The sequence below is a fragment of the Muscardinus avellanarius genome, assembly GCF_963383645.1.
Source record: "Muscardinus avellanarius genome assembly, chromosome: 16".
Classification (NCBI taxonomy): Eukaryota; Metazoa; Chordata; class Mammalia; order Rodentia; family Gliridae; genus Muscardinus; species Muscardinus avellanarius.
Window position 1 is genome coordinate 56,430,744 of NC_137802.1, and position 288,358 is coordinate 56,719,101.

Consider the following 288,358-nt stretch of genomic DNA (forward strand, 5'->3'; position numbering starts at 1 on the left):
CAGGAGCTCAGATCCTGGAGCAGGGGAGGAGATTATTCTCTTCTGCTCCCTCTCCCCATGGCCTTGCAGATGCTCTCTTTGAAGGGCTGAGCTTCTACAGGGCAGTAAAGGAGTACTGGTTGGGCATTGGCCATGGAGGGTTTAACCACAGGGAATGGGCTCTTCACCTGGGCCCTCTTCTTTCCCAGACAGGGTTGCCAGATAAAATGCAATATGTCTGTGCCATATCTGGTACATGCTTATGCTAAAAAGCAACTTGTTTATCTGAAAATCAAATTCATCTGGGCTCCCTATATTTTTATTTGCTAAATCTGCCAACCTTACTCAGACTCCCCTGACCTTGGGTCACTCACCATGGGTCCACCACTATGTCTGGGACAGTCTTCCAGAGTTCACCTGATCTTGTCTTCTGCTTCTGGGAAGCCTGCCACCCGCCTCTGTTGGGACAGATGGGTAACAGATTGTTTTCCCCCCGGAGACCTCCCAGGATTCTACCTGTCTGTCTACACTAACATGCAGATCACAAGAGATTTCACTCTGAGGTTTGAGGGTCAGTCCTACCCCAGTTTTACAGATAATTCATAATTGCTTTCCCAGAAGAACTGAGGGCCTTCACTCTTGGGAATTCAGACACTGGAACCCCACAGCCTGTCTCCAGGGGCTGCTTCACTTATAGACAGGCTGTAATTTGGTGGGTTGGGAACTGGCCAGCTTGGTTTGTGGTGGTGGTTGTTTTTGTGTAATGTGTGGTGAGCACAGGGTGTGTGTTTAAAGAGGAAGGTAGGAGATAGTGTGGAAAGTGGGCGTGACTTCCTCTCCAGACTCGCCAGTACCCATATATACAAACACCTAGTTTCATAACCCTTGGACTTACCGGACTGAGGTCACTTGTCAGACACCTGAGGTTTATGGGAAGCAGAGCTCTGCAGAATCTAATCGGCTAACCCTCACAGGGGTGACGTACCTCAGTCTGCTCTGGTTGTTGACTAGGGTTGAACAGGAAGTCAGCTTTCATTAGGGTTAGAATTTTAGATGACTAAATATTTTGAGAAAGAACTCCAAAGATTGGGCTGGCAGGCCTCCGGGTCTCTAAACATACTAAAAAGGTCATTAGGTTCACAGTCTGTAGGGTTGTAAATAATTGATCTATAATAATAGACACAAATGCCTGTAGGAGCTAAATAGGCAAACACATTAGTGCAAATTAGTTGGGTATAAGAAGAATGCCAGTAACAATGGCAGCTGCTACTTATTGAGCATGTATTCTATGCCAGAAAGTGTTGTGAGTTCTTTAAAGATGCTTAACTTAATTATGACTTAACATATTTTCAAAGTGAATGTTCTTTCTTCTTTCTTTCTCTCTTTCTTCATTATTTATTTATTGTGTAGCACTGGGTATTGAACTCAGGGGCATTCTATCTCTGAGCTATAATCTCAGGCCTATTTTTAAATTTTTATTTTGAAGCATGGTCTCACTAGATTGATGAGAGTCTCACTACTTACTGAGGCTGTCCTTGAACATGTGATCCTCCTGTCTCAGCCTCCCAAGTACTGGGATTATAGGCCTGTGCCACCCAACATACCTTACTTTCCCAGTTTTTTTTTTTTTGTGTGTGTGTGTGTGTGTGGGTTAGGGGATGGAAACCCTCTGCCCTATTTTTTATTCTTTACTTTGAAACAAGGTCTCATTAAGTTATGGAGGGCCTCACTAAGTAGCTGAGGCTGTCCACGAACTGTGACCCTTTGGTCTCAGCCTCCCAAATACTGGGATTATAAGTGTGCGCCACCACGCCCAGATGTTTTCCCTGTTTTAAAGAAAGAGAAAGCAGAAAACAGACCCCCAGAAAAGTTAAATAATTTACTGAAGGTCTCATAGTATTAAGCCAGGATTCAAGCTCAGACACAAGTGGCACAGACATAAGAACAAGTTACACTTTGCCTCTGTTCACAGAGAATAGAGAGAATGGGGAGGACTCCTTTTTTGTATGTGTGCTGGGGGTTGAACCCAGGGGTTTCTACCTCCGAGCTACATCCCCAGCCCTATTTTATTATTTTATTTTAAAACAGGGTCTCACTAAGTTGCAGAGGGCCTCAGAAGATTGCTGAGGGTGGTTGCAAACCTGTGATCCTTCTGTCTCACTCTCCTAAGTTACTGGGACAGGCCTGTACCACCATGCCCGGCTGAGTTTTTTTTTTTTTTTTTTTTTTTTTAACCACCTAGGATGGCTTCTTACTATCCGAAAGTTTGCCCCTTTTAGAAAAAAAAAAAAAAAAAAAAGCTTATGTTTTAAGATCATTCTGTTTCCCTCAGAGGCCTCTTCGGTTCTTCATTAGTCTTGCTAATCAGACCTTATTCACAGCCATTTCAAGTGCTTCCTGTTCTCTGTTCCTGACAGAGTGTCCCAAGGGCCCTGACATCCTGGTGGTCCTGATGTCGGTGATGGGAGCCATTCTGCTCATCGGCCTCGCTACTCTTCTCATTTGGAAGCTCCTCATCACCATCCATGACCGGAAGGAGTTTGCCAAATTCGAGGAGGAGCGGGCCAGAGCAAAATGGGACACGGTAAGCATCTGTGTGGTGCTGCTAATTTTCTGAAGCTTTTGATTCCAGGACCTGAAGTGGGATTGGCAGATGCAGGTTATTCTCTGTTCTGGAATTCAGGAGATGGTCTGACTATACTGTTGTCTTTACATGTTCTAAAAACCACCTAGCCCTCTACCACACAGTGACCATGAGCCATGCCATGAGTACTGACCGCACAAATAGAACCCAGCTCTACTCTGACACCATGAAGCAATGAAGAAAAGCAACTTACTCTTCATTTGAGGGAGAAGGGACAAAGCTCCACTGAGGACATGTAGTACATCATATAGCAATGAAGGTCAAAGCATTCCACACACCCCCAAATGTACTAGCTAACATTTACTGAGAGCTTACCATGTGTTGGGATCTCATTTCTTTTTATATATTAGCATATTTTTATCTTTGTACCAACCCTATGTGGGTTGTTACATTATTGTTACCATTTTTTTTTTTTTGTACTGGGGATGGAACCCAAAGGCATTCTACCTCTAAGTTGTATCCCAAATCCAATCTTTTATCTTATTTTGAAACAAGGTCTCGTGAAGTTGCAGAGGGCCTCACTAAGTAGCTGAGGCTGACTTTGAACCTGTGATACTCCTGTCTCAGCCTCCCAAGTACTGGGATTACAAGTGTGTGCCACCATGCTCAGCTTATTGTTTTCATTTTATGAGTAAGGAAACTGAGAACACAAATATTCAGTAGCTCACCTGATTGTGAGAGGGAATTAGGTAATTATAGGAGTTAATTTTGGGGCCAGCCTCTTAGAAATAATAGCAGATGTCATTCTACATCATTCTCTTCTTTTTCCCCAGTGGTGAGATGGTGGCTTCCAAATCAGACTCTTCTCTTTAGACTCCCTGTGGTTTATCCTGATTTAACCCAATCAAACAAGTATTTATGGAGACATTTGTGTGTGTGTGTGTGTGTGTGTGTGTGTGTGTGTGTGTGTGTGTGTTATTTGGGATTGAACCCAGGGGCATTTTACCTCTGAGACACACCCCCAAACCCTATTTTTTATTCTTTATTTTGAAACAGGGTCTCAATGAGTTGTGGAGCATCTCACTAAGTTTCTGAGGCTGGCCACAAACCCAGATCCTCCTGTCTCAGCCTCCCAAGTACTGGGATTACAAGCATGCACCACCACGCCCAGCTATGGAGATATACTTAATTCTCCTGTGATTCATCTTCCACATTTTATGTTTTTTTTTTTTTTTTTTTGGTCCTTCCAAATGACCATTTAACTCCTGAATGTCTGAATGTCCAGGATGGGGCTGAAAATTTGTTTCCATTTGATGGTGACTCCAGGGCTTTGTGTCTCCAGCTCCCAAGAAACTGATGTGTTTATTAGAACCATGTAGAACATCTGAACCTCCAAAGCGCACAAGGGTGTGTTGGGTTTCTTGAAGAACTACTTCACCTGATGGGATCTGTCACTTCTTGTTGGAAAATAATCTGAGAAGCCTAATGAGGAGTTTACTTCCTGATAACATGACAGTTTAGTGGGTAGTGACTGAAGAGAGGAGATAGAAACAAACTGAGAATTACTTCAGCAAAACAGTGCTTTGTGTTTTGCTGTATATTTCTCTTTCTGTCTCATACCACCCAGCACTGCCACAATGAGGGAAAAAGGGGAGAAGGGTGACAAAGTGGGGGAGATGGGAGGAAATAGGAGAGGCCCGATAAAAGCTCTCCTAGGATGTTTTGGGATTGCCAAAGAGTGCTGGGCTTCCAAAGAGCAATAGACTGATTTTAAACCTTTAAAAATAGCAGCAATATGCCTACCTTCTCTTTCCTCTTCTTGCTTCCTCTCCGTTCCCATTCTAAGAGTAAATGTGTGAGTACAATGAGCATTAGCCTGTTTCATCTGTGGTATGTTCCCATTGAAGGGTGTCTTTGACAAATCTTGAAGATGAAATCGAAACCTTCAGGGTGAGGAAGGGCTGAAGAGTTCACTATAAGACACTTTCCTGTTCTCTCTGCAGGCCAACAACCCACTGTATAAAGAGGCCACGTCCACCTTCACCAATATCACCTACCGGGGCACCTAATGAAGCCATCTTCAGATCATTATCAGACTGTGCCGAGACTGTGGGAGTCCCTGCCTACATGTTTACAGAGGACAATATTTGTGGGGTGGGATTTGGGGCTTGGAATGGGGCAGGCTAAAAGAATGTGTGTGTGTGTGTGTGTGTGTGTGTGTGTGTGTGTGTGTGTGCGTGTGTGTGCGCGCGCGCGTGCACACATGTGCACATGTGCACGTGCATGTGTTGCATATGGGAAAGTGTTTAATTTAAAACTTGTGACATGTCCCCACAAGCAGAGGTCCTCAGCCTTTATCCTCAGAATGCTTCCTGCAGGGATTCTTTATGCTGAGCTTGAGGGGAAATCTGTGGAGCTGAGCAGGTATTCTTCATTACCTCAGTAAGACGTTTGCTTTTCTGGTCAGGCCATTCTGACCAGGGCAGGGCGAAGGGCAGGGTTGAGGCTTCTTATCTCAGAGGAAGAGATCACAGGCCTTGGCTCTATCCTGAGTTCCTGGATCTGGGGCCTGACTCTCAGCAGCTATGGTCGGACTCCGCAGCCTCTATCTCTTGTCCCTCCACTCAGGCTGAGGGGAGGCAGGGGAGAGCTGAACCATCAGGGATGCCTGTGCCTTTTCTATCACCAGGTCCACTTGTGGTTTCCCTATAAGGGGAATCCTTGCCACCTAATTCATTGATCTGTTGAAGGTGAAGATGGCAGGGCCACTCAGGAGACACACATGGCCTGGGGAACGTGCCACCATCATAATCACAGTCCTTCAGATTTGCCTAGGTGGCAGCTTTAGCCTGGAGGTTTGTTTAGAAGTGTCATCTTTAGACCAGTGCCATCTTTTTACCTCCTACTTCTATACCCTCACTGTTGCAGACATGTGCTACATAATGGGGATTTCTTTCACAACCAAATGCTTTTCTCCCAAGGGATAGTGCTACAGTTGGAGCTGGAGGTCTGGCCCTGCCCTCCAGAACTTCTGTCGCTTATCCAAGGTGCCTCTGCCACCTAAACCTGGCCCTCTGTGTGCTACATCCATCCGTGGGGGTGATCGCCCCTACCTACCTCTTGGGTGTTGTGGGAAGGAGTCATTCTGGGAGTCTGTTGAGCATAGTGTCCAGATGGCATGATGGGCCAGTTGGGGCAGCATGTGTGGCCTGTTCTATGGGCCAAACAACCTCGATTTAACTCAGTCTTTCATCTGACAGACCACAAGTGCAATTTTATTTTATTTTTCTCATTGGGGTACCTGAAACCAGGCTGAGGTTTGCTTAATCTAAAAAAAAAATGTGTAGAAATATACTTGCTTTATATTTGTAATTTTATTTGATGCCAAAGGAAAGAATAAAAATAAAACACACATATGTGGGCAGGATATAGACACCCCCACTTGGCTTTAGTCCTAGCCAGTTGCCCAGTTACTGGACCCATAAGGGGCTCCCTCTTCCCAGAAGCCTGTTGAGATGGACATATGGACATGCTGGACTGTTCCTGTGGAGGATGGGCTGTTTTTCCATCACAGTAAGATCAGTTACTCAATTGGTATTGACTTTGGTTCTACATTTAGAAAAACAGCCCCCGCCACTCTGGGAAAAGGGAAAGACCTATAAGCACTGGCCTGGTGGTCAGAAAATCTGAGTTCTGGCCTTGGTGTCACAGCTAAGGGATCCTGAATGTTATAGCAAGTCATCTTCTTCTCCCTGAGGATCAGTTTTCTAGTCTGAAATATGATGGTTTGGACCAGCCAGTCTTGAAGGTCCTATTCTGTATTCCATGATGCTGGACTTTACTGGCATCAAACATGCAGTCAAGATTCTGTGTGGGTGAGGTGGGTGGGGCTGAACACTCCCACAGCTCAGTGGAAGAACACTTACTTAAAATATGTGAGGCCCTGGGTTTGATGCCAAGCACTGGGGGAAAAAAAATCTGTGGTATATTGATAGTATTTGTTTTTTAGTTGGGAGATTGAGGATCCAAGGGATCTGGCTTTGGCAAGAAGAGATGTCATTCCCTATCATTTTTTTAAATGAAAGTCTTATCCTGTCTCAGAACTGCTTCTCTAACTTTTGTTAGCAGGTTCATTTTCTGATGTGGCACTTAAGTTTTACTTAGTTATTTCTTCTTAGTTCACTTCGCATACATTTGAATCAATAAGATGTAATGGATCTAGATGTTAACATTGAGAATAAGCCTTGGAATTAGTAATGAGGAAAGTGACTGGGCCTCAACTCACCCATAATTTACTGGAGGAGATGGGAGGTTGGTAGAGGGATAAATGGAAGAAAGGGAAGGATGATTACAAATCCAAGAAGGTTAGAAACTAATTATAGCCAGGCGTGGTGGTGCATGATTATAATCCCTGCGCTTGGGAGGCTGAGACAGGAGGATCACATAGGTTCAAAGCCAGCCTCAGCTACTTAGTGAGGCTCTCAGCAACTTAGTGAGACCCGGTTTCCAAATAAAAATAAAAAATAGGTCTGGGAGTATAGCCTGGCAGTAGAAAGCCCCTGGGTTCCACCCCTAGTACCACCAAAAAAAAAAAAAAAAAAAAAAAAAAAATCCAAATGCAACAGGTAATCCTTATCTGTTGACACAGTTTATAAGAATAGTAGTGGGACATTTTTCTTTAGAAAAGATGGTTTTTATGAAGAAACTATCAAAGGATGAAGAAAATATGTCCTGAGGATGAAAATGTGAGTAGAAATCTAGTCTGAGTTCCTGGGATGAGGCTCAGGGGCCTTGAAAACCAGTATCATTTGTCAATATGTGGAAGTAACTGTAGCCGTGGTTACTAGATTTCAGCACTCGGTTTTGGTATCATGTAAGGTGAACATCTAAATAGGATTCTGGCATCAGTTATTACAGAGACAAAGGGTGGTGGCCTGCTCTTTTGGGGGTGATTTATGTCTGGTCTTAGGGTATGTGGACAACAATGGGAAACAACATTTCTGACAAGTTGCTATGCTAGGCGTTCTGTCCCTCTCAGATCTCCCTACACTATCCGTGATGTCAAGATACTTGTCTTTGTTAAGTATTCCTGGTTGAAATTACTTAAATGCTTTTCTGACTTGCTCACCACCTCTGAGTTGTGCAACAGTGAATTAAATGTGCTTTCTAAAAAGAACTGGCTTAAGGCTGCCCAGTGTTTCCTGTGTTGTTATTTTTGTTTTCTTTGGGCGAAAAAAATAAATGTCATTGCCTCACAAATGATGATTTTAGAACCAGCGTATTTCCAAATGTAACAGAATGATGACTACTACTATGGGAACCAAAGCTAGCTTCAGAATCCAGAGCTTTTCTTTAGACTTAATATTTTCCAAATGAGTAGACTATTACTATTCTATGAGTTTGAGTTTTTTTTTTTTTTTTTTTAGATTGGGGATTATTTAGGAACTCGCACAGTCTTCACAGACTGTCACGTGGCCTCGGTTTTATTTGTGGGACTCATAAATGGGTAGAGGCTTAATGAAAAATTATTTACAGGACCATTAATATAGCCAATTAAAAAAATTTTTTTTTTGCGGATCTGGAGATGGAACCCAGGGGCATTCACCTCCTAGCTACACCCCCTGTCCTATTATTTTTTTTATTCTTTAATTTGAAACAGGGTCTCACTAAGTTACGGAGGGCCTCACTAAGTAGCTCAGGCTGTCCGCAAACCAAGACCTTCCATCTCAGCCTCCCGAATGCTGGGATTACAAGTGTGTGCCACCATGCCCGACTTATTTACCCAACTTTTACTTATGGTAGTGGGTGTCAAAGTGTGGTCCCAGGACCAGCAGCATCAGTATCACTTGGAAACTTGTGAGAATGAATACTGACGTGTGACAGGCCCTGCCATAGGACTATAATCACCAGAAATGTGCTTGTCAAGGTTGTCATTGTGCAAATAACACAGAATGGACTTGCACAAGTCTAGATGGTGGCCTCTTGATGCAATCAAGATATGTGATAGACCCAGGTATGGTGGCACACTCCTATAATCCTAGGATGTGGGAGGCTGAGACAGGAGGATCCCAGGTTCAAGAACAGCCTTAACAATGTGGCAAGACTTGCAACAGCCTATAGAGACCCTGTTTCAAAACAAAATAAAAAGGGCTAGAGGTGTAGCTTGGAGGTGGAATACCCCTGGTTTAATCACCAGTACCATATAGACACACACACACACACACACACACACACACACACACACACACACACGATAAATAAGAGATATCTGAGGCTGCTGCTAGTTTAACATGGCATGTTTTATGATAAATGTAGAAAGAGTACACTAAAATAATGGTAAAGGTATGGGATAGTAAATATATAAATGAGTAACATTATCATCATCAAGTGTTACATGCTGTACATACAGTATGTGCTGCTTTGGCAGTGCAGTACGTTTATTTACAGGTGAGCGATGTCTTGCACTACATTGTGATGGAGATGATGTCACTAGGCCAGAAAAAACTTTTTAGCTTTATGATAATCCTATGGGACCACTGTCACATATACTGTCATTGACCAATGACATGGCTATACTGAATCAGAAAACCTGGGTAGGGAGCCCAGAAGTCTGCGTTTTATAAACCTTCCTGGGGATTCCACAATATACTTGTGTTTGAGAACAGCTGATTTGAGGAGTTAAATATTTATCTTTTAGGCCTAGAAAGTTTATAGTAAGCCAGCTCAGTTACTATACTGTTAAGGAAATACGTTGGCTGATAGGTTCTGAAAGCCAAATATCCACCCACACAAAATGAAAGTCTACTTTTGATCTATTTTCCAAGTTAAGTGATTTTTGGCTTCTTGAGTTCACTCACAGCCACACATTCCTATAAAAAGCAAAAAGGAGTAATAGATCAGAGTTCTGAAACAATAACAACAAAAATCTAACCTAAGAATTTTTTGTGTGTAATAGGCTACAAGCAAGAAAATATTCTTACAGAATTTATTCAGAAGAATTGGGATCAAAATATAAACATTATCATTCTATAGGGTGACAGAATAAGATGTTAGGGTTTGTAACTTCATTTTTGGCTATAAAATGTACTGACCACTGATAGTATGGAAATAAGGTACTTTATACAACACTCATAATATCTTTCCCTTTGAGTGTGTGTGTGTGTGTGTGAGAGAGAGAGAGAGAGAGAGAGAGAGAGAGAGAGAGAGAAGAGAGAAGGAAAGAGAGAAAGAGAAAAAGAGAAACTGGGGGTTGAACATTGAACCTGAACCCAGGGGCATTTTACCTCTGAGCTACACCCCTAGCCCTATTTTATATTTTACTTTGAACACAGTCTCACTAAATTGCTGATGTTGTCCTCGAACCTCCAATCCTCCCTTCTTGACTCAGCCTCCCAAGTACTGGGATTACAGGCATGTGCCACCAGGTTTCCTTTGAGTCTTAAATTCTTTATGTAATATAAAACTTTTGATTTTATTTTTTTTGTGGTGCTGGGGGTGGAACCCAGAGGCTTTCTACCTCTAGGCTATACTTCCAGACCTATTTTATAATTTATTTGGAAACAGGGTCTCACTAAGTTGCTGAGAGCCTCACTAAGTAGCTGAGGCTGGCTTCAAACCTGTGCGATCCTCCTGTCTCAGCCTCCCAGGCGCAAGGATTACAAGTGTGCGCCATCACGCCAGGCAACTTTTGATTTTTTTAATGGTACAGGGGCTTTCTACCTCCAGGCTACACTCCCAGACCTATTTTATATTTAATTTGAAACAGGGTCTCACTAAGTTGCTGAGAGCCTCACTAAGTAGCTGAGGCTGGCTTAGAACCTGCATGATCCTCCTGTCTCAGCCTCCCAAGTGCTGGGAATTCAAGTGTGAGCCACAACACCTGGCTACATAATATACAATCTTTGAACACAATACAATGCACAGCATTATAAAAAGAACACTGAACTCAGACTGAATCCTTTTATGGTGAAATTGTGTAGATTCACTGTTTTATATACATTTTGATAACTAAATGTCTAGATGAAAATGAAGAATCTTATGTGAAAATAGAGGACTTTTTTTCTACACTCCATTTTATATTTTTATTTGGAAACAGGGTCTCTTAAGCCAGTGAGGCTGGCTTTGAACCTGTGCGATCCACCTGTCTCCGCCTCTCAAACACGGGGATTACAAGCATGTGCCACCACGCCCGGCGAGGACTTTTTTTTTTTTTTTTTTAAAGGAAGAATATATTGCCGGGCGTGGTGGCGCACGCTTGTAATCCCCGCTCTTGGGAGGCAGAGACAGGAGGATCGCGCAGGTTCGAAGCCAGCCGCGCGCGCTGGCTTAGGAGACCCTGTTTCCAAATGAAAATGTAAAAATAGGTCTGGGAGTGTAGCCCGGAGGTAGAAGGGCTTCCAGGAACCCCAGTACCACCAAAAAATAAATAAATAAATAAATAAATAAATAAATAAATAAATAAATAAAATAAAAAAATAAAGGAAGAATATTGCTGGGTATGTGCTGGACATTTTTTTTTTTTTTTTTTGTACTGGAGTTAGAACCTAGGGGCATTCTACCTCTGAGCTACACCCCCAGCTTTATTTTTTAAAATATTTATTTATTTATTTATTTATTTATTTTGGTGGTACTGGGGATGGAACCCCAGGGGCCTTCCACCTCCGGGCTACACTCCAAGACCTATTTTATATTTTATTTGGAAACAGGGTCTCTTAAGCCAGCTGAGGCTGGCTTCGAACCTGTGCAATCCTCCTGTTTCATCCTCCCAAGCACGGGGCTTACAAGCATGCGCCACCACGCCCGGCTGCCAGCTTTATTTTTTATGCTTTATTTTGAAACAGGGTTTCACTTAGCTTCAAAGGACCTCACTAAGAAGCGGAGGCTGTCTGCGAACAAATCCTCCTGTCTCAGCCTCCCAAATGCCAGGATTGCAAGCTTGTGCCACCATACCTGGCTTGGACTTTGTTTTTCTTAACCCTTATATATCAAGTCACAGTTTAAATCCCTTAATGCTTGTTCTCTGGAATCTGAACTCTACAGTAACTCTACAGAGCCATCTAATGACAACTGGGACCAATTACAAGCAGATTGCCTGGTAATTTCAGTGCATTCAACTTTCACATTGATATAATGAAGTAACATATGCTTTGTAAGTGAAACCATTTAAAATAATTTCTAAGCCAGGCGTGGTGGCACATGCTTGTAATCCCCGCACTTGGGAGGCTGAGACAGGAGGATCGTGCAGGTTCAAAGCCAGCCTCAGCTACGTAGTGAGGCTCTCAGCAACTTGGTGAGACTGTTTCCAAATAAAATATAAAATAAAATATAAAATAGGTCTGGGAGTGTAGCCTGGAGGTAGAAGGCCTCTAGGTTCCATCCCCAGTACCACCAAAAATAAATAAATAAATAAATAAATAAATAAATAAATAAAATAATTTCTAAGCTGGGTTATAATCCCAATACGTGGGAAGTTGAGACTGGAGGATTGCAGGTTCACAGCCGGCCTCAGAAACTTAGTGAGGCCCTCTGCAACTCAGTAAGGCTTTGTTTCAAAATAAAAATAAAAATAGGATGGGGAGTGTAGCTCAGAGGTTGAATACCCCTGTGTTCAATCCCCAGTACCATTAAATAAATAAATAAATAAATAAATAAGTAAAAAAATAAAAATTTTTATTTGATTATGTAATGCAACATATTTCTGGAAATGTACATTCCTAAGTTGTTTGGTTTGGTTACAGTATGTCTTAGGTGCTTGTGATTAGGGTTGAATATATGACTCAATGAAATTTTGAAACTCTACTCGATGGGCTAGCTAAGAACCGATTGTATGTGAAAAGAAAATTAAGAGGTCAGGAATATGATTGCCTTCCTTGCAAATGTTATAGTGATGTCCCTCCTAACCCTTGCTTAGAGGAAACACTTTTATCAGCTGTGTATTTTCTTTTCTTTTTTTGGCGGCACTGGGGATGGAACCCAGGGGCATTTTACCTCCAACATACACCCCAGCCCTATTTTTTATTCTTTATTTTTGAAACAGGGTCTCACTGAGTTGCAAAGGGCCTAAGCAGCTGAGGCTGTCTGCGAACCCAGATCCTCCTATCTCAGCCTCTACTGGGATTACAAGCGTGCACCACCACGCCCAGCTCAGCTGTGTATTTTCTGATAATGTACACAGAAAGCAGCATCTAGAAAAATGTAAGAGTCTTTTTGTAAAATATCTAATGTAAATTATTCTTTAATATTGCCCTTAAAAAGAACTACACAGGAAAAAGTTTCACAATTGACTGTGTACTACCTAACCTATTGGTTGGATTTTCCAGTGACTCACACACAATTGGCATGAGTTTTTTGGAGAGGACAGAGTGATGGGTGTATAACTATCACTTTGGTGGCTAATGGAAATAACTACTTAAAGGGAAGAAAAATGTTGATGGGTATAGGCTGAATTTTGCTTTTCCTGATCCTTGTCATCAACACTGTGACAGTGATTGATAATTGTACCCTGCTGTTTTCTCCTTCTTACTCTCATAGCTGCTAGATGTCCCATCTCCATCTCCTAGACAACAGGATGTAAAGTAAAGGGGTGCATGCAGCTTTCAGTAATGTCATTTAAGGGAAGAAGCATGACTTTCCTCTCCCTTTCCTTCTTCTCGCAGGCTGGAATTTAGAGGTAATAGCTAGAAGTTAAGCAAACAGGATGGCTGAAGATGTGATTGAGGGGAGAACACTAGTTCTCTATTTCTGCATAACAAATTTATCCCACAATTTAGCAGTTTAAAACAACAAACATTATCACGTAGCTTCTGTGGTCATTCAGGAATGACTTGGTTGGGTGGTTCTGGCTTAGAATCTCTCATGAGGCTGAGGTCAAACTCTTGGCTAGAACTGCAGTCAATTGAAGTCTTAAAAGGGCTGGAGGATTTTCTTCCAAGATGGTTTATTCTCGTGTCTGTTGGCAGGAGGCATCAGTTCCATGTTAGCCACTGGCAATAGGCCTTGGCTCCCCACCACGTGGATTTCTCCACAGGATTTCTTGAGTGTGTGCATGACATGCCAGCTGGTTTCTCTCAGAATGAATATCTGAGAGAGAGCAGGGAGGAAGCCAAAATGTTTCCTATGGTGTGTCACACCATCACTTCTGCCATACACTAGTTATTATAAGTATCTCAATGAACCCAACCAACATTTAAGGGGATGGAAACAGATGCTACTTCTTGAAAGGAGAAACACTGGACAAAATCATTGTTCCCCAAAGATACCCATATTGTAGTCCCCAGAATCTGTGAATATGTTACCATGCAAGGAATAAAGGACCTTACTGATGATGCAATGAATGATTATGAGATAAGGAGATGATCATGGACTCAAAGTAGCTCAAAGTAATTACAAAGGTCCTAATGAATTACAGAATCAGAGTAGGAAATGTGACAAGAGCAGGTCAGAATGGTATGGCCAGAGGTCATGGCCTGCAGAGATTGGGAAAGACAAGCAATAGATTCTTCTCTACAGCCTCCAGATGAATTTTAGCCTTTGATTTTAGTTAGCCCTATGAACCCATTTTGGACTTCTGACCTCTCTAAATGTAAGATAGCAAATCTGTGTTATCCACAAAGCCACTAAATTTATGGTAACTTTTTTTTTTTTTACAGCAGTAAGTACTTGTGGATATATTTTAAACCACCACTGTCCACCCTTTGGCCACATAGTTCTCCCACATGCAAAATAAACTCATTTCTCCTATGGTGTCAAAGCAACCATGATGGATCAAGATGTGACCAAAGTTTTACCCCATTATAGCATCAACTCAAAGTTGAGATCTTATCCTCTAAATAAGTACAAGGGCAGATAAAGTTTCTTGGGTATAATAACATATCTAGCTACTAAAGTACATACTCCTCAGTCTAAAGGAAGAAAGTTATATGCTTTATATAGTTTTCTAGTTTTATTTCTTATTTATTTTTATTTATTTCTTTTTTTGGTACTGGGGATTGAACCCAGGGACATTCTACCTCTGAGTTATACCCCCAACCCTATTTTACTTTATTTATTTATTTATTTATTTATTTATTTATTTATTTATTTATTTTGGTGGTACTGGGGGTGGAACCCAGAGGCTTTCTACCTCCGGGCTATACTCCCAGCCCTATTTTATATTTTATTTGGAAACAGGGTCTCACTAAGTTGCTGAGAACCTCGCTAAGTAGCTGAGGCTGGCTTCGAACCTGTGTGATCCTCCTTTCTCAGCCTCCCAAGCGCAGGGATTACAAGCGTGCGCCACCACGCCTGGCAACCCTATTTTATTTTTATTTTGAAACAGAGTCTTGCTAGGTTGCTGAGTCTTACTACTTGCTGAAGCTGTCTTCAAACCTGTGATCCTCTTGTCTCAGCCTCCCAGGTTTACAGGTGTGCACCATCACATCTGGCTCTACTTTTACATTTTTACTGGTGCATTGTAATAATATATCATGAAGAAGTTCAGAGTGATAGAGATATACATGTACACATCACTTGGTGAGCTCCCCCCAACCCCAGCTACTATCATCTGTTCCTTTCCTTTATACTCCTTTCTCACAACATAGGATAACCTATGCTCTATAAATGGAAAAAAGATAGTGTACAGAAATCACTGGTCCATAGCAATTCTGAAATCCACTTGGATACAGTTTTGTGGGTCTACATTCAAAGCCTGGGAATCATTCTCTGTGGTGGTTCTACCTTCTGGGCTCTTGGTTTCACCCTCTAAGTCATTCTTATTTCACAAAAGGTAGCACGTTTGCACGTAAATCATATTTGGAGCCTGTTGTCCTGTGTATAGAAATGTGGGGATCCATAGGATCCCTTTCCCTTTCTGCACTCTCTTGCTTTCAGTACAAGCTGACATTGTTTCTTGTAATACAATTTGGTAAAAAACTTGTGTGTCTCTTTCAAATCTCATTGGTTCTCAGTGAATGAGATAAAACCATACTCACAAATCTCTTTGAGCTATGGCTTTTTTCCCCCATTAATTCATTTTTGTTACCTTGAGCTTCTGATGAAAGGCAAAGACTACACCTATAGACCTTTTATTTTGAAAGAGGGTCTTGCTAAGTTGCTAAGGCTGGCCTCAAACCTGTGATCCTCCTGCCTCAGCCTTTCAAATACTGGGATTACAGGTGTGTGCCACCACAAACAAAGATTTTAAGCTTCTCAGAAGCCCTTTTGTTTGAATGAGAGGACCTGTGAATCACACTCTGAAAATCTTTGGAGGGGTCCTTCTTCCCCACCTCTTTCTTCCCCTCACCCTCCTTCCCTCCCTCCTCCTTCCTTCCTTTCTTCCCTTTTTGTCTGAACAGTACTCTGATGTAACATCTTTAAACTGGATTAAAAGCCAGTGGAGAAATAAAATGGAAAAAGCCTATGTCCCTGTAGCTTTAGCATATACTATCAATCCTGGAGTGGGTATCTCTTAATTCTTGAATGTGTGAAAGAAATACACTTTTATCTTGCTTAGATAACTATCATTTAGAGGTTTTCTATTACTGGTAAAATAATCTAAACCTAACCAATATACCTTTAGTGCTTTTAGGTGGCCTGAGGAATGAACACATAACAAACTCATGAATAGATTTAGTACTCAAAACTGTAATTGCTCAGGATTTGGTAAGCCTCCACAATCTGTTGATCAGCATGTAGTTTGAATTCTTCATAAGCCTTACACATTAGAAGTCGGTACTTGCTGGGTACAGTGGTCCATGGCTGTGATACCAGACATGTTAAGGAACCCAAACAACTTAAGAGTAGCAAAAGAATAACCCAATTAAAAATGGGCAAAAAAACAAACAAACAAAAATAACAAAAAAATGAGCAAAAAATCTGAATAAACACTTACCAAAAGAAGATAATACAAATGGCCAACAGGTCTATGGAAGATGCTTAATATCACTACTTTATGAAGGAAATGCAAATTAAAACTTCAATGAGATATCACTTCATATTGGTTTGAATGGCTCAGTATCAAAAAGATGAATAATCAGTGTTGGGAGGATGTGAAGGATGTGCACACTGTTGGTGGAATGTTAGTTAATGTAGCCATTGTGGAAACACTATGGAGAGTCCTCAAAAAAGTAGAAATAGAATTACCATATGATTCAGAATCCCACTTCTGGAACTAAAAATCAGCATATCAAAGAGACACCTGCACACCCATATTTGTTGTGGCACTGTTTACAATAGCCAAGAAATGGCGTTAACCTAAGTATCTATTAAAGGATGAATGGATAAGGAAAATGTAGTGTATGAATACAACTGAGTACTATTTAGCTTTAAAAAAGAAAATCCTGCAACTTGCAATGAAGAGGAACTTGATGAACATTATATCATGTAAAATAAGCCAGGCACAGAAAAACAAACTCACAATTAGAGTAGAATGAGGCTGGGATGGTGAGGATTGGGAGATGCTGCTGTTCAAAAGGAACAAAGTTTCAGACAGGAGGAATAAATTTTTAAATCAACTGTATAGCATTCAGAGTTAATAACAATGTATATTTAAAAATTTCTATGAGTAAAATTTAAATCTCACCCTCAAAAGATAAGTGAGATGGATATATTAAAAACCTTGATCTAATCTTTCCATGCTGTATGTGTGTATATAAATATACCAAAACATCACATGTACATCACAGAATATATAATTATGAGTAGTTAATTAAAAATAAATGAAATAAAAATATAAAAGTTCTAATACAGAGTTTTAAGACTCAAAGAACTGCCAGGTATGGTGACCCACACTTGTAATCCCAGTACTTGGGAGGCTGAGACAGGAGGATGGTGGGTTGGTGGCCAGCCTCAGCTACTTAGTGAGGTGTCAGGGCCTGCTCGGCTAGACCAGGATGGGGCGGTGGCTCAAGATGGCGCCTAGGCATGTTGCCAAGGCATGAGGCTCACGATGCTGGCGGTTCTCTGAGCCTGCGCAGTGAGCCCTATCAGGTGCCCTATGGATGATCAGTGACACAGTGCCTTGTGCTACCACCAGCCCGCCTATGAGAGGGTTAGAAATGTGCATGCCCTAGCTGTGGGAAACTTGGGGTTGGTGGGGTGATGAGGGAGGGGTTATAAGACTGATAAATATTTGCTTGCTGTAGGCATTAAAGAGGAAGAAGTAAAGAAGAAGAAGTACCATCAACAGACTCTGCGTTTGTGTGTTCTTTCCCGGAGCTCTGCAGGATGGAGCCTTAGGGACGGGACAGTGAGGCCCTCAGCAACTTAGTGAGACTCTATTTCAAAATTTTAAAAAATATTTATTTTTTGCGGGTCTGGGAATGGAACCCAGGGGCATTCTACCTCTGAGCTACATCCCCTGCCCTATTTTTTATTCTTTATTTTGAAACAGAGTCTCAATGAATTGCAAAGGGCCTCGCTAAGTAGCTGAGGCTGTTCCCGCGAACCTCCATCTTCCTGTCTCAGCCTCCCCAAATGCTGGGATTACAAGCGTGTGCCACCACACCCGGCTTAAAAAAAAATGATAAAATAGGGCTAAGAGGTACAATGACCCTGGGTTCAAATCCCCAGTACCATAAAAACCAACCAACCAAAACAAAAAGAGAAACAGAGAAGAAAGAAAAAAGCAAAGAACGAAGGGAGGATGGAGCTATTCAAAGGATGAATAGAAGACAAAACCGAAGCGGGTCGTGCCGTGGTGGGACAGAGAGCAGGGAGCAGCTGGGAAGGCGCCCAGGAGCGCGCCCAGGCGCCGCCGCGTGCCCGCGGTGAGGTCACAGCCCTGGGCGCCCGCCTGGGCCCGCCCCGCCGCGGTGAGATCACAGGCCCTTATGAGGTGGGGCTGCGGCGGCGCTGTCCAGTCGGCGCCCAGGCGCTGGCGAGCTCGGGCGCTCCGCTGCCCCCGGAGCCTGGGCAGCGGCGATCGCCGCGCGAGCAGAAGCAGCCTGGGGCCCGCTCTGCCCCGCAAGGGCGGCCCGGTGGGCGGAGCGTCGGGAGACCAGGTGAGCTCGGGGGCGGGGCCACGCGGCCCAGGAGCCCGAGAGGGGGCGGAGCCAGCGCCGGGCGTGCGCGCGGGAGCGCGGCGGCCAGAGGGGCGAGGGGGGCGTCGCCCGGGGGCCGCGGGCTCCGCAGTGGCTCCTAAGGGGACCGAAAGGAGATGCGAGACTTGCTGAAGGGCAGGAAGAGCCCCAGAGGCTGAGAGGAGAATGGGAGCTAGTGTGAGGGCAAAGTAGAGAGTTAACAGAGTTGGGTGAAGGAAGGTTCCAGAAAGTTCTGAACCGTGAGGCGAGCGAATGGGCCCAGTGAGGGATGTCTGGGACTGGTCATGTGGCCCCTCAGAAGCCATGGAGGACCTGGCGGCTGGGAAGCGGCCCTGACTGCAGTTTAGGTTCTGTGAAAGCGCTTATTTCCATTTTGTGGAGAGTTGAATCTGTTTACATATTTATTTTCTTCCCAAAGAAGTTGTTTGTCTCCTAAAGGCTGGGCCAATGGGAGTCCTCCACCGCATAGGTGGTTGGAGCCTCACCCAGTATTTAAGTAAGTGGGATAATGGGGGTGATTAATATTTGGACATTAATGGCAGTAGATGTGAGGAGGTTGTGAGGGAAAAGTGAATGGGGGCGGGAGGTTGTGAAGAAACTGGTGTGAACCCAAAGAGGGGAAAGAACTCGGTGAAGGGATGTCCTATGTAATCTTCAGTGAAGCCAGGAGTGGTGGCGTATACCTGTAATTCCAGTACTTGGAGACTGGGACAGGAGGATGGCAGATTTGAGGCCACTTCAGCGACATAATCTTCAGTGAAGATTGTTATATTTTTCTCATCTTAAACCCTCATGATTCATTTCTTCCTCAGCTACTATCTTATTTCTCTTTCCTTTTATAGCAAAACTGCTTTAGTCTTTTCTGTCTTCAGTATTTCTTCCCTTTGGTTCTCACTCTGAGGACATTGTCTCCTTACCATTCATTCAAATGGCTCCTCTCAGCGTTGTGGGTGACCTCTACTTTGTAAAACCAGAGTCATTCAGTACTTAATCTAACTTGACCTAACAGCAGCTTTTATCCTGTAATAGTTGACGAATCACTCTCTGAAGCTCTTCAGTTTGCGTCCAGGAACCTAGACCGACGTGATTTTCCTCCTCACAATAATCAGAGTGATCACTTTAGAAATTGATCTTAAGATCTTGTTACCCTCTGTTCAGAACTCTTCAATATTTCCTACCCCTTCAGAGTTCAAGCCAACGTTCTTACCAAAGGACCCGCTATGATCTACCTCCCTCCTTTAACTTCTCCTGTCTCCTCTCCTATTAAGGTCTGCAGCGCTTCTACACAACTACCTTCTAAGAAGGTGGCTTCGATAAAGAAACTCACACATAGGCGAGAAGGCTGTTGACCACTCTGTCTTTATTAAGAATATAGCAACTTAAGGCCAGGCATGGTTGCCCTCGGTTGTAATCCCAGTACTTGAGAGGCTGAGACAGGAGGATCGGCTACTTAGGCCCTCTTTCAAAATAAAGAATAAAATAGGGCTAGGGGTGTAGCTCAGAGGTAGAATGCTGCTGGGTTTAATACCTAGTACCACACACACACACACCAAAAAAGAACATAGTAACTTATAATAGCAAGTAGAACAGAGAGGTCGTAACATGTTAACATAAAAGTAACTTCATGGTAATAAATTGTTCTTCTAGAGGAAGAGGAACAAGATAAATTCCACGTAATGATCTACAAAGTTGTTAAATCCAGAGCCTTAGCTTAGACAGAACTCCAAGTCATCTGGGAAGGGCTCCAAGTTATCCAAGTCCTGTCTTCAGGATTCTAGCTATTCTCAGGGCCAGCTCTTTGTTTTCAGAGTTTGGCAATGAGCTTGTTAGAAAACACATTATGGGTCTGGGTCCCTTTTCCTCCTCTTTTCCCTGTGCTGTATCTGCTTCAGCTTCAGGTGCCTTCTCATGGTTCCTTGAACATTTAGGCTTCTTGATTTAGGGCCTTCGTAATCTTTTCTTTCTGGCTCAAGTGCTCCTAAGATACTCAGTTTTTTTTTTTTTTTTTTTTTTTGCAGTACTGGGGATGGAACCCAGAGGAATTCTGCCTCTGAATGACACCCCCCAGTTCTAATTTTTTTATCCTTTATTTTTGAAACAGGGTCTTACTGAGTTGCAAGGGGCTTCACTAAGTATCTGAGGCTGTCTGCAAACTGCGATCCTCTGGTCTCCCCTTCCCGAATGCTGGGATTACAAGCGTGCACCACCAAGCCTGGCCTATATTCAGATATTGATTGGCTTCCAACTTCAATTCCTTTAGGTCTGTATTCAGATGTCTCCTCAGTTATCTGCTCTTCAGCTACCCTATTACCTGTACCCCTCCATACCACATTTTCTATTTCCCTCCTCATAGCTTTTTACGTTTAGCACTCACCACAGATAATGTATGATATATTTGACTTTTTCTTCTTTTATTGTCTCTCTTCCCGAACAGAATGTAAACTTCCCAGAAACCAGAGTTTCTTTCCCCATGTTTTGTTTATTCCTATATCCCCATAGCCAGGAAAAGAGCCTATCATATAGTAAACATGCAATAAATCAATATTGAATTCCTGGATGGAGGGATAGATGGGTCATCTCTATCCCTCCTTTCTTACCTTTCCTTTTTCATTATACTTATATACTATTGTGTTTGATACTATGAAAATAATTTAGAGTGATAAATGACCAGTTTCAATTCTTTAAAAATTTCAGCTATAGTTGATATGAACCATAAATGTAAAAGTTAAATAAAAATATAAATAAATTGAATGGTGAGGACAGTAACAATGGTGAAGAAAGTTACTCAGGGTGAAGACTGAACAGGTTAGCAAAGATCTGGAAGAGACTACATAGAGTAGATTGCTGGGAAGACTTGTATGCTGCTGCGGCCTCCATCTCCTTCTCTTCCTCCTCCTGCTCCTTCTCTGTCTTCCTCGTCTTCCTCGTCCTCTTCCTTTGTCTTTTAGAGAAATATGTATTCAGTATTTTTCTGTAGTACTGGGGAATAAACCTAGGGGTCTTCTACCACTGAGCTACCACTTAGAACTTTTTATTTTGAAGCAGGGTTTTGCTAAATTACAGAGGCTGGCCTTAAACCTGTGATCCTCTTGTCTCAGCTTCTCAAGTACGGGAATTACAGGTATGTTCCACTACACACAGCAAGACCTGTACAGTTTTCTAATGTCTTCTTGAGATGGAAACTGTTAATGTGATTTTATTCTATTCTTTAAACATATTTTGTTTAACATATTTTGGATTCCAGGGATGGTAGATATATCAATTCAACAGTAATTACTATGACATATTTTAGAAATAAATGCAAGTGATTTAAAGTATTGTTTCTCTATTAGAATATTAATAGTTGATAATATGAAAAAGATGCTTGATGGTTGCAAGTAGCATTGTAACATAACAGCAATGTAATGAACAGCTTTCAGATGTGGCTCAAATCTGTGTAAAAAGCATTGTGAAAATTTTGGGAATTTCTAAAAGTGTTGGTTGCTTAATATTATAGCCTTTGATTTAAAGCCAGGATAAAATATCTTTTGTTTGCAATAGTATTGTTTTAAGAGGCAATATTGCATAGTGCTGAAGACCATGAACTTTGGAGATAGGTTGCCTAAATTCAAGTCCTGATTCCATTTTATTTTGGCCAGTGATCTTGGAAAATTTCATCTCTTCAAGTTTTATTTTTTCTTATCTATAAAATAGGGGTAAAAATAATTCCTTAAAAGACATTTGTGAGGAGCTGGGCATGGTGGTGCACGCTTGTAATCCCTGCGCTTGGGAGGCGGAGACAGGAGGATCGCGCAGGCTTGAAGCCAGCTGTGCTGGCTTAAGAGACCCTGTTTCCAAATTAAAAAATATAAAATAGGTCTGGGAGTGTAGCCCAGAGGTAGAAGGGCTTCCAGGAACCCCAGTACCACCACCAAAAAAAAAAAAAAAAAAAAAAAAAAAAGACATTTGTGAGGAATAAATGAAATAACTTATGCCTAAGTGTTTATTGTAATGTCTAGCACATAGTTAGCATTCAGTAACATGTTGATTGCTGTTTCAGCAGGCCTGCTTCTTTGGGTTTATTTGAATGAATAAATATAATTGAATTTGTTTGCTTTTTATGACATTTGAAATGCATTTCGTTACTTTTCCTTATACCACAAAAGGTAAAGTTAAGAAACTGGATATTTTCCTACAACTTAGGATCTCTTAACTGCTTTTCATAGATCTTGTTCACATATCTGCATTGGTGAAGTTAATTATTATACCCTAGGTAAGTGTTATGTTAAAGAGATAACTTCAGGTCGGTAAATATAATTTTAGTCTCCTAAAAAGGCATATGATTTTATCTTTCTCTGACAGGAAATTCTTTTGTACTATTGCTCATTCACACTTGTATATCCAGGCCTTGGAGTCCTGAAGGACAGAATTTATCTCTAAACAAAGATGGAAACTAAAGCACATTTATTTTGCCAGGTATTTATTTATTTATTTGTTTATTATTTATTTGCGGGCCTGGGGATGGAACCTAGGGGCATTTGACCTCTGAGCTACACCCCCTGTCCTATTTTTTATTCTTTATTTTGAAAGCGGGTCTCACTGAGTTGCAAAAGGGCGTCACTAAGTAGCTGAGGCTGTCCATGAACCGTGAACCTCTGGTTTCAGCCTCCCAAATGCTGGGATTACAAGCGTGTGCCACCCTGCCCAGTTTGCCAGGTATTTATTAAACACATTTTTAAGAGATTTCTTCTCTTTCTTTTTTTATTAGTCTACATTACCATGCATTTGTGATCATTAAGAAAATTTAGAAGACGGGCGGGCGTGGTGGTGCATTCTTGTAATCTCAACATTTGGGAGGCTGAGACCAGAGTATCGTGTTTCATGGACAGCCTCAGCTAACTAGTGAGACACTCTGTAACTTGTGAGACCCTGTTTCAAAATAAAAAATAAAAATAGGGGAGGGATGTAGCTTGTAGGTTGAATGCCTCTGGGTTTCATCCCCAGACACACACACACACACACACACACACACACACACACACACACACACACATTTAGAGAGTAATAGAGTCCTCAGGAACCTTCCTAATAACTGAGATGACTTTTGAGCTCTTTTAGTTAGTGGACATATGTTTGGCTGTCATGTATGGTGAGAAAAAAATACATATGTATGTAGAGACCTGGATAATTTATACATATAAATTTATATATTATATATAAAAACATTTTTTGATTAACATCTTTTTTCTTTTTCCTGTCCCTCACCTTCTCTTCCAGTCCTTGGTAAACACTTTTCTACTATGTGTTTTATGAGATCAACATTTTTCAGTTTCACACATACCACTCCTTGGTATCTTTCTAAAAAATTATAGAGTATTATAGCAATACATAAATGTCCATCTTACATCAATGCATTTCACAATAGCCAAATTATGGAATCAACCCAGGTGTCTGTCAATAGATGAATGGATAAAGAAAATATGGTATATACACACATAGAATTCTACTCATAAAGAAGAACAAAATTATATCACTTGCAGGAAAATGGATGGAACTAGAAACTGTTATGCAAAGTGAAATCAGCCAGTGTAAGAAAGTCTCATATATGGAGGATAAAGAAAATAGGAAACATAAAGGACTTTACATAATATGGCAAGAGACCACTAGAGTAGTGGAAGGGGGTTGGAGGATGGAGTCAGGGAAGGAAAGGGGGAGGATTGAGGAAGTAAACAGTTTGTATAATACTATGACAATATGTGAAAATATTACTAAATTTTGCTAATATGTGGGGAGAGTGAAGTGGGAGAGCAAACTGCGATTTTCCTGTCTCCGTCTCCTAAGTGCTGAGATTACAAGCGTGCACCACCACACCTGGCTTAAAATATAGTTAATTTTTATGATTAAAATTTATTGTTTTAGAGCCGGGTGTGGTGTCACATGTGTGTAATTCCAGCATTTGGGAGGCTGAGACAGGAGGATTGTAGTTTGAGGACAGCCTCAGCTACTTAGTGAGACCCTTTGCAACTCAGTGAGACCCTGTTTCAAAAATAAAGAACAAAAGATATGGCTGGGGATGTAGCTTGTCGGTAGAATGCCCCTGGGTTCCATCCCTAGTACTGCCAAAAAAAAAAAAAAAAACCAAAATTATTGTTTTGTAAAATATAATAAGCTTATTTCACCTGATTCTTTAAAAACTAGATTCATATATTATTAAACATATTCATAAATGTTATAAATTTTATTGCTGCATAATACATTAAGGATAATTGGTGATATTTAGAGTAGGTACTTAATCTGGATAATAACATAAAAATGAATAAAATACCTTCAACAAAAATTTCCTTTGGTAGCATTATTTGAGAATGTTGATATAAAATGAATTATTTGATTAAGAATATTTAATGTGTATGCGCAATGAGAAAACAGATTTTTGTGGCCCTTGATTGTTCCCAGGCAGAAGAAAATATTGACCTCTCTGATAATGTGTCTACTTCTTTTGCAACCAACCTGCCATCAAGACATATTGAAAGCAAGAAATACATAAACTTGTCTAAAACAACGGAGAGGAAAATTTTCCCTGAAATCAGGGGGTTGAACCCAGAACATAAGAAAACGTAAGTTAGAAATGCTAACCTTACTTTACTGAATTATGCTTTTGCAAGTGACAAAAATGTAGCTTATATGTTCTCACAATGTACTGTGCATATGGGATCGTGAATATTTGTGGCTATTCTTCAGGAGCCTAACTTTAACTCTTAATTAGCCAATCTTGCATTTTCACTTCTGTCACAGCCAGTATAGGGCTGTTGCTATCATAAAGCTCAAGAAAGCAGAGAGAGAGATATTCTCTATATATCTGTAAATTTGCCTTGGAATTCAAGAGGGAAATAAAGGGGCTCCTCCATCTGGGTTTCCATGTGTGGTTTCCATGAAATTAAACCATTTGAATCTTTTGGTAATTCTTTATTGTATGTTACATTACTGTGGTTGCCTTTTGTTGTAAAAGAAGCCCTAGCATTTTATATAGACCTAGGATAAATACCCAGTCTTTATTTTAATTTTTAATAGTTGTAAAATATTAAAAAAGAAAAAAGAAAAAATGCTTATTGGAAAGAAGAACGCTTCATAGAAAATATCCAGAGTATATCTTACTTTATCTTTTTTTCCAGTTAGATGCTGGTCTTATTGGTTGGTGAAGTTAATAGTCACCTGTGCATTGTGATTGAAGAGGCACTTAACCTCACATCTTCTTTACTTACCATAAAATTTGTATTTCCATTTTATTTGACCTAACATTTTCATTTCTGTTTGTTAGATGACAAAAAGCAAAGCAATTATTTCTAGAAGACCATAATTAAACTTGTTATCTAGGAAGGAGGAGAAGGTAGTAGGGATGTCCCTTTACCTTCTTCAATTAGGATTTTTCAAAATTGGTTAAAACCTTGGGAGAAATGTACACTAAAGGAATGGATTACAGGGTAAATGTTTTTATTTATTTATTTATTTATTTATTTTTATTTTTATTTTTTTGGTGGTACTGGGGTTCCTGGAAGCCCTTCTACCTCCGGGCTACACTCCCACGGGCTACACTCCCAGACCTATTTTTTAACATTTTTATGTGGAAACAGGGTCTCTTAAACCAGCGAGGCTGGCTCTGAACCAGGGTGATCCTCCTGTCTCCGCCTCCCAAGTGCGGGGATTACAACCGTGCGCCACCACGCCCGGCAGGGTAAATGTTTTTAATTATTAGTCATACTGAACCATTTTTATTTTATAAAAAGTTTTGAGGCAGCTCATAATATACTTTTAGATATAACACAAAAAATTTTTAAAAAAAGATGAGTTAAAAAAACATATAGACTAGAAGCCATAATTTAACCCAAAACAGGAATACTCAATTTCAAAAAGGATGTATGGGGAAGGATTTGTTTTTATTTATTTATTTATTTTTGTGGTACTGGGGGTGGAACCCAGAGGCTTTTCTACCTCTGGGCTATACTCCCAGACCTATTTTATACTTTATTTGGAAACAGGGTCTCACTAAGTTACTGAGAGCCTCACTAAGTAGCTGAGGCTGGCTTCGAATCTGTGTCATCTTCCTGTCTCGGCCTGGCAAGTGCTGGGATTACAAGCATGATTCACCACGCCTGGCTTATGGGGAAGGATTTGAAGAGAAAAAGCAGTAGACTCTAGGTTTTGATCCATTAATGGGTCATGAAATTAGGAAATCACTATTTTTTTTTTGTGTGTTTTTTTTAATGGAAAGAGATTAGAATAGAATTGATAACATTAGGGTGCTTTTCATATAATAAGGATAAATACTGTTTTGTGAAATAGTCCCCCCCTCCCTTTAGAATCCTACAACCATGCCGGTTGTGGTGGCGCACGCTTGTAATCTCCCCATGTTTGGGAGGCGGAGACAGGAGGATCGCGTAGGTTCGAAGCCAGCCGCGCTGGCTTAAGAGACCCTGTTTCCAAATTTAAAAACTATAAAATAGGTCTGGGAGAGTAGCCCGAAGTAAAAGGGCTTCCGGAAACCCCAGTATCACCAAAAAAAAAAAAAAAAAAAAAAAAAGTCTTTTAAACCAGGTGTGGTGGCACATGCTTGTAATCCCAGTGTTTGTGAGGCTGAGACAGGAGGACTGCATAGGTTCGAAGCCAGCCTCAGCTACTTAGTGAGGCTCTCAGCAACTTAGTGAGATCCTGTTTCCAAATAAAATATAAAATGGGTCTGGGAGTATAGACCAGAGGTAGAAAGCCCCTGGGTTCCACCCCCAGTACCACCACCACCACCAACCAACCAACCAACCAACAAACAAACAAAAAAAAGGACACTGGGATTTACCTCAAAATAATAAATGATAAGAACAGGAATAAAGCTAGATTGACCATTAGTGAAGCTGGCTGATAGGTATATGGGGAGATAGATTCTACCACTGTGTTTGGTCTACTTTTTGTTTGAGAATTTTTGTAATTAAAAGTTTAAAAAGAGAAGGAAAAAAAGGAAGAAAACATTTTATGTTATTCTGATTTCTATGCAATTTAGGTATGAAACATCACTATTCCTCTATAGAGAAGAAAAATCTTCTGATATTTCAGAAGGAAAAAAAGCCAGGAGAAAGAAAAGTTTACAAGTACAACTGCATAATAAAAGAATTGAGGTAAAAAATTCAGTTTTCATTTCACATTGAATTGTCCTTAGCCCTAAAACATTCCTGTGTATTTTGAGTTCAAGTATTGAAATGTCACTATTTTAAGTATTTTCCTCTTTTCTTCTTTCTCCTGTGTTTTGGGGCAGGGTTTTCACTGTGTTACTCAGGCTGTCCTTGAACTCCTGGCCTCAAGTGATCCTTTTACCTTAGCCTCCTGAATAGCTGAGATGATAGGAATACACAACCACACCTGACTTTCCTTCTGTTTTAAAAATATAGGACAATGAATTCTACAAAAAAGTAAAAAAAATTACTTATCTTTCTCCATTAAACCATTTATTTTGGTATTTTTTTTCACTATGTACTTTACTGACATTTTTGCTGTCTTAACAGCAACCTTAGTGTTTCTTGGCTTGTGGCAGGGTAACCACAATCATTGCCTCCATCTTTTTTTTATTTATTTTTAAATTTTTTTTGGTGGTACTGGGGTTCCTGGAAGCCCTTCTACTTCCGGGCTACACTCCCAGACCTATTTTTACATTTTTATTTGGAAACAGGGTCTCCTAAGCCAGCACACGTGGCTGGCTTCGAACCTGCGCGATCCTCCTGTCTCTGCCTCCCAAGCGCGGGGATTACAAGCGTGTGCCACCACGCCCGGCTCATTGCCTCCATCTTTACATGGCTCTTTACATGGCCTTTGCCCCTCTGTGTGTATTTCATGTCTTTCTCTTTTCAACGCTTATAAGCACATCAGTCTTTGAGTATCTCATTTGAAGATCCAAATTTGATTATATTTACAAATAATTTTTCTCTAAAGGCACATTTATAGATTTATATTTTTCAGAGATTAGGACATGGACATATCTTTTTGTGGATATACCATTCAACCTGCTACATTTACTATGATATACTTAGGTATATGTTCTTTTTATTCTTATATCTTGATATTTGTTATGGTTCCTAAATCTGAGAATGAATGATATTCTCAAATTCTGAACAAATTCAAATCGACTATCTTTCAGAGGATTTTCTCTCCCTCAGTTTCTTTACTGTCCTTTCAGTTCTTCTATTAGACCTTATCATTTTGTTCTCCATGTTCTTTAACATTTGTATCATTCAGCTGTCTGTTACTATAATGAAATACCTGAGGAATTAGCTTATAAAGAGAAAATCTTTACCTTGGCCCACAGTTCCAGAGGTTCCAGTTTGCTGACAGCATTCCCACAGCTATTATTTGGGCAGCTGCTTATGACAGAGCAAACTATTCCCCTCATGAGGCAGGAAGCAGAAAGTGAGACAGGAAGAGACTGGGGTCTCACAGTCCCCTTGGAAGGCACGTCCCAATGTGTTCTCTCTCTCTCTTTCTCTCTCTCTCTCTCTCTCTCTCTCTCTCTCTCTCTCTCTCTCTCTCTCCCTCCCTCCCTCCTTCCCTACCTCCCTCCCTCCCCCCCCCTCTCTCTTTTCTTTTTTTGCTAGTCTGTGGATGAAACCCAGGGGCATTTGACCTCTGAGCTACACCTCCTGCCCTATTTTTTATTCTTTATTTTGAAACAAGATCTCACTAAATTGCAGAGGGCCTCATTAAGTAGCTGAGGCTGTCTGCGAACAGCGATCCTCCTATCTCAGCCTACTGAATGCTGGGATTACAAGGCTGTGCCATCACACCCGGCCTATTTGTTAATTTCTTACTATTTTGTAGTTTGCTTATTCTTTCTTCAGCATTTTAGCCTGCTCATTGATATTTTGATTCTAATTATTGTATTTTTTACTTCCAAAAGTTTTGTTGGTTCTTCGAGTTTGCATTATATCATATTCTTTGCTCATGTTCCATACTTATTTTGAGTTTGGTATTCTGATAAATCAATGTATGAGCTTCTTGGTGGAGCTAAATCTGTTATTTTGGATTATTCTCACTTATGTTAACTTGTATCCTAGTGTGTTTTATGTTTTGTTTATTCTTTCACATATACTTGATCTCTGTCTATGGGATTCTCATGATGAACCTGTCCTCCTCCAAGAGAATTTTATTGTTTTGTGGTACTGGATTGAAAAACCAGGGGCATTCTACCTCTGAGCTACATCCACAGTCCTTATTTTGTGTATTTGTTTTGAAACAGGGTCTCACTAAATTGCTGAGAATCTTGCCACATTGCTGAGCAAAAGACTTTCTTCTTTTTAGAGAGAATTTTCATTTGCCTTTGCCTTATACTTTATAACTGTTACCAATTGGGCTACACTTAAGTTAATTTTTTAGTTTTTACTTTTCTGGCCCACATACTATTAATATAGATTTGAATTCAAACTCTTATGTGCCTAGGGAAATGGAGAAGTAGTCTTTATTCCTTTCTCTCTTTCTATTTTTTTTTAGTCAGGAGTTGAAACAGAAACTTTATACTCCTTCACTGGGGGTAAATTTTTCCTAGCCCACTTTAGCTGAGAACATTGACTTTGGAATATTTTTTAGCTTTCCATGGGATTTCAGTACCTATTCCTATCAATCTGTTGTGGCTTGAGTTTTCTCTCCACAATCTTGGTTTTAAAACGAAGGATCTAGGCTCCATGTAAAATCAAAGACGACTATATTTAGAGTCCTCATTTTCTCAAGTGGTACTTTTCTGTCTACCTAGCCATTTGTCTGTATCGAACCATGTTTGTACATGCAGTGTTAAGTGGATAATTTACTCAATCATAAGGACAATTTAAAACAAAATTACATGTATCATTTGAATAACTGTGTTGGTTCTCCACATTATTTTGCACATAAAGTTAAAGCCTTTGTATGTAGCCTGGTCTGGTGGCTGAGTCTCACTATGTTCTCACTATATCATAGGTTTTCCATCCTTTGTAATCTTCATTACTGCATACTGACAAAATATTAATTAAAAGGTAACTAGTTGTATGTCGGGCGTGGTGGCGCACGCTTGTAATCCCCGCGCTTGGGAGGCGGAGACAGGAGGATCGCGCAGGTTCGAAGCCAGCCGCGCTGGTGTAAGAGACCCTGTTTCAAAAATATAAAATAGGTCTGGGAGTGTAGCCCGGAGGAAGAAGGGCTTCCAGGAACCCCGGTACCACCAAAAAAAAAAAAAAAAAAAAAAAGGTAGCTAGTTGTATACTTCAGAAAACATACCTTTGCAAAAGAATACTACAAATTATTTTAAAATTTAGCACATAAAATGAAATTTAATTACAAAAATCAGTTTTATATCAGAAGCATAACTAAGTGAGGAGCTAAGGTATAATTATCTCTTAAGAGGTTTATTATCTAAGAATGCTAGAGTGCTAGTGTGATATCAGGCACCAACATATTTGTATTTGACTCTAGATTGTTGCTCCCTCTCTGAAGCAGTCAAAGGAGAAGATTGCTAGGAGAGAAAACACTTTATTCAAGTTACCAGATCAGTCCAGCTTTCACAAGTCTTCATTACCTCTTTGTAAACCTTCCTCAATCATTCGGTATTTATTTATTTATTTATTTATTTATTTATTTATTTTAATGGTACTGGGGTTCCTGGAAACCCTTCTACCTCCAGGTTACACTCCCAGACCTATTTTTATATATTTTTTTATTTGGAAACAGGGTCTCTTCAGACAGCGCCCCTGGCTTTGAACCTGCGTGATCCTCCCATCTCCGCCTCCCAAGTGCGGGGATTACAAGCGTGCGCCACCACACCCAGCTTTTATTTGGTATTTAAATCACATTTTATTCCCTGAATGTTGGGTTCAAATTTGGAGTTTTTTTCTTCAGAGTTAATTTTCCCTCTCACATATAGAATGTCAAATAGCTTGTGCAAATTAAGAGACTGCACTCTTAGGAAGGATCAAGTAGAGGTAAGAACACTGTACACGGGGTTTGAAGACTTACACTGAGTCTTAAGTGACTTCATATTCTGGTGGAGGTTCTTATAAAATTCATTTTCCATCTCTGGACTTTGCCTTCGACTTCCGTAAAAGAATCTTTTACTTACTAGATGAACTCTTCTTAAATCTTCCAAGCCAGGCGTGGTGGTACATGCTTGTAATCCCAGCATTCCGGAGGTGGATCGCGTTTTGCAGACAGCCTCAACTACTTAGTGAGGCCCTTTGCAACCCAGTGAGACTGTTAAAAAAAAAAAAAAAAAAGAAAGAACTGGGAGTGTAGCTTGGAGGCAGAATGCTCCTGGGTTCCATCCCCAATAAGACTAAAAAAAGAACAAAAAACCCCCAAACTTCCAGGCTGAGTGTGGTAACATACGCTTGTATTTAATTCCAGTTCTTGGGAGGCTGAGACAGGAGGATCACATGGGTTCAAAGCCAGCCTTAGCTACTTAGTGAAGCTCTCAGCACCTTAGTGAAACCCTGTTTCCAAATAAAACTATAAAATAGGTCTGGAAGTGTAACCCGGAGGTAGCTGGGTTCCATCCCTAGTAAAACACACACACACACACACACACACACACACACACACACACACACACACACCATCAACAACAACAACAAAGAAATCTTCCAATGTTAACAGTATATTATTTGTTATATACATAAAATAACAGTAGATAAATAATCTCAGATATCTTTACTGATAGGTGATGGAATCTGGGATTATTTGACTGTTATAAAAACTTTCTTTAGCTGGGCATGGTGGTGCACACTTGTAAGCCCCCTGCTTGGGAGGCAGAGACAGGAGGATCGCACAGGTTTGAAGCCAGCCTCAGCTACTTACTTAGGGAGACTCTCAGCAACTTAGTGAGACCCTGTTTCCAAATAAAATATAAAATAGGTCTGGGAGTATAGCTCAGAGATAGAAAGCCTCCTCTGGGTTCCACCCCCCCAGTACCACTAAAAAAAAAAAAAAGAATGTAAAAACTTTTTTTTTTTTTTAAATGCTGTGCCTTGTATGAAGAGTAGGAACAATTAGACCACAAGCAAAGAATAGTGGGCCATGGGCAGTAATTGCTGACGAGAGTCAATTCTGCTCCATAAAGTTATATAGTCCAACCAACCAACAAACAAACAAAACAAAAATTCCCCCAAACAAGGTAGGAATTCTGAGATGGAAAATATGAATCCCTATCATTTGAAAGTTCTTTAAGAAAGGTTTTTATGAATCTCAGGCTATAGATGCTTCTTCTAATATTTTAAGTGGGGCTTATGGCATATTTTTTGCTGTTTTCTGACATGGATGTTTCTTTGACAGGAAAAAGGAAACACTTTCTAACCTCTACCTGACATTATATGAAGAAATACCCCAAGCATACTTATACTCAGAAGAATTAAATGGTAATAAGAGCTTCTAGAATTTCTTGGATAAATTTCCTGATTATGTGCCTTTTTAGCAGTATTTCTTTGTCTTCTCCCAGTGATTTATGGTATCAACTAATAATACATGGTATTGTAAATGCTGTGGACCACAAAGAAACAAGTCATCATACCAAGTGCTTTGGCTGAGGTACACACTGAGTGTATGTGAGGAGATAGGAAGGGTTTAATATTCCCAGTGAAACTTGTAAAAGTCTTTTCCTATATGATTCTTGTATAACTTTTCTGATAGTTTCAAACTGGTTCCAGATATACCTAAATAAATCATGAACTAGGTTTTATGAAATCTTTTTTGTACTGGAATTTGAACCTAGGGTCATTCTATCTCCAAGCTACCCTCCCCACCAAGTCTTTTTTTTTTTTAATAAATTGAAACAGAATTTTACTATGTTTTCCAAGGGTCTTTCTAAGTTGCTGAGAATGGCCTCAAACCTATGATCCTCCTGTTTCAGCCTCCCAAATATTGGGATTACAGGTGTGTTCCACCATGCTTGACTATAAGAAAGTGGAGGATCTAGAAAAATAATTTTTTCTTTTAATGATTTTTTGTTTTCAAGAGTGTGTATTGGTGGGGTAGGGGATAAAAATTATTTTAAGTAAATTAACTAAATGTTTTGTTATATGCCTGCAGCACTTCAAAAAGCCTGTATCATTTTCAGTAAAATTCGAAGGGGTCAGATTTATGTGAATGATCTTCCAGTGGTCCTTTACACCTTGAAGATTTCTATAGATGATTCAGAAATGCGACAGGCACTAAAGACTATTAATGTTGATGGTAAGTTTTATATTTTCAGTATTAGTTTAAGGGTCTTGCAAACATGAATATGTTATGTTTGTCAGATTAATTACAAACCACAAAAAGCTAAGCTTTAAATATGTTATAAAATTTGTCATGTTATAAAATAATTTTATCATGTTATAAAATATTATAATAATGATATTAAAAATTGGGCTTCAGGTACACATAATCAAATTGATTACTAAATTGGACTATGACCTATTTTCATCATTGATCCATGCATGTAAGTGAAACTATTGATGTCTGCCAGTTCAGTTTTTGCTTTTTCTGCTATTGCACTATTATGAATACAATAACACTATAAATGAGAATGCTTGTTTATAAGCTATGCCATAGGTCTATAACATCTTCACTTGGTGGAAAGTGTTTTTAAAGAGAAAACTTTTGTTAGAAAAAGAATCTTGCTATTTCATACATCCACGATACCTATTCTGCTTTGGTAAACAGCTGTTTTTCTCCTTTGATGAAGATAATTTTCCTATGTCATGTCTCATTGTTTTACACTGATTTTAAATAATTGATTTTGTCAAAAATTATGAAAGACATTTATGGCTGCTAAAGTTATCATTTTTATTACATCACAGACTTGAATCATTGCCTTCTTAAGAGTTTTGTCAAAAATTGAAGAAAAATACAAAGTTCTTTGATGCACTAATGGTATACTCTGATGCACTTTATTTTTTTGCAGTACTGGGGATTGAACCAAGGGACATTCTACCTTCAAGCTACACCCCTAGTCCTATATTTTATTCTTTATTTTGAAACAAGGTCTCAGTAAATTGCAGAGGGCCTTACTAAGTAGCTGAGGCTGGCTGAGAACCTGTGATCTTTCTGTCTCAGCCTCCCAAGTACTGGGATTACAAGTATGTGCCACCATGCCCGATTTCTGATGTACTTTTAAATAGTTTGCATATAGTGTTATTGAGGTATAACTGAGGCATAATAAACTGCATATATTTAAAGTGTACAATTTGATAAATTTTGGGATATGTATACACCTGTGAAACCAGCACTACATTCAATATAATGGGTGTATTCATCACCCCCAGTTTCTTCATACCTCCTGTTAAGCCTTCACTTTCTACAATCCATTCCATCCCAGGCAAACACAAATTTGTGTCTGCCACTGTGGATTATTTATAGTCTGTAGAATTTTATATAAATGGAGTATAGAGTATTTACTCAGTTTTTGGCCTGATTTTTTTCACTCAACTTACACTGCAATTTATTCATGCTTTTATGTGTATCAAGTTTATTTTTATTGCAAAATACAATTAATTATATGTATATACAGTAGTCTGTCCATTTATGAATTGAAAGGCATTGGTTTGTATCCAGTTTTGGCTATTACAAATAAAACTGGTGTAAACACTATATGTGTAAATGATGTTTTATGGTTATCCACTGGATGAAGTCCAGTCTATATATTTTTTTTCTGTTATAGATTGTACTTTTGTGTGTGTGTGTGTGGTATTGGGGTTTCTGGAAATCTTTCTATCTCCGGGCTACATACCCAGACCTATTTTATATTATTTTTATTTGGAAACAGGGTCTCTTAAGCCAGCAGAGCTGGCTTCGAACCTACGTGATCCTCCTGTCTCCACTGCCCAAGGGCAGGGATTACAAGCGTGTGCCACCACGCCCAGCTAGATTGTACTTTTGATTTCTCATTTTAAAAATCTTTGCTTTAGCCAGGCGTGGTGGCGCATGCTTGTAATCCCTGCGCTTGGGAGGCTGAGACAGGAGGATCACGCAGGTTGGAAGCCAGCCTCAGCTACTTAGTGAGGCTCTCAGCAACTTAGTGAGACCCTGTTTCCAAATAAAATATAAAATAGGTCTGGGAGTATAGCCCGGAGGTAGAAAGCCTCTGGGTTCCACCTCCGGTATCACCAATAAATAAATAAATAAATAAATATAAAATAAAATACAATAAAAATCTTTGCCTTAAAAAATAATATAAAAAATAAAATAAAAAATCTTTGTCTAATTCACAGTCACAGAGAAATTAGGAAACAAGTCAAATTAATTGATTAAAATTTGGAAAGATGTTTTTATTGTTTTTGAAGGAAAAAGCAAGTAGAAGAAGTCTGGAGATAGATAAGCTTAACAAACATTCTAATATTGGAGAAAGTATTTTTGTGGTATGGAAATGAGAACATCAAACCCTATTAATTTCTCTGTAGATAGAAACCTGCAGACAGTTGGAAGCACTGATGTGTTCTTTTATAGGTTATTCTTGCTCAGATGACATTAAATTGAAATGTGGGTTTATAATTATTTTCTTAACATGGATAACTTCATAAAAACTGTCAAATTAGCCTTATTTAATAATAGGAGGAAATGAAATATATTTAACTTCAATAATCTTGAAAAATTAATATGTTTTTCAAAAAATGAAATTTGAATATTCTGATTCTAGTTGGGCATGGTGGTGCATGCCTGTAATCCCAGGACTTGGGAGGCTAAGACAGGATTAACACAGATTCAAGGCCAGCCTCAACAATTTAGCAAGACACTGTTTTGACATAAAAAATAAAATAGCCAGGTGTGGTGGTGCACGTTTGTAATCTCAGCATTTGGGAGGCTGAGACAGGAGGATTGCGCAGGTTCAAAGCCAGCCTCAACTACTTAGTGAGGCTTTCAGCAACTTAGTGAGACCCTGTTTCCAAATAAAATATAAAATAGGTCTGGGAGTATAGCCTGGGGGTAGAAAGCCCCTGGCTTCTATGTCTAGTACCACACACACACACACACACACACACACACACACACTAGAGCTGAAGTTATAGCTTGGAGGAAAATGCCCCTGTGCTCAAACCCTAGTACCACCAAAAATAAAAAATGTGATATTTTGCTTTGGCAGATGTTGTGAATTAGGATTTTCAGTTCTAGTTGTCATCACAGATGTCCTGTGAATTATCATATTATTAAAAAAAATTTTTTTTTGCGGTACTGGGGATGGAACCCAGGAGCATTCTACTTCCAAGATACACCCCCCAGCCCTATTTTATTTATTTATTTTGAAACAGGCTCTCATTGAGTTGCAAAGGGCCTCAATAAATAGCGGAGGCTGTCCCTGAACTGCGATCCTCCTGTCTCAGCCTCCCAAATGCTGGGATTACAAGCCTGTACCACCACACCTGGCTCGGATTATTGTATTAAACATCACTTCTTAATTTCAACTTTTCATTCAAATGAAACAAAAATTTCTTACAAAAATCATCATTTGTACAATTCATATTTTCTCTTTTTCTTTTAAGAAATAGCCATTGAAGCTGGGTGTGGTGGCGCACGCTTGTAATCTCAGCATTTGGGAGGCTAAGACTGAAGGATAGTGGGTCGTGGACAGCCTCAACTAGTTAGTGAGGTTCTTTGCCACTCAGTGAGACCCTGTTTCAAAATAAAGAATAAAAAATAGGGCTCTGGGTGTAGCTCAGAGGTGGAATGCCCCTGGGTTCCATCCCCAGTACCACAAAAAAAAAAAAAAAAAAAAAAAGGAAAAAGGAAAAGAAAAAAATAGCCATTATTTTTTACATGAAAAATAAGATGACTTTTCTGGTAAGTATTGTTATAATTTTGTGCAACAATGCATTTATTTTAATATTTTAACAATAATAATTATTTAATAGGGAGAGAGAGAGAGAAAGAAAAATAAATAAATGGTGTGAGGCAAATCTTTCATTAGTCTCAATTGTGTTCATATCTTTCTGAAAGGTTTAAAACCACTGGTAAAAAGTGCTTTTTTAGAGCAAAGTGAAATCAGTTCTAGTCTTTTAACATAAAACCTATTGCGCTTGAGCACATCACAGATAAAATTGGGACATTGCATGTGTTGTTGCTACTGTGTTTTGCAATTAATTACAAATATGTAAGAAAAGAGTCTTGGTCAAAGAGCACTGGGGTTTTTATAATCTTAGTCCATAGCATTCCTATTGCTAGAGCACTATACTACTAAATTATTATTCATAAACTTTTTCTGCTGAGTTTTCATTTTATATTCTACATAATGTTAATATTAACTGTTCTTATGTACAAACAATAGTGTTCTAAGGTCATCAGTTAATTCTACTTATTAGTTTGCTTATCTTTGTGTTCTTAGTTTATTGATGTTATTTGTTGATGGAGTGTTTTTTTCTTTCTGTTTCTGAACCATTTTTATAGTTAATGGAATGCTGGATTTTTCAGATTTCCTTAAAGCTGTGAATGATATGTCTTATTTGGCCTCTCAGGATCCAGGTAAAATGATTATTCTTTGAAAGTACAGAAAATAATGGTTTTGACAGTAACTGATTTTAGAGTAGGATGGGAATATAAATTATTATTTTTTTCAGAATCTCTTTTTTTCCTAGTCAAAGTTGGCAAATTTAGGCATTTTTTCCATAAAAGGCATTGAAAAACCTTTATCTCTGCCACCACACCCTAATTTTCTATTTGCAATCACCAGTTTTCTCTGTGTCTATTTGCTGGACTAATGTTCCGGAAATACTATTTTTGTCATACTGTCTTTTGCTCAAGAATGTAGATGCTCTTTTCATTACCAAATAAATCAAGTCCAAATACACATGCTAAGCTTCCTTATTTTTATTTTTTAACATTTTGTTCCTTGCTTCTACTTTTTCCACAAAATCTTTCTCAGGCAAGAATCTGTATTCTAGTTCATCATAAAATCCACACATAGCAGTTTCATTTTTATTTCCATGCTTTTTTTTTGTTTCTGTTGAAGTTTCAAATTTCTTCCCCACCTTAACAGTACTTTCTTCTATCAGAAATTTGCTTGTATTTCTTTCTAAAAATTTGGGTAGTAGCTGGGTGTGGTAGTGCACACCTGTAATACCGATATTTGGGCGCCCGAGACGGGAGGAACACAGGTTTAAGGCCAGTCTTAGTAACTTAGCAAGACCCTGTTTCAAAATAAAAAATAAAATTAGATTGGGGGTGTACCTCAGAGGTAAAATGTCCCTGGGCTCAACTTCCATTACTACAAAAAAAAAAAAAAAAAGTTTGGCTATTTATGAGTCTCCCTATAACTGAAACTCACAAATAAGTTGTAAATAAAGTATTTTGAAATAGTATTCAGGTTGATGATAGAATAAGTACTTCCAAAAATTTAGAAGTTCCTTGTATTTTTATAGTCAACAGACTATTTCCTTAGAACCAAGGATATTTGAACATGAAAGTCATATTATTCCTGGAAAAGCATGCAAAAAGCAAGAAAGTGCCAGGTGTGGGTGAGCACGCTTGTAATCCCTGCGCTTGGGAGGCTAAGACAGGAGGATTACACAGGTTCGAAGCCAGCCTCAGCAACTTAGTGAGACCCTGTTTCCAAATAAAATATAAAATAGGTCTGGGAGTGTAGCCCGGAGGTAGAAAACCTCTGGGTTCCACCCCCAGTACCACAAAAATAAATAAATAAATAAATAAATAAATAAATAGCAAAAATATTTTAATGTTTGTTTATTCATCCATGTAATAAATACTGTCATATGTCTTTAATGTTGGTTTATTCATCCCTGTAATAAAAACTATCACATGTCTACCATATGCAGCAATGAACAATATAAATATGACAGTTTGGCTTATTTTCCCTTTTTTTCTTTTTTACTTTTCTCACTTGGCATTTTGATTAACTCCCATGACACTGGGTTTCTCGATTCTTTTTGTCTACTTGCTTTTTGACATGTGGCTTTTTTTGACTATAGATTTATATGAGTGGACCCCTAAGTATTGTGTACTTGTTGAACCACTGCATAGATTAGCTTATTTGCTTCTATATATTTGTTGGTCTTCCAAGTCCTGGTTTCCTATATTGACCTTATTTTCTGATAATGATCACAATTACCTGAGACTAATCAAGAATTCTTGAGTTTCTTTTTTTCCTTTAAAACAAGGAACTTAGCCGGGCATGGTGGCGCACGCTTGTAATCCCTGTGCTTGGGAGGCAGAGACAGGAGGATCGCACAGGTTCGAAGCCAGCCGCGTGCTCTGGCTTAGGAGACCCTGTTTCCAAATAAAAATGTAAAAAAAGGTCTGGGAGTCTATCTCGGAGGTAGAAGGGCTTCCAGGAACCCCAGTACCACCAAAAAAAATAAAAAAATAAAAAAATAAAACAAGGAACTTAATAATATATTATTTTTTATAAAATACCCAAGTAGTATAAATCTGTGAAAGATCCTCATTAACCTCACCTAGCTCATTAACAGTTTAATATTAATCTTAGAATCCCTTTTCTATGCCACCATGAAAGTGCTCTCTCTCTCGCGCTCGCGCGCTCTCTCTCTCTCTCTCTCTCTCTCTCTCTCTCTCTCTCTCACACACACACACACACACACACACACACACACACACACACACACACACACAGAGCTTATGTATGTTTTGTCAAGGCAAAATGAGATAACAATTATTAGGCAGAGGAGAGCCAAAGGAGCTAGATCTGAAGAGATCTCTTCAGACAACAAAGGGAAAAATATAAATATCTTTTACATTAAGAAGAAGGAAAGTTTTGCAAGAAACTATGTACCTTGTTATTATTTATGTTTCAATTATGAAATTTGTAAACCTAAATATAATCACTGGTAATTTATTTTCTATGATTTTCCCTTTTTCTCTTTTTCATTTTTTCTTGAGGTATGTGAATTGAACACAGAAGGGGTTCTACCACTGTACTATACTCCCAGCTCTTTATATTTTATTTTGAAACAGTCTTCCTAAATTACCACATGCTGGCTTCAAACCTGGAATTCTTCTGTCTCAACTTCACAAGTCCTTGGATTACAGATGCATGCCACTGCACCCAGCTTATGATTTGCCTTTTCATGTTTGTTCATTTTGAAATCTGTGTTGGTCACTTTTTTCTTATTGAGTTGTAGAAATGTTCATATTCTGGGTACTAATCTTTTGTTATATATGTTACAAATGTTTTTTTTCCTAGTCTATTGTTTTTCTTTTAACTTGGAATGGTGTCTGTGGGGTTTTTGTTTGTTTTGTTTTGGAACAAGGGTATTAAATTTTTTCTTATATTTTCTCTGAGTTTTGAGTTCTGCTTTAAAAAGACTTTCTTACTTCAGTAGTATGTACACACACACACACACACACACACACACACACACACACACACTTTTCATTATCTTGGAAAACCAAGATAATCATCATGGGAGCCTGGGAATGGGGAGATGAGAACAGGGCAAGTTCAAGGTCACTGTTCTTTCTGAGGTTCATCAATTCTTCTTGAGGAACATTCCTTGGATTGCTGAAAGCATTTGGTTTAGTTCTAGAGTTTTTTTTTTTTTTTTAAAAAAAACTTGATTCTAACAGTTTTTGCTGTGTTTTCCTTGGCTTTATGGAGGAGAAGGTTTTTAAAGTTCCTTCCTCTGCCATTTTGATTCACTCAAACAGTAACTACTAGGTGAGTGAATAATGTAGAGTTTTTGTCTCCGGTTGTGCTTACCAAAGACTTTTAAGATCACTATGCTTATTGTATTCTGAATTCCAAGAAAATATAAACTGACTTTGCTTTCTGGAATTGATTATGGGAATTTTTTTTGTGGTATTGGGGGATAGAACCAGGGGCTTTTTCTACTCCCAGACCGATTTCATACTTTATTTGGAAATAGGGTTTTACTAAGTTGCTGAGAGCTTCACTAAGTACCCGAGGCTGGCTTCGAACCTGTGCGATCTTCCTGTCTCAGCCTCCCAAGTGCTAGGATTACAAGCGTGCACCACCACGCCTGACCGGAATTTTTTTTTTTATCAAGGTAAATTAAGTATTACAATAGAGCAGCATTTAACTAGCAGTTGGACACATATTTCAATCTGTTTAAATTTTAGGAAATACTTTAGTGGAAATATCTCTTAATATATTTTCTTCTAACCATGTTTTCAGTTCATTTTTGATGTAAGGACTGCTTAGCATAAAAATGCTAAATTTCTTTTGAAAAATAAAAACCTGTAGTAGTGGTTAAACCATTGCCAAACTCTTTGTAGTGTGATGAAACATACAAAAAAGAATTTCTAATTTCTCTCAAATTTTTATACTGTCTTTTCTAAATTTTTAAGCATTTAATAACTATACTAGATTTTGTATTAAGTTGCCTTACTATTATGGAGTATATCACTGGTAAGAAATTATCCTAAGTTTTTAAATTAAGAATTTAGTACAATGAGTATAAAAGCAAGCATTATGGTTTTATATTGCTAGATTATGATTTTGGATTTTCTACTTACTACCTGTGTAATCAAAGGAGACTTTTTAAGCCTTCATTTCCTTATCTGTAGAGATAATAATTTCTTAATTTCTGTTTTATAGTCCTGTTGTGATGACTGAATTAGATAACCCATACCTTTTGGTTCAGTGCTTGACACATAATCAGCATTGAATAAATGTCAGCTATTATTAATATATTAGTAGCAATGATAGCAAAAATGAGAATGTATCCTAGAAATGTGGGCATAATTGGGCAAATGATCATTTGTAGGTAGCTCTTTAGAAAACCCCATGGCTATGTAAGGTTGTTTTATTTCTATTACGTTACTAATAAAAAAAAAAAAAACCCAGCTCTGTATCCAGGAAAAGCTGTTAATTTTCATGGTACAATATTTCTTTGTTTATTGCTTTTTGCAGCATTCCAGGATGTCCTGAAGACTTTTTGTAGTATAAAAGCTGGTCGAGTTTACACTGATGAAGTAGTTGATGTTTTGGATAGCATGGATATCTCTGTAAGCCCTGAAACATTTCAGGAAGTGATAAAGTATTCCTTTGTTGACTGTGAGTTACTTAAATTTTAGATATTAATTTTGTGATTCACCCTTTGGTCCTCTGCCTTTTCCCTCTTGATTTTTATCCTTTGCCACTGATTCTGCTTCCAGGTGTCTACAGTACAAGATAGTCTAGAAAATTTAAATGAGCAACTTTTAAAATTGGTATATTTTGGTGTGTTTGGTAAAAGTCTAAGAGTAAAATAGATTTAAACATTTGTATCTTGTATGTCCTTTTCAGTAGTCATTTCTTGCCAAGTGTGGTGGTGTGTACTTATAATCCTAGGACTTGGGAAGCTGAGACAGGAAGATTACAAGGACAGCCTTAGCAAATAGTGAGACTCCCACCAACCTAGTGAGACCTTGTTCCAAAATAAAAATAAAATAGAGCTTGGTATTTTTATTTTGAAACAGGGCCTTGCTAGGTTAGTGAGAGTTTCACTACTTGCTGAGGCTTTTCTTAAACCTGAAATCCTCCTGTCTCAGCCTTCCAAGTACTGAGATTACAGGTGTGTGCCACCACACCCAGTTCATCCCCAGCCTTTTATATTTTATTTTGAGACAGGGCCTTGTTAATTTCCTAGGCTGGTCTTGAACTTGTGATCTTCCTGCCTCAACTTCCCATGTTGCTGGAATTACAGACATGTACCACTATGCCCTATGATGTCCTCTTATTTAAACTCCTAGATCTATCTCTCTCTCTCTCTCTCTCTCTCTCTCTCTCTCTCTCTCTCTCTCCCTCCCTCCCTCCCTCCCTCCCTCCCTCCCCCTTTCTCCCCCTTCCCCCCTCCTACTCTTCCTTTCTTTATCCCTCTTCTCTGGTACTGGGGATTAAATCTAGGGTCATTCTACTTCTGGGCTACACTCCCAGCCTTTTTTTTTTTTTTTTTTTTTTTTTTTTTTTTTTTAGTACTGGCGATGGAACCCAGGGGCATTCTACCTTTAAGCCACACCCCCAGTCCTATTTTTTCATTCTTTATTTTGAAACAGGGTCTCACTGAGTTGCAAAGAGCCTCACTAAGTAGCTGAGGCTGTCTTTGAACTGCAATCCTCCTGTCTCAGTCCCAAATGCTGGAATTACAAAAATGAGTCACAATGCCCGGCACTCCCAGTCATTTTTTTTTTTTTTTGGAACTGGGGTTTCTGGAAGCCCTTCTACCTCTGTATTACACTCCCAGACCTATTTTATACCTTTTTATTTGGAAACAGGGTCTCTTAAGCCAGCACGGCTGGCTTCGAACCTGCGCGATCCTCCTGTCTCCGCCTCCCAAGCATGGGGATTACCTCCCAATCAGCTCTCTCAGCCATTTTTAATTTTTATTTTGAAACAGGGTCTCCTAAGTAGCTGAGGGTCTTGTTACATTGTTGAGGCTGTCCTTGAACCTGTGATCTCCTATTTCAGCCTCCCAAGTACTGAGATTACATGCCACCATACCCATGAAATCTTTCTATTTCTATTTCCTCATCTTAGTCCAAGTTAACATACTCTTTCTTGGGACCACTGTAGTTTTTCTTTACAAGTGTACCTGTATCCACTTTTATCTTTTATACACTATAACCAAAATGGTCTTTTCAGATTACAGATTTGATCATGTTACCCTCCTTACATAAAATCCAATAATAGCTCTTGTCTAAAGAACCCTCCAAGGTGGTATACAAGGACTTGAATAGTCTTTCTCCAGATCTTCAGCTTTATCTCAGACCATATTCTCCTTTACTGTTTGTGCCTTTTTAGAGTTTCTACCAGACACCATGTCCTTTCCTGTCACTTAGCCATTGTTTGTTCTTTTTCTTGAGTGTTCCTCTCCTATTTAATTTTTACTTCTACTTTAGTTAATTCCTATTTATGATTTGGATATAAATTTTACTTCTACTTTAGTTAATTCCTACTTATGATTTGGATGTAAACTCAGTAGTCTGTTCTTTAAGAATTGTTTTCCTTACTTCTCTCTTGTTACACATCCCAAGTACTGGGATTACAAAGATACACCACAACACCTGGCATAGAATTAATGATCTGAGGGACAGGAGCAGAGATATTAGGAAGTTAAAATTATGAGAGTGCCGAATATAAAGGTCTTAAGTAAATGGTTATCTGCTATTCATGATGTAGACACTGCCCTATTCTTTATAATCTTCAGCACAATTTTATTTATTCAAGCTGGGTGCTGTGGTGCATACCTACAATCCCAGTACTTGTAAGGCTCAGACAGGAGGATCACAGGTTAAGGACAGCCTCATCAACTAAACCCTCAGCAACTTAGAGAGACCTTGTCTCAATATAACAAATAAAAGAGGGCTGGGAGTATAACTCAGACGAAAAATGCTCCTGGATTCAATTTCCAGTACCACAACTTATTTTTTATTTATTAAAAATCATTTTTAAATGGTAGGAAATAGTTTGCTAGACATTGGAGAAAAAGAAGCAAGAGAACTTCTCAAGAACAGAGAAGCTCATAGTCTAGAAAATAAGACAAAAGAGTAAATACTTTAAATACTACCTATGGTGAATTTTCAAAAAACTTGTAACATCCAGATATCTAGCATGGGGGCTTAAAATGTGACTGTTTGTCTTTTCTTTTTATATTTTGTTGATTACTGAGTTATTTATTCACAATTTCAGGTATTAAAATATTAATAGCTGGACCTCTGTTCCAACTTTTACACATTTTTTATATTGCTTTTGTCTTAGAATAGGATGGCAGGTATAACTGTGTTCAAAAGCAAATACAGTATTTGATAAATTTCACAAAAGATAATTCAAAATAAGGCTATATTCAATTTCAGTTAAATATTTAGATCAAAATATGAAAAGTAAATACAGTATTTGAACTTATTCTATTACAGGTAACTCCATGGTGGATATTGGGGATGTTATATTTATTTTGGATGAACTGCAGCAACAATATGAAGATGTTTGTAAGAGAGTTCTTTTAGCTATAGCAATTTTTTTTATAAATATCCTTTTTTTTAGTTAAGTCCTAATTTAAAAGTTTCATAAAGGAGTTTGAAAGCCTTCTCTAAACCCTTAAATCAGATAAAAATTTAAATAAAGTACTGTAAATATACTTTTTTAATGTTGATTAAATGACTATCTTGTAATTGTTCTCTTAGCTTAATACATTGCAACATGAAGTCAGCTTTAAAACAAAATAGTAATGCTAAAAGGATAATATTTAATATACAATATTAAATTTATAATGAAAAAATTTAATATTTATATAATATTTAATTTATAATTTTTAGGGCATTCTGACATCCTGACATTGAACCTTTAAAATAAGTTAGTGGCCGGGCGTGGTGGCGCACGCTTGTAATCCCCGCGCTTGGGAGGTGGAGACGGGAGGTGGAGACAGGAGGATCGTGCAGGTTCAAAGCCAGCCGCGCTGGCTTAAGAGCCCCGGTTTCCAAATAAAAATATACAAATAGGTCTGGGAGTGGAACCTGGAGGTAGAAAGGCTTCCAGAAACCCCAGTACCACCAAAAATAATAATAATAAAATAAAATAAGTTAGTGTATTTAGCTGGGTTTGGTGGCGCATGTTTGTAATCCCAGTATTTGGGAGGCTGAGACAGGAGGATCCTGGTTTTCAGACAGCCTCAGCTACTTAGTGAAGCTCTTTGCTGAGACCCTCCCTAAGTTGCCAAGGCTGGGTTTGAACCTGCAATTCTCCTGTCTCAGCCTTGTAAGTACTGGAATTACAAGCATGTGCCACCAGCCCTGGAAGAAATATAAGTTTATGAAGCTTGGTACATAAAAAGAAGTTCTGTTCTCAATTCTCCCCCCAGTTTTTTAAGAGGCAGTCATTTAAAATATTTTATCTGAATTTTTTGATATTTATATTTGTAACATCTTTATGTTGTTCTTTAATTAAAATTTAGTTGACATAATTATAATATTTGTGGGTATCATGTAATAATTTTATACATGTATATGATGTATAATTAAGTCAGGCTAATTAGCATTTTCATCTTAAAAATTTCTTTGTGTTGGTAACCTTCAAAAATTTAAAAGCTTTTAGCCAGGCATTGTGGTGCATGATTGTAATCCCAGCATTTGGGAGGCGGAGACTGGAGGATAGTGGTTCATGGACAGTCTCAGCTTCTTAGTGAGGCCCTTCAGAACTCAGTAAGACCCAGTTTCAAAATTAAAGACTGAAAAGTAGGGCTGGGGGTGTAGCTTGGAGATAGAATGCCCCTGGGTTCCATCTCTAGTACCACAAAAAAAATTTTTTAAAGCTTTTAGAATTTTGTATAGACCAATAAACTTCCTACTAAAAAAAGGATTTAGCTCAGTTTCATTTTGTGTGTCCCCAACATATTTACTTTCTCATACTTATATATCCTGCCAATATATTTATAGGATAATTAGTTTTTAATTATGTATTTATATCTATAAATTTATGTAAATTATTTGCAGCTCAACCATATAGTATCTTATGATTACCTTTTCTGTCCAATGCTTTTTCTCTTTTTGAGATAATATTTGTCATTTATTTATTTGGTTGGTTTTAAAAAAGTTTGTTTGTTTGTTTGTTTATTTATTTATTTATTGTACTGGGGGTGGAACCCAGACTATACTCCCAAACCTATTTTTATATTTTTTTATTTGGAAACAGGGTCTCACTAAGTTGCTGAGAGCCTCATTAAGTAGCTGAGGCTGGCTTTGAACCTGTGCGATCCTCCTGTCTCAGCCTCCAAAGCATGGGGATTACGAGCGTGCACCACCATGCCTGACATACATGCAGAGACATACATGCACACATTATCCAATTACCCCATACCCAATTCCCACTTCATTTCCTCCCCAACCCTCCTTCCCATGCTTAGCTTAGTGATTGATTTTAATATGTTTAAGTGCATCATGTGATTTAGAGAGTTTCCCTCTTCACCCTCCCATTCCCTCAGTTGGGTCACCTTATTTGCTTCTTTATAGGATCTCCTTCTTCATTTAGAGTTCCTCCTGTTACCCATTTCTCCCTAGCTTTCGCACATTAGGGAAAACATCCAATTTCTTATTTTTTGTGACTGACTAATCTCACCTAGCATAATGTCCTCCAGTTCCATCCATTTCCCTGTAAATGTCATAATTGTGTTTTTCTTTATGGCCGAGTAAAATTTCATTGTGTACATATCCCACAGTTTTGTAATCCATTCATCTGTTGATGGACATCTTGGCTGGTTCCATAGTTTGGCTATGGTGAATTGTGCAGCTATGAACACAGATACACATGCATTAGTTTGGTGACCTTTCTTTTGGGTAGATACCCAGAAGTGTATTGCTGGATCAAATGGTAAGTTTGTTCCCCTTCTTCTGAGGATCCTCCATACTGTTTTCCAAAGTGGTTGCACTAATTTGCACTCCTACCAACAATATTTTAGAGTTCCCACTTCTCAATGTAATCTTTATAAAAAAGTCTTGAGACTTATTCTTCAGAAAAAATGTATCCTAACATGAAATATGAAATCTAAACACCCAAAACAATCTTGAAAAGAACACATCTAGAAGACATACATTTTCTGATTTCAAACCTTATCAAACTACAATAATCAAAACAGTATAGTACTACTATAAAGGCAGATATATAAACCAGTGGAGTAAAATAAAAGCCTAGAAATAAATTCTTCCATATATGGTCAAGTTATTTTTGACAAGGTTTCCAAGAACATGTGGTGAAGGAAATAATCTTTTCACTAAATATTGTTGAAAAGTAATAATTACATGAAAAAGAATAAAATTGGACCCTTACCTAACACCATATACAAATATTAACTCAAAATAGATAAAAGACCTAAAAGTAAATCTTAAGACTATAAACTTTTAGAAGAAAACCTGGGTCATAAAACTTCACAACATTGAAATTGGCAGTGATTTCTTGGATATGATTCCAAAGGCACAGGCAACAAAAGAATAAACAAACTTCATAAGAAATAAAAAAATATTGTACATCCAAAGACAATGTAAACAGAGTTAAAAGTTACTGCCAGAATGGGATAAAATATTTCCAAATTCTATATCTGAAGGTATATTAATATTCCAAATAGAAATCTTAAAAATTAGCAACAATATGCCAGGCGTGGTGGCGCACGCTTGTAATTCCTCTGCTTGGGAGGCTGAGACAGGAAGATCACACAGGTTTGAAGCCAGCCTCAGCTACTTAGTGAGGCTCTCAGCAACTTAGTGAGACCCTGTTTCCAAATAAAGTATAAAATAGGTCTGAGAGTATAGCCCAGAGGTAGAAAGCCTCTGGGTTCCACCCCAGTACCACCAAAAAAAAAAAAAAAAAAAAAAAAAAATAACAATAAAAGCAAACAATACTATTTAGAAACAAGTAAAAAACTAACATAATGAATCTCCAAAGATTTTTATAGACCAATAAACACATGAATGTCACTCATTATTATCATAATATAACATCATTAAGGAAATACAAATAAAAAATATTGTGAAATACTACTTCACATTTGTTAGGATGACTGCTTAACATGAATTACCCTGCTCCAGCCCTTTACCTTCAGTTGTTACTCTCTTTACTTGTAAAGTGTGTTTTTTGTAAGCAGCAGATGGATGGATTCTGGTTTTTAATCCATTTTGCCACTTTATATCTTTTTATTGGGGAATTGAGGCCATTTACATTCAATGTGATTATTGAGAGATAACTTTTAATTCCTAACATGTTAAGATTTATTTCTGTTTGAAATACTGGTTATTCTTCTTTGCTTTGTTGTCTGTTGGATAGAAAATCTTGTTTGTCTGGTTCTGTTGTATATTACCTATTTCTTCTTTGTAGTTTATCTCTTTGAGTATTTTCTCTGGCGTTGGTTTTGAAGACATACATTCCTTCAGTTTCTGTTTGTCATGGAAGCTTCTTATTTCCCCATCTAATTTGATAGTTTTTCTGGGTAGGAAATTTTTGTCTAGAAGTTGTTTTCTTTCAGAGTTTGGAATATGTTACTCCAAGCCCTTCTGGCTTTCATGATTGGTTTGGGAAGTCTGGAGTAATTCTAATTGGTTTGCCTGTGAATGTCACTTGGCCTTTTGTTTTTGTTGCCTTTAAGATTCTCTGCTTGGCTTCCACATTGGTCATTTTGACAGTTATGTGGCGTGGGGAACCTTTTCTCTGATCCTGTCTTAAGGGAGTTCTATAAATTTTCTGGACCTGTGTATCGACATCTTGCTCTATGTTTGGAAAATTTTCTGTTATTATTTATTTGAAGAGATTATTGATCCCTTTGGTTTCACCTTCTTTTCCCTCCTCTATTCTGATTATTCTTAAGTTAGCGCTCTTAAAATGAGCCCATATTTTTTCAGTGTCAGATGCCTGCTGTCAGATTTTTTTTCTAAATTATAAACTATGCGTTCATTATTGGAGTGATCATCTTCTAGGAGTGAGATTCTATTCTCCATGTGGTCTAATCAATTGTTTATAGTTTGAATTAATGCCTTTACTTCAATGATTGCATCCTTTATTTCTTTTAAACTCTCTCTAAATTTGCTCCAAAGGTTGTGTATTATTTCTACAGTTATATTCTGGATTTGATCTTTGGGAGATCTCTGAATTTCTGTGTTATCAGGTTCTGATATTGTGGTGTTGTGGGCATTCATTGCTCTATTGTTGTTCCTCTTTCCCATGATTTCAGATGTTTGTGCCTTCTCTGGGTTCTTCACTGGTTACCACGACTTCACTTATTGTGGTCTGGATCTCGATTTTGTGGTAATCTCAGCCACCACTACTCCTTTACTGGGTTGTATTGCAAAGTCTCAGACCCAGGGAGTTAATCGAGGCTGTGTGAGACTGTGGAGGGTGCTGGGCTGGCACTCATGGGGAGCTGCGATTATGGTGTGGTATCTTTGTCACCACTAGTCCTTCACTGGGTTGTACTGCAAAATCTCAGACAGAGGGAGATTATCAAAGCTGTGCAAGTCCCTGGGGGTGCAATGCTGGGATTTCTCCTTTAGGGGCCGCAATTTCACTTACGATTATTGTGTGCACTGATCTGGAGCTGTTGTGGGCATGGTGAACTCGCCACCACTGCTGACAATATGGTGTCACTGCCATGCCCTTGGCCATGAAGCTGGCATATTTCTTTTTTGGTTTTGAGCTCCGTTCTGAGTTCCTGGAAGGAGTGATGAGCTTAGCCACTGGGAGTTTTAAACGCTCTTTGCGCTGAAAGAACTGCTAAATTACGCACGAATGATCCAAAGCTGCTCACTTCAGCTCCTTGTTTACCTTTCCTCTCTAGATCCTGGTGCTATGAGGCAAGATGGCGCCGGCATGGTGTCTGCCGCTGTAATGTGGGCTGGTTTCCTTTCTGGTCTCTAGTTGTTCTTCTAGTCTTCTTTTTCTCTGTCCCTTGTGTTTATAGTTTTTATTTCTCTGATGATAGTGTTTTCTGTCTATGAAAAGCACTGATTTTGAGGCAATAGAGATCAAGTGTTAGCAGGATTTGTAAACGCTGCTTTTCCCAGTCACCATCTTCCCGGAAATCAAGAGTAGAATTTTAAAAGCATCAAAAGAAAAAAGGTCATGTTGCATTCAAAGGTAAACGAATATTAATTCACTCCAGGATTCTCAACCCAAACTCTAAATGCTAGGAGGGCTTGAAATGACATAGTACAAGTCCTGAAAAAAAAAAAATAAAAACAACTTCCACCAAGATTGCTATAATCAGCAAAGTTTTCAGAATGACAGAGAATTTGAAAATCTTCCAAATTAGGCCCAAACTATTAGAATTCATAATTAGTAAACTGGTACTAAAGAAAACAGTACACAAAGAATACACAAATTATAATCTCCAGAGGCAGGAACGGGACTACTTCCATTAGAAGAGCAAGGAAGTAAAGGAGAACTAAAGCTGAATCAATCAGAAGATAAAATTCAAAATAATAGACAATAATAATCACTTCTGTATAACAACACTGAATGTAAATGATCTCAACTACCTTATTAAAAGACGTAGACTGGCGAATTGTCTGTCATTTTTGACAAAAATCCAGCAATGTTGCTTACAAAAAAAGTTGGAGTTTAAGTAAAAATCTGATTCTTTGTTGCTTCTGAGAAACTCACTTTAAAGGCAAAGATATTTAGGCTAAACTTGAAAGAACAGAAAAAGATATTCCATGCAATAAAAAAAGCAAGCAGGGGTAGCTACTATTACATATGACAAAGGAGACTTCAGTCAAAGCAATCAGAAGAGATAAAGAGGGTCATTTCCTACTGATAAAGGGAACAATCCAATAAGAAGATATAGTAATAATAAACATTTATCCCACAGACATCAGTGCACCCATTTACATAAAACATTTGTTCTTTTTATGCAGTACCATATATCCTGTATGCTTCATGTCTTATAAAAAGGATAAACCTTTTTTCCTCTTGTGATTGTATATTTTCAAATAACCTTTGAATTCATAAATTCCTTTTTTCCTGCTTGATCAATCCTGGAGATGATACTCTGCATTGCCCCCCCCCTACTTCATTCATTGTATTTTTCACTCTAGATGTGTTCATTTTTAAGAAATATTTAAATTTCTCTGGTAACCTGGGCCTGGTGGCCCATGCTTGTAATCCCCACGCTTGGGAGGTGGAAACAAGAGGATTGCGCTGGTTCGGAGTCAGCCTCGCTGGCTTAAGAGACCCTGTTTCCAAATTAAAATATAAAATAGGTCTGGGAGTGTAGCCCGGAGGTAGAAGGGCTTCCAGGAACCCCAGTACCACCATGTATATTTATTTATTATTTATTTATTTATTTATTTATTTATTTATTTATTGCTTTAGCTTTTTAAAATCACCATGAACAAAATACCTGACAAGCACAACTTAGAGAGACAAAGATTTTTGGGGGCTCATGATTTCAGAGATCCGTCCACATTCAACTATGACTGCAGGGACTGAGGGTGTGGTAGAAGAAGAAAAAACATATTTAGCTTATGGCAGTTGGAGTAGAGTGTGAGTGTGAGGAGAAGAGTAAGGCAGAGATATAGTTCTCAAGTCCATGCCGCCAGGGTTTACCTCCTCCAGCCATGTTCCATCTCCGAACCTGGTTACATTGCTTACCACATAAGCTTTAGCAACATTTAAAATTCAAACCATAAAATTTATTATCTCTCAGGTTTTTTAGAAAGTTTTCTCTGTATATTTTGGAAATGCACTGAAGTGCCTTAAAGCAATTATTTTGAATTCTTTGTCAGAGGGTATTTGTATATTTCCATTTCTTTGAGGCCAACTGATGGGAGATTATTGTGTTCTTTTGGTGATTTTTGACTCCTCAATTTTTTTTGTTTCTTATTGCCTTAATTGATTTCTTCATATTTGGAGAAATAAGGACTTATTTCAATCTTTAAAAAACTTCTCCCACCCCAGAAAGTCTTTCAGAAATGGGGGTCAGCTCACCAGAGATTCTTGGCAGGCTATTTTGCATGGTTCAAAATGCTAAAGCAAAAGTGTCAAAGATTTTATTTTTACCCATTGAATAACCTATTTCTTTCTGCTAAATGGAAATTAGAGATTCATTCCACTATCTTTAAAAATTAACAGAATTTAAAATCCAAATGTTTTTCTTCAGTTATTCATTAACATGAATATGATACAACAGATCAAATTATAAAATGTTTTCAATTTTAGAAAGATGAGTGCCTTCACACAAGATTGTACTGGTACTGTGTCAAATTGTTAAGTTTTATTTGATTCATAGGAGCTTTACAATCTTAAAAAGTTGTTTTGAGGGTCAAATATTAACAACACGTGAAATACTTTAAAATGTGTAATTCATGCATAACGTACAAAATAGCATCTTTAGAAAATTATTAATATTCCAAGTTGCAGCTTCATTTACAAAATTCACCTGAGATCCTCCTGTCTCTGCCTCCCAAGTACTGGGATTACAAGCATGTGCCACCACACTGGGTGGTCTTTTGTCTTTCTAAAGTGGAAATGAATAGAGAATAAGTATTGTGCTTCAGTAGACCATAACTTCAGTTTTAGTTTAAAGCTTTGGATGAAAGTACTTAACTATATTAAGCTATCATATTTTATTCATTTTAATAGTTTAACTCTTGATCATTATTTTAGTTTCAGTGTAATTTTAAACAGCTTTGGGTGAAAGTGCTTAAATATATAAAACATTATATTATACTTATTCTAATCAATAGTTTAACTTTTTTTTTATAACTAACCCTTTCAGATTTTTTAGTTTGTTAAACTTTTATATCCTTAAACATTTGGTAATTTTGAATGGATTTTATGAGCACTTAGTTATGTTTTAAAATATATTACAAATTATACAGATAAATGAAATAATTTTTTCTCTCACTTAGCAATTATGGAAGATTCAGCCTTGGATGAAACTACTTCAAATGGAAAGTTACCAAATTTGACACAATGCTATCTACAATATAAGAAGAAATACAGCTTACCCTCTAGACTGTCTGACTCTTCACTATCTAGAAATTTGAATAAAAAAAGCCTCCAACATTATGATAAAATTATGGAGGAAAATGATGACCCTAAATTTAAACAATCAAGAAATTCTTGGAAAATAAGAAATTACCTAGATGAGGTTGATAACAGTAATGTAGGAGTCCAGGAACCATATTTAAAGAATGGAATAAACTTAAAAAAACATTCAGAGTTGCCTGAAATTCATGACATAATATATAAACCACAAAGCTTGAAGAGTATCACAAACCTCAGTAAACCTCTGGATAAAACTGATACTTCAAGTCTCCCCGATCTTCAGAAACCAGCTATAAGGAGGCAGTCTACCCTCTTAAAACAGGTTTCATCTCAGGAGAAAACCGCAATTAATACTCTGGGTCAGTACCACATAAGTCAGAATGTAGGTCCTTGTGATCTTTATTTATCTCTGAAATGTGCAGAATGAACTAGTTATTAAATAGTTGTAAGCATTTCAGTAGTCAATACCCTGGATAACTACCACTTCTGATAGTTATACTTTTGTTTTGAAGGTTTTTGAGGGTAATTCCTTTCCAGGTGCCCCCTTTTTTGGGGAAGCCTAACTTTTGAGAAGCTTATTCAGTGATTAGTAACTCCCTAGAATTATTTTCTTTTTTTTTTTTAACTTTATTTATTTATTTATTTTTATTTTTATTTTTATTTTTTTGCGGTTTTATTTTATTTATTTTTTTTAGTTTTTTTTTATTGGTGCATTATATTCATACAACTTATTGGGGTAAAAAACTTGTGTGTACAAACATGTACTCATCGCTGATTTAACCCCTACCCAAATCCCATCCCATTCCCTCCCCGTCCCACCCTCCCTTGCTTGGCTTAGTGATTGACTTCGATATGTTTAAGTACATTGTGAGCTTTAGAGATTTTCCTCTTCCCCCCTCATTTCTCCTCCTTTAGGTTGACTTGTTTGCTCCTCTTTTCTCCCTAACTCTCACATATTAGGGAAAGCATCTGATTTCTTATTTTTTGTGACTGACTAATCTCACTTAGCATAATGTCCTCCAGTTCCATCCATTTCCCTGAAAATGATGTAATTGAGTTTTTTTTTTGATGGCTGAGTAAAATTCCATTGTGTACATATCCCAAAGTTTTGTAATCCATTCATCTGTTGATGGACATCTTGGCTGGTTCCATAGTTTGGCTATGGTGAATTGTGCAGCTATGAACATAGATACACATGCATTAGTTTGGTAGTTTGGTTTCTTTTCTTTTGGGTAGATACCCAAGAGTGGTATTGCTGGATCAAATGGTAGATTTGTTCCCATTCTTCTGAGGATTCTCCATACTGTTTTCCAAAGTGGTTGCACTAATTTGCAATCCCACCAACAATGTCTTAGAGTTCCCACTTCTCCACATCCTCGCCAGCATCTGTTGTTGTTTGTGTTTTGAATGATGGCCATTCTAGTTGGAGTTAGGTGAAATCTCAGGGTAGTTTTGATTTGCATCTCTCTGATTGCCAGTGATGTTGAGCATTTTTTCATGCATTTATTGGCCATTTTAATTTCTTCTTTTGTGAAGTGTCTATTTAGTTCATTTGCCCATTTTGTTATTGGATGCTTTGTTTTCTTAGTGTTGAGTTTCTTGAGTTCTCTGTATATTCTAGATATTAGTCCTCTATCAGTGGTGTAGGTGGCAAAAATCTTCTCCCATTCTGTTGGCTCTCGATTGAGGTTCTTGACAGTTTAGTTTGCTGAACAGAAGCTCTTCAGTTTCATGCAATCCCATGTATTGATTCTCCTTTTCATTTGTTGTGCCTTTGGGGTCTTGTTGAGAAAGTATTTATCTGTGCCTATGTGTTGCAGTGTTGGACCTATGCCCTCTTCAAGGAGCTTCAAAGTCTCTGGTTTAATTTCCAAGTCTTTGATCCATCGTGAGTTGACTTTTGTACAGGGTGAAAAAGTGGGATTAACATCCAATTTTCTGCATATGGTTAACCAGTTTTGCCAACACCATTTGTTGAAGAAGCTATCTTTTTTCCAGTGTATGTTTTTGGCCTCTTTGTCAAAAATCAATTGGCTGAAAGTGTGTGGACTTGTTTCTGGGTCTTCTATTCTGCTCCATTGGTCTATATATCTGTTCTTTTGCCAGTACCATGCTGTTTTTATTACAATGGCTTTGTAGTATAGTTTAAAGTCAGGTATTGTGATTCCTCCTGCGTGGTTTTTGTTGCTGAGAACTACCTTGGCTATTCTGGGCTTTTTGTTATTCCAGATAAATTTAAGGACTGATTTTTTATGTCTGTGAGGAATGATCTTGGTAGTTTAATGGGCATTGCATTAAATCTGTAGATCACTTTTGGGAGGATGGCCATTTTAATGATATTTATTCTGCCAATCCATGAACATGGAAGGTCTTTCCATCTTCTAAGATCTTCTTTGATTTCTTTTTTCAGTGTTTTATAATTTTCTTTGTAGAGATCTTTTACCTCCTTGGTCAAGTTTATTCCTAGGTATTTTATTTTTTTGTGGGAGATCCTGAGTGGAAGTGTTTTCTGAATTTCTTTTTCAGTAGATTTATGGTTAGTGTACAGGAAAGCTTCTGATTTTTTAAGATTGATTTTGTATCCAGATACCTTGCTGAATTTGTTGATCAGTTCTATAAGCCTTTTGGTTGAATTTGTTGGGTATTCTAAATATAGTATCATGTCATCTGCAAATAGTGAAAGCTTAAGTTCTTCTTTTCCTATTTGTACTCCTTTGATTTCCTTTTCTTGCCTTATTGCTCTGGCTAGAGTCTCTAGTACTATATTGAAGAGAAGTGGTGATAGTGGACATCCTTGTCTCGTTTCAGTTTTTAGGGGAAATTCTTGAAGTTTTTCCCCATTTAATATGATGTTGGCAGTGGCCTTATTGTAGAATGCCTTAATAATGTTTAGAATTATTTTCTTTAGTAATTTTACTTCCTAGAAAGTAGCGGTCCTGTTTTCCCTTGGAAATGTATTTTGTAGTTTACTTAAACAAATGTTGGAAATTTATGTGAAAATTTTGCTTAGCATTTCACAAATATATAATATCCATAGCACTTTAGGTATTATCTTTTATGATTGAAAATGTTAGGAGAACATAATAGTATATATTTAAGGCCTCCAAGGCCTATTGGCTTTCTTCAAAGATAAACAATGATTTCCCAATCAATATATACACTTCTCTTCTGTGCTAACCTAAATGAACATTCTTTCCTATAGTGCCCTGCTAGAGTTACTTAAATCATGTCTAGTCTCCTTAAAAACACTCAACAACTTTTTTATTGCACTTAGTATTTAATAGTAAAGTGAGTATTTAGTGAAAAATTAGTGATTCATACAGAAATACATAATTCAAATAATGTAGCTGAAAAAAGAATGTGATTAAGATAGGTTAGGGATGTTCATTCTGCTTCTTTAATGGATGTGCTACTGTTACTCTGCACCTTGTTTTTATTTGTGAGGGTTCTTTGTGTTTCAATAAGAAAGCCTTGGGTTAACAAAATAATAGATTAGTAGACATTAGGCCAGTAGGTAGAAGAAAAAGACTTCAGAAGAGAGTGATATCTACTTTTTCATTGTTACTAAAATCAAATGATGTCACCTACCACTGCCATACTTCTACACTGCCATAGATAAGTATGAAATAGTTTATTTGGTATAATTTCCCCCAACTAATTGATAGTAACTGGGCACCTATGAAGTGTGATGATCTTCATGATATAAATTTAAAATAAAGCCGGGCGTGGTGGCGCACGCTTGTAATCCCCGCGCTTGGGAGGCAGAGACAGGAGGATCGTGCAGGTTTGAAGCCAGCTGCGTGTGCTGGTTTAGAAGACCCTGTTTCCAAAATAAAAATGTAAAAATGGGTCTGGGAGTGTAGCCCAGAGGTAGAAGGGCTTCCAGGAACCCCAGTACCACCAAATAAATAAATAAATAAATAAAAATAAATAAATTTAAAATAAAATCTAAATTTTCATTTTAAATTAATTCTACATTCATAATAGTTCAAAAATAGTAAAAATATTCTGATATATTATTTATCTAGTTTTCTTAATTGTTAATATCTTATATAACCACAGTAAAATGATCTGAACCAAGAAATTAACATTGATACACTACTTATCTTTATACCTTTTAAAAATTTTATCAGTTCCATAAATGTCCTTTTTTGACTCAGGATCACAAATTACATATAGTTACCATGTTTCCTTAGTATCTTTCAATCTGGGATGGTTCCTAAATCTTTCATGACCTTGACATGTTTGAAGAATATGACTAGTTATTTTATATAATGCCCCTAATTTTGGGTTTTATATTTCTTCATGAGAAATTCAGGTTATATATTTTATTTATTTATTTGTAGTACTGGGGTGGAACCCAGGGGCTTTTCTACCTCTGGGCTACACTCCCAGACCTATTTTATATTTTATTTGGAAACAGGGTCTCACTAAGTTGCTGTGAGCCTCACTAAGTAGCTGAGGCTGGCTTCGAATCTGTGTGATCCTCCTGGATCAGCCTCCCAAACGCTGGGATTACAAGCATGCACTACCACGCCCAGCCAGGTTATATATTTTTGATCATAATACCACAGAAGTGGTATTGTGTCCATTTAAGTATATTGTTTTAGGAGGCTCATAATATCTTTGTGTATCTATTTTCAGAATTTTACTTTTTTTGTAGGCTGTGAACTGAGAGCACAGAAAAGTAAATTTATTGATAGGGAAAGAACTTTCAAATTTTGCTTGGGATTCTGGAATGTAAAACACATTGATGTTTTGATCTTGGATTCATTTCATTATATTTTAATTAGAAGTAAGCAGCATTGTCTGCCTCATTGGGACAGGTTATTCCTCCAAACTAGTACTTTACAAATGTTTCTAGAATTGTAAGATAGTTTTGTTTTTGAGCTAAAAGAAAGCCATCAAGTAAAATGTAAAACATATATATATATATATATATATATATATATATATATATATACATACATACATACATACATACATATACATACATACATACTTGGGGACAAAAGCAGTCCTTCTCCTAGGTAATATTGAGTAGATAAAACTTGTTTTCTGATTACCATATGAAGATTTTAGGTATCAGTTATTTATACACATAAATTTTGTTGCTTAATGGTTTTCTACATTTTATATACTTAGAAAATGTCCGTGACGCTGTCAGTAAACTCCAAGAAAATTATATTGCTCCAGAGGAACTTCAGTCCATTTTGCCTTTATTAGGGATTTTTTTATTAGATGAAGAATTTCAGAAGATAGTGTCAGAGACTACTGGAAATGGTGAGAGACTGATAACAGCAACCTTTTTTTCTAATTAGATGTTTTTATGAAATAGTATTTTAAATACTGGAGGAATTTCCCTTAACCAGAAGTGAAAGAATGGGCCATTCTAGAGAAGATAATAAAAGTGGTTAAAAAAAAACCTAAAGAATTTGACCAAATCAATTGGTTTGGAGAGTCTAGACCTTCCATATTTCTAAATTGTTTCAGTAGGGCTCTTCATCACTCTTCTTAGATGTGGGATAGGCACTAGGGAAGACTGACCCAGCTATAAAGAGATAGTAAGACTTCAGTATCCAAGGAGCATAAAAGTCTCCAAGAAAACAACCTAGGGATTCAAGGAGAAATAACTGGAGATTCTAAAATGTAGAGAGAATTTAGAGATAGTGATAATCAAGGCAGATAGTTAGCATCTAGATGTTGAATGCATATCTTACTCACCAGCCCAAGTTTCTGGAGAGGGATTTTGTATTAGTGAATTTGTTGTCAGTAACTAACTGAATGAAGATCAGTTTAGTGAAGAGGCAACATTTTGGGTGAAATAATGACTTGAGAATAACATTAGAAGTGAATTATCAGAATTTGGACAAAAATGTTTAGCTAAAAAATAGGAAAAATATTTGATTTGAAAATATATGAGTGAGGTGTGGTGGTGCATGCCTGTAATCCCAGTACTTGGAAGGTGAGAGAGGAGGTTCACAGGCTCATGACCAGCCTCAGCAATCTAATGAGACTTGTTCCAAAATAAAATAGGCCTGGGAGTGTAGCTCAGAGATAGAGTGCCCCTAGGTTCAATCCCCAATACTTCCATATATATATCATACATACATATACACATACATATATAATAGACATAAAATTGACACATTCACTGATTTTTATGTATAAACATATATAGATATATGAGTAGATGATAATAAAGTTGTTGAACCTTTCCTGCTGCTTATCAGGATTATTATGATCACTGTGGAGTGTTTATATGCAAAAAACATGTACTTAATTAGACTACTTGTATATTAGAGGATGAGGATACTTGGATCTGATAGTGCTGGTTAATATTGTCAGAGCTCCTTAATAGGTAGTAGACTGCATTCTCATGACACCATGAAACAAACTCCTTTTTCATTATCCATTTATATGGGTGCTTTCCCTTTTCCCCATATTTATGAAGGACTTATTATGTAACTAAGTCCTTTGTGTGTAATAGAAAAAGGAGGGGATGTGTCTGTCTTACTTTTGTATCCTTGGTGCTTAGCAAAAGATCAAATACATTTTTCATAGTTGCATTAAAATGTGAGTTTACCTTTTATGCACAATTACATTAGTTTGTGTAATCTAAACTCTATTTTACAGAAAATGGAATGGTGAATTTAGATGACTTTATGAAGACACTCTCTAAGGAGCAAAATCTCTCTGAATACAATGGTAGGTAGTAAATTTAAAAGGATTAGAAGGAATTTATTTATTTATTTATTTATTGTGGTACTGGGGGTGGAACACAGGGCATTTTCTACCTTCGGGCTATACTCCCAGTCCTATTTTATATTTTATTAGTTGCTGAGAGCCTCACTAAGTAGCTGAGGCTGGCTTCGAACCTGTGCAATCCTCCTGTCTCAGCCTCCCAAGAGCCAGGATTACAAGTGTGCATCACCATACCTGGCTCTGAAGGAATTCTTTTATTTTTATTTTTTTTATTTTTTATTTTTTCTCAACTAAAAATTATTTATTCACATATTGCACACACTGTGACTTAAGGCCTAAAATAAAGGTCCTATACTGTGTGCTTCCTTGACATCTGGTAAGTCATGATGGCGTCCAGTGGTACAAGTGCAAGTCCTCCTCCCCATCCTGCTCCTGTGGATAAGTTCCCCTCAACAAATGACACTCCTGTTGACCAGGTACAGCTTCTTCTGATCTCTGAGTAGGAAGGTTTCAGGTCCTTGCCAGCATGTAGGATTATTCCAGGTCATTTCTATCCTCTTTTGGGAACCCAAAACCACCTTACCCTGTTATTATGAAGTCATTTCTACTACAGTTCCTGGCCCTGTTTCCCAAAGACTATCCCTATGAGACCCCATGTAGTAGGCAGTGTCTTCTTCCTCCAGGCTGTAAGTACATGTTGCTAGTAGACTCCCCTCAATCTCCTATGTCCAGTGTTTCATTTCCTATGTTCAGCTATCCCCATGTAGGGCATGAGTCATCCCACCAATAAGGTGAATCAGAGAGAATAACACAGAGATAAACATTTCTTTCTTTCTTTCATTCTTTGCAGTACTGGAGATGGAACCCAAGGGCATTCTACTTCCAAGCTACACCACCAGCCTACTTTTTTATTTTTTTTTTATTATTTTTTTAATTGGTGCACTGTATTCATATATCATAGTGGGATACATACTTTTGTAGACATACATGCACACATTGCCCAGTCAGCCCCCACCCGATCCCCACCCCATTCTCTCCCTATCCCTCCCTCCCATGCTTGGCTTAGTGATTGACATCTAGTATTATAGCAATTTATCAAAAATTATAAATGATAATCTCACATAACAGTTTCATTTGTCTGATACCAAGCTTTTGATGACTTAAAGATAACATTTCAATATTTCTTTATGCTTTCTTTCTTACCAGAGAATCTATTTTTTCTATTTTTTAGGTGAAACTATCATATATTTATATATTTATTTTTCAGAAAAAAAATCTATCCTAATATGGAATATGGACTCTAGATACCCAAAATAATCTTGAAAAAGAACAAAGCTAGAAGATATATATTTTCTAATTTCAAACCATATAAAGCTACAATAATTGAAACAGTGTAGTACTATTCTAAAGGCAGATATATAAACCATTGGAGTTAAATAAAAGCCTAGAGCTAAATTCTTCCCTATATTATCAAGTTATGTTTGACAAGGTTTCCATGAACATTTGGTGGTGGAAATAATAATCTTTTAACTAAATATTGTTGAAACATAATAATTACATGGAAAAGAATAAAGTTGGACCCTTACCTAATCCCATATACAAATATTAACTCAAAATAGATAAAAGACCTAAATATAAATCTTAAGACTATAAACTTTTAGGAGAAAATCTGGGTCATAAAACCTCACAACATTGAAATTGGCAGTGATTTCTTGGATATGATTTCAATGGCACAGGCAACAGAAGAGTATACAAACTCCCTAAAAAATAAAAAAAAAATTGTATATCCAAAGACAATGTAAACAGAGTTAACAGTTACTAATAGAATGGGATAAAATATTTCCAAATGCTATATCTGAAGGTATATTAATATTCCAACTAGAAATCCTAAAAATTAACAACAATAAAGGCAAACAATACCCTTTAGAGATAGGTAAAAGACTAACATAAGTAATGAATCTCCACAGATAACCAATCTTAGTTGTCTGTTGGATGGAAAACTTGTTTCTCTGGTTCTGGTGTGTGTTACCTATTTCTTCTTTGTAGTTAATCTCTTTGAGTATTTTCTCTAGTGCTGGTTTTGAAGACATAAATTCCTTCAGTTTCTGTTTGTCATGGAAGCTTCTTATTTCTCCATCTAATTTGATAGAAAGTTTTGCTGGGTAGGAAATTTTTGGCTGGAAGTTGTTTTCTTTCAGAGTTTGGAATATGTTACTCCAAGCCCTTCTGGCTTTCATGACTTGGTTTGGGAAGTCTGGAGTGATTCTAATTGGTTTGCCTCTGAATGTCACTTGGCCCTTTGCTTTTGTTGCCTTTAAGATTCTCTGCTTGGCTTCCACATTGGTCATTTTGACAATGATGTGGCGTGGGGATCCTCTTCTCCGATCCTGTCTAAAGGGAGTCCTATACGTTTCCTGGACCTGCGTATTGACCTCTTGCTCTATGTCTGGAAAATTTTCTGCTATTACTTCCTTGAAGAGATTGTTGATCCCTTTGGTTTCACTTTCTTTTCCCTCCTCTATTCCAATTATTCTTAGGTTAGCTCTCTTAAAATGGGCCCATATTTCTTCAATATCAGATTCCTGCTGTTGGATATTTTTTTCTAGATTAGAAACTATGCGTTCATTTTTGGAATGATCATCTTCTAAGAGCGAGATTCTGTTCTCCATGTGGTCTAATCGGTTGTTTGTGCTTTGAATTGAGGCCTTTACTTCATTAATTGCATCCTTTATCTCTTTTTGGCTCTCTCTGAGTTCTTTTTGAAGCACCTCTATTATTTCTACAGTTATTTTCCTGATTTGATCTTCTAGAAATCTCTGATTTTCTGTTTTATTGGGTTCTGATGTTGTGGGCTTGTGAGCATTCATTGCTCCAGTATTATTCCTCTTTCCCATGATTTCGGAAGTTTGTGCCTTCTCTGGGCTCTTCCCTTGGGTCACTATGACTTCACTTAAGGTGCTCTGGATCTTGAGTCAGTAGTATCTCAGACCCCACTACTCCTTTACTGGGTTGTATCACAGAGTCTCCGACCCAGAGAGTTGATAGAGGCTGCTTTAGACTGTGGGGGGTGCCAGGTTGCACGTTCTATGGTGTGATATCACTGCCACCGCCCCTCTCCCACTGGGTCAAGTCCCAGTGAGTACAGTACTGGGATTTCTCTACTGTGGCCCGCAATTTGACTCACTGTTCTTGAGTACGCAGATGTAGCTGTACTGAATTCGGTGAATTCGGTGCTGCTGCCGCCAGTGGCAATATGGCGCCGCTGCTACGCCCTCGGCTGTGGGACTGGCGTTTTTTTTCTTGGTTTTGATTTCCACTCTGAATCCCTGCAGCGTGTGCTGAGCTCAGCCACTGGGAGCTTTAGATGCCCTCTGCGCCGAGAAATCTCGCCTGGCTGTTCCGCAGCGGCTCCCCTCGGCTTGCTGTGGCCGTCCCGTGAATTCGCCAGTGCCGCCGGCAGTATGGCGCTGCTGCCGCGTCCTCGGGCGTGAAGCCGCGTCCTCGGGCGTGAGGATCTCCTCTGTGGCTCTGTTCTCAGTCCACTTTCTCTCTGGAGCCTGGTGATTTTTTTTTTGTTTCTCTGGTGATGTTGTTTTCTGGCTATGAAAGGCGCTGATTTTGTGGTAATGGAGATTTGTTGTTAGCGGAGCTCTTAAGCCCCGCTTTTCTCGGTCGCCATCTTCCCGGAAGTTCTGAAGGAATTCTTTTAAAGCAATGGTTTTTAAAACATTCTTTTGAGACAAAGCCCAGATTTATAATACCTAATTTTGATAGACCTAGGCTAGATAGACATGCCATTTTTTTTGGATAGATATTTAATAACTCTGTGACTCTTAAGCAGTTCTATGGCTAGTTTTCAAAAACTTGCTATATCAAGTTAATAATAACTAACCTGCTTACCTTACAGAGTTGTCAACTGAATTTTTATAAACTGAAAACTGCTACATCAATGTACAGCGATACTTAATGAGATCAAATAGATCATTAGCCCCATTGATTAGAAAATGATTGGTGATATGGTTTTTAATTCTGTATAAGGAACATATTTGAATGAATTGTTGGTATGGTTTTGTTTTGGAAAAAAGTTTTATTGATATATAATGTATATATATATATATATAATTGACATATTCACTGATATTTAGTAATTTATACAGTGTATAACTGTTATCACAATCCAGTTTTTTGCTTGTAATGGTTGTTTTTATATAAATAATTAGATATTTTCCCAGCAAGATTAAAATGAGAAATTAATGACAGTAAGTCTTGCTGGTTTAGTTTCTTCTGCTTATTCATATGCTAAAAAAGATAGACTTTTTGTCTCTTTCTCAAAGATTTTCCAGATAAGGAAAAATTATGCAAAGGAAAAGACTTCCTTTTCTTGTGGGTCTGGGGATGAAACCCAGGGGCATTCGATCTCCGAGCTACACTCCCTGCCCTGTTTTTTATTCTTTATTTTGAAACAGGGTCTCTTTAAGTTACGGAGTGCCTCACTAAGTAGCTAAGGCTGCCCATGAACCGTGATCCTCAGGTCTCAGCCTCCCAAATGCTGGGATTACAAGCATGTGCCACCATGCCTGGCTTACTTCCTTTTATACCTAGATGAAGAGTCTGATGTTAAAAGCTACATTATAATTTGTCCTTCCTTATGGATGTAAGTGTGTAAGTGTCTGGGTCTTTTTTTTTTTTTTGCGGTACTGGGGATGGAACCCAGGGGCATTCTACCGCCAAGCTACACCCCCAGCCCTATTTTTTTTTTATTCTTTATTTTGAAACAGGGTCTCAGTGAGTTGCAAAGAGCTTCACTAAGTAACTGAGGCTCTCTGCAAACCGTGATCCTCCTGTCTCAGCCTCCCAAATGATGGGATTACAGGCATGCGCCACCATGCCCAGCCTGGATTTCTTAAATATACTATTAGAAATCTATTTCTTGAATGCTTCAATCTGTTGCCATTCATTTACCAACTTATTGTTCCATTGTTGTTCTTATGAAGTAGTATCTTGATAATACCTGACTCTTCTTTTTTCCATTATACTATTTTTAAATTTTAAATTGTAGTAAATAACATATAACATTAAGTTTGCCATTTAATTTTTAACTGTGAAGCTCAGTAGTGTTAGCAGTAAGTGTGTTCACATTATTGTGCAAACAGTCTCTAGATCTTTTTCGTCTTGAAAACTTATGCTATTTTTTTAATTGGTACATTGTAATTATACATCACAGTGAGATTTAAAGCTACACAAACATATTTGCACATTATATCTCTTGGTGTTTTTTCCTCTGCACTTACTGTCCCTTCCCTTTGTATTATGCATGCTACTGAGATTGGTAGTAATACATTCATATACAAATATAATATTTTTGTTCTATTTTTTTTCTTTATCCTCCTTTCCTCCCTTCCTTGTCCCTGTCACTATTTTACTTGTCTGTCTCCTTATTTTCATGAAGTCTCTTCCTTTTCTTTCCTATTTTTCAATGAGTTTCCAATGAGTGAAAGTATGTGTCCCTTGTTTTCTGAGTCTGGCTTTCTGAGTGTGGTGTTCTTCATTTCCACCCATTTTCCTGCAAATGACATGATTTCATTCTTCTTAATGCCTGAATAAAACTCTATTGTGTGTATATGCCAGTTTCTTTATCCATTCACCTGTAGGAGGTCACATAGGTTGGTTCTATAATTTAGCTGTTGTGAGTTGTGCTGCTATAGACATGGGTATAATGCCGTGTCTCTCCTCTCATCCCAAGAGTTTCCTGAAATGTAGAACTTGCATTGCCTCACGAACAGATTAGTAGGATAGCCAAACCTTCCACTCCTCTCTTCCACTGTCCAGAAATACCCTGATGTTTTATATATTTAGTTAATCACTGTTTCTCATGTTTGTGTCTGTCTGCATCTGAAACCTCAGTAATACACATACATCCTGAAGTTGGAAAATGGCAGCTTGGTTGCTTTGAAATGAGCTATTATTTGCCTAGAATAGGGAGTTGATTATGGCAACTTTCAAGGAAAGTTCAAACCACTCTTCTATCTGGAAATGCTGATGCTCAAAGAAAGAATAGCTATGATTGGAGTTAAGTTTTATACTTTTGTTATTAGTACTAGTGGTTGTGGAGATTCTTGTCAGGGCTATATTGAGGGGTATACTGCTCTCTAAATATTAATCATAGCCAAAGAGCCTTGTAGTGAAATTGGCCTATTCTCTCAAGTATATAGCTCTTTAGATGCACCTGAATCAAGAAATAGTCTGAGTTAAAGAAAGAGAGCCCTGTAGGCCAGACATGGTGGCACAGGCTTGTAATCCCAGTACTTGGTAGGCTGAAGCCCTTTGCACTTAGTGAGACTCTATTTCAAAATAAAAAATTAAAATAGGGCTGGAGGTATAGCTTGGAAGTAGAATGCCCTTGGGGTCCATCCCTAGTACAGAAAAAAAAAAAAAAGAAGAAAGCCCTATGAAAAACTGAATAAGAATTCCAGTAGTAGAGCCTTTTTTTTTTTGGTGGTGGTACTGGGGTTCCTGGAAGCCCTTCTACCTCCGGGCTACACTCCCAGACCTATTTTTACATTTTTATTTGGAAACAGGGTCTCCTAAGCCAGCGTGCGCAGCTGGCTTCGAACCTGTGCGATCCTCCTGTCTCTGCCTCCCAAGCGCTGGAATTACAAGCGTGTGCCACCACGCCCAGCGTGGTAGAGCCTTTTATACTTATGTGACAACACACTGCTAAGTAGTAGAAGGCTAGGTAAGAGAAGGGGTCTTTGTTAGTCATCTTATGAATTGAGAACTATCTTTGCTGGCCATGCATAGTGGTCTGGTCCCTCACTCTATCTTTTTTTTTTTTTTTTTGTCCTAGTTCTCTCTGACAGATTACTTTAACTTCACTTCAAGAATAGAGGATTAGAGACAGATCTCTTCTTTTATCTGTGCTCTTTATATAAATCTTTCCCCTGATTTCTGCACTTCTATGTTGTGTTGGATGCATAACAAGCGACTGAATGAAAAATGTTTGTTTCTCTTCCCCTGGGGTGGCTGCAAATGATTTTGTACCCCATCTCAAATATGCTTTAAGATGACATCCTGTTTTTAATGTTAAAATTAGAGTTTTATTTTATTTTATTTATTTTGGTAGTACTGGGGGTGACACCCAGAGGCTTTCTACCTCCGGGCTATACTCCCAGACCTATTTTATATTTTATTTGGAAACAGGGTCTCACTAAGTTGCTGAGAGCCTCACTTAAGTTGCTGAGGCTGGCTTCGAACCTGTGTAATCCTCCTGTCTCAGCCTCCCAAGCGCGGGGATTATAAGCATGCACCACTATGCCCAGTTTAAAATTAGAGTTTTTAACTTTTTTTTTTTTTGGTACTGGGAATGGAACCCAGGGGCTTTCTATCTCTGAGCTATATTCCACCCCATTTTATTTTGTATTTTAAAACAGGGTCTCACTGGGTTGCAAAGGGCCTCACTAAGTAGAAGCTGAGGCTGTCACTGAACCGTGATCCTCCTGTCTCTGCCTCCCAAATGCTGAGTTTACAAGAATACGCCACCACGCCTGGCTGAGTTTTTAACTTTTAAATGAAAAAATTTTCACTTAAAAATTATTTGACAAGATAAAAACAGTACCGGCATTTGAGAGACTGCCTCAGCTACTTAAGTGAGGCCCTTGCTTACTCAGTGAGACCTTGTTTCAAAAAATAAAGAATAACCCGGGTTTGGTGGCACACGTGCTTGGGAGGTGGAGACAGGAGGATTGCTCAGGTTCGAAGACAGCCTCTCTGGCTTAAGAGACCCTGTTTCCAAATTAAAATATAAAAATAGGTCTGCGAGTGTAGCCCGGAGGTAGAAGGGTTTCCAGGAACCCCAGTACCACACACACACACACACACACACACACACACACAAATTAGGGCTGGGGGTGTAGCTCAGAGGTAGAATGCTCCTGGGTTCCATCCCTAGTACCGTAAAAAAAAAAAAAAAAAAAAAAAAATATATATATATATATATATATATACACACACACACACACATATGTCTTTCTATACTAATTTACATATAAGAATCATAGTTTAAGGGATCACTTTGAGAATTATCTAATTCAGATATTATTCTTTTTTTTTTTTTTTTGGTGGTACTGGGGTTCCTGGAAGCCCTTCTACCTCCGGGCTACACTCCCAGACCTATTTTATATTTTTGAAACAGGGTCTCCTACGCCAGCGCGGCTGGCTTCGAACCTGCGCGATCCTCCTGTCTCCGCCTCCCAAGCGCGGGGATTACAAGCCTGCGCCACCACGCCCGGCATATTTTATATTTTTGAAACAGGGTCTCTTACACCAGCACGGCTGGCTTCGAACCTGTGCGATCCTCCTGTCTCCGCCTCCCAAGCGCGGGGATTACAAGCGTGCGCCACCACGCCCGGCTAATTCAGATATTATTCTGATCATAACTTTTTATTAGAAATCTATAATGATTTCAATTGACTTGAAAGCAGATGAACTATTAAGTGACTTTAATACCTTATGCTGCTCAGCTTTCTTGCTTTAATCAGCCATATTTTCTGTTAGAGAGAACCTATTTGAGTTTAGTTTGTTCTCCTTGTGTATACTCTATTTTTTGTTTCTTACTTTTCTCTCAAATGATATATCACCTCTACCTTGACAGTCAGGTGAATGCCAGTCTATCAACCCCTTTAGTAATTCTCTATATTTGTAAATAATTTAAGCATGCTTTCATTACTGTACAGATTTATGTGTTCAGATTTAATGGAAGAAATATTGTCCAATTTGTGGTAAATTCCAAAGCATTATTTAAAGAGATGCAAGATAGTAATTTCATTTTTAAGGAGTAACATTTATTTTTACAGAAATAAGCTAAAATGAATTTACCAAGGACTGAACAATAAATCACCATAAAATTGTGTCTCAATTTATCATTAAGGACTAAAGGTTTTCCTGCTCTGTTAATGAGAAATAAACTACTAGGAACTTTAACTTGTTGAATTAAATAGAGAAAGTTTATAATACTTTAATTTCAATATATTTTAATTGTGTTATCAGTGTAATTAGTTGTGGGATTTCTTAAGCATGGAGACTATATAGCAAAGTAGAAAAATTTATTTTTTACTCTGATTTTGATACTTGTTGATTTTTAGTAGTATTAAAGATTCTGGTTATACTTTTAGTATCTAACATTTCTGGTTACATATTCTTATTAATTTAGTGTTAGACCTGAAATTCATCTTAGTATTTCTATTTTCAAATTATATTTAATACTTCTTTGCATATTGTTTTTAGCATTGAATGATGTCATTGCTGCTATTGATAAAATTCAGGATGAAAATATTGATTATGAAGAAGTAAATCCTTGTCTTCAAAATTTTGGAATTTACCTCTCTAAGCCAGAATTCAAGAAGATCATGGAGTTGACTGGAGCTGATGGTAAGTGATACATTTTTAGGCAAACTGGGAAGTCACATTTGGAAGGAGGGCCACTCTACTATTTCTCTCATAATGACGACTTGTTTTTATTAGAAAAGTAAACCAGTGAAGTATAAGAAAATGGTCAAAATCTAATCATCTAGAAGGAACCAGTGTTATTAGTTTTTTCAGACATTTTCCTTTGACAATAGTACAAACAAACAGAGTTTATAATATTGCTAAATGACAAAATACAAGCTAGCAAATGAGGTGTTAAATGGTGCAAAGGACTCTTTATTATGTCAAAATATACAGTTCTCAATAAAGGTTTACCAGTTTAAGGTGTCTGTCCCCATATAATTTGGCATCAACTTTACTAAAAGGAAATGTAGAGAGTAATCTAGACAAATAAGTGGGATTATAAATGAAATAAAAATGGCTAGGAGTTGATGTTAAGGATAACACATATGCACTTATTAAAGTATTCTTTGTATTTGTATATATTAATTTTTTCACAATAAAAAGTAAAAATAAATACAAAATATCTAAGCTGTATAAAGCTTGTTTGGAGAAAATAAGACTTGTTCTTTAAGGCATTCACAATAACCTAGATAAATCCTATGTCCATTCATTCAGAGACCGAACTGTCAATTATTTCATTCAAATACTAATCACACTTAATTTTACTTAGCCTCAGATCTCAGATGATATATGGGCATGTTGAGGATAGTATGGCCATAAACTAAGACTGTTGATTCTGTATTTATTTGGATATATATATATATATATATATATATATATATATATATATATATATATATTGCTGTACTAGGGATTGAATCCAGGGGCATTCCACATCTGAGCAACACCCCAGCCCTATTTTCATTCTTTTTTTTTTTTTTGCCGGTCTGGGGATGGAACTGAGGGGCATTCGACCTCTGAGCTACACTTCCTGCCCTACTTCTTATTCTTTTATTTTGAAACAGGGTCTCACTAAGTAGCTGAGGCTGTCTGCTAACCGTGATTCTCCTGTCTCAGCCTCTGGAACGCTCAGCTATTTTTATTCTTTATTTTTGAAACAAGTCTCACTAAGTTGTGGAGGCTTCACTAAGTAGCTGAGGCTTTCTTTTTTTTTTTCTTTTTTATTTTTTGGTGGTACTGGGGTTCCTGGAAGCCCTTCTTCCTCTGGGCTACACTCCCAGACCTATTTTATATATTTTTTTTATTTGGAAACAGGGTCTCCTAAGCCAGCACACGTGGCTGGCTTCGAACCTGCGTGATCCTCCTGTCTCTGCCTCCCAAGCGCGGGGATTACAAGCGTGCGCCACCACGCCCGGCATAGCTGAGGCTTTCTGTAAACCTTCGATCCTTCTGTCTCAGCCTCTCAAGTACTGAGATTACAAGAGTATACCAACATGCCCAGCTATTTGAAGAAATTCTAATAAAATCTGGCATTTTATGAGCTAATTCTAATATTTATGTGAATAAGCAAAGACTAAGAAAAGCTAAGACATTCTTGAGCAAGTTTATAGGGGTATGTATATAGTGTTGTGGGGGACTTGCTCTCCTGGATATCGACACTGCTTAAAAAGCTATCATAATTAGCCAGGCGTGGTGGCACAGGCTTGTAATCTCCACACTTGGGAGGCAGGAGGATCGCTCAGGTTTGAAGCCAGCGGTGCTGGCTTAGGAGACCCTGTTTAAAAAAAAAAAAAAAAAAAAAAAGCTATCATAATTAAAACAGTGTGGGAGTGGCACAAAGATAGAGAAACTGACTATAGGACAAGATAAAGAACTTCCATGTTTGGAATCACATATAAGTGCTTTCATGCACATACATACATGGAAACATATAGCGACACAAAAAAATATACATTAAAAGTTTAGAATTTTGTACCCCAGTGAGAGATTAAGGATTTTGATCGTTTTGCTAAAGTGAATTGCTTTTTCCCTTAGTCTACACACACACACACACACACACACACACACACACACACCCCACTAATTATATGTATGTAATTATATATATATCTTTTTGTGGCAATGTGGATTGAATCCAGGTGTATTCTATCTTCAACCTATACACCCCAACCCCTTTAAAAATTTTTTTTGTTTTGAAACAGGGTCTTACTAGATTGATGAGAGTCTTGTTAAGTTGCAGAGGCTGGTTTCAAACCTGTGATCCTCCTGACAGTCTCTCAAGTATTGGGATTACAGGTGTATACTACCATGCCTGGCTAGTACCCATATATTTTTAATGGTTAATGTTATGTGATGAATATAATTATATCTTTCTGAATATATAACTTGATTTATATAATTCATTATTTGCTATAATAATTTAATAGTAAAGACACTAAGAAAATGTGTTTATTTTCCCTTTAGAAACAAAAAAAGTGAATTTTAAGGAATTTATTAATACCATGATGAACAACACAGAATTCTTCTCTGAAAAACTATGTAAGAATATCATGTTTTGTGTGTTGGTGTGGGAAAAATTGTTTGACCGAGTTTAGAAGATACAAACTTTTGTTATAGTATACTAAAAGAGCTAGTCATCTCACAGTTATCAGGCAAATAAATGTTTAGCTTTCTGCTGCTATGTTTGACTTTAATCTTCTCCATTGCTGATGCTTAATTTTTTTTTAAGTTCTACATAAAAGTGAATTGAAAGAAATAATAATCTTACTTTTTATACCTGCATTTTCTATATAATGTTAGAACCAGGTGTATCAGATTTATTTGGGGGGAAGATGTAAAATGTATTCTCATTTTTGGAAAGTGATGCCATTTAGTGTCTGAGTGCTAATATGCACAATTTCTGGTTTCAGCTGTTTTTTTTTTCTTTTTTTTTTTGCGGGTCTGGGGATGGAACCCAGTGCCATTTGACCTCTGAGCTACACCTCCTGCCCTATTTTTTATTCTTTATTTTGAAACAGGTCTCACTAAGTTGCAGAGGGCCTCACTGAGTATCTGAGGCTGTCTGCAAACTGCAATCCTCTGGTCTCAGACTCTCAAATACTGGGATTACAATTGTGTGCCACCACACCCGGCTTGGTTTCAGCTGTTTTGTCAGCATTTATTTTCATTTTGCTTAATTATTTGTATTTGTAATATAGAAATTTCAATTTCAGAGTTTAAAACTTTCTTAACACAGTTATATAGTATATTTTATTAATATTTGTGTATTTTTCTAATTCTTAACATTGTATATTTATGCTTACTTTTTCTTTTTTCATCAGATTGCTTTGGGAAATTATTTTTATTTTTTTGCTGTGCTGGGGATTGAACTCAAGGCCTTGAACATGCTAAACGAATGTTCTACCACTGAGCTACACCCTCAGTGTTTTTGTCCTTGTTGTTCCATACTAACTTTTAATAAAAACTTAAATTCCATTTTTGCTAAATACAATGACCAATTTTCTGCCTTAGTCTTAACAATTTTCTGCCTTAGTCTTAACTCTAGCAGCTTTAAATATTTTCAAAATACTTTTTAAATACTTTTTCTTTTTTCTTTTTTTTTTTTTTGATGGTACTGGGGTTCCTGGAAGCCCTTCTACCTCCGGGCTATACTCCCAGACCTATTATTACATTTTTATTTGGAAACAGGGTCTCCTAAGCCAGCGCACGCGGCTGGCTTTGAACCTGCGTGATCCTCCTGTCTCTGCCTCCCAAGCGTGGGGTGTGCCACCATGCCCGGGTAATACTTTTTCTTTTTGAAAATCTTTTTTTCCCTGTGATACTCTAATACCCTAACTTTCTTCCCACTTTCTTAGCCCTTTCTTTTTGTATTTGTTTGCTGGCTGATATTTTTTATGGCTGACTTTTAAATATTAGCATACTTCAAGCCTTCATCTGAGTCCCATTGTCTAAGGCTTTTCCAGAGTAATCTTACTGCTTTAAATAATACCTATATCTTTTGACTCCTCATTTATCTTAAAATTAATGTGTTCTCCAATAAACTTTCCCCCCCAGTCTTTGATATCAGTATCTACCCATTTGCTCAAGACTCAAATCTAGGAGTCTTACATAGTCCCAGTTTCCTCAGCTTTCCATTTAATTTGTTAAGTACTCTTAGCTTCATTTTCAAAATATTTCTTGAATTTTCCCATTTCTTATTATTTCCATCACTGTCAACCTTGTCAAAGCCACTGCTAACCCTTTTCTTTCTACAGTATCTTTCTGTTTGAGCTCTGTTGCTATATATAGCAACAGGATGATGTTTTATAAATTTGTAATAAATAGCCGAGTGTGGTGGTGCAAGCTTGTAATCCCAGTACTTGGGAGGCTGAGACAGGAGAATAGAGCAGGTTTGAAGGCAGCCTTGGCTACTTAGTGAGGCTCTCACAACTTAGTGAGACCCTGTTTCCAAAATAAAATATAAAATAGTCCTGGGAATGTAGCCCAGAGGTAGAAGGCCCCTGGGTTCCATCCCTAGTACCACCAAAAAAAAAAAAAAAAAAAAAAGTAATAATTTCACACTTTGTTCAAAACACTTCAGAAATTTTTTGCCTAAATTCTAATATAAACAAGCATCTTTCTATTGTCTTCAGTAATAGATTGGAAAGGAAATAGAAGTTGGAAGAATTTTGGGAAAAGACATAGAAGAAAAGCTAATATATTTTATCAGTTGGAAATGTTTGTGAATTCAGACTTTTGTAAATCTAAAGTTAAAGGAAATATGTAATTCAGATATTTTAGAATCCTTAAAGATACATTAGATTGGGTTAAGTATTTTGTGTTTTGATACTTAAAGTTCAGCCATTCATTTTTGCTATATTTCTTTTTGTTCTTAACCACAAAATCCTTAATTCATAAGTATTGCAAATAAGTTTACTATGTTAACTTCTTGGATAAGCATGCTATAAAACTTGTCTTTTCATTTACCCTTTAGTATTGCCAGATGCTATTGAAAACCTCCATAATATAAGCGAGGAGAAAATGGGTGTTTCTGACCTGTGGAATGTTCTGTCAAATTTAAATAGTAATTTAAAAAAAGATGAATTCCTAGATGCTATGAAATTAGCAACAGGTGATGGTAGGTATTCCTCCAGCCCTATTTTTAGTCTTTATTTTGAAACAGGGTCTCACTGAGTTGCAAAGGGCCTTGCTAAGTAGCTGAGGCTGTTTGCGAACCGCAATCCTCCTGTCTCATCCTCCCGAATGCTGGGATTACAAGCATGCATCACCACGCCTGGCTGTCTTTAAGCTTTTTTTTTTTTTTTTTTTCAGTACTGGAGATGGAACCCAGGGGCATCCTACCTCCAAGAGACACGCCAAGCCCTATTTTTTATTTTTTATTTTGAAACGGGGTCTCACTAAGTTGCTGAGAGCCTCGCTAAGTAACTCACTAAGTAACCGAGGCTAGCTTTGAACCTGCGCAATCCTCCTGTATCAGCCCCCAAGTACTGGGATTACAAGCATGCACCACCACACCCGGCTTGTTTAAGCTTTTTGACAAAGAATTTTTATCTTTAAACAGTTGAAAGTCTAAACTATGAGACCTATCTCAGTTTTATCTAGGACTATATATTCATTTTATATTTTAGGAATATGGATTGTATAGTTTCTCTTGATTGACAGAAATTGAGGGCTTAGCTTAACTTCTGTATTTTTAAGATTTTTTAATATAAAATTAATATTATGGTTATTAAAATATGAAACATTATATGAGTATATCAAATGATTTATATTTTTATAGATTGCTTAATTGGATTTGACTTTTGCTTAGTGAGGCTGATGGTTTTTTGTTTCTGGTTTTTGTTTGGTACTGGGGATTGAACTCAGGGGTAATTCTACCTCTGAGCTACATCCCCAGCTCTATTTTATTTTGCTTTTTAAATTTTGAAACAGGGCCTCATTAAGTTGTGGAGGCCCTCACTAAGTTACTGAGGCTGGCAACCAACCCACAATCCTTCTGTCTCAGCATTGCAAGTACTGGGATTACAGGTATGTGCCACTGTGCCAGGTATGGTACTATGCCAGCTAAGGCTGGTCTATTAAACATCCTATATATATAATCATACACACATGTATATTTTCCACAGAAGGTGACAAAGTAAAATTTGAAGAATTTTCAAAAGTAGTGAAGAATATGCGTGATGCCTCCAGGTTAGATGGTAAGTACTGGATTATTTGTGACTATTAAATTTACTTTTATTGAATAGGCTTTTTCCTTGTTTCTCCTCTTTCTTTTTTTCTTAGCATATTTGTTTATGCTAACTTCTGGTTTACATATTGGCATTGGTCTGTTGGGAGGCAGGCAAAATTTGGTTTTGATTAAAAGTTGAAAGCTTTTCTAATGAAAGAAAAAAGGCTTTTTCTAGAAAAGGAATCTATTTAAAGTTTGTTTAAATTTCATTTTGTTTCTTATGCTTTATGGAATGTTAGCTACTGGCTTTTAAATTCTCCTATATAGTTTTATGAATTAGTTTCTATTATTATAGAATCTCATAAATTTTCTTGCTGCTTCCTTTAGTAGACATTCCTCATAACCTTTCTTTAGTTTTTTTCCCCTGATTTACATGTGGGGGCTGGGACTGCTATCTTTGGAAAAGCCTGCTTGCTAGGTTGGCTGGCATATCAAACTTGGCTTTCAGAATGTTCCCCCATTACTAACTGATAAGGCTGATTGACTCTCTAGACTATGTGTTGGAGAGCTTGGAGGAGCCAAGATAATAGGCATAGTGTGAATAGAGTTTAGTGTGGTTTTTTGTGTATGAGTGTGTGGTACTGGGGAACTCAGAGCCATTCTACCTTTGAGCTACTCCTCCAGCCCAATTTTCTTATTTATAAACATGGTCTCACTAGGTTGACATGAGTCTCACTACCTGTTGAGGCTGTCCTTGAACCTGCTATCCTACTTTCTCAGCCTCCTAAGTACAGGAATTATAGGCCTGTGCTACCATGCCCAGCTTGAGTTCTAAGCTTTTATTGAATATATATACATAACACTTTAAAGAATTTTGGTCAGTGTTTGATCTTGTAGTTTAAAATTTGAGATGGAGCAGGAAATTCTAGGCAATGATCTGGATGAAAGGTAGTTTTTGGTGTATTTGCCTTTGGAAAGGAAGTGAAAGCTTATTGGAGTTAAGAAATCAAAGTGCTCCAAGGCTAGGACCACCTTTATTGTCCTTGGTGGAAAGAGGATTATGATCAATGTGCCCAAATCCTTAGAAAATGTGAAGGAGTGATCAGAGTAGTAGATAATGTTCTCAGGAGAGTGGAATAGTCAGATGACAGGCCTGAGCATCCAAGAGGATGGATAAGGTTTTATTGAAAGTTGAGTAAAAATGGCCTGACAGCGGCAGAAAACTAGAAAAATACTTCTCTGTTTCCTGGTCCTATGGTAGAATGAAAATTCTTCATTTAAGATTATGCAAGGAAATGGTGTTTTAAAGGGAAATAGAGTGTTATTTAAGACAAAGGAGCAAGCTGGTATAGGTTTTCAGGTTTTGGCACAGCTCAGATTGCCATCTGCATTTGACTTCAAATGATGTCAGGGGGACAGGATCTAAAGTACTAAGAAGCTATGATTACTATTTGCAAGTGTCTGTTGATTTTAATAATAATAACCATGATAATTTTTGCAGCTACAAATATGACATTTATTGAGGCCTTACATGGTTAACTGCATTAAGTACCTTCTATTCATTATCATATTTAATCTTCAACCTTGTGAGGTAGATATTGTTATTTTCTTATTCAGATATGAGACTACAAATTTTGTTTTTTGTTTTTTTGTGGTACTGGGGATGTAACCCAGGGGCCTTCTACCTCCGAGCTATACCCCCAGCCCTCTTTTTATTCTTTAATTTGAAACAGGGTCTTACTGAGTTGCAGTCACTAAGTAGCTGAGACTTTCCTCGAATGGCAATCCTCCTGTCTCAGCCTCCCAAATGCTGGGATTACAAGCATGCACCACCATGCCCGGCTGAGACTACATATAGAGTGCTTAAGTAGTCATAATTTGCTCATGGTCATACAGTTCAAGGTCGTAAATTCTGAAGCCATGATTTGACTATAGGTGTGACTTAACCATTCCTGGAAATAAGTTAAATTGTAGTTGATAGGGTACTACTGAGTCTTGGTAGAATTGAAAAGGAAAGGTAAATAAGTTTTTACTTGTTTCATATTTATGCTAGTTAGCTTTTGCAACACAGTGACCAAAATACCTGATAAGAACAATTTAGAGGAGGAAAGGTTTAGTTTGGTTAATGGTTTCAAAGGTTCAGTCCATGGTCAGCAGGCTCCAAGTCTTAAACATCATGGGGAAAGAGTGTGGTGGAGGAAAGCCACTCATTTATGGCAGCCAGTGTGAGAGAGAGGAATGGGACAGATATAGTTCTCAGTGATTCACCTTCTCCCCACCTCTGAACCTTGCTGCACTCTAGACGTGCTTTCAACACATGAGCTTTTGGGGAGGATATTCCATATCCAAATCAGACAATATTTTAAATTTCTCATGCTTCTAAAATATATTTTATTTATACTAGGATGAATTAGTTTTGTTTGCTACCATAGAGCCCTATGCAAAATAACTACTTTTTATAATTGCAGTGCAGAATTCAGCTATATATAAATCATTTTAATTGAGCCAACTTTATGTTAGCACCATAGAAATCTGATTAGCTGAAAATTCTTTGCATTTTATGCTACTAGACCCTAGAATTCCCTGATGGTTGAAATATTTAGATTCTTATTTTTCAATTCAGAATATAATAATAAACCATGGGCTGCTTCTAACAAAAGTCTTTAGTTATGGCTTTTTAAAAAAATGAGTTCAATTGTCAAATACCTTTTTAAATTTTTAGAGTTACAGGAGATTGTCTCAGCTCTTGACTTGCTTGAAGGTGACATGATAGCTGGGAAGAACTTGGAAGATTTTGTAAGAAAGATTGGGATTAAGTTACCTGAAGAAGCAGCCGAGAAAATTCTTCAATCAGATTTTGTTTCTGGTACGCATTTTGAATATTACTCTCAAGTGTTTTTTGGCACGAGTACCTAGGTATTTGCTTATGTTACTGTAAATATCTTTTAAAAGGAGGCCTCTCACTTTTAATTTCTTCTTTTGAAATTATAAGAATACTTTAAATTGGTTATAATATTTTAAATTATAAAATTAGGAATTTTATTAGACCATTCAATGAAATTTTTTTTGGTACTGGGGTTTGAAGTCAGGGGCATTCTACCCCTGAGCTATACCCCAAGCCCTATTTTTTTATGCTTTATTTTGAAACAGGGTCTCACTAATTTGTGGAGGGCCTCACTGTGTAGCTGAAGCTGGCCAAGAACCTGTGATCCTCCTGTCTCAGCCTCCCAATTACTGGGATTACAAGCATGTACCACCATGCCTGGCTCATTTAATGCAATATTCAAATACCACGTTTAATTATATATCCACTATTTATGCTAAAATGTAAGACAATCATAATGATCTCTGACTAATGTTTCCTTAGCCACCAAATTTAACAGATTAAATTACCCAGATAATTTAGGCACTGTTTTTACTAAAATTCTATAAAAATACCGTCTAAAAAGCAGTCTACAATGCTGGGCATGGTGGCGCACGCTTGTAATCCCAGCACTTGGGAGGCGGTGATAGGAGGATCACGCAGGTTTGAAGCCAGTCGTGCTGGCTTAAGGGAGCCTGTTTCCAAATAAAAATATAAAAACAGGTCTGGGAGTGTAGCCCGGAGGTAGAAGGGTTTCCAGGAACCCCGTACCACCAAACAAACAAACAAACAAACAAACAAACAAAAAACCCCAAAAAGCAGTCTACATTTTGGGGAGGGTAGGCTTGTTGAAATCCTCTCTTCTCACAGATATTTTGACTTAGTGAGTGAAGAGCAGCTTGAGAACTTAAGTTTGAGTATAAATTCTAACTTTGCCACCTTTGGTCAAGTGAAGTTATTGTACCTTTCTTGGTATTATTTCAATTATGGGTAGAACTGGAATTAGTGTATCTGCAACCTTGTAGGGTTATGTAAGGTATAATGGATGGAAATGAATCCCCAAGTACCTTGTAAGTAAAATATTCAATAAATATATAAATTTTTATGTTGATTTTGATACTAGCCTTTTAATATTACATTGTTCAGGAGTTTTCATTTTTTACTTCCCTCTTTTCCCTATTGAAGACAACATGGTGAACATTAAAGACTGTATGAAGGCTTTGAAGGACACCCAGAAGTTTTCCAATTTTGTTGGTAAGAGCTTTTTAGTAAAACTTTTAGAAGGCAGTAATGTAGAACTCATTCAAAGGTTAGTCAATACTATATTTGGTACTTAAATATTCTTTATAGTATCTACGATGGTTTGATTATGGTTTTTCTCCTCTGAAACCCATGTTGGATTTTGTGTGTGTGTGTGTGTGTGTGTGTGTGTGTGTGTGTGTGTGTGTGTGTGTGGTACTGGGGATGGGCTCTAGGGGAATTCTATCTCTGAGCTACATCCTTAGACCTATTTTTAATTTTTTTGTATTTATTTATTTATTTTGTTGGTACTGGGGTTCCTGGAAACCCTCTACCTCCAGGCTACACTCCCAGACCTATTTTATATTTTTATTGGAAACAGGGTCTCTTAAGCCAGCTAAGCTGGCTTCAAACCTGTGCGATCCTCCTGTCTCCACCTCCCAAGTGTGGGGATTACAAGCGTGCGCCACCATGCCGGCTTATTTTTTATTTTTTATATTGAAATAGGGTCTCATTGAGTTGCAAAGGACCTCACTAAGTAGCTGAGGCTGGTCATGAACCTCAGTCCTCCTGTCTCAGCCTCTCGAATACTGGGATTACAAGTGTAGGCTACCACACTAGGCTCTCATGTTGGATTTTAATATCCATTGTGAAATATTGAGAAAGTTGAAACTTCACCTGATTATCATGTTAGAGGTGGGATCTTTGGGACCTGATTAGAATTAAATAAGGTCATCATGGTAGAGCTCTCATTATTGAATACTGATGGCTTTATAAGAAAAGAGAGAAGCTTGGGTGTGGTGATGCATGTTAGTAATTCCAGCTACTTGGGAGATTGAGCAGGAGAATTGTAAGTTTGAGGCCAACTTGGGCAATTTGGCAAAACTTTGTCTTAAAATAAAAACCAAAAAGGTCTGGGAATGTAACTCAGTGGCAGATGCCTCTGGGTTTGATCCCCAGTACAAAAAAAAATTCACACACACACACATACATATGCATGCATGCACGCACATGCACACCCACACCCAAAGGGCACACATATATGCATTCCTTGTCTCTTACCATGGTTGGGACCTGACTAGCAAGAAGAACATCACCAGATATGACCCTTTGACCTTGTACCAGAACCCTGAGCCAAAACAAACATATTTTTAAACATAAATTATCCAGTGTATTATTATGTTATTAGCAACAGAAAGTAGACCAAGGCAGTTATCTGCAAAATGTTCATTTCATCTGTACTTGAAAGTTTCCAGTTATAGGGAACTTACTATATTTTATTTTTAGCTATAACATTTGTGCATGTATATTTGTATCACTTTGAATCTCACTATGATGATCTCATCTTGCACCAATAAAAAGTATATAAAAGGAATTGTTCATTTGTGATTTATCACAATGGTGTAATATTTTCCAATGGTCAAAAATCACCTTTTTATATACTAATGACATTTTAAAAATGTTTTAAAAAGCAAAATGTCCAGAAATACAAGAAATATAAAGTACAAATCTTGTAATGTTACCTTCTGGAACTATAATTTACAGTTAGACTCTTTCTTCTGTTAGTAACCTTCCAAAAATACCTAAAGAACTCTTATCTTTTCTTTCCTTCCCACTAAATTGATCTTTTCTCTAGACAAATTTTTCCACAATTCTTCACCACCAACCTGTTTTGAAAGTTCTTACTGGACTAGTGATTATATCATATCATAAACTGATTTATTGAATAAGTGGTTCTTTATCCTTTTCTTTCGGTGAATCCTGAAATACCTTTTAGAAATATATTTTTAGCGCTGGGCGTGGTGGTACATGCTTGTAATCCCCGTGCTTGGGAGGCGGAGATAGGAGGATCACGCAGGTTCGAAGCCAGCCGCGCTGGCTTAAGAGACCCTGTTTCCAAATTTTAAAAAAAGTGTAAAATAGGTATGGGAGTGTAGCCCGGAGGTAGAAGGGCTTCCAGGAACCCCAGTACCACAAAAAAATTTTTTTAACAGCCAGGCAAAGTGGCACACACTTGTAATCCCTGCACTTGGGAGGCTAAGACAGGAGGATCACACAGGTTCAAAGCCAGCCTCAGCTACTTAGTGAGGCTCTCAGCAACTTAGTGAGAACTTGTTTCCAAATAAAATGTAAATAGGCCTGGGAGTATAGTCCAGAGGTAGAAAGCCTCTGGGTTCCACCTCCAGTACCACAAACATATATATTTTTAATAAATGAATTCTTTTAAAATATTATTTCATTAGTGCATTGCAAAGATATATCTTATTGAGTTTAAATGCAAACAGCTCTTGATGTATTTCCTGCCATGTCCCACCCACTTTCCCCTCTTTATTCCCTGCACATGTTAATAAAATTGGTAATAAAGCCTTCACACATTGCCATGGTATTATTTGAACCTTTTCTCTTAAAAAAATTTTTTTTATTGGTGCAATGTATTCATACATCATAATGGGATAAAAAACTTGTGTAGACATACATGTACACATTGCCCAGTTAGCCCCTACCTAATACCCACCCCATTCTCTCCCCATCCCTCCTTCCCATGCTTGGCTTAGTGGTTGACATCTAATATTATAGCAATTTATCCAAAATTAACAATGATAATCTCATATAACAGATTCATTTGTCTGATATCAAGCTTTTGATCACTTAGAGATAACATTTCAATATTTCTTTTTGCTTTCTTTCTTACCAGAGGATATTTTTTTCTTTTTTTTTAAGGTGAAACTATCATACATTTATTTATTTTTTCCCCAGAAAAATCTATCCTAACATGAAATATGAACTCAAAATACCCAAAACAATCTCAAAAAAGAACAAAGCTAGAAGATGTACATTTTTTTAAATTTCAAACCTCATTGAAACAGTGTAGTACTGCTATAAAGGCAGATATATAAACCAGTGGAGTAACATAAAAAGCCTAGAAATAAATTCTTCCATATATGGTCAAGTTGTTTTTGACAAGGTTTCCAAGAACATTTGGTGGAGGAAATAATTATCTTTTCACTAAATATTATTGAAAAATAATAATTACATGAAAAAGAATAAAATTGGACCCTTACCTAACACCATATACAAATATTAACTCAAAATAGATAAAAGTCCTAAATGTAAATCTTAAGACTATAAACTTTTAGAAGAAAACCTGGGTCATAAAACTTCACAACATTGAAATTGGCAGTGATTTCTTGGGGATATAATTTCAAAGGTACAGGCAACAAAAGAATAAACAAACAAACTTCATAAAAAATAAAAAATATTTTACATCCAAAGACAATGTAAACAGTTAAAAGTTACTGATAGAATGGGATAAAATATTTCCAAATGCTATATCTGAAGATATATTAATATTCCAAATAGAAATCCTAAAAATTAGCAACAATAAAAGCAAATGATACAATTTAGAAATAGGTAAAAGACTAAAATAAATAATGAATCTCCAAAGATTTTTATTTTATTTATTTATTTATTTTTTTTGTGGTACTGGGGGTGGAACCCAGAGGCTTTCTACGTCCGGGCTATACTCCCAGACCTTTTTTGTATTTTATTTGGAAACAGGGTCTCACTAAGTTGCTGGAAGCCTCACTGAGTAGCTGAGGCTGGCTTCGAACTCATGCGATCCTCCTGTCTCAGCCTCCCAAGTGTGGGGATTACAAGCGTGCGCCACCACGCCCAGCTCTCCAAAGATTTTTACATAACCAATAAACACATGAATATCACTCATCATTATCATAATATAACATCATTAAGGAAATACAAATAAAAACTATTGTGAAATACTACTTCACATTTGTTAGGACGACTGCTTAACATGAATTACCCTGCTCCAGCCCTTTACCTTCAGTCTGTACTTGTAAAGTGTGTTTCTTGTAAGCAGCAGATGGATGGATTCTGGTTTTTAATCCATTTTGCTACTTTATGTCTTTTTATTGGGGAATTGAGGCCATTTACATTCAGTGTGATTATTGAGAGATAACTTTTAATTCCTAACAAGTTAAGATTTTATTTCTATTTGAAATGCTTTTTATTCTTCTTTGCTTAGTTGTCTTCTGGATGGAAAATCTTGTTTGTCTGGTTCTGGTGTATATTACCTATTTCTTCTTTGTAGTTAATCTCTTTGAGTATTTTCTCTAGCGCTGGCTTTGAAGACATAAATTCCTTGAGTTTCTGTTTGTCATGGAAGCTTCTTATTTCCCCATCTAATTTGATAGATAGTTTTGCTGGGTATGAAATTTTTGTCTAGAAGTTGTTTTCTTTCAGAGTTTGGAATATGTTACTCCAAGCCCTTCTGGCTTTCATGACGTGGTTTGGGAAGTCTGGAGTGATTCTAATTGGTTTTCCTGTGAATGTCACTTGGCCTTTTGTTTTTGTTGCCTTTAAGATTCTCTGCTTGGCTTCCACATTGGTCATTTTGACAATTATGTGGTGTGGGGAACCTCTTCTCTGATTCTGTCTAAAGGGAGTTCTATAAGTTTCCTGGACCTGTGTATCGACCTCTTGCTCTATGTTATTCTCTGATTCTGTCTAAAGGGAGTTCTATAAGTTTCCTGGACCTGTGTATCGACCTCTTGCTCTATGTTTGGAAAATTTTCTGCTTTATTTCTTTGAAGAGATTATTGATCCCTTTGGTTTCACCTTCTTTTCCCTCCTCTATTCCAATTATTCTTAAGTTAGTTCTCTTAAAATGGACCCATATTTCTTCAATGTCACATTCATGTTGTCTGATTTTTTTCTAAGTTATAAATTATGCATTCGTTTTTGGAGTGATCATCTTCTAGGAGCAAGATTCTATTCTCCATGTGGGCTAATCGATTGTTTATACTTTGAATTGAGGCCTTTACCTCAATGATTGCTTCCTTTATTTCTTTTAGATTCTCTCTAAATTCTTTTAGAAAGTCCTGTATTATTTCTACAGTTATATTCCTGATTTGATCTTCTGGAGATCTCTGAATTTCTTTGTTATCAGGTTCTGATAATATGGCATTGTGGGCATTCATTGCTGTACTGTTGTTCCTCTTTCCCATGATTTCAGAATTTTGTGCCTTCCCTGGGTCACTACGACTTTACTTAGGGTGCTCTGGCTCTGTATCTCGAGTCTGTTGCAATCTTAGCTGCCACTACTCCTTTACTGGGTTGTATCGCAAAGTCTCAGACCCAGGAAGTTAATCGAGGCTGCGTGAGAGCGTGGGGGTCCCGGACTGGGCGTTTTCCCATGGGGAGCTGAGACTAGGGTATGATATCTCTGCCACCGCTACTCCTTCACTGGGTTGAACTGCAAACTCTCAGACCCAAGGAGATCAATGCTGCGCAAGTCCCTGGGAGTGTAGTACAGGGATTTCTCCTTTAGGGGCCGCAATTTCACTCACAGTTATTTTGCCCGCCAATTTGGAGCTGTGGCAGGATGTGGTGAACTCGCTGCTACTCCTGGCAGTATGGTGCCGCTGTCATGCCCTCGGCCATGAGGCTGGTGTATTTCTTTTCTGGTTTTGAGCTCCATTCTGAGTCCCTGGAAGGTGTGATGAGCTTTCTGGGAGTTTTAGACGTTCTTTGTGCTGAAATAACTGCTGAATCACACCCGAATGATCTGCAGCTGCTCACTTCAGCTCCTTGTTTACGTCTCCTCTCTGGAGCCTGGTGCTGTGAGGGAAGATGGTGCCGGCGCGGCTCTGCTGCCACATTGCAGGCTTGATTTATTTTCTGGTCTCTGGTTGTTCTTCTAGTCTTTTTTTTTCTCTGTCCCTTGTGTTTACATTTTTATTTCTCTGCTGATAGTGTTTTCTGGCTACGAAAATCGCTGATTTTGTGGCAATAGAGATTGAGTTTTAGCAGGACTCATAGATGCCGCTTTACTCGGTCGCCATCTTCCTGGAAGCCTGAACCTTTTTTCTTAATTAAGGAGGTTGGCTTTGGGCATCCTAGCCCAAATGCATGCTAAGCATGAAAACTGTAATTATTTAATCTGGACAAAAGTAGTTGACAGGAGCAAAGGGAATAGGGAATGAGAAGAATTTGGGGTTTGGAGGGTGTTGTGAATATTGAAGGGAACTTTTTATTAAAATGATGAGCTCATTAACAGAATAACTAGAGAAACTTTCTTAAACACTGGACAAAATAATTTTAAGCATAAAGAAAGGGATTATTTATAATCACCAGAGATTATAAATAGAAAACTATTGGAGTGGAAAAAACTATTCAAGGAGAGTTACAGAAACTTATTTTCTGGGGGCTTGGGGGAAGAATGGACTGTACTACTTATTTAAATGACCACCTGTGGCTAGTGAGTACCATATTGAATAGTGCAGATCTAAAATGGGCCGCCAGTTTTATTTTTATCCTTAAAAGATTTGGATTCACGGACTGAAATATGTGTTGTATGTATACTGTTTCTATTTATAGCATTGAATGAAACCATCAATGAATTGGACAGGATGGAAGAAAGTTATCAGTCTAATAAAGACAAATATTCAAATGTACATAAAAATACTGGTGGAAATTATTTTACTGATGACACTCTTCAAAAAATAATTGATGATGATGCCTTTGGGGGTGAGTGGATTAAGAAACCAGCAGTTTGTAATAAACATTTCTTCTAAATCTTTAGTTTTTTAAATTAAGGGAGCTCTGTCATGATCTTTCTAGTCCAAAAGTTCATTACCATTCTTCTAAATTTTTATCAAAGGATTTCAAACTATTTTACCAACTGCTAGTTAGGTCTTAATACTTAGGTCCTAAATAGCACCATAAATTTGCTGGAACACGGTTTCCTATAGATCAGAATTTAGGACTATACCTTATATTACATCCATAGATATTTTGTTATAATAGTATTCAATGACTGAACAATCTCATGCCTAGATTGTAAATAGATTTCTGTAAGTAAATCCCTTTCTCTTTATGTGTCTGACTGCCTGCTGCTTACCTGTCCTTCCTTCCTTCCTTCCTTCTTTCCTTCCTTCCTCTAGAGAAGGTATTGTTGGCTAATTAAATTGAAATGCTTATTGCTATAGTCAATTCTTAAGTATTTTTTATTTACAATGACTTTACCTCATCCATCTATACTCTTACCTCAAATGCACTCAGATGGATCTTTTCTATATCTAGAGAGCCATTTCCTACTTTTAAATTTAACTTCACTAAAGAGTAAAATAAAAATTGTCCCTAGGGGATATTTGGCAATGTTTGGAGACAATTTGGGTTTTTAGAATTTTTAAGGAAGGAATATTGGCATCTAATAAGTAGAGGCAAGGGATGCCGAACATCATACAATGTATGGTGCACCCTTGTACCCAAATAGTTATCTAGACTAATATGTTAATAGTGCTGAGATTAAGAACTATATATATGTATATTCATATAATTATTTATTTTTTCAGTAGTAGGGATTGAACCCAGGGGCATTATACCTCTAAGATACACCCCCAGCCCTACTTTGTTTTTATTTGGAAATCTGGTCTTGTCTTACTGAGTTGCTAAGGCTGGTTTTAAACCTGTCATCCTCTTGTCTCAGCTTCACAAGTACTGGGATTACAGGTGGGGGCTACTGTGCCTGACCAGAAATCTTGTTTTAGAGTTATAAAAGTGACCAAATAAAATATTTTAAGATATTTAATAGGTTAATTGTTTTGTTTATCCTACTTAGATAAAAATTCAAGGCAAATATTATTATTTTTTAACCTCCCATTGTTTCAGGATATGATCTGGGGTAGTTGTGAGTTATTGTAAAGTGTTCTTTCTTTGTTTTTTAATTTTCCATTTTATTATAAAATACTTAATGGAAATCTAAAGTAGCTTCAGGTATTCACAATACTGTTACTACTGCATTACTAATGTTTTATTGTAGAATATAAACAGTATTCAAGTATTTTCTCATTTTTCATTAATTCTCTTATTATTGCCAAATCTAAATGTTTTTAACTGTAGTATGTTACATCTATGGGAGTAAGTTTTATTTTTGTCACTAGTTCCTTAAATATATCTCTCTACTGCTATGCATTTCTGTAGAAAATGTGGGATAAATGGATGTAACTGCAGTTTGTACTTCAGAAAAATCTGAGGATTAGATAATAGGTAAGCAGAGGTAGAGAATGGCAATTCAACACTTAAAACATTTTATTGAATAAAACACTAGGTATAAGTGAAGAATCTGTGACATAAAGACTGTGTCACATGTAAGGAGCTGGTAGAGGAAACAATAGAAAAATAAGGAGAAAAATAAGAAAAATAAGGAGGGTGAAGCATGAGGAGACCCTGATAGTCTTAAAAACCTGGGGAAGATTTTTGAGAAGTGGATGGTCATCAATGTTAAGTGTTAATGAGAAAACAAGTATTTAATTTATCTATTGGTCAAGATGGCATTCCTCATTGTATTCTCTCTCTAAATTTTCAGATTTTAGAAATGAGGCTTTGTCTTCAAATATAAAATTACCAACAGTAAATGGTAAGAGCTTAACATATGAGAAAAATCCTATACAGCAAGAGATATTTTTTCAGATTACCATCAAATACTAATGTATATTTACAAATAGTAATTGTATCATATTACCTCTCTCTATTTATAATTATTTAGACATTTCTCATCATTATTAAGATAAAGAAAAATCCTGCATGTCTAGTCAGGCATAGTGGCACACACTTGTAACCCCAGTACTTGGTAAGCTGAGACAGGAGGAATCACAGGTTTACAGATGGCCTTAGCAACTTAGTGAGACACTGTTTCAAAAAGAGAAAGAATAAAAAATAGGGCTGGGGTGTATCTTGGAAAGAGAATGCCCCTAGGTTCAATCCCCAGTACTGAAAAAACAAAACAAAACAAAAAAAGTAAAATCGTGTTTTCTGTACTCCAGCTACATTGTTTTTTTTCTTCAGTTTTTTTAGATACTATCATTTATCCCACCCTAAAATGTCTGTATAAATATTTTATTGTTTTGATATTTTCCCCTGACCCCCTGCTTACTTTTTATTTATGATTATCTAGCTTCTCAGGGAATCTTTTATTACTTGATAGTTTGGATCATTTCCTTTGTTTTGTGTTCTTAGTAGTTTATTTCTGTTTCTAGAACTTTCTTCATAGACATATCCATTTATTATTTTGATTTTCTTTTTCTATTTGTCTGGAAGTGTTACTGGGTCAAGTACCATGTCTGCACTTATTTTACCATTGTATCTCTAGAACCTAGCACAATCCTGGATCTTATAATACTCTTAAAAATAGTTAATATTTATATTTACTATGCTATGTATTATTACATATCTTTTAGGTTAATATAATTAAATTTACTGAGTGGATAAATGACTGAATAAATCTGTCTTATCTCTTTAGCCTCATCTCATCACTTCTACATTCATTCTATAGTCATACTACTCATCATAATTTAAACTGGTTCTATTTACTATTTGATCCATGTGCTATATCTTTTGAGCACATTTCCTGTTAGACCAACTCACATTTTTCTTTAAACTCAGTTCAAATCTTATGTCCTATCCCATAAAACTCCATTCCAAGCTCATTGTTCATTAAATGAAGGAAGCATGGTAGGTGAACCTTCTTAGTGCTTTCTTAATTTCTTGTGTGTATTTCTCCCATAGCACTAACTATATGATATAATTTTGTTTACAGAGATGATAGATTCAGTATCTCTTTTCAAGATATTTGCAAGAAATTCAATTCTCCAGGAGAATTGAATTTTTCATTGTTGTTCTTAGAAGCTGTAAGATAACTATTAATAGAATGAGTATATGTCTAAGATGACATTACGGTGTTTTTTTTTCTAAATTCATCTCCATGATGTGGGTTAGATCTCCTTGTGTAAGTCAACAATTTTCAGAATATATAAATATTTCATTTTGAGGTTGAAGGATAAATAGACTGAGAAATGGTATAGATTAAAAATTAAAACTTGATAATGATTGTTTCATATTTTAAATTGGTGTGAGATCAGTGTGACGGTCCTTTTGGCTATATAAGTTGTGTCTTACACAGAGAAGCCAGACTGAGAGAGTAAAAGTGGAGGCCAAAATACTGTTTTGTGATTGCTTAGGGGAAAGTGCCTCCATCTGTAATCAATATGTAGAGGAGGGATTCCTTTTTGTAATTCACACAAAAGTACAATATAGAATAGCAGAGGTTCTGAGATTCAGGGTTTCAATCTAAAAATTTAGCCTTTATTTATCTCATCAGTTGACAAAAATCTTTAGACCTAAATGTAGATGTCATAAGTATCATTTGAGATGCTTACAGCTCACTCAGTATTTATTGGATGAATGACTTCAGATAACATCTTATTACAATATATTTGACTATCCTATGATATTCTCTTTGACATGAAATTTAAAAATTTCAAAAACTGTTTGAAATAACTGGGTCATCAGTTACAAATAGAAAATATTTTACTTTGATTAGAGAGCTTTGGGTTCAGATAAGTACTTGAGGGTTTGTCTGTAGGGGATGTTGGACAAATTATTTTGCATGTAAATTTACAAAAATATATTATATATATTTATCTTTGTAGAGGTTAAAGAAGCTGCTCACATCTTGTCACATATTGAAAATGGCAAGATTGATATACCTAACTTGAATCATGCTCTGAAATGTTTGAATGTTAATTTAACTGAAGAAGACTTCAATGAAACTCTTAAACATTGTGATGTCAGTGGTGAGCACTTTCTGGCTTGAAATTCTTATTTTTCCCTACTCATAGGAAATAGTCTTAGAGTATATATAAGGGTTAACATGCTGAAGGGAGTAAACCCTTCTACTGAAAGCTTTGGTTGATACAAATTGGAGCCAAAATATTTTACTAATTTACATAGTTATTGACATAGCTAATTGTTTATACTAATATGAATGCTATATATACTTATTTAGATGATTGCCATTCATTAATTACAAGCATGAGTAGGAAATGCCACACATTGTATAGTAAAACAGATGTGTCAGGTTTTGAAAAGTAATGTTGAGAAGAGATTCACTTTCATCTTTCTTTTAACAGTACTTCTTCCATTTAGATTTAACCAAATAAGATATCTGAAAGACCACTATATATATATAGCTATAGCTCTGGATTATCTACTGTGGTCATCTTAGTTTGCTTGTGATTCTCTGTGTCTGTGTATACTAATAGTTAACATTGTCACTTTTGGCTTCAGACTACATCAGTTCAGATACAACCTCTAGAAATTCCTGTACTTGTAACGTGGACAAATTATTTAATTTTTCTTTTATTCATTTTTTGAATAGGCATATTAGAATCCATGTCAGAATTATTGTGCCAATTACACAAATACATGTAAAACACTATAAGAGGGTAGATAGTATATATAAAGAACTAAAAAGCAGTTATTAATATTATTGACTATTCAATAGGTGGCTCTTAAAGTTGTGAAAAGTTCTTTTGAAATGGTTAAGATAATTTGAGAATGAACTAGAATAGAATTATTGTAAATAAGTCTATTTGTGTGCTGATTCAATACCAGGATTTTGATGTCAGTATGTTTGAATTCCACTTTCCAGATAATATGGAGGTAGATTTAAAAGATTTCTTAATGGAGATGAAAGAAAGTCCATATTCCAAAAAGTCCAAGGGTAAGTGAATTCTTCTGGTTCAAGAAAGGGAGTAGAAAATAAAAATTATGAAGACTTTTAAAATTCATCATACAAATTTCAATTTTTAATATATACTTTGGTTTAAAAAATTAAACAGCTTATGAAATGTAATATAAGATTATAAAAGTAAGTGAGGAAAATGGATGACGATATAAGGAGGGAGAAAATAAGTCAAGGTAAAAAAAAAATCATATTAAGGACCTTTGCTGCTACTATAAGGACCTTTCTCAACATAGGTTTTTCTTCCAAGAGTTTTAGATCTATGAATTAAATTAGTTCTGGAATTGGGTGAAGGAACATCATTTTTTTTGTGCTATCCCAAGTTAGACAACTGGATTTTTTAGGTCTACCCAGCTACACTGCCTATCTATATTGGTTTTAGAAACCCTAACTTCAATTAACCAACCCCTGTCAATCTCTAAAGTATCAACTCATGTGTTATTATTAAACACTGTGTTTCCTAAACACCTCATTTCCCCCTACTATTTAATGACAACTTCTTGGTCTTTGTCTCTAAGTTTCTTTTATCCTTCTTAAAATTAAGGAGACCATTTTAATCCTAAAATCTTTTCCTAACCCCCAAGGCTACAAAAAATACCTGTCAAAAAAACTGTTTGTAGATACAGACACCATATCAATGATGTGTTTTGAAATGCTTTGGTGAAACAAACATCTTTTTCACATCTTAATATCTCTAAAATTTGGATGCCTTATAATCTATAGCATTTTATATCATACATGTATAGTTGAGATATAATTAGTAAACCATAAACTTGACCCTTTATACTTTAAGGGTATATTTTAACTGTATACTGTAAAGTAAACAGTTTAGTGGGTTTTTTAGTATATTCATAGGTTGTACAACCATGGCCACTTTATAATTTCAGAACATTTTCATCATCCTCAAAAGAAACTCAGTACCCATTAGCAATTATTCTCTATATTTACCTCTCTTCAACTACTGACAACCACTAATATACTTTATGTCTACATTAATTTGCCTATTTTGAACATTTCATATAAATGTAGTCAATATGCAACCTTTTGTGTCTGACTTCTTTCACATATTTTCAAAGTTTATTATAGTGTGAATTAATACTTCATTGCTTTTGGTAGTAGAATGTTATATGGATAAATAATACATTTTGTTTATAAGTCGCTGGATGTTGAGGTTGTTTCTACTTCTGGCTGTTATTAATAATGCTACCATGAACATTTGTGTACTTTTTGTGTATATGTTTTTGCATGTTTATATATTTTTATTTCTTTTGGTACATACTTAGGACTATTATGAGATTATTATGACTTAGAATTTTAATATTATTTCAATTATCAACTTAAGATAAATATTTAAGGCAACATCAAAAAATTTTTAGCATAATTATATAGAACCTGACAATTTTAAAGTGTATATGGGGCTAGGCATGGTAGTGTACACCTGAAGTCTCAATACTTGGGAGGCTAAGAGGTGGATCTCAGGTTTGAGTATAGCTTTAGCAAATAGTGAGACTCTCATCAACATATTGATACCCTGCTTTTTAAAAATATGCTTTTATTGGTGCATTAAATCTTACATCAGGATGTAAATAATGTTGACAGTAACATACATGCACACAGTATTTGATGGTCCCTCCTGGTTCCCTCCCCATCTCCCTGCTTCCCATCCAAGTACTGAAATTGACATTGGCATTTGCACATATGTACATACAGCTGATAATAGTAAGAGACCCTATTTAAAAAAATAGGGCTAGCTGGGCATGGTGGCACAAGCTTGTAATCCCAGCATTTGGGAGGCTGAGACCGGAGGATTGCGGTTCGCCGACACCCTCAGCTACCTAGTGAGGCCTCTGCAACTCAGTGAGACCCGGTTTCAAATTAAAGAATAAAAAATGGAGCAGGGGTGTAGCTCGGAGGTCAAATGCCCCTGGGTTCCACTCCCAGACCCGCAAAAAAAAAAAAAAAAAAAAAAAAAAAAAAAAAATAGGGCTAGAGGTATAGCTTTAAGGTTGAATGTCCCTGGGTTTAATTTCAGTATAAAAAAAGTGTATATGAGAATGCAAAATGGGGGGGGGGGCCCAGGTCTTGGGACTCTGGGCCCTGGGTCAGACCACGCGTAGCATGCCAGACCCCTGGAGAAACCAGGCACAGTAAGACACTGGGTCCCGGGCAGGGGTCGGGTGGGGCATGCCGGAACCCCGGAATCGCCGGGGCCCGGGTCACAGGACTCTGGGCCCCAGGCGGAGTAGTGCGGAGCACGCTGGACCCATGGGGAAACCAGGCTGGGTCACAGTGCTACTGAGTGCCTGATCCCACTACCTCCTCAAACCACACATACTGTCTTCTCTTATTGAAAAACAAAAAAAGGAAAAGAAAAAGAAAAAAGAAAAATATCAGAGAGGGGTTAAGAAGGCCGTGGCAGATGCCAGGATACTGGAGATGCAGACAAAACTTATCCAAATGCACTGGAACTTATGGAAAAATTCCCCATGAAGGAGGACTGCTTTTTCTCTACATTGTTAAGAATCTTGGACATCACCTGTAAGGAGAGAATTTAGCGGAGACCAAGGAGAAAGGCGGTGTTGAAAGCAGTCTCCGCCATGGCGGTGGAGACTTGTATTCAGGAGAAGCAGAAATCGGATCCTACCAACCTTATTTTTTTGGAGAAATTATACCAAATGTCGAATGCTACCATCGCGCATGCTTAGGAACACTGGAAAACATTCAGAGTGGAAAAAGAGCTTGGGAAAGATTTGAAATGGTGGAGGCAGTGGCAATGGCAGTGGCCAGTACTCAGGGGAGGCAGAGATCTGATGCATTACACCTGGAACCTTTGAAATAATAACCCCAGAGGCAGAATGTTACCACCATGCACCCTTGAGAACGTGGAACAATTGGTTGGGCGAAGAGGGTGCTCGGATTGGAGCCTGCCGAGGGGTGAGGCTGGCGACGGACTCAGCAAAGCTGGGTTTGGAGCCTGCTGTGAGGCAAGGCCAGTGCTGAGGCCTTCAAGGTCAGGATTGGAGCCTGCCGAGGGGTTAGGCCGGTGCTGGGACCAATGGCCAAGATCGGAGCCTGCTGTGAGGCAAGGCCACTACTGGGGCCTCCGAGGCCGAGATTGGAGCCTGCCAAAGGGTTAGGCTGATGCTGGGGCCAGTGAGGCCAGGATTGGAGCCTGCTGTGAGGCAAGGCCGGTGCTGGGGCCTTCAAGGCCGGGATCGGAGCCTGCCGAGGGGTTAGGCCAGTGCCGGGGCCAGCAAGGCCAGGATCGGAGCTCACCGTGTGGCAAGGCCAGTGCTGGGGCCTCCGAGGCTGGGATTGGAGCATGCCGAGGGGTTAGGCTGGTGCCGGGGCCAGCAACCGGCATCAGAGCCTTTCGTGAGGCAAGATCGCTACTGAGGCCTCCGAGGCCAGGATTGGAGCCTGCTGAGGGGTTAGACTGGTGCTGGGGCCAGCGAGGCTGGCATTGGAGCCTGTTGTGAGGCAAGGCCTGTGCTGGGGCCTCCGAGGCCAGGATAAGAGCCTGCCAAGGGGTTAGGCCGGTGCCGGGGCCAATGGCCAGCATCAAAGCCTGCTATGAGGCAAGGCCGCTACTGGGGCCTCCAAGGCTGGGATTGGAGCCTGCCAAGGCGTTAGGCCAATGCCGGGGCCAGCGGCCAGCGGCCAGCATCGGAGCCTGCCGTGAGGCAAGGCCGGTGCTGGGGCCTCTGAGGCTGGGATTAGAGCCTGCTGAGGGGCTAGGCTGGTGCTGGGGCCAGCAGCTGGCATCGGAGCCTTCCGTGAGTCAAGGCTGCTACTGAGGCCTCTGAGGCCAGATCGGAGCCTGCCGAGGGGTTAGACTGGTGCTGGGGTCAGCGAGGCTGTCATCAGAGCCTGCCATGAGACAAAGCCAGTGCTGGGGCCTCCGAGGCCGGGATCGGAGCCTGCCGAGGGGTTAGGCCAGTGCCAGGGCCAGCGTGGCCGGGATTGAAGCCTGCCGAGGGGTTAGGCCGGTCCTGGGGCCAGCAAGGCTGGGATCGGAGCCTGCCGTGAGGCTAGGCCGGTGCTGGAGCCTCCGAGGCTGGGATCGGAGCCTGCCGAGGGGTTAGGTCGGTGCCGGGGCCAATGGCTGGCATCGGAGACTGCCGTGAGGCAAGGCCGCTACTGGGGCCTCTGAGGCCAGGATCGGGGCCAGCTGAGGGGTTAGGCCGGTGTCGGGTCAGCGAGACCAGAATCAGGGCCTCCCATGATGCAAGGCCGCTGCTTGAGCCAGCAAGGTTTGGAACAGTCCACCGGGTAGCCAGGCTACTACTGGGGCCATCAAGAGTGGGATCGGTACTTGCAATGTGGCATGCACAGAGAAATATTGCAGAAAATAAAAATCAGATGCTTCCCCTAATCAGCAAAAACTAGGAGGAAAGGGGCAACAGGAAGAGGTCGAGCTATAGAAAGGGCCCTATAGAGAAGCAATTAAGGTGTCCAATCAGAGGGTATGGAATAGGGGAGGATGGATAGCCTCTTTAAAACGCAGGAGGTACATAAATAAATGTATCAAAGTTAATCACCAAACAAGCATGGGATCGAGGGAGGGGGAGGGAATGGGATGGGGGCTGGATGAGGGCTAATTGGATGATGTGTGCTTGTATATCCTCTCAAGTCTTGTATTCCAATGTGATATATGATTACAATGCACCAATAAAAAAAAAAAGAGAATGCAAAATGGGCCAAAATAGCCAGGATAATGTTGAAAAAGACAATGAAAAAGAAAAAAAAAAAGAAAAAGAGAAAAAAGAAAGACAATGAAAAAGAAAAAGATAATGATGAAAAGGTAGATAGGTTGACACATAAGGATGGAGGGAGCTGCAATCTCACAGGATTGTGGGAGCTTGAAAGTAAAACTCAAATTACTTTATGTTGACTTATTATATAATTATTATGATTAATGCAGTGTGATATTGACTCAAAGAGCAATAGAATATAGAGTCCAGTAAGAGACCCATACATCACTGTTTGGAAGCAAGGAAAAGAGAGCCTTTTTCATAAAATGACATTATTGCAATTGAATACCCATTTTTTAAAAGTAATCTCAATGTCTTCATATCATTCACAAAAATATATCCTTTTGCTAAAAATAATGTTCTTGGACAATTGAAAGAATATGAATGAGTTTAAGAATTAGATGGTCAGGGGGTATCATGTTGGCTATTTCCTGTCAAATGTTTTAAACAATTTTTTGTGCTGTACTGCAACTTTTTGGGGGGGTTTAAATTGTTCAAGAAAAGTTAAAAACTTAAAAATTGGTGGTATATATTTATAAAAAGATCAGTGTAGTCAAAATTCAGATGCCTGAATTTTGTTTCTTCTACTGACCAACTATATGACTTTGCATAGGTCTTTTGACTTCTTTAGGTTCCTCCTCCATACATTTTGACCTCAAAAATCCATAAAGCACTTTCCTTTTAAATAGTTCAGTTATATAAATTGTACTGTATGCTTCAATATTTCATATTTTTAAAAGCTGGATAGGTTTTGTATCATAAGAACAGAGTGGAAAAATAACCTTAATATATAATTTAGGTTACTTGGCTATGTGATTATATAAAAATTACATGTTTTATTCTCAGTTTATTCTCTTCATCTGAAAAATAAAAATAATATTGCCTACCTTTGGTATTATTATGAAGCCAAATAGGTGAAGTGCCTAGAGTAATGCCCAGCACTTAGTAACTTATTCTCAATAACTGTTAGCTATTATAATATACTCTTGTTTCTAAAACTATACTAACAATTCCATATATATTTATGTTATTTTATGCAACTGGAGGCTAGTAAGTGAAAATGACTAATATACTGTTTTTTTTGCTGTGGAAACATTTTTTCTCTTTTTTAGCAGCTGCACAGCTACTTGTAGCTACCACTCAAATTCTCCAGAATGAACTAATTGATGTCTCTGACCTCAAGGAGTTCTTGATGAACAATGAATTCCATACAGCCAATAACTTCCTTACTGATGTTTTAAGAAATACACCTGAACACGGTTAGTAGTTTCAATGTATCTATCTTCTATGGGTCATACTCTATTGGTAGGGTGGAAGGTATATAGGTTGACACATAAGGATGGAGGGTATCCTGTGGGAGCTGCAATGAAATGACTAGTGACATCAGTGCTGCCTCACTGGTATGCCAACCCAGTCTCTATGGTATCAAACAGAGGGGGAAGTCAGGGCTCATCCTGTCCCTGTGGGATGAGGTGAGATTACCTTGTGAACTGACTGATAAGGGCAGTTGATCAATAAGAATTCCATCTCTATAGGAGAGCAGGCTCTTGGAGCACCTTTTATCTAGGACTAACCCTGGATAGAAGAAGTGAAATTATGGTGACATCGAGAGATGTCGATGTAGCAATAGGAAGTGTTGCACAAGGTGGCGGCTCAGAGCAACAGATATTTACAGTATACAAACTAATTTCATTATTTTAGTAAATAGTATAGCTGAATATTATCCTTGTTAGGTTCTTAAAATTAGTTGAGGAGTATCCCCCCCTTTTCTCAGAGGGACATTTGTTTTCTTCCTCAAATGTTTAGTAGAACTCACCAGTAAAGCCATATGGACCAAGAATTTTATTTGTGGAATAAATTTTGGATTACTGATTAAATTTATTTAATGGATTTTCTCAATTTTCTTGCTCATTTTGGTAATCTGTGCTTTTATAGGAATTTGTTTATTTCACCTGCATTTTCAAATGTATTAAATTCTTAGTATCTGTTTATCTTTTTGATGCCTGCACATCTATCATGATATCTTTTTTTTAGTATTAGTGGTATGTTGCTTCTTTTCAGTCTCCATAGAATTTTTAATTTTATAATTTTTTGCAAAGAATCCAACAGTTGGATTGATTGATCCTTTCTTTTAAATTTATTTTCTCTTCAATATTTTCTGTTTACTTTCATTATGTCCTAACTTTTAGTGATAAATATTTAATAATTTTAAGGGTATTTTCTTTTGTAATACATGCTTTAGAATTTTTTTTTTTTTTTTGGTGGTATTGGGGTTCCTAGAAACCCTTCTCCGGGCTACACTCTTAGACCTATTTTTTATAGTTTTATTTGGAAACAGGGTCTCTTAAGCCAGTGAGGCTGGCTTTGAACCTGCGCGATTCTTCTGTCTCCACCTCCCAACCGTGGGGATTACAAGTGTGCGCGACCACACTTGGCGTGTAAATACTCTTTAAAGTACTTTTTTAACTATATCCCAGAAGTTTTACTGTGTAGTATTTTAGTTATTTTCCAGATTAAAATATTTTTCTTTTCTTTTCTTTCTCCTTTGACTCATGGGATTAGAAGTATATTCTTGATTTTTAAATGCTTTTTTCAGTTGTGATAGTAATAATTTCTAGTTTAATTGCTAGAAATGTTATTTAATATACACTGACTTGTCTCTTTCTGATGAAATGAACATTTCATTATTATAGTGCTGCATTTAGTTGGGAGGCTGAAGTAGGAGGAAAATTTAACCTCAGTAGTTTTTCTTCCTTTTTGTTTATATTTTTATTGGTGTATTATAGTCTCATATCATAATGTAGTTCATAGTGGTAGTGACATACATGCACATAGCACTTGGTGAGCCTTCCCCTGGCTCCCTTCCCACCCCTTCTTCCCCATACAAGATACTGAGATTGGCATTATATGTACCTAATGTCAATGGAATGATTTCTTCATTGATTGTTCCTATTCCCCCTTCCCCTAGACCACTTCCTTGACTCCACTAGTTTCTCCTCCATTACCTGAAGTCCCTCTGGTGTCCTGATTACTCCCTAGCTGCCACATATGAGAGAAAACATATAACTCTTCAATAGTCACTTTCTGTGACTAATTAATCTCACAGAATGGGAGAGGATCTTTCCAGCTGTTCTTCTGATAGAGGACTAATATCTAGAATATACAAAGTACTTAAAAGACTTAACACTAAAAAAAATCAAGACATGGGCACTGGAACTAAATAGGCAAAAATAAGAAATATAAATGGCCAATAAATACATGAAAAAATGTTCAACATCATTATCAATCAGGAAGATGCAAGTCAAAATTACACTGAGATTCCATCTAACTCCAATCAGAATGGTAATCACCAAGAAGTCAAATAACAATAAATGCTGGCAAGGATGTAGGGAAATAGAAACTCTTTGACACTGTTGATGGAATTGCAAATTAGTACAGCTACTATGGAGATCAGTGTGGAGAGTCCTCAGAAAACTGAGAATAGATTCATCATATGACACAGTGATACCACTTCTATGTATTTTTTTCAGAGGGACTGAAAACAGAATATTATAGCAATACATGTATATTCATGTTTATAGCAGTACAATTTATAATAGCCAAATTATGGGACCAACCTAAGTGTCTGTTAACAGATGAATGGATTACAAAATTATGGAATATACACACAATGGAATTCTACTCAGCAATAAAGAATAAAATTATGTCATTTGTAGGAAAATAGAGGGACCTGGAGAACTCCAGGAGTTTCAGACCATCCTGGGAAAAATAGCAAGACCTCATTTCAAAAAGAACAACAAAAAGCCTATCTGATTATCTCTCTATCTATGTAATCTATGTATACACACACACACACACACACACACACACATATATATATATATATATATATATATATAGTCTCCCTATTCATGGGCATGGCATATTTCAATTCTTAAATTTCTCTCAACAATGTTATAGTTTTCAATATGTCATTTAAAATATTCTATGATTTTATATGTGTACACACATTACACACTATATCCAATGAATATCCATATATATTTTTTATCCTGTAGAGAGCTGGAAATTAGAGTATTGTTTCCATAGCAATATATATGGATTGTGTGTGTGTGTTTGTGTATCTATAAACCAAATCATTTCTAGCTCTCTAGAACTCTCTTCCTTGTCCCTTTTTATCTCTGTTCATAAAAGTAACCACTGTCATCACATAGTAATCTCTGTCATATATTCTTATATTGACCTTCATATGAAGAAATTATATATTTTTCTTATGTCTGGCTCTCTCATAAAAGAATTTGATAATTTTTTGTTGCAGTAGTTAATTCTTTATCATTTAATATTCCATTGTATCTATTACAGTATTAAAATTTTTGAATTAGGCAAGTAAATAAAAGTGAGTCATGTATGAACCACAGATCATTTTGAGTAGAACATTAAGCTTTTTTCATTGTTCTATTTTAATTTTTCCAGGGGCTTTATACACATAGGAGATCTTCTTTGTCTTTTATATCTGTCACTTTGACCCTGAACCTTTTTACCTTTTTTCTGTCAATTTCTTCCTTCTCCATTTTTTTCTCTCTTGTCTCCTTTTACTTTTGATTTCTTTCACCTATATTATACATGTCATTTAATACAGTTTTGTAATATCCATCCTACCTTAGGTACTTTTTTTTTTTTGGTGGTACTGGGGTTCCTGGAAACCCTTCTACCTCCAGGCTACACTCCCAGACCTATTTTATATTTTTATTTAGAAACAGGGTCTCTTAAGCCAGTGAGGCTGGCTTCAAACCTGCAGTATTCTCCTGTCTCTGCCTCCCAAGTGTGGGGATTACAAGCGTGTGCCACCACGCCCGGTCCTTAGGTACCTTTTATGAACCTTCTTTTTGGAGTTAAATTTGTGTTTCTACACTACACAAACTTTTTTCTGAGTTCAATAAGCTTTCATTTCAAAACTTCTGATTTGGGGTATTATTTTATGTTTGTAATTTGTAATATTCTTTCAAATTATAATTAATCAATAGTACTTAATTCATGTATTGTTTGTTGTAGTTTTGCTCCTGGTTTGTGTGTATTCAATTACTTAAAAGTTTTAATTTTTAATTTTTCTTTTTTCATAATAACATTGTATAGATGACAGTTTTTTTCTTCATTATTATCTGTATTTGACTTTTCTGGAGCCATAGTAACAGATGGTTCTATGGAAGAGTTGATGGTTTTAAGTGGTATATCCAGTTCAAGAGTTCCCTCTTTGGTTTCTATAGTGAACTACATTTGTTTTAATAAATGGCATTTTTTTTGAGGGATGATACCATTTAGCATGGATTTCATCTTTACTATCATTGTTGATTCCATGTGTTTTCAAATCCTTTTCTTTCAGATTTCCAAAGGTTAGGGCTCTGATCCTTCAGATCTCTAACCTATTCTTAGTGTTCCCCTACTGAACATGGGGCACTCTTCTTATGGGTGAACTCTAGTTCATATTATCTATTTTCTGTCTTACAAAGACCTGCATTCTTTTATCTATGAAATTTCTACCTAGTTTTCCACTTTGCTAAGAGCTCTAAAGATGACTGTGGTGGTCTTAGATGTTTATTCCTTCATTTACATGTAAATTATAGTTTCAAATTTTCTGCCTCTTGGTTATGTTAAAAGAATAAGTTATAGATTATCTTATTTACTTGTTAATTTGGGGTTTTGAAGATCATATGGAGAAATTAAATTTAGGTGGCTACCATCCTAAAGTAGTGTTTATAACCTTCTTTTCAATATCACTCTTCTAAGGGTATTTTTATACATTTTTATCCCTGGCCACTAATCCCCATAAAAATTTAATACCACAATTTAATTCTGCATACCTAAATATGTACTGTGGCCATAAACCATTGTGATATCTAAGATTTCTTTTTTTAATTTTTTTAGGTACTGGGGATGGAACTCAGGGGCATTCTACTTCTGAGCTACATCCCTGGTCCTATTTTTTAGTCTTCTTTATTTTTTGAAACAAGGTCTCACTGAGTTGCAAAGGGCCTTGCTAAGTAGCTGAGGCTGTCCACGAACCATGATCCTCTGGTCTCCACCTCCCGAATGTTGGGATTAAAAGCGCCAATATACCCATTGATATCTAAGATTTCTGTCCTCCTCTAAGAACTTATTTTGCCCAGCATGATGGCGCATGCTTGTAATCCCAGTAATTGTGAGGCTGAGACAGGAGGTTTGCGCTTTTCTCAGACAGCCTCAGCTACTTAGTGAGGCCTTCTGAAACTTAGTGAGATCTTGTTTCAAAACAAAAAATAAAAAATAGAGATAGGAGCATAGCTAGAATGTAGAATGCCCCTGGTTTCATCCCCAGTACTAGAAAAAAAAGAACCTGTTTTATCCTTAGCGGTGATATCACCTTCAATGCGAATGTATGTCTGAAATGTATTTACTTTTTCCCTTTGTTTTACTGATGAATCTTATTTGCTAGTATTTACTTAAAAATTTTTAACACATTTGTAAATAACATTGATCACTAGCCTCCCAAGTTATTTTTATTCTAGTAGTTTTATAGGCAAGTAAGAGTTACTGAAGGCTTTTATGACAGTGAACAGACTTTTTTCCTTTTTTTTTTTTTTTTTGCAAATATCTCCCTTGCCAAACTGTTGGAAATAAATAAAAAAAAGATGAGACTGGTGGCCTAAATTTTTAAATGATGTTATTTCAATAGTATAGGCTTTAGTTACTGTTGTGATAAATTCAATAAGTATTTGAGAACAAACAAAAATTTATAATTTTGTTCATGCAGGAGGTAAGAGAGAAGAAACAGTCCAGGCTGATTCCCAAGCTTTTAACCTTGTTATAGCTTGACTATTAGTTTCAGTTATATTAATTAATTAAGAACAGTAAATATTTCATTCAGCTAAACTTTGTTTTGCATTATAGAATATGACAAAGTTACCATTCAAGAATTTATGACTAAGTTCTCTGATATATTGAAAATTCCAGAAACTGCAGGTGAGTTTTTTAATATACATTTAATGTTCACATCTGACAAGACAAGCAATGGTTTACATATTAAAACAGGATAGGCTCAGCAAAAAGAGAAAGACTGGAGATATAAAATACTCAATTTAAAAACATGCTCTATATCCATCAGTAACAGAAACACCATGGTATGGCATTAAAAACAGACATGTAAGCCAGGTGTGGTGGCGCACGCTTGTCATCCTCGCGCTTGGGAGGCTGAGACAGGAGGATCGCACAGGTTCGAAGCCAGCCTCAGCTACTTAGGGAGGCTCTCAGCAAGTTAGTGAGACCCTGTTTCCAAATAAAATATAAAATAGGTCTGGGAGTGTAACCAGGAGGTAGAAAGCCCCTGGGTTCCACCCCAGTACCACCAAAAAATAAACAAAAACAAAAAACAAACCTTAAAACAGACATGTAGACCAGTGTAACAGAAATAAACCCAAATAGCTACAGCTATAAAATGCATCAGAGATGCATTTACATTGAAGAGCTGTGTAGCAAAGGAAACAATACAGTAAAGAGACAGTCTACAAAATAGGAGAAAATCTTTGCCAGCTAACCACATAACAAAGGACTAATATCTAGAATATATAAAAAATTCAAAAATCTTAACACCAATTCCCCAAGTAACTCAATCAATAAATTGGCAGATGAACTGAACAGACACTTCTCAAAAGAAGTATAAATTGCTAATAAGTATGTGAAGAAATATTCAACATCTTTAGCCATCAGGGAAATGCAAATCAAAACTAGCCATCAGGGAAATGCAAATCAAAACTACATTGAGATTCCATCTCACCTCTGTCAGATGGCAAGAATACAACTAATATCTGGGCATAGTGGTTCATATCTGTAATCCAAGTACTTGGGAGGCCAAGATAGGAGGACCACAGGTTCAAGGCCAGTACATGGTAATTAGTGATATCATGTTTCAAATAAAATTTGAAACCAGAAGTGTAGCTCAGAGGTAAGATGTGCCTGGCTTCAATCCTGATTACCCCAAACACATATAAAACAAATAATAAATATTGGCAAGGATATAGGGGATAGAGAAAACCTTATACAATGTTGGTGGGAGTTAATTATTATAGCTACTATGGAAATCAGTATGGAAGTTCCTTAAGGACTAAAAATAGAACTACTATATGATTTATCTATACCACTGTTCAGTATATATCCAAAGGATTTAAAGTCAGCAGACTGTATCATACCCATGCTTATCTTGGTACAATTCACAATAGCCAAATTATGAAATCAACCTTGGTGTCCATTAACAGATGAATGGATAAAACATATTTACATAATAGTTTTATTCACCCACAAAGAAGAAAAAATCATATTATTTGCAGATAAATAGATGGAACTGGAGAGCATCATGGTAAACTAAACAAGGCCTACTCAGAAAGACAGGTATCCCATGTTTTTCCTAATATATTGAATCTGGAGAAAAAAGTTGGCAGGAAAGTAGAAGGGAGACTCTTAGAGAAGAGGAAAGCGATTGTGGGGAATGGATAGGAAAGTGATTGGGTTGAAGTGATCAAAACGTCAATATACGTGCATAAACATGCTACAATAAACCCATTATTGTTTATAATTTATATGCACAAAGGAAGAAAAGAGAAAAAGACAGAATATAGGATTTGATAGTTAAAACAGTTAAGTAAGAAGCAATATAATGATTAAACAACACAAGATTAGATTCTGTGTACTTTTCATTTGAATTATAGAGCAAGTGTTGCTAATCTTTACCCAAATTTAAAATTGTAGGTAGTTTTCATGCTATACCTCTTCCCTACTCCTCCCTTTAAAATCTAGTTTCCACATAAACGATAAAACATATGACCCTTGTCTTTCTGTGCTTGGCTTATTTCCCTTAACATAATTCTTCCCAGTTCCATCTATTTTCCTGAAAATGACATAATTTCATTCTTTTCTATGGCTGAATGAAATGCCATTGTGTATATAGACTTCATTTTCTTTATTTCATCTATTGATGGACACTTAGGCTAATCTACAACTTGGCTACTGTGAATTGAGCTTCTATGAACATGGGCATGTACATGTCACTATAGTATGCTGACTTCATTTTTTTGGATAAACACCAAGGAGTGGTATAGCTGGGTCATAAGGTACTTCCTTTTCTATTCTCTCTGAGGAATCTCCAAACTGATTTCTTTAGTGGTTGTACTAATTCCCAATCTATCAATAGTATATAAGTACTTTGCTAGCATATATTATTTTTGTTCTTGATGACTGCCATTCTAACTGGAGTAAGATGGAATCTTGGTGTAGTTTTGATTTATATTTTCCTAATTGCTAAAGATATTGTACATTCTTTATATATTTTTTGGCCTTTTGTATATCTTCTTTTGAGAAGTATCTGCTCAGTTCATCTACCCATTTATTGTTTGGGTTATTTATTTATTTGGTGTTAAGTTTTTTGAGTTCTTTCTATACTCTGGATATAAATTATCTGTTTATAGTAAGAATTGAAATCTTTACAATCTTCTCTGATCCCTGATTATGACCTCTCTCTTCACTTAGTTTATCTTTGATTTTTCTCTTTAGTATTTTTATAGTTTTTAACTTACCAATCTTGCAGACTTTTTTTTTCCTCAGAAGCACAAACATACACTCAGACACAAGATACCTTTAAGTTAAAAGTTACATTTCCAATTATTTATTATTGGTACATATTATTATAAGTAACTTTTGCATATTGAAATTAACTTTGTGTCCTATAACATTCATAATTATAAAGTCTAAGAGTTTTGTGTAAATTGTCCTTTGGCTTTTCTTTGTAGTCAGTCCAGTCATATGTGAAAAGAGACTTTTGTTTTTCTAATCATTATGCATATAATTTCCTCCCTCTACCCCCTTTGATCACATTGACTAGAGACTCTGGGGTGGGATGTGGAAAAGGAGTGATGAAAGCAATTATCTCTTCTTGGCTCTTGTTTAGAGAAGGAGAGCATCCAATCTTTCATCATTAAATGTTATGTTAGCTGTTTTTCATATATACCCTTTGTCAAGGTGAAGTTTTCTTCTATTCCTATTTGCTTAGAATTGTTATAACAAATGGATGTTGATATGTATCAAATGCATTTTGTGCATTTATTGAGATGTTCATATAGTTTTTCTTTTTTATTCTAACAGTGAATTCTACTAATTTCTGAAGGTTGAACCACCCTTGCATTTCTAGTATATATAGTACTTGATCATGAAAAATATAATATTATAAAAGTATTTTGCTGCATTTCTTTTAATAATACATTGTTGGGAACTTTTGTATCTGTAGTCATTATAAATATTGTTCTGTAGTTTAATTTTTTTGTAACATCTTTGTTTTGATGTCAGGTTAGTGCCTCCACTCATACTTTTTTTGTGTGGTGAGAATATTTAAGATCTACTCTCTGATTTTCAAATGTACATACAATTTATTCTGTATACTTATTATGAGTAAAGTTGAATATCTACATTTGTTATGGTTAGTTTTATATCATTTTAATGAATTATGTTTATCTGGTTGAATAAATTATTTTCTGTTCCTAATTATCTGTTACTCTAACCAAAAATGAATGATCTCTTCTTAGGAGACAAAGATAAATTTTACAATGCTGTCATTCACAAAAATGATCTCACAGCCATTTCAGACATTCAACAAAAGTTAAATGAAATAGGAATCTGTCTATCAGATGATAAAATACAGAAATCTTTGGATAATACCAATCCTAATGGTAAGCAATTATTTAACTTCAAGCTAATAAAATTTGAATATTTCAGAAACTTCACCTTAAATGCCCAATCTCTCTCTCTTTTCTCTCTCAAAAGGAAATTTAAAAATATTTTCTTGATATTTTATTTATAAATTTGTATTGAAACAATTGATTTTCAAAGCAGACTTTATTTTCTGTCTATTGTGCATATCATATATCAAAAGATAATTGTCAGTTTATTTTAATGTCTTATAACTCTGGTTTTATAAAATAAAGTGGTGTTTATTTTAACAAGAATATCTAAATTGTTTACTTATTTATATTTTTGTGGTCCTGGGGATGGAACCCAGAAGCCTCTACCTCCGGGCTACACCCCTGACCTATTTTATATTATATTTTATTTTATTTTATTATTATTTATTTTTTGCGGGTCTGGGGGTGGAACCCAAACAGGGTCTCACTAAGTTGCTGAGAACCTCGCTAAGTAGGTGAGGCTGGCTTTGAACCTGTGTGATCCTCCTGTCTCAGGCTCTCGAGTACTGGCTAAATTGTTTATTCCTTTTAAAATTCAAAATTTTTATTTCTTTTTTAAAAGATGAAGTGGTACATTTTAAGGATTTCATCAGAGGATTGATCAACACTGATGAATTTGCTGAGTGCCAAAGTAAGTATGAGACTTGAAATGAAATGTATAAAGAAACTATGTTTCTGGATTGTTGTATAGGAGTGTGTATATGTTACTTTTTGTTTTTTTGGTACTGAGGATTGAACACAGGGATATTCTTCTCATCTATACCATCAGCTCTTTTTATTTTGAATTAGAATCTCTCTAAGTTGCTGAGAATCTCACTAAATTGCTAAAGTCGGCCTTGAACCTGCAATCCTCCTGTCTCAGCCTTCCAAATACTGGGATTACAGGCATTTGCCATCACACCATTTGTATATGTAACTTCTAATAATTATACCAAGGCCTCTTTTTCATTCTGTGATTTAAACATAGTAGATATTTATATTTGAAGCCTATGTTTTCAAAATTTTGAACATATTTTTCATAATATTCTTGAATTGCTCTTTAAATCTCTCTGTATTAATTTCTTCCTCATCATGTATTATATTGAGTTGCATTTTTTATCAGTCTTGTCAGAGGCTTAGCTATCTTATTATCAAAGTAATCATCTTTTGGTTTCTTTAAACACTTCTAGTGGCTTTTTCTTTTTTATCTTATCTTTTTTTTCTATTTTTAGTACTTTTATTGGTGCATTGTAATTTTACATCATAATGACATTTAAAGTGGTATATTCATATATGCATATAACATCTTTTACTGTGCTTCCATTCTAACCCCATCCTTCTACCCTCTTTCTTTCTTTTTTTTTTTTTTTTTTTTTGGTGGTACTGGGGTTCCTGGAAGCCCTTCTATTCTATCTCCGGGCTACACTCCCAGACCTATTTTTACATTTTATTTGGAAACAGGGTCTCCTAAGCCAGCGCGCGCGGCTAGCTTCGAACCTGCGCGATCCTCCTGTCTCTGCCTCCCAAGCACGGGGATTACAAGCGTGCACCACCACGCCCGGCATACCCTCTTTCTAAGTCCCCATAAAAGCTGGGTGTGGTGGCACACGCTTGTAATCCCCACGCTTGGGAGGTGAAGACAGGATGATCACGCAGGTTCGAAGTCAGCTACGCTGGTTTAAGAGACCCTGTTTCCAAATAAAAATATAAAATAAGTCTGGGAGTGTAGCCCGGAGGTTGAAGGGCTTCCAGGAACCCCAGTATCACCAAAATAAAATAAAATAAATCCCCATAAAAGCTAATAAGGTTGTTAGTGATACTTATATAGACATATTATTATTATACTTGTTTCCTTCAGTCTTCCTTTTCACCTTTCCAGTCTCAGATTCTCAAACCCCTTCCACTATTTTACTGGTGTCTCTTTTACATCTATAGTGTCTTTTGTCTCCTGTTTTATCTGTAGTTTCCACATATGAGAGAAAACATATGACTCTTGACTCTCTAAGATTGGCTAATCTATATGAAAAAAATATTTAACTTCCCTGATAATTGCATTCTAACCAAAGTTGGATGAAATCTCAGTATAGTTTTGATTTTCATTTCCCTGATTGCTACTAATGTTGAACATTTTTCATAAACTTATTGACTATTTGTATTTCTTCCTTTCAAAAGTGATTGTTCAGTTCAATTGACCAGTTTTTGATTGGGTTATTTGTTTTTCTTTAATTTTTTTTTCAGTACTGAGGATGGAACCCAGGGCCATTCTACCTCCAAGCTACACCCTAGCCCTATTTTATTTATTTATTTATTTATTTTGGTGGTACTGGAGGTGGAACCCAGAGGCTTTCTACCTCCGGGCTATACTCCCAGACCCATTTTATATTTTATTTGGAAACAGGGTCTTATTCAGTTGCTGAGAGCCTCATTAAATAGCTGAGGCTGGCTTTGAACCTGTGCGATCCTCCTGTCTCAGTCTCCCAAGCACGGGGATTACAAGTGTGCGCCACCATGCCTGGTTTAGGTTATTTGTTTTTTAGAGTTAAGTTTTTTGTATAATAAATACATTTATTATGAATGGCATTTATCATAAATGGCATTTGTATAATACATTTATTATAAATGACATTTATCAAATTTAGTTAGGTTTATTCTCTTGCTCTTTGCAAAAAAGTTTAGCTAAAAGCTTACCTGAGCTTTTTTTAGTCCTACATTTTAGCACAGTGAGAAATAAAAACAATCTTGAGATACAGGCATTGGGATTAAAAGTTGGGGTCCTTAGAGAAGACATCTAAAATCAGTGGGGAGAGAGATGTATTATTTAGTATATAATTTGAGAAATTGGCTTACTGTGTGAAGGAAAATAAAACTGAATACCTTCTCTCCCCCCCCCCTCTGTGTATATGTGTGTGTATATATATATATATATATATATATATATATATATATATATATATATATATATATATATATTTGGTGGTACTGGGGTTCCTGGAAGCCCTTCTACCTCCGGGCTACACTCCCAGACCTATTTTTACATTTTTTAAATTTGGAAACAGGGTCCCCTAAACCAGCGCATGCAGCTGGCTTCGAACCTGCATGATCCTCCTGTCTCTGCCTCCCAAGTGCGGGGATTACAAGCGTGTGCCACCACGCCTGGCTACCTTCTTTATATTTTATATAATCATTCAAATTAATTAAATATTAGTTAAATTGATTTGAAGAATATAACTATAGATCTGGTGGGAAAAAAGGGTTAGAGAAAATATTTCTTGTGTTTGTGAAGGATTTCTTAAATGAGTCTTATAAACTAAAAGCACAACCAAAGGATAAAAAGGGACTTGATTAAATGTAAATTAAAGCTTTTTGTTCAATAAAGGACTCTAATAAATTAGTGTATATCTAATAGACTGAAAGAAAATAATTGCAACTATTTAACTAACAAAATATAAATATTTCATGCTTAATTATGCAAATCATTAAATATTTTAAATATTGATATTTTGTTATTTGGAAATACAAGTAAGGCTATTAAGAAGACAAGGCATTATATAGAAGGAGAAATGGAAATGGGTAATATGTATATAAAGAACATTAGTAATACTCATTGGTTGGAAGGTAGATAAAATAGTATTGTCATTCTGAATATCAGTCTAGCAATAATTAATAAAATTAAGTATACATATTACTTATGACACAATAATTATATTCTTAGGTTAAATAATTCAGAAAATTTCTTGTACAGATATGTACAAGAATGCTCATTGCCGCATTGTTTGTGGGGGAAAACAACCTAGGTGTTGATCACTAGGGAAATGGTTATATATAATATGGCCAGAAATATTAAACTACATTTGTGTTTGCACTATAGATAGATTTTAGTAATAAACAGTTTAGTGAAAAAAAGGAAGAAAAAATAAGTTTATGGCACAAAATGCTTTATGTAAATTATATTTATACTAATGCACATAAGACAGAAATTTTTTAGGTAAACACATAAGTCTAAGTAGTCAGATGAGACAGACTGAATAGAAACATATTAAACACAGTGAGGTGGTGCTTATGAGGGGGTAGCGGGATAGAACTAGTGTTAAAAGAGAAAACAAATCTTGTGTGGATTAGTGATGATAGTACATCATAAATTAGAGTATAATCCACTCAATTCTGTACATCAAAAATCTTTAATAGTAAGAAAAATCAAATTGACAAAGTAGATAAACAGGATGTGTGTTTACACAGAAAGGTAGATAGGAAAGAGAAAGAGATTGATATTTAAATGGCAACATTAATAAGCTTGACTTAATCATATAGTATTTCATTCTATAAATGTATTAAATATACATTCTTTTCAAATGCCTATGAAACACTCACAATATATGATATATTTCAGCCACAAAGAAAAATACAATAAGTTCTGAGTTTTTCAGACCATGTACTCTAACCACCATGTAGTAACACTAAAACATAATTTTATTCTTCTTTGTCAATGAGTAGAATTCCATTATGTTAAGTGAGATTAGCCAGTCACAGAAAATGAAGGTCATATGTTTTCTCATATGTGGAAGCTAGGGAATAATTGAGCTATAGGAGGGACTTTAGATGATGGAGGAGAAACTAATGGAGCAAGGGAGGTAGTTAGGGAAGGAGTGGGGAATTAATGGAGAAAACACTGACATGGCGTTATATACATATGTGAGAATACCAGTTGCCAATCTCAATATTTTTCATGGGGAAGGAGGAGTGGGAAGGGAGTTGGGGGAAAACTCACCAAATGCTATATTTATTTATGTCACTATCACTGTGAAGTGCATTATGATGTGAGACTATAATGCACCAATAAAAATACAAACAATAAATATGCCGGGCGTGGTGCTGCACGCTTGTAATCCCCGCGCTTGGGAGGCGGAGACAGGAGGATCACATGAGTTCAAAGCCAGCCGTGCTGGCTTAAGAGACCCTGTTTCCAAATAAAAATATAAAAAGCCGGGCGTGGTGGCACACGCTTGTTATCTCCGTGCTTGGGAGGCGGAGACAGGAGGATCGCGAAAGTTCGAAGCCAGCCGCACTGGCTTACGAGACCCTGTCTTTCCAAATAAAAATATTAAAAAAGGTCTGGGAGTGTAGTCCGGAAGTAGTAGGGTTTCCAGGAATCCCAGTACCACACACACACAAAATACACACACACACACACACACACACACACACACACTCACACACTCACACACATTAACAATAAATAAAAAATAAAAATTGAGCTGGATGTGGTGGCTAATGCTGGTAATCTCAGTACTTGGGAGGCTGAGACTGGAGGCTCAAAGGTTCATAGCCAGACTCAGCTACTTAGGCCCTCCACAACTTAGTGAGACCTTGTTTCAAAATGAATAATATAGGGCTGGGAATGTAGCTCAGAGGTAAAATGTTGTTGGGTTCTATATTCAGTACCAAAAAAATAAAAAACAAAAATATTGATTAACATATGTTAAGATTTTTTATGAAAGGATATGGAAAAACTTCTGTTCTCAAGATTAATAACAAATATTCTAAATAATTATTTGAGCCGGATGTGGTGGCCCACGCTTGTAATCCCAGCATTCGGGAGGCTGAGACTTGGAGGATAGCGGTTTGCGGACAGCCTCAGCTACTACTTAGGCCCTCTGAAACTTAGTGAGACCCTGTTTCACAATAAAGAATAAAAAATAGGGCAGGAGGTCGAATGCCTCTGGGGTCCATCCCCAGACCCCCCCCCCACAAAATTCTTTGATTAGTCATATGTGATGGCCCAAGCTTGTAATCCTAGTACTTGGAAGACTGAGACAGGAGTATTGCAAATTCACAGCCAGCCTCAGCTACTCAGTGACACCCTCTGCAATTTAGTGAGACCCTGTTTCAAAATTAAGAATAAAAAATAGGTAGCTCGGAGGTGGAATGCCCCTAGTTTTAATCCCTATTATCACAAACACATTCTTTGTTTAAAAAAAATAATGCCTGAAATGAACGATTATTTAGAAATGGATGACAAGGAGAGAAGTGTATATTAAAACATGTAAAGTATAACCCAGAGTCTTACAGGAAGTGTTACAGATGCTCTCATTAAAATTGAGAAATATTAAAAATAATTTACTTTTACCGCTCACTTTAAGAAGTTAAATAGCAACACAATTAAAAATACAGCAAAACAATTCCTCCCAAAGTAGTAGTCAAAAACGAAGTTGAGCCGGGCATGGTGGTGCACGCTTGTAATCCCTGTGCTTGAGAGGCGGAGACAGGAGGATCGCTCAGGTTCGAAGCCAGCCTTGCTGGCTTAAGAGACCCTGTTTCCAAATAAAAATATAAAATAGGTCTGGGAGTGTAGTCCGGAGGTAGAATGGTTTCCAGGAACCCTAGTACCACCAAAACAAACAAACAAACAAACAAACAAACAAACAAACCAAAAACCCCCAAAGTTGAAGGTAGAAGTTACTTCTTTTGAGAAGTGTCTATTCAGTTCAATTGCCCATTTTTGAGTGTTTTTTTTTTAGTGTTTTTGAGTTATTTCTAGATACTAGTCCTCTACCAGAGGAGTAGCTAGCAAAGATTTTCCTCCCATTCTGTAGACTCTTTCTTCAGTCTTTTGATTATTTCTTTTTCTGTGCAGAAGAAACAAATGGCCAACAAATATATAAAAAGATGTTTGACATCACTATTAATCAGAGAAATGCATGTTAAAACTATACTGTGATTCTATCTAACTCCATCTAGGATGGAAATCGTCAATAATAGAAATAATAATAAATGCTGGTGAGGATATAGGAAAGTAGGAACTCTAATTCCACTGTTAGTGGGATTGTAAATTAGTACAGCCACCATGAAGATCAATATGGAGATTTCTCAAAAGACTAGGAATGGAACCACTATATGGCTTAGCTATACCACTCCTTAGTATCTTTCCAAAAGAATTAAAGTAAGAATATTATAGCAATAAATGTATACCCATATTTATTGCAGCACAATTCACAATAGCCAAATTTATGGAATCAGCCTACGCATTCATCAACAGATAAATGGATAAAGAAAATGTGGCATATAGAAACAATAGGATTTTATTTATCCATAAAGAAAAACAAAATGATGTAATTTGCAGGAAAATGGATAAAACTAGAGAATTATGCTAAAGTGAGATCAGCCAGTCTGAGAAAGAGAAAGGTAATATTTTTCTTTCATATGTGGAAGCTAGAGAGAAAATAGGAAATAAAAGCAACTTTGGATAACAAGAAGAGAGACCAGTAGGATAGCGGAAAGAGATTGAGGGAGTAAGGGGGAAGGTAAAAAAGGAGAATTGAGTAAGGAAACAGTTAAAACAATGTTATATCCATATATAAAGATATTACCAATCTCACTAACATGTGTACAGGGAGAGAGAAGAAGGGAACAGAGGGAAATAACTCCAGTGATGTGTACATGCATGTTTGTATCACTGTGAATCTCACTATGATGCATAACTATGATACACCAATAAAAGCATTAAAATATAGTCTAACTCAGTAAACAATTAACATTATTAACAGTCTTTAAGAAAAAAGTAGAAATTACTGCAATGAAACACACACAAAGAAACTATCCATTTAACCTTAACCAAAAGTTGAATTAAAAACAAAACTAATGAAGCTAGAGAGAAAATAGGAAACAAAAGGAATTACAGATAATGAAGAGAGAGACCAGTAGAATAATGGAATGGGTTAGGAAGAGGAAAGTGGGGAGAATGAAAGGAACTGATGAAATAACAGTTCAAATTATGATGTGCTCATGTGTGAAGTTTTCACTGCCAACCTCATTATTATGTATGGGGAGGGGTGGATAGTGAACCTCACTATGATGTCTAATTACAATGCACCAAGAAAAGCATAAGAAAAATCTTTTGTGCAGAGTGAGAGGTAAGGATTTAATTCCATTTTTCTACAAATGGATAATCAGTTTTCCCAATACCATTTGTTGAAAAGGCTGTTTTTTCTTCAATGTATGTGTTTGGAACCTTTGTTGAAATCAATTGGTTACGTGTGGATTTAATCATCTATTCTGTTTCATTGATCTATCTATGTGTCTGCTTTTGTGCCAATACCATGCTGCCTTTATTACTACAGCTCTGATTTAGAGTTAGGGATTGTGATGCCTCCTGCATGTTTTTTTTTTGGGGGGGGGGTCTGGGGATGGAACCCAGGGGCTTTTGACCTCTGAGCTACATCCCTGCCTTATTTTTTTATTCTTTATTTTGAAACAGGGTCTCAGTAAGTTGCAGAGGGCCTCACTAAGTAGCGGAGGCTGCATGTGAACCGTGATCCTCCGGTCTCAGCCTTCCGAATGCTGGGACTACAAGCATGTGCCACTATGCCCAGATCTCCTGCATGGTTCTTAGCTGAAAATTACTTTGGCTATTCTGGATCTTTTGTTTCTCCATATGAAATTTATGACTGATTTTTCTAAATCTGTGAATAATGACAGTGGCATTTGATAGAGATTGCTTTGACTTTGTAGTCATTTTTTGTAGAATGACCATTTTGATATTTATTCTGTCAAACCAAGAGTATGGGAGATTTTTCCACTTTCTAAGATCTTCAATTTCTTTCTTAAGTATTTTGTAATTTTCAGTGTAGAGGTATTTAACTTCCTTGGTTAGGTATATTACTAGGTATTTTGTTGCTTTTGAGGTTATTGTCAACTCAAGATGGATCAAAGACCTGGAAATTAGACCAGAGATTTTGAAATTACTAGAGGAGGGCATAGGGCCAACATTCCAACATATTGGCACAGGTAGAAACTTCCTCAACAAGACCCCCAAAGCTCAGGAAATTAAAACAAGAATTAATAAGTGGATGGCATTAAACTAAAAAGTTTTTGCCCATCAAAGGAAGTCATCAAGAGTCTAAAGAGAAAGCCTACAGAATGGAAGATCTTTGCCAGCTATTCTTCTAGGGGAAGGGGGTGGAGAAAGGGAGGATCAACAAAGGAATCACTTTCATTGACATTATGTTTATATGTGAGAATATCAATGTCATTTTCAATACCCTGTATGGGGAAGGTGGAGTGATGGGGGGGGAACCTGTGGGAGAGCCCACCAAGTGTTATGTGCATGTCTATCACTACTACTATGAACTACATTATGATGTGAGATTATAACGCACCAATGAAAGTATACAAAATATCTCTAAAAGCCTAATGAAATAGATAACTCTTGAAGAGTTCAGAAATGCCTTAAGTTGTTCATTTAAAGATTTCTTGTGATAAAAAATTGAGATGAGCCGGGCGTGGTGGCACACGCTTGTAATCCCCGCGCTTGGGAGGCAGAGACAGGAGGATTGCACAGGTTCGCACTGGCTTAGAAGACCCTGTTTCCAAATAAAAATATAAAATAGGTCTGGGAGTGTAGCCCAGAGGTTGAAGGGCTTCCAGGAACCCCAGTACCACCAAAAAAAAAAAAAAAATAGAGATGACATAAATGTTAGTCAAACTGTGGCTAAAGAGATTTTAAAATGTAAATGAACAATACTTTGTTAATAAAACATGTTTGTTTACATCTCATTGAGAGAATGATCATTCTTGCCAAGTATTTGGATAAGGAGAGTAAGATATTTTTAAAATTATGGCATAAGTTTTTTAGATCTTTTTGCTATTTTTCATAATTTAGATTTGTGAGTTGAACACTTAAAAAATAGAAACTTCCTTGTTTCTATTTCTTGTTCCTTGTTTCTCACCTAAGCATGCATTTATTTATTTATTTATTTATTTATTTATTTATTTATTTATTTATTTTGGTGGTACTGGGAATGGGACCCAGGGACTTTCTACCTCCAGGCCACACTCCCAGACCTACTTTTTTTTTTAAATAGTTTATTTGGAAACAGGGTCTCTTAAGCCAGCTGAAGCTGGCTTTGAACCTGTGCGATCCTCCTGTCTCAGCCTCCCAAGCGTGGGGATTACAAGCGTGTGCCACCACGCCCAGCTCACCTAAGCATTTAAACCTATGAGTTCTGTGGAGCTTTTCATTTATAGGATATTTTAGAGAGGCAAAAAAGATTGGGTATTCTAGAAAATAAATACATTTCACTCAGATCAGGTTGTTACATGCAAATGATTTTATATTTTGTCACCTGTATTTATATATAGAAATAGAAGATGCATGGAACATTGTTAACAAAGTCTCTGATGGAAAGGTTGAAGTGAAAGACCTTTTGTCTACCCTGAAGAGCTTGAAGAAACCTTCAAATGAAGACCAACCTGAAGTGTTACCTAACTCTGAAATGGATGGTGGGTGCTTGAGGTTATTTCTCAGATCTCCCATTTAAAGGATACATATTCACACAGGCTATTTTTTTTTTAAGGATAGTAACACTGTATATGTACTTAATTGGAAGCAAATGGATGTGTTTAAGACTTTTTAAAAGTTATTTTCAGTAGGAAGGTTAATCCAGATGTCTAGCTGCTATTGTACCAGACATGACAGTTATTTTATTTTAATTAAATTAAATCTGTGTGGTGGCACACATCTCTACTTGGAAAGCTGTGGTAGGAGGATCACAGGTTGGAGACTGGCCAGGGCAACTCAGTGAGATCCTGTCTCAAGAAATAAAAAACAAAATGGGGATGGGGTTATAGCTCAGAGGTTGGATGTCCCTAGGTTCAATTCCCAGTGTCTGTCTGTCTGTGTCTGTCTCCTCCTTTCTCTCAGCTCTCATGCTCTCACATTTGCTCTCTCTCACCCCTCTCTCTCCTCTCCCTCTTCTCTTTCTTCTCTCTTTCCTCTTCTCCTCCTCCTCCTCCTCCTCCTCCTCCTCCTCCTCCTCCTCCTTCTTCTTCTTCTTCTTCTTCTTCTTCTTCTTCTTTTCTCTCTCTCTCTCTCTCTCTCTCTCTCTCTCTCTCTCTCTCTCTCTCTCCCTCTCTCTCTCTCTCTCTCTCTGTCTCTCTCTCTCTCCCTCACTCCCCCTCCCCCCTCTCTCCTCCCCCCCCCTCCTCTCCCCCTAGAGGACTGACTGGTTCATTACTGAACTAGCTCCCACTCCAGGGTCATACCATAGTGTGGGAAAGTGGGATAGGAGGTAGAAGAACGTGAAATTTTCTTTCCATTATGTTTCTCTCAGCATACCTCCATCTTCGGAAACAAGCATACTCTTTCCTTATGTACAGGGCATCTCTCACATGAAGGTCTTGTCATTCCCTTGAGGGGATATGGAGACTATTCAAGAGTTCTTCCCATACTTACTGTTTCTTAGATTATTTCATTTTAAAACACTTAATATGCCATAGTATCATATTTTGGGGTAGCATGTCCTGAACCCTGTAACATCACAGAATAAGAAATATTTTTTGTATGATGCTATGGATAATTCAGAAGAAACTGAAAGTTCACTACTGGATTACCTAAGGATTATTACTTACTTTGAAAGAGATTCTTAGTGTTATACATTTGCTTTTGTGCATAGATTTTTGTTTGTTTTAGTGTCAAGTGAGGAGTTCTTACATTGTGAAAAATTGAATTTCTCCTCTTTGTGAACAAATAGTTTTTTCCCCCCAAAGGAAATCATGTCAATTTTAAAAGTTTTTTTTGTCTCTTTCTTCTTTGTTATGAAAAGCATCTCTGTGGGTAGTGGCTCTATACATTCTCTCAAATGTTTTTTTTTTTTTTAGGTATTTATATCTGCTTTATAGGTATTTATATCTGCTTTAACAAAAATTTCTGTGTGTATTTTTTTTTTACTGTGTAATGTATATAATTTTAAAACTGCCGATCAAATAGTGGGTTGTGCAATAAATTTTATGGGTTGGAAATGAAATGGAATAATTTGAAATTTGTTAGAGGATATCAGTGTATAACAGATGGTATAAGTATTTTATACAACTTATAATTGTTTGTGTGTGTTCTCACAATCTAATGTATGCATTATGATCACAGAAGTTTGAGGGCTGAGAAGAATAATATTAAAGCACTATCAGATCCCTGCTTTAATAAATTTAGCATCTACTTTATTCAAACTGTTCTTTCTTACAGAAAGAAAAATGATATCAAAAGATATAATTGATGCTTTCATTAATTCACCTAAGCCATCAACACCATTCAATAGTAAGTATAGCAAAAGAAAATATTAAAAGCAAATTTCTAAAGTCATATACTGTAGTATTGTACTTTTTCTAAAATGCAGTTTGTTGCCGGGCGTGGTGGCGCACGCTTGTAATCCCCGCGCTTGGGAGGCTGAGACAGGAGGATCGCACAGGTTCGAAGCCAGCCGCGCGCGCTGGCTTAGGAGACCCTGTTTCCAAATAAAAATGTAAAAATAGGTCTGGGAGTGTAGCCCAGAAGTAGAAGGGCTTCCAGGAACCCCAGTACCACCAAAAAATAAATAAATAAAATGCAGTTTGTTTCCACTGTATTTTAAAATTTTTTAATTTATTTTTTTTAAAGGGCTGGGGATATAGCTCAGTGGTGAAGTGCTTGCCTAGAACATGCAAGGCCCTGGGTTCAATCCCCAGTACAAATTTTTTTTTCTTTTTTGTCATATATGAAATATTGGATTCTGTTTTTTATTCCTTAATGTATTAAACCTATGGTTTAAGTGTAATGAATTATTTAGAATTGTATACCTAGAAGATATCTCCTTAAAGCAAATAATTTGCTTCAGTATATAACTACACATTCCCCTCATTAATGCAGTTTTGTCTTAATGCTATTAATATATATATAATATAAATAGTATAAATAAATAAACATATATGTTTATTTTCCTCACTTATTGTGAAATATGGTAAAGAAAGAACAGGAAAGATCTAGAACACTTAAAATTAGCAGGTAGACTTATAAGAAAGAAAGTCTCTAACTTTAGAATAGTATGTTACTTTCCGTCTATGGCAGATTTATGTATTTAAAAATTTTCCTTTTCCTATCTACTTGGCTTCTATTTGGTTTCTTGACTTCTTTCTAAGAGCTGTCACCTAACTGTTCTTGAAAACTCTGCAATCTGTGTAAGAATGGAGCATGTATAGAAACATCTTTGAGAATAAATAGTTAATAAATAAAAATTTTGTAAAAAATTTTTTTTTGTCGTGCTGGGGATTGAACCCAGAGGCATTCTACCTCCAAATTAGCCACCCCACCAGCCATTTTTATTTTTTATTTGAAAGTAGGGCCTCACTAAGTTGCTGAGGCTGACTTAAAACCTGCAATCTTCCTGTTTCAGCCTCCAAAGTACTAGGATTACAGGTGTGCACCACCAATCCTGGCTAGAAATTTAATTTCTTACCTAGTTAAATATGTTATTTAATTGAATTTTTAAAAACAAAGTCCATTGCTATGTTTTAAAAGCCCTTTAACCTCAAAATTCCTTCTACAATATACCTACCTCTCTGCAGGCTGTGAGTGTTAAGGCTTAAAAAGGGCTCTGTCCCAACTTCATCATCTGTTCTCATTCTTCCTATATTTACAGATTTATTTAAAGAGATTACAACTCTTGATAATATCAGAAATAATAAGATGCCTGTAAATGAACTGAGCTCCAAACTCTTGAGTGCTGGAATTCCATTAAGCTACAAGACATTGCAGGAGATCCTGAGACAGGCATCTATTGATGGTGAATCTTTTTTTTTTTTTTGAAAAGCAAACATTTATTTAAAAAATTTTTTAATTTTTTATTGGTGCATTGTAGTCATACATTCTAATGGGTACCAAATGGTAGAAGCATACATGCACACATCACTCATTTAGCCTTTCCTCACTTTCTACCCCATTCCCTACCCCTCCCTCCTTATCATGTTTGGCTTAGTGTTAAATGTTTTTTGAAAGAGGAATCTATGTTGAGCTTGATGAAGTCCTAGTTTTATTGTGTACTTGGGATATCTGTTGTACATGTGTCTTTCTTTCTTTCTTTCTTTCTTTCTTTCTTTCTTTCTTTCTTTCTTTCTTTCTCTCTCTCTCTCTCTCTCTCTCTCTCTCTCTCTCTTTCTTTCTTTCTTTCTTTCTTTCTTTCTTTCTTTCTTTCTTTTTCTTTATTTTTGGTGGTATTGGGGTTCCTGGAAGCCCTTCTACCTCCAGGCTACACTCCCAGACCTATTTTATATTTTTATTTGGAAACAGGGTCTCTTAAGCCAGCACGGCTGGCTTCAAACTCGTGTGATCCTCCTGTCTCTGCCTCCCAAGCGCAGGGATTACAAGCGTGCGCCACCATGCCCGGCATTTCACTTTATTTTTGATCAATGAAAGTTTTTCAAAGTGGCAAACAAAAACATTTTATATATTTATAGTATGCAATGTGGCATTTTCATATCATTGCAGATAATTAGATCAAGCTGGCTAACATATTCCTCACCTCACATTCTTATATTATTTGTGATAACATTTCAAATCTATTCTCAACATTGGTTTTTTTTTTTTGTGGTACTGGGGTTCCTGGAAACCCTTCTACCTCCGGGCTACACTCCCAGACCTATTTTTATATTTTTATTTGGAATTAGGATCTCAAACCAGCGAGGCTTCGAACCTACACAATCCTCCTGTCTCCACCTCCAAAGCACGGGGATTATAAGCGTGCACCACCACGCCCGGCTTAGACAATTTTTAAGTATATATTATTATTAATTATAGTCACCTCATTATGCAATGGGTTCTCCAGAATTTATTCCTGCTAATTGTAACTTTTTTCCTTGTAACTAAAATCTCCACCTCCCCTGAGCCCTACCTCTACTTCTACAACAGTCCCTGGTAACTATCAATCTGCTTTGTTTCCATGAATTTGATTTGTTTAGATCCCACATTGAGGTGAAATCATGCAGTAGTTGTCTTTCTGTACCTGGCTCATTTCACTTCATATACTTTCTCCAGGTTCAATATATTGCACATGACAGTTTTGTTTTTTAAGGATGTACTACTTATGCTTTATTTTGGCCTTTAGTAGTCCTGCAGAAAATCTGAGCTTTTTAATAAAAACACCTGAAAATTTGGCCATTTTTAATTAAATTATATGAATTCTACTGAAAATACAAAGAATCATTTACATATGAACATATTATTTTAATACATAGAATTTATTCTCAAGATTTTGTAGTATGAATATTAATATAAATTTAACATTAAAATAGTTTTTAACCCATTACCCAATATATTAATACATTAATTAAGTTTTCAAAGTTACAAGAATACAAATTACCCAGTAGGATTTAAAAATACTTTTCAGCTTTTTAATGAGATTTAATTTCCTATAAAAGGAAACTTTATGGAATTGATATAAGAATGTACTGGAAACTGCAGTCATACAGTCTAATTTGGTTGAATACATAGGAATTAATGATTTAATAAAGCAAAAAAAATCCCTTTCATTTTGAGCCAGTTTCCCCATAAAAATGAAATTTAAAAATGCTCTCAACTTCATACTTTATTTGGAACAGTAAACAAATATATCCATACCCATATGCATGCATGCATATATGCATACATACACACATGAGTGCTCTAATCCATAATAGATTCATAAATTTGAGAAATTAGAATATGAACTTATATGTCATTAGGTCCACTCGATAACCCAAGTATTTTCATCAATTAAAGTATGATAATAAAGGAAGTATTGTGAAAATAAATATTATCTTTAAACCACAGTCTGAGGCAGGCATGGTGATGCACAGAATCACAGGCCCAAGGCTGGCCTCAGCAATTTAGTGAGACTCTAAGCAACTTAAGGAGACCCTATCTCAAAACAAGAAACAAAATAGAGCTGGAGGTGTAGCCCAGAGGTAGAATGTTCCTGGGTTCAAATTTCAGTACCACAAATAATAATAATAATAATAATCCGCAGTCTACTTGGATTTTTAAATTATTAACAGCCTGTCTTTAGTACTGTCTTGTATAAAAAGGAAATCGTGAAGTCTTTTGGACTTATGGCTACCGCCAAAATTTTGGAGGCAAAGCACTTGTTTCACTTGACTTTTAATATTTCATGTATATATAAATACTAACATTTAATATATTTTAAAACATACTTGTTTCTAAAAACCTATTCCTTTAGTCTTTGATTAAAAATTTAAAACTTACCAATAAATATTTTGAAAATAAATAAAAGTTTATTTTCTTTTTGTGGTACTAGGGATTGAACCAGGGGATTTGACCATCAGAGCTAGAGAGAGAGTGTGTATGTGTTGTGTGTGTGTGTGTGGGTGTTATCAAGATTCCTTTTATCTGTTAATCTGTTGATGGCACTTAGGTTGATTCAGCAACTTGGCTGTTGTGGCTAATGCTTCATTGAACATGGAAATGCAGATATCTCTGATATACTGTTTTCATTTCCTTTGGCTATATATTTGGGATTTCTGGATTTTACTGTAGTTGTATTTTTAATTTTTCAAGTACTCTCCATAGTGTCTTTCATAATGACTATAGTAATTTATGTTCGCACCATCAGTATATGAATTTCTTTGTACATCCTTGCCAATACTTATCTTTTATCTTTCTGATAAAAGCCATTCTTACAGTTGAGAGATAAACTGGATCTTAGAAATATAATGAGAACATAGGCACATTGAAAGCTTATTAAAATTCATGTTTTTTTCTATACATATTTTTGGAGGTCTCTATCTAATTTGCATATGTTTTCTATAATTATTTAAGCCAAGTAAAGTAATATAGTTAAAGTTTTTCTTGTTTTGAAGAAACAGATTCTGGGTAAAACTATTTTAAATTGTTTTTTAAGCTGCTAATTTTCAGAAATTACAAAATTTGGCCATTTTATTCTTTGTCATGATTATTTAATAATTATTAGCACTGCTACTTATTATTTCATTACCTTATTCTTAATTTCTTAGAAAATGGTGAAGTAAGTCTCAGACAAATTTTGGAGAGGTTGGATATAAGTAAGCCAGCTCCTATATTTGAAGGTGGGTCAATCAATATTTTACTTTAGATATTTGTCACAGCTTTCCTTGACATTTGCTATTATTTTTATTTTTTAATTTTTATATTTTTATGGTACTGGGGATGGAACCCAGGGGCATTCTACCTTCAAGCTACACCCCCAGCCCTATTTTTTAGTCTTTATTTTTTGAAACAGGGTCTCACTGAGTTGCAAAGGCCTCACTAAGTAGCTGAGGCTGGCCAGAAACTGTGATCCTCCTGTCTCAGCCTCCCAAATATTGGGATTACAAGCTTGTGCCACCATATCCAGCTTGTTGTTGTTGTTGTTATTATTATTATTATTATTATTATTATTATTATTATTATTAATTTTGCGGTACTGGGGATGGAATCCAGAGGCATTCTACCTCTGAGCTACACCTCTAGCCCTATTTTTAATTTTTATTTTGAAACAGGGTCTCTCACTGAGTTGCAAAGGGCCTTACTAAATAGCTGAGGCTGTCTGCAAACTGCAGTCCTTCTGTCTCAGCCTCCCAAATGCTGGGATTACAAGCGTGCACCCAGCTCAGCTTGTTATTATTTTTAAAATAGCATTATAAGACAGTTTACAAAACTATATATTTTTACTTAAAGTGCATGGTTTTGTTAAGCTTTGACATATGTACACGTTTATGAAACCATCATTACAATCAAGATAATAAACACAATAATAAATAAAAACTCTATTCCTTCAGACTTCATCATACCCCTTGGTAATCTCTCCATCCTTTCTCTCCCCTCATATCCTAAGGCAATCATGATCTGCTTTCTATCATTATAGATTTATATTTGCATTTGCTAGAATTTTATATAAATAGATGTGCTTCTATTTTATTGGCTTCTTTCTCAGCATAATAATTTTGAGATCAATATGTAGCAAGCACAGTAGTTTATTCTTTGTTATTACTATTATTCCATTTTATGGATATACAACAATTTAATTATTTACCTAAAATATTATGACTTTTTCATTTTTGGCTTTTACATAAAGCTGCTGTGAATATTTATGTCTCAGACATTGTAGGGGGATATACATTGGCACTTTGCATATCCCATTTAACTAATTTCTCTTGGTTAATTACCAAGGGGTGGATTGGCTCGATCATATAGTATGTGTTGTGTCTACATTTTTAAGAAGTTTCCAAACTGTTTTCCAAACCAGATCCACTATTTTAATGCATGTAAACCACTATTTTAAATAGTGGATCTGGTTTTCCAGATATATATTCCATCAGTTCCAGAGTGTTTGGGAGTTCTGATTCCTTCAAATTCTTGCTAATACTTGGCATAGTCATTCTTTTTAATTTTTATGATTCTAATAAATGCATAGTATCTCAGTGTGTTTTTCATTAAATTTACTTAAATATCAATTAGGATGATGAACAGCTTCTCATGTACTTGTTTGCTTTATTGTTATGGTTTGGATGTGGAATATTCCTCAGAAAAGCTCAGATATTGGCAATGCAGAAATTTTATTTATTTATTTATTTATTTATTTATTTATTTTTGCAGTACTAGGGAAGGAACCTAGGGGTATCGTACCTCCGAGGTACACCCCCATCCCTATTTTTTAGTCTTTTTTTTTATTTTTGAAACAGTCTCACTGAGTTGCAAAGGGCCTCACTAAGTAGCTGAGGCTGTCTGTGAACCAGGATCCTGTGTCTCAGCCTCCCAATGCTGAGATTACAAGTGTGCACCACCATGCCTGGGTGGCAACACACAGCTCTAACTTTATCAGTGGATAAATCCACTGGGATTAGTAATTTGAATGGATTTAGTGGGTGGTAACTGTAGGGTGTGGCTGGAGGAGGTAGATTTCTGGGGATATGGCCTTGGGGACTATATCTTGAGTCTCTTCCTCTCTACTTTCTAGCCTATTTTCTTCAGTGCTTTTCCACAAGATGTTGAATTCAAAGGTTCTTTCTGTACCTACTGAGATAATAATTTGATTTTTATTATTCTTTTTATGTGCTATATTTATTGATTCTCATATCTTACTTGCATTCTTGGAAGAAACTAACTTGATTGTGGTATATGATTTTAAATGTGTTATTGAATTCAGTCTGTATTGAGAATTTTTTTAATTTATGTACATCAAGGGTATTGGTCTATAGTGTTTTTTCTATGTCTTTATCAAGTTTTAGTAGTGGGATAATACTGGCTTTATAAAATGAGTTTGGAAGGGTTTCTTCAGTTTCTGTTTTATGGAATTGTCTTATGGGCACTAGTATTAGTTCTTATTTAGAAGTCCTATAAAATTCAGCAGTGAATCTATTCAGTGCTGGGCTTTCTTTGTTAGGATTCTTTTAAATTATCATTTCAATCTCATTGTTAGTTATTGGTCTGTTAAGGTTTTTAAATATCCTCTTAGTTCAATTTTGGTAGGTCACATGTGCCTAGAAATTTGTTATTCCAGGTTTTCCATTTTATTGGAATGTAATTTTTCAAAATACTTCCTAATTATCTGGATTTCAGTGATATCTGTTGTCATATCAGGACTAATATTTTATACTCCAAACTTGAGGAAATTCCATGTAGACAGAGATGAGTCTCTCTCACTGGTACAAAATTAAGCAAGATAAGGCTGCATTTTGATTTTTATAATTGATTATTTTCAATGACTTAAAAAACTCAGTAAATTTATTTTATTGATATTGAGACAAAAATAACTGATCATTTCACGGAAATACTTAGATTAAAGAAATTTTTGGCTAGCTTTATTCATTTTAGAATCATGATGATAATGTTAATGGAGATATATATTTAGCAAGTAGTGTGAAATTATAGGTATCTTATTATTCAGAAGATTAGGAGGTAAAAATATTCACAATGAGTATTAAATAATGTTACAGAATCTCCATTTATTTTCAGGTATACATTCTGCCCTTGATACTGTCAACTTAATGACCAGTGACAGAATTCAAGCAAATGATTTGAAAGATATTTTTGGTAACCTCAATATTGTATTAAAACCTGAAGAACATCAGAAGTTGGAGAAAACACTTGATGTTGATGGTATGTTAATTATTATAAGTCAATTTTTTCTTAGGATCAACAGAAATTTTTCTATTTCCTTTCCTTATCTTCTATTCATTATTTTTCTATGATTCTTTTATTACCCTGATAGAAAAAACATTCTAGCAGAGCAATTCTACTGAGATAATAAATTTATCTTGATAGAAAATCTTTGAATAAAATTAGTGAAAAAGCTTTAAGCTCTTACTTTATAGCCTCATAGAACGTGCTGTATTGTTCCCATTAAGGTATGTTTGTTTGTTTTGAGCACCTGTTACATAAATCAGGGAAGGTGAAATAAATTCATTGAGAAGATTGTGGTGAGGTGAAACTGTTGTATGATTGGAAGAGAAAGGGGATATCTGAAATAGTTATCACACAAGGTTGATTGAGTGAATCTTCAAAGCTTTGAAGAAAAATATAATTTTCAAATTTTGGCAGTTATTATGTGTGCATTTTTATAATTTAAAATCAATTCCTAAAATATTTTTAACATTATTAAATAAGTTTTGGCATTGTTTGATCAATTGTATTGACTGCGACTGCTTCATGGCACAATTTAGAGGCATATTGTCATCACTGTGAACAGCACCCTTTGGATTTGTACAGTGCCCAATATGCACAGCTATATATGGCAGACCTAATATTTAGTGCCTGTTGTATCTCAGAGTCTTTCTGGAGGATATATGACATTGGAGATGAGTTTTAAAATATGAGTATGAATTATCCCAAAATCAGGATACAGAGAAGGACCTGGAAAGAGTCAGAGAATATTCAGTATGTGCACAAAGTGTTTAAAAAGGAAGTTACTGAAGAAGTCAAGGAACTCAAAGTCCAAATATCTGCATTAGAGCCAAGGAATATGTGTGTGACTCTATTTCAAACCCCATGGATCAATTTCTTTAAAGTTTTTATTGGTACATTATAGTCATACATCTTAATTGGGTACAAGATGGTAGAGGAAACATGAACACATCACTTATTTAGCTCTTTCCCAATTCCCATCCCATTCAATCCCCACTCCCTCCTCAGGTTTGGCTTACTGATTGACTTTGATATGTTTATGAATGTACATCATGTATGTTAGGGAATTTCCCTCTTCCCCTTCCACCCTCCCTCAGTTAGGTCGCCTTATTTGCTCATCTATGGTTTATCCTTTCTCATCTAGAGTTCCTCCTATGACCTTTTTTCTTTTCCTAGCTTCTGCATATTAGGGAGAGCTTCAGAATTTTTCTTTTTGTGACTAATTTCACTTAGCATAATGTTCTCCAGTTCCATTCATTTCTCTGCAAATGACATAATTTTGTTCTTTCTTGTTTTTTTTTTGTGGCATTGGGGTTCCTGGAAGCCCTTCTACCTCCAAGCTATACTCCCAGACCAATTTTGTATGTTTTTATTTGGAAACAGGGTCTCTTAAGCCAGCGAGGCTGGTTCCGAACCAGTGCGATCCCCCTGTCTCTGCCTCCCAAGTGCAGGTATTACAAGCGTGCGCCACCACGGCTGACCATAATATTGTTCTTTATAGCTGAGTAAAATTTCATTGTATACACATCCCATAGTTTTGTAATCCATTCATCTGTTGGTGGACATCTTGTCTGGTTCCAAAGTTTGGCAATTGTGAATTGTGTGGCTATGAACATAGATATGTATGCATTAGTTTGGTAATGTAGTTTCCATTCTTTTGGAAAGATACCCAGAAGTGGTAAAAGAAGAAATTCAAATGGCCAATAAATGTGTGAAAAAACATTCAACATTATTAGCAATCAGAGAGATGCAAATCAAAACTACCCTGAGATTTCACCTAACTTCAACTAGAATGGCAATCATTCAAAACACAAATAACACCAAATACTGGAGAGGATGTGGAGAAGTGGGAACTCTCATGCATTGTTGGTGGGATTGTAAATTAGTGCAACCACTTTGGAAAACAGTATGGAGGATTCTCAGAAGAATGGGAATGAACTTTCCATAGTTCATTTTGATCTGAATTAGAGTTTGTTTGTTTATTTATTTATTTATTTATTTTGCACGTCTGGGGATGAAACCCAGGGGCATTTGATCTCCAAGCTACACCCCCTGCCCTATGTTTTATTCTTTATATTGAAACCAGGTCTCACTGTGTTGCAGGGAGCCTCACTAAGTAGCTGAGGCTGTCTGCAAACCATGATCCTCTGGTCTCAGCCTCCGGAATGCTGGGATTACAAGCGTGTGTCACCACGCCCTGCTAGTGAATTAGAGTTTAATCACTGACTCGTTTATGCATAGAAGAAGAAAGAGGAAGAAATGAGGTGACCATATAGTCAAGGGAAAATTAATGGGAGCTTTTGTTTACTCATTTTTATGAGCAAAAGGGTTTGAACTTTATCATGAGGGCTCTAAAGATTCATTGAAGAACTCGAAGTAGAAAAGTTACATCATGCTGGGCGTGGTGGTGCATGCTTGTAATCCCCGCGCTTGGGAGGTGGAGAAAGGAGGATCATGCAGGTTCAAAGCCAGCCGCCCTGTGTCCAAATAAAAAAGTATAAAAATAGGTCTGTGAGTGTAGTCCGGAGGTATAAGGGTTTCCAGGAACCCCAGTACCACCAAAGAAAAAAAAAGAAAGAAAAGTTACATCATTAATTTTACACTGGATAATGAGCATTATGACAGCAGTATTAAGAAAGGACTGAGGGAGAGCAAGATTGGAATCTAAGAGACATTTTGGGATACATGCAGTAATCCTGGTTAAAAATTATGAGTGTTGCTATAAACATAGATAACATGTATTAGTTTGGTAGTTTTGTTTTCATTCTTTTGGAATATATATATATGTCTATACATATACATATATATGTATAATAAAAATTATGAGTCTTGAATTAAGGTATTGCCTCTAGGGATTGGAAGGGGATAGATATGAGACTGAGCAGATAGAACCTTATTGTTAATTGGGGAAGAATTGAAGACAAGTAATTCATTTTTACCTTGGGATATTTATTTTATGGTGATATGTTTTTTTTCAATATGCTTCTATTTCCACAAATGTTTGTATTTTATTTTACTTTTAGAATGAACTTTTATTGGTGCATTGTAGTCATTCATCTTAATGGGATAAAAAACTTGTGGAGATATAACATGTACACATCATCCAATCAGCCCTTACCTAAGCCCTAACCCCTTCCCTCCTTCCCATGCTTGGTTTCCTGATTGACTTTGATATGTTTGTTTAAGTACATCATGTGCTTTAAAGAGTTTCCCTCTTTTCCCCTCCCATCCCCTCAAATAGGTTACCTTAATTGTTCCTCTGTAGGATCCCTTCTTCCTCTAGAGTTCCTCCTGTTACCCATTTCTCCCTAGTTTTTGCACATTAGGGAAAGCATCTGATTTCTTATTTTTTGTGACATTTCACTTTAAATGCCATAATTTTGTTCTCCTTTATGGCTGGGCAAAATTCCATTGTGTACACATCCCATAGTTTAGTAATCCACTCATCTGTTGAAGGACATCTTGGCTGGTTTCATAGTTTTGCAAAGGTGAATTGTGCAACTATGAACATGGTTGCTCATGAATTAGTTTGGTATTTTGGTTTTCATTATTTTTGTTTTGTTTTGTTTTGTTTTTTTGGTGGTACTGGGGGTGGAACCCAGAGGCTTTCTACCTCCGGGCTATACTCCCAGACCTATTTTATATTTTATTTGGAAACAGGGTCTTACTAAGTTGCTGAGAGCCTCACTAAGTAGCTGAGGTTGGCTTCGAACCCGTGTGATCCTCCTGCCTCAGCCTCCCAAGCGCGGGGATTACAAGTGTGCGCCACCACGCCCGGCAAGTTTTCATTCTTTTTGGTAGGCACCCAGAAGTGGTACTGTTGGATCATATGGTAAGTTTGTTTTTCTTCTGAGGATCTTGTATACAGTTTTCCAAAGTGGTTGCATTAATTTTCAATCCAATCAATAATATATTAGAGCTTCTATTTCTCCACATTCGATCCATTACAGTTTCTTTCTTCCTTGGAAGTCTGTCTTTTAATTTCCACACTGACTCCCACTTACTGAAATCCTAAAAGCTAGAGGGTGAGTATTTTTTAAATAGAGGTCACTTGGAGCTGGGGATCTGCTGAGAGATGAAATGAGGCAGCGTCACCTTCTAGTGCTTCCTGGCTGCATGGTTGTAGGGACCTGCTGGCCCTTTGCTGTGGAGCAGGCCCTGGTCCCAGCCCTGCCATGTGGCAGGGTCTGGGCCTGGTCTCGCTAGCTCCAGACCCGGTCTAGCTGCATGGCAGGCTCTGGTCCTGGCCTTGCTGACTCCAGACCTGGCCTCGCTGTGCGGCAGGCTTCGGTCCCCATCACAGTTGGTAGGACATCTACAGATATGCCTGTTTTTTCTTCCATATCTATATATGGAAGATTCTATCTATCTATCATCTATCATCTATCATCTATCTATCTGTAGGAGAAAACAGTAAGTGTCATTTGCAGAAGCTAGGAGCCCAAATCCCTAGCAGCAATGGAGTTTATCTCCCCACTGAAAGCGGAGGCCTATGGCTTCACCATGAAGAGCGGGATCTGCTGCTCCAAGCACACTCCGGCCCCCAGCACAGCACAGAGGAGCACAGAGGTCATGAGCACTGGGGTCTCCCAGAATGTCCGGTGCTGCAAGTTGGCCTGGCCATGCAGACAGGATTCCCTCCAACTCGCCCCAGATGTTTTTCTTACATAGTATGTTGTCCAGAATTTCTGAGCATGTGAAGCAGGAGCATTCTACTTTCAGGGAGATTTCTTCAAAAATTCACTGTGGATTGGATTGGATCTGTCTGCCTCTCCTGAATACTGATTGCCGCTGCTGCCATCATGATCTCTCCTAGAGTATATAGATGTTAAGAATTCCTATGCATGTGTGGCAGGAGCAGTCTACTTTATGATCTATTCTGGGATGTCCCTCCCAAGATCACTTTTCTTGCAGTGGCGGGTGCCACACTGCCATCTTGCCTCTTAATTCTGCCATTTTCCACTCTCTCTCCTAAATTTCAGATAGAAAGTCATGACTGGAAATGTCTCTGCATGTTGTCCCAATCAGCTATTAAACCCAAATCTGTTGTTCAGGGTTTCTCAAAGGAATGCATGTCCTGTTCAGCTGCTGCCAACCATCACTGATGTGACCACAGTTGCCACTGCGGCTGTGGCCACCATCTTTCTCCCTCTTCAATATATATGTTGGTGGTACTGGAGTTCCTGGAAGCTCTTCTACCTCTGGACTACACTCCCAGACCTATTTTATATTTTTATTTGGAAACAGGGTCTCTTAAGCCAGCGAGGCTGGCTTTGAACCTGCACAATCCTCCTGTCTCCTCCTCTCAAGTGCGGGGATTACAAGTGTGTGCCACCACGCACAGCTCCTCTTCAATATTTTTTAATAAAAGAAAACAGTACATGTCTTTTGCAGAAGTTGGGAACCCAAGTACTTAGCAACAATGGATTTTATCTCCTCACTAAGAGCAGAGGTCCATGGCTTCACCATGGAGAGCAGGTTCTGCTGCTCCGAGCACACCCTGGCCTCCAGCACTGCACAGAGGAGTGTGGCGGCCAGGAGTGCTTTTGTCTCCCAGGATGCATGGCATGCTGCCGACCCAGATATGCGGGGCTCCCTCTGACGCACCCGGAACCTTTTACTTACATAGTATGTTGTTCATAGTTCCTGAGCATGTGGGGCAGGAGCAGTCTACTTTGGGGGAGATTTCTTCAAAATTTCAGGGTGGATTGGATTGAATCTGTCTGCCTCTCCCAAATACTTACCACTACCACTGGCACCACCATCTTGGTTCTCTTCCTGAACATTTTTCTTATATAGTATGTTGTTCAGAATTCCTCAGCATGTGGGCCAGGAGCAGTCTATTTTGGGGGAAATTTCTCCAACAGTTCAAGGTGGATTGGATTGGATCTGTCTTCCTCTCCCAAATACTGGCTGCTGCCACCGCTGCCACCATCTCGGTCCATTTCTTCCCTCTTATATTTTAGATAGGAACTCATGACTGGAAATGTCTCTGTATGTTGTCCCAATCAGATATTAAATCCAAATTTGTTGTCCAGGGTTTCTCATAGAAATACATGTCCTATTCGGCTGCTGCCAACTGTCACCGCCGCCATCTTCCATGCTCCCCTGGTGATATGTTTTAATAAGATATGGAATACAGGAACAAGAGTAGGTTTAGTGCAAAGATGAGAAATTTAACTTAATATGTGCTGTATTTGAGGTTCTTATGGATACAGAATTGAAGATGTGCAGTAGACAGTAGCCTAGGCTAGAATTAGAAGCTTGAAATTCTTCAATATATTCTACATTGTTACTGGGAATTCAAGAAAAGTTTATAAAATATAATGAGAAGAAGGCTAATGGCAGAAAACTGGTATATGGTAATTTTTTTTCAGTACTGGTGATGGAACCCAGGGACATTGTACTTCTGAGCTACACCCCCATCTCTATATTTTAGCCATTTTATTTTATTTTATTTTATTTATTTTTATTTTTTTATTTTTTGGTGGTACTGGGGATGGAACCTTTCTACCTCTGGGCTATACTCCCAGATCTATTTTATATTTTATTTGGAAACAGGGTCTCTTAAGCCAGAGAGACTGGCTTCGAACTTGCACAATCCTCCTGTCTATCTTACAAGCGTGGGGATTACAAGCATGCGCCACCACACCCGGCTAACCTTTTTATTTTTAAAAAAGGGTCTCACTGAGTTGCAAAGGACCTCACTAAGTAGCTGAGACTGTCTGCAAGCTGAGATCCTCCGGTTTCAGCCTCCTGAATGCTGGGATTGCAAGCATCCACCACCACACCTGGAGGGACATGGTAATATTTAAGTAATGGTGGAAAAAGAGTAATTTATAAAGGACATTAAGAAGTAGTCAGAAGGCTGTGGTGGTGCATTCATTGTAATACAAGTACTTGGGAGGCTGATACAGGAGGATCAGAGGTTTGAGGACAGTCTCAGAAACTTAGTGAGACTCCTAGCAATCAGGGGAGAGTCTCAGCAACCTAGTGAGATCCTGTTTCAGAATAAAAAGGGATGGGTTTTACCTCAGAGATAGAATGCCTCTGAGTTCAGTCCTCAGTAAAACACACACACACACACACACACACACACAATGTAACCACAATACAATGGCAGTGATACATTCCTACAGTCCCTGTACTTGGGAGTCTGAGACAGGAGGATAACAGGTTCCACAGCCTACACAAGTAGTGAGATTGTCATCAACTTAGCGAGATCCTGTTTCAAAAATAAAAATAAAATAAGGATGGGGGTGTAGGTTGGAAGTAGAACCCCAAAATAAAAAATAAAAATAAAACAACAAGAAAGAGTTTAAAAGAGGAAGGTGTTTAGTAAGAAAAAATTAGAATGTGTTTATTCATTTGGCAAAAATTAGCTAACTGGTGAACTTGGTAAGAACAGTTTCAGTGGTGGTAAAAACTAGAGAGCACTAGTTTGAGGTATGATGAATACATGATGAATAACAATATTTCTTTCCAAGAATTAGGCTGTGAAGGAAAAGAAAAGGTTAGAGCAATAGTTAGAGGGAAATACAGGATCAATAGAAGGCTTTTGGGAAAATGAGGCTTATTAACTGGTTTTGATGTGAATTTGGAGGGATACACAGTGGATAGCATTCTGGGCAATAATGTACAGCATAGAAAGTCACAAGATGCTTTAATGGGGCAATAAGTAAACCAGTTTAACTCATTGTGGATGTCCTTCATGTTTTTCAATCTTTTAATTTACCTATGTACTGTCTTTCTCTTTCTAGAAAAGGGAGATGTTTCTCAAAAGACTGCCCTTTTAGCACTGAAGAGCAATAAACGTTTTGAAAATTTTAGAGGTGAGAATAATTGAGAAGTTTTATACATATTTATAATATAGGAAAAGTACCATAATTGTTAAAAGTGATGGGCCATATATGTGAAACTATAATATCTAATATCAAATGAGTGGTGTACATTTATTCATTTAGGAGTTTTGATTATGTTTCTATGTTCACATAAGTCTACCTAATTGAAGAGAATAAATAGTATGCCTTCTAAAAAGTATGCCAAAATATGGGACTTTAAGAATGTTTTAGAGCCGGGCGTGGTAGGGCATGCTTGTAATCCCAGCATTTGGGAGGCTGAGACCTGAGGATCACGGTTCGTGGACAGCCTTAGCTACTTAGTGAGGCTCTCCGCAATTCAGTGAGACTCGGTTTCAAAATAAATAATAAAAAATAGGGCATGGGGTGTAGCTCGGAGGTTGAATGCCCCTGGGTTCCATCCCCAGACCCGCAAAAAAAAAAAAAAAAAAGAATGTTTTAATTAAAAGAGAAAGCAGGGGTGGGGGAAGGCACAAAACACTGTGTGAATATATACCATTAATAACATTATCCACATTATGATGTGAGACTATAGTGTACCAATAAAAAAGAATGTTTTAATTAGTACATTTAAGTTTTCTACTTATATATTCATATATATCATAAATAAAAGAATATATAAAGGTATATGGTGAAAAATCTCTCCCACTTGGTTTCACTTTTTTCAGGTCCTATTTCTTTTATCCAATAACTAACTATTGCATTTAGTTTTTTTTTTGCAGGTAGTATTTGGAAGATTTTATGAATATTGAATGTGATTTTTATTAAAATAGATGAAACTATAGAACATCATGCTAAGTGAGATAAGCCAGATTTAGAAAATCAAGGGTCATATATTTTCTCCTTTATGCAGAAGATAGGAAAAAAAGAGAAAAGTGACCACAGGAAAATAGAAGAGAGGCCAGTAAAATAGAGGAAAGTGATCAGGGCAAGAAGTAGAGGGAAAGGGGAGTATTATGGAATGAAATATACTAGATTCTGTTATGTGCATTTATGGATATATCACAATCAGTCCCACTATCATGTATAAAATGATAATATACCAATAAAAATAAAATAATGCTTAATATATTTAAAGAATTTAATAAGAGATATTTAAGTATATACATTTGGTATACACAGTGGAGAGTACAGAATTATTATAGTATAAGATTTTGTTCTTAAAGTTTTTTATAGTGAGACTAGAAAAAAGAGACTTAAATTTAGAAAAGAGCACTTTATGAAACCAGCTGGGATGCCCATCAACAGATGAATGGATTACAAAATTATGGGATATACACACAATGGAATTCTATTCAACCATAAAGAAGAACAAAATCAAGACATTTGCAAGGAATGAATGGAACTGGAGAATATTATGCTAAGTGGGATTAGTTAGTCATGAAAAGTGAAAGGTTAAATGTTTTCTGTTATATGTAGAAGCTAGGGACAAATTGAGACACAGGAGGGATTCCATGACAAATGAGGAAAAACCTTAGTGGACTAGGGGAGGGGACTTAACTGAGGGAGGTGGAGGGGTTCAGGAGTAGGAAGACTTGAAGAGGGAAACACTTCAGTGGACATGATGTACATACATGAATTTTTCAGTGCCAAATCACAGTGTCATGCTCAGAAATGTGGGAAAGGGCTCAGTGAGTACTGTGAGCATGTATTCTTTCTGTCATCCTGAACTTCATTATGATGTACGATTACAATGCATCAATTGAAAAAGAGTATACTAGGTCATGTAGCACCAGATATATGAGCTAAAGGTTCAAAGGTATAATGATATCAGAATGAACTATGATAATCTGGGGAAGCTTGAAGGAGCAGATAGCCTTGAATTGGTTGTTGGATTGGGTATAAAGTGGGAAAAGGATTTAGTTGATCATTCTATTTGAGAAGACTAGCATGCTTAAAAACATAGATAAGCATAGACCTGGTGTCTATGAGGACTAATTAATCAGAAAGTGTTCATATTGTATAATATGAAGGGCTCAGATTTGTAAATTACACAAATTAGCAGTGATAAAATATCTACTTTATAACTGCAAATTATAATATGGCTAAGTTTGAGTTTCCTCCAAGTTTATAGTAGAATTACTATCCTATAGCTATCATATTTCTAGGTAGAAAAATTTTGAGCACAAAGGCAGTATAATCACACTTTGTACACAGGAGGAATTTCAGTCATCTTTTTAAGAGGTTTACAAGTACAGATGCCAAAGTACCCAATCCATATTGATCATGTTACTATACCACAAATATGGCCTTTTCTTAGATAGACTAGGTAACTATGAAAATGATGTGAAAGTAGTTACTCTCTCTAAAAAAGTTATCTAGGATCTTATATAGTATAAGATATTTCTATTATGAAGACATTTGTTTGTACTAAGGTATTTATATTATGTCTCCATTAATTTTTTTATTATTATTGAGCCGGGTGTGGTGGTGCACGCTTGTAATCCCAGTGTTTGGGAGGCTGAGGAGGATCACACAGGTTTGAAGCCAGCCTCAGTTACTGAGTGAGGCTCCCAGCAACTTAGTGAGACCCTGTTTCCAAATAAAGTATAAAATAGGTCTGGGAGTATAGCCTGGAGGTAGAAAGCCCCTGGGTTCCACCCCCAGTACCACCCAAAAAATTATTAAATAGAAGGAAGAAAGGCATGTATATTAACATTAGTTTCCAATAGTTAATCAAGGTTTAATACTTATTTTAGTGAGTTTTTCTTATAATTTAAGTCATATATATGTGTATAATATTATATATATGTATATAAAAATAGTTAACACAATTGTATTATATTTAAATTTAAGATGCCAGGTATGTGTAATAATTTTTTGAGTTATAGTTTTAGTTATTATCTAGAATTTGTTTCTATTTTTGCTTGTATCTTAATTAAAATATTTTATTTTGATAGAGGTTAATGAAGTTGCAAAGGTCTTAGATAAAGTCACCAATGAAAAAATTGATGTTGATGATGTAACATCTATTCTGAAAGGCCTGGGGATTTATTTTCCAGAGGAAGAATTACAGGAAGTGATCTCAGCTGTTTCTGTTGATAGTAAGTATGTTATTTTTTGAACCACTTATTATAAAACTCAAATCCACAGAATGGGGTGATTATGAATCAGTTGTAATGAGTTCAACAACACTGGATTTTCCTATTTTTTAGAGTTGTTTGAAAATTTGTTCTGAATTATCCCTATGAGAGTTCTGGGAAAATGTAATCTTTCTATTTTCCATTACTTTGCCTGAGGTTTGAATCACAGGTCTTTATTTGTCAGAAGCCGTGAAGCTGTCTCAAGCCAAGAAAAAAAGATCTAACACACAACCAGTTTGGTTTCCTCAGAATCTTCAAAGGGCTATACTGGTGTTTTAAAAATATAGCCAATATAATGTTTAGTTTACATGCAGAACCTTGTGCTAGTGTTTTTCTTCTTAAGTTCTGAGTAGATGTCTATATAAAGCAAAAGACTGCACAATTCCTTTATTAATATATACTTGCTTATAAGTATAGTATAGTCTCTTTAGATATTATTGTTGAGCTTGATTTATGGTGCTTTTTCCTTCTGGATAAATTATCTCTATTAGAATATGGCAGTAATAATAGGACTGTGATACTAAAAAATCAAGGGATGAATATCAGAGATGAAGCATACTAAAATAACAGTCCCAATTGGTTAAGGTTTATTTAAAAGCCCCATAAGATGCTCTTGACTCCATGATTACAAGAGACTACAAGAGTTAATATGATCATATTATACATTTTGTGTGTAACAAAATCAGAGTTAGAAAATCAGGAATAACTTTAGTTTTAAAAGGTAAGTAAAGGGAAAAAAGATGGTGAAAGAGAGGGAAATAGTGTGTTTCAGGTGCTTTGAAACTTAGAAACTCAACCAGTGGGAAGATTGATTTTTGGCAAGGGAAGAAAAACAGCCAAAACTTAACAGAAAAACCACAGTTGAAAGGTGGTGGAATTGGAGGCAGCAGAGAGAGCAGAGGACTGAAAGGAGTTTCTTAAGTCTTGCCTGGTGAGTGGAGAGTGGCCACAGCACCAACTTGGTGAGTCTCTGTCAGGGCTGGTGGCTGCTGAGACCTGGGGTGATTGGTGACCAACTCCAGCAAAGAAGCAGCAGAACCTTGACAAGCCAGTGACTATAGACCATCATCAAAAGCAGTCACACTTTTCTCTCCATGCTTGACAAAGACCCAACTACCCTTTTGTCCCAGCTAGACCCTGCAGCTGAACCCATCTCTGCCTGCAGGGACCAAAGCAGCTCTCATCAAGACCATAAGTTAACAAGCTGTCCAAGCAGGAGACCATCCTGCGTGGCCACAGGGACTTGCATGGCAACCAACAGACTGCTGGGGTCTGTGAGTTTGCAAAGAATACCTGTGGAGGTGGGAGTGTGGGGTACAGTCAAAAATAGCAGAAGCATGATTTAGCAGAGATCCCCTAGGGACATCCTTTCAGGGTCTCCAGTGATCACCACAGGAAAGCCAGCTGTGGTATCTGTGGGGTGAAATAACAGTCTACCAAATTACAGGTTTGGAAAACTGTAAACTCTTGCCTAGCTGTGTTTGGGCACTACAAGCACCAATGCCAGAGGCCAACAAGAGTTCATGTGATCACAGCTGTCCAGAATAGCAGTGATGTCCTTGGGGCTAAATAACTGAGCCACCCAAGCCCCAGGCTCAGAATAGTACAATTTCTTTCTGTCAGAACTTTGGCCCTGAAAGCAGAAAGGCCAGGGGTCAGCAGGGGTTCATGTGATCAGAGCTATAGGCTGGAACTAAACACTCTCTTTATCAACAGAATTTCTGCCTGGCATGCATGCATGCCAGAAACTGACAGTGCTTCACATGATTGTAACAAGCAAATTTACAATGGTGTCCCTGGGCCATTAAAACTCAGCAAACTGGGCCACAAACTCAGAACATAGCAATCGTTGACCCTGCCAAGTTTAGGCTCACTGGTTGCAGAGGCTAAAGATCAGTGCTCTGCAGTTTAATATATTCACAATCAGCAGAGCAGTGGTGGTATCTGTGGGACATTGAATTTTAACCAGAAGGTTGCAGGCTCTTAACAGAACATCATAGTGTCAGGCCCTACAGAATGTGGGCCTGGAGAGTATGGTGGCCTACAGTCAATTAGAGATTCCTGTTTGCCTGCACTGCACTAAGGACTATATTTTGTTAAAGAGGCTTTAGGGGAAAAACGTAAAAGTTTGATTATATGAGACAGATTTGTAGAGGCAAATATATACCTCCAGCATAGACCATATTATAGATAATAAAATCACAGAGATCACTCACAAAGAAGATGCCCAAACAACAGAAAAACCTGAGAACTCTGAAAACACGAGAATGAAGAACAGCAAGGAAACAATAAACTCCCGCAACTCAACAATGAGGAAGATCACCAATACTGACCTGCAGTAAATGCCAGAAGGAGAATTTTTAATTTTGATTTTCAATATGATCTAAGCCCTCAAAGAAAGTATATGGGAAATGCAAGAGCATATCAATAGAGAAATTGAGGCCCTATGTAAGAACTAAAAGGAGGTTTTGAGTGAGATTAAGGAGTCAATAAATGAATTGAAGACTGTAGTAGAAACCACCTCTAGCAGGCTAGACCACACAGAAAACAGAGTATCACTCTTGGAAGACAGTTCATTCAAAACTGAAAACATAGTCAATGATATAGAGAAGTCAGTATAACACAACCTGAACATTCAAGAATTTTGGGATAATACAAAATGTCCTAATTTATAGATGAAAGGCATTGAAGAAGGTCTAGAAGCACAAGCCAAGGGTATAAGAAACCTCTTCAGTAGCCGGGCGTGGTGGTGGTGCACGCTTGTAATCCCTGTGCTTGGGAGGCGGAGACAGGAGGATCACGCAGGTTTGAAGCCAGCCGCGCTGGCTTTAAGAGACCCTGTTTCCAAATAAAAAGTATAAAATAGGTCTGAGAGTGTAGCCCAGAGGTAGAAGGGCTTCCAGGAACCCCAGTACCACCAAAAAAGAAAAAAAGGAAAAAGAAAAAAAAGAAACCTCGTCAGAGAAATAATGTCAGAGAATTTTCCAAACATAGACAAAGCCTTGGAAAGATGTATAGGAGACATTCATAACACCAATGTGACAAAATCAAAGAAGAACTTCCCCACACCATAGAATAATCAAAACGACTAACATCAAGGTCAAGGAAAGAACCTTAAAGGCATCAAAAACAAGAGAATGAGTGACATTCAGGGGCAAAACAATAATTACTCCAGATTTCTCAACCCAAGTCATGAAAGCCAGGAGGGACTGGTATGTTATACTGCAGACCCTAGAAGAAAATAATTTCAAGTCAAGACTGCTATACCCTGCTAAGATATCTCATTCAAATTTGATGGATAAATAAAAATGTTTCAAGACAAGCAGAAACTAAAAGAATTCATGATTCCCAAGCCCACACTAAAGAAAATCCTTAAAGACATAAAACACAAAGAAGAAACATCAGAACTAAAAGAGGGGAAAATTCTACCAGATAGGCAACTAAGCAAAGAAGAAATAACACTACATCAAACAGAAAATAGAACTGAAAAATGAAAGGAAAGAAAAATCATATCTCAACAATAACACTGAATGTCAAAGGTCTTAACTCCCCAATTAAAAGGCACAGACTGACAATATGGGTTAAAAACCATAATCCAATTATGTACTGCTTTCAAGAAATTCATCTTTCAGCCAAAGATATCCATACATTAAAGATGAAAGGATGGAAAAAGATACATTATGCAAATGGAGACCAAAAAGAAGCAGGGGTAGCAACACTCATATCTGACAAAACAGACTTTAAAACACATCAGAAGAGACAAAGTGGGTCGCATTTTATTAATAAAAGGAACAATTCAACAAGAAGATATAGTGATAGTAAACATGCCCCAAATATGGATGCACCCACTTTTATAAAACAAGCTTCTTGGGACATCAGGTCTTAACTAGACCTAAGTACAATAATATTGGAAGACCTTAACACAACACTCACATCACTAGATCAATCGTCCAGGCAAAAAAATGAGTAAAGACTCTTCAAACCTAAATAACACTATAAACAAAATGGAACCATGACATATACAGAATATTTCTTTTTTAAAATATTTTTATTGGTGCACTGTATTCATACATCATAATGGGATAAAAACTTCTGTAGACATACATGCACACATCTCCCATTTAGCCCCTTCCTAACCCCCACCCCACCCCAACCCTCCTTCCCATGCTTGGCTTAGTGGTTGACATCTAATATTATAGTAATTTATCCAAAATTAACAATGATAATCTCACATAACAGATTCATTTGTCTGATATCAAAGTTTTGATCACTTAGAGATAACATTCCAGTATTTCTTTTTGCTTTCTTTCTTACCAGAGGATATTTTTTTCTTTTTTTTTTTTAGGTGAAACTATCATACATTTATTTATTTATTTTTCAGAAAAAATCTATCCTAACATGAAATATGAACTCTAAATACCCAAAACAATCTCGAAAAAGAACAAAGCTAGAAGATGTACATTTTCTGATTTCAAACCTTATAGAGCTACAATAACTGAAACAGTATAGTACTGCTATTAAGGCAGATATATAAACCAGTGGAGTAAAATAAAAAGCCTAGAAATAAATTCTTCCATATATGGTCAAGTTATTTTTGACAAAGTTTTCAAGAACATTTTGTGAAGGAAATAATAATCTTTTCACTAAATATTGTTGAAAAATAATAATTACATGAAAAGAATAAAATTGGACCCTTACCTAACACCATATACAAATATTAACTCAAAATAGATAAAAGACCTAAATGTAAATCTTAAGGCTATAAGCTTTTAGAAGAAAACCTGGGTCATAACACTTCCCAACATTGAAATTGGCAGTGATTTCTTGGATATGACTTCAAATGCACAGGCAACAACATAATAAACAAACTTCCTAAAAAATAAAAAAATTTTGCATCCAAAGACAATGTAAACAGAGTTAAAAGTTACTGATAGAATGGGATAAAATATTTCCAAATGTTATATCTGAAGGTATATTAATATTCCAAATAGAGATCCTAAAAATTAGCAACAATAAAAGCAAACAATACAATTTAGAAATACAATTTAGAAATAGGTAAAAGACTGAAATAACTAATGAGTATCCAAAGATTTTAACCTATAAACACATGAATATATTCTTCTTTGCTTAGTTGTCTGCTGGATGGAAAATCTTGTTTGTCTGGTTCTGGTGTGTATTACCTATTTCTTCTTTTTAGTTAATCTCTTTGAGTATTTTCTCTAGCGCTGGTTTTGAAGACATAAATTCCTTGAGTTTCTGTTTGTCATGGAAGCTTCTTATTTCCCCATCTAATTTGATAGTTTTTCTGGGTAGGAAATTTTTGGCTGGAAGTTGTTTTCTTTCAGAGTTTGGAATATGTTACTCCAAGCCCTTCTGGCTTTCATGACTTGGTTTGGGAAGTCTGGAGTGATTCTAATTGGTTTGCCTCTGAATGTCACTTGGCCTTTTGTTTTTGTTGCCTTTAAGATTCTCTGCTTGGATTCCACATTAGTCATTTTGACAATTATGTGGTGTGAGGAACCTCTTCTCTGATCATGTCTAAAGTGAGTTGTATAAGTTTCCTGGACCTGTGTATTGACCTCTTGCTCTATGTTTGGAAAATTTTCTATTATTTCTTTGAAGAGATTATTGATCCCTTTGGTTTCACCTTCTTTTTCCTCCTCTATTCTGATTATTCTTAGGTTAGCTCTCTTAAAATGGGCCGATATTTCTTCAATGTCAGATTCCTGCTGTCAGATTTTTTTTTCTAAGTTAGAAATTATGCATTTGTTTTTGGAGTGATCATCTTCTAGGAGTGAGATTCTATTTTCCATGTGGGCTAATTGATTGTTTATACTTTGAATTGAGGCCTTTACCTCAATGATTGTTTCCTTTATTTCTTTTTGACTCTCTAAATTCTTTTTGAAAGTCCTGTATTATTTTTACAGTTATATTCCTGATTTGATCTTCTGGAGATTTCTGAATATCTGTGTTATCAGGGTCTGATAATATGGGGTTGTGGGCATTCATTGCTCTATTGTTGTTCCTCTTTCCCATGATTTCAGAATTTTGTGCCTTCCCTGGGTCACTACGACTTCACTTAGGGTGCTCTGTATCTTGAGTCTGTTGTAATCTCAGCCTCCATTACTCGTTTGTTGGGTTGTATTGCAGTCTCATACCCAGGAAGTTAATCAAGGCTTCATGAGACCGTGGGGGTGCCGGGCTGGGAATTTTCCCACAGGGAGCTGTGACTAGGGTGTGGTATATATCCGACCCAAAGAGATTATCAAACCTGAGCAAGTCCCTGGGAGTGAAGAACAGAGATTTCTCCTTTAGGGGCTGCAGTTTCACTCATGGTTATTGTGCGGCCAGATCTGCAGCTGTGGCCGGGTGCGGTGAACTCGCTGTAGCTGCTGGCAACATGGTGCTGCTTCCACGCCCTCAGCTGTGAGGCTGGAGCTGCTGGCAATATGGCACCGCTGCCAGAACCTTGGCCATGAGGCCTGTGCTGCTGGCAGTATGGATCTGCTGCCATGCCCTCGGCCTTGAGGCTGGCGTATTTCTTTTCTGGGTTTGAGCTCCGTTCTGAGTCCCTGGAAGGCATGATGAGCTTGGCCACTGAGAGTTTTAGACATTCATTGCGATGAAAGAACTGCTGAATTACACCCGAATAATCCGCAGCTGCTGACTTCAGCTCCTTGTTTACCTTTCTTCTCTGGAGCCTGGTGCTGTGAGGGAAGATGGCACCAGTGTGTCTCCGCTGCCGCATTGCAGGCTTGATTTCTGGTCTCCGGTTGTTGTTCTAGTCTTTTTTTTCTCTGTCCCTTGTGTTTACATTTTTTATTTCTCTCCTGATGGTGTTTTCTGGCTGTGAAAACACTGATTTTGTGGCAACAGAGATCGAGTTTTAGCAGGACTCGTAAACACTGCTTTTCTTGGTCGCCATCTTCTGGAAGTCTATACAGAATATTTCAACCAACAACAGCTGACTATACATTCTTCTCAGCTGCTTTGGGACCATCTTCAAAGTTAACCACATTCTGGGCCACAAAGCAAATACCAGAAAATTGAAAAAAAAAAATTCTGTGCATCTTCTCAGATCACAATGGAATGAAAGTAGAGATCAACAACAGGAAGACTGAAAGAAATTACATAAATATATGGATACTGAATGATATACTCTTTAATGAGGACTGGATCAGGGGAGAAATAAAAAATAGAATTAAAAATAGAGATATGACATATCAAAATCTATGGGACACTCTTAATAAGGTATTAAGAGGAAAATTTATAGCACTGAATGCCCACATAAAAAAAAGAAATCCATCAAATAAACAACCTAACGACACACTTTAAGGACCTAGAAAAACAGGAACAGTCATCCCAAAGCCATGAGAAGATAGGAGACAAAATCAGAGCAGAAATCAATGAAATAGAGAACAACATCATTAAAAAAATACAAAAGACCCACAAAACAAAAAATTGTTCTTGCCAGGCATGGTGGCACACACTTGTAATCCCAGTATTTGGGAAGCAGAGACAGGAGGTTCAGGATTCATGGCCAGCCTCAGATACTAAGTGAAGCCTTTACAACTTAGTGAGACCCTGTTTAAAATAAAGAATAAAAAATATGGTTGGGAGTGTAGCTCAGAGGTGGAATGCCCCTGGGTTCAATCCCCAGCACTTCTACCCCCACAACCACAAAAGCAAAAACAAAAAAATAAACTTGTTCTTTGAGAAGATTAACAAAATTGACAAACTCTTAGCCAACCTAACCAAAAGAAAGAGAAAGTCAGCCCAATTTATTAAAATCAGAAATGAAAAAGAAGACATCACCACAGACAGTGGGGAAATCTGAGGATAATCAGAAATTATTTTGAAAATTTATGTTCCAATAAACTGAAAAAGGTGGAAGAAACTGACAAATTTCTAGACACATACAACCTACTTAAATTGAACCAAGAGGATATAGAAAACCTAAGCTGATCAATAATAATCAAAGTGATAAAAGCAGCAATAAAAAGGCTTCCATCGACTTCCGGGAAGATGGCGACGGAGCAAAATGGGGCTTACAAGCCCCGCTAACAACCAATCTCTATTACCACAAAATCAGCGCCTTTCATAGCCAGAAAACACCATCAGCAGAGAAACAAAAAATGTAATTTTAAGGGACAGAGAAAAAGAGGGCTGGAAAAACGAGACACCAGAAACCAGACCGCAGTGCTGCAGTTGGAGCCATGGCGTGAAGCGGCGGGCACCATTTTGCCTTGCAGCACCAGGCTCCAGAGAGGAAGGGAACTCATAATGGAGTTCAGAAACCAGAGAGGAGATATGCTGGCCTCACGCCCGAGAACACGGCAGCAGCGCCTTACTGCTGGCGGCAGCAGCGAGTTCACCGGACGGCACAAGACCAACACACTCAAAAGCCCACCAAGTTCCAGAGAGGAGCGGTGGACAGCGAGCCGAGGTGAGCCGCTGCGGAACAGCCGGGCGGGATTTGGCAGATTTCTCGGCGCAGGTAGCAGCTAAAGCTCCCAGGGGCTGGGTTCAGCGCACCCTGCAGGGACTCAGAGTGGAGTTCAAAAACAGAAAAGAAATACGCCAGCCTCACGGCTGAGGGCGTGGCAACGGTGCCATATTGCTACCGGCGGCAGCAGCAGCGAATTCACCGAGTCCACAACAGCTCCATCTGTGCACTCAACAGTGAGTCAGATTGCGGCCCCTAGAGGAGAAATCCTAGTACTGTACTCCCAGGGACTTGACCCAGTGGGGGAGTGGTGGTGGAAGAGATATTACACCATAGGAGAATGCCTAACCTGGCCCCCCCCCCATGGTCTAAAGCAGCCTCGATTGACTCCCTCGGTCTGAGACTCTGCGATACAACCCAGTAAAGGAGTAGTAGGGACTGAGATACCACAGACTCGAGATCCACAACACCTTAAGTGAAGTCGTAGTGACCCAGGGAAGAACCCAGAGAAGGCACAAACTTCCGAAATCATGGGAAAGAGGAATAAAAATGGAGCAATGAATGCCCACAACCCCACAACATCAGAACCTGATAAAACAGAAATGCAGAGATTCATAGAAGATCAAATCAGGAAAATAACTGTAGAAATAATAGAGGTGCTTCGAAAAGAACTCAGAAAGAGCCAAAAAGAGATAAAGGATGCAATTAATGAAGTAAAGGCCTCAATTCAAAGCACAAACAACCGATTAGACCACATGGAGAATAGAATCTCGCTCCTAGAAGATGATCATTCAAAAAATGAACGCATAGTTTCTAATTTAGAAAAAAAAATCCAACAGCAGGAATATGACATTGAAGAAATATGGGCCTATTTTAAGAGAGCTAACCTAAGAATAGTTGGAATAGAGGAGAGAAAAGAAGGTGAAACCAAAGGGATTAACAATCTTTTCAAGGAAATAATAGCAGAAAATTTTCCAAACATAGAGCAAGAGGTTGATACACAGGTCCAGGAAACTTATAGAACCCCCGTTAGAGAGGATCAGAGAAGAGGATCCCCATGCCACATAATTGTCAAAATGACCACTGTGGAAGCCAAGCAGAGAATCTTAAAGGCAACAAAAACAAAGGGCCAAGTGACATTCAGAGGCAAACCAATTAGAATCACTCCAGACTTCCCAAACCAAGTCATGAGAGCCAGAAGGGCTTGGAGTAACATATTCCAAACTCTGAAAGAAAACAACTTCCAGCCAAAAATTTCCTACCCAGCAAAACTTTCTATCAAATTAGATGGAAAACTAAGAAGCTTCCATGACAAACAGAAACTGAAGGAATTTATGTCTTCAAAACCAGCACTAGAGAAAATACTCAAAGAGATTAACTACAAAGAAGAGATAGGTAACACACACACCAGAACCCAAGAAATAAGATTTTCCATCCAACAGACAACTAAGACTGGTTATCTGTGGAGATTCATTATTTATGTTAGTCTTTTACCTATCTCTAAATTGTATTGTTTACTTTTATTATTGCTAATTTTTAGGATTTCTAGTTGGAATATTAATATACCTTCAGATATAGCATTTGGAAATATTTTATCCCATTCTATCAGTAACTTTTAACTCTGTTTACATTGTCTTTGGATAGACAATATGTTTTTATTTTTTAGGGAGTTTGTATACTCTTCTGTTGCCTGTGCCATTGAAATCATATCCAAGAGATCACTGCCAATTTCAATGTTGTGAGGTTTTATGACCCAGATTTTCTTCTAAAAGTTTATAGTATTAAGATTTATATTTAGGTCTTTTATCTATTTTGAGTTAATATTTGTATATGGGATTAGGTAAGGGTCCAATTTTATTCTTTTTCATGTAATTATTATTTTTCAACAATATTTAGTTAAAAGATTATTATTTCCTCCACCAAAGAATTTATCTCTAGGCTTTTATATAACTCCAATGGTTTATATATCTGCCTTTAGAACAGTACTACAATGTTTCAATTATTGTAGCTTTATATGGTTTGAAATCAGAAAATATACATCTTCTAGCTTTGTTCTTCTTCGAGATTGTTTTGGGTATCTAGAGTCCATATTCCTTATCAGGATAGATTTTTTTCTGAAAAATAAATAAATAAATGTATGATAGCTTCACCTAAAAAAAAAGAAAAGAAAAAATATTCTCTGGTAAGAAAGAAAGCAAAAAGAAATATTGAACTGTTATCTTTTAGTCATCAAAAGCTTAGTATCAGACAAATGAAACTGTTTTGTGAGATTATTATCGTTAATATTGGATAAATTGCTATAAAACTAGATGTCAACCACTAAGCCAAGCATGGGAAGCAGGGATGGGGAAGGAATGGGGTGGGGATCGGGTAGGGGCTAAAAGGGCGATGTGTGCATGTATGTCTACAAAAGTATTTGCTTTATACCATTATGATGTATGAATACATTACACCAATAAAAAAAAAAGCCTTCCATCAAAGCTCAGATCCAGGCAGATTCTCAGCTGAATTCTAAAAAACATTTATAGAAGAACTTAACCCATACTTTACAATTTATTTTGTGAAATTGAAGGAGATAGAATTCTTCCAAACTCCTTCTATGAAGCCAATATAGCCCCTTAATACCAAAACCAAATAAAAATCTCTTAAGAAAAGTAAATTACAGACCAATATAATTGGTAAACATAGATGCAGAGCCCAAGCCGGATCCCTACAAAGGATGTAGAGGCCGTGCTGTGAGGGGGAGCGGCGAGGCTGGAAGATGGCCTGGGTGCTCAAGATCGATGAGGTGATTGAGTCTGGGCTGGTGCATGACTTTGATGCCAGCCTCTCCGGCATCAGAAAGGAGCTGGGCACTGATGCCTACAACATGAGTGATGTGTTGGCATTGCCCATTTTCAAGCAAGAATATCCCAGCCTACCATTGGATGGTGAAACCAAACACCCACCCTTCCAGTATATGATGTGCGCTGCAACCTCACGGGCAGTAAAACTTCATGACGAGATGCTCACTTACTTGAACCAAGGTCAGTCTTATGAAATTTGGATGCTGGATAATCAGAAAATGGGAGATATGCTGGAGATGGGTGGAAAATTGGTAAAGAGCATCATAAGGGTTGTGTTCCATGACAGACAGCTACAATATACTGAGCACCAGAAACTTGAAGGTTGGAAGTGGAATCACCCAGGAGACAGACTTCTCAATTTAGATATTCCATTGTCTGTGGGAATAATTGACACAAGGACAAATCCAAGCCAGTTAAATGCGGTGGAATTTCTGTGGGATCCTGCCCAATGCATACCTGCTTTCATTCAGGTGCACCGCATCAGCATAGAATTTACTCCTCAGAAGCATGGAGGGGAGAAGGGGGTACATTTTCGGATCCAGGTTGACACCTTTAAGCAGAATGAAAATGGGGAGTACACAGATCATCTTTACTTGGCTAGCTGTCAAATCAAAGTGTTCAAGCCTAAGTGTGCAGATAGGAAACAAAAAAACTGATCGAGGAAAGATGGAAAAGAGAATAGCTCATGAAAAAGAAAAGTGTCAGCTGTCCTACGATACCACAGTCCTCACAGAGATGGGGCTTAAGCCTATAATTGAAGATGCAGCTGAACATGAGCAGAAAATGTCCAGCAAGTTGACTTTGCCAGCAGACTGCGGTGATTCTCTGGCAAAGCAAGGCAGTTGCTCTCCATGGCCTGATACCCCCACCACCTATGCAAATACCAACCCTTCACCCACACCCATGTTCGCCTCCTCCCAGCAGAGCACGTGCAGTGTCCCATACAGCAATTCTTCTTCCCCAAATCACCAGGGAGACAGAGTTGTGCAGGTGTCTGGTGAACAAATTCAGCGGTCAGCTACAACCAGGAAACACAGCAGTGGCTGCTCAAAAATCGATTCTCTTCCTACACAAGACTGTTTTCTAATTTTTCAGGTGCCGACTTATTAAAACTGACAAAGACTTAGTTCAAGTCTGTGGTACAGCCGATGGAATTTGGCTCTATAATTCTCTGAAGTCAAGGTCGGTTAGGTCCCAGTTAACCATTTATGTCTGCCAAGGAGTCTTGGGATTGGATTTTACCCTATGATGTTTCATATCGAAACACAAGTTGACCTTCTTAATGAACTGTATGAGAGGTGCACCTCACTGTCTGTCACTGGCTTTACACTTCCACGAGATGGAATGTGGGATACAGGATGCAGCGTGGCTGCCCACCTCTCCAGCAGAGGCCAGTGGATGCAGCTCCCAGACAAGCCTTCACTGGCTTTTTACACTGTATATGGTTTGAAAATGAATGTAAACCTTACTATGGGCATTTACCTTGCTAAAGGTAACAGGCCTGTGTGTATCAGCCTGAAATTTGGCTTTTATTGCCTGGATCTTGTGCTGACCTGGGGAGGAGATGGGACAGTGCCGGCCAGAGCTACTGCACAAATCTGTCTGGAGAGATGCCTTGTGCTGACATGGTGGTTGATGGTCAGGTAAGAGGCTCAGCACCTTCTTGGAAGAGATCATGTCTGAGAGTGAAGGCCTGCTAGGATGGTGCCAGACCAAAGGGATCCAAGCCAGGAAGATGGGCTTGAAGCAGACTGCATTATTAGGAGTACCTTGCTTGGAGGATCAGTGTAAATCCTAATAGGTACAAAGACTTTTGTGTGTTTGCTTTGTTATTGAAAAATCTTTTCTGCTTCTGTTTCCAATTTTAGCATTTTAGTTTCGGGATTTCAGTTTTTGAAGCCTCCTTGCTTTTTAAAATCATGTGGTTTTCTTCCTCATGTTCTTCCCTCTCTCTATTGCTACCCCATGCCCTCCCATTTTAAACATTTTTACATCCCTGCCCCAACATTGGAAACAGGGACATAAGAGGAGAAACAAAGGCTTGCTGTTGATGCTTCTGACATGGTGGGAGGGGGTCTTTTTATGAAGATGAAATTATTGATGGAGCTGGGCGTGGTGGTGCACACTTGTAAACGCAGGACTTGGGAGGCTGAGACAAGAGGATCCAGGTTTGCAGCCATCTTCAGCTACTTAGTGAGGCTCTCTGCAACTTAGTGAGATCCTGTTTCAAAGTAAATAATAAAAAATAGGGCTGGGGGAGTAGTTGGGAGGCAGAATACATCTGGGTTCAATCCCCAGCACCACACACACACAAAAATAATAATTGATGAAAATATTAGATGTCATAAATCTAACTCTAAACTGTACCAAAAAACAATCCTTATGTCTTCTCAAATAGTGAGCTTCAGTACAATCATGGATAGACATACTGCTGGTTATTTGGGTTGCCTCTTCCCGCTCCTCCCTCCTTTTGCTCCCGCTCTGTGTCCTCCCTCTCTCCCGCCCTCTGAAAGCATCTTTGAGGCCTGTGTGTATCAGCCTGAAAAAAAAAAAAAAACTTCTATTTTCTTTTAATGATAGTATCTCTAGCCGGACGTGGTGGCGCACGCTTGTAATCCCTGCGCTTGGGAGGCGGAGACAGGAGGATCGTGCAGGTTCAAAGCCAGCCTCGCTGGCTTAAGAGACCCTGTTTCCAAATAAAAAAAAATATAAAAATAGGTCTGGGAGTGTAGCCCAGAGGTAGAAGGGCTTCCAGGAACCCTAGTACAAAAAAAAAAAAATAGCATCTCTATCCATTTATTTGCTCAGCTGTTTCGGCCTTGAATGTACTACTTAATCTTCATCTTAGTTCAGGTGGGAATGGAATGATTAATTTTAAGTTAGAAATCTCTTTCAGAAGATAAACTTCAGTGGGTAAAAACTTTGGTGTTTTATGTTTTATTCATAAAAAGGGTTGTTTGCTATGAAGAAGCACAGTTTCACTACTTCCACTGGGTGTGGGATGTGGAGCTCCTCTGGACCTGCCCTTGGCCTCTGTGACCACTTGCTCTCTGTGCTAGTCACTTGGGAAGGAGCGAGTTGTGCTCCTGAGTGTTTTATAGTTTTGTTGAATAGCATTCCTTTTGGTCTCATGATTTATGGAACAATAAATGTCATTTAATGCGGTGTGCTATTTTGAATTCCTCATCAGGTTTTAGAAGTGGGGTAAAAATACAAATCATTAAGCTTGAAATTATACTGAGTGGCATTGAACATTAGTTTGTCCCAGTGAAACATTTTAAATTATGGCACCAGAAAATTTGCTACTTTTTTTGATAGTAGGATGTACACATTTAGTATAATAAATGTTTTCTGATTGTTTTGTAGAAGAAAATATAGATGCAAAAATTCTAAACAAAATAATATCCATGCACATTCAAAACTCCATCAAGAAAATTGTACACCATGGTCAAGTTGTTTTCATCCCAGAATGCAAGGCTGGTTCAGCAGACACAAAGCAATACATTTTATTCACCAGACAAATAGAACTAAGGACAAAATTACATGTTCATCTCAATAGCCACTGAAGAAGCATTTGACAAAATCAAATACCCATTCATGTTAAAAACACTGCAGAAATTTGGAGCAAAAGGAACATATCTTAGCATCATTAAGGCAATAAACAATAAACCTAAAGCCAACATCATATTGAACAGGGAAAAACTGTGAGAACTTCCTTTACAATCAGGAACAAGACAAGGATGCCCACCATCACCACTCCTTTTCAACATAGTCCTCGAGACTCTTGCCAGAGCAACAAGACAAGAGAAAGATATAAAAGGAATTAATATAATAGAAAAAGAAGCATAAAAATTATCTCTATTTGCAGATGACATGGTCATATATTTAGAATACCTGAAAAACTTAACAAATAGACTACTAGAGCTGATTAACAAATGCAGCAAAGTAGCAAAATACAAAATCAATCTAAAAAATGCAGTAGCTTTTCTATATGCCAACCATTAATCCACTGAGAAAAGTCTAGAAACCAGTTCCATTCACAATAATATCCAAAACAATTAAATACTTAGGAATAAATTTAACCAATAAGGTAAAAGTCCTCTACAATGAAAACTATAAAACACTGAAGAAAGAAATTGAAGAATATCTTAGAAGATTGGAAGATGTCCCTTGCTCTTGGATAGGCAAAATATCATAATGGCCATTGTACTAAAACTGATCTACATAGTCAGTGCAATGTCATTCTTCATGAACCTAGAAAAATCAGTCATAAATTTCATATGGAGAAACAAAAGACCTATAATAGAGCCAGAGTAATTCTCAACAAGAATCCTAGCTGGGTGTGGTGGTACAGACTTGTAATCCCAGCATTCGGGAGGCTGAGACCGGAGGATTGAGGTTCATGGACAGCCTCACTACTTAGCGAGGTCCTTTGCAACTTAGTGAGACCCTGTTTCAAAATAAAGAATAAAAAATAGGGCAGAGGGCTATAGCTCGAAGGTCAAATGCACCTGGGTTTCATCACCAGACCCACAAACAAAACAAAAACACACAACAATAAGAATCCTGTAGGAGGCATCACAATTCCAGACTTCAAATTATACTCAGAGCTATAATAATAAAAACAGCATCATATTGGCACAACAGCAGACAGATAGGCCAATGGAACAGAAGAGAAGATATAGAAAAAAAATCCACATACTTATAGTCAATTGATTTTTGACAAAGGTGCAAACACATACATTGGAGCCTTTTCAACAAATGATATTGGGAAAACTGGTTATCCAGTTATAGAAAAATGGAGCTAAATCCTTACAGAAGTTAACTGGAGATGGATCAAAGACCTGGAAATTAGTCTAGAATCTTTGAAGATACTAGAAGAGGGTGTAGGTCCAACATATAGGCCAGGTAGACATTTTTCCATATTTAAGGAAACTAAAATAAGAATTAATAAATGGGATGGCATTAAACTAAATTTCTTTCTATCATCAAAGGAAACCATGAAGAGTCTAAAGAAGCCTATGGAATGGGAGAATATCTTTGCCCATTATCTCCCTGATAGAGGACTGATAACTGATATATAGAATATATACAGAACTTTTAAGACTTTACATAAAAAATAACCCAATCAAGAAATGGGCAATGAATTAAATGGACACTTCACAAAAGAAGAGATACAAATGGCCAATAAATACATGAAAAATATCATTAGCAATCAAGAAGTTGCAAATCAAAACTACACTGAGATCATCTCACCCCAATCAGAATGGCAATATACAAAAAGTCAAAAAATAAATGTTGGTGAGAATGTGGGGAATTAGGAACTCTTCTACACTGTTAGTGGGATTGCAAATTACTTCTGTTGCCATGGAGATTAGTGTGGGATTCCTCAGAAAATTGAGAATGCATCCACCATATTATCTAGCTGTACTACTACTGGGTATTTTCCCAAAGGGACTGAAATCAGAGAACTACAATAATATATACATATTTATTCTCATAACAGCACAATTAACAATAGCCAGATTATGGAACCAATCCATGTATCCATAAACAGATGAATAGATTACAAAATTATGAGACATACACATAAAGAATTCTACTCAGCAATAAAAAACAAAATCATGTCATTTGCAGGAAATTGAAAGGAACTGGAGAACATTATGTTAAATGAGATTAGCCAGTCACAGAAAGTGAAGGGTTATGTTTTCTCTAACATGCTCAAGCTAGTGAGTAGTTGGGACATCAGAGGGACTCCAGATAGTGGAGGAGAAACCTCAGTGGAGCCAGGGAGGTGGTCTAGGGGAAGGGGATGAGGAAGAGTGAGAATCAGTGAAGGCATTACTACCATCGACTTTGTGTACACATGTGAAAAGACCAATGTCAATTTTAGTACTCTGTATGGGGAAGGAAGGGGGAATGGAACAGGGAGAGCACCAAATGCTGTGTGCATGTATGTCATTGTCAACATGACTTACATTATGATGTTAGACTATAATGCACCAATAAAGCATATTAGAAAAAAAATGTTATGTAAACTTGCATATCTTATGTATCTTTTGATCAAAGGCCATTCTTTTTTTTTCATTTTCAGAGGAGGGGAAAGTGAACTTAAAAGATTTCCTGAGAAGGTTGATGCAATCACCATATTTCACTAAAGGTTCAAGTGAGTGAGAGATTTTTAATGATAAAACTTTTGAGTGGAGTTGTTTAGTTTTATAATGCTGTAAATACAGTTACTATGTGTAACAAATATACATTGATTAATTAATAGGGAATCTTCGTCTTGACTTCTTTCTGACTCGTATTTTATAGAATCATATTTTTCTATTACTCAAAAAGGGTAAATATACAAAATGTATCTGGATAATTCATCCAAGTGCCCAAGTTTGTGATTCAAGATGGCTACCATCAGTTGACAAGTAGCCTTTTTACTGAAATCCTGTGGGAATAAGATCAGTGTTACCTCCTCTTTTCCACCTTATTATCTTATTCCTTTATTAAAATGAATTTTGATCATGAGCTTAACTGTTGAAACATATAAGAACATATAGCAACACAGTGAAACAAAATCTTCTGCTGTGGGATAGCACTACCTTAGCCATGAGGTATCGGATATAATCTAGTTCTAATGTATTTAGTTAACTGGTATATACACCTTCAAGAGATACTTGCAGAATTTCTGAATTTCTTTGAAATTTAGGCTATTTGGGGCTACTTTAGTATATTAAGAAGTATGTTGGATTCCTTGGGTATTCCTGAAGTACTCATTTCTTGAGAAGAACGAAAATAACTTAATTACTTCTGGATTCTTTCCAAAATTGAAGCAGAACCAAATTCAAAAGGCCTAATTTAGTTGACTACAAAATTAAATTATTGTTCAGAACCTAGGTATTTAGAATGTGACTGAAATGTGTTTTCAGTAGACAAAATATTTTACCCTCAATCCTTTTTTTTTTTTTTGGTGGTACTGGGGTTCCTGGAAGCCCTTCTACCTCTGGGCTACACTCCCAGACTTATTTTTGCATTTTTATTTGGAAACAGGGTTTCCTAAACCAGGGCACATGGCTGGCTTCGAACCTGCGCCATCCTCCTGTCTCTGCCTCCCAAGCGTGGGGATTACAAGTCTGCGCCACCACGTCCGGGAATTCTTAGTTTTCTAAATAGAACCCATAAGACTCTCAAATGTATGTGATTCATGACCTTTACCTCTTACAAAGTTAATAACTTAATGTTTATAATATGATAGTTTGTGACACCTTTTTTCCTACTTGAAAGAATAATTTATATTGGGTACTTTAAAAATAAATATCTTTTTTTAGCCGGGCATGGTGGCGCACGCTTGTAATCCCAGCATTTGGGAGGCTGAGACCTGGAGGATCGCGGTTTGCCGACAGCCTCAGCTACTTAGTGAGGCCCTCTGCAACTCAGTGAGACCCGGTTTCAAAATAAAGAATAAAACACATACACACACACAAATATGTTTTGTGTGTGTGTGGGTCTGGGGATGGACCCAGGGGCATTCGACCTCTGAGCTACACCCCCTGCCCTGTTTTTTATTCTTTATTTTGAAAGAGTCTCACTGAGTTGCAAAGGGGTTTCACTAAGTAGCTGAGGCTGTCTGTTAACCGCGATCCGAGATCCTCCTGTCTCAGCTTCCCAAATGCTGGGATTACAAGCATGTGCCACCACGCTTGGCTAAATATTATCTTTTTACTTGAAAGAATAATTTATATAGGGTACTTTAAAGATAAATATTATCATTTTGGTATTGATGTATTAGTGCCATCTTTTCAATATTTGGGGGATATTTTTGTATGTGTTGATTTAGGCAAGTGATACACTATATGAAAAGAATCAATTGAGAATAGTCACATCAAATTGTGACTAGTATCTACCCAATTTTCAGAAGGAAATTACCTTTAGCATTAATTATCATAGCTTTAATTGAATTTAGTTTTATAATGCTGTAAATACAGTCAATATATATAACAAATATACTTTGGGTAATGAATTAATAATCTTAAATATGATAGAGCAGAGTATAAGCATATGTTCTGAGACTTATTTTTATGTAATATTTATTAAGTCTTAAATTCCAATATCTATAATGACTTGGTTATAATTGTTACCATTTTTGCCTATGAAATTAAATAATCCTAACCTTCACACGTGGCTTCACATTTAATAATTGTGGGCAGAATAATCTACCTAAGGATGGGTTTTCTTATCTGATAAATGAGGGGAAAATTGATACTGACCTCACAATTTTTTTCTGGGATTAAATGAGATGGTATATGCAAAACACTTAATATAGTTCCTAGCAAGCTCAGATGGAATACTCATTAAGTGGCAACAACAGTTGTCATTATTATTCAGGACCAACTATTGATATTTGAATGTTTTTGAAAATTTTCTACATTGTGTCTATTTTTCGCATATAGAAATAAAAGGCCCCTTGAAAGCTTTGGCCACCATTAGGAAGAATGAGGCCAATCCTGATGACTTAAGCTCCATAATGAAAAATATAGGTATTCCATTACCCGAAGATACAATTCAAAGAGTACTGAAGAAGTTGACTTGCAATGGTGGGTATTTAATATGTTTCTAGGTATCTTTTATCTTAGCTAACATAACTGAGTTTTTAAAGGGTTAATCTGCTTCATACATCAAGATAAAAACCTTATCCAAGTTTTTTTTAACTTATCTAATTATTTTCAATAACAGCATGGAGATTTACATAGGATGTATGTGAGTGTGTGTGTGTGTGTGTGTGTGTGTGTGTGTGTGTGTATCTGAAGGACATACATGCATCTGTCTGAACTGATTAGCTCTAGCCATATTTCAAAACCTAATCTGTAAATTCTTTTTCAATATAGCCTATTTCTTATATTTCATCATTTCTTTCTCTCATGTTTTCTGACATGCATTTTTCTTTCAGAGGATGGGATGGTGAATTTAGAAGAGTTTATGGGCAATTTGGTCAATTCACAGTTTTCATCTATACCTGAAAGTAAGAATTTTCAGTTGGAGATAATAATATGTATGTTGTAGATCTCTTGGAAAAACCTGTTATTTTATTGATGCTTGTAACTTAATTTCTATGTTTTCAGAGAACATAAGCTGTATGATTTTAGTACTTTTCAATTTATTGACACTAGTTTTATGGCCCAGCATATAGGCTTTTTTGGGGAATAAACTATGTGCACTTGAAAATAATTTGTATTTTGAAGTCACAAAGTATAGTATTTTTACAAATGTGTTTTAAACATAATTGATATCTGACTTTGTTTTTCTAGTACTGAAATTTTTAATTGCAATTATTTTATCTATTCCTCCCTTAAACATTGTTAATCTTGTCCATTGTATATTTGTGTGTGCCTGTGTGTGTGTGTGTGTGTGTGTGTGTGTGTGTGTTACTAAGGTTTGAACATAGGGGAATTCGAACTCTTGAGTTACATCCTCAGCCCTATATTATTTTAAAACAAATAAGTTTTAAAATTTTGAAACAGGGGTTTGCTAAGTTTCTGAGTGCTTAGCTAAACTTTTCAGGCTAGCCTCAAACCTGCAATTTTGTTGCAGCCTCTCAAGTAGTGGGATTACAGGCATGCACCACCACACCCCATCGTTTGCTCATTGTATTTTCACACTCTCTTGTTCAATACATGTATATTCATGATTATTATTGTTTCCTAATGGATTCAGAGAATACTGAATTTATCATTTTGGAAAAAAATCACTTTTTCCACAGAGTACAATCTGAAAATTGGTTCTCCATTCTACAGCTGTGTGATACCATATTTACCACATGTTAAGTATTGCCTTCTAGCCATTTTTATGTGCTTTTATTGGTGCATTATAATTTCACATCATAATGTAAATCATGTTGACAGTGACATACATGCACATAGCACTTGGTGAGGGGAGTTTTTAGCCATTTCCTCTAATGATGATGAATGGCACTTCATTTGCAATATCATATGGCCTATACTAAGTTAAAAGTTCTTTCCTTATAGTCATATTCCCTGAAAAATTGATCAAAGGAATAACTTTTATTTCTATTTCTGAGATAATAATTTAGTGTTCACTTGAATACATACCAAAAGTCTCTGCTTTTCATTCTGAAATAGAATATAATGATATAAAATATAGGTAATGCTTTTTATAATTTAAAATTTTCTATTATCATCATTTTTATCTTTTTTCCCCTCCTAGATGATAAGGTTTATGACAGCAACCTAGATACCTTTCCAGGAAATATGAGGCTGGAGATGTCAGGTAAAGAATTTGTGATTCCAAAGCTACCTACTGATTGAAGGTGACATAGACATGGCTTACAGTGTCCTATGTTCTGAGAAGTTCTTTTATAATGTTTATAAATAGATATTTATTGAACATCTGCCATGTAAATTAATTAATTTTTAAATGTTTTAACCAATAAATATTTACTGCATTTATTTTGTGGTCAGTCATTGTGGTAGGCATTTGGAATGTAAAGATAACTAAGACATGGTTTCTCACTATATAGCATCTACAGTCTAGTGAATATTATAATTAATAAATTTTGCAAGGCACAAATTTCTTGGGTCACAAACTCAAGTGAACAAAAATTTGCTTCTTTTTATTTTTCTGTGTTAAATGAAAGAGTTAGGAATGTTATAGTTTTTACATGCATGAATTTGTGTTCTGAGTAGAAAACATAAGCTTAATTGCTGAAATAAATTGTTTTTCTCATATTTCCCTTCTCCAGAAGATTATCTGCATTTTATGAGCCTTATGTAGGAGTGGTGGGGAAAGGGAAGTGCCTGTTCATCATATATCTTTATGATAATATATCTTTTTGATATTCAGTTATTGTTATATTGTTATGCTGAAACTAATCAAATGTCCTGAATTTTCATCTAGTATTTTATCTCGCAATCCACACCAGCACTCTGGGCTTTGCCTCTTAGCCTCATCGTCTGGGTGCTTTGGGGCTTTTGACTCATCTCTCACCAAACTCTAGTCCTTTTGCTGTGTTACAGAAAAGTGTCTTGGTACTTTCACATGCTATGCTGGAGTTAACGGAAATTTGGCGGTTGAAGACCTTTCTTCTTAGATAATAATACATGTATTTCTTCTCTACTTTCTGCTTGCCATAGTTTCTCAGAAGTCTTGCATCTAAGGTTACTAATGTACTATAAGACACAAACCCCATTTTTCTTGGTTGGTATACAAGTGTTAGAAGAGGCACCTCACCAAAACTGATTACTTGAAACTTTCCTTTATTTGTGAGATAATAAGAGGAAAAGCTATACTGTACCTCTATTTCCTTATATTAGTGGAATGACTATCTTTTCTCCATAATCTAAAAGGGACATCATGTTTACTTCTGAAAGAACTAAAAAAAAAATCCTTGAGGACTGACTTTTTGGGAGCCTATTATTTATCTTAAAAGTACCTTATTTTGTGACATTACCTCTCAGAAACAAGAATCTCCATAAATTATTCCTGAGAAGTTTTTTCTCCTATGCTTTATATTTATTTGAAATGAAATGAAGCCATATTTTGGGTTGAAATATAACATCTCAAAATTTCTGTTTTGTAACATTAATGATTTTATAAAGTTCACAATAAATATTTTATAAAGTTCACAATAAGCATAATAATGATTTTATAAAGTTCTCATTGTTGTTATGATCTAATTCTTTATTTTGCAGGTGATAATAAAGTAAAGAAGTATGGGGTTAAAGATAGGAGGGCATCTATAGGTTAGTAAAGTTTGTTAATTTATTCATTTATTTAATAAATACTGAATAGGCAGTGCTAGATACTATATTAAGGGCTGAGATATGAGTAAGTAAACAAGTAAAATGAACATTTTAAACTAAAAAATACTGTTTTGGCAATATTCTTTTTCTACATTAAAACAACTGTCTATTTGGCAAACACCAAAACATTTTTTATAAAATACCCACTTTATTTATTTTTATACTCTTATTGTTGCATTGTAATTATACATCATAATGAGGTTCAACATGATACAAACATTCATTCACACAGCATTTGGTAGGTAACTCGATGGATCTCACCCCTCTCCCCTTCTCCCTATACATGTTAGTGAGATTGGTAGTGATGCCTTTGTGTATATACATAGCATTATTTGAACAGTTTCCTTCATTCTTCTTCCCCCAATCTCCTTCCCCCATCTTACTGGTCTCTTTTTTAATTTATATGAAATATATTTTGTATTTTATCTCATTTTATTTCTTAGATACTAATTTGTTTTCTTTCCATGCAACTTTATCATTATATTCTTATTTCTTGTTACCTTTCATTTCTTTCTGATATACTACATAAAAAAAAAATTTGGTGATACTGTGCTTTTGAGGCAACATGTCATTTATTACTTTTTATTTTTATTTTAAGTTCTTTTGTGGTGCTGGGGATTGAACCCAGGGGCATTCTACCTCTTAGCTACATCCCCAGCCCTATTTTTAAAAAAAATTTGGAAACAGGATCTCACTAAATTGCTGACAGGCTCACTAAGTTGCTGAAGCTGGCTTCAAATTTGTGATTCTCCTGTCTCAGCTTCCCAAGTACTAGGCTCACAGGAGTGTGCTACTATGCCTGGCTATTTATTACTTTTTAGATTTTGTAATTATCATGGCAAGTATGGAAACAACAGAATTATAGGTATTGATGAAAAATAATACATAAGGCAATGATTCATTTTAATTTAATAAGTAAAGCTTATAATGCTGAGAATTTATATAAAACCAAACCTTCAAAATTCAAGTATTCAGAACCCTTACTTATTATAATTAACTGTTTAATTTCTAAGTGGCCATGATTAATTACTTAATCAATTGGTTGTATTTATTTGTATAAATTAGAGATGTATACTTTAAGGTGAGTATTGACCAAAGGATGATTTTCTTCTTTTATCTCAAGCAATATGTAGGATTTATAACATGTAGACATTACATTGTTCCATGACTTAATATTTTTCTTAATTCCATCATGCTCTTGTTTCCTAAGGAGGGAAGAATAATGCCAATAATATGGATGCATTTCTGAAAAACATGGATATGAAACTTACGGAAGAAGAAAAGCAGGATCTACTAGAACATATGTCAGGTATTGGTGAGTCTTTAAAACATACCACAATGGTTGTTAATACTGTTTGGCTTATTAATATGCAGTCTTTACTGTGGAAATTTCTGATACTATAGTTATTTGAAATATATAGGCTACATCTTTTTAAAAATTATCTTCATACTCTAATGCCCATGATGTACTTGAACAAACATATCAAAGTCAGTCACTAAGCCAAACATGAGAAGTAGGGAAGGGGAGGGAATGGAGCAGGAATTGGGTAAGGGCTAATTGAATGGTATGTGCATGTATGTCTCCACCATTTTGTATCCTATCAAGATGTATGACTACAATGTACCAATAAAAAATTTGAAAAAGTTATCTTTATACCATTACCAAAGTCTTGCTACTTATAGGCTGAAAGACAATTAACTTAGACATTAGTAATTGATTTACTCTATTGCCAGATAATTCTCCATAACATATATTTTAATATGCTACCCTGTTCTTCAAAAACCCTTAATGACTACATAGCTTATCTTTTTGTCCCAAGTTTTTTTTTTTTTTTTTTTTTTTTTTTTGGTGGTACTGGGGTTCCTGGAAGCCCTTCTACCTCCAGGCTACACTCCCAGACCTATTTTTACATTTTTATTTGGAAACAGGGTCTCCTAAGCCAGCGCGCGCGGCTGGCTTTGAACCTGCGTGATCCTCCTGTCTCTGCCTCCCAAGCGCGGGGATTACAAGCGTGCGCCACCACGCCCGGCGTCCCAACTTTTTTTATATTCTAAATTGAGGCATAATGCCGGGTGTGGTGGCACACACTTGTAATCCCTGTACTTGGGAGATAGAGACAGGAGGATTGTGCAGGTTCAAAGCCAGCCTCTCTGGCTTAAGAGACCCTGTTTCCGAATAAAATATAAAATAGGTCTGGGAGTGTAGTCCAGAGGTAGAAGGGTTCCATCCCCAGTACCACAAAAAATAAATAAATAAATAAATAAATAAATAAATAGAATAAAATAAGTAAATAAATAAATTGAGGCATAATTTAAATACATCAAAACCACAGATTAAGTTTACATTATGATAAGATTTAATACTAACCCACACTGCAATTAGGATATAGATATTTTTTACTTTCCCAAATAATTCCTTAATGTTTCCTGTCAATTACCCTCTCTCAAGGTATGGTAAAGCACATTTCTATGAAATTTTCACCATTGATTAGTTTGGCTGTTATAAGACATACTATAAATTAAATAATACTTTGTAATCCTACATATATAGCCTTTTAATGGCTTTTAACATATCTTTGATATTCATCTGTAGTATTATTATTATTTTTTTTAAAGGACAGAAGATTTATTTTTTTATAGTTTTGGGTTCAGTCCTTGTGAGGCTGAGGACCAAGAATCTCAGAACATGGCAGTGGAAGGCAGAGTGAGGAAGATCATATGGGCTGTGCTCCTCACATCATGGAGGTCCAAAGCAAGAGAGAGGGAGTGGGGAGGAGGAACCATATATAACTCCCAAGGCGGAGCCTCCAGGGACCCACCTCTCCAGCCACACCCAGTCTATTTTAAGTCCACTGTAATGGATTATTAACATGGATTTATCCACTGATGAGATTACAACCCTCATGACTCAACTATATCAACCCTGAATATTAATAAATGAGCTATTTAGGGGACATTTTATATTCTTTTTTTTTTCTTTTAAATTTTTTTATTGGTGCATTATATTCAAACATCATATTGGGGTAAAAAAATTGTGTGTACAAACATGTACTCACCGCTGATTTAACCCCTACCCAATTCCCACCCCATTCCCTCCCCGTCCCTCCCTCCCTTGCTTGGCTTAGTGATTGACTTCGATATGTTTAAGTACATTGTGAGTTTTAGAGATTTTCCTCTTCCCCCTTCCTTTCTCCTCCTTTAGGTTGCCTTGTTTGCTCCTCTATAGGATTTCCTCTTTGAAGAGTTTCTCCTATGACCCATTTCTCCCTAACTCTCACATATTAGGGAAAGCATCCGATTTCTTATTTATTTATTTATTTATTTATTTATTTATTTTTTTATGATTCTTTTTTTTATTAATTTGTTTTTTAAATTGGTGCATTGTAGTCATATATCAATCACATTGGAGTACAAGACTTGAGAGGATATACAAGCACACATCATCCAATTAGCCCTCCTCCAGCCCCCATCCCATTCCCTCCCCCTCCCTCCATCGCACACTTCTTTGGTGATTTACTTTGATACATTTGTTTATGTACCTCCTGCGTTTTAAAGAGGCTCCGTCCTCCAGTATTACATACCCTCTGATTGGTCACATTAGTTGCTTCACTATAGGGCCCTTTCTATAGCTCAACCTCTTCCTGTTGCCCTTTTCCTCCTAGTTATTGCTGATTAAGAGAAGCGTCTGATTTATATTTTCTGTGATATTTCTCTGTGCATGCTGCGTTGCAAGTACCGATCCCACTCTTGATTGTCCCAGTAGTGGCCTGGCTACTCAGTGGACTGATCCAGACCTCGCTGGCTCAAGCAGCGGCCTTGCCTCATGGGAGGCCCCAGGTCTAGTCTCGTTGGCCCCTGCACCGGTCTAACCCCTAAGCTGGCTTCGGTCCTGGCCTTGGAGGCCGCAGGAGTGGCCTTGCCTCACGGCAGGCTCCAATGCCGGCCTTGCTGGCCCCAGTATCGGCCTCACCCCTCAGCAGGCTCCAATCCCGGGCTCGGAGGCCTCAGTACCAGCCTTGCCTCATGGCAGGCTCCGGTGCCGGCCTCGCTGGCCCCAGCACCGGCCTAACCCCTCGGCGGGTTCCGTTCCCAGGTTAGGAGGCCCCAGCACTGGCCATGTCTCATGGCAGGCTCCAATGCTGGCCTCGCCTCACGGCAGGCTCCGATGCCGGCCTTGCTGGCCCCAGCACCGGTCTAGCCCTTCGGCAGGTTGTTATCCTGGCCTCGGAAGCCCCAGTACCGGCCTTGCCTCACAGCAGACTCTGATGCCGGCCTCGCTGGCCCCAGCATCGGCCTCACCCCTCGGCAGGTTCCAATCCCGGGCTCGGAGGCCCCAGTACCAGCCTTGCCTAATGGCAGGCTCCGGTGCTGGCCTTGCTGGCCCCAGCACCGGCCTAACCCCGCGGCCGGCTCCGATACTGGCCTCGGAGGTCCCAGCACAGGCCATGCCTCACGGCAGGCTGCGATGCCGGCCTCACTGGCTCCAGCACCGGCCTAACCCCTCAGCAGGCTCTTATCCTGGACTAGGAGGCCCCAGTATCGGCCTTACTTCACGGCAGGCTCTGATGCCGGCCTCGCTGGCCCCAGCACCGGCCTAACCCCTCGGCAGGCTCTTATCCTGGCCTCGGAGGCCCCAGTACCGGCCTTGCCTCAAGGCAGGCTCCGATGCCGGCCTTGCTGGCCCCAGCACCGGCCTAACCCCTCGGCAGGCTCTTATCCCGGCCTTGGAGGCCCCAGCACTGGTCATGCCTCACGGCAGGTTCCGATGCCGGCCTCGCTGGCCCCAGCACCGGCCTAACCCCTCGGCAGGCTCTTGTCCTGGCCTCGAGGCCCCAGTACCAGCCTTGCCTCACGGCAGGCTCCGATGCCAGCCTCACTGGCCCCAGCACCGGCCTAACCCCTCGGCAGGTTCCAATCCTGGCCTTGGAGGCCCCAGTACTGGTCATGCCTCACGGCAGGCTCCGATGCCGGCCTCGCTGGCCCCAGCACTGGCCTAACCCCTTAACAGGCTCTTATCCTGGCCTCGAGGCCCCAGTACCGGCCTTGCCTCAAGGCAGGTTCCGATGCCGGCCTCGCTGGCCCCAGCACCGGCCTAACCCCTCGGCAGGCTCTGATGCCGGCCTCGGAGGCCCCAGCACTGGTCATGCCTCACGGCAGGCTCCGATGCCAATCTCGCTGGCCCAGCACCGGCCTAACCCCTCGGCAGGCTCTTATCCTGGCCTCGGAGGCCCCAGTACCGGCCTTGCCTCAAGGCAGGCTCCGATGCTGGCCTCGCTGGCCCCAGCACCGGCCTAAACCCTCGGCAGGCTCTGATCCCGGCCTTGGAGGCCCCAGCATTGGTCATGCCTCAAGGCAGGCTCCGATGCCGGCCTCGCTGGCCCCAGCACCAGCCTAACCCCTCGACAGGCTCTTATCCTGGCCTCGAGGCCCCAGTACCGGCCTTGCCTCAAGGCAGGCTCCGATGCTGGCCTCGCTGGCCCCAGCACCGGCCTAACCCCTCGGCAGGCTCCGATCCCGGCCTTGGAGGCCCCAGCACTGGTCATGCCTCACGGCAGGCTCCGATGCCAGCCTCGCTGGCCCCAGCAGCGGCCTAACCCCTCGGCAGGCTCTTATCCTGGCCTCGGAGGCCCCAGTACCAGCCTTGCCTCAAGGCAGGCTCCGATGCCGGCCTCGCTGGCCCCAGCACCGGCCTAACCCCTCGGCAGGCTCATATCCTGGCCTCGAGGCCCCAGTACCGGCCTTGCCTCAAGGCAGGCTCCAATGCCGGCCTCACTGGCCCCAGCACCGGCCTAACCCCTCGGCAGGCTCCGATCCCGGCCTCGGAGGCCCCAGCACTGGTCATGCCTCAAGGCAGGCTCCGATGCCGGCCTCGCTGGCCCCAGCACCGGCCTAACCCCTCGGCAGGCTCATATCCTGGCCTCGGAGGCCCCAGTACCAGCCTTGCCTCACGGCAGGCTCCGATGCCGGCCTCACTGACCCCAGCACCGGCCTAACCCCTCAGCAAGTTCCGGACCCGACCTCGGAGGCCCTAGCACAAACCTTGCCTCATGGCAGGCTCCAATGCTGGCCTCGCTGGCCCCAGCATCGGTCTAACCCCTCTGCAGGTTCCAATCTCGGCCACGGAGGCCTCAGTAGTGGCCTTGCCTCACAGCAAGCTCCGATGTCGGCCACTGGCCCCGGTGCCCGCCTAACCCCTCAGCAGGTTCCGATCACTGTCTCTGTGGTTATTATTTCAAAGGTTCCAGGTGTAATGTATCAGATCTCTGCCTCCCCTGAGTATTGGCCACTGGCATTGCCACTGCCTCCACCGTTTCAAATCCTTCCCAGGCTCTTTTTCCACTCTGAATGTTGTCCAGTGTTCCTAAGCATGCGTGATGGTAGCATTCGACATTTCGTGTAATTTCTCCAAAAAAATAAAGTTGGTAAGATCCGGTTTCTGCTTCTCCTGAATACAAGTCTCCACCACCATCGCGGAGAACTCTTTCAACACCGCATTTCTCCTTGGTCTCTGCTAAACTCTCTCCTTATATGTGATGTCTGAGATTCTTAACAATATAGAGAAATAGCAGTCCTCTTTCACAGCGAATTTTTCCATAAGTTCCAGTGCATTTAGATAAGTTTTGTCTGCATCTCCAGTGTCCTGGCATCCATAACGGCTTTCTTATCTCCTCTCCGATATTTTTCTTTATCTTTTTCTGTTCTGGGCCCGGTTTTTCCAGGGGTCTGGCGTGCTACGCGCAGTTCGGCCGGGGCCCAGAGTCCCGCGACCCAGGCCCCAGCTGGCGTGCCCCGCGCGACCCCCGCCCAAAACCCAGCTTCTTACTGGGCCTGGTTTCTCCAGGGGTCTGGCATGCTACGCGCAGTTCGGCTAGGGCCCAAAGTCCCGCCCGGGCCCCAGCTGGCGTGCCCTGCGACCCCCGCCCAGAACCCAGCATCTTACTGGGCCCGGTTTCTCCAGGGGTCTGGCGTGCTACTCGCAGTTCGGCCGGGGCCCAGAGTCCCGCGACCCGGGCCCCAGCTGGCTGGCGTGCCCTGCGCGTGACCCCCGCACAGAACCCAGCTTCTTACTGGGCCTGGTTTCTCCAGGGGTCTGGCGTGCTACGCGCAGTTCGACCGGGGGCCCAGAGTCCCGCGACCCGGGCCCCAGCTGGCGTGCCCCGCGCGTGACCCCCACCCAGAACCCAGCTTCTTACTGGGCCTGGTTTCTCCAGGGGTCTGGCGTGCTACGCGCAGTTCGGCTAGGGCCCAAAGTCCCGCCCGGGCCCCAGCTGGCGTGCCCTGCGACCCCCGCCCAGAACCCAGCATCTTACTGGGCCCGGTTTCTCCAGGGGTCTGGCGTGCTACTCGCAGTTCGGCCGGGGCCCAGAGTCCCACGACCCAGGCCCCAGCTGGCTGGCGTGCCCCGCGCGCGACCCCCGCCCAGAACCCAGCTTCTTACTGGGCCTGGTTTCTCCAGGGGTCTGGCGTGCTACTCGCAGTTCGGCTAGGGCCCAAAGTCAGCGACCCGGGCCCCAGCTGGCATGCCCCGCGACCCCCGCCTAGAACCCAGCATCTTACTGGGCCTGGTTTCTCCAGGGGTCTGGCATGCTACGCGCAGTTCGGCCGGGGCCCAGAGTCCCGCGACCCAGGCCCCAGCTGGCGTGCCCCGCGGGCGACCCCCGCCCAGAACCCAGCTTCTTACTGGGCCTGGTTTCTCCAGGGGTCTGGCGTGCTACGCGAAGTTCGGCCGGGGCCAAAATCCCGCCCGATTTCTTATTTTTTATGATTGACTAATCTCACTTAGCATAATGTCCTCCAGTTCCATCCATTTCCCTGAAAATGATGAAATTGAGTTTTTTTTTGATGGCTGAGTAAAATTCCATTGTGTACATATCCCACAGTTTTGTAATCCATTCATCTGTTGATGGACATCTTGGCTGGTTCCATAGTTTGGCTATGGTAAATTGTGCAGCAATGAACACAGATACACATGCATTAGTTTGGTAGTTTGGCTTCCTATCTTTTGGGTAGATACCCAGAAGTGGTATTGCTAGATCAAATGGTAGATTTGTTCCCATTCTTCTGAGGATTCTCCATACTGTTTTCCAAAGTGGTTGCACTAATTTGCAATTCCACCAACAATGTCTTAGAGTACCCACTTCTCCACATCCTCACCAGCATCTGTTTTTGTTTGTTTTGAATGATTGCCATTCTAGTTGGAGTTAGGTGAAATCTCAGGGTAGTTTTGATTTGCATCTCTCTGATTGCCAGTGATGTTGAGCATTTTTTCATGCATTTATTGGCCATTTGAATTTCTTCTTTTGTGAAGTGTCTATTTAGTTTGTTTGCCCATTTTGTTATTGGATGCTTTGTTTTCTTAGTTTTGAGTTTCTTGAGTTCTCTGTATATTCTAGATATTAGACCTCTAACAGTGGTGTAGATGGCAAAAATCTTCTCCCATTCTGTTGGCTCTCGATTGAGGTTCTTGATAGTTTCCTTTGCTGAACAGAAGCTCTTCAGTTTCATGCAATCCCATGTATTGATTCTCCTTTTAATTTGTTGTGCCTTTGTGGTCTTGTTGAGGAAATGTTTATCTGTGCCTATGTGTCTATCTGTGCCTATCTGTGCCTAGTGTTGGACCTATGCCCTCTTCAAGGAGCTTTAAGGTCTCTGGTTTAATTTCCAAGTCTTTGATCCATCGTGAGTTGACTTTTGTACATGGTGAAAAAGTGGGATTAATTTCCAATTTTCTGCATATGGTTAACCAGTTTTGCCAACACCATTTGTTGAAGAGGATATCTTTTTTTCCAGTGTATGTTTTTGGCCCCTTTGTCAAACATTAATTGGCTGAAAGTATATGGACTTGTTTCTGGGTCATCTATTCTGCTCCATTGGTCTATATATCTGTTCTTTTGCCAATATCATGCAATTTTTATTACAATGGCTTTGTAGTATAGTTTAAAGTCAGGTATTGTAATTCCTATTGCATGCTTTTTGTTGCTGAGAACTACCTTGGCTATTCTGGGCTTTTTGTTATCCAGATAAATTTAAGGACTGATTTTTCTATGTCTGTGAGGAATGATCTTGGTAGTTTAATGGGCATTGCATTAAATCTGTAGATCACTTTTGGGAGGATGGCCATTTTAATGATATTTATTCTGCCAATCCATGAGCATGGAAGATCCTTCCATTTTCTAAGATCTTTTTCGATTTCTTTTTTCAGTGTTTTATAATTTTCTTTGTAGACATCTTTACCTCCTTGGTCAAGTTTATTCCTAGGTGTTTTATTTTCTTGTGGGAGATCCTGAGTGGAAGTGTTTTCTGAATTTCTTTTTCAGTGGATTTATGGTTGGTGTACAGGAAAGCTTCTGATTTTTTAAGATTGATTTTGTATCCAGATACTTTGCTGAATTTGTCGATCAGTTGTATAAGCCTTTTGGTTGAGTTTGTTGGGTTTTCTAAATATAGTATCATGTCATCTGCAAATAGTGAAAGCTTAAGTTCTTCTTTTCCTATTTGTACTCCTTTGATTTCCTTTTCTTGCCTTATTGCTCTGGCTAGAGTCTCTAATACTGTATTGAAGAGAAATGGTGATAGTGGACATCCTTGTCTTGCTCCAGGTTTTAGGGGGAATTCTTGAAGTTTTTCCCCATTTAATATGATGTTGGCAGTGGGCTTATGGTAGATTGCATTAATAATGTTGAGATATGTTCCTTCTATTTCAATTCTCTGCAGTGTTTTTATCATAAATGGATGTTGAATTTTATCAAATGCTTTTTCAGTGTCTATTGAGATGATCATGTGGTTTTTGTCTTTGATTCTGTTTATATGATGAATTACATGGATTGATTTTTGTATATTGAACCAACCTTGCATCCCTGGGATGAACCCTACCTGGTCATGGTGAATGATTTTCTTGATGTGGTTTTGAATGTGTGTTGCTAGTATTTTGTTTAATAGTTTTGCATCCAAGTTCATCAGAGATATAGGCCTGTATGTAGTTTTCCTTCCTTGAGCTGTCTTTATTCGGTTTGGGTATTAGTGTGATGTTGGCTTCATAGAATGTATTTGGGAGAGTCCTGGTTTTTTTTATTTCACAAAATAGTTTGAGTAGTATTGGGGTTAGCTCTTCTATAAAGGTTTTATAGAATTTACTTGGGAAACCATCTGGTCATGGGCTTTTCTTTGATGGTAAGCTCTTTATTGCTGTTTCAATCTCTTTGATTGTTATTGGTTGGTTTAAGTGTTCTATATCTTCTTGACTCAGTTTAGGAAGGTTGTATTTATCTCGGAAGTTGTCGATTTCCTCCATATTTTCCATTTTGTTGGAGTATAGTTTTTCAAAGTAGTTTCTGATGATCCTCTGGATTTCTATGCTGTCAGTAGTAATGTCTCCTTTTTCATACCTTATCTTCATAATTTGGGTTGATTCTCTCTTTTTTTTAGTTAGGTTGGCTAGTGGTTTATCTGTCTTGTTAATTTTTTCAAGAAACCAGCTTTTGGTTTTGTTGATTTTCTGTATTTTTTTTTATTCTCTATTTTGTTAATTTATGCTCTAATTTTAATAATTTCCCGTCTTCTGCTGGCTTTGGGGTTCAATTGTTCCTGCTTTTCAAGGGCTTTGAGGTGTGTCATTAGGCTAGTTATTTGAAGATTTTCTATTTTTATTATGTGAGCACTCAGTTCTATAATTTTTCTCTTAATACTGCCTTCAAAGTGTCCCAGAGGTTTTGTATGTTGTATCTTTTTTTTCATTTGTTTCTACACATTTCTTGATTTCACCTCTTACATCTTCTATGACCCATTCTTCATTCATAAGTGTGGTGATCAGTCTCCACATGTTTATGCTGTTTCTCTGGGTCTTCTTATAGTTGATTTCTAGTTTCATTCCACTATGGTCTGAAATGACATAGGGAAGTATGTAACATTTTTTAAATTTGCTAGTGCTCATTTTGTGTCCCAGGATGTGATCTATTTTGGAGAAGGTTCCGTGAGCAGCTGAGAAAAATGTAAACCTCGCTGTAGTTGGGTGAAATATTCTATATGTGTTCAACAGGTCCATTTGGTTGATGGTGTTCTTTAGTTCTGAGACATCTTTATTGACCCTTTGTCTGGAAGATCGGTCTAGTATTGTGAGAGGTGTGTTGAAGTCTCCCAGTATTATTGTGTTGGGATTTATGTGTGACTTCATGTCACAAAGAGTTTGATTTATGAAAGTACCTGCCCCTAAGTTTGGGGCACAGATGTTGATTATTGTTATTTCCTCTTGCTGGACTATTTCTCTTACCAGTAAAATGTGACCTCCTTTGTTTCTTCTAATAAGTTTGGGTTTGAAGTCTAACTTTTCTGATATCATAGTTGTTGCTACTGCTTGTCTTCGAGTACCATTAGCATGGATTACCTTGCTCCAGCCCTTTACCTTGAGTTTGTTCCTATCTTTACTTGTAAGGTGTGTTTCTTGTAAGCAGCAGATGGATGGATTCTGGCTTTTAATCCATTTTGCCACTTTGTCTTTTTATTGGGGAGTTGAGGCCTTTTACATTCAGTGTGATTATAGAGAGATAATTTTTAATTCCCAACATGTTAAAATCTTATTTCTGTTTGAGATACTGTTTATTCTTCTTTGCTTAGTGGTCTGCTGGATGGGAATTTTGTTTCTTTGGTTTTGGCGTGTATTACCCATTTCCTCTTTGCAGTTAATCTCCTTGAATATTTTCTCTAGTGCTGGTTTTTTTTTTTTTTTTTTTTTTGGTGGTACTGGGGTTCCTGGAAGCCCTTCTACCTCCGGGCTACACTCCCAGACCTATTTTTACATTTTTATTTGGAAACAGGGTCTCCTAAGCCAGCACATGTGGCTGGCTTCGAACCTGCACGATCCTCCTGTCTCTGCCTCCCACGTGCGGGGATTACAAGCATGCGCCACCACGCCCGGCCTAGTGCTGGTTTTGAAGACATAAATTCCTTCAGTTTCTGTTTGTCATGGAAGCTTCTTATTTCCCCATCCAATTTGATGGATAGTTTTGCTGGGTAGGAAATTTTTGGCTGGAAGTTGTTTTCTTTCAGAGTTTGGAAGATGTTACTCCATGCCCTTCTGGTTTTCATAACTTGGTTTTGGAAGTCTGGAGTGATTCTGATTCGTTTACCACTGAATGTCACGTGGCCTTTTGTTTTTGTTGCCTTTAAGATTCTCTGCTTGGCTTCCACATTGGTCATTTTGACAATTATGTGGCGTGGGGATCCTCTTCTCTGATCCTGTCTAAAGGGAATTCTATAAGTTTCCTGGACCTGTGTATCAACCTCTTGCTCTATGTTTGGAAAATTTTCTGCTATTACTTCCTTGAAGAGATTGTTGATCCCTTTGGCTTCACCTTCTTTTCCCTCCTCTATTCCAATTATTCTTAGGTTAGCTCTCTTAAAATGGGCCCATATTTCTTCAATGTTGGATTCCTGCTGTCAGATTTTTTTTTTCTAAATTAGAAACTATGCGTTCATTTTTGGAATGATCATCTTCAAGAAGTGAGATTCTATTCTCCATGTGGCCTAATCTGTTGTTTATACTTTGAATTGAGGCCTTTATTTCAATGATTGCATCCTTTATCTCTTTTTGACTGTCTCTGAATTCTTTTCGAAAGTCCTCTATTATTTCTAAAGTTATTTTCCTGATTTGATCTTCTAGAGATCTCTGGATTTTTGTGTTATCAGATTCTGATGTTGTGGGGTTGTGGGCATTCACTGCTCCATTGTTATTTCTCTTTCTCATGATTTTGGAAGTTTGTGCCTTCTCTGGTTCTTTTCTGGGTCACTACGAGTTCACTTAAGTTGCTCTGGATCTCGAGTCTGTGGTATCTCAGTCACCACTACTCCTTTACTGGGTTGTATCGCAAAGTCTCAGACCCAGGGTCAATTGAGGCTGCTAACACCGTGGGGGGGTGCCAAGTTGGGCATTCTCCAGCGGGTAGTTGTGACTATGGTGTGATATCTCTGCCACCGCCACTCCCCTACTGGGTTGCAGTGCTAAAATCTCCAACCCAGGGAGACTATCTGCGCAAGTCCCTGGGAGTGCAGTACTGGGATTTCTCCCCTAGGGGCCGCAATTTGACTCACGGTTGTTTAGTGCGCTAATGGAGCTCTTGTGGACTCGGTAGATTCGAATCTGTCGCCGCTGGCAATATGGCACCAATGCCACGCCCTCAGCCATGAGGTTGTCGTAGCTCTTCTCAAGTTTTGAGCTCTGCTCTGAGTCCCTGCAGGGTATGCTGATCCCGGCCCTTGGGAGCTTTAGGTGTTTCCTGCGCCGAAAAAACTGCTGACTGCTGCCTGGCTGTTCAGCAACTGCTCAACTCGGCTCGCTGTCCACCCCTCCTCTCTGAAGCCTGGTGGCTGGTTGAGTGCGTTGGTCTTCAGCCGTCCAGTGAACTCACCACTGCCGCCAGCAGTAAGGCGCTGCTGTTGCGTCCTTGGCCGTGAGGTTTTCGTAGCTCTTCTCTGGTTTTGAGCTCCGCTGAGTCCCTGCGGGGTGTGCTGATCCTGGCCCTTGGGAGCTTTAGACACTCCTTGCGCTGAAAAAACTGCTGACTGCCGCCCAGCTATTCAGCAGCTACTCACCTCGGCTCACTGTCCACCCCTCCTCTCTGGCATCTGGTGGCTGTTTGAGTACGTTGGTCTAGAGCCATCCAGTGAACTTGCTGTTGCTGCCAGCAGTAAGGCGCTGCTGCTGCGTCCTAGGTCTCGAGGCCGGCGTACCTCCTCTCTGGATTTGAGCTCCGTTTTGAGTCTCCCTCCTCTCTGGAGCCTGGTGCTGCGAGGGAAGATGTAGTCCGCGCAGCTTCGGCTGCTCCAGCTGCTCTGGCCACTCCGTGCCGTGGGTCTGGCCACTCCGTGCCGCTGTGGCCGCGGCACTGTGGGCTGGTTTCTTTCTGGTGTCTCATTTATCCAGCCCTCTTTTTCTCTATCCCTTGAGTTTACAGTTTTTATTTCTTTGCCTGTGGTGTTTTCTGGCTCTGAAAGGCGCTGGTTTTGTGGTAATAGAGATCGATTGTTAGCGGGACTCGTAAGTGCCTCTTTTCATCTTCCCAGAAGTCGCCCTGTAGTATTATTGATAAATACAATTTTGTCATATAAATTTAACATTTTTTAGTCCTTCTGATATTGGACATTTGAATTGTTTCAGTTTGGGGCAATTTAAAGTTACTGCAAATATTCAAATCTATTGATTCTCAAGTATAAACATAAATTTTTCTTTTTTATGGGGTATATACTTAGAAATAGGATTTCTGGGGTGTTTAGTAAGTATGTGTTTAACTTGATAACAACTGAGATTGTTTTTGCAAAGTGGCTGTACCATCACCAGTTGTCCTGCAGGCTTTCTAGTACTTAGTAATGTTAGCATTTTTTATACTAACCCTCATGATATGTGTGTATTGGTATTTTATCATGGCTTTGATTTACATTTTAAAATTGACAAATGATATTAACCAGCATTTTTTATAGTTTTGTTATTGCATTGTATTCATACTTCATAGTGAGGTTCACAGTGATAGAAATGTATATCCACACAGCACTTGGTGCTATTTACCATCTGTATGTTGTCTTTTCTTAAATGTCTGTTCAAATTTTCTCACATCTTGATTGATTTGTTTGTTTTCTGATTATTTGCTCTTGAAAATCCTTTATGCATTCTAAAAACGGTCCTTTGTTTGATATGTACTTTATAAACATTTATTCCCAGTCTTTTTTTTTTATTTTATCAGTGTCTTGTGAAAAAAATTATTTTTTGTGGATAGTGCTTGTCAAGTTGTATCTTGGAAACTTTACTTAATCAATGATATAAAATTTTTCCTATGTATTTTCTTCTTTAACAGTGCTATTCAATAGAAATATAATCCACATATATAATTTTAAGTGTTTTAGTGGCACTATTAATAAAATTTAAGAGGTAAAATAATTTAAAAATAGGTTTAATTTAAAATATACTAACAATTATCCTTTAAAATAATTATTTTAATCAGTATAAAAGCTCACTAATAAAATGTTTTGCCTTCCCTTTTTAATATCGTTTTTGAAATATGTGGGCATTTACTCTTTTAGCACACTAAATTCAGACAATAAATATGTCAGATGTTCAAATATTCAACAGCTGCATATGGCTAGTAGTATGACAGTACAATTCTAGAATTTTTGTAGTTTTAGATTTTATTTTTTAATTTAATTAATTAATTAATTTATTTATTTATTTATGGGTCTGGGATGGAACCCAGGGGCATTCAACCTCCGAGCTACACCCCCTGCCCTATTTTTTATTCTTTATTTTGAAACAGGGTCTCATTGAGTTGCAGAGGGCCTCACTAAGTAGCTGAGGCTGTCCACGAACCCAGATCTGGTTTCAGCCTCCCGAATGCTGGGATTACAAGCGTGCAGCACCACTCTTGACTGCTGTTTTAGATTTTACACTTAGGTACACGATCATTTTTTATTTATTTTATTTTTATGTGGATCATATTGAAAATGGCATATATTCACAGAGTGCTTGGTGTTCTTCCCCCTACTTGCTTCCCCTTTCCCTTCCTCCCAACAGTGAGTATCCAGATTGGCCATGCTGTTCTTGGTTGAATTATTCTGTATCTGTCTATTAAGTCCATTTAATTTATAGTTTTCTCTAATAGTTTTTAGTTTTTTTTATAGTTTTTAGTTCTGAAGAGTTTTTACTCATCTTTTGTCTTGAAGATATATCTAATGGCGGGAGGAGTGTGTTAAAGTCTCCCAAAATTATTGTATTTGTGTCTGTTTGAGATCTGACATCCTAAAGGGTTTGTTTTACAAATGTGTGTGAACCCACATTTGGGGCATAAACATTTACTATCATTACATCTTCTTGGTGAATTGTTTCTTTTAATAAAAGGAAGTCCCCTGCTTTTTCTCCTCTGATGTGTTTTAGCTTAAAGTCTGTTTTATTGGATATCAGTGTTGCTACCTCTGCCTGTTTTTGGTCTTCATTAGTATGTATATCTTTTCTATCCTTTCACTTTCAGCCTATGAATGTCTTTGGCTATAAGGGGAGTTTTTTGCAAGCAGCATATATTTAGATTGTTTTTTAATCCACATTGCCAGTCTATGTCTGTATTGGTGAGTTAAATCCTTTAATGTTCAGGGTTATTATTGAAATATGATTTTTTGTCATTTTTTGTTCTATCTTTTGTTTGATATGTTCTTTTTTGCTTAGTTGCCCTGCTGATCATTTCTTCTCTGTTTATGAAATTTGCTTCTTTTTTCTTCTTTATGGTTTATTTCTTTAAGTATTTTCTCTAGTGTTGTATTTATTCATGAATTTTTTGAGAATTTGCTTATCTTGAAACACTTTTGTTTCTCTATCAGTTTTGAATAATAATCTCACAGGGTATAGTAGTGCTGATTTGAAGTTGTTTTCTTTTAGGGTCTGGATTACCTCATACCAGTCTCTCATGGCATTCATGACTTGATATGTAAATTCTGGGGTTATTTTATTGTTTTGCCCCTGTATGTCATCTTTTCTTTTGTTCTCACTGCTTTTTTTTTTTTTTTTTTTTTTTTTTTGCGGGTCTAGGGATGGAACCCAGGATCATTCAACCTCCGAGCTACAACCCCTGCCCTATTTTTTTATTCTTTATTTTGAAACTGGGTCTCACTAAGTTGCAGAGGGCCTCACTAAGTAGCTGAGGTTGTCCAGGAACCACGATCCTCTGTTCTCAGCCTCCCGAATGCTGGGATTACAAGCATGCGCCACTGCACCCGGCTTGTTCTCACTGCTTTTAAGATTCTTTCCTTAGCATCTGTGTTGACCATTTTGATTATTACATGGCATGGGGAGGTCCTTCTTTGATCTTGTCTTAATGGTGCTCTGTATGTTTCCTGTACTTGTATGTCCAAGTCTCTTTCCATGTTTGAAAAAGTCTTTGAAATTATTTCTCTAAAGAGATTACGAATACCCTTGATCTGTACCTTTATTCCTTCTTCAATGCCTTTTATCTGTAAGTTAGGATGTTTCATATTGTCCCATAGTTGTTGGATGTTTAGGTTTTCTTGCTGTAATGACTTCTGTATGCTGCGTTTTTTTGAATGAACTGTTTTCTAATAGTGATATTCTATATTCCATTTTACCTAATCTTCCAGAATTTCTTTTTATTGCTCTCTTCATTTCATTTATTGACTCTTTCATTTCATTCCATACCTCTTTCTGATTTGTTCTTAATGTCTCCATTTCCTCTTTCAATTTCTTTTTTTTTCTTCGAATGCCCAGTTTTTTTTATTTTTTTTATTTTTTTATTTTTTTTATTAATTTATTTTTTAAATTGGTGCATTGTAGTCATATATCAATCACATTGGAGTACAAGACTTGAGAGGATATACAAGCACACATCATCCAATTAGCCCTCCTCCAGCCCCCATCCCATTCCCTCCCCCTCCCTCCATCGCACACTTCTTTGGTGATTTACTTTGATACATTTGTTTATGTACCTCCTGCGTTTTAAAGAGGCTCCGTCCTCCAGCATTACATACCCTCTGATTGGTCACATTAGTTGCTTCACTATAGGGCCCTTTCTATAGCTCAACCTCTTCCTGTTGCCCTTTTCCTCCTAGTTATTGCTGATTAAGAGAAGCGTCTGATTTATATTTTCTGCGATATTTCTCTGTGCATGCTGCGTTGCAAGTACCGATCCCACTCTTGATGGTCCCAATAGTGGCCTGGCTACTCAGTGGACTGATCCAGACCTTGCTGGCTCAAGCAGCGGCCTTGCCTCATGGGAGGCCCCAGTTCTGGTCTCGCTGGCCCCTGCACCGGTCTAACCCCTAAGCTGGCTTTGGTCCCAGCCTTGGAGGCCGCAGGAGTGAACTTGCCTCACGCCAGGCTCCGATGCTGGCCATTGGCCCCTGCACCAGTCTAACCCCTTGGCAGGATTCCAATCCCGGCCTCGGAGGCCCCAGCACTGGCCTAGCCTCACGGCAGGCTCCAATGCCGGCCTCGTTGGCTCCAGCACCGGCCTAACCCCTCAGCAGGTTCCGTTCCCGGGTTAGTAGGCCCCAGCACTGGCCATGTCTCATGGCAGGCTCCGATGCCGGCCTCGCTGGCCCCAGCACCGGCCTAACCCCTTGGCAGGCTCTTATCCTGGCCTCGAGGCCCCAGTACCGGCCTTGCCTCAAGGCAGGCTCCGATGCCAGCCTCCCTGGCCTCAGCACCGGCCTAACCCCTCGGCAGGCTCCGATCCCGGCCTCGGAGGCCCCAGCACTGGTCATGCCTCAAGGCAGGCTCCGATGCCGGCCTCGCTGGCCCCAGCACCAGCCTAACCCCTCAGCAGGCTCTTATCCCGGCCTCGGAGGCCCCAGCACTGGCCTTGCCTCACGGCAGGCTCCGATGCCGGCCACACTGGCCCCAGCACCGGCCTAACCTCTGGGCAGGCTTTTATCCTGACCTCGGAGGCCCCAGTACCGGCCTTGCCTCATGGCAGGCTCTGATGACGGCCTCGCTGGCCCCAGCACCGGCCTAACCCCTCAGCAGACTCCGGTCCCGTCCTCGGGGGCCCCAGCACTGGCCTTGCCTCACGGCAGGCTCCGATGCCGGCCTCGCTGACCCCAGCACCGGCCTAACCCCTCAGCAAGTTCCGGACCCGACCTCGGAGGCCCTAGCACAAGTCTTGCCTCATGGCAGGCTCCAATGCCGGCCTCGCTGGCCCCAGCATCAGTCTAACCCCTCTGCAGGTTCCAATCCCGGCCACGGAGGCCTCAGTAGTGGCCTTGCCTCACAGCAAGCTCCGATGTCAGCCACTGGCCCCGGTGCCCGCCTAACCCCTCAGCAGGTTCCGATCACTGTCTCTGTGGTTATTATTTCAAAGGTTCCAGGTGTAATGTATCAGATTTCTGCCTCCCCCGAGTATTGGCCACTGGCATTGCCACTGCCTCCACAATTTCAAATCCTTCCCAGGCTCTTTTTCCACTCTGAATGTTGTCCAGTGTTCCTAAGCATGCGTGATGGTAGTATTCGACATTTGGTGTAATTTCTCCAAAAAAATAAAGTTGGTAAGATCCGGTTTCTGCTTCTCCTGAATACAAGTCTCCACCACCATCGCAGAGAACTCTTTCAACACCGCATTTTTCCTTGGTCTCCGCTAAACTCTCTCCTTACAGGTGATGTCTGAGATTCTTAACAATATAGAGAAATAGCAGTCCTCTTTCACGGCGAATTTTTCCATGAGTTCCAGTGCATTTAGATAAGTTTTGTCTGCATCTCCAGTGTCCTGGCATCCATAACGGCTTTCTTACCTCCTCTCCGATATTTTTCATTATCTTTTTCTGTTCTGGGCCCGGTTTCTCCAGGGGTCTGGCGTGCTACTCGCAGTTCAGCCAGGACCCAGAGTCCCGCGACCCGGGCCCCAGCTGGCGTGCCCTGCGCACGACCCCTGCCCAGAACCCAGCGTCTTACTGGGCTTGGTTTCTCCAGGGGTCTGGCGTGCTACTCGCAGTTCGGCCTGGGGCCCAGAGTCCCGCGACCCGGGCCCCATCTGGTGTGCCCCGCGTGCGACCCCCGCCCAGAACCCAGCTTCTTACTGGGCCTGGTTTCTCCAGGGGTCTGGCGTGCTACTCGCAGTTCGGCCTGGGGCCCAGAGTCCCGTGACCCGGGCCCCATCTGGCGTGCCCCGCGCGCGACCCCTGCCCAGAACCCAGCTTCTTACTGGGCCCGGTTTCTCCAGGGGTCTGGCGTGCTACGCGCAGTTTGGCCCGGGGCCCAGGGTCCCGCGACCCGGGCCCCGGCTTTTTCCTCTTTCAATTTCTGCACACTTGTTGTGACGTCTTTCATCATATTGAAGATCAGGTTCAGAATTCTCTTTATTGCATTTCTTGTAGGTCAATATTTGTGATTTGCCTTATTTCCTCACCGTTCCTAGTTCTCATATTTTCAGGGTTCTTGGGCTTGTTTTTCTGATGTCTTATTATCTTTTTTGTGTGTGATTCTGTGGGTAATCTGTCTGGTCCAATCTTAGGAGTAAGAATTTAGAGGTGGCAGAAGGTTCATGCATGGGTAAGCAGTGCTTATTTCAATGGGGAGGGTTGGGTAAGTGGGGGGGAGCTGGGGTGATGGGTACAGGAGTCAGGTAAGGTAGAGGATATGACTAAGTTGAATAAGAATTTAAGTATAATAAGGTAGCATAGATTCTTGTAGTTTGTAGAGTATTTAGGTATGGAGATATGAAATAGCTTGAATATAATACAAGGAGATACAGTAGGGGAAAAAGTTTTGAGAGAAGAAAATAGATAGGCTAGAGTGAGGAAATTTGTAAGTGGAATGGGAGGAAGGAACAAACAAAACATGCATAAAATAACAAAACAAGTTACAAAAATAACAATTATAATTCAAAGACAAAAGAAACCAACCAAAAGAAAAAAAAGGAATAAGAAAAAAGGAAAAAGGAAATAAAAAGAAAAAGAACAAAATAGTGACAGTGAGAAAAAAAACAAAAATAAAAACAGCAGTCCTGCTGACTTACATGTATAGGGCCCAGGTCCATATAATATCTGTATGTTTGTTCACTGTGATAGATTCTAGAATATATTCCAATGTCTCTCATTTGCCTCGTAACCTATTGTCAGCTTTTGGACCCTAATTTATGAGTGTTTGTGCCCTTATCTCACCTCTGACAGCTTTATGTTTAGGTGTCAGGGTGTCGGGTATTACTGTTAATGAGTTTCCTATAAGCTCAGAGTTCTGCATTTTCCCACTCTGGGCTCTGTACTTTCCATCCCTGTGCTCCACACCCTCTGGGCTCCATGCCCTCTGGCCCTGGGCTCTGTGCTCTCCAGCCCTGGGCTTTGCTGTCTCTTGCTCTGGCCCTGTGCTATCTGCCCTGGGTTCTGCAATCTCAGGCCTTGTATTCTGCATCTTCCCACCCTGCGCCTCTACCAGCACTGGCAGAGGGTGTCCTGTGTAGTCTTGGAGCGACCCCCTGTGACCCTGTGCCTTGAGCACTATGGGCCTTTCCTGTGTCTCTGGAGGTTCTAACTTTGGTTTCAGGGTCTTTAAGATGCCCATTTTGCCAAGAAACTTCAGTTTTCAGGTTAAATATGCTTTTGTTTTAAAGTCTTTGAATAATCATTTGAATTTATTTCCTTTTACAATGGAGGTAAAAATTCAGAGTTCTCAAATTAAATATTTTTGAAATTTTAAATTAGCTGTAATTGGGAAGAGGAAATCTTATGCAAGGGATATGCAGTAAACTTTATATACATACACATACTCTCACCACAAGAGTATGATACAAACAAAAAAGAAAGCCAAGAGCTGTATGTTTCAAAGTTAACACAGGAAAACACTGATATTTAGGGTATTTGTTGAGACTCATTGGTGCTGATTAGGAAGTGTTATGCTTTAAAGTATTATATAATAAAATGTTTAAATAGCATGTGTTAAGTGATAAATGCAAAATGTCTAAAATGGTTCGCAGTAATTATAACTTTAGTTTCTGGGTACTTAAAAATTGTACTGTGCCACAAGTAGGGAAAAGCTTTATAGTAAATGTGTATTTAAAACTTTTTCTTCCATTTCAAAAAATCATTAAAATTATAATTTCTTATTATTTTTTTTCTATGTCTTCCAAGAAAAAATTGAGATCCATAACCTAGACAAGTTCCTGGATGATAGTGGGATTGAGCTTACATATAATGAACATAAAAACCTGATAGATAATCTCCCAGTCAGTGGTAAGCATTTCAATGATTTGGTTACCTTTTAAGAAGAGTTTTTAGAATTGATATTATTGATATTACATTCATATATTTAATATTTTCTCTATTTAAGTACTATACAAGTATGTAGAAATATCCAGTATTAAAAGCAGGATTATGTTTATGAATGTATTATTATTATTATTACTATTACTACTATTATTGTGAGTTTATATGGACATTAAGATCTTAAATGAATATTAAGATAGCTATGCAGAAAGCATTTGGGTCTTAAATGTTACCAGTTAAAGTAAGTAATTTCAGAAATGTCATTGAGGGTCATTGGAAGGCCAAAACATAAAAAGAAAAGAAGAAACAGGTATGGGGGAGATGCAGCAGTGAAAATGAAGCATGAAAAGAGAAAAATCATTTAAGTTCTTTTCTATAAGTTACTAAGACCAACATATGGCAGAATTTACATGAGGTTTTAGGTTATTTAGGTTGTCATTGTAAAGGCAGATGCTTTACACAGCACTTACTAAATAACATGGACTGTATACTCTATATTTCAAGACTTTAGAAAGTAACAAAAAGTCTAAAATAAATGTTATTTATCCTCCTTTATACTGAATTATTAACTTGAGAATAGAAATCTAAAAGAAGTTAATGAGTTGCTGCTCTAATAGAGCTATTAATTAGTTATAGCTATTAATTAGTTTTTAATGAATGAATTATAGCTATTTGTTTTTCATGAGAAAATAAATGTTATTTACTTTTATTTTGCTTATTCATTCAACAAATATTTATTGAAAGCCTCATGTGTTATAGGAGTTACACTAAGCACAAGGAATACCAAGATAAAATAGCTGTTATTGTTTATTTGAGGGAAAAGGGAAAATATGAAGAAAATTACAAAGTAAAATTTGCAAAGTAAAGCATTAAAAGTGCCATATTATTTGCAGAATGATGGAGCAGAAAGGAAGGAGGAAAGGTGGAAAGCAGTAATGGTAAAGTAGAAGGAAATAATGATTCCTTTCAGGCAACTGTAAATAGTTGAATCTGATAGTGTAGATTTTTGTTCATTTTAAGGAGCTGGTGTGACAAAGGTAGGAGAGATTAAATCATAGAAGGTCTGTAATTAATCCTACAGGTAATAATAATTTTGGAGGAACCATTGAACATTTTCTTGTTTATGAATGATACAGTTTTGCCCTCTTTGCCCCCCAAAATTATTGTAACAAAAACCAGAGTATAAATTAAAGGCTATTTAAAATTTTTAATGTTTTTTTTCACTTACTTGGCATTATTAGGCACCATAAAAAGCTATACTACATTCCATTTGAAAAGACATAATTTTTAATTATTTGGTGTTCAATTGCAAACATATGCACCCAACATTGAAACACTTAAATATATTAGAAAAAGAAATAAAAAATTGAACTACCATAAAGTCCAGCAATTCTACTACTGGATATATATCCAGGAGAAATAAAATTCTTATATCAAAGAGATATATGAACTCTCAGGTTCATTATATCATTATTTATAATTGTTAAGATATAGGCAATCACCTAAGTGTGCAACAGAAAAAAATGTAATATATGAACCTAGTAGGATACCATTCAACCTTTTAAGAGAAGGAAGTTTATTTACTACAATATGGTTGAACCTTGAAGACCTATGTGAAGTGAAATAATCCAGGAACAGAAAGACAAATGCCACTTGATCCTACTTATATGTGAAGACTAAAATGTCAAACTCATAGAAACAGAGTAAAATAGTGCTCATTGAACCTGGAGAGTGAGGGATGGAAAGTTTGTCAAAGACACAAAACTTTATTTAGACAAAAGGAATAAATACAGGTCTATTATGCATCACGGTGACTATAGTTAATAAAAATATATACTTGAAATTGCTAAGAGAGTAGATTTTAGGTGTTATCATAAAAAGATGAGCATATAAGCCAATGCATATATTAAACAGCTTGATTTAACCATTCCACATTGCATACAGATAACAAAATTTCATGTTGCACATTAAAATATACATACAATTTTATTGACAATTAAAAAAGAAAGTTAAATTTTAAAAGATTTTCTGTCAAAACTAATTTTTATCTAAATTTTAAGTTATAGTGCTTTTAGTTTAACTTCACATATCATTTATTGGTTTTGCTTAAATTCTTTTCTCATAGCTGATGGGAAGATAAGTCAGCTGAAATTGATGGATGCTTTGAAGACTCTTGAAGGTAAATGAGTAATAAGACATAAAACTATAATTTTAATCTTAAGATTATTAATTATTTTGCAATAATATTTATTATTATTTTGTAATATTTCATAAAGTATATTAAATGTTTACCCATGATTTTAAGTATGCATATTCATAATGTACAAACTTGGAGAATACATGGAAAGCATCTTTAGGGCAAAATCAACCACCCCAGTGCAAAGCTAGAGATGAAGATAACCATTGTCTATATTTTGTTATATTTTCTTTTATTCTATTATTTATCTTACATAGAAATTTTTGGCTTTAGTTTTTATGTTTTAAAACTATTTAATGGGACCAGATTCAAAATGGTGACTGAGGGACACAGCACTTATCAGTAGCTGAAATAAATAAAGTTCAACTACTTAGAAGGCAGTGTCTTAACCAACAAAATAAGTATATCCCAGGAACCAAAGCAGATCCAGATACCTCGGCAGAAGGAATCCATAAACCCTGTACTCGAGATTCACTGCAAAAAAAAAAAAAAAAAAAAAGAAGAAGAAAGTTCGGGCATCAGACCTGCTGCAGACACAACCAGGCCGCCCGTCAGTGCCAGTGCGGGCTGCTGGCCCAAACTGTATTCCCTAGTCCTGACTGACACCACTGTGGCAAAATAACCCAAGAGACTGAAAATGGTCATAGAGCCTCATCTTAAACAGCGAGCAGCGCCCACGCCAGAATCCTGTGTGCTTACCAAAGACAGGACCACAGCAGCACAGTGAGTCCTCCAGACACCTGGATCAAGGAAGCCAGGTATCTGAGTGTGTCTAGAGAAGCTGCGGATCTTAGCGTGCGCCCTGTCTGCGCCTCAGGACCCCCGCTAGTTGCCTGTGCCTGTGCCACCCCTAAACTCAGCGCTCACCTTGTGTGCCTAGACCCTGCGCCCCGCTGGAGCCCAGGCACTTACCTTGGGGGCCCGGCCTGCTTCCCAGGCAGCCAAAGCTCTGTGTGCCCATGAGATATCCTCGGGCCCCAGCTCATGCACTGGGTCCACCACCAGCATGTATGCCTGGTGAACGCCCTGGACGCTAATGCTACTGTCATGCCCCCTCTGCACCCTGCTGGAGCTAGAGACCAGTGCTGGGCCCTGCACTGCGCCTGCATCCCCCCAGGACCCGTGTGCACCCGCCCTGCACCCCTGGCCCACTGCTGGGTGTCTGATCCCACCCTGCAGCTGGAGACTCAGTTCTAGAGCACAGCCCTGTGCACCCTGGCTGAGCCCAGGACCAGGACACTAGGCATCTGCGCCCACCCACGCCAGGGTCCAGTAATAGCAGTGCACTCTGCCTGCACCCTGGGAACTGGTAGTGTTCTGACAATAAGTGTGTGTGCCCAGGGACCAGCAACCGTTTGCCCAGGGTGCATCTGGGACCACACGGGCTATCCCAGTTAAAATTTCCAGAGACAAAGAAAATTCATCGAGACACAATACCTGCACAGGGCCTCAGGGGGAGGTTCCAAGTCTACTTTGGACATCCTCCACCCTTGCTGTAGGGAAGCACAGGCCTGAGTCTAGGATGGTGAGTGCAGAGGTGCTGACTACAGGTTAGAAATACACAGAACCTGGGAATTGTACAGAATTTATTAACAGTGACACCAGACATTCTGACACCTAAACCCAAAGCTGTCAAAAGAAAGAAAGGTGTCTAAACACCCAGAAAGTTACTTAAGAAGATGAAAATAGAGTACAGAGAAAGTTAAGAGACATTGGATTATATTCTGAAAGCTACCACAGCAATCAGATGTTCAAATATTATACGGACCTGACCCCATATTCATAAATAAGTAGGACTGTTTTTTTCTTTTGCTGTTGATGTTTTGTTTTGTTTTTATATTGCTTTTTTTTGTTATTGTTGTTGCTGTTTTGTTTTTGTCTCCCATCCTTCTTTTACTTTTACTTTTTTTTAATATATATTTGATATTTTGTTTTCTGGTTTCACACAGTCCTTAGTTCTTTTTATTTTATTCTTGTCCTTTTTTCCTCTTTCTTCCTCTTTTCTTTTTTCTTTTTTCTCTTTTGGTTGTTTTTTTTCTTTGATTACATAATAGTTAGTCTTGGTATCTTGTGTTGATTTTTTTTTTTAGATTTTTTAATTGGTGCATTATATTCATACAACATACTGGGGTAAAAAACTTGTGTGTACAAACATGTACTCATCGCTAATTTAACCCCTACCCAATTCCCACCCCATTCCCTCCCCGTCCCTCCCTCCCTTGCTTGGCTTAGTGATTGACTTCGATATGTTTAAGTACATTGTGAGTTTTAGAGATTTTCCTCTTCCCCCCTCCTTTCTCCTCCTTTAGGTTGCCTTGTTTGCTCCTCTATAGGATTTCCTCTTTGAAGAGTTCCTCCTATGACCCATTTCTCCCTAACTCTCACATATTAGGGAAAGTATCTGATTTCTTATTTTTTGTGACTAACTAATCTCACTTAGCATAATGTCCTCCAGTTCCATCCATTTCCCTGAAAATGATGAAATTGAGGTTTTTTTGATGGTTGAGTAAAATTCCATTGTGTACATATCCCACAGTTTTGTAATCCATTCATCTGTTGATGGACATCTTGGCTGGTTCCATAGTTTGGCTATGGTGAATTGGGCAGCTATGAACATAGATACACTTGCATTAGTTTGGTAGTTTGGCTTCCTATCTTTTGGGTAGATACCCAGAAGTGGTATTGCTGGATCAAATGGTAGATTTGTTCCCATTCTTCTGAGGATTCTCCATACTGTTTTCCAAAGTGGTTGCACTAATTTGCAATTCCACCAACAATGTCTTAGAGTACCCACTTCTCCACATCCTCGCCAGCATCTGTTATTGTTTGTGTTTTGAATGATGGCCATTCTAGTTGGAGTTAGGTGAAATCTCAGGGTAGTTTTGATTTGCATCTCTCTGATTGCCAGTGATGTTGAGCATTTTTTCATGCATTTATTGGCCATTTGAATTTCTTCTTTTGTGAAGTGTCTATTTAGTTCATTTGCCCATTTTGTTATTGGATGCTTTGTTTTCTTAGTTTTGAGTTTCTTGAGTTCTCTGTATATTCTAGATATTAGACCTCTAACAGTGGTGTAGATGGCAAAAATCTTCTCCCATTCTGTTGGCTCTCGATTGAGGTTCTTGATAGTTTCCTTTGCTGAACAGAAGCTCTTCAGTTTCATGCAATCCCATGTATTGATTCTCCTTTTAATTTGTTGTGCCTTTGGGGTCTTGTTGAGGAAATGTTTGTCTGTACCTATGTGTTGTAGTGTTGGACCTATGCCCTCTTCAAGGAGCTTCAAGGTCTCTGGTTTAATTTCCAAGTCTTTGATCCATTGTGAGTTGACTTTTGTACATGGTGAAAAAGTGGGATTAATTTCCAATTTTCTGCATATGGTTAACCAGTTTTGCCAATACCATTTGTTGAAGAGGCTATCTTTTCCAGTGTATGTTTTTGGCCCCTTTGTCAAAAATCAATTGGCTAAAAGTGTGTGGACCTGTTTCTGGGTCTTCTATTCTGCTCCATTGGTCTATATATCTGTTCTTTTGCCAGTACCATGCTGTTTGTATTACAATGGCTTTGTAGTATAGTTTAAAGTCAGGTATTGTGATTCCTCCTGCATGGTTTTTGTTGCTAAGAACTACCTTGGCTATTCTGGGCTTTTTGTTATTCCAGATAAATTTAAGGACTGATTTTTCTATGTCTGTGAGGAATGATCTTGGTAGTTAAATGGGCATTGCATTAAATCTGTAGATCACTTTTGGGAGGATGGCCATTTTAATGATATTTATTCTGCCAATCCATGAGCATGGAAGATCCTTCCATTTTCTAAGATTTTTTCGATTTCTTTTTTCAGTGTTTTATAATTTTCTTTGTGTGTTTTTTGTAAGCAGCAGATGGATGGATTCTAGCTTTTAATCCATTTTGCCACTTTATGTCTTTTTATTGGGGAGTCGAGGCCTTTTACATTCAGTGTGATTATAGAGAGATAATTTTTAATTCCCAACATGTTAAAATCTTATTTCTGTTTGAGATACTGTTTATTCTTCTTTGCTTAGTGGTCTGCTGGATGGGAATTTTGTTTCTTTGGTTCTGGCATGTATTACCCATTTCCTCTTTGCAGTTAATCTCCTTGAGTATTTTCTCTAGTGCTGGTTTTGAAGACATAAATTCCTTAGTTTCTGTTTGTCATGGAAGCTTCTTATTTCCCCATCCAATTTGATGGATAGTTTTGCTGGGTAGGAAATTTTTGGCTGGAAGTTGTTTTCTTTCAGAGTTTGGAAGATGTTACTCCATGCCCTTCTGGTTTTCATAACTTGGTTTTGGAAGTCTGGAGTGATTCTAATTCGTTTACCACTGAATGTCACGTGGCCTTTTGTTTTTGTTGCCTTTAAGATTCTCTGCTTGGCTTCCACATTGGTCATTTTGACAATTATGTGGCGTGGGGATCCTCTTCTCTGATCCTGTCTAAAGGGAATTCTATAAGTTTCCTGGACCTGTGTATCAACCTCTTGCTCTATGTTTGGAAAATTTTCTGCTATTACTTCCTTGAAGAGATTGTTGATCCCTTTGGCTTCACCTTCTTTTCCCTCCTCTGTTCCAATTATTCTTAGGTTAGCTCTCTTAAAATGGGCCCATATTTCTTCAATGTTGGATTCCTGCTGTCAGATTTTTTTTTTCTAAATTAGAAACTATGCGTTCATTTTTGGAATGATCATCTTCAAGAAGTGAGATTCTATTCTCCATGTGGCCTAATCTGTTGTTTATACTTTGAATTGAGGCCTTTATTTCAATGATTGCATCCTTTATCTCTTTTTGACTGTCTCTGAATTCTTTTCGAAAGTCCTCTATTATTTCTAAAGTTATTTTCCTGATTTGATCTTCTAGAGATCTCTGGATTTTTGTGTTATCAGATTCTGATGTTGTGGGGTTGTGGGCATTCACTGCTCCATTGTTATTTCTCTTTCTCATGATTTTGGAAGTTTGTGCCTTCTCTGGTTCTTTTCTGGGTCACTACGAGTTCACTTAAGTTGCTCTGGATCTCGAGTCTGTGGTATCTCAGTCACCACTACTCCTTTACTGGGTTGTATCGCAAAGTCTCAGACCCAGGGTCAATTGAGGCTGCTAACACCGTGGGGGGGGGTGCCAAGTTGGGCATTCTCCAGCGGGTAGTTGTGACTATGGTGTGATATCTCTGCCACCGCCACTCCCCTACTGGGTTGCAGTGCTAAAATCTCCAACCCAGGGAGACTATCTGCGCAAGTCCTTGGGAGTACAGTACTGGGATTTCTCCCCTAGGGGCTGCAATTTGACTCATGGTTGTTGAGTGTGCTGATGGAGCTGTAGTGAACTCGGTGGATTCACTGCTGCCGCCACTGGCAATATGGCACCAATGCCATGCCCTCGGCCATGATGCGGCGTATTTCTTCTCTGGTTTTGAGCTCTGCTGTGAGTCCCTGCCAGGTGTGCTGTGCCCGGCCCTTGGGAGCTTTAGATGTTCCCTGTGCTGAAAAAACTGCTGACTGCCGCCCGGCCCTTCAGCAACTGCTCACCTTGGTTTGCTATCCACCCCTCCTCTCTGGAGCCTGGTGGCTGGTTGAGTGCATTGGTCTTCAGCTGTCTTGTGAACTCTCCGCTGTTGCCGGCAGTAAGGCGCTGCTGTCGCATCCTCGGCCGTGAGGTTGGCATAGTTCTCTGGTTTTGAGCTCCGCTGAGTCCCTGCGGGGTGTGCTGATCCCGGCCCTAGGGAGCTTTAGACGCTCCTTGTACTGAAAAAACTGCTGACTGCTGCCTGGCTGTTCAGCAGCTGCTCACCTTGGCTCGCTGTCCACCCCTCCTTTCTGGCGCCAGGTGGCTGGTTGAGAGCGTTGGTCTATAGCCATCTGGTGAACTCGCCACTGCCACCAGCAGTAAGGCGTTGGTGCTGTGTCCTAGGCCGTGAGGCCGGCGTACCTCCTCTCTGGATTTGAGCTCTGTTCTGAGTCTCCCTCCTCTCTGGAGTCTGGTGCTGCTAGGGAAGATGTTGTTCGCACCGCTCTGCGCCACAGGTCTGGCTGCTCTGGCCGCTTCGCGCCGCAGCTCTGGCCTCTCCGCACCACAGCTCCATTTGCTCAGCGCCGCAGCGGCAGCGGCTCTTTGATCTGGTTTCTTTCTGGTGTCTTGTTTTTCCAGCCCTCTTTTTCTCTGTCCCTTGTTTTTACAGTTTTTATTTCTTTGCTGGTGGTGTTTTCTGGCTCTGAAAGGTGCTGGTTTTGTGGTAATAGAGTTTGATTGTTAGCGGGACTTGTAAGTGCCGCTTTCCTCTGTCGCCATCTTCCCGGAAGTCTTCTTGTGTTGATATTTTATTTATGTTTGTTTGATCTTTTTCCCACCCCTTTACAAACTTCCCCACACTAACCTATCTACTCTCTTCCCCCAAAACTTTTTCTCGTAATATACCTCCTTGTTTAATACTCAAAGTATTTCATATCTCCATACATACTCTACTAAGTACAAGAGTCCTAGTAATTAACTTTCTCTCTCTCATTCTCAGCAAGATATTACCTTATCATACTTGAAGTCTTTCTCAACCTAAACATATCCTCTACCTAATCTGACTCCTATACCCATCACCCCATCTCCTCCCCCATCACCCAATCCTCAACATTGGAAAAGCACTGCTGACCTGCTAATACCTCTAAACTCCTAATACTCAGATTGGACTAAACATAATACTCTCAAGTGATGGGTAGAAATCAAAAAAACAGGACTGAGAATGCTGAAAATACAAGAACCAAGAATAGTGAAGAGACAACAGAAATCACGAATACTGACCTACAAGGAATGCAAGAAGGGGAGTTCAGAATCTTGATCTACAATATGATGAAAGGCTATAAAACAAGTCTACAGGAAATGAAAGAGGAAATTGAAACAATAAGAAAGAATCAGAAAGAGGTCTGGAATGAAATGAAAGAGTCAATAAATGAAATGAAGACAGCAATAGAAATTCTGGAAGATTAGATGAAATGGAAAGTAGAATATCAGTGTTAGAAGACAGTTCATTCAAAACCTAAAACACAGTTAACAGCATACAGACGTCAGTACAGCAACAAAACCTAAGCATCCAGCAACTATGGGACAATATGAAAATATAGGACAATATGTCCTAACCTATGGATAAAAGGCATTGAAGAAGGGATAGAATTACAGACCAAGGGCATCCATAATCTCTTCAAAGAAATAATTTTAGAGAATTTTCCAAACATGGAAAGAGATTTGGATCTTCATGTTCAGGAGACATACAGAATACCACTAAGACAAGATCAAAAAAGATCATCCCCACGTCATATAATAATCAAAATGACCAACATAGACATCAAGGAAAGAATTTTAAAAGCATAGAGAACAAAAGGACGAGTAACATATAGAGGCAAAACAATAAGAATCACTCCAGACTACACATCCCAGGTCATGAATGTTAGGAGAGACTGGTATGATGTGATCCAGACTCTGGAAGAAAACAACTTCCAACCAAAACTGTTATATCCAGCAAAATGATTATTCAACACTGATGGAGAAACAAAAGTATTTCAGGATAAGCAGAACCTCAAAAAATTCATGATTTTTAAGCCAACACTAGAGAAAATACTTAAAGAAATAAACAATAAAGAAGAAAAAAGAAGCAGACTCCAGAAGCAGAGAAGAGGTGAAATTGATCAGCAGAGCATCTAAATACAAAGAAATAATACTATATCCAACAGAAGATAGAACACAAAATGACAGGAAATAAACAACACATTTCTATTGACACTGAATGTCAAATGGCAAAGGACTTAATTCTCCAATCCAAAGGCACAGACTGGCAATGTGGATTAAAAAATATAATCCAAATACATGCTGTTTGCAAGAAACATACCTTACAGCAAAAGACATTCACAGGCTAAAAGTGAAAGGATGGAGAAAGATATATCATGCCAATGGGGACCAAAAACGGGTAGGAGTAGCAACACTGATATCCAACAAAACAGACTTTAAGCTAAAACACATCAGAAGAGACAAAAAAGGGCACTTCCTTTTATTAAAAGGAACAATCCACTAAGAAGATATAATGATAGTAAATGTTTATGCCCTGAATGTGGGTGCAGCCACATTTGTAAAACAAACCCTCTTGGACATAAGATCTCAAATAGACCCCAATACAATAATAGTGGGAGATTTCAATAAAGCTCTCACACCACTAGATAGACCTTCAAGGCAAAAGATGAGTAAAGACTCTGCTGAACTGATGAAAACTATAAGTCAAATGGACTTAATAGACATATACAGAATATTTCAACCAGGAAAAACAGAATACACATTCTTCTCAAGAGCCCATGGCACCTTGTGCAAAATAGATAACATTCTGGGACACAAAGAAAGCACCAGCAAATTCAAAAGATGTAATATAATTCCCTGCATTTTTCAGACCATAATGGAATGAAAGTAGAAATCAACAACAGGAAACCCAAAATAAACTATTTAAATACATGGAGATTGAATGATACACTCTTGAATGACGAGTGGGTAAGAGCGGAAATTAGGGGAGAAATAAATTTATGGAATTAAATGAAAACAGAGGAACAACTTACCAAAATCTATGGGACACTTTGAAGGCAGTGTTGAGAGGAAAGTTCATAGCATTGAGTGCCCACATAAGAAGAACAGAGAGCCACCAAGCAAACAACCTAATGACACAACTCAAGGACTAGAAAGACTGCAACAGTCTAATCCCAAAGCCAGCAGAAGGCAAGAAATTATTAAAAATCAGAGCAGAAATAAATGAAATAGAGAAGAACAACAACAGCAACAACAACAAAAAACAATTCAAAGAATCAACAAAATAAAAAGCTGGTTCTTTGAGATTAATAGGATTGACAAACCCCTGGCCAACCTAATCAAAAGAGAGAATCAACTCAAATTATTAAAATCAGAAATGAAAAAGGAGACATCACCACAGACAGAGGAGAAATTCAAAGGATTATTAGAAACTATTTTGAGAATTTATACTCCAACAGACTGGAAAACATGGAAGAAATCGATAGATTTCTAAGCACATATAGCCTACCTAAACTGAACCAAGAGTACATAGCAAGCCTAAACCAACCAATAGCAAACAAAGAAATAGAAACAGCAATCAAAATTCTGCCAACAAAGAAAAGCCCAGGACCCGATGGGTTCCCAGCTGAATTCTACAAAACGTTCAGTGAAGAACTAATACCAGTATTGCACAACTTGTTCTTGGAAATTGAAAGAGATGGAATTCTCCCTAATTCCTTCTATGAGGCCAGTATCACATTAATCCCCAAACCAAATAAAGATACTTCAAGAAAGGAAAATTACAGACCAATATCCTTAATGAACATAGACGCAAAAATTCTAAACAAAATACTAGCTATACACATTCAAAACCATATCAAGAGAATTGTACACCATAACCAAATTGGTTTCATCCCAGAAAAGAAAGGCTGGTTCAACATACGCAAATCAATACATATTATTCACCACATAGATAGAACTAAGAACAAAAACCACATGATCATTTCAATAGATGCTGAAAAAGCATTCGACAAAATCCAACACCCCTTTATATTAAAAACACTGGAGAAAATTGGAATAGTAGGAACATATTTCAACATCATTAAGGCTATATACAATAAACCCAAAGCCAACATCATATTGAATGGAGAAAAAATGCAAGAATTCCCTTTAAAATCAGGCACAAGACAAGGATGCCCATTATCACCTCTCCTTTTCTTTTCTTTTCTTTTCTTTTCTTTTCTTTTCTTTTTTTTTTTTTTTGGTGGTACTGGGGTTCCTGGAAGCCCTTCTACCTTCGGGCTACACTCCCAGACCTATTTTTTACATTTTTATTTGGAAACAGGGTCTCCTAAGCCAGCATGCGCGGTTGGTTTCAAACCTGCGTGATCCTCCTGTCTCCACCTCCCAAGCGCGGGGATTACAAGCGTGCGCCACCATGCCCAGCTTCACCTCTCCTTTTCAATATAGTCCTTGAGACTCTTGCCACAGCAATAAGACAAGAGAAGGAAATCAAAGGAATTCAAAGAGGAAGAGAGGAGCTAAAACTATCCTTATTTGCAGATGATATGATTCTTTATCTAGAAGATCCAATGAACTCAACCAAAAGACTTCTGGAGCTGATTAACCAATTCAACAAAGTTGCAGGATACAAAATCAACCTAAAGAAATCAGTTTCTTTTCTTTATGCCAACAATGAATCCACAACAAAAGAAATAAAGAAAACTATTTACTATAACCTCTAAACCAATAAAATACCTAGGAATAAACCTAACCAAAGATGTAAAAGACCTCTACAGAGAAAACTACAAAACATTAAAGAAATAAATTGAAGAAGACCTTGGAAGATGGAAAGATCTCCCTTGCTCATAGATAGGCAGAATTAATATAATCAAAATGGCCATTCTGCCAAAAGTGATCTAAAAATTCAATGCAATCCCCATTAAAATACCAACAACATTTCTCATAGACCTGGAAAAATCAGTTATGGATTTTGTATGGAGGAAGAAAAGACCCAGAATATCCAAAGCAATTCTCAGCAACAAGAACCAGGCAGAAGGCATCACAATCCCAGATTTCAAATTATACTATAGAGCAATAGTAGTTAAAAAAAAGCATGGTATTGGCACAACAATAGGCAGACTGACCAGTGGAACAGAATAGAAGGTACAGAAACAAACCCACACATCTATAGTCAACTGATCTTTGACAAAAGGGCCAAACTCATATGCTGGAGAAAAGACAGCCTTTTCAACAAATGGTGCTGGGAGAACTGGCTATCCATTTGTAGAAAGTTTGATCTGAATCCTTACTTCTCACCATGCACAGGAATCAACTCGAGATGGATCAAAGACTTAGAAATTAGACCAGAGACTGTGAAGTTATTAGAGAAAGGCATAGGATCTACACTCCAACATATAGGTAGGTACAGGGAGTAACTTTCTCAATAAGATTTCCAAAGCACAGGAAATTACAGCAAGAATTAATAAGTGGGATCTCTTCAAACTAAAAAGTTTCTTCTCATCAAAGGAAACCATCAAGAACCTAAAGAGGAAGCCTACAGAATGGGAGAAGATCTTTACCAGCCACCACTCTGATAGGGGGCTAATATCCAGAATATACAAAGAGCTCAAAAGACTCTACACTAGCAAAACAAACAACCAGATCAAGAAATGGGCAACTGAAATGAATAGACATTTCACAAAAGAAGAGATACAAATGGCAAATAGATACATGAAAAGATGTTCAAAATCACTAGCCATCAGGGAGATGCAAATCAAAACTACGCCGAGGTTCCATCTAACCCCAATCAGAGTGGCAAACATAAAAAAATCAAAGAACAACAATTGCTAGTGAAGATCTGGGGAAAGAGAAACTCTTTTACACTGTTGGTGGGAGTGCAAAGTAGTTCAGACACAATGGAGATCAGTATGGAGATTCCTTAGAAAAATAGATCCACAATGGAGATCAGTATGGAATTCCTTAGAAAAATAGATCCACCATTTGATCCTGCTATACCACTCCTGGGTATCTTTCCAAAGGGGTTGAAATCAGAGAACTACATTAACATATGCATACCCATGTTCATAGCAGCACAGTTTGTAATAGCCAAAATATGGAACCAACCTAGATATCCATCAACAGATGAATTGATTGAAAAATTATGGGAGATACACACAATGGAATTCTATTCAGCTATAAATAAAAATAAAATAATAGCATTTGCAAGATGATGGAAGGAACTAGAGAACATTATGTTAAGTGAGATTAGTCAAGCACAGAAAGAGAAGGGACATATGCTCAAGTTAGGGAGTAGTGGTAATACCAGAGGGATTCCAGATGATGGAGGGGAAATCTCAGCAAAGCTTGAATAGAAGGATAGGAGAGGAAGAAAACTGAGGTTGTTCAATGGAGGAGCTACATACAAATATGTGTAATAGAATAAATACAACACGATTAACCTGTACATTCTCTATTGGGGGGAAGGAAAAGGAGGGGGAAGGGCATGAAGTACATTGTAAATGTACACCACTTTCAATATGTTCCACTTATAAAAAATTAAATTAAAAAAGATATAAAAAATAAAAAATAAAACTAATGGATATTAAAATGCTAATAATGTTATAATGATTGATAATTTATGTTCTTTAATATTGGGTTTCTTCCATGGTCAGAGTATCTGTGCTGCTATAATATTGAACAAATTCTATTATTTCTTTCTAAATAATATTTACTCTGGCTTTCATTTTTCTAGATTGTATGGAAGCAATGATGCTATAAATCTGCAATAATCAAGTTACTTTAGTGACTCAATAAGTAGAAATCTAAAAGGATGGAATGGGATAGAAGGGAGAAATACTGCTTTTGGTATAGGTGGTAACTAGTAGCCAAAACAACTGGATGATTTTCTACTTGGTGAAATTTAGTGATAATTAATTACCAACTTCACAGAGTTATAATTCTTCTTTGAACACAATATTCAGTTCTGTTTCTGACCATGCTATTTATTTCATACAAAATTTGAAACAAAATTTATTCAGTAAATCACTTTTTACTTTGGATTTGGGAAAGCTCAATATACAGAAAATAGAGTCTCCTTATCTTTGACATTTTATATGCATGATCATATGTGCATGATTGTTGGTTGTATAAATGTACATTTGCATTATTTTTCTTAAGGAGGGAAGGTTAATAGTAAAAAGCTAAACAACATTCTTGAGAAGATGGGAGTAGAGCTCACAAACAAGGAATTTCAGAATCTACAAGAACATTTACCAGTTGATGGTAAGCATTTCTGGCATTTACTGATATTTTCAGAGAAAGTTTGATTTGTATTATAAATTAAACTACATTTATTTTGCTATATTGGAGCTTGGAAGTGCATTCAGAATGGTTAAGTCTTAAACATGTCAAAAATTTCTCTCCATATGAGTAGGCCTCAAATTATCTGTTATAGCTGTGTAGAAAGTCAAGTTCGATTTTTTAATTTTAAAATTGTTATTGCTGCATTATACTTCTGCATTGTAGTGAGATTCAGAGTTCATGTGTGCATACAACATCTCTTGGTACATTTCCTTACACACTTCCACAGCCAGTTTCTCCTCCCGTCTTCCTCTTCACACATGGTTTTGTGATTGGAAGTGAAAAGTGTCTCTTTAATGTCATCACTCCCTCTAGCTATCCTTAGAAAAAAATCTTTTGAAAAATCTACTTGAATTAATATGGATATAGGTTTTGAAGGTTATTTCATGCTTTTTTTTTGCGGTATTGGACTCTGAAATACACCCTCAGCCCTATTTTTTTCAATTCTTTATTTTGAAACAGAGTCTTATGAAGTTGCAGAGGACCTCACAAAGTTGCTGAGGCTGTTTGAGAACTTGTGATCCTCCTGTCTCAGCCTCTCAAGTACTGAGATTACAAGTGTGTGCCACAATGCCTGGCTAATTTCATGCTTTTAAATGTAAATTTAAAAATGGTATGGTGGCACCTGCTTTTAATCTCAGCATTTAGGAGACTAAAACAGGAGGATCACAGGTTTATGGACATTCTCAGCAACTTAGTGAGGTGCTGCTTCAAAATAAAAGAATAAAATAGGGCTGGTAATATAACTAAGAGATAGAATGCCCCAGATTCTATCCCCAGTATCATACACACAAAAAAGTAAATGAAATGTGAATTTGTTTAAAAAATAGTCTTCTCTTGTAACTCTGGTATCAGTGGAAGGCTTATGCATATCTAAGAATAACTCTACTGTGAGTGACTTAGCTTAGGAAAATAGGTAAAGAAAAATAAGGGAATAGATGCATAGAAATAGAAAAAAAAAAAAAAAAAAAAAAAAGAGGAGGCCTGACAGTAAGACAGCCAGAAGAGCAGGAGGTAAGGAAGAGGTTAGGCAATTAGTTTTAACAGTTTCTGAACTAGAAATGGGGGTGGTGCAATTAGTGGACTTGATATATAAAGCATTCTTAATGCATAAATGTTAAAATTTTTCTTTTATTATAGCAAATGGAAATGTAGATATAAAGGCACTTTTGGATGAAGTTAATGTTCTTAAAAATGGTGAGTACAAAATTATGACTAGGGGCTCAATACTATTAGTTTGCCCTCATTTTACATACCAGCCATAGTTCAGGAGGCTACTCACATTTTGGGCTAACCAGCTGTAAATTAGGGTGTTCTGCACACCCCACAGGTTCACAAATTTACTCAAACTAAGAGAACTCAGAAAAGCACTATACTTAAAATTTCTGCTCTATTATAAAGAATACACATAAACAACTAGAAGAAGAGATATAAAGTGTGGCAAGCTGAGTAGAGACAGAACTTCTGTTCTGTTCTCAGATGTGCTACCCTCCTAGGACTTCAGTGTGTTTACAAACATGGAAGCTCTCTGAACCTTGTTGTTTCAGTTTTTATAAGGGCTCTATTATGTAAGTGTGACTGATTAAATTATTCCTCACTTGATTGAACTTAATCTTGAGGCTCTTTCCCTTTTCTGGAAGTCAGATTCCGGGGCTAAAAGTTCATACCCTCTAGTTACATTGTTGATTCTTCTGGGAATCAGACACCCTAAAAGAATATAGGGCCTCCTGCCATGAGTCACTTTCTTAGCATAAACTCAGGTATGTCTAAAGTGGCTCCTTATAAATAACAAACTACCCTCCTATCATTTTGTGACAGGAACTGAAACATCAAATAAATAATTTATTTCAGTATAACCCCTAAAATTCAGATTATAGTTTCCAAATATGTTTTCTACCTACCAGAAAACTGAGCTCTTTGGAGAAAGGGCTGATATGGTATAGAGGGAAAAAATGTACAAGAAGAACATCTTAAAGTGCCATAAAGCAATAAATTCATCAAACTCTAGTAGGTTAGTATCAGAAGAATTCAGGAACTGACTTGAATAATTTTCCTCTGGCCAAAGATAGGACAATTTGTTCATCAAGAATGACCGCCCCAATTTGAAACAAATCTTAAATCCATGAGTTTTATTAAGGAAATTATTTTTATATGTGTTTATTGGTATATTATAATCTCATATCATAATGTAGTTCATAGTGATACTGACATATGTGCACATAACACCTGCTGGGCATTTTCCTGGCTTCCTCTCCTCTCCCATCCTTCCCTATCAGAATATTGGGATTGTTACTGGCATTCTCACATAAGTATTTAATGCCAGTGTAATTGTTTCCTTCATTTGTTTTTCTCCTATCTCCCTTCTCCTAGACTACCTCCCTGACTCCACTGAGGTTTCTCCTCCATTATCTAAAGTCTGTCTTATATCCCAATTATTTCCCAGATTCCGCAAATGAGAGAAATCATATGACCCTTCACTTTCTGTAACTAATTCATCTCACTTAATATTTTTTAGGTTCCTCCATTTTCCTACAAATGTCATAAATTTGTTTTTCTTTATTGCTTAGTAGAATTCCATTGTGTGTATATCCCATAATTTTATAATCCATTCATTTGTTGATGGGCACCTAGGTTGGTTCCATGATTTGTCTGTTGGGAATTGTGCTTTTATAAACATTGTATGCATAAATTACTTTATACTATTCTGACTTCAATCCCTTTGGAAAGATACCCAGGAGTGGTATAGCTGGATCATATGGCAGATCCATTCCAAATTTTCTGAAGAATCTACACAGTGATCTCCATAGCATTTGTACTAATTTGCAATCCTACATCCTTGCCAGTATTTATTGTTTTTTGACTTCTTGATGATTGCGTATCTGATTGGGATTAGTGTAGTTTTGATTTGCATCTCCCTGATTGATCATGATGTTGGATGTTTTTCATGTATTTGTTGGTCATTTGTATCTCTTCTTTTGTAAAGTGTCTGTTTAGTTCAGTTGCCCATTTCTTGAATAGATTATTTGTTTTTAGTGTAAAGTCTTATAAGTTCTGTGTATATTCTAGATTTTAGTCCTCTATCAGGGGAATAGCTGGCAAAGATCTCCCATTCTGTAGGATCTCTCTTTAGACTACTAATGGTTTCCTTTGATGAGCAGAACCTTTTTATTTAAATGGAATTTCATTGACTAATTTTTTCAATTTCCTGAGCTATGGGGGTCTTGTTGAGGAAGTTTCTACCTGTTCCTATATGCTGGAGTGTTGGATCTCTGCCCTCTAGTATTTTCAAAGTCTTGGGTCTAATTTCTAGGTCTTTGATTTATTTTTTAGTTAATTCTTATGCAGGGTGAGGGGTAGGGATTTAATTTCATTTTTATACAAATGGGTAACCAGTTTTCTAAATACACTTGTTGATAAAACTGTCCTTTCTTGCCAAGCATGGTGGTGCATGCTTGTAATCCCTGCACTTAGGCGGAGACAGGAGGATTGTGCAGGTTCAAAGCCAGCCTCACTGACTTAAGAGACCCTGTTTCTAAATAAAATATAAAATAGGTCTGAGAGTGTAGCCCAGAGGTAGAAAGAAGAGTTCCATTCCCAGTATCACCAAAAACAAAAACAAAACAAAAAAACCCCAAAGAATCTGTCTTTTCTCCAATGTCTATGTTTGGCATTTTTGTTGAAAATCAATTGCCTATAAGTGTGTGGATTTTTTTTCTGTATCTTCTGTTCTGTTCCCTTGGTTGATGTGTATGATTTGGTGTCAATATTATACTGTTTTTATTATAACTGTGTAGTATAATTTGAATCTAGAACTGTGATGCCTCCTGCATGGTTCTTTTTTTTTCTTTTTCTTTTTTTGGTAGTACTGGGGATGGAACCCAGGGGCTTTTCTACCTCTGGGATACACTCCTAGACCTATTTTATATTTTATTTGGAAACAGGGTCTCACTAAATTGCTAAGAGCCTCACTAAGTAGCTGAGGCTGGCTTCAAACCTGTGCGATCCTCCTGTCTCAGCCTCCCAAGCTCTGAGATTACAAGTGTGTGCCACCACACTTGGCTTCCTACATGGTTCTTGTTGTTAAGAATTGTTTTGGCTATTTTGGGTCTTTTATTTCTCCATATGAATTTAGTTCTGATGTTTTCTAGGTCTGTGAATAATGATTTTGGTATTCTGACAGAAATTGTATTGACTCTGTATGTCACTTTTGGTACAATGGCCTTTTTATAGTATTTATTCTGCCTATCCAAGAGCATGGAAAAACCTTTTCATCTTCTCAGATCAGATAGTTTACAATTTCTTTCTTTAGTGTTTTGTAGTTTTCATTGTAGATGTCTTTTACCTCCTTGGTTAGGTTTATTCTGAGGTATTTAAATGTTTTAGAGGTTATTGGGAATGGAATTGGTTTCTGGATTTTTCTCAGTGGATTCATTGGTGGCATATAGAAAAACTACTATTTTTTTTAGATTAATTTTTTTTGGTGGTACTGGGGGTGGAACCCAGGGGATTTTTTTTTTACCTCTGGGCTATACTCTCAGACCTACTTTATACTTTATTTGGAAACAGGGTCTCACTAAATTGCTGAGAGCTTCACTAAATAGCTGAGGCTGGCTTCGAACCTGTGTGATCCTCTTGTCTCAGCCTCCCAAGCACTGGGATTACAAGTGTGCTCCATGATGCCTGGCTTAGATTAATTTTTATATCCTGCTACATTGCTAAATTTGTTAATAAGCTCTAGAAGCCCTTTGGTTGAGTTTTTTGGTCTTCTAAATATAGGGTCACATCATCTGTGAATAGAGATAATTTTTGTTCTTTTTCTATTTAAATTCCTTTGATATACTTCTCTTGCCTTATCACTCTGGCAAAGAGTCTCAAGGACTGTATTGAAAAGGAATAGAGAAGCTGGCCATGGTGGCTCATGCTTGTAATCCCAGCATTTGAGAAGCTGAGACAGGAAGATTCGTGGACAGCCTGTTACTTAGTGAAGCCCTTTGCAACACAGGGAGACCATTTCAAAATAAAGAATAAAAAATAGTGTGGGAGTGGAGCTCAGAGGTAGAATGACCCTGGGTTCCATATCCCTGGTACCACAGAGAGAGAGAGAGAGAGAGAGAGAGAGAGAGAGAGAGAGAGAGAGAGAGAGAGAGAGAGAGAGAGAGGTGATAGTGGGCATCCTTGTCTTGTTCCTGGTTTTAGAGGGAATTTCTGCAGTTTTTCCCAATTCAGTATAATGTTGGTTTTGGGCTTATTGCATGTATTCTTAATGATGTTGAAGTAAATTACTTCTATTCTGCTTTTATGCCATGTTTTTTGTTTGCTTTTTTTGTGGTACTTAGGATTGAACCCAAGGACATTCTACCTCTAAGTTATACCCCACACTGTTTTTTATTCTTTATTTTGAAACAGGGTTTCACTAAAGTTTTGGAGGGCCTCACTTAATAGCTGAGGTTAGCCATGAACCAATCCTCCAGTCTCAGCCTTCCAAGTACTGGGATTACAAGTGTGTGCCACCATACCTGGATTTTGCTGTGTTTTTATTTTCTTATTTTTTTAAATTTTTTGTGGGTCTGGGGATGGAATACAGGGGCATTTGACCTTGAGCTGCACTCTCTGCTCTATTTTTTATTCTTTATTTTGAAACAGGATCTCACTAAATTATGGAGGGCCTCACTAAGTCGCTGAGGCTGTCTGTGAACCGGGATCCTCCTTTCTCAGCCTCCCAAATGCCGGGATTACAAGCGTGCACCACAATGCCCGGCTTTGCTATGTTTTTATTTTTTTATTTTATTTTTTATTTTTTATTTATTTATTTTTTTATTGGTGCACTGTATTCATACATCATACATACTTTTGTGAACATACATGCACACTTTTCCCAGTCAGCCCCCACCCAATCCCCACCCCATTCTCTCCCTATCCCTCCCTCCCATGCTTGGTTTAGTAGTTGACATCTAGTATTATGGCAATTTATCTAAAATTAAAAATGATAATCTCACATAACAGTTTCATTTGTCTGATACCAAGCTTTTGATGACTTAGAGATAACATTTCAATATTTCTTTTTGCTTTCTTTCTTACCAGAGAATATTTTTTTTCTATTTTTTAGGTGAAACTATCATATATTTGTATATTTATTTTTCAGAAAAAAAATCTATCCTAATATGGAATATGGACTCTAGGTACCCAAAACGATCTTGAAAAAGAACAAAGCTAGAAGATATATATTTTCTGATTTCAAACCATATAAAGCTACAATAATTGAAACAGTGTAGTACTATTCTAAAGGCAGATATATAAACCATTGGAGTTAAATAAAAGCCTAGAGCTAAATTCTTCCCTATATTGTCAAGTTATTTTTGACAAGGTTTCCATGAACATTTGGTGGTGGAAATATTAATCTTTTAACTAAATATTGTTAAAAAATAATAATTACATGGAAAAGAATAAAATTGGACCCCTACCTAATCCCATGTACAAATATTAACTCAAAATAGATAAAAGACCTAAATATAAATCTTAAGAGTATAAACTTTTAGGAGAAAATCTGAGTCATTAAACCTCACAACATTGAAATTGGCAGTGATTTCTTGGTTATGATTTCAATGGCACAGGCAACAGAGGAGTATACAAACTCCCTAAAAAAAAAAATTGTATATCCAAAGACAATGTAAACAGAGTTAACAGTTACTAATAGAATGGGATAAAATATTTCCAATTGCTATATCTGAAGGTATATTAATATTCCAACTAGAAATCCTAAAGATTAAGAACAATAAAGGCAAACAATACCCTTTAGAGATAGGTAAAAGACTAACATAAATAATGAATCTCCACAGATAACCAATCTTAGTTGTCTGTTGGATGGAAAATCTTGTTTCTCTAGTTCTGGAGTGTGTTACCTATTTCTTCTTTGTAGTTAATCTCTTTGAGTATTTTCTCTAGTGCTGGTTTTGAAGACATAAATTCCTTCAGTTTCTGTTTGTCATGGAAGCTTCTTATTTCTCCATCTAATTTGATAGAAAGTTTTGCTGGGCAGGAAATTTTTGGCTGGAAGTTGTTTTCTTTCAGAATTGGGAATATGTTACTCCAAGCCCTTCTGGCTCTCATAACTTGGTTTGGGAAGTCTGGAGTGATTCTAATTGGTTTGCCTCTGAATGTCACTTGGCCCTTTGTTTTTGTTGCCTTTAAGATTCTCTGCTTGGCTTCCACATTGGTCATTTTGACAATTATGTGGCGTGGGGATCCTCTTCTCCGATCCTGTCTAAAGGGAGTTCTATAAGTTTCCTGGACCTGTGTATCAACCTCTTGCTCTATGTCTGGAAAATTTTCTGCTATTACTTCCTTGAAGAGATTGTTGCTCCTTTTGGTTTCACTTTCTTTTCCCTCCTCCATTCCAATTATTCTTAGGTTAGCTCTCTTAAAATGGGCCCATATTTCTTCAATATCAGATTCCTGCTGTCGGATATTTTTTTCTAGATTAGAAACTATGCGTTCATTTTTGGATTGCTCATCTTCTAAGAGCGAGATTCTGTTCTCCATGTGGTCTAATCAGTTGTTTGTGCTTTGAATTGAGGCCTTTACTTCATTAATTGCATCCTTTATCTCTTTTTGGCTCTCTCTGAGTTCTTTTCGAAACACCTCTATTATTTCTACAGTTATTTTCCTGATTTGATCCTCTAGAAATCTCTGATTTTCAGTTTTATCGGGTTCTGATGATGTTGTGGGGCTGTGGGCATTAATTGCTCCAGTATTATTCCTCTTTCCCATGATTTCCGATGTTTGTGCCTTCTCTGGGTTCTTCCCTTGGGTCACTATGACTTCACTTAAGGTGTTCTGGATCTCGAGTCAGTAGTATCTCAGACCCCACTACTCCTTTACTGGGTTTTATCACAGAGTCTCCGACCCAGAGAGTCGATAGAGGCTGCTTTAGACTGTGGGGGGTGCCCAGTTGGGGATTCTCCTATGGTGTGATATCTCTGCCACCGCCCCTCCCCCACTGGGTCAAGTCCCAGGGAGTAGAGTACTGGGATTTCTCCTCTGTGGCTTGCAATTTGACTCACTGTTCTTGAGTACGCAGATGTAGCTGTACTGGCCTCGCTGAATTCGGTGCTGCTGCCGCCGGTGGCAATATGGCGCCGCTGCTATGCCCTCGGCTGTGGGGCTCGCGTTTTTCTTCTTGGTTTTTATTTCCACTCTGAATCCCTGCAGCGTGTGCTGAGCTCGGCCACTGGGAGCTTTAGATGCTCTCTGCGCGGAGAAATCCCGCCTGGCTTTTCCGCAGTGGCTCACCTCGGCTTGCTGTAGCCGTCCCGTGAATTCGCCGGTGCCGCCGGCAGTATGGCGCTGCTGCCGCGTCTGCCGCATCCTCGGGCGTGAGGCCGGTGTATCTCCTCTGTGGCTCTGTTCTCAGTCCGCTTTCTCTCTGGAGCCTGGTGATTCTTTGTTTCCCTGGTGATGGTGTTTTCTGGCTATGAAAGGCGCTGATTTTGTGGTAATGGAGATTTGTTGTTAGCGGGGCTCTTAAGCCCCGCTTTTCTCGGTCGCCATCTTCCCAGAAGTCTTTGCTATGTTTTTAAAATGAATGGGTGTTGGATTTTGTCAAATGCATTTTTAGCCACTATTGAAGTGGTCATATGATTTTTTCCTTAGTTCTAGTTATGAGATGTATTTATTTGCATATGTTGAAGCTGCCTTGCATTCCTGGAATGAAACCAACTTGGTCATGATGTACAATTTTCTTGATATGGTTTTAAATGTGTATTGCTAGTATTTTGTTTAGAATGTTTGAATATATGTTAATCAAGGATATTAATTTGTAAATTTATGTTTTTGAGGGATCTTTATTCATTTTGGGTATTAAGGTAATACTAGCTTCATTGAAGAAATGTGGAAGAATTCCATTGCTTTTGATTTCACAGAATAACTTTTGAAGTAATGGGTTTAGTTCTTTTGTAAAGATTTTGTAAGATTCAGCTGAGAATACATCTGGGCCTAGGCTTTTCTTTGATTGGAGGCTTTTTATTGCTGTTTCTACCTCCTCACTTGCTATTGGCCAGTTTAGGTTTTTTATACCCTCTTGGTTCAATTTAGGTAGGTTGTATGTGTCTAGAAATCTGTCAGTTTCTTCTATGATTTCCAGTTTATGGGAGTATAAATTTCCAAAATAGTGTCTGATTATCCTCTGGATTTCCCCACTGTCTGTAGTGATATCTCATTTTTCATTTCTGATTAAAAAAATTGGGTTGATTCTCTTCCTTTTGGTAAGTTACCTAAAAGTTTATCAATCTTGTTAGTTTTTTTTTAAAAACCAGGTGGTTTTTTTTGTTGGTCTTTTGTAATTTTTTTGTTGTTGCTGTTCTCTATTTCATACATTTCTGCTTTGATTTTAATTATCTTCTGCCTCTTGCAGGCTTTGAGATTAGTCTGTTTCTGTTTTTCCAGGTTCTTGAGGTATATTATGTTGCTTATTTGGTGACTTTCTGGTTTTTCTTATGTGGGCACTCAGTGCTATATTTTTTTCTCTTAATACCCATAAATTTTGATTGTCTCTATTTTTGTTTAATTCTATAATTTTTTTATTTCTCCCCTGATCCAGTCCATTCAAGAGTATATCATTCAGTATCCATGTACTAATGCAATTTCTTTTGTTGTTACTGTTATTTCTATTTTTATTCAATTGTGATCTGAGAAGATGCAGGGAATTATATTGCAGTTTTTGAATTTTTTGGTATTTGCTTTGTGGCCCAAAATGTTGCTTATTTTGGAGATGGTCCCATAAGCATCTGAGAAGAATGTATATTCAGCTGGTTGAAATAGTCTGTATATGTGTATATATATATATATATATATATATATATATATATATATATATATATATTCATTTGGTATAGTGTTCTTTAGGTCTGAAGAGTCTTTACTCATTTTTTGCCTGGAAGATTGATCTAGTCGTGTGAGTGATGTGTTGAAGTGTCCTAATATTATTTATTTGGGTCTATTTGAGACCTGATGTTCCGAGAAGTTTGTTTTATAAAAGTGGGTACACATATATTTGGGGCACAAATGTTTACTATCACTATATCTTCTTGTTGGATTGTTCCTTTGACTAATAAAAAGTGATCCACGTTGTCTCATCTAATGAGTTTTAACTTAAAGTCTGCTTTGTCAAATATGAGCATTGCTACTCCTACTGGTTTCCATCTCCATTTGCATGGTATATCTTTTTCTAACCTTTTATCTTTAGCATATTGGTATCTTTGGCTATAAGATGAATTTCTTGCAAGGAACATATATTTGGATTATGTTCTTTAACACATTGGTAGACTCTGCCTTTTAATTGGAGAGCTGTCTTTATTTGGTTTTGGTATTAATGTAATGTTGGCTGCATAGAATGTATTTGGGAGACTCCCATTTTTTTCTATTTTACAAAATAGATTGGGGAATATTGGGATTAGCTATTCTATAAAAGTTTTATAAAATTCGCTTGGGAAACCATCTGATCCAGGGCTTTTCTTTGATGGTAAGGTATTTATTGCTGTTTCAATCTCTTTGATTGCTATTGTTTGGTTTAAATTTTCTATATCTTCTTTTTTGTTTCTTTTCTTTTTTTTTAATTGGTGCACTGTATTCATACATCATAGTAGGATACATACTTTTGTAGACATACATGCACACTTTTCCCAGTCAGCCCCCACCCAATCCCCACCCCATTCTCTCCCTATCCCTCCTTCCCATGCTTGGCTTAGTAGTTGACATCTAGTATTATGGCAATTTATCTAAAATTAAAAATGATAATCTCACATAACAGTTTCATTTGTCTGATACCAAGCTTTTGATGACTTAAAGATAACATTTCAATATTTCTTTTTGCTTTCTTTCTTACCAGAGAATATTTTTTTCTATTTTTTAGGTGAAACTATCATATATTTATATATTTATTTTTCAGAAAAAAATCTATCCTAATATGGAATATGGACTCTAGGTACCCAAAATGATCTTGAAAAAGAACAAAGCTAGAAGATATATATTTTCTGATTTCAAACCATATAAAGCTACAATAATTGAAACAGTGTAGTACTATTCTAAAGGCAGATATATAAACCATTGGAGTTAAATAAAAGCCTAGAGCTAAATTCTTCCCTATATTGTCAAGTTATTTTTGACTAGGTTTCCACGAACATTTGGTGGTGGAAATATTAATCTTTTAACTAAATATTGTTGAAAAATAATAATTACACAAAAAAGAATAAAATTGGACCCTTACCTAATCCCATATACAAATATTAACTCAAAATAGATAAAAGACCTAAATATAAATCTTAAGACTATAAACTTTTAGGAGAAAATCTGGGTCATAAACCTCACAACATTGAAATTGGCAGTGATTTCTTGGATATGATTTCAATGGCACAGGCAACAGAAGTGTATACAAACTCCCTAAAAAATAAAAAAAATATTGTATATCCAAAGACAATGTAAACAGAGTTAACAGTTACTAATAGAATGGGATAAAATATTTCCAAATGCTATATCTGAAGGTATATTAATATTCCAACTAGAAATCCTAAAAATTAACAAAAATAAAGGCAAACAATACCATTTAGAGATAGGTAAAAGACTAACATAAATAATGAATCTCCACAGATAACCAGTCTTAGTTGTCTGTTGGATGGAAACTCTTGTTTCTCTGGTTCTGGTGTGTGTTACCTATTTCTTCTTTGTAGTTAATCTCTTTGAGTATTTTCTCTAGTGCTGGTTTTGAAGACATAAATTCCTTCAGTTTCTGTTTGTCATGGAAGCTTCTTATTTTTCCATCTAATTTGATAGAAAGTTTTGCTGGGTAGGAAATTTTTGGCTGGAAGTTGTTTTCTTTCAGAGTTTGGAATATGTTACTCCAAGCCCTTCTGGCTCTCATGACTTGGTTTGGGAAGTCTGGAGTGATTCTAATTGGTTTGCCTCTGAATGTCACTTGGCCCTTTGTTTTTGTTGCCTTTAAGATTCTCTGCTTGGCTTCCACATTGGTCATTTTGACAATTATGTGGCGTGGGGATCCTCTTCTCCGATCCTGTCTAAAGGGAGTTCTATAAGTTTCCTGGACCTTTGTATCAACCTCTTGCTCTATGTTTGGAAAATTTTCTGCTATTACTTATTTGAAGAGATTGTTGATCCCTTTGGTTTCACTTTATTTTCCCTCCTCTGTTCCAATTATTCTTAGGTTAGCTCTCTTAAAATGGGCCCATATTTCTTCAATATCAGATTCCTGCTGTCGGATATTTTTTTCTAGATTAGAAACTATGCGTTCATTTTTGGATTGCTCATCTTCTAAGAGCGAGATTCTGTTCTCCATGTGTTCTAATCGGTTGTTTGTGCTTTGAATTGAGGCCTTTACTTCATTAATTGCATCCTTTATCTCTTTTTGGCTCTCTCTGAGTTCTTTTCGAAGCACCTCTATTATTTCTACAGTTATTTTCCTGATTTGACCTTCGAGAAATCTCTGATTTTCTGTTTTATCGGGTTCTGATGTTGTGGGGTTGTGGGCATTCATTGCTCCAGTATTATTCCTCTTTCCCATGATTTCCGATGTTTGTGCCTTCTCTGGGTTCTTCCCTTGGGTCACTATGACTTCACTTAAGGTGTTCTGTATCTCGAGTCAGTAGTATCTCGGACCCCACTACTCCTTTACTGGGTTTTATCATAGAGTCTCCGACCCAGAGAGTCGATAGAGGCTGCTTTAGACCATGGGGGGTGCCAGGTTGGGCGTTCTCCTATGGTGTGATATCTCTGCCACCGCCCCTCCCCCACTGGATCAAGTCCCAGGAGTACAGTACTGGGATTTCTCCTCTGTGGCCCGCAATTTGACTCACTGTTCTTGAGTATGCAGATGTAGCTGTACTGGCCTCGCTGAATTCGCTGCTGCTGCCGCTGGTGGCAATATGGTGCCGCTGCTACGCCCTCAGCTATGGGACTGGCGTTTTTCTTCTTGATTTTGATTTCTACTCTGAATCCCTGCAGCGTGTGCTGAGCTCGGCCACTGGGAGCTTTAGATGCTCTCTGTGCGGAGAAATCCCGCCTGGCTGTTCCGCAGTGGCTCACCTCGGCTTGCTGTAGCCGTCCCGTGAATTCGCCGGTGCCGACGGCAGTATGGCGCTGCTGCCGCGTCTGCCGCGTCCTCAGGCGCAAGGCCGGTTATCTCCTCTGTGGCTCTGTTCTCAGTCCGCTTTCTCTCTGGAGCCTGGTGATTTTTTGTTTCACTGGTGATGGTGTTTTTTGGCTATGAAAGGCGCTGATTTTGTGGTAATGGAGATTTGTTGTTAGCGGGGCTCTTAAGTCCCGCTTTTCTCGGTTGCCATCTTCCCGGAAGTCTCTATATCTTCTTGACTCAGTTTAGGCAGGTTGTATTTACCTAGAAAGTTGTCAATATCCTTTAGATTTTCTATTTTGTTGGAGTATAGCTTTTCAAAGTAGTTTCTGATAATCCTCTGGATTTTTACACTGTTAGTAGTGATATCTCCTTTTGCATCTTTTGTTGTTGTAATTTGGGTTGATTCTCTTTTCTTTTTTGGTTAGGTTGGCTAGCAGTTTATCTACCTTGTTAATTGTTAATTTTTTTAAGAAACCAGCTTTTGGTTTTGTGGATTTTCTGTATTGCTTTTTAATTCTCTACTTCGTTGATTTTTGCTCTGATTTTAATAATTCCCTGTCTTCTGCTCACTTTTGGATTAAATTGTTCCTGATTTTCAAGGACTTTGAGGTATATAATTAGGTTATTTATTTGATGATTTTTTGTTTTTCTTATGTGAGTACTCAGACTATGAATTTTCCTCTTAATACTGCCTTCAAAGTGCCCTAGAGGTTTTGATATGTTACATCTCTATTTCTGTTTGTTTCTAGAAATTTCTTGATCTCACCTCTTATTTCTTCTATGACCTATTCTTCATTCAGCAGTGTGATAGTCAGTCCACATATTTGCGTGGTTTCTCTGGGTTTTCTTATATTTAATTTGTAGTTTCATTCCCTTAATATCTGAAATGACACTGGGAAGAATGTCACATTTTTTGAATTTGCTAGTGCTCACTTTGTGGCCCAGAAAGGTTCTGTGAGAAGCTGAGAAAAATGTGAATTCTGCTGTAGTTGTGTGGAATATTCTATATGTGTCTAACAGGTTCATTTGATTAATGGTGTTCTTTAGGTCTGATGCATCTTTACTGACCTTTTGTCTAGAAGATAGGTCTAATGGAATGAGAGGGGTTTTGAAGTCTTGACACGGACTTTTTGCTCAGTTGGGGGCACGAGTCCACTCGCGATCGATCTCAGAAAAGATGGGGAAGGATAGAGTGATGTACTGCAGATTCTTATCTGCAGCAATTCTTTCCCTTCTAGGAAATAATCCTATTAGCGGCACTTCTGAAAAGAACCTGACATGGATCAATGCTTCTTGCGCAATTGAACACTATTCTGGACACAAGATTTTTTATATATTCCCCTCTCCCAGTGATTCTCTAGTAAAAAAGTGCAAAACACCCAAGGTACAATAGAGATATACACATGCAGATTACCAACCCTGAACAAGACAAAAGTAAGGTCTGTGATATAACAGGTCTTTGTGATTGAAATCAGTCCCATTATCCCAGGTGGGTCTTGTGCTTCGATTCAGCCCCTTTGGCCTTGCAGCTGCAGAGGCTTTTAGTGGGCTAATTCCAAAAGAACAAAAGTCACACCCAAAATCACTGGAGTCCGGTTTTTAAGAGTTTTTTTTTTTTTTATTGGTGCACTGTATTCATACATCATAGTAGGATACATACTTTTGTAGACATACATGCACACTTTTCCCAGTCAGTCCCCACCCAATCCCCACCCCATTCTCTCCCTATCCCTCCCTCCCATGCTTGGTTTAGTAGTTGACATCTAGTATTATGGCAATTTATCTAAAATTAAAAATGATAATCTCACATAACAGTTTCATTTGTCTGATACCAAGCTTTTGATGACTTAGAGATAACATTTCAATATTTCTTTTTGCTTTCTTTCTTACCAGAGAATATTTTTTTTCTATTTTTTAGGTGAAACTATCATATATTTGTATATTTATTTTTCAGAAAAAAATCTATCCTAATATGGAATATGGACTCTAGGTACCCAAAACGATCTTGAAAAAGAACAAAGCTAGAAGATATATATTTTCTGATTTCAAACCATATAAAGCTACAATAATTGAAACAGTGTAGTACTATTCTAAAGGCAGATATATAAACCATTGGAGTTAAATAAAAGCCTAGAGCTAAATTCTTCCCTATATTGTCAAGTTATTTTTGACAAGGTTTCCATGAACATTTGGTGGTGGAAATATTAATCTTTTAACTAAATATTGTTAAAAAATAATAATTACATGGAAAAGAATAAAATTGGACCCCTACCTAATCCCATGTACAAATATTAACTCAAAATAGATAAAAGACCTAAATATAAATCTTAAGAGTATAAACTTTTAGGAGAAAATCTGAGTCATTAAACCTCACAACATTGAAATTGGCAGTGATTTCTTGGTTATGATTTCAATGGCACAGGCAACAGAGGAGTATACAAACTCCCTAAAAAAAAAATTGTATATCCAAAGACAATGTAAACAGAGTTAACAGTTACTAATAGAATGGGATAAAATATTTCCAATTGCTATATCTGAAGGTATATTAATATTCCAACTAGAAATCCTAAAGATTAAGAACAATAAAGGCAAACAATACCCTTTAGAGATAGGTAAAAGACTAACATAAATAATGAATCTCCACAGATAACCAATCTTAGTTGTCTGTTGGATGGAAAATCTTGTTTCTCTAGTTCTGGAGTGTGTTACCTATTTCTTCTTTGTAGTTAATCTCTTTGAGTATTTTCTCTAGTGCTGGTTTTGAAGACATAAATTCCTTCAGTTTCTGTTTGTCATGGAAGCTTCTTATTTCTCCATCTAATTTGATAGAAAGTTTTGCTGGGCAGGAAATTTTTGGCTGGAAGTTGTTTTCTTTCAGAATTGGGAATATGTTACTCCAAGCCCTTCTGGCTCTCATAACTTGGTTTGGGAAGTCTGGAGTGATTCTAATTGGTTTGCCTCTGAATGTCACTTGGCCCTTTGTTTTTGTTGCCTTTAAGATTCTCTGCTTGGCTTCCACATTGGTCATTTTGACAATTATGTGGCGTGGGGATCCTCTTCTCCGATCCTGTCTAAAGGGAGTTCTATAAGTTTCCTGGACCTTTGTATCAACCTCTTGCTCTATGTTTGGAAAATTTTCTGCTATTACTTATTTGAAGAGATTGTTGATCCCTTTGGTTTCACTTTATTTTCCCTCCTCTGTTCCAATTATTCTTAGGTTAGCTCTCTTAAAATGGGCCCATATTTCTTCAATATCAGATTCCTGCTGTCGGATATTTTTTTCTAGATTAGAAACTATGCGTTCATTTTTGGATTGCTCATCTTCTAAGAGCGAGATTCTGTTCTCCATGTGTTCTAATCAGTTGTTTGTGCTTTGAATTTAGGCCTTTACTTCATTAATTGCATCCTTTATCTCTTTTTGGCTCTCTCTGAGTTCTTTTCGAAGCACCTCTATTATTTCTACAGTTATTTTCCTGATTTGATCTTCTAGAAATCTCTGATTTTCAGTTTTATCGGGTTCTGATGTTGTGGGGTTGTGGGCATTCATTGCTCCAGTATTATTCCTCTTTCCCATGATTTCCGATGTTTGTGCCTTCTCTGGGTTCTTCCCTTGGGTCACTATGACTTCACTTAAGGTGTTCTGTATCTCGAGTCAGTAGTATCTCAGACCCCACTATTCCTTTACTGGGTTTTATCACAGAGTCTCCAACTCAGAGAGTCAATAGAGGCTGCTTTAGACTGTGGGGGGTGCCAGGTTGCGCGTTCTCCTATGGCGTGATATCTCTGCCACCGCCCCTCCCCCACTGGGTCAAGACCCAGGGAGTACAGTACTGGGATTTCTCCTTGTGGCCCGCAATTTGACTCACTGTTCTTGAGTACGCAGATGTAGCTGTACTGGCCTCGCTGAATTCGGTGCTGCTGCCGCCGGTGGCAATATGGCGCCGCTGCTACGCCCTCAGCTGTGGGGCTGGTGTTTTTCTTCTTGGTTTTTATTTCCACTCTGAATCCCTGCGGCGTGTGCTGAGCTCGGCCACTGGGAGCTTTAGATGCTCTCTGCGCGGAGAAATCCCGCCTGGCTGCTCCGCAGTGGCTCACCTCGGCTTGCTGTAGCCGTCCCGTGAATTCGCCGGTGCCGCCGGCAGTATGGCGCTGCTGCCGCGTCTGCCGTGTTCGAGGCGTGAGGCCGGTGTATCTCCTCTGTGGCTCTGTTCTCAGTCCGCTTTTCTCTGGAGCCTGGTGATTTTTTGTTTCACTGGTGATGGTGTTTTCTGGCTATGAAAGGCACTGATTTTGTGGTAATGGAGATTTGTTGTTAGCGGGGCTCTTTTTAAGAGTTTTCTTTAACCCTTTCAGAACTTTTATTCCTAGGGCTTAGTCCAATGTCCTTCTCTATCTAGCAACCTCCTTGAGCTGAATGGGGGACAAAGTCCGAGATTCCAGCTTTATTTTGATGAATGTCTGCTGGGTTTTTTTCTGCAATACAATCTGCTGTCTGAAAGCTTAAGCAAACTCATAACACAGTTTAGCAGGTAAACACCAAGAAATAACATGAAGTTTTTTAGATTTAGTTGTCAAATATACTTCTCTAGCAGCTGAGCACTTTTCCTCAAATGATATGCTTATTAACCAGGTGGTGTCACTATATCTCCAGGCATCGCTATTACTAGGTGCAAAGGTCAAGTTTCCTTTCAGCCCTTGGCTAATGAAGGTCAAAGATAAGGGTGGAGTTTTGCATTTGTAATTGCTGACTGGAATGCTGCCACTGCATCTATTACCATTTGAACAAAGCTGAAAGTTTATTTTCCACGGACTCAGTTTCTCTCACAGTCCTGATCTTACACCACCAGAGCAATTCATGTGGAGAGTTAAAAGAATCATTACTAAAAGAATAATAGTTATGAAAGAATATCTAAGAGTGGAGAATACTTTTGGCCAGCAACCACACCTTCTCTCGGGGCTTATTTCTCACGTTGAGATATTGCCTATGGACTGCATGAATAATTAGCATGCAGATGCCGAGAGGGCGTGGATGTAGCTGGTATCTGCAAAGTCTTATTATTGTATTGTATTGGGAATTATTGTTATTGGGAATTATGTGTGACTTAATGTCACCAAGAGTTTGGTTGTCTTATGAAAGTATCTGCACTTATGTTTAGGGCATAAATGTTGAATATCATTATTTTCTCTTGCTAGATTATTCTTTTTACCAGTAAAAATGACCTGCTTTATCTCTTCTAATAAGGTTAGGCTTGAAGACTAACTTGCCTGATAACATAGTTGCTACTCCTGCTTGTCTTCGAGTACCATTAGCATGGATTACTTTGCTCCAGCCCTTTACCTTGAGTTTGTTTCTATCTTTATTTGTAAGGTGTGTTTCTTGTAAGCAGCAGATGGATGGATTCTGGCTTTTAATCCATTTTTCTGTTTTATGTCTTTTTATTGGGGAGTTGAGTCCATTTATGTGTAATAATTGAGAGATGATATTTAATTCCTAACATATTGAGTTTAACTTCTGTTTGAGGTAGTGTTTGTTCTTTACTTAGTTGTTTGCTGACTGGAAATTCTTCTTTATCTGGTTCTGGTGTGTATTACTTATTTCTTCTTTGTAGCTAATCTCTTTGAGTATTTTCTCTAGTGCTGGAAGACATAAATTCCTTCAGCTTCTTTTTGTCATGGAAGATTTTTATTTCCTCATCTAATTTGAGAGATAGTTTTGCTGGGTAGAAAATTTTTTGCTGGAAGTTGTTTTCTTTCAGAGTTTGGAATATGTTACTCCAAGCCCTTCTGGCTCTCATGACTTGGTTTGGGAAGTCTGGAGTGATTCTAATTGGTTTGCCTCTGAATGTCACTTGGCCCTTTGTTTTTGTTGCCTTTATGATTCTCTGCTTGGCTTCCACATTGGTCATTTTGACAATTATGTGGCGTGGGGATCCTCTTCTCCGATCCTGTCTAAAGGGAGTTCTATAAGTTTCCTGGACCTGTGTATCGACCTCTTGCTCTATGTCTGGAAAATTTTCTGCTATTACTTCCTTGAAGAGATTGTTGATCCCTTTGGTTTCACGTTTTTCCTTTTCTGTTCCAATTATTCTTAGGTTAGCTCTCTTAAAATGGGCCCATATTTCTTCAGTGTCAGATTCCTGCTGTCGGATATTCTTTTCTAGATTAGAAACTATGCATTCATTTTTGGATTGATCATCTTCTGAGAGTGAGATTCTATTCTCCATGGTTCTAATCGGTTGTTTGTGCTTTGAATTGAGGCCTTTACTTCATTAATTGCATCCTTTATCTCTTTTTGGCTCTCTCTGAGTTCTTTTCGAAGCACCTCTATTATTTCTACAGTTATTTTCCTGATTTGATCTTCTAGAAATCTCTGATTTTCTGTTTTATTGGGTTCTGATGTTGTGGGGTTGTGGGCATTCATTGCTCCAGTATTATTCCTCTTTCCCATGATTTTGGAAGTTTGCGCCTTCTCTGGGTTCTTCCCTTGGGTCACTATGAGTTCACTTAAGGTGCTCTGAATCTCGAGTCAGTAGTATCTCAGTCCCCACTACTCCTTTACTGGGTTGTATCGCAGAATCTCAGACCCAGGGAGTCAATCGAGGCTGATTTAGACTGTGGGGGGTGCCCAGTTGGGGATTCTCCTATGGTGTGCTATCTCTGCCACCGTCACTCCCCCACTGGGTCAAGTCCCAGGGAGTACAGTACTGGGATTTCTCCTCTGGGGCCACAATTTGACTCACTGTTGTTGAGTACGCAGATGGAGCTGTCATGGACTCGGTGAATTCGGTGCTGCTGCCGCCGGTGGCAATATGGCACCACTGCTACACCCTCGGCCATGAGGCTGGCATATTTCTTCTCTGCTTTTGAGCTCCACTCTGAGTCCCTCGGCTCGCTGTCCGCCACTTCTCTCTGGAGCCTGGTGGGCTGTTGAGTGTGTCGGTCTGTAGCCGTACCTGTCTGGTGAAGTCGCCGCTGCCGCCGGCAGTAAGGTGCTGCTGCTGTGTCCTCGGCCGTGAGGCCGGTGTATCTCCTCTGTGGCTCTGAGCTCCGTTCTGAGTCCCCCTCCTCTCTGGAGCCTGGTGATTTTTTTGTTTCTCTGGTGATGGTATTTTCTGGCTATGAAAGGTGCTGATTTTGTGGTAATGGAGATTGGTTGTTAGCGGGCCTCTTAAGCCCCACTTTTCTCAGTCGCCATCTTCCCGGAAGTCTCTACTTTTTTTTTTTTGAAACAGGGTCTCTTAAGCCAGCACGGCTGGCTTCAAACCAGCGTGATCCTCTTGTCTTTGACTCCCAAGAGCGGGGATTACAAGCGTGCGCCACTACACCCAGCAGATATACAGTTCTTCTTGCTTTACCATTTAATTTTCTGGCCTAGTTGTAAGTCCACCCACTAACTCTGTGCAGGCCCTTTTTATGATTATGGGGATTATGATTGGGATTTCTAGGTAGGCCAAATAAACCTTTATTCTGCCTTACTACGGGACTACAGGTTTAAGCCTAGGTTTCTATGTTAGGACCAGAATGATTAACAAAGTCAGGGGTCACGTGGTATTTGCTCTCCTTTGACAGAGGTTTGTACCCTCCTCCCACACTCTGCACCCTCTTCCCACACTCTTGGGAAATTCTTGACTTTTCTACTAGATGTCATTTGTTATGTAAACCTGTTTTTAGAATATGAAGGCCCTTGGTCCTAACTCTTGTATCTACTTGCTAATTACTTTTAGTGAGGGGACTCTGCATTATAACAGTTGCCTGAGTGGCTGGCAGTAACCAGGCCCTGACTGTTTTTTTACATTTTGAAACCAAATTTTTATACATTACTACCAAATTTATTTTCCAAAAAATTAATACCAAAGTCATTTTCCAATACTGGCACATTAATACCAAAGCTATTTTCAAATAGATTTTGAAGCCATTTCCCAATATGGGTACATAAATGACTATTCAGCAGACAGGGCCTCTGCAATCTCTCTCTGTGCAGATACTGAGAGCCAATGGCACCTTTCCTGCTATAAGCCTGGTTCTCTTGAGTCTTTCTCAGTCTATGCAGATTGTCAGTATCAATGGGGCTGGATCCACTGTTAAGTGCAGGTTACTCTCCACACTTTCCACAGATTTGGAGTCTCGGTCTCTCCCTGCCTCTGTAGGTGGCGTATTCCTCTGAGACCAACCTAAATGTAAGAGTCTCTGTTCTTCACAGATAGGGCTGATCTGGTCTGACTTCTCCCTGTTCACCATGATTGGGTAGTCTAGTTGGGTCTAGTGTTAAGTGTAGGTTTCCACCCATATTTTCCACTGATCAGAGCCTGAGTCTGTCTGAGCCTCTGCTATGTCCAACAGAAGATTCAATCCTCATCTTCACTGAGTTGAACCAAAAAGTCTCAGACCCAAGGAGTTTATTGCGGCTGTGTGAGTCCCTGGGGTGCCATGCTGAGTGTTCTCCCATGGGAATTGTGACTTCACCTATGGAGTTATTGAGCATTGCTCTGGATCTTTGGGGGGTATGGTAAGCTCAGCTGCCACTGCTGCAAGTTGTAGACACCATCCCCTCCTTCGCTGAATTGAACTGCAAAGTCTCAGACATAGTGAGTTTATCAAAGATGCATGAGTCCTTGGGGTGCTGTACCAGGTTCTCTCACACAGGGACAGTGGCTTCACTTATGGTGTCAGTGTTTGCTGGTCTGGATCTCTAGAGGGTTTGGTGTGCTCCATTGCTACTGCTGCAAGTTGTAGCCAGTGCTCCTGCAGGAGGAACTTATGATTTACAATTCCAGTGATCTGCAGCTTCCTACTTCATGTCCTTGGATGTTTTCCTATCATGCCTGGAGTTGGGTACAGTGAAACAAGATGGCTCTGCCACAGAGCCTTTGGCTGCAAGGTGGGTGGGTTTCTTTTCTGGATCCCTGGAGGGTGTGGCGAGCTTGGCCGCTACTGCTGGAAGTTGTGCCCGGTGTTTGCACAGGAATAACTGATGGCTTACAACCCCAGTGATCTGCAGCTGCTCATCTCTGGTCCCCAGTTGTTTTGCTTTATGTTTTTGGAGTTGAGTGCTGTGAAGCAAGATAGTGCTATTGTGGTGCCTGCTGCCACAAGGAGGGCAGGTATATTTTCTGATCTCAGATCAGATGTCTAATCTTCTTTTTCCCTGTCCCTTGTATGTATTGTTTTTATTCCTCTACTGATAGTATTTTCTGGTTTTGTAGAACACTGTTTTTGAGGCAGTAGAGATCAGGTGTCAGCAGGACTGGTATGTGCTGCTTCCCTCAGTCATCATCTTCCCTGAAGTTGCAATACCATGCTGTTTTAATTACTATTGCTCTGTAGTATAATTTGAAGTCAGGGATTGTGGTGCCTCCTGCATGTTTCTGATTACTGAGAATTGCTTTGGCTATTCCGGGTGTTTTCTTTTTCCATATGAAATTCATGACTGATTTTTCTAGGTCTAAAGACTGTCATTGGTATTTTGATAGGAATGCATTAAGCTATAGATCACTGTTGGCAGAATGGCCATTTTGATAATATTTATTCTACCTATTCACGAGAAAGGGAGATCTTTCCATCTTCCAAGGTCTTCTTCAATTTTTTTTTTGTTTTATAGTTTTCATTGTAGAGATCTCTTACATCTTTGGTTAGGTTTATTCCTAGGTATTTTGTTTTGAGGTTATTGTGAATGAAATTGTTTTTTTTATTTGTTTCACTGTGGATTCATTGTTGGCATATAGGAAAGCAACTGGTTTCTTTGGTTGATTTTGTATCCTGCCACTTTGCTGACTTGATTAATCAGCTCCAGTAGTCTTTTGGTGAGTTTTTTTTTGGTCTTCTAGATAAAGGATCATGTCTTCTGCAAACAAAGATAATTTTTAATTCCTCTATTCCTGTTTGAATTCCTTTGATATACTTCTCTTGTCTTGTTGCTGTATCAAGAGTCTCAAGGACTATATTGAAAAGGTGTGGTGATAGTGGGCATTCTTGTCTTATTCCTGATTTTAGAGAAAATTCTTGCAGTTTTTCCCCATTTAATATGGTGTTGGCCTTGGGTTTGTTGTATATTGCCTTAATGATATTGAGATATCTTCCTTCTAATTATCCACAGCATTTTTTAAACATGAATGGGTGTTGGATTTTGTCAAATACTTTTTCAGAATCTATTAATATGATCATGTGGCTTTTGTTCTCAGTTCTATTTATGTGGTGAATAACGTGTATTGATTTGTGTATGTTGAACCAGCTTTGCTTTCCTGGAATGAAACCAACTTGGTCATGATGTACAATTCTCCCAAGGACATTAGAAATCTCTTTAGAGAAATAATATCAGAAAATTTCTCAGCGTAGAGTTGGACATCCATATATAGGGGTCATTAAGAATGCCAACATGACAAGATCAAAAAGATTCTTAAATGCATCTAGAACAAAAGAATGACATTCATGGACAAAACTCTACATTTGTATTTCTGTTCTCTTGAAATCCTCTTCCTTTTTGCATGAGAATTCATTGTCTATATGTTGTTCTCTATAATAAAATCTATGCTAGGGTGTATATTTGCCTTATCTGTCTCATGTAATCATTGAGTTTGTTCCACAGAACCTCTTTAAAAAGAGTTTTAACAGGCAAACAGTACAGGCAAATAAGTCTCTCTAATTGGCTGTAAGCCACCATGCTCTCCAGGCCCAAACTCAGCAGGATCAGAGACTATGATGTTCTGTTCAGAGCATGCTGCTTTTTCACTGGGATTTAATGCCCCATGGACATCCCCTCTTTTCTGCTGGTTGTGATCCCATGAAACCCCACAGAGTGCTCACTTCTGATATCTGTGATCTCTGGGCATAAACTTGGGAACATAATTACTATATTTTCAACTTGGAGTCTGGCTGACTGAGCTTTGATGGTCCAGGAACACCACTAGTAATCTGCTGATTACAATCATGTAGAATCCTGTCAGCCACTTACATGTGTGTTTGACAGGCCAAAACTCTGCTAGTGGAGTGTTGTGAACCTGCAATCCTGTGAGCCCCTGCTGGCCCCTGGCTTCCCTGATTTTTTTTTTTTTTTTTTTTTTTTTGGTGGTACTGGGGTACCTGCAATCCTGTGAGCCCCTGCTGGCCCCTGGCTTCCCTGATTTTTTTTTTTTTTTTGGTGGTACTGGGGTTCCTGGAAACCCTTCTGACCTCTGGGCTACACTTCCAGACCTACTTTTATACTTTTTTATTTGGAAACAAGGTCTCTTAAGCCAGGGCAGCTGGCTTCAAACCTGAATGATCCTCCTGTTTCCACCTCCCAAGCGCGGGGATTACAAGCATGTGCCACCGTACCTGGCTTGGCCTCCCTGATTTTAAAGCTTGCTTTTTTTCAGAGCTCTGGCAGAGAAATATTTTACTGTGTTGAGCCTGGGTTTTTTGTGGTTTAGTTATGTAATTACAGAGATACTGTTGCTTCTCTGGGCAGCTGAGATTATGTGAGACCTATTTGGCTTCTGGCTTTGGTGCTTGTAGTGCCACTGGGCATGAGTTTTTAGCCTTCTGAGTCTTAGCATGGTTTGCTGAGTTATTTTACCTACAGACACCACTACTAGCTGTCATGTGGTGATTGTTGCAGACCTTGCAGGGGCACAGCAAGCTGTCAATCCTAACTACCATCCACCTGGGTGTCCCTACGGACTATTTTCTAATTCATGTTTCTGCTCTGTCTTATTGTATACATGCCTCCACCTACACAGGGATGATCTGCAAACTCACAGACCCTGCAGGTGTGTTTTTTGCTAGACAAGTCCCTGTAGCTCTCCAGGTTCCCACTGGGATGCTTTTTTTAACTCACAGTCTTGATGAGTTCTGCCTAAGTTCCTGCAGAATGAGTGTTGCTTGAGTCTCTGCAGTGTTGCTTGAGTTAAGCTGCAGCCACAGGTGTTCACTAGGTGAAGTTCACTGACTGGTTGCTCTATAGATTCATGATGGTTTTGATGAGGCAGGATGTATCCACTGAGTCCCTTTAGGAACTTCTTAGTAGAAGTTTAGCAGTAGCCACAGGAGTTCACCTGGCAGTTTGGCTGGGCAGTTTGAAGAGTTTCATTTTGAGGTTTTGAGTGTGGAGAGAGAATGCAGTTACTTTTGATGATGGTTCTCTATAATCACTGGCTAGGCACAAGTCTGCTTCTTTGCCAGAGTTTCTTTCTGAGAGCTGCCAGGTCCTGACAGCAACCAGCCCCCATGCAAGCTTGCCAGGATGACACTGCCTCTGCCCTCTGCTCACCGAATGATGCACATGGAACTCTTTTAATTTTTCTGTTCTTTGTGCTGCATCCAGTTCCACCATACTTCAACTGTCTTTCTTCTGTTAGGTTTTGACTGTTTTTCTTCTATTGTCAAAAAGTAGTCTTTCCACTGGTTGAGTTCCAAGTCTTGGAGCAACCAAAATGTGCTGTTTTCCTCTATTTTGATATCTTTTATCAAGTCCATGAGTTTCTAATGGTACTCAAAAGTAAAACAAAGAAGTCATCACTGGTTATCATTGAAAGAGTCTAGGAAATACTTTATTTTGAAACTTGAAAATACAGGGAAATGGCAAGCATATTCCATACAAAATATAACTTTTTTTTTTTGGTGGTACGGGGGTTCCTGGAAGCCCTTCTACCTCCGGGCTACACTCCCAGACCTATTTTATAGGTTTTATTTGGAAACAGGGTCTCTTAAGCCAGTGCGGCTGGCTTTGAACCTGCACAATCCTCCTGTCCTCACTTCCCAAGCATGGGGATTACAAGTGTGCGCCACCATGCCTGGCCAAAATATAATTTTATAGTAGACAAACAATTGAATTGAAGAAATCTTTATAAATGTATTGCTGCTAAGCAAAATAAAAGGAATGACTGAAATTGAATATGAGGATATAGTCTTTAATAATTTTATAGATCTAGACTATAACAGTTAGTAATATCATACAGGGAAGAGGTAGACATTTTATTTTTTCCTATGAAAATACAGAATACCAGCTTGAGTCTTTTTTTTCCTTAAAAATATCAACCACTAACTGGTAATGGTAGTACTTGCCTGTAATCCAGCTTCTCAGAGGCTGATGCAGGAGAATCTCAAGTTATAGACCAGCCCAGGCAACTTTGTAAGACTCTGTCTCAAAATAAAATAAAAAGAGCTGGAGACGTTGTGCTAGAACACTTGTCTATCATGGACAAAAACCTGAGCTTGATCCTAAGTATCATCATCATCATCATCATCATAATAATAATAATAACAACAACAAACCATCTCCCAGGGAAATATGAACATGAACTGAGTAATTTGATAATATAAGTAAGGAATAATTGTTAAAACTTCAGTATGATAATGGTTTAGTAGACATATTTTTAAGGTATTCTTATATTTTAGTAACACATTTTGAAGTATTTACAGATTGTGTGAGTTGATGTCTGAGATTTGCTTTTCTTTTTTGACTATGCTAGGTACTTTTTTTCATTTTCTAATTTATTTATTTATTTATTCCATGATAGGGTGGCAGGAGTAGGCAGAAGTATAGAATGATTAAGAATGAACAGGAATTGCTAATCATATTATTAACAAGTGAAAATGTTCTGGTTGTTCCATTTTGATTTATAAAAGCTATCATGCAAAATTCTAAATTAGATTTTAATTTTCTAAATATGTGAAATTATTAGTACCAATTTCAATATTATATGGGGAAAAGGAGGGAGAAGGGAGAGAGCCAGGGCTAAGCTCACCAAGTGCTGTGTACATGTCCTTATGACTCTGAACTGTATTATGATGGGAGACTACATTGTACCAACAAAAGTATATTTAAATAAAAATTAATATGAGGCAAGTATGGTGCCACACACCTGTAATCTCAGTGCTTGGGAGGTTAAGACAGGAGGATCACAGGTTCAAGAAAAGCCTAAGCAACTTAGGGAGGCCTTTAACAACTTAATGAGACCCTATTTCAAAATAAAAAATAGAAAATGCTAGGGGTTGTAGCTCAGATGTGATAAGCCCTACCTATGTTCAAACCCTATAACAAAAAAACCCCCTTATATACTTAAATAAAAAGGCAGTGCCCTCTGATACTTTTGATTAAAGTGTTTTGTATCATGGAAAGAAGTTCCAATCTTATAAATGAAAAAGATCAACTTCTGGGTCCATGCAGCAAAAAAAGTGAGATAGAGAACTCCAAATTTTATCAGCAGTTGAAACTATTTCTAAATAACCTGGACAAGAATAATCCTTACTTACTGGACTAAAGTTTCAGTATTGGATTGCTTACTTTCAGTGCCATAATTAATTCAGTTAATTAACATTTATTGAACTTTTATAGTTCTAAGTATTGTTTTAGGTGTAGTCAATACAGGATTGAATCAGTGTTCTTGATTTTATGGAACTCACATTTTTGAGTAGGTAGAGGAGAAATTAATAATAAAAAATGAAAATATGGTGGGTGCAGTGGGGCATACCTGTAATCCCAGTACTTGGGAGGCTAAAACAGAAGGATTGTAGGTTCTTGGCCAATGTGTGGTAACTTAGTGAAACCACTTTTCAAAATAAAATGAAAAGGACTAAGGTATAGCTCAAAGTTAAAATGCCCCTGGGTTCAATCCCCAGTACAGACATGGAAGGAAGGAAGGAAGGAAGGAAGGAAGGAAGGAAGGAAGGAAGGACAATATGATCAAGAGTGGTAGAGTGACAGAATTACTTAGGGATGCCTGTTAGAAGAGAGTGATACTTGATTTCTGAGATAAGGTTTGGAGTCAGCCTACTTTTAGAACTTTTACTGAGTTGGCTTCAGCATAAGTCTAATGAAATAAATTTTACTTCCTATTCTGATATTAAACCTTATTGCCACCTGAATAGATTTTTAACATAGTAGTGATAATACATAGACATTGTTACTGTGTTGTAGAGTCATAATTTACTTTTTGTACTTCATTCTCTTTCCTCAGAGGAGGTAGATGTTGATAACATTGACACCATTCTGGAGAAAATGGGAATGAATTTTCCTGATAAAGAATTTGAAGGGTTGTCACTTCCTCAACCAGGTAATTGCGAGCATTATAGACACCTCTCCCAAACCCCTAGAAGAGTTTTGGATTTTGGGCTTATGATTTAACATTTCTAAAATTCTTTTTAGTCTCCTGAAGACAACTGATATATATTTTAAGAGAACTCAATCCAAAAACAAAACTTATTATGCTGAACTGAACATTGCTTTCATAATATTTTAGACTAGTCTCTATTTCTTGAACTAAATTCAAATAAATAAAACCTGCCAAGACCTTGTGCAGAAGGTCTTGTGGAGAAGAGAGGTCTGTAGAAAAGACAGTTACAAAATGTGTAAAACATGGTGTAAAACATGTAGGCAAAAATACAAGTGAAAATAATTTGAGGATTAAAAATATTGGATTAGTGAAAGTGCTCACTGAAGACTGAATATAGTTGTGATCACTTTTTAAAGTATTGGTGTAAGCAATTGTGCTGCGTTTAAATCCTGCCTTGCAGCCTTATTGATGTGGTGGAATGGAACAAGAGCTGATAGATATAGTTTCCAATATCATACAGATTTTGCTATTTTAGACAAAGTTTTAACTTTAATGATGTTCAGCTTCCTAATCTGTTAAAAAAAAGTCATACAAACTTCACAGAAATTATAGTATATTAAATATACTATTTTAGTATAATTTAGGATAATTGTTAAATTAAGTTTTCTTCCCTTAGTGAAAAAGAACAGATTAGCGAAGTCAAGAATTAAAGAAAAATGATGGTTAAAACTTTGCTCTAATGTTATAAACAGTGTATATGTAATATTTTGAGAGCTTATTTTCATGTTCTTATGGTATAGGGAGCAATATTAGAATTTGTTTAAATCATGAGAAATTACTGATTTTTTATGCTCTGTTTCACAATTAAGAATTTCACATTGTGTTTGTAAATTTTATTTTGGTCTCTGATTTATACCTTGCTTTACAGTTGATGGGAAAGTTCAACATACTAACCTATTGAAAAAAGCTATACCTGTTACAGGTAAGAAATATAAAACTGAGATACAATGATTTTAAAATTTTATTTTGCAACAGTATATTGATTGTATAAGTGTTATAAAAGTTTTTTCTAATGAATTGCTTTGATTTTATATTCTGGTGTTTTAAAAATAAAATCATATTATTGTTTTTTGATAGAAGTCCTCCATATTCCAGAGGTTTTACCAGTAGTATACATATTTCCCACATTTTAGAAATATAAAGCCTGCAAGGTGCACTGGCATATTTGTAATATGAGTTACTCTAGAGGCCAAGGCAGGAGGATTACAAGTTTGGGGCCAGCCTTCATAACTTGTCAAGATTCTGTTTCAGAAAGGGCTGGGGCATGTAGCTCAGTGGTGGAGTGCCCCTGGGTTTAATCCCCAATACTGAAAAAAAAACCCCTAAGTCAGCATAATAAAAATAATAATGACTACTCATGTGTGCTTTTTATGTAACAGGTATTATGTTAAGTGTTTTATATAAATAAATTTATTTCGCTTCTACCTAATATCTGTTTTAGGTACTATTATTATTTAATTAAATTAATTAATTAATTAATTAATTAATTTTTTGGTGGTACTGGGGTTCCTGGAAGCCCTTCTACCTCTGGGCTACACTCCCAGACCGATTTTTACATTTTTATTTGGAAACAGGGTCTCCTAAGCCAGTGTGCGCGGCTGGCTTCGAACCTGCGCTATCCTCCTGTCTCTGCCTCCCAAGCGCAGGGATTACAAGCGTGCGCCACCACGCCTGGCTTACAATTTTATTTTGTATAAGAAGGACTAAAGGCATACAGGATAAATATGAGAATAAAATATATGTATTTTTTTAGATTCTTCTGTATTTATAGAAAACCAGCCTCATAATTCAAGAGAAAATAATAATTATACTGTTAATATAATCATTAATATTTCTAATATGTAATTTCTGACCTGAAATTATAAGAGGATTACAAAAACAGGACACACTACTTTGTGTAATTAATTAGAAATTTCTCCTGTCTTGATACTTATTTATACTTGAAAAAAAATATAAACATTAGTGGTATTTTGCATATGTTAAAGGTGTTAATTTTTTATTGGCCAAAAGACTACTTTTTAAGTTTACTTATAGATTATTTTTATTTATATTTATCTTTTTAAATTCACATATAACATGGGCATGGTGGCCCACACTTGTAATCCCAGTACTTGGGAGGCTGAGACAAGAGGATCATAGGTTTGAGGATAGCCTCAGTAAGTAATGAGACTCTCATCAGCCTAGTGAGACTCTGTTTCAAAATAAAAGTAAAATAGGGCTGGCGCTGTAACTTGGAGGTAAAATACCCCTGGATTCAATCCTTAGTACCTCCACACACAAAAAAATTTTACATTAAAAAGCATACATTTTACTCCATACCATGTGATACATTGATACATGTACACATAGTCTAATGTTCAAATATGTATAATGTATCTGTCCCAACATTTGTTATTTCTTTGTGGTGAAAACATTTACAAACCATTTCTTCTACTCTTTATTTAACTATACAGTATCTTATTGTCTGCAGTAACTTTACAGTGCAACAAAACTCCCAGAACTTATTTTTTTCTCTCTAACTGTAACTTAATATCTATTACCAACTTTTCCCTGTCCCTCCTTCCCCCTTATTCTCCCTAGACTCTGGTAATTCTCGACTATTCTACTCTCAACTTCTATGAGGTCAACTTTTTTTTACTCCACATATGAATGAGACTATGCAGTGTTTGTCTTTTTATGCCTTTTCACTTAATGTAACGACCCCTAGTTTTATCCATATTGTTGCAAATGACAAGATGTCCTCCATTTTCTTAATGGCCAAAGAATTTTCCATTGTGTTTGTATACCATGTTTTCTTTATTTGCTCATCAGTTGTTGGAAGCCTAGGATGTTTCCATTTCCTGGCTCTGTGACTAGTCAGACAATAGACATAGGAGTGCAGATGTCTCTTTGACATAATGAGGTCATTTCTTTTGTATATATACCTAGTAGTGGGATTGCTGTATAATATGGCAATTCTATTTTTCAATTTTTTTTAATTTTGCAGTACTAGGGATAGAACCCAGGGGCATCTTAACTCTGAGAGACACCCCACCCTGATATTTTATTCTTTGTTTTTAAATAGAATCTCACTGAGTTGCAAAGGACCTCACTAAGTAGCTGAGGCTGTCCACAAACTACGATCCTCATCTCTCAGCCTCCCAAATGCTGGGATTACAAGCGTGCACCACCACGCCTGGCTCTATTTTTTAATTTTTTGAGAAACCTTCACATTGCTTTCTGTAATGGCTAATTTACATTACCACCAAAAGAGTTCTCCTTTTTCTACATCCTCAACAAATGTTATTTCTTTATCTTTTAAATAATAACTATTATAACAATTGTGAGGTGATATTTCATTGTGGTTTTGATTTGCATTTCTCTAATGATGATATAGGTATATTTTTAATATATGTATAATATGACCCACTTTTAAAACTGTTATCTGTTTTATTACTAGTGAGTTAGTTGTATGAGTTCTTTAAATATTTGGCATATCAATCCCACGCCAGATATGTAGTTTATAAATATTTTCTCCTCTGTGAGTTATTTCTTCACTCTGCTGATGGTTTGTTGGGCAGAAGCTTTTTATTTTGATGTGACCCAATTTGTTTGTGCTATGATACCTGGGGTTGGGGAAGGTAAGGTGGGCAATTCAATGGCAAATAATGCTACAACATTGGGTCACACCTGGATCCTGTTGGCTACTGAGATCAGAGCAGTACAGAGACAGAAAAAAGATCCCTGCTTTGATTTGCTTTCTGCTGTGTGGTAGACTCATGGCTTGAAACTTCCACAGCCAGCCAAAGATGATACTGGCCAGGATCCAAGTCCAACCTCTGAAGCTGTGGGTCTCCAGCATTTAGGCAAGTCCAAAGGCTTTTTCCAGGTCTGGCCTGGGGAGAGGGACTGTCAAAATATGTCCAGTTTTTTTTATTTTACTGACCCAGCACTGGATTCCAAGGCAAAGTCCTGCCATACTTCCCTGCAGGTGAGCTCCTTCAAGCCGTGCTACCCAAGGTTGAAGGAGAGGGAATGGAGGCATTTCTTTGGCTGTCAGGTTAAGGCAGGTCCAAGTCTCTGTCCCTGTAATGATGGAGTCCTGCCCAATATTGGGTTTCACCATGGTGGGCCTGGTGCTAGGTTCCAAATCTAAGATGTGTACTTCATTTCTTCTTTCTCTTCCACACAGGAGGTATTTCTCTCTATGCTGTGTTACTTGAAGCTGGGAGAGGGGTGATGTGGGCAACTACTTTCCATTCTTCTCACCTCATTTCCTTAGCCTTATGAAGGTAGTTCAATGTGTGAATAGCTTTTCAAAGATGTTTCTGTAAGGATACAATTGGTTCTGATTGATGGAGGGTTTTATTCTGCCACTATCTTGATATGTCCTCTGTTAAATAATTCTTAAATATTTTTTCTGGGCTCTTTTATTAACCATTGAATAGAAGAAAACTTCTTTCAATATATCTTTCAAAATATTCTAAGGAATGCATCAATTATCTTCACAGGTAGGAGAAATTCAGTTGCTAAATTTTCCTTCAAGGAAAATTTGTTTTAAAACTTGTGTGTGATAAAAACTTTTAGTATATTCTAGCAAATCATTCACTCATGGGTTCTACCATTAACATTAAAAACATCCAATGGTATATTGGAATTATTGATAGGTAATGTTTGTTTGTTTGTTGATTGGTATTGGAAATTGAATCCAGGAGCATTCTGTCCCTGAACTATATCCCTTAGCTCTATTTTATTTTTTATTTTGAAGCAAAGTCAGAGTTGCAAAGAGCCTTGTTAAGATGCTGAGGTTGTCCTTGAACCTTTGATTCTTTTGTCTCAGCTTTCTAAGTACTAGGATTATAGGCATACACCTCTATGCTAGGTTCTAGGCTTAATGTTTAAGTATAGAAAAGGAGAAAATAAGTGTGAGGTGAAAGGGAGGAGGAAGTCATAAAGAAAATAAATATTGGGGCTTCCAAGAAGATAGCAACTGAGGGAAGCAGCACATCTCAGTCATGCAGACACTCAATCCCTGTAACTGTGAAACAGTGTTTTTAAAACAGGGAAAAAAGCAAAAAACTGAACAAAGCAACAAAAAATTGAAAGGTGGCAGGAGAAAAAAAGCCAGAAGACAGAACAGAGGACAGCAAAGTTCCCCTCCTGCCTTCTCTGGGAAAAGGCTATGGCTGTGGGGGTCACATAAATGCCATCTTGCCTAACAATGACAGGACTGCTGGCACTGTGGCCTCAAGAGACTCCCAGCAAAAAAGCCACGTCATTACTTCATGCAAAGTAAGCAGCTACAGCTCAATAGAATTATAAGCAGTTGGTACCTTACTCTACACTCTGCCCAGACCTTTGACTAGAATGTGTGGCAGCAGTTGCCAAGACCACCTTGTCTTTCAGAGACCCAAATATTGTTCAACAATACCTTAAATGGACTAGTCATCCTGGTGGGAGACCAGCCCAGAGTGGCCGCAGGGACTTTCATGGCAAACTATAGACTCACAAGGTCTGAGACTTTTTGGTTCACCCTCTTGAAGGTGGGGATGGAGTCTGCTTTTGAACACAGCAGAGGCATAGATTAGCAGACAGCCCCCAGGGCTAATCAGGCACAGGGACTACAGTCCACAGGGTGCAGCACTCTAGTAGTGCATCTAGAGATCGCCACAGACCACCCAATTGTGGTGACCAGGGAGAGCTCAGAACAACTTAGTCCTATATGTGGAGAATATAGAACCTATGTATACACTGGGTCTGGTCCCTGTGGCATCTGCCACCTATGTAGGTGGGAAGAGATACAGGCTCGGGGTCTGTGGAATTGTAGAGACCTGCATTTACACTGGTTACACTAGTCCAGACCTAGTGACACCTGCTGCCTGCAGAGACAGAGAATCTCTGGAGAGCTCAGAGACCCAGGCTTGCAGTGGGAGGAGCACCAGTGGCACTTAGCATCTGCACAGATAGAAACACCAGGCCAAGGTCCCAATCCTTGAAGAAGACCAAAAACTGGGGCTATAAACTGACATCGTTGTACAGGTTACAGAGCAAATGAGAGCATGTGGACCATGCTCAAGAACTTAATATATTAAGTGAATCTTAAACAGCTAAAAGTATCTATGCAGACACAGGAGGACTGCAGAGGACAAGTCTGCTCTGTATTCTTATTTTTGTAGGGTTGTTTTGTAGTATTCTTTTTGTGTATGTGTGTGTTTTGTGTGTGACTGCTCTCTTCTCCACCCCTTTTACAAGCTTATTTCCTTTCATATCAACCCTCTTCTCTCCATCCTTTTTCCCCTTTTTTTCATTGTTTTGTGTTAAATCCACTTTATATCACTATACCTAAACATACTTGTTACTAGAATCCTCCTATATGTTCACTATCTCTAATATTTACTATATGTTACCTTACAACACTCAAGCTCTCATTCTACTCAATCCTATCTAATACTTTACCCTATTCTTGGATTTACTACTCCAGCATCTTCCTCCTCACTCAACTTTCACTATTGAATACAACTTTCCCTTGTATATACCAGCTGACACCAATAGAGTGAAAGAAAGCAATCAAAAGTGACAAAGATAAGCCGGGCATGGGGGCTCATGCTTGTAATCCCCACACTTGGGAGGCAGAGACAGGAGGATTGCGCAGGTTTGAAGCCAGCTGTGCTGGCTTAAGAGACCCTGTTTTCAAAAAATAAAAAAGTATAAAATAGGTCTGGGAGTGTAGCCCAAAGGTAGAAGGGCTTCTAGGAACCCCAGTACCACCAAAGAAAAAAAAGTGACAAAGACACAAACTTAAGAAACCTGAAATCATGAGAAGGAAGAATAGCAAGGACTCAATGAGCTCCCACAACTCCACAATAATAGACTCTACCAAAAGAATTGCAGAGATTGCCAGGACAAATCAGAACTTTAATAGTAGAAATAATACAAGATTTCTGAAAATAATTTAGAGAAAGCCTGAAATAAATAAAGGAACAAATAAATAATCTGACACCCTGAACAGAAGTCAGGAAAAACTCTGAAGGAAGTGAAGGATGCAATCATTGAAGTGGAGGCATCAATACCAACTATAATCAGTAGACTAGACAACATTGAAAATAGAATTTCACTCTTAGAAGAAAATAGAATCTCACTCTTAGAAGATGGCCACTTCAAAAAAATGAATATATAATATATAATTTAGAAAAAAACACTTTGACAGCATGAATTGGACATAGAAGAAATATTGGCCCATTTTAAAAGATCTAACCTAAGAATAATATGTACAGGGGAGGGACTAGAAGCTGAAACCAAAGGGACCAACAATCTTTTCATAAAAGTAATACCAGAAAATTTTCCAAAAAGAAAAAGAGGTCAATACACAGGTACAGGAAATATATAGAACCCCTAGTAGACAATATCAGAGAAAAGGTTCACCATGTCACATAATAGTCAAACTGACTAATGTAGAGGCCAAGAAAAGAATTTTAAATGTGACAAAAGCAAAAGATCAAGTGACATCAGAAGCACACCAATTAGAATCACTTCAGACTTCTTAAACCAAGTCAAGAACATTAGAATTTCCTAGAGCAGTATATTCCAAATTGAAAGAAAACAACTTGCAGTCCCAAATTTCCTACCCAGAAAAAAATATTTCTTAATTTAGAGAGGGAAATAAAAATCTTCCACAACAAACAGACCCTGAAAGAATTTATGTTTTCTAAGCCAACACTAGAGAAAATACTAGAAGAGATTAATTACAAAGAAGAAAAAATTAATAAATGCCAGAACAGAGAAACAAGAATTTCCATCAAACAAACAACTAAGCAAAAGAAAACATACACTACCACAAACAAAGTTTTTTTTTTTTTTTTTTTTTTTCGGGTCTGGGGCTGGAACCCAGAGGCATTTGACCTCCGAGCTACAACCCCTGCCCAATTTTTTATTTTTTTATTTTGAAACAGGGTCTCACTGAGTTGAGAAGGGCCTCATGAAGTAGCTGAGGCTGTCCTTGAACCGTGATCTTCCGGTCTCAGCCTCCCGAATTCTGGGATTACAAGTGTGTGCCACCGCGCCCAGCTACAAACAAAGTTAAAACTAAAAATGTTAGGAATTAAAAATCATCTCTCATTAATAATGCTAAATATAAATGGCCTCAACTCTCCAATAAAAAGATATAAAGTAGCAAAATGGATTAAAAAACAGAATCCATATATGCTGCCTGCAAGAAAAACACCTTACAAATAAAGATACAAATGAAAGGTGAGTATCTTTAATACTCTTTAAAAGGACTGGAATGAGGTAATCCATGCCAATGGAACTCGAAGAAAGCATTAGTAGCAACTATGATATCAGACAAATTTTACTTCCGGCCTAAGATTATAAGAAGAGACAAAGCAGTTAATTTGTTTTTACTGGTAAAAGGAATAATAAAGCAAGAGAAAATAATGATACTCAACATTTATGCCCCAAACATAGGTGCAGCCACTTAAAATGAATAACCCAATAAAAAATGGGCAAGTAAACTAAATAGATACTTAACAAAAGAAGAAATTCAAATCGCCAATAAATGTATAAAAAATGTTCAATATCATTAGCAATTAGATGCAAATCAAAACTACCCTGAGATTTTACCTAACTCCAATTAGAATGGCAATCATTACAAACATAAACAACAACAAATGCTGGTGAGGGTTTGGAGAAGTGGAAACTAGTACATTGTTGGTGGGATTGGAAATTAGTGAAACCATTTTGGAAAACACTATGTATGATCCTCAGAAGAATGGGAATGAAACTATTTTATGATCCAGCAATACCACTTCTGGGTATCTACTCAGAAAAATGGAAACCAAATTACCAAACACATGCATATGTGTTCATAAGTGCACAATTCACAATTGCCAAAAATAGAACCAGCCAACATATCCATCAACAGATGAATGGAATATAAAACTATGGGATTTGTACACAATGGAATTTTACCCAGCCATAAAGAAGAACAAAATTATTTCAGTTGCAAGGAAATGGATGGAACTGGAGAACATTAGTTAAGTGAGATTAGTTAGTCACAAAAAGTAAAAAATCAGATGCTTTCTCTAAATATGTGCAAGCCAGGGAGAAAATGAGTCATAGGGAGAACTCTAGATGAAGAAGAAACCATAGATGAGCAAATAAGGTGACTTAACTGAAGGGGATAGAAATGAGGAAGAGGGAAATTCTCTAATGTACATGATGTTCATTCAGGAACATATCATAGTCAATCACTAAGCCAAATATGAGAAGGAGGGAAGGGGAGAGAATAGGGTGGGAAATAGGTAAGGGCTAAATGAGTGATGCGTGTATGTATCCTCTACCATCTTGTACCCCATTAAGATGTATGACTACAATGCACCAAAACAACAACAAAAACACACAAGATCTTTTATGCATAAAACCTTTAAAAAAAAACATTGAAAAGTTAGGTATGTGTATAACAGTAACAGACTTAAATACTATTGACTTTACATGCTTTTAGTCTTCCATCTTTGGCTGTGGGTAAGTGACATGGTAAAACTCAAATTGGCCTATTAAAAGTAAACCAGTTTCTTCTGGTTTTAAAAAAATCAATTATTTTTGGTTGACTTAGTTTGATTTGAGAAATTATCAGTTTTCAAGTCTTTCCCACTTTCTCTCAGAAAGGAATCCCATTTAAGGTGGGGTTCTCCTGGTAGTAGAGAAAAGCAGCCAACCTTGTATTGTCATCTGGGTTCTTGATGGTTGCTTTGGCAATTTTTTTATATTTCACAAATTTCTAGGGATCTTGATAACCTTCCCTGGTGAAGTCTACTCCTTTAGAAACTCATAGTCTGTTTTCTCAGCTAAGTCAAGGTTCTGCTGCTCTTTCTTCTTTGATTTGGCTCAGTCTTAACACTCACTGGCAATGAGATCATCATAGTCCAGCATTCTATCAGTCTCCAGACTTTGCTGTCTACCTCATAGCCTCTGTTGAAAATCATCTTGCCCCGTTACATGTCATCTTATAGAAACTCAGTGGCCTTCATCTCTGAAATGCCTTCTCTGTTTTAAAAAAATTTTTTTATTGGTGCACTGTATTCATACATCATAATGGGATGAAAACTTGTGTAAACATACATGCACACATTGCACAGTTAGCCCCTACCCAACCTCACTCCATTCCCTCCCCACCCCTCCTTCTCATGCTTGGCTTAGTGGTTGACATTTAGTATTATAGCAATTTATCCAAAATTAACAATGATAATCTCACATAACAGATTCTTTGTCTGATATCAAACTTTTGATCACTTAGAGATAACATTTCAGTATTTCTTTTTGCTTTCTTTCTTACCAGAAGATATCGAAGATATTTTTTTCTTTTTTTTTAAGGTAAAACTATCATACATTTATTTTTTCCAGAAAAAAATCTATCCTAACATGAAATATGAACTCTAAATACCCAAAACAATCTTGAAAAATAAATAAATAAATTCTTCCATATATGGTCAAATTATTTTGACAAAGTTTCCAAGAACATTTGGTGAAGGAAATAATAATCTTTTCACTAAATATTGTTGAAAAATAATAATTACATGAAAAAAGAATAAAATTGGACCCTTACGTAACACCATATAGAAATATTAACTCAAAATAGATAAAAGACCTAAATGTAAATCTTAAGACTATAAACTTTTACAAGAAAAACTGGGTCATAACACTTCCCAACATTGAAATTGGAAGTGATTTCTTGGATATGATTTCAAAGGCACAGGTAACAAAAAAATAATCTTCCTAAAAAATGAAAAAATATTTTACATCCAAAGACAATGTAAACAGAGTTAAAAGTTACTGATAGAATGGGATAAAATATTACCAAATGCTTTATCTGGAGGTATATTAATATTCCAAATAGAGATCCTAAAAATTAGCAATGATAAAAATAAACAATACAATTTAGAAATACAAATTAGAAATAGGTAAAAGACTGAAATAACTAATGAATCTCCAAAGATTTTAACCTATAAACACATGAATATATTCTTCTTTGCTGAGTTGTCTGCTGGATGGAAAATCTTGTTTGTCTGGTTCTGGTGTGTATTACCTATTTCTTCGTTGTAGTTAATCTCTTTGAGTATTTTCTCTAGCGCTAGTTTTGAAGACATAAATTCCTTCAGTTTCTGTTTGTCATGGAAGCTTCTTATTTCCCCATCTAATTTGATAGATAGTTTTGCTGGGTAGGAAATTTTTGGTTGGAAGTTGTTTTCTTTCAGAGTTTGGAATCTGTTACTCCAAGCCCTTCTGGCTCTCATGACTTGGTTTGGGAAGTCTGGAGTGATTCTAATTGGTTTGCCTCTGAATGTCACTTGGCCTTTTGTTTTTGTTGCCTTTAAGATTCTCTGCTTGGCTTCCACAGTGGTCATTTTGACAATTATGTGGCGTGGGGATCCTCTTCTCTGATCCTGTCTAAAGGGAGTTCTATAAGCTTCCTGGATCTGTGTATCAACCTCTTGCTCTATGTTTGGAAAATTTTCTGCTATTATTTCTTTGAAGAGATTATTGATCCCTTTGGTTTCACCTTCTTTTTCCTCCTCTATTCCGATTATTCTTAGGTTAGCTCTCTTAAAATAGGCCTATTATTTCTTCAATGTCAGATTTCTGCTGTCTGATTTTTTTTCTAAGTTAGAAATTATGCATTTGCTTTTGGAGTGATCATCTTCTAGGAGTGAGATTCTATTCTCCATGTGGTCTAAATGATTGTTTATACTTTGAATTGAGGTCTTTACCTCAATGATTGCTTCCTTTATTTCTTTTTGACTCTCTAAATTCTTTTTTAAAGTCCTGTATTATTTCTACAGTTATATTCCTGATTTGATCTTCTGGAGATCTCTGAATTTCTGTGTTATCACGTTGTGGGCATTCATTGCTCTATTGTTGTTCCTCTTTCCCATGATTTCAGAATTTTGTGCTTTCTCTGGGTCACTAAGAGTTCACTTAGGGTGCTCTGTATCTCAAATCTGTGGTAATCTCAGCTGCCATTACTCATTTATTGGGTTGTATCTCAAAGTCTCATACCCAGGAAGTTAATCAAGGCTGCGTGAGACCGTGGGGGTGCCAGGCTGGGCATTTTACTACAGGGAGCTGCAACTAGGGTGTGGTATCTATGCCACCACTACTCCTTCACTGGGTTGGACTGCAAAATATCTGACCCAAGGAGATTATCAAAGCTGCGCCAGTCCCTGAGATTGCAGTACAGAGATATCTCCTTTAGGGGCCACAATTTCACTTACGGTTATTGTGCACGCAGATTGGGAGCTGTGGCAGGACGTGGTGAACTCGCTGTCACTGCTGGCAATATGGTGCTGTTGTCACGCCCTCGGCCATGAGGATGGTGCTGCTGGCAATATGGCGCCACAGCCATGCCCTCGGCCGTATGGCTGGGGTATTTCTGGTTTTGAGCTCTGTTCTGAGTCCCTAGAAGGCGTGATGAGCTTGGCCACTGGGGTTTTAGACATTCATTGTGCTGAAAGAACTGCTGAATTATACCTGAAAGATCTGCAGCTGCTCACTTCAGCTCCTTGTTTACCTTTACTCTCTGGAGCCTGGTGCTGTGAGGGAAGATGGCACTGGTGTGGCTCCGCTGCTGCATTGTGGGCTTGATTTCTGGTCTCTGGTTGTTCTTCTAGTCTTTTTTTCTCTGTCCCTTGTGTTTACATTTTTTTATTTCTCTGCTGATGGTGTTTTCTGGCTATGAAAAATGCTGATTTTGTGGCAACAGAGATCGAGTTTTAGCAGGACTCGTAAACACTGCTTTTCTTTGTCTCCATCTTCCCGGAAGTCTGATTATTGCTCCATAAAAGTCATTTGGATCCAGCAGCTGTTCTCCCACTGGGGCTGACTCTTTTTCCCTTATTTCGCTTTCTCTGGTTTTTAGTGGAATACATGGGATTGACTGAATCTTTTCTATATCACACAAAAACTGAAGATAACCAGAGAGTGGCCTATTTTCAGCCTCTCTCTGCCTACATACACCATGCCTATCTTTTCAGGATAACAATGGCATGCTAATATCTCAGCACTCTGTGAGTTGGTCAATGTTATGAAATTTCAAAAAGGAAGCTTAACACAAATCCTTGTTGCTTAATACCCCTTATCCATCACATCAGCATATCTGGAGTTTTTTCTACCTCCTCTCAAAGACTGACTTGGAGAGGGATCCCGGGGGGATGGAAAGATGTGAGTGGACAACAGGTAGTGAAACCACTTAAGCCTCTTTCAATAAAGAGAGATAGATGTAAGAGAAGTAGGTAAAAGAGGACAGACAAATGTTAGATCTCTTATAAAGTATATCTCTTTCCAGTTGAGCTATTTTAAACCAAAAAGTAGACTTTATCCTTCTTATTAAGTATGATGTGGAAAGAGGAGGAAAGGTGCTTCCCTTATGTGATTTTTGGTCTTTCAACCTTCTAGTTTATAATAAAACCAAATGTGCTGGTCATTGTGGTGCATGCTTGTAATCCCAGTACTTGGGAGATTGATACAGGAGGATCAGAGGTTGTAGGACAGCTTCAGTAACTTTTTATTTTTATAAGAATAATACACTATAATGAAATTCTGCTCTATTTAGAAATTTGTGGTGTGTATGTTTATTTCTCAAATAATATTTAAGGGGAGTAAGCTTGATTTTAAACATATTGAATTGCAAGTCTATAACTCACAAGTAAAAATAATTGGAACATTTTAGCATTAGTAGAAATTTTAATTTTTTTTCTCTTCACTAAGCAGGGACAATAGATATCAGAGACTTGGACAGTGTGTTAGAAAACATGGGAATTGAACTCACCAAAGAAGAACTTGGAGAACTGAAAAGAAACCTTCCAGTTGATGGTAACTCATTTAGATGTAAAAAATTCCTTCTGGAGGGTGATGACTTTCAAATCTGCATTGCATAGATCTCTCTTCTGGGATATATATATTGATATATTCAAATGCCTGTTTGATATTTCCAATTGGGTAGTTCATAGGAGACATATTTGAGGGGGCATACTTAAAAAAGAATTATTGTTTCCCTGTCCAGTCTCCTAATCTTGGATTCTCTGTCTCATTTGTGCTATTACTTTTTAGCCACCAAACTAGTTATGTTGAATTTTTAAAAATTCCCTGCAGTTTTCTACTATCATTCACTATTTGATATACCCACTTTATGATACCTGTTTTACTTCAAATTACTGTATATACATGGATGGATGGATGGACGGATGGATGGATGTATAACAAATTAAGTATAGTAAAATGTTAATGGTTGAATGTAGATGATATAAATATGGACATTCATTGTATAATTGTTTCAGATTAACTGTATGTTTTTAAATTTTCGTAATAATTTTAATGCCTCATATATTAGTCCATTGATGTCTGTATGTCTCTGGTACCACTGCCATATTTCAGATCTTTTCATTTCTGGCTTTAGCCATTTCAGTTTCTTCTACAAGGCAACCATTAGAGTAAGGCATATGAAATGCCAATCTGATACATTATGTGTCAGTTTAAAATCATTTATTAGCTTTCAGTCATGTATTAAAAGTGTTCTAAATCCCTTAAGATGACAAACAAGTTTCTTCATTATAGTCATCCTGTTTATCCAATCTAGTATTTTACCTTCCAATAATATTGAACTTTTATTCCTTTTTATCATGGAATAAAATCACTTTATATCAATTTTATTTTATATCATGCTTTTTGTCACTTCTTTGTCAGTTTATGGTGTCCTTTCTAAGATTAGCTTATCAGAGTCAAGAAATACCTTTTCTAGAAAGATTTTCCTTAACTACCCAGATAACCTTAGATACCTCTTCTTTTTGTGTATTCACAAAAACATTTCATTCATTTTTCATATGCTTTTTCCATTTGTATTATCACTGCGTATATTTATTCACCTGTCATGTCAGTTTAATGTGAACTTTAGAGTAGGAAAATACATATGTTTCTTTCTCTTCACTAAGCAGGGACTATAGATATCAGAGACTTGGACAGTGTGTTAGGAAACATAGGGATTGAACTCACCAAAGAAGAACTCAGAGAATTGAGAAGAAACCTTCCAGTTGATGGTAACTGATTTTAGATGTAAAAAAAAGCTCTCATTCTATATCATTCCTCATTCATCATTCTATGCCAAGAACCTAGAATAGTACCAGGCATAAAAGTGGGCACTCCATAAATGTTGAATGAGAGATGGACAAATTACTGAGTAAATGAGTGAATGAATAAATATCAGTAAAATTAGAATAAAATTATTTCTAAAGAAAGAAAAAAGAACTTTTTTGTGTCAGAGCACTAATATGTATTTATAGTATACTGTAACTACAACAATTTCAAGTGATACAGAGAACCAAAATTGATTTTGTAACAGACAGGAAACAAAGAAATGGTCTTTATTTGTTCCACTTGAAAAACATTCATATCATTTATGGCATTACCAGAATTGAGGGCCTTTAGAACCTGTATGGATGGTATTTTCTACCGTGTTTATAAGGAATTAATCTGGCCCAGTAGTAAAATATTTTTCTCTAGGTCAGACTTTATAGTTCGATTATCAAGGACTAGCTTAGTAATACAGAATCAATATGTCATGCCATTGAAGGAAACCTAAGTAATGATGCATAATTTTAAAAACTTTGGCTTGTTTCTGGATCATAACTTAAAAATCTTTTCCCCTGATTTTGTGTCATCCTATAGCTAAGGAAAAGACTAATCTGAACTCATTGATGGAAGCAGTACAAGTTATTACAGGTTAGTGAAAAATTACTATAAATTTAAGATTCTAATTATACTAAACTATATTTTCTATAATAATTTATTAAAGTGTGTGATAATTATCATATACTTATGTGTTTAGCTTAAGAATTACCACAAAGTGAACATATCCACATACCCTTTTTTATTGTCAGCCTTTTGTTGATGTGACCAAAATACCTAACATGAACAACTTAAAAGAGAAAAAATTTATTTGGGCTCACAGTTTTAGATGTTCCAGTCCATGGTTGGCAGGCTTTAGTCCATGGGCATATGATGAAGCAGAACATCATGGTAGAAGGATGTGGAAGAGGGAAGCTCTTCAGTTTAATGCAATCCCACATATTGGTCCTTCTTTTAGTTTCTTGTGCCTTTGGGGTCTTGTTGGGAAAACTTTTACATGTGCCTTGAAATGTTATTCAAGGAACTACAAGGCCTCTGGTCTGATTTCCAAGTATTTGATCCATCCTGATTTAACAATTGTGCCTGGTGATAAAGTGAAATTTATTTCCATTTTTCTGCATATGGTTAACCAGTTTTGCCAACACCATTTGTTGAAGAGGATATCTTTTTCCAGTATATGTTTTTTGTTCCTTTGTAAAAAATCAATTGGCTATAAGTATGTGGATTTATTTCTGAGTCTTCTATTCTGATCCATTAGTCTATATATCTGTTTTTGTGCCAATACCATGCTGCTTTTATTACTATGGATTGTAGTATAGTTTGAAGTCAGGTATTGTGATTCCTCCTGCATAGTTCTTGTTGCTGAGAAGTAGTTTGGCTATTCTGGTTGTTTTTTTTTTTTTTTTTTTTGTTCTTGTTTTTCCAACAAATGAGCTTAAGGACTAATTTTTCTATTTAATGTGCATTATGTTGCATCTATAGATTATTTTTTGAAAAATGGCCATTTTGATATTTATTATGCCTATCCAAGAACATGGGTAATCGTTCAGTCTCCTAAGGTGGTCTTTGATTTCTTTTTTCAATGTTTTATAATTTTTTATAGAGGTCTTTTTCCTCCTTGGTTAGGTTTATTTCTTTTTTTTTTGTGGGACATCCTGAGTGAGAGTGTTTTCTCAAGTTCTTTGGTGGGTTTATAGTTGGCATACAGAAAAACTTCTATTTTTTTAAGATTGATTTTGTATACAGACCTTTGCTGAATTTGTTGATCAGTTCTATAAGCCTTTTGGTTGAGTTTTTTAGGTCTTCTAAGTATAATATCATGTCATCTGCAAATAGCTATACTTTTATTTCTTCTTTTCCTAGTTTTACTTCTTTGATTTTCTTCCCTTGCCTTATTGCTGTAGCTAGAGTCTCCAGGTTTCCAGTACTTAATGAAAAGAAGTAGTAATAATGGACATCCTTATTTGTTTGTTTGTTTGTTTTTGCTAATCTGGGGATGGAACCCAGGGGCATTTGACTTCCAAGCTACACTCCCTGACCTATTTTTTATTCTTTTATTTTGAAACTGGGTCTCACTGAGTTTCAGAGGGCCTCACTAAGTAGCTGAGGCTATCTGCAAACCACGATCCTCCTGTCTCAGCCTCCTGAATGCTGGGATTACAAGCGTGTGCCACCATGCTCGGTGACATCCTTGTCTTGTTCCTCTTTTTAGAGGGAAATTATTGCAGTTCTCTTTTTAATATGATGTTGGCTGTGAGCATATTGTATATTGCCTTTATGATATTGAGGCATGTTTCTTTTATTCTGATTCTCTGCAGTGCTTTTAGCATAAATGGGTGTTGGATTTTGTGGAATACTTTTTCAGCATCTTTTGAAATGATCATGTGATTTTTAACTTTGGATCTGTTTAAGTGATGAATTTCTAAGAGTGAGATTCTCATTTTATATTGTCTAATCTATTGTTTATAGGATGTATTAATGCCTTTATTTCTTTTTGGGGGGGCTACTAGGGATGGAACCCAATGGCATTCTATCTTTGAGCTGCACTCCCAGCCCTATTTCTTATTATTTATTTTGAAACAGGGTCTCACTAGGTTGCTAAGGGCCTCACTAAGTAGCTGAGGCTGTCTGTAAACTGTTGTTCTCCTGTCTCAGCCTCTGATGCCTTCATTTCAATGATTGCATCCTTCACATCCTTCAGAACTTTTTTCTAATTCTTGTTCTGAGTGTCAGAATTTTTTTTATTTGTTCCTGTATTTCTTTTAGGAAATAATTCTTTTCAGAAATCCTATATCATTTCTACTGTTAAATTTCTGATTTGTCTTTCTGGTGATATCTGCATTTCTGTGTTGTCGGGTTCTGTTATTGTGAGGTTTGGCAGCTCAGCACTCCCTTGCTCTTCCTCCTCATGATTTTGGGTTTCTTAAGTTTATATCTTTCTTGCTTTTTTTCAACCTATAAAGAACATTTATTTATTAAACCCTTTTTTTTATTTTTATTTTTATTGGTGCAATGTATTCATATATCGTAATGGGATAAAAAAAAAAAAACTTTTGTAGACATAGATGGACACATCGCCCAGTTAGCCCCTACCCAGTACCCACTCCATTCCTTCCCCATCCCTCCTTCCCATGCTTGGCTTAGTGGTTGACATTTAGTATTACAGCAATTTATCCAAAATTAACAATGATAATCTCACATAACAGATTCATTTGTCTGATACCAAAGCTTTTGATGACTTAGAGATAACATTTCAATTTTTCTTTTTGCTTTCTTTCTTACCAGAGGATATTTTTTTAAGGTAAAACTATCATACATTTATTTATTTATTTTTCAGAAAAAAATCTATCCTAACATGAAATATGAACTCTAAATACCCAAAACAATCTCGAAAAAGAACAAAGCTAGAAGATGTACATTTTCTGATTTCAAACTTTATAAAGCTACAATAACTGAAACAGTGTAGTACTGCTATAAAAGCAGATATATAAACCAGTGGAGTAAAATAAAAAGCCTAGAAATAAATTATTCCATATATGGTCAAGTTATTTTTGACAAGGTTTTCAAGAACATTTGGTGAAGGAAATAATAATCTTTTCACTAAATATTGTTGAAAAAATAATAATTACATGAAAAAGAATAAAATTGGACACTTACCTAACATATATAAATATTAACTCAAAATAGATAAAAGACCTAAATGTAAATCTTAAGACTATAAACTTTCACAAGAAAACCTGGGTCATAACACTTCCCAACATTGAAATTGGCAGTGATTTCTTGGATATGATTTCAAAGGCACAGGCAACAAAAGGGTAAACAAACAAACTTCCTAAAAAATAAAAAAAATTGTACATCCAAAGACACTGTAAACAGAGTTAAAAGTTACTGATAGAATGGGATAAAATATTTTCAAATGCTATATCTGAAGGTATATTAATGTTCCAAATAGAAATCCTAAAAATTAGCAACAATAAAAGCAAACAATACAATTTAGAAATAGGTAAAAGACTGAAATAAATAATGAATATCTAAAGATAACCAATCTTAGTTGTCTGTTGGATGGAAAATCTTGTTTCTCTGGTTCTGGTGTGTATTACCTATTTCTTCTTTGTAGTTAATCTCTTTGAGTATTTTCTCTAGCGCTGGTTTTGAAGACATAAATTCCTTGAGTTTCTGTTTGTCATGGAAGCTTCTTATTTCCCCATCTAATTTGATAGATAGTTTTTCTGAGTATGAAATTTTTGGTTGGAAGTTGTTTTCTTTCAGAGTTTGGAATATGTTACTCCAAGCCCTTCTGGCTTTCATGACTTGGTTTGGGAAGTCTGGAGTGATTCTAATTGGTTTGCCTCTGAATGTTACTTGGCCTTTTGTTTTTGTTGCCTTTAAGATTCTCTGCTTGGCTTCCACATTGGTCATTTTGACAATTATGTGGCGTGGGGATCCTCTTCTCTGATCCTGTCTAAAGGGAGTTCTATAAGTTTCCTGGACCTGTGTATTGACCACTTGCTCTATGTTTGGAAAATTTTCTGCTATTACTTCTTTGAAGAGATTATTGATCCCTTTGGTTTCACCTTCTTTTCCCTCCTATATTCTGATTGTTCTTAGGTTAGCTCTCTTAAAATGGGTGCCATATTTCTTCAATGTCAGATTTCTGCTGTCTGATTTTTTTTCTAAATTATAAATTATGCGTTCATTTTTGGAGTGATCATCTTCTAAGAGTGAGATTCTATTCTCCATGTGGTCTAAATGATTGTTTATACTTTGAATTGAGGCCTTTACCTCAATGATTGCATGCTTTTTCTTTTAGACTCTCTCTAAATTCTTTTTAAAAGTCCTGTTTTATTTCTACAGTTATATTCCTGATTTGATCTTTTGGAGATCTCTGAGTTTTTTTGTTATCAGGTTCTGATAATATGGGGTTGTGGGCATTTATTGCTCTATTGTTGTTCCTCTTTCCCATGATTTCAGAATTTTGTGCCTTCCCTGGGGCACTAAGAGTTCAGTTAGGGTACTCTGTATCTCGAATCTGTTGTAATCTCAGCCGCAACTACTCCTTTACTGGGTTGTATCACAAAGTCTCTGACCCAGGGAGTTAATCGAGGCTGCACTAGACCATGGGGGTGCCAGGCTGGGCGTTTTCCCATGGGTAGCTGCATGGTATGGGTAGGGTGTGGTATCTCTGCCACTGCTATTCCTTCACCGGGTTGGGCTGCAAAATCTCAGACCCAAGGAGGTTATCAAAGTCCCTGGGCGGGCAGGACAGAGATATCTCCTTTAGGTGCCGCAATTTCACTCACAGTTATTGTGTGTGTTGATCAGGAGCTGTCGAGGGTGCAGTTAACTTACTGTTGCTGCTTGCAATATGGCACCAGTGCCACACCCTTGGCTGTGAGGCTGGTGCTGCTGGCAATATGGTGCCACTGCCACTCCCTCAGCTGTGAGGCTGGAATATTTCTTTACTGGTTTTGAGCTCTGTTCTGAGTCCCTGGAAAGCGTGATGAGCTTAACCACTGGGAGTTTTAGATGTTCTTTGCCCTGAAAGAACTGCTGAATTACACCCAAATGATCCGCAGCTGGTCACTTCAGCTCCTTGTTTACCTTTCCTCTGTGGATCCTGGTGCTGTGAGGGAAGATGGTGCCAGCGTGGCCCCACTGTTGCATTGTGGGATTGATTTCTGGTTTCTGGTTGTTCTTTTAGTCTTTTTTTCTCTCTGTCTCTTGTGTTTACATTTTTATTTCTCTGCTGATTGCGTTTTCTGGCTATGAAAAGTGCTGATTTTGTGGCAATAGAGATAGAGTTTTAGCAGGGCTTGTAAACGCTGCTTTTCTCAGTTGCCATCTTCCCGAAAGTTCCTCTTTGTTGCTTTTGATAGATTTCTCTCACTTTGTAGATGTCAACTGGTATATACAAGACCAAGTTGTGTTGTATTCAATTGTGAATGTTGAGTGAATGGGAAGGTGCTGAAGTGCTTAATACAAGAAGAGGGTAAAGTAGCAGATAGAATCAAATAATGAGAGTTTTAGTTAGATAATATATAGTTTAGATTATAGATAATTAATATATAGTAGGATTCCAGTAACCAATGTCAAGTATTTATTGTAGTGATATAAAGTAGATTTAATACAAGGCAGAAAAGTAAAAAAGGGGATGGAGTAAAGAGAGTAGATATGAATGAGGGAAGAAGCTTGTAAAAGGAATGGGGAAGAGAGTTAAACAAGCACACACACACACACACACACACACACACACACACACATAGAAAAAAAACAAAATAAAGCACCCTACAAATATATGAATACTGAGAAGATTTGGTCTCTGCAGTCCTCCTGGGTCTGCATGGATTCTTTCGGCCATTTAAAGTTCACTTTTTATAATAGGTTCTTGAGCATATTCCAAGCACTCTCATTTACTCTGTAACCTATAGTAATAATATCAGTTTATAGCCCTGCTTTTTGGTCTTCTTCAATGATTGGGGACCCTAGCCTAATGTCTCTCTGTGCAGGCACTGAGTTCCACCAGCATCTTTCCCACTACAAGCCTGGGCTTTTGAGCTCTCGAAAAAGACCTGTCTCTAAGAGTCACTCAGTTTATGCAGGTGGCCTATATGACTAGGACTAGATCTAGTGTTAAGCAGAGGTCTCCACACTTTTCATTGATGCTGAGCCTGTGTCTTTCCTCACCTGGGACCAGACCCAGGAGTATAAGTAGGAGACTGAGTTCTCCACAGCTAGGGATGGGTTGGTCTGACTTCTTTCCATTTGCCAAGATTGGGTCATCTGTGGTGGTCTCCAGAGGCCCTACTAGGGCTCTGCACCCTGGTGAATTTAGTCTTTTTTGCCTGGTTGGCCCTGGGTGTTTTCTGCTAATCTGTGCCTCTACTGTGTCTGACAGTAGACTCCGTCTCCACCTTCACTAGGGTGAACCACAAAGTCTCAGATCCTGCAAGTCTATCACTTGCTATGTGAGTCCCTGCCATGCAGGGCAGTCTCCCATGGTGACAGCTGGTTCACTTACAGTGTTGTTGAACACCATTTGGGATCTCTGAAGGATGTGATGAGCTCAGCAGCCACTGCTTCAAGTCATAGCCAGGGTCTGTGCAAGAGGAGCCAACTGCTTACAATTCTACTGAGCTATGGATTTTTTGCCGGGGTCTCTGGAGGCACAGTTCCAGCAGTCCCATCACAGTGAGGCAATATTGAACAGCCATCTTAGCTCCAGAGGCTGCAGTCATTAGAGGTGGGTGGAGTACTTTCCTGCTCTCTCTTCTGCCTTCTAGCTTTGTTTCCTCTGCCTTTTAATTCTTGGTGCTCTATTCAAATTTATACTGGTTTCTTTCTCTTGTCAAGATGCTGTTTTCATGGTGAGAGATCGATTGTGAGCAGGACTGATATGTGCTACTTCCCTCAGTCACCATCTTTCCCTATTTTATTTTTTAATTTATTTATTTTTAAAGGCCATGATGTTGTATTGTCTTTTAAATGCAAAGATCTCTCCTCATTGAGCAAGTCAGCTAGAGGCCATTTATTTTATCCACTGCTCTGGTTGGCTGCCAGTCTCTTGTGTCTCCATTCAGCAATGGTGAGACAGATCTCTTTTTCTTGGGGAAGAGAAATCCATGGTTTGTTTTCTTTGCCAATGATGAAAATGTTGGAGAGCTGAGTGGCAAAGCTGTTGCCATTGGTATCTTTCACATGAACCACATCAAAAGAGACAGGATGTCTCTCTCTGTTGGTGATCACTCCAATTCTCCTCAAGTTTGCACCTCTAGTTCCCATGCACAGGTTACCAGTATCAAATTTAATGAAATCAGTGATTTTGCCAGTTTTCAAATCAATCTGAATGGTGTCATTAACTTTGATGAGGAGATCAGGGTAGTGAAAGGTGCAAGCATCATGAGTGAGGACTTTGCCATCAATGAAGTGCTGCATGCAAATCTTTTTTATTTCATCTCCTGTCAGGGCATACTTCAGCCTGTTTCTAGACATTCTCTCAGCTTGTGGGGGACTGGTGGATGGATGAGGAGCAAACACACAATTCAATTTATCCAGCATCCAATGCTTTGGAGCTGCTACCTGCTGCAGGTGCTTTTGGGGGAACACAAGCTATGCCTGAATCAGGCATGGAAAGTGTTTGTTTTTTTTTTTTTTTTTTTGCAACTGGATCTCACTAAGTTGTGGAGAGCTCTACTAAGTTACTGAGGCTGGACATGAACCTGTGATCCTCCTGTCTCAGCCTCCCAAATACTAGGACTATGTCCAACTCTTTCTGTGTCTTAATACCATTATCAAATCTCCCTCTTTTATTTTACATTTCAACCAACAGTGTATGACAGATCTCATTGCTTTATGTTTTTGCTAGTGCTTGATACTATTGTTTCCATTTATTCCTTTCAGGTGGCATATAAGAGTATCCTACTACACTTGTAATTTGTAATTCCCTAGCAATTAATGTTTTTCATGTTTATTTGTTTTGGATAATCTATTTTATAAAGTTTTTATTTGGTATATTAACCTGTTTGTATATCTGTCTCTTAATATTTGAGGGATTTTTTTTTTCTGTACTGAGGATTGAATTCAGGGGCTTTCTACATCTGAGTTACAACCCAAGCCCTATTATTTTATTTTGAAACAAGGTCTCACTAAGTTGAGAAGGGCTCACTAAGTATCTGAGGCTGGCTGCAAACCTGTAATCTTCCTGTCTCTGCCTTCCAAGTACTGGAATTACAAGTGTATGGCACCTTACCCCACTTTCATATAGTTTTTAAAAAATACATTCTGGATACCATCCCATTGTAGGTTAAAAAATTGCAAATACTCTGTTTCAAAATAAAAAAAATAAATAAAAACAGGGCTAGGAAAGCCAGGATTGGTCACATAGATTTGTAATCCTAGTACTTGGGAGGCTGAGACAAAAGATTGCATGTTTAAGTACAGTCTTAACAAGTAATGAGAACTCTTATAAACCTAATAAGACCCTGTTTAAATAAGATAAAATGGGGCTAAGGATGTGGCAAGCAGGTAGAATGCCCATGAATTCAATCCCCAGAACCACAAAAATAAAAAAAAGCCTCACTGGCTTAAGAGACCCTGTTTCCAAATTATATATATTAGGTCTGGGAGTGTAGCCCGGAGGTAGAAGGGCTTCCAGGAACCCCAGTACCACCAAAATAAATAAATAAATAAATAAATAAATAAATAAATAAATAATAAAATAAATAAAAAAGAGAAAGAGAAAGAATGTTTATAACTGAATAAGGCCTACTACTTTGTTTAGTATTTTTGCAGATTGGTTTAAAATGTGCTTTCCTTGTAATTTTAATGTCCTTAGATTTTAAGATATTCTATCTCATGTAATTAATAAAAAGTATTTTCTTCTCTGTTCTTTGGAAGCATTTGTATTTATTTGGATTACTCAGAGATGAAATCCTCTGAGACTGGAGATTTTTATGTGGGAAGATTTTTAATTACCAGTTCAGTTAGCTTAATATGACTATCAAATTGGTTGTGGTGGTGCCCCGGTACCACATACATACACACAAAAGCCCCAAGACTATCAGATTTCACATATCCTCTAGCATCATTGCTAAATTGTGTTTTCCTATGATATCTTTTATTCTGAGTATTCAAATTGATTGTGTAATGTTAATAATATATTCTTATTATCCTTTTAAATATTATTTTTAATATATACCCTTGAATAGTATTATTCAAGGGATCTATATTGACATTTCCTTTGGTATTAGAGATATATTTATTTATGTTTTCTCTTTAGTTTTTATTTGTCGGTCTTAGTGCAGGTATTTACCAATTTTGTTAGCCTTTCTAATACTTAACTTGTGAAAGTATTAATTCTATTTAAAGTTATTTTTCTGTTTCATTAATTCCTGTTTTGTCTTTTATTATTTAGTTTCTTCTACTTTTGGAAGGAGATTTAATTTGCTATTCTTTTCTAATATTTTGAGATAAAATCTTTGGTTATTAGTCTTTTCATCTTTGTTTAGTTATATCGATATGCTTTTATTGGTGCACATAGTCTCACATCATAATGTAAACCACATTGACAATGACATACATGCACACAATTGGTGCAGTCCACCCCCCCCATTTCTCTCCCTCTCAATACAGAGTAATGAAATTGAGGTTGGTATATTCACATGTATACACATAGTCGATGGTAGCATTTCCATTAATGAACCTCAGTCTTCCTCTTCTACTCTTAGATCTCCTCCCTGGCTTCACTGTGGTTCTTCCTCCATTATCTGGAGTTCCTCTTGTATCCCAATTATTCTCTACTCTGCACATATTAGAGAAATCATATAACCCTTTACTTTCTGTGATTGGCTAATCTCACTTAACATAATGCTTTCCAGGTCCTTTCATCTTCTTGCAAGTGGCATAATTTTGTTCTTCTTTATTGCTGAGTATAATTTCATTGTGTGTATTTCCCATAATTTTGTAAGCCATTCATCTGTTAAATGGACACCTGAGTTGGCTCCATAATTTGGCTATTGTAAATTGTGCTGCTATGTACATGGATATGTATATATTACTCTACATTTCTATTTTAAAACCCTCTGGAAAGATACACAGTAGTGATATAGCCAGAACATATGGTAGGCTTATTATCAGTTTTCTAAGGGATCTGCAGACTGATCTCCATAGCGGCTCAACTAGTTTGCAATCCTACCAACATTTTAGAAGAGTCCCTATTTCCCCACATCCTTGCCAACATTTATTATTATTTGACTTCTTGATGATTGCCATTATGATTGAGATTAGATGGAATACCAATGTAATTTTGATTTGCATCTCGCTAATTGCTAATGATGTTGAACATTTTTTATGTATCTTTTGGCCATTTGTATCTAAGATTTTGTGAAGTGTCTATTCAATTCAGTTTCCCATTTCTTGATTGGGTTATTTGTTTTCCTAGAATAAAGTATTTTAAATTCTTGTTATATTCTTGATATTAGTTCTCTGTCAGAGGGCTGTCTGGGAAAGATCTTCTCCCATTCCACAGGCTTTCTCTTTAGATTCTTGATGATTTCCTTTGATGGACAGAAACTTTTTTAGTTTGATGCCTATGTTACAGTGTTGAACCTATACCCTCCACTAATAGCTTCACAGTCTCTGGTCTTTCAGGTAATTGATCCATCGCAAGTTGATTTTTGTGTAGGGTGAAAGGTAAGAATTTAATTCATTTTTCTACAAATGAAATGAAAATTATAAAATACCAAAAAATGGAAGAAGATGACTTCCGGGAAGATGGTGACCGAGAAAAGTGGGGCTTAAGAGCCCCGCTAACAACCAATCTCCATTACCACAAAATCAGCGCCTTTCATAGCCAGAAAACACCATCACCAGAGAAACAAAAAAATCACCAGGCTCCAGAGAGAAAGCGGACTGAGAATAGAGCTCAGAGCCACAGAGGAGATACACCGGTCTCACGCCCGAGGATGCGGCAGCAGCGCCATACTGCCGGCAGCAGCAGCGAATTCACGGGACGGCTACAGCAAGCCGAGGTGAGCCTCTGCAGAACAGCACAGCGGGAGTTTTCAAGGCAGGGAGCATCTAAAGCTCCCAGTGGCTGAGCTCAGCACACGCTGAAGGGACTCAGAGTGGAACTCAAAACCAAGAAGAAATAAGCCAGCCTCACGGCCGAGGGTGTAGCAGCAGCGCCGTATTGCCACCGGCGGCAGCAGCAGCGAATTCACCGAGTCCAGTACAGCTACATCTGCGAACTCAAGAACAGTGAGTCAAATTGCGGGCCACAGAGGAGAAATCCCAGTACTGTACTCCCAGGGACTTGACCCAGTGGGGGAGTGGCGGTGGCAGAGATATCACACCATAGGAGAACGTGCAACCTGGCACCCCCCATAGTTTAAAGCAGCCTCTATCGACTCCCTGGGTCGGAGACTCTGTGAAACAACCCAGTAAAGGAGTAGTGGGGTCTGAGATACTACTGACTCGAGATCCAGAGCACCTTAAGTGAAGTCATAGTGACCCAAGGGAAGAACCCAGAGAAGGCACAAACTTCCGAAATCATGGGAAAGAGGAATAACACTGGAGCAATGAATGCACACAACCCCACAACATCAGAACCCGATAAAACCGAAAATCAGAGATTTCTAGAAGATCAAATCAGGAAAATAACTGTAGAAATAATAGAGGTGCTTCGAAAAGAACTCAGAGAGAGCCAAAAAGAGATAAAGGATGCAATTAATGACGTAAAGGCCTCAATTCAAAGCACAAACAACCGATTAGACCACATGGAGAACAGAATCTCGCTCTTAGAAGATGATCATTCCAAAAATGAACGCATAGTTTCTAATAGAGAAAAAAATATCCAACAGCAGGAATCTGACATTGAAAAATATGGGCCCATTTTAAGAGAGCTAACCTAAGAATAATTGGAATAGAGGAGGGAAAAAAAGTGAAAGCAAAGGGATCAACAATCTCTTCAAGGAAGTAATAGCAGAAAATTTCCCAAACATAGAGCAAGAGGTTGATACACAGGTCCAGGAAACTTATAGAACTCCCTTTAGACAGGATTGGAGAAGAGGATCCCCACGCCACATAATTGTCAAAATGACCAATGTGGAAGCCAAGCAGAGAATCTTAAAGGCAACAAAAGCAAAGGGCCAAGTGACATTCAGAGGCAAACCAATTAGAATCACTCCAGACTTCCCAAACCAAGTCATGAGAGCCAGAAGGGCTTGGAGTAACATATTCCAAACTCTGAAAGAAAACAACTTCCAGCCAAAAATTTCCTACCCAGCAAAACTTTCTATCAAATTAGATGGAGAAATAAGAAGCTTCCATGACAAACAGAAACTGAAGGAATTTATGTCTTCAAAACCAGTGCTAGAGAAAATACTCAAAGAGATTAACTACAAAGAAGAAATAGGTAACACACACCAGAACCAGAGAAACAAGATTTTCCAACAGACAACTAAGATTGGTTATCTGTGGAGATTCATTATTTATGTTAGTCTTTTACCTATCTGTAAAGGGTATTGTTTGCCTTTATTGTTGTTAATTTTTAGGATTTCTAGTTGGAATATTAATATACCTTCAGATATAGCATTTGGAAATATTTTATCCCATTCTATTAGTAACTTTTAACTCTGTTTACATTGTCTTTGGATATACAATTTTTTTAGGGAGTTTGTATACTCTTCTGTTGCCTGTGCCATTGAAATCATATCCAAGAAATCACTGCCAATTTCAATGTTGTGAGGTTTTATGACCCAGATTTTCTCCTAAAAGTTTATAGTCTTAAGATTTATATTTAGGTCTTTTATCTATTTTGAGTTAATACTTGTATATGGTCTTAGGTAAGGGTCCAATTTTATTCTTTTCCATGTAATTATTATTTTCCAAAAATATTTAGTTAAAAGATTATTATTTCCACCACCAAATGTTCGTGGAAACCTTGTCAAAAATAACTTGACAATATAGGGAAGAATTTAGCTCTAGGCTTGTATTTAACTCCAATGGTTTATATATCTGCCTTTAGAACAGTACTACACTGTTTCAATTATTGTAGCTTTATATGGTTTGAAATCAGAAAATATATATCTTCTAGCTTTGTTTTTTTTCAAGATCATTTTGGGTATCTAGAATCCATATTCCATATTAGGATAGATTTTTTTCTGAAAAAAAAATAAATGTATGATAGTTTCACCTAAAAAAATAGAAAAAAATATTCTCTGGTAAGAAAGAAAGCAAAAAGAAATATTGAAATGTTATCTCTAAGTCATCAAAAGCTTGGTATAAGACAAATGAAACTTATGTGAGATTATCATTTTTAATTTTGGATAAATTGCTATAATATTAGATGTCAACCACTAAGCCAAGCATGGGAAGGAGGGATGGGGAGAGAATGGGGTGGGTACTGGGTAGGGGCTAACTGGGTGATGTGTGTATGTATGTCTACAAAAGTTTGTATCCCACTATGATGTATGAATACAGTGCACCAATAAAAAAAATGGAAGAAGATATTTGAGGTGGAAATATCTTCCTTGCTCTTGGATAGAATATCTTTACTTGAAAGTTGTATTTCTTTCAGGCAGGATATAGATGGATTAAGGTTTTTAATTCATTTTGCAACCTAAGACATTTTATTGGGGAGTTGAGGTCACTTATATTTAGCGTGATTATTGATAGATGATTTTTAATTCTTAACATTTTGAGTGTTACCTTCTGTTTGAGGTAGTGTTTGTTCTTCATTTAGTTGTTTATTTGATGGAAATCATTGTTTCTCTGGTTCTAGTATTTTTTCTAGTCCTAGTATTGGAAGTATTTTTTCTAGTCCTAGTTTGGAAGTCATAAATTCTCTCAGCTTCTGTTTGTCATGAAATATTTTTATTTTCTCATTGAATTTGAGAGCTAGTTTTTCTAGGTAGGAAATTTTTGGGTACAAGTTATTTTCTTTCAGAGCTTGAAATATGTTCCTCCAGGCCATCCTGGCTTTCATGACTTGGTGTGGGAAATCTGGAATGATTCTAATTGGTTTTCTTCTGAATGTCACTTGGTCTTGGCTTCTGTCACATTTAATATTCTCTCCTTGGCCTTTACATTTGTCAATTTGACTATTATGTGATGTGAACCTTTTCTCTGATCTTGTCTAAAGGGAATTCTATAAGTTTCCTATACCTGTGTCAACCTCTTTTTCTATGTTTGGAAAATTTTCTGATATTACTTCTTTGAAAAGATTTTTTATCCTTTTGGTTTCAGCCTCTATCCCATCTTCTTTTCCTGTTATTCTTAGGCTAGCAGTTTTAAAATTGTTTCATTTCTATGTCCAATTCATGCAATTGGAGTGTTTCTTCTAAATTATATACTATGTGTTCATTTTTGGAGTGGTCATCTTCTAAGAGTGAGATTCTATTTTCCATTTGGTCTAGTCTAGTATTTACAGTTTGTATTGATGCCTTCACTTCAATGATTGCATCCTTCACTTTTTTCAGAGCTTTTTTCTGAATCCTGTTCAGGGTGTCATATTCTTTGTTTGTTTTCCTTTATTTCTTTCAGGCTTTCTCTAAATTCTTTTCAGAAATCTTCTATCATTTCTACTCTTAAAGTTCTGATTTGTCCTTCTGGCAATCTCTGCAGTTCTATGTTGGTGAGTTCTATTGTTAATGGGGTTGTGGAAGCTCATTGTTTCCTTGGTATTCTTCCTTCTTATGATTCCAGGTGTCTTAAGTTTCTATGTTTGTTCCTTTTTATAGCTTTCTCTCTGTAGGTGTCAGCTGGTATATACAAGGGCAAGTTGTGTTGTATTAAATGGTGAAGGTTGAGTGATGAGGAAAGTGATGAAGTGGTCAATGCAAGAAGAAGGTAAAGTAGCAGATAGGATTGAGTAGAATGATAGTTTGAATGTAGTAAAGTAATATATAGTAGAGATTAGAGATAATGAATATATTGGAGGATTCTAGTAAGCAGTGTAGAAGATTTAGGTAGAGTGATCTGAAGTGAATTTAATTCAAGACCAGAATAAGAATAAGAATAAGAATAAGAATAAGAATAAGAATAAGAGGAGGAGGAGGAGGAGGAGGAGGAGGAGGAGGAGGAGGAGGAGGAGGAGAAATACAGAGAGAAGAAAGTCAATATAAAAAAGGGAACATGCTTGTAAAAGGGGTGGGGAAGAGAGCAAACAAATAACACACACAAAAAAAGTCTCTTTATCTATTCTAGTATTTACATTTAAGTCTAATTTTACCTTATTCCACAAGTTTTATATGTAATATTATTATTGTCATTAAATTAAAGCACATTCTAACTTCTGGCTAGAATATATGTTTGTGTGATATGTGGTTTATTTAGAAATGGAATCCTTATTCTCCATATATAGAATTTTTACTACTTTTGCTATTGGTTTCTAGCTTAATTACTTCTCCCAATTTTTTTTCATATTTTTAAATGACATAAAGCTTATTTGTATGCATTATTATTTCATAATTATCATGATGCTAGCAAGTCTTTTACTAGGATTATAGGAATACTATTCATTCTCTTTATCTGCAGCTGATTGTTTATTGTTTTAAACATACCATATGCCTTAATTCATCTTTCAAATTTGGAATATAATATTTTTAAAACATTTTTTCTCTTATTTTGAAGGAGAAGAAGTTGATGTCAGTGACCTGGGAAATGTCATGAAAAATATGGGAATAGAGCTCACATCCAGAGAACAATTGGAGCTAGAGAAACTACTCCCAGTTGGTGGTGGGCATTTCAAATATTGGAATACCTTTGGAGTTAATAGTGCCTACAAGAGAATTAGTATATTTTATCAAGGGAATTGTTATGCATTACAAGTATGAGTAGAGCCTTGAGGGAGTTATGATTATGTCCTTAAACATTTGTATAATCCAATGATCTATGCTTATTGTAGATCATTTGTAGTTTAGAGATAAATATTCATAATCTCAGATATAATATTTTTAAGTTTAGCAATATATAAATCATCTATTAATATACACAGGACAGTGAATCATAATTTTTTCCTTCAGGGACAAGGAATTTTTACTTTATCCCTGCTGGATAAATGGTTACTTTTCATTCCATTGAAATGTTTTAAGACCTATAGGAAATAAAAGAAAAAGAGGTGTATAAGTATACTAGTAAAAGAAATAAAAGCTTAGGGTTTGAAGAAATATAAAATAAGGAAGTGTTTTTGCTTTAGTCTAGTTGACATTAGTAATTACCTCAGGTAATAAAAAAATTGATTATTTTATTTATCAATATTTTATATTAGGAGATAGATTTTAGGAGAAAATTATTTTATGGTTTACATTTATGAACTTATGTTTCTTATGTTACTTAAGCATAGTAGCTCTTTTTTGATGGCCTAAAATATGTATTTTCTTACAGCTAATGGCAAAATATATAAGAATAGGTTGCTGAAATGTGTGAAAAGTATAAAAGGTGAGTGAATTACAGATTAAGAAGGCAGATTAGTTAAAGTGCTTGTTCTTAGTGTTTTTCATTATTACATTTTTGTTTCCTGTCAATTTTATGTATTTCAATAATTTTATACATATATATTATATGATAATATTGATTAAGTAATCTCCTATGGAACCAGGCATGGTGGTGCACACTTATAATCCAGCATTTGAGAGACTGAGACTGGGGGATTGCGGTTAGTAGATGGCTTCAGCTACTTACTGAGGCCCTTTACAACTCAGTGAGACCCATTAAAAAATAAAGAATAAAAATAGAGCTGAGGCTATAGCTTGGAGGTAGAATGCCCCTGGGTTCAATCTCCAGTACCACGCAAAAAAATCTCCTGTGTTTTATTTTTTATACTTTTATTGATGCATTGTCATCTCACATAATAATGTAGTTCAGACTGATAGTGACATACATGCACACAGCACTTAATGAACTTTCCCCAACTCCTCCTGATTCCTTGTAGTTGATATTGAGATTGGCATTGATATTCTCACATATGTATATAATATGTAAGTGAAAGTCATTTTTCATTAATTCTTCCCCCTTCCTCTTCAAAGCCACCTCTCTCGCTCTGCTAGAATTTCTCTTCCATTATCTAAAGTCCTTCTTATATCCTAATTACTTCCTAGCTTTCACATATGAGAGAAAATACAAGACTCTTTACTTTCTGTGACTGGCTAATCTCACTTAACATAATGTTTTTCAGGTTCATCTATTTTCCTGAAGATAATGTTATTTTGTTCTTTATTGCGGAGTAAAATTCTATTGTGTTTATTTCCCATAAATTTGCAATCCATTCATCTGTTGATGGATACCTGGGTTGGTTCCATAATTTAGATCTTGTGACTTGTGCTGCTATAAACATGGATATAGCACACTGATCTCCATAGCAGCCATACTAATTTGCAATCCCACCTATAGTGTATAAGAGTTTCTATTTCCCCACATCCTCACCAACATTTTTTGTTGACTTCTTGATGATTGACATCCTAATTGGGGTTTGATGGAATCTTAGTGTAGTTTTGATTTGCATCTCCATGATTGCTAATGATGAACATTTTTTCATATATTAATTGGCATTTGTATATCTCCTTTAATGAAGTGACTAGTTCTTTTGCCCATTTTTTTGATTGGATTATTTCAATTTGGGCTGTGGAAATAATGAAATAGGTCTATGTATCAAAATTTGAGAGAAGTTAGTATAACTTGAAATTTGGGTACCAAATAAATGCTACAATTTGTATAAATGTTTATGTTAAATTTCTACTTTGCTGCTATAAATAACCTAAGTGGTTTCTCAACTATCCTTCAACATGTGTTTTTTGTAGGCTTATTTTCAATATTGTGAATAGATGAATATATAATTTTAGTCCACTGCTGTTCTTCTTTAAACAATTTCTTGGGCTATTTATTTATAACCATAACATATATAAATATTTATTTATTTATTTATTTATTTATTTATTTATTTATGGGTCTGGGGATGGAACCCAGGGGCATTTGACCTCTGAGCCACACCCCCTGTCCTATTTTTATTCTTTATTTTGAAACGTCTCACTAAGTTGCAGAGGGCCTCACTAAATAGCTGAGGCTGTCCGCGAACCGCGATCCTCTTGTTTCAGCCTCCCAAATGCTGGGATTATAAGTGGGCACCACCACGCCCGGCAATATTTATTATATTTAGACTTTCAGTTTCCTCATGTCTTTCTCTTTTGTAGGGTTGCAAGTTGATGTTAATGATCTTGACAGTATACTTGGAAACATGGTGCTCAAACTCACACCTGAGGAACTTAATGATCTAACCCCAAATCGACCAGTTGATGGTAAATGATTTTATAATATTGTACCCTCAGAAGAATTTGAGATTTGAGGCTTACATTTTCAATGCCACTTATTTGGCCTAGATAAGAATAATTTTCCTCTTCATATATTAATTTAGACTTGACACTTTCTCACCTTTTCTTCTTATATTCATTTATCCAAAAGGTTTTACTGAGCCTGTTTAATAGCCATATGTGGCTATGGCATTGAATAATGCAGAAGTAGGCATTTCTCTCATAGAAAGGTCCACTGGACAGCTTTGCTTTAGATGAGCCATTATAATGTGAAAGTCAAGCCTTTACTAGTATAAGGTCATCCAGAATTGGAACCATCTATTGGGATAAAAATCAGCACACTTTTTTAAAATAGAAGAAAATCCAGTCATATAAATATATTCTGCATGTAACAAAATATTACTAGATAGATGTACAAAAGCCAGAAAAATATGTATTACAAGTCAAGTTTTAAAAGATGATAAATAAATCTGGGTGTGATGGTACACACGTGTAATCCCAGTACTTGGGAGACTGACACAGGAGGATCATAGGTTTGAGAATGGCCTCAGCAATTCAGCAAGACTTTCAGACACCTAAAGAGACCCTGTTTCAAAACAAAAAAAAATTTTAAAAGAGCTAGGGGTGTAGAACACCCCTCAGTTTATTTCCCAGTACCTTTACACAAGATGATAAATAATACATTTGTCAGCCAATAGATACATAATTGGATGTAGTTCTGATATGGATTTAGTTGGTAAAGGCTTTCAAGCAGTTCTTATAATGTTCAAGGACATAAAGGAAAATATAGGAGCAACACATTTCACTAACTGTTAGTTGAGTGCTTTTCCTGAGGAAAATTAATTCCTGGTACTTCCAATATATCCCAACCAAGCTCAACACATGCCTACATTTGGTAAAAACAATAACTAAAGAGTTAATGTTATCAACATATGAGGAACTAGTAAATGCCAATGGAACAGGGGTAGAGAACTGACAACTTTTGCTCTTGAACTTTTTCAAAGTGGAATTGATGCTGTATGTGTGAGTTCATGTGGGCTTATATAACAAAACATCTTAGACTGAGTAATTTATAAACAATAGAAATTTATTTCTCACCGTCATGCAGGCTAGAGAGTCCAAGATCAAGACCCACATGGTAAGGGTTTGTTCTGTATTTTCAAAAAGGAAATTTTTTTGTTGTACTCTCTTTATTTTTGGCAAAAATGGCCAAAAAAGCAAACTTGCTCTTTTGAGCTTTTTAATTTATTTTTATATTTTTCTTGATGTATTATAATTAAACATCATAGTGATGTTCAAAGTCATATAAACAAATGTGCACACAGGTCTTGGTGTGTTTTACTTCAGGTCCCACCCTGCTACCCACCCCTCCCTGTACATACTAGTAAGATTGGCAGTGATACCCTCACACATGAGCACAGCATAATTTGAATCATTAATTGCATCAGTTCTTCCTTTTCCCCTCCCTGCCTCCTTCCTTATCTCCTTCCACTATTATACTGGTCAGTCTCATCAGTTGTCTAAAGTCCCATTTGTTTTCTATTTCTCTCTAGCTTCTACACAAGGGAAAATTTATGTCCTGGCCTTTCTGAGACTCATTGATATCACTTAGCATAATATCATCTAATTTCATCAATTTTTATGCAAATGACATAATTTGATTTTCTTTATGGATGAATAAAATAACATTGTGTATATATGCTACATTTTTGTTATCCATTCATCTTTTGATGGACATTTATGTTGGTTCTGTAACTATTGTTATATTGTTATTATACATGAGAGTGATATTCATAGTTATACATTATATATGTGCATTATTTTGTCCATTTTCTTCTCCATACTTCCCTTTTTCTCTTACCTTCTTCCTCCCTGTACATGATAGAGAGATTCACAGTGATAAATTAATTCATCTATGCAGATAACATCATACGACTGTCTCCTTTCTCATACCTCCTCTTTCCTTCTAACCTTTTTCCTCTATCCTCTTCCACTACTCTACTGGTCTCTCTCTTAATTTTCATGAGATCCCTTTTCTTTCCTTTTTTCTCTTTGGCTTCCACATATAAGAGAAAACATTCAGCCCTTAATTTTCTGAGTCTGGTTGATTTCACTAAGCCTGAGGCCCTCTATTTATATCCATCTTCCTGCAAATGACATAATTTTTTTTTCTTTATGGCTGAGTAAAGAACCATTGTATGAAATATCACATTTTCTTTATCTATTTATGTGTTTATGGACTAATCTCATTTACTTTTATGGGGTGCTCTCTAGCTATAAAATTCATAGTTCTATGTCTTAACCTAGGCAATACCTATTTATTTTGCAATGTGCAAAAGAGCCCATTCCCTAGGAAGTTTCCATAGACTGCTCAAGTTATTATATCATGTTGCATTTATCACATCATATTGAATTTTTTAATTTTTTCTTATTATCGGATTGTTAGTTTAGTTTGCACAGAGGATATAGCTTTTTAGCTGAATTCTCTTTGTAGGCCCAGTGTCTCTCCAAGTGTTCCCATCATCACTGTACTTTAAGTCAGTTGATATAATAAAGGTTAAACTGGGGATCACTTGCTGCATTTCCTAGTAAGGGATTTTTTATCATCTCTCCTGAGAAATAAAATGTAGGATGGATCTTTTGTGTTAACTTCAGCTAGTGTACACACAACAAGACAGTCTGGATCACAAAGTAGCAAAGCACATAATGATAATGATTTTTCTTTTTTCTTTTTTTTTTTGTGGTACTGGGGATGGAACTCAGGGGCATTGTATCTCCGAGCTACACCCCCAGCCCTATTTTTTAGTCTTTTTATTTTTGAAAGAGTCTCACTGAATTGCAAAAGGCCTCACTAAGTAGCTAAGGCTGTCTGCAAACTGCCTCTCAAATGCTGGCATTATAAGCTTGTGCCACCACACCCAGATGATGATTTTTCAGATTACGCATACAGATTCTGTCTTCCAGATGTTGCACTTGTCACCAATAAGGATTGGTAAAAATGAGTCTGTGATGAGTTTTTCCTTCATTTAGCCAACACTCATACTTTTTTTTTTTTTTGGTGCTACTGGGGGTGGAACCCAGGGACTTTTCTACCTCTGGGCTATACTCCCAGACCAATTTTATACTTTATTTGGAAACAAAGTCTCACTAAGTTGCTGAGAGCCTAACTACGTAGCTGAGGCTGGCTTTGAACTTGTGTGATCCTCCTGTCTCAGACTCCCAAGCGCAGGGATTACAAGTGTGTACCACCACACCCGGCCTACACTCATACTTTCTATGGTCATCTTAGATATCAGATTTCTTCTGGGCACATAAACATCTGTATAAATTGTAGTGGTGGACATGGACTGGTTCAAGTGTCTTTCCCAGGGAGTTGTTCACACCATTTACAAAACATCATGTAAAGTAGATACTTGACACTTGTGAAACGTGTCAAGAAGCATTTTATATCACTTCTGACCCAATATACACCCTCCATTATAATCATATCTATTTATATTTATGCTTCTTGAGCTAGAATGTGAGTTACTTGAGAGAAGGGAATATATTATAGTAAATGAATAATATAGTTTTAAATTATTTATATCAAGAATGGAATGAAGAGAGAAGAACAGGGTAGAATGAGAAGGGATATACAAGTGATGTGTGTGTGTTTGTGTCACTTTGAACCAGTGTACCAGTAAAAGTATTTTAAAGAGAATGGGACTTACACAGATTGTTTCTGAATTAAATCAATGAATAAGCCTATCTGTAATGCTTATGCTATTATATCTACATTCTTGCATCCAACTAGAATTTTTTTTCCATCTTTCAAACATTCCATGCAGGAATACAGATATAAACAAATACATACTTTTTAATTAATTAATTTATTTATTTATTATTATTTTTTTGGTGGTACTGGAGATGAAACCCTTCTACCTCTGAGCTATACTCCCAGACCTATTTTTATAATTTTTAGTTGGAAACAGGGTCTCTTAATACAGCAAGGCTGGCTTTGAACCTGTGCAATTCTCCTGTCTCCACCTCCCAAGTGCGGGGATTACAAGCATGCACTACCACACCTGGCACAAATACATACTTTAAAGTGCCTTTTAAGAAGCTGTCATTGAAATTATTTCTCTACTTTATATACCTCTACTGCTATCAAGCACTAAGTATATTTTTCTATTAGTTTATATCCTTTATAAGGCTATCTCAGTCATTGAATTTATCATACTTGGATTAACATTTTAAGAAATTTCTTGATTTTACTCCTTACTTTTTATATGACCCTTTCTTCATTCAGCAGTGTGGTGTTCAATCTTCACATGTTTATGTGGTTTCTCTGGATCTTCTTATAGTTGATTTCTAGTTTCATTTCATTATGGTCTGAAAATACAAAGGGTATATACAAAGGGTCTGAAAATACAAAAGTATATCACATTTTTTAAATTTGCTAGTGCTCAGTCTCTAGATGTCAGCTCATATATTCAAGGGCAAGTTGTATTGTATTCAACAGTGAAGGTTGAGTGAGGAGGGAAGCAGTCATAAATGCAAGAATAGGGTAAAGCCTCAGATAGGATTGAATACAATGAGAGTATGAGTTTGGTAAGATAGTATATATTAGAGATTAGAGATGGTGAAAATGTAGTAGTATTTTAGTAACCAATGTAGGGTTTCTGGTACAGTGATATGAAGTGGATTTAATATAAGACAAAGAAGAAGAGAGAAAAAAAGAAGAAAGAGAAGGGATAGAGAGTAGGTATGTATAAAGGAAGAAGGTTGGGAGAGGGTTTGAGAAGAGGATAAAAAAACAGGCATACACACATACACACACACACACACACACACACACACACACACAAGACCAAAAAACCAAAACAATCCCATTGACAAATTAATACAACTCTACAAATAAATGAATATTCAGCAGATTAGGCCTCTGCTTTCTCTCTTTGTTCAGACACTTGAGTGCCATTGGCAGGCATGATTCTTTCTCAGTCTATGCAGATGCCCATTATCAATGGGGCTGGATTAAGTGTTAAGTGCAGGTCACCTTCCATGCTCTCCACAGATTTTGAGTCTCAGTCTCTCCCTTCCTCCATAGGTGGCATAGGCCTCTGAGACCAAACTCAATGTAAGAGTCTCTGTTCTCCACAGATAGGGCTGGCCTAGTCAGATTTCTCCCCATTCACCATGGTTGGGTGATCTGTGGTGATCCCGGAGATCCTACTAGTTGAGTCTAGTGTTAAGCATAGGTCTCCCCCCACACTTCCCACTGATCAGAGCCCAAGTCTGTCTGGGCCTCTGCTATGTCCAACAGCAGATTCAACCCTCACCTTTTCTAGGTTGAACCGCAGTCTCAGACCCAAGGAGTTTATTGCAGCTGCGGGAGTTCTTGGGGGTGCCACACTGGGTGTTCTCTTACAGGGACCACAGCTTCACTTACAGTGTTCTTGAGCACCACCTTGGATCTCTGGAAGGCATAGTAAGCTCAGCCATCATTGCTGCAAGTTGTAGACTCAATGCCCTCCTTTGCTGGTTTCTACTGCAAAGTTTCAGACTCAGGGAATTTATGGAGGCTGCTTGAATCCCTTGGGGCACCACACTCAGCATTCTCCTCCAGGACCGTGGCTTCACTTAGATTGTTGTTGCATGCCAGTCTGGATCTCTGGGGGCCATGGTGAGCTCAGTCACTACTGCTGCAAGTTGTAGTCAGTGTTTGCTCAGGAGGAACTGATGAGCTACAGTTCCGATGATCTGTAGTTGCTTACTTCAGGTTTTCCTTATCCCTGGAATCGGGTGCAGTGAGGCAAGATGGCGCTATGTGGTGCCCAAGGCCACAAGGCAAGCAGGTTTCTTTTCTGGTGTTAAGCTCCACTCTGGATCCCTGGAGGGTATGGTGAACTTGGCCGCCACTGCTAGAAGTTGTAGCTGGTGTTTGTGCAAGAAGAACTGATGGCTTACAACTCCAATGGTCTGTAGCTGCTCACTTCAGGTCCTTGGTTATTTTCCTGTTTATCTCTGGAGTTGCATGCAGTGAGGCAAAATGGTGTTGTTGTGGTGGCCGCAACCACCAACTTTTCTGCCTCTGATCAGTTTTCTAACCCTTTTTTTCCTTGCTGCCTTATACCTACCTTTTAATTCCTCTTCTGATAGTATTTTCTGGCTTTGTAGAACACTATTTATAAGGCAATGGAGATTGGGTGTCAGCAGGACTGGTTTGTGTTGCTTCCCTTGGTTGTCATCTTCCCAGAAGTCTGGATCAAAAACTCATATTTCTCAATTTATTATAAAGTATGTACAGTCAGCCCTTTATTTCAAAAGTTCTGCATCCCCAGATTCAACTAAGGGTAGACTGAAAATATAGAAGAAAAAATAGTATTTGTCATAAATATGTATGGAATTTTTCATTGTTATTTCTTAAATGATATTGTATAAGAACTATCTGTACTACAGCATTGATATAGTATAAGGTATTAAAAGTAACTTACAAAGTACCTGGTAAGATGTAAATAGGTTATATACTAATACTATGCCATCTTTCATAAGAGATGTAAGTATCTTTGTTTTTTTTGTATCTACCAGGGATTCTGGAACTAATCCTCTATGGATACTCAGAGACAACTGTACCTATAATTGTGTGTGTGCGTATGTGTGTGTGTGTATGTGTGTATTTTTATTTTTACTTTTCCCGTCATACATAAATTTACTAGAATTAAGAAGAAAGTCCTTATTTGAAGACCCAAATGGCCTATTTGTTAGGTCAAGTCTCTGTTCATGTGGCAGTTGAATGAAGTGATGTATAAATATTTTTATATGAAACCATAACATCATTCACAATATTTCTGAAAATCTTCATTTCTTTTGCTTTGAAGGAGGAGAGTTTGGTGTCAATGGTATGATAAAAGTTCCAAGAAACATGGGATTAGAACCTACAGTTGAGGAACACCAGGAGATGGTGAATAATCTGACAACTGATGGTGAGAATACTAAATGACATTGTATTTATTAAATCATATTTCTTTAGAGAAACTTGCTATTTATAAAAATTTATCATTGCTTACCATTTATAAGAATTTCTGTAACAATTCTATTTCCTATATAAGTGAAACATTGTTCTAAGAAACTTTTTAGAAGGCATTATTACTGTCATATTAAGAAGAGATACTAAATGTGTTATCTTGTGTTTATTTTGAAACATGCTGCCTATTATATTGAATGCATCAAGAGTCCAAAAGTTTAAACTGAGAGGTAAGAGGAAATACATGGAACAGTATTACAGAGGAAGTTATGAGAAACTACAAATAAGAAGAGGAAGTACAGGGAGGGCTCAAGATGGTAGTATCCTAGCAATAACTGTCTTGGTTGCCAGTGAATGAAAGGAGTTGTCTTGTTAAGAATTTTCTGGAGGAAAGGTAAATAAGGAGCTGAAGTGAGCAGCTATGAATCATTCAGGTGTAATTCAGAAGTTTTTTCAGCATAAAGAATGTCTAAAACTCCCAGTGGCCAAGCCCATCATGCCCTCCAGGGACTCAGAACGGAGCTCAAAACCAGAAAATACGCCAGCCTCACAGCTAAGGGCGTAACACTGGCACCATATTGCCAGCGGCAGTGGCAAGTTCAACACATCTGTGACAATTCCAGATCAGCGCACACAACAACCATGAGTGAAATTGCGGCTTCTAAAGGAGAAATCCCAGCACTGCACCCCCAGGGACTTGTGCAGCTTTGATAATCTCCCTGGGTCTGAGATTTTGTAGTCCAACCCAGTGAAGGAGTAGTGGTGGCAGAGATACCACACCCTAGTCACAGCTTCCCATGGGAAAACACCCAGACTGCCACCCCCACTGTCTCGCGCAGCCTCGATTAACTCCCTGGGTCTGAGACTTTGCGATACAACCCAGTAAAGGAGTAATGATGACTGAGATGAACACAGACTTGCGATCCAGACCACCCGAAGTGAAGTCATAGTGACCCAGGGAAGAACCCAGAGAAGGCACAAATTTCTGAAATAATGGGAAAGAAGAATAACAATGGAATAATGAACACCCACAGCCCCACAACATCAGAAACTGATAACACAGAAATTCAGAGGTCTCCAGAAAATAAAATCAGGAATATAACTTTAGAAATAATACAGGACCTTTGAAAAAATTTAGAGAGAGTTTAAAAGAAATAAAGGATGCAATCATTGAAGTAAAGTCATCAGTTTAACTATAAACAATCACTTAGACCACATGGAAAATAGAATCTTGGTCCTAGAAGACGATCACTCCAAAAAAAAGAACACATAGTTTATGATGTAGCATAAAAAATCCGAGAGCAGGAATTTGACATTGAAGAAATATGGGCCCATTTTAAGAGAGCTAACCTAAGAATAATAGGAATAGAGGAGGGAAAAGAAGGTAAAACCAAAGGGATCAATAATCTCTTCACGGAAGTAATAGCAGAAAAATTTTCCAAACATAGAGCAAGAGGTCAATACACAGGTCCAGGAAACTTATAGAACTCCCTTTAGACAGGGTCAGAGAAGAGGATCCCCATGCCACATAATTGTCAAAATGACTAATTAGAAGCCATGGACAGAATCTTATAGGCAACAAAAACAAAAGGCCACATGACATTCAGAGGCAAACCAATTAGAATCACTCTAGACTTCCCAAACCAAGTTATGAAAGCCAGAAGGGCATGGAGTAACATCTTCCAAACTCTGAAAGAAAACAACTTCCAACCAAAAATTTCCTACCCAGCAAAACTATCTATCAAATTAGATGGGGAAATAAGAAGCTTCCATGACAAACAGAAACTGAAGCAATTTATGTCTTCAAAACCAGCACTAGAGAAAATACTCAAGAAGATTAACTGCAAAGAAGTAGATAATACACGCCAAAACCAGAGAAACAAGAACTTCCATCCAGCAGAGAACTAAGCAAAGAAAAACAACCAGTATCTCAAACAGAAATAAAATCTTAACATGTTAGGAATTAAAAATTATCTCTCTATAATCACACTGAATATAAACAGCCTCAACTTCCCAATAAAAAGACATAAAGTGGCAAAATGGATTAAAAACCAGAATCCATCCATCTGCTGCTTACAAGAAACACACCTTACAAGTAAAGATAGGAACAAACTCAAGGTAAAGGGCTAGAGCAAGGTAATCCATGCTAATGGAACTCAAAGACAAATAGGAGTAGGAACTATGATATCAGACAAGTTAGACTTCAAACCCAATCTTATTAGAAGGGACAAAGTAGGTCATATTTTACTGGTAAAAGCAAAAATCCAGCAGGAGTAAATAACAATAATCAACATCTATTCCCCAAACTTAGGTGCAGCTACTTTCATAAATCAAACTCTTTGTGACATGGAGTCACATATAAATCCCAATACAATAATCCTGGGAGAATTCAACACACATCTCACAACACTAGACCGATCTTCCAGATGAAGGGTGAGTAAAGATGCCTCAGAACTAAAGAACACCATTAACCAAAATGGACCTCTTGGTCACATATAGACTATTTCACCCAACTACAGCGGAGTTTACATTGTTCTCAGCTGCTCACAGAACCTTCTCCAAAATAGATCATATCCTGGGGCACAAAATGAGCATGAGCACATTTAAAAAATGTTACATACTTCCCTGTGTCATTTCAGACCATAATGGAATGTAACTAGAAATCAACTATAAGAAGACCCAGAGAAACAACCTAAACATATGGAGAATGAACACCACACTTCTGAATGAAGAATGCATCATAGAAGATGTAAGGGGTGAAATCAAGAAATTTCTAGAAACAAATGAAAATAAAGATACAAAATATCAAAACCTCTGGGACACTTTGAAGGCAGTATTAAGAGGAAAATTTATAGCACTGAGTGCTCACATAAGAAAAACAGAAAATCTTCAAATAAATAACCTAACAACACACCTCAATGCCCTTGAAAAGCAGGAACAATTGAACCCCAACGCCAGTAGAAGACAGGAAATTATTAAAATTAGAGCAGAAATTAATGAAATAGAGATTTAAGAAAACAATACAGAAAATCAACCAAACCAAAAGCCGGTTTCTTGAAAAAATTAACAAGATTGATAAACCACTAGCCAACCTAACTTAAAAAAAAGAGAGAATCAAACCAAATTATGAAGATAAGAGATGAAAAAGGAGAAATTACTACTGACAGTGTAGAAATCCAGAGGATCATCAGAAACTACTTTGAAAAACTATACTCCAACAAAATGGAAAATCTGGAGGAAATTGAAAACTTCCTAGATAAATACAACCTTCCTAAACTGAGTCAAGAAGATATAGAACACTTAAACAACCAATAACAATCAAAGAGATTGAAACAGCAATAAAGCGCTTACCATCAAAGAAAAGCCCAGGACCAGATGATTTCCAAAGTGAATTCTATAAAACCTTTGTAGAAGAGCTAACCGCAATACTCCTCAAACTATTTCGTGAAATAGAAAAAACCAGGACTCTCCCAAATACATTCTATGAAGCCAACATTACACTAATACCCAAACCGAATGAAGACAGTTCAAGGAAGGAAAACTACAGGCCTATATCTCTGATGAACTTGGATGCAAAACTATTAAACAAAATACTAACAACATGCATTCAAAACCACATCAAGAAAATCATACACCATGGCCAGGTAAGGTTCATCCCAGGGTTGCAAGTCTGGTTCAAAATATGAAAATCATCCATATAATTCACCATATAAACAAATCAAGGACAAAAGTCACATGATCATTTCAATAGACACTGAAAAAGCATTTGATAAAATTCAACATCCATTTATGATAAAAAACACTGCAGAGAATTGGAATAGAAGGAACATATCTCAACATTATTAAGGCAATCTACAATAAGCCCACTGCCAACATCATATTAAATGGGGAAAAACTTCAAGAATTACCCCTAAAAACAGGAATGAGACAAGAATGTCCATTATCACCACTTCCCTTCAATATAGTACTAGAGACTCTAGCCAGAGCAATAAGGAAGAAAAGAAAATCAGAAGAGTACAAATAGGAAAAGAAGAACTTAAGCTTTCACTATTTGCAGATGACATGATACTATATTTAGAATACCCAATAAATTCAACTAAAAGGCTTATAGAACTGATCAACAAATTCAGCAATGTGTCTGGATACAAAATCAATCTTAAAAAATCAGACGCTTTCCTGTACACCAACCATAAATCCATTGAAAAAGAAATTTAGAAAACACTTCCACTCAGGATCTCCCACAAAAATATACAATACTTAGGAATAAAATTGACCAAGGAGGTAAAGATGTCTACAAAGAAAATTATAAAACACTGAAAAAAGAAATCAAAGAAGATCTTAGAAGATGGAAGGATCTTCCATGTCATGGTTTGGCAGAATAAATATCATTAAAATGGCCATCCTTCCAAAAGTGATCTACAGATTTAATGCAATGCCCACTAAATTACCAAGATCATTCCTCACTGACATAGAAAAATCAGTCCTTAAATTTATCTGGAATAACAAAAAGCCCAGAATATCCAAGGTAGTTCTCAGCCACAAAAAAACATGCAGGAGGAATCACAATACCTGACTTTAACCTATACTACAAAGCCATTGTAATAAAACCATCATTGTACTGGGAAAAAAAAACAGATACATAGACCAATGGAGCAGAATAGAAGACCCAGAAACAAGTCCACACACTTTCAGCCAATTGATTTTTGACAAAGGGGCCAAAAACATACACTGGAAAAAAGATAGCCTCTTCAACAAATGGTGTTGGCAAAACTGGTTAACCATATGCAGAAAATTGGAAATTAATCCCACTTTCTCACTTTGTACAAAAGTTAATTTAAGATGGATCAAAGACTTGGAAATCAAACCAGAGACCTTAAAGCTCCTTGAAGAGGGCATAGGTCCAACACTGCAACACATAGGCACAGATAAACACTTTCTCAACAAGACCCCAAAGGCACAACAACTTAAAAGGAGAATCAATACATGGGATTGCATGAAACTGAAGAGCTTCTGTTCAGCAAAGGAAACTGTCAAGAACCTCAATCGAGAGCCAACAGAATGGGAGAGGATTTTTGCCACCTACACCACTGATAGAGGACTAATATCTAGAATATACAGAGAACTCAAGAAACTCAACACTAAGAAAACAAAGCATCCAATAACAAAATGGGAAAATGAACTAAATAGACACTTCACAAAAGAAGAAATTCAAATGGCCAATAAATACATGAAAAAATGCTCAACATCACTGGCAATCAGAGAGATGCAAATCAAAACTACCCTGAGATTTCACCTGACTCCAACTAGAATAGCAATCATTCAAAACACAAACAACAACAGATGCTGGCGAGGATGTGGAGACGTGGGAACTCTAAAACATTGTTGGTGGGATTGCAAATTAGTGCAACCACTTTGGAAAACAGTATGGAGAATCCTCAGAAGAATGGGAACAAATCTATCATTTGATTCAGCAATACCACTTCTGGGTATCTACCCAAAAGATAGGAAACCAAACTACCAAACTAATGTATGTGTATCTATGTTCATAGCTGCACAATTTACCATAGCCAAACTATGGAACCAGCCAAGATGTCCATCAACAGATGAATGGATTACAAAACTGTGGGATCTGTACACAATGGAATTTTTCTCAGCCATCAAAAAAAAAAAAAACCTCAATTTCATCATTTTCAGGGAAATGGATGGAACTGGAGGACATTATGCTAAGTGAGATTAGTCAATCATAAAAAATAAGAAATCGGATGCTTTCCCTAATACGTGAAAGCTAAGGAGAAATGGGTCATAGGAGGAACTCTAGATGAAAAAGGAAATCCTATACAGGAGCAAACAAGACAACCTAAGTGAAGGGATGGGAGGGGAGAAGAAGGAAAATCTCTAAAACACACAATGTTTTTTAACATATTGAAGTCAACCACTAAGCCATGCAAGGGAAGGAGGTATGGGGTGGAAATTGGGTAGGGGTTAAATTGGTGATGTGTATATAATTGTCCATACAAGTTTTTTACCCCAATATGATGTATGACTATAATGCACCAATAAAATTTAAAAAAAAAGAATTTTCTCTACCTCATATCTTAAAGAAAATTGTTGAGTAAATTTTACTTTGTAGGAAAATCTAAAGTCTGACTTTGTGAAATGATGGCTTCTGTATGTTTTTGACAAATCCTCATATAACTTTGGTGATACTTGGGTCTTTCTTACATCTCAAAGACTGGATGATGGATAGTATGAAGGCCTTTAAAGATGAGTGAATGGTATTAGTCATTAAATTTTCATCCTTTGTACCCTTTACATATTATATGGTATATTTATGCTTGTTTTAATTTATCTATAATTCTGCAGATATCCTATGCCATATTTTAGAGAGAGTTCCACAATTTATTGAAAATTTGTAGTCTATAGCAAAGAATAAGCAAAATCTAACCTAAGGGTGATAGTAAACATAAATTAGTATTTGCTAAAAAATTTTACTAAAAAAATAATTTTTTTGGATATCAAATAAGAAAATCAATATTATGAGATAGGATCTGAAATTTGTTATGCTCATCTCTGTATTTCACTGAGCAACTAACCAATCTCCTTTTAAATTTCCTGCTAAATTTGGACTAGTCAAGAGAAATGCTTTTATTACATTACTGACAATTTTTAAAATATTTGAACAAAGTTTATTTAGTTATAATCTTTATGCTTAAACTGAAAATAATTATACATGGAAATTAGTAGTTTAGGTAACATTTAAGAGTTACTCAAGTTTGGACTTATTCCTCTCAGTTCCCAAGGGAGGAATGATTGATATCAATAAACTGTACACTGTTTTTGGAAACATTAGTATAGATCTCATCAGAAAGAAATTTAAATATCTGAGAAGATCTTGTAATAAGCATTTAATATAACACTGAGATACTCAGGAAGTCTTGGGCTTAGGAGACAGTAAAAAAGCTATGAATTTTCACTTTAAGAAGACATTTTAAAAAAAGATATTTTAAAACCCACGGAACTCAGCTCTGAATACAAATAAATGCTTCTTAAAAACCTTAAGTTTGCCAGGTGTGGTGGTGCATGCTTGTAATCCCTGCGATTGGGAGGTGGAGACAGGAGGATCGGGCAGGTTCGAAGCCAGCCTCACTGGCTTAAGAGGCCCTGTTTCCAAATAAAATATAAAAAATAGGTCTGAGAGTGTAGCCCAGAGGTAGAAGGGTTCCATCCCCAGCACCACCAAAACAAACAAACAAACAAACAAACAAAAAACCTTAAGTTTACTTTATCAGAAACTTCTTTCACTGTGAATTAGAAACACTTCTGCAGTTTCCAGATAAAAGTTAGGAGAAGGAAAACAAAATTAAAAAAATTAAACTAAAATATTAGGTAAGAGGTGTTTCCATTGGCATTCTTGCAGCTATAATCTAAAGACTGAACACATAACTTAAAGGAAAGATGATTTGTTTTCTTACTATTTTTATTTGCAGTACTGGAGATGGAACCCAGGGGCATTCTACCTCCAAGCTATACCTCTTGCCCTATTTTTTATTATTTATTTTGAAACCAGGTCTCACTCAGTTACAAAGGGCCTCACTAAGTAGCTGAGGCTGTCTGCCAACTGCGATCTTCCAGTCTCAGCCTCCCAAATGCTGAAATTACAAGCTTGCACCACCACTTCCAGCTGTTTTCTTATTGAGTTCAGTCCATATGAGGCTGGGGACTGTGAATCTCAGAGCATGGTTGTGGGAGGTGAAGAGAGAGCACTTGAGCTGTACTCTTTACATCATGACCAGAGGAAAGAGGAAGGAGGAAGCAGTCTCCAAGGCTGCACCCCCAGGGACCATTTCCTCCAGCCACACCCTACTGGCCTACCAACTGCGTACCACATAGGTAAATCCATTACAATGGATTCACCCACTTCTGGGATAACAACCCTAGTGACTTAATTATATCAACCCTGAATATTAATAAGCGAGCTCTTTAGGGAATATTTTATATCTAATTATAACAAGAGGATATTCAGCAATATTGGAAGTAAAGGATTAGCAGTTACTTAGCAAAACACAAAAAAACCCTGGAAGTTTAGGCAAAAGAGAATAGTTCCTCTTGTTTTTATTCAGAAGGATGAAATCTGTGGTCTCTAGCTCTAGGTGATAAACTAGCTTTGCTGCCTCCAGTTGTCCCCAAAATAAGGTAAAAGAAAATAGATTTTACTTAACTATCTTATTAAATTTTTTGAGTCAAATTAAAGTCTTGATGGTCCTATAAAAATGTCAGATATGCCAGGAAAGAAGACACATACCTGTAACCCTCAATCTCTGTTCTGCCTCAATCTCCTGGGCCTGCCTGAGAAACTTAGAGAGACATTTTTTTTTTTTAAAATAAAGATTAAAAGGACTGGACATGTAGCTCACTGATGGAGTTCTCGCTTAGTATGCATGAGGCCTTGGGTTCAATTCCTAGTGTGCAAAAAAAAAAAAACCAATTAAATGACAATACAAAGATGTGAATTTAATTTTGCCTTTTTTATTAGTAAGACATGTTAATTAAATTAACAATGTGAAGAAATGGATATATTTTAATGTTTGAAAAGACTTCATCTTTCTTATTTTCTATTCCTATTGTTTTCATAAGGAGGAAAGGTTAATGTGAATAATTTGGATAGAATTCTGGGAAAAATGGGAATTAAGCTCACAGAAAAGCAACTAGAAAAGCTGACTAACAATCTTAAAGGTGAGTATTACAGAAATTACTGTGCCTTGGAAGAGTTTGTACTTGAGAACATGAATATGGGAATTTCTAAAACTAATGTGTTTGGTACCCAAAAGATATTTTGTAGATCTTAGAAAAAAAAATGTATTACTAATGTAAAAGTAAGTACTATTTTTTTAATTTTAAAAAATCTCAAAAGTACCTAAGGAACAGAATAAAGTCTGTCTTGAATGCATTGTTCCATTTAACTTTTACCCTAGAAAAACTCCTCCCCCAAATCTCCTATATTCTATCTTCAGATCAGTTTTTAACCTAATATTGAATTGGTATCTTGAAATTTCTATAAGACATTTCTTACCTCAGAGATCACATTTTTTTTTCAGAAACTGAATTCATAGTTATTAATGTGGTACTTGACCACAGAAGTGTACTATCTCTTATATTGGACTTTTAGATCTAACCTAAGTGGGGATATTTTTGGTTGTCACAAGTTATTATGGTGGATGGGTACTACTAGCATTAAATTCTCTTCATTTCAGGGATACTAAGTGCTCTACATTTGTTCATGGGACATCTAACACTATGAAAATTATTTCATAATAAAACTCTAATAGCATGCCCAGTTTGAAAAACCCTGGACCATAGCCTAGCTATTTTCACCATTATTATCCTAGTAATATAAACTAAACCTTGGAGTTAGCCTTCACTCAACTCTTTGTTACTTAAGTGATTGTACTACAAATGAGTACCATTCTTCCTTTTATAAAATGTGAATTTTGGTAAGACCATCTTATTCTTTATACCTCTCACATATTAAGTTGGTAATTAATACTTAATGAATGGATAAAATAAGTGACAAGAATTTCTATTCCCAAGGAGAGAGAAATTAATAAAATTAATAAAAAAGAATGCTAATGCTGGGTAGTGGTATTAGTATAATAGTGACAGGTATTTATTTACTTTTGTACTTAAACCCTTGATGATAATCTCATACCAATCATTAGTATATGGACAATTTTAGTTATTCCTCACAGAGTCAACGCTCTACCAGCATTGTAAGAAGTACTTCTGTTTCCATTTAAGAATCTTAGGCTGGGCGTGGTGGCACATGCTTGTAATTCCAGCATTTGGGAGGCTGAGACCTGGAGGATCGCAGTTCGAGGACAGCCTCAGCTACTTAGTGAGGCCCTCTGCAACTCAGTGAGACCCGGTTTCAAAATAAAGAATAAAAAATAGGGCAGCGGGTATAGCTCGGAGGTCAAATGCCCCTGGGTTCCATCCCCAGACCCGCAAAAATAATGTTCTTAGGAAAGTTTATAATCTGATGAAGCCTATACAATTCATACAATTCTCAGAGAGATAGTAGGAAGACAGTTTCATACACAATGCCGAAAGAGTCTGAAACTTTTTACTTTCTTCCAGTGTTTACTTTGTCCTCTCCATGTCCTTTTGTCTGAATCACAGAATGTCTCTTTTAGTTATAATTTACTTTATTGAAACTAATTACCATTTCATATCTATAGTTAGTAGAACTACCTATAAAAGTTTCAAATAACTTTTTTGTGGCAGTAAGGATTGAACTGAGGAGCATTCTACCTCTGAGCTACAATCCCAGAACTATTTTATTTATTTATTTATTTATTTATTTATTTATTTATTTATTTATTTATTTATGGTACTGAGGGTGGAACCCAAGGGCCTTCTACCTCCGGGCTATGCTCCCAGACCTATTTTATATTTTATTTAGAAACAGGGTCTCACTAAGTTGCTGAGAGCCTCACTAAGTAGCTGAGGCTGGCTTCAAACGTGTGCGATCCTCCTGTCTCAGCCTCCCAAGTGCAGGGATTACAAGCGTATGCCACCACTCCCAGAACTATTTTATTTTTATTTGGAAACAAGGTTTCTCTAGGTTGATAAAAGTCTCACTACTTGCTAAGACTGTCCTTGAACCTGTAATCCACCTGTTTCAGCCTCCCAAGTACTGGGATTACAGGCATGTGCCACCATGCCCATCTTCAAATAACTTTTTAAAAACCCAACATAGCCGGGCGTGGTGGCGCATGCTTGTAATCCCCGTGCTTGCTTGGGAGGCGGAGACAAGTGGATCTCGCAGGTTCGAAGTCAGCCACGCTGGCTTAAGAGACCCTGTTTCCAAATAAAATAAAATATAAAAGAGTTCTGGGAGTGTAGCCCGGAAGTAGAAGGGCTTCCAGGAACCCCAGTACCACCAAAAAAACAAAAACAAAAACAAACCAAAAAAAAAAACTTTTTTAGTTGGCCAGGCGTGGTGGCGCACGCTTGTAATCCCTGCGCTTGGGAGGCAGAGACAGGAGGATCACGCAGGTTCGAAGTGAGGCTTAAGAGACCCTGTTTCCAAATAAAAATATAAAATAGATCTGGGAGTGTAGCCCGGAGGTAGAAGGGCTTCCAGGAACCTCAGTACCACCAAAATAAATAAATTAATAATAATAATAATAATAATAATAATAATAATATTAAAACCCAACATATAGAGGCAAGTCTTTCTTGAGACATTTTAACTAATACAGCAGCTAAAAATGAACTTTTTGCTCTCCTTTTGACCTCATTATTATATAAGACTCTATAAGCTAAACATTTATGTTTGTTTTTGGAAGAGTTCTAAATTTCAAAGTTAGAGAATAAATTCATCTATCTCTTATGATAATATTTTTAATCAAACAGAGCACTCATTTGAATGACAACTTCAAAATAGCCATGGTGGTTGAAAAAATAGAAAAAAAGTACATTAGAAAGAAGATGGAATTTTTCTTCAAAAGTGTTCTCTCTTCTTTTTATAACATAAGCCATGGGATGCTAAAAGTGAGAGTTGCCAGAAAAGCAAGGTTGATATCAGAATCACTTTTTACCAAATGGAGCCTCTCACGAATTTCCAGACCCCAATCTACCATGGCCGTCTAGATTGCCCACCTCCGATGGGGTCCTAACTGCCGCTGCCCCACGATGCCCCCTTACAGCAGGAAGTCGCTAAGAGCGGTCATCGCCCCGTTTCCCTAACGGCAGTTAGGGTTTCCTATTCGGAAGGGGGGATTGAGGAGATAGAAAGGAAATAGGCAGATAGGGAAAAGGCCTTGGTAGAAAAAAGCTAATTTCCTGAGTTTCCTGAGGGGCAACAAATGCCTGAAATTCCAAAGGCTCAGGAGATAAGAAGGCCAAAGCTTCACAAGGCCATCCTGAGTTTCCTAATCAACAAACCCACCGAGCAAGTCTGGCATTCCTGAAAGGAGACCCTTCAAAGGACTTGCAAATGTCCTATGCAAATTCTCCTTGGAGTCGCCCTAACCACAAACGGACTTGCAAGCGGTCAGGCATCGGCCAGTCAGATGGCAAAAGCGGGGACTTCCCGCCCGGGACCCCCTCCCCTTTTGGGGAGCTGTTCTCTCTCTCGCAGGTCGTGTTGGCCCTGAGAGAAGGCAGAGTGCATCTGAGGGAACGTGGCTCGGGCGACTCTCGAGTAGTGACCTGAAGGCCTCTGCTGGACATCATGGCTGACCAGGCCCCTAGGGGTGACCTGCACCTCTTTTCTGGCACATCGCGTGGACTCTGGGAGAAAGTAGTTTGCAACTGATGGGCACTTGGCTCGGGCGACACTCGGGTAGTGACCCTGAAGGCAGCTACTGGACCCTGGAGTTCCGACCGCCTCTATGGGGTGTTCGGCCACTTTTCTCTATTCCCTTCTGGCAGATCGTGCGGACTCCGGAAGAAAGCAGCCTGCACCTGAAGGCAATTGGCTTGGGCTACTCTCAAGTATTGTCCTGAAGGCAGCTGCTGGACCCAGAGTTCCAGACCCTTTGGGGGTGTTCAGCCACCCTTGCCCTATTCCCTGCTGCTTCCAATAAACCTTTTACTCCCCTTCAAAAAAAAAAAAAAAAAAAAAAGAATCACTTTTTACCATGATTAGCTAAAAAATTCAAGAGACAGTGACTCCCTGGAGTGTGCATTAATTATGAATATCTAGTCATTTTAAATGTTTGATTGAGCCAGGTATGGTGGCGTATGCTTATAATCCCAGCATTCGGGAGACTGAAATTGTAAGATCTTAATTCGCAGACAACCTCATCTACTTAGTGAGGCCCTTTGCAACTCAGTGAGACCCTATTTCAAAATTTAAAAAAGACTAAAAAATATAGGGCTAGGGGAGTATCTCAGAGGCAGAATGCCTCTTGGTTCAATCCCCAGTACCACAAAAATTTTATTTATTTATTTATTTATTTATTTATCTATTTATCTATTTATTTATTTATTTAATTTTATTTTTTGGTGGTACTGGGGTTACTGGAAGCCCTTCTACCTCTGGGCTACACTCTCAGACCTATTTTATATTTTGAAACAAGGTCTCTTAAACCAGCGTGGCTGGCTTCGAACCTGCGCGATCCCGTCTCCACCTCCCAAGCGCGGGGATTTCAAGCGTGTGCCACCACACCCAGCACCAAAATTTTTTTTTTTTAATAATTCTTTGAGCCGGGCATGGTGGTGTATGCTTGTAATCCTAGTACTTGCAAGGCTGAGACAGGAGGATGGCAGGTTCTCAGCCAGCTCAGCTACTTAGTGAGGCCTTCTGCAATTTAGTGAGATTCTGTTTCAAAATTAAGGATACAAAATATGGCTGGGAGGTGTGGCTCAGAGGTAGAATGACCCTGGGTTCGATCCCAAGTACTGCAAAAAAAAATTGTTTAATTGAATCAGATTAAATAAGAGTATAGACTTTGGTTGGAATTTTTTAAAATAAAAATATAATGATGTTCAATAAAATGCAGATATCTTGCAGTTGCATGAAACCTCTGCTCCAAACAACATGTAGAACATTTCCATTGCCCTAGGATATTTTCTTGTGCCTCTGTCTAGTCAAACAACTACTCAGCTAGAGGCAATTACTTTTTAAAAAAAATTTTATTGAGGTATAGTTCACATACAATACAATTCACACAAAGTAAAAGTAGAGAGTTGTATAACCATCACTATAATCTAATTTCACATTTTCATCACCCATAAAAGAAAACTTGTACCTTTTAACTCTCATCCTCCTATCTTCCTATATCATATACCCCTAATAACTAGCAACTGCTAGTCTATTTTCTGCCTGTATAGAATTACCCATTTTGTATATTTCATATGAATAAAAGAATATGTAGCTTTTGTGACTGGCTTCTTCTACTTAATATAAAAATTCCAGGTTTATCTATAGTGTAGCATTTTTAAGTACTTCATTCCTTTTTATTTCCAAATAATATTTCATTCTACCTTTTTAAAAATTCATTCACAATTCATGGTCATTTGGATTATTTCTATATTTTGATATTTTGTCTGTTATTAAAATTGTTTTTATTATCCATGTACAAGTTTTTGGGTAGATATATTTTCATTACTTTTTTGTATATACTCAAGAGTGGAATTGCTGAGTCAGAGTCAGATTGTTAAATCTATGGTTAACTTCTTTTTTTTTTTTTTTTTTTTTTTGCGGGTCTGGGGATGGAACCCAGAGGCATTTGACCTCCAAGCTATACTCCCTGCCCAATTTTTTATTCTTTATTCTTTATTTTGAAACAGGGTCTCACTGAATTGCACAGGGCCTCACTTAAGTAGCTGAGGCTATCTGCGAACCGCGATCCTCTGGTCTTAGCCTCCTAAATGCTGGGATTATAAGCATGTGCCACCACGCCCAGCTCTATGGTTAACTTCTTAAGGAACTATAAGATTGTTTTTCAAACTGGCTAACTATAAGACTGTTTTTCAAACTGGCTACGTATTTTACATTCCTGTAGTAATATATGAGATTCTGATTCCTCCATCCCCTGCAATACTTATCTATTTTTATGATTATAACCATCCTAGTAAGTATGAAGTAGTATCTCATTGTGGTTTTGATTTGCATTTTCATTTATAACTAATTATATTGAACATCTTTTAATGTGTTGCTTTTGTAAAGCTTCATAAAGACATACATGTCTGTTCAGATCCTTTGTCCATTTTCAAATTAGGTTCTTAATTCTTTTATTGCCTCTTTAATCAGATAAATATTTTGCAAATATTTTCTCTTATTTTGTGAACTATCTTTTCACTTTCTTTTTAAGGTTATTTTAATTTTTTTTTTTTTTTTTTTTTTTTTTTTTTTTGGTGGTACTGGGGTTCCTGGAAGCCCTTCTACCTCTGGTATACACTCCCACGGGCTACACTCCCAGACCTATTTTTTAACATTTTTATGTGGAAACAGAGTCTCTTAAACCAGCGAGGCTGGCTCCGAACCAGCGCGATCCTCCTGCTGTCTCCGCCTCCCAAGCGCGGGGATTACAAGCGTGCGCCACCACGCCTGGCGAGGTTATTTTAATTTTTTAATTGCTACAGAATAGTGTGTTTTTTTTTTTTTTTTTTTTTTTTTTTTTTGGTGGTGGTACTGGGGTTCCTGGAAGCCCTTCTACCTCCGGGCTACACTCCCAGACCTATTTTATATTTTTGAAACAGGGTCTCTTGCCAGCGCGGCTGGCTTCGAACCTGCGCGATCCTCCTGTCTCCGCCTCCCAAGCGCGGGGATTACAAGCGAGCGCCACCACGCCCGGCAGAATAGTGGGTTTTATTGTAGCACATTCATCCATGCATATACTTTGATCAGTTTCACTCTCCTGTATCTCCCCTTGACCTCTCTGAACCTCTTCTTCTACCCTGCTTATCTTTCTTAAGTTTTCATGAGGTCTCTTTCTTTCCTCAAGCTTCCACATATAAGAAAAACGTGTGAAACGTGTCTTTTTGAATTGTTTCCTTCCTAAATCCTCACTCTTTTCCTCTTTAACTCCCTCCCCTAATCCCATTCACTACTCTATAGGTTTCTCACTTTGGCCTATTATCAACAAGGTAGCTGTTATCTTGTGTATGTGCATCTCTTTGTGGACATATGTTTTCATTTCTCTTGGATAAATATTGGGGAGTATAATTACTGTATCTTAGAGCAGATATATATTTATTTTAAAAATGGTCAGGGTATTCTCCAAGTTGTACTATTCTATTAATATATGAGAATTCTAGTTGTTCTGCATACATGTACAATATTTGATATGTATATACACATATTCATGCATGGCTTTTTGCCATCCATTTGATTATCCCATTTTACTAGAGACAAGAGAATAAATTAGTTTCTCTGATGATTACTGATGCAGATGGGTAGGTCTCATTGTGCTTCTGCTATTCATATGGCATTTTATTCTGGATAAGTATAAAATTGTGTGTGTGTGTGTGTGTGTGTGTGTGTGTGTGTGTGTGTGTGTGTTCCTACAATAATTCTTATAACGCTCATCTACTAATATTTTTACCTTTATACCTTTTGAAGGAGAAGAAATTGATGTTAGTGAGACAAAAGATGTCCTAGAAAATATTGGCATAGAGCTCACACCTGAAGGAAGCCTGGAGTTGATTAACAATTTGCTGCTTGATGGTAAGCATTTTAAACACAATGTAGTATTTAGCAGAATTTAAAGTTTCACACATTGTCCATAAGCTACCTCATAAACTGCCTTTATTTGAAATTTTTTAAAAGGAAAGGCTTTCCAAAAATGTTCACAATGAATATAATAGTTCTACTTTAAAAAGAAAGCACAAACCAGGTGTAGTGGTCCATACCACTAAATTGTTGAGGCCAGCCTCAACAATTTAGTGAGACCCTCAGTAACTTAGTGGGAATCTGTTTCAAAAACAACTAAAATAGGACTCAGGTGCAGCTCACAGGTAGAATGCCCTTTGGGTTCCATCTCCAGTACCAGGAGGAAGAGGAGGAGGAAGAGGAGGAGGAAAAGGAACTGATTCAACATCATTAGCAATTAGAGAGATGCAATCAAAACTACCCTGAGACTTCACCTAACTCCTACTAGAATAGCAATCATTCAAAACACAAACAACAACAGATGCTGGCGAGGATGTGGAGACGTGGGAACTCTAAAACATTGTTGGTGGGATTGCAAATTAGTGCGACCACTTTGGAAAACAGTATGGAGAATCCTCAGAAGAATGGGAACAAATTTACCATTTGATCCAGCAATACCACTTCTGGGTATCTACCCCAAATAAAGAAAACCAAACTACCAAACTAATGCATGTATATCTATGTTCATAGCTGCACAATTCACCATAGCCAAACTATGGAACCAGCCAAGATGTCCATCAACAGATGAATGGATTACAAAACTGTAGGATATGTACACAATGGAATTTTACTCAGCTATAAAAAAAACCCACAATTACTTCATTTACAGGGAACTGGATGTAACTGGAAGACATTATGCTAAGTGAGATTAGTCAGTCACAAAAAATAATAAGATGATTTCCCTAATATGCTAAAGCTAAGGAGAAATGGGTCATAGGAGGAACTCTAGATGAAAAAGGAGATACCATAGAGGAACAAATAAAACAACCTAAGTGAGGGGATGGGAGGGGGAAGAAGGAAACTCTCTAAAGCACATGATATGCTTAAACATATCAAAGTCAACCACTAAGCCAAGCATGGGAGGGACAGATGGGAAGGAATGGGGTGGGGATTAGGTAGGGGCCAAGTGGGTGATGTGTGCATGTATGTCTACACAAGTTTTTTTTTTTTTACCCCATTATCATGTATAAATACAATGCACCAAAAAAATTTTAAAAAGAAAAAAATAATAAATAATAGAAATAAAAACTGATAGGAGTTTTAGTAAAAATTGAAATATGCAACCTGGGAATGAAATAAAAACAATTAATTTCTTGGCCAAAAGTCTTAGATTTGTTTATTTTCAACTGTAAATTGCTAAGCATTTGTTCAACTAACTGGCTAACAAAAAACAAAATAAGGGAAAGATAATCTAGTTCTAATTCTGATATTGAAATTTCTGATACACTTAAATAAACCTTATTGAGCTTTAGTTGTTGTGAATTAAAATCACCATAACACTTTAAAAATAATACCTTTAAAATGTATAGTAATTATATTTTGCTCATATATTCTTTTTCTAAAGGACATGTTCCTGATGTTAGTAAACTGGACACTACTCTGCAAAACATGGAGAAGAACCTCACAGAAAAGGAAATCAGTGACCTTATGCAAAACCTGATAGTTGATGGTAAGCAGCAAAATATATTGAAATTGCTCACGACAGTATAAGAATATAATATTTTATACAGTAATCTCTAAAAATGCTTTATTTGCCCTAAAATGTTACCTAGAAGAATTTATGCTAGTAGTATAATTAGTTCCATCTTTCTATATTTTTAAAAAATTTCATTTCAGCAGTTTGATTTATCAATATTTATTATATGATTATATTTATTATTAGACTGAATATTTAGGAAAAAAGATAACATTTGTTGGAAATGTTTCATGGAGATGACATAAAAATGGAAGAAACTTAAAAAGAGGGAGAAAAGAAAATACTACCCAAAGCAGAAAATCATTTATATATACTCCTCCCTACCATTTCATGCATTTATATAGTCACAAAGGAGAAAGGAATGAGAAGTTGTGATGTAGTCCTACTCGATAGACACTAGGAGAGTCCATTCACTACCATGAACATTAGGCTAAAATATGCAGAACCATTCTTCTACTTATGTAGTTGTATAAATTCTGACACTCTTGGGATAGATCTCGTGATTCAAAACCTACTTGCAAACCAGGCATGGTGACACATGCTTGTAATCCCAGCATTTGGGAGGCTGAGTCAGGAGGATCTCGGTTCGCAGTCAGCCTCAGCCATTTAGTGAGACCCTGTTTCAAAATAAAGAATGAAAAATCAGGCTGGGGGGTGTACTTTGGAGGTAGAATGCCCCTGGGTTCCATCCCCAGTACTGGAAAAAAAAAAAAAAACCTACTCGCAAGTTTCAATTTACCTTTGGTAAATTGGAGACAAACTCTAAATTTTAACAAATACTAAATTAGGGCAGAAGTATAATAAATCACAAAACAATTCCTAAGTAGAGTCAATAAATATTTACCTAGAGTAGTCCTTAACCACCTGCTAATCCCACATAAATCAGTACTTATTCCTCTTACTCAGATACCAGTGAGTTACATCATTATTTATGTTATTTTCCTCTTGTTAATAATGCACATTTTCTATTAAATATTCCCCTCAATATATTTCTCTATTTCCTATTCTACAAAATTTTCTATTTGGGTCCACCAGTAAAGTACATGTAGTACAGTGTATGAGTTTCTTTTCTTTGTAGCTTTTAATTTCTCAGGATAAGAAAGCTAGCTTGGCATGGTAGCGCACACTTGTAATCCCAGCATTCAAGAGGCTGAGACAGAAAGATTGGGGTTCGTGGACAGCCTCAGCTATTCAGTGAGGTCCTTTGCAACTCAGTGAGACCCTGTTTCAAAAATAAAGAATAAAAAATAGGGCTGGGGTTGTAGCTTGGAGGTAGAATGCCCCTGGGTTCCATCCCCAGTACCTCAAAAAACTAAATAAAACAAAACAAAATGAAAGCTGAAACTGCATGTGGAATTGATGAGAAAGATGATACTACATATGGAGTGACCAAGTTTCACTCCAGAAAAAATACTTCCATTAGCTTAGTGGGCCCACCCGCGGTCACACAGTTATATAACTGATTATTCATGTTGCTAAAATAGCTTTGGGGAAGCTAAATTTTTGGGAAAGAATATGTAGCCTTAGATAAAGGTTATCCATAAGATGCCTCATGTCAGTAATCTATCCTGCTTCTCTTTAAAAAGGCTTTTTATTTAATATCAATTAAAATATCCAAAAGGTTTCTAGTAAAATGTCACATATGAATTAAAAAATTGACATTTTGGAAAGAACAGGGCTTTTATCTACTTTTTTTTTTTTTTTTTTTTTTTTTTTGGTGGTGGTACTGGGGTTTCTGGAAGCCCTTCTACCTCCGGGCTACACTCCCAGACCTATTTTTACATTTTCCTATTTGGAAACAGGGTCTCCTAAGCCAGCGCATGCACCTGGCTTCAAACCTGCACGATCCTCCTGTCTCTGCCTCCCAAGCGCGGGGATTACAAGCGTGCGCCACCACGCCCGGCTATCTACATTAAATTATTTTAATCGCCAGGCGTGGTGCCACACGCTTGTAATCCCGCAGAGATAGGAGGATCGCGCAGGTTTGAAGCCAGCTGTGCTGGCTTAAGAGACCCTGTTTCCAAATACAAAGTATAAAAATAGGCCTGGGAGTGTAGCCCAGAGGTAGATGGGCTTCCAGGAACCCCAGTACCACCCAAAAAAAAAAAAAAAAGAAGAAGAAGAAAGAAATGATTTTAATCATTGCTTGTGTATTTTCTAGACATCAGAGAACATCAATGGATTGAGCCTGAGGAAGAGCCTCCTAAGGGGTTAGAGTTAGGGCCTAGATCCCCTATAAAATAGCTCAGAGGAGTGAACCATTGAACTTCACCTCTGTATCATATAATTTCTGTTAGAAAGGAAATGTGGATTTATTAGAGAATAATATATTTAGTCACATTAACATTCAAAGATTCCATACATGCCATGTTTCCAAGTATTGTCCAAAAGACCCACACATTTTCCATACTTTCCTGATCTGATTTTCCATTTATTTATTTATTTATTTATTTATTTATTTATTGCGGGTCTGGGGATGGAACCCAGGGGCATTCGACCTCCGAGCTACACCCCCTGCCCTATTTTTTATTCTTTATTTTGAAACCAGGTCTCACTGAGTTGCAGAGGGCCTCACTAAATAGCTGAGGCTGTCCGTGAACCGTGATCCTCTGGTCTCAGCCTCCCAAATGCTGGGATTACAAGCGTGCGCCACCACACCCGGCTTCTGATTTTCCTTTTAAATTTAGATTCAATATCAAAATCTTTCACATTCAAAATAGATAGCATTATTCTGAGTCAAGATTAGCCCATGTAGTGATCCACCCACTTGTCTGTTGCTTGGGCCTCCATGGACTAGGGCTGGTTACACTTTTCTGGGTGTAGATGATGTTATACATGCCTCAGTAAGTGTGCCTCCAGTAGGAGTGTTCATTAACATCACAAATTGACCATTGAGAGGCTCAGGAAGGAGGGATAGCACCCCAGCATCAGGCCAAAGTTTGCCCCAAGAGATTTGCCTTCCATACAGGGTTCTTCAAGAGACTATAATCATAATCCACAGTGATATCAATGGCTATATTCTAGAGTTAACAAGTCTGTCTCATATTCTCTTTTTCTCAAGGAGAGATTGTTGATATCAATAAAGTGGATACTCTTTTGCAAA

The 288,358-nt window shown here is 37.6% G+C and overlaps 3 protein-coding genes and 1 pseudogene across 4 annotated transcripts in view; 3 read left to right on the forward strand and 1 right to left on the reverse strand.

Moving 5' to 3' along the window:
* Positions 1-4,632, forward strand: part of ITGB3 (integrin subunit beta 3) — a gene marked incomplete at both ends in the record, with an annotated part of 70,993 nt that extends 66,361 nt beyond the window's left edge. Inside the window, 2 exons of the mRNA XM_080713555.1 lie at positions 2,397-2,563; positions 4,567-4,632. Coding sequence (XP_080569681.1) covers positions 2,397-2,563; positions 4,567-4,632 — 233 coding nt within the window. The remainder of the gene's footprint in view (positions 1-2,396; positions 2,564-4,566) is intronic.
* An 18,372-nt stretch (positions 4,633-23,004) lies between these two features.
* On the forward strand, positions 23,005-139,629 carry EFCAB13 (EF-hand calcium binding domain 13; the record flags this gene model as incomplete). The annotated part of the gene is made up of 28 exons (XM_080714096.1): positions 23,005-23,034; positions 25,012-25,172; positions 27,605-27,719; positions 31,033-31,163; positions 32,884-32,966; positions 33,637-33,780; positions 45,406-45,477; positions 53,875-54,372; positions 59,159-59,296; positions 60,650-60,721; positions 70,001-70,144; positions 72,509-72,583; positions 75,018-75,161; positions 76,171-76,242; positions 78,937-79,080; positions 80,263-80,331; positions 88,703-88,753; positions 90,825-90,968; positions 91,826-91,897; positions 97,785-97,931; positions 103,597-103,668; positions 107,274-107,417; positions 107,992-108,060; positions 117,543-117,683; positions 127,174-127,317; positions 135,102-135,173; positions 138,101-138,244; positions 139,391-139,629. The coding sequence occupies 28 exons, from the start codon at positions 23,005-23,007 to the stop codon at positions 139,627-139,629; spliced, it is 3,531 nt and encodes a 1,176-aa protein (XP_080570222.1).
* Positions 139,630-149,460: 9,831 nt separating this feature from the next.
* Positions 149,461-150,824, forward strand: LOC308275743 (upstream-binding protein 1-like; annotated as a pseudogene). The gene has a single exon. The product of its transcript is annotated as an upstream-binding protein 1-like (transcript).
* Positions 150,825-249,121: 98,297 nt separating this feature from the next.
* On the reverse strand, positions 249,122-249,646 carry LOC308275744 (small ribosomal subunit protein eS4-like; the record flags this gene model as incomplete). The annotated part of the gene is made up of 1 exon (XM_080714097.1): positions 249,122-249,646. The coding sequence occupies one exon, from the start codon at positions 249,644-249,646 to the stop codon at positions 249,122-249,124; it is 525 nt and encodes a 174-aa protein (XP_080570223.1).
* Positions 249,647-288,358: the final 38,712 nt, after the last annotated feature.